General features: G+C 47.6%; 13 protein-coding genes, 2 long non-coding RNA genes and 4 other non-coding genes across 41 annotated transcripts; 9 read left to right on the top strand and 10 right to left on the bottom strand.

Annotated features, from left to right (window-relative positions):
• Positions 1 to 4104: 4104 nt before the first annotated feature.
• ATP5PD (ATP synthase peripheral stalk subunit d) lies at positions 4105 to 9047 on the bottom strand. Its single transcript, XM_058702567.1, has 6 exons — positions 8919 to 9047; positions 6651 to 6781; positions 6279 to 6375; positions 5250 to 5321; positions 4452 to 4514; positions 4105 to 4305 (listed from the first exon to the last, which is right to left on the bottom strand). Exons 2-6 carry the CDS (start codon positions 6770 to 6772, stop codon positions 4174 to 4176), a joined length of 486 nt encoding a protein of 161 aa, XP_058558550.1. The 5' UTR covers positions 6773 to 6781; positions 8919 to 9047; the 3' UTR covers positions 4105 to 4173.
• A 125-nt stretch (positions 9048 to 9172) lies between these two features.
• On the top strand, positions 9173 to 23885 carry KCTD2 (potassium channel tetramerization domain containing 2). Its single transcript, XM_058702566.1, has 6 exons — positions 9173 to 9580; positions 11391 to 11499; positions 14450 to 14541; positions 19595 to 19690; positions 21744 to 21869; positions 22870 to 23885. Exons 1-6 carry the CDS (start codon positions 9242 to 9244, stop codon positions 22897 to 22899), a joined length of 792 nt encoding a protein of 263 aa, XP_058558549.1. The 5' UTR covers positions 9173 to 9241; the 3' UTR covers positions 22900 to 23885.
• A 1486-nt stretch (positions 23886 to 25371) lies between these two features.
• LOC131496840 (uncharacterized) lies at positions 25372 to 26845 on the bottom strand. Its single transcript, XR_009254654.1, has 2 exons — positions 26681 to 26845; positions 25372 to 25976 (listed from the first exon to the last, which is right to left on the bottom strand). It is a non-coding gene; the product is annotated as an uncharacterized LOC131496840 (long non-coding RNA).
• Positions 26846 to 28749: 1904 nt separating this feature from the next.
• On the top strand, positions 28750 to 35697 carry LOC131496837 (E3 ubiquitin-protein ligase TRIM47-like). Of its 6 annotated transcripts, none has more exons than XM_058702562.1 (8): positions 28762 to 28863; positions 29016 to 29059; positions 29363 to 30030; positions 32074 to 32169; positions 32383 to 32616; positions 33747 to 33909; positions 34040 to 34192; positions 35101 to 35697. In XM_058702562.1, exons 2-8 carry the CDS (start codon positions 29044 to 29046, stop codon positions 35688 to 35690), a joined length of 1920 nt encoding a protein of 639 aa, XP_058558545.1. In that variant the 5' UTR covers positions 28762 to 28863; positions 29016 to 29043; the 3' UTR covers positions 35691 to 35697. The 6 variants fall into 6 exon arrangements, with proteins under 6 accessions (XP_058558548.1, XP_058558545.1, XP_058558544.1 ...); XM_058702561.1 differs by having other exon boundaries at positions 28776 to 28863; positions 28946 to 29059; XM_058702560.1 differs by having other exon boundaries at positions 28786 to 28863; positions 29016 to 29163; positions 29273 to 30030.
• A 14215-nt stretch (positions 35698 to 49912) lies between these two features.
• SLC16A5 (solute carrier family 16 member 5) lies at positions 49913 to 66496 on the top strand. Of its 5 annotated transcripts, none has more exons than XM_058703297.1 (6): positions 51297 to 51409; positions 54458 to 54631; positions 54891 to 55149; positions 57535 to 57678; positions 62850 to 63659; positions 64898 to 66496. In XM_058703297.1, the coding sequence occupies exons 3-6, from the start codon at positions 54951 to 54953 to the stop codon at positions 65143 to 65145; spliced, it is 1401 nt and encodes a 466-aa protein (XP_058559280.1). In that variant the 5' UTR covers positions 51297 to 51409; positions 54458 to 54631; positions 54891 to 54950; the 3' UTR covers positions 65146 to 66496. The 5 variants fall into 5 exon arrangements, with proteins under 5 accessions (XP_058559281.1, XP_058559282.1, XP_058559279.1 ...); XM_058703295.1 differs by lacking the exon at positions 51297 to 51409 and adding an exon at positions 53286 to 53621; XM_058703298.1 differs by lacking the exons at positions 54458 to 54631; positions 54891 to 55149 and adding an exon at positions 49913 to 50055 and having other exon boundaries at positions 51225 to 51409.
• Positions 60740 to 60812, top strand: TRNAK-CUU (transfer RNA lysine (anticodon CUU)). The gene has a single exon. It is a non-coding gene; the product is annotated as a tRNA-Lys (tRNA).
• Positions 66497 to 68210: 1714 nt separating the features above from the next.
• Positions 68211 to 108245, top strand: ARMC7 (armadillo repeat containing 7). Of its 5 annotated transcripts, none has more exons than XR_009255424.1 (4): positions 68211 to 68548; positions 68643 to 68786; positions 74767 to 74920; positions 85959 to 86124. XR_009255424.1 is itself a non-coding variant. In XM_058705706.1 (4 exons), exons 1-4 carry the CDS (start codon positions 68458 to 68460, stop codon positions 73093 to 73095), a joined length of 333 nt encoding a protein of 110 aa, XP_058561689.1. In that variant the 5' UTR covers positions 68211 to 68457; the 3' UTR covers positions 73096 to 74760. The 5 variants fall into 5 exon arrangements, 4 of the variants coding, with proteins under 4 accessions (XP_058561689.1, XP_058561687.1, XP_058561686.1 ...); XM_058705706.1 differs by lacking the exons at positions 74767 to 74920; positions 85959 to 86124 and adding exons at positions 70762 to 70766; positions 73003 to 74760; XM_058705704.1 differs by lacking the exons at positions 74767 to 74920; positions 85959 to 86124 and adding an exon at positions 107325 to 108245.
• NT5C (5', 3'-nucleotidase, cytosolic) lies at positions 87600 to 89402 on the bottom strand. The gene is made up of 5 exons (XM_058705702.1): positions 89179 to 89402; positions 88686 to 88786; positions 88542 to 88602; positions 88088 to 88202; positions 87600 to 87970 (listed from the first exon to the last, which is right to left on the bottom strand). The coding sequence occupies exons 1-5, from the start codon at positions 89362 to 89364 to the stop codon at positions 87816 to 87818; spliced, it is 618 nt and encodes a 205-aa protein (XP_058561685.1). The 5' UTR covers positions 89365 to 89402; the 3' UTR covers positions 87600 to 87815.
• Positions 91479 to 109498, bottom strand: JPT1 (Jupiter microtubule associated homolog 1). The gene is made up of 5 exons (XM_058705707.1): positions 109304 to 109498; positions 99286 to 99428; positions 98859 to 98956; positions 97929 to 97947; positions 91479 to 92525 (listed from the first exon to the last, which is right to left on the bottom strand). The coding sequence occupies exons 1-5, from the start codon at positions 109357 to 109359 to the stop codon at positions 92377 to 92379; spliced, it is 465 nt and encodes a 154-aa protein (XP_058561690.1). The 5' UTR covers positions 109360 to 109498; the 3' UTR covers positions 91479 to 92376.
• A 3970-nt stretch (positions 109499 to 113468) lies between these two features.
• LOC131497038 (uncharacterized) lies at positions 113469 to 122853 on the top strand. Its single transcript, XR_009254730.1, has 2 exons — positions 113469 to 113555; positions 120668 to 122853. It is a non-coding gene; the product is annotated as an uncharacterized LOC131497038 (long non-coding RNA).
• On the bottom strand, positions 118974 to 129580 carry SUMO2 (small ubiquitin like modifier 2). 2 transcript variants are annotated; one of them, XM_058702935.1, is made up of 4 exons: positions 129406 to 129580; positions 127657 to 127788; positions 121940 to 122011; positions 118974 to 119432 (listed from the first exon to the last, which is right to left on the bottom strand). In XM_058702935.1, exons 1-4 carry the CDS (start codon positions 129424 to 129426, stop codon positions 119370 to 119372), a joined length of 288 nt encoding a protein of 95 aa, XP_058558918.1. In that variant the 5' UTR covers positions 129427 to 129580; the 3' UTR covers positions 118974 to 119369. The 2 variants fall into 2 exon arrangements, with proteins under 2 accessions (XP_058558918.1, XP_058558917.1); XM_058702934.1 differs by lacking the exon at positions 129406 to 129580 and adding an exon at positions 128685 to 128995.
• A 14498-nt stretch (positions 129581 to 144078) lies between these two features.
• On the top strand, positions 144079 to 181612 carry NUP85 (nucleoporin 85). 3 transcript variants are annotated; one of them, XM_058704520.1, is made up of 19 exons: positions 144079 to 144223; positions 148227 to 148320; positions 151323 to 151485; positions 157961 to 158031; positions 158566 to 158609; positions 159848 to 159917; positions 161092 to 161213; positions 165777 to 165911; positions 166017 to 166139; positions 166340 to 166471; positions 167122 to 167228; positions 177800 to 177883; positions 178023 to 178088; positions 178258 to 178409; positions 179157 to 179274; positions 179384 to 179484; positions 180400 to 180551; positions 180950 to 181051; positions 181425 to 181612. In XM_058704520.1, exons 1-19 carry the CDS (start codon positions 144191 to 144193, stop codon positions 181521 to 181523), a joined length of 1968 nt encoding a protein of 655 aa, XP_058560503.1. In that variant the 5' UTR covers positions 144079 to 144190; the 3' UTR covers positions 181524 to 181612. The 3 variants fall into 3 exon arrangements, with proteins under 3 accessions (XP_058560503.1, XP_058560502.1, XP_058560504.1); XM_058704519.1 differs by having other exon boundaries at positions 157895 to 158031; XM_058704521.1 differs by lacking the exon at positions 144079 to 144223 and adding an exon at positions 147437 to 147553 and having other exon boundaries at positions 157895 to 158031.
• On the bottom strand, positions 149925 to 150031 carry LOC131498700 (U6 spliceosomal RNA). Its single transcript, XR_009255570.1, has one exon. It is a non-coding gene; the product is annotated as a U6 spliceosomal RNA (small nuclear RNA).
• LOC131498707 (U6 spliceosomal RNA) lies at positions 156414 to 156519 on the bottom strand. Its single transcript, XR_009255576.1, has one exon. It is a non-coding gene; the product is annotated as a U6 spliceosomal RNA (small nuclear RNA).
• Positions 165314 to 165398, top strand: TRNAR-UCG (transfer RNA arginine (anticodon UCG)). Its single transcript has one exon. It is a non-coding gene; the product is annotated as a tRNA-Arg (tRNA).
• Positions 181613 to 182022: 410 nt separating the features above from the next.
• GGA3 (golgi associated, gamma adaptin ear containing, ARF binding protein 3) lies at positions 182023 to 198137 on the bottom strand. 3 transcript variants are annotated; one of them, XM_058704515.1, is made up of 17 exons: positions 197998 to 198137; positions 191319 to 191403; positions 191117 to 191192; positions 189649 to 189747; positions 188797 to 188920; positions 188438 to 188541; positions 188223 to 188303; positions 187695 to 187832; positions 187068 to 187149; positions 186839 to 186955; positions 186299 to 186541; positions 185842 to 185912; positions 185225 to 185538; positions 184771 to 184979; positions 184299 to 184468; positions 184015 to 184125; positions 182023 to 183798 (listed from the first exon to the last, which is right to left on the bottom strand). In XM_058704515.1, the coding sequence occupies exons 1-17, from the start codon at positions 198035 to 198037 to the stop codon at positions 183688 to 183690; spliced, it is 2175 nt and encodes a 724-aa protein (XP_058560498.1). In that variant the 5' UTR covers positions 198038 to 198137; the 3' UTR covers positions 182023 to 183687. The 3 variants fall into 3 exon arrangements, with proteins under 3 accessions (XP_058560498.1, XP_058560500.1, XP_058560499.1); XM_058704517.1 differs by lacking the exon at positions 197998 to 198137 and adding an exon at positions 197600 to 197700; XM_058704516.1 differs by lacking the exon at positions 186299 to 186541.
• Positions 198114 to 201703, top strand: MRPS7 (mitochondrial ribosomal protein S7). Of its 2 annotated transcripts, none has more exons than XM_058704526.1 (5): positions 198114 to 198216; positions 198958 to 199149; positions 199271 to 199334; positions 199812 to 199979; positions 201094 to 201703. In XM_058704526.1, exons 1-5 carry the CDS (start codon positions 198170 to 198172, stop codon positions 201313 to 201315), a joined length of 693 nt encoding a protein of 230 aa, XP_058560509.1. In that variant the 5' UTR covers positions 198114 to 198169; the 3' UTR covers positions 201316 to 201703. The 2 variants fall into 2 exon arrangements, with proteins under 2 accessions (XP_058560509.1, XP_058560508.1); XM_058704525.1 differs by lacking the exon at positions 198114 to 198216 and adding an exon at positions 198302 to 198433.
• MIF4GD (MIF4G domain containing) lies at positions 201609 to 205588 on the bottom strand. Of its 2 annotated transcripts, XM_058704528.1 has the most exons (6): positions 205447 to 205588; positions 204403 to 204534; positions 203430 to 203539; positions 203076 to 203231; positions 202892 to 202984; positions 201609 to 202351 (listed from the first exon to the last, which is right to left on the bottom strand). In XM_058704528.1, exons 2-6 carry the CDS (start codon positions 204488 to 204490, stop codon positions 202124 to 202126), a joined length of 675 nt encoding a protein of 224 aa, XP_058560511.1. In that variant the 5' UTR covers positions 204491 to 204534; positions 205447 to 205588; the 3' UTR covers positions 201609 to 202123. The 2 variants fall into 2 exon arrangements, with proteins under 2 accessions (XP_058560511.1, XP_058560512.1); XM_058704529.1 differs by lacking the exon at positions 203076 to 203231.
• Positions 205589 to 206427: 839 nt separating this feature from the next.
• On the bottom strand, positions 206428 to 221547 carry SLC25A19 (solute carrier family 25 member 19). 3 transcript variants are annotated; one of them, XM_058704523.1, is made up of 8 exons: positions 221443 to 221539; positions 220887 to 220937; positions 218009 to 218178; positions 217685 to 217840; positions 215656 to 215826; positions 210548 to 210731; positions 209834 to 209964; positions 206428 to 208114 (listed from the first exon to the last, which is right to left on the bottom strand). In XM_058704523.1, the coding sequence occupies exons 3-8, from the start codon at positions 218138 to 218140 to the stop codon at positions 207932 to 207934; spliced, it is 957 nt and encodes a 318-aa protein (XP_058560506.1). In that variant the 5' UTR covers positions 218141 to 218178; positions 220887 to 220937; positions 221443 to 221539; the 3' UTR covers positions 206428 to 207931. The 3 variants fall into 3 exon arrangements, with proteins under 3 accessions (XP_058560506.1, XP_058560505.1, XP_058560507.1); XM_058704522.1 differs by having other exon boundaries at positions 220882 to 220937; positions 221443 to 221538; XM_058704524.1 differs by lacking the exon at positions 220887 to 220937 and having other exon boundaries at positions 221443 to 221547.
• Positions 221548 to 242099: the final 20552 nt, after the last annotated feature.

The raw sequence follows: 242099 nt of genomic DNA, 5'->3' as shown, positions 1-242099 counted from the left end.
GAGAGTGCGAGCACACACATGATCGGGGGAGGGGTAGAGAGACAGGGAGAGAGAGAATCCCAAGCAGGCTTCCCACTACCAGCACCAGAGCCCGACTTGGGGCTCAAACCCACGAACCCTGAGATCATGACCCAAGCTGGAACCGAGTCAGATGCTTAACCGACTGAGCCACCCAGGAGCCCCTTAAGTATTTTAAAGTAATCCCAGACATCGTAACATTTCACCACAGTAGACATTCACATATTTCAATATTCATCTCTTGATTGGTGCAGATCAGGATCCAAATAAGGTTATACACCACGTTTGGATGTTGGGTAAGCTGTCCTTACCCACTGACTGACTTGTTGAAAAGCAAAGGTCAAATGTCTCATATTTTAGGTTTATCTTTACTTCTTCATGGTGTCATTTAACTTGTTCTTCTATCCTAGATATTTCCTCTTGATGCACCTGGGTGGTTCAGTCAGTTGAGCATCTGACTCTTGATTTTGGCTTAGGTCACAATCTCACAGTTCAGTTGGTTCGGTTCGTGGGATCAAGCCTCCAGTTGGGCTCTGCACTGATGGTGCAGAGCCTGCTTGGGATTGCACCAGACATTTCTTCTCAATTGGAAGTTAGTTTCAATGCCTCAATTAAATTCAGGTTCAACGTTTGGGGGGAGAAAGAACTTTCAAATAGTGCTATGTATTTAATATAGATCAGAAGGTATAGAAGATAGCCTTGGCATCAAGAGGTGACAGCCTGATCATGGTCAAGTTCCTCAACTTTTCATGTAATGGTTTCATCCACTGATGAGCTTTGCCGGAATTAACTACTTCATTACGGATTACAGAATAGTCACTTTTCTAATATTCTTTTCCATTTATTAGCTGAAATACGTTGTAAAGAACTTTCTCTCATTGTCTATTAGTTTATCCCAAATACAATTGTTTAAAAAGGTAGGATAAATGCTTAATTTTTTCCCCTTCAGTGCCGGTTTTTTGTTGTTGTTTTTTTTAATGTTTATTTTTGAGAGAGAGAGTGCGCGAGCACGGGAGGGGCAGAGAGAGGGGGACAGAGGATCCGAAGCAGGCTCTGTGCTGACAGCAGCCAGCCTGATGTGGGGCTTGAACTCACAAACTGTGAGATCATGACCTGAGCCAAAGTCAGATGCTTGACTGAGCCACCCAGGGACCCCCAGGATACCAGTTTTTAAATAATGACTTGGAACCTTGATAACATCTTTTTTTTTTTTTTTTAAGGATGGACAGCTTGTGGTTGGATTTTGGGTTGACCCAGTGTGAAAATTTGCCTCCTAATAGGGGTGTTTACTGACTCATAATTATCCTAAGTATGTTTGATTCTGTATTTATGCTTTTTATTTTTCTTAATGTAAAATATTTTAGAGAGTGTGAGCATGCACATGAATGCGGGAGGTGGAGAGAGAGAGAGAGAGAGAGAGAGAGAGAGAGAGAGAGAGAGACAGAGAGAGACAGAGAGAGACAGAGAGAGAATCTGAAGCAGGCTCCTTGCCCTCAGCACAGAGCCAGGTGCAGGGCACGATCTCCTGGTTCATGAGATCATAGTTCATGACCTGAACCGAAATCAAGAGTTGGGACGCTTAACAGACTGAGCCACCCTGCTGCAACTGTTTTTGCTGATTTCTATCTTTAACTCTTGCTCTTTTTTCTATTGATTTGAAAGATATAATCCTATTTTACTAGTGATTTTTTTTTTTTTTTAAGATTTTAAGTTATCTCTACACCCAGTGTGGGGCTTGAACTCACAACCCAAGCTCAAGAGTTGCACAGTCCATAAACTGAGCCAGCCAGGTGCCCCCCTAGTGACTAATTTTTCTGTAAAATCAATGTCCACTCAATGCAAAAACTGCAAACCACCCAAGAGGGTATGCAATTTAGAAGTGCCCCAATACTATGCAAGTGCCTTGGAAGGAGAGCATGTTCTCAGTGGTTCACTTGTGTCTCTTCCAGTAAGTCTTACAAAGGGTCTCCCTCCAATGCTAGGGACTCCTATTACAAAACTTCCTGAGTGGGCATCGAGATTCCTTGAAGGGGAGTTCTAACCGCAGTCCAAAAGCAAACTGAACGGCTTTTTCTCAGATCCCCCGTGTTTTCACTCGTCTGAATTCTTCGATATTCAATGGGATGACTCAGCGCCAGTTGAGTGAAGGATTCACAGCAGAAAGCGTGTGGTGCTAATTTCTGTTTGGTGCATGAAAGGCCTCTGGCACAGCTACATCACAGACTGTCACAACTAGAGCAGCTCTTAAGCGGAACACACCTTGCCCCTAACCTTCTACCTTCAGCGTAGTGCCTGCCCCTACGATCAGGGGTGATGGTGCCTGGGCTCTCCTGTTTATGTCCTTTAGGACCACGTCACCTTCTAAGCACTACCAGCCATTGCTGCCATTTCTCCAGTACAGCCCATCTGCAATCTTTGGCAGCAATGTCACAAAACTGTTGGTCTGTGCAGGCTACCCTTCCTCTTCCAGGTCTTTCCTACAGGGCTTAAGCCTCATCCAGTCAGATGCCTCTGCTCAGAACAGCTGCTTACCTAGAAACTTCACATTTAATTCTCATTATAATCCTGATGTTTGTGAATGAGAAGAGGCAAGTCTTAAGATAGTGAATGAGTAGTCTAAAACCAGCAATTAAAACAGTCAAAAGAGTAAAGTGGTAGGCATACGAGGTCCTCTGACTTCAAGGGTAATAGAAAGCTTTCTACCACCTCACGTTACTTTATTTTCTTTTTTTTCTTAATTTTTTAAAATGTTTAATTTTGAGAGAGAGAGAGAAGCACACTGCAAGCGGGGGAGGGGCAGAGAAAGACAGAATCAGGAGGAGGCTTCAGGCTCTGAGCTATCAGCACAAAACCCAACATAGGGCTTGAACCCACGAACTGTGAGATCATGACCTGAACTAAAGTGGGATGCCTAACCAGCCAAGGCAGCCAGGTGCCCCTTTCTTTCTTTCTTTTTTAAAGTAATCTCTACACCCAACGTGGGGCTCAAAGTCAGGACCCTGAGATCAAGAGTCACATGCTCTGATGGCTAAGCTAGCCAGACACCTGCACCTCACCTTACTTTAAAAAAAAAAAAAAAAATTTAATGTTTATTTATTTTTGAGACAGAGAGACAGAGCATGAACGGGGGAGGGGCAGAGAGAGAGGGAGACACAGAATCCGAAGCAGGTTCCAGGCTCTGAGCTGTCAGCACAGAGCCTGATGAGGGGTTCGAACTCAGACCGTGAGATCATGAGCCACCCAGGTGCCCCTGCACCTCACCTTAAACCACCTGGGGCGCCTGGGTGGCTCAGTCAGTTAAGCGTCCGACTTCAGCTCAGGTCATGGTCTCGTGGTTCACGAGTTTGAGCCCCGCATTGGGCTGTGCTGACAGCTCAGAGCCTGGAGCCTGCTTCAGATTCTATGTCTCCCTCTCTTTCTGTTCCTCCCCTGCTCACACTCTGTCTCTCTCTCCTTCAAAAATAAAAAAATAAAATAAATTTAAACCACATGTATTTCTTGGCACTGCTCAGAAGTCCTGCTAACTAGGATCAATAGTAAGAATTTTTTTAATGAAATGACGGAATTAAAATAATTTTCTATGTTCAAGCACAAAGCTGTACTACGTTTTAACTTTGCAACAAAATTTCCTTTTATCCCACATTTATGGTGAAGAGCTGAAACAGAGGAGATCCCTGCTTGCTACTCACCCTGTTATATCTGCAATGTGGACCATCTGTCCTTGTGACTGACTTAGGGACAAGTAGAAGGGAGCACTGCTTAGGAACCAGTGGTTTGAAATCAAAGAGGAAGTTCAAGGGATCAGTAGATGTTTCTTCCTTATTGCATTCCAGTGAAATACACTGTCATCAGCCCTACTGTTATTTGTTTTTTTGTGGGGTTTTTTGTTTTTCTTTTTTTCCCTATTGTTATTTGTTAAGATTTCATCAGCTCTGGGGGCTAACTGGCTCCTACATATCCTAACCATGAGATAACTGGACCAGCACAAACTTGTAGGCTCACCTTTCCATTTTAATAAAAAGACCACTTCCAGTGAGGGCACCTCTGAGTTATAATTATCTCCGCTGCAAAGGAACAGACACACAGCACCGTATCATTATTTTTAATGTCCAGAATTTATAATACAAGGGCCAGAGCTTTCTCCCCAACTCAAGTTTATAAATTTTCAATTGGCTTGTGAGGCCAGTAGGGATACTTCTTTTTGTCTAATTTGGTTTCTGGGAAGACTTCATTCAGGTCCTCAATGGTCATCTGATCAAATGGAATTATATTCTTCATCTTCTCCAGCTGGAAAGAGGGCAATTGGGTGAAGGTAAAGAGGGCCACAGAGATACAGAAACGAATCCAAGGTAGGTTACTGCCACTGGGTGAAAGGAGTGTGGCCGTGAGAGAGAGAGAGGACCTATTACAGACAACAGCCAAAGGTCACTTACCTCTTTTTCATATTCCACAATCCTGGCCTTTGAGAGAGACAAAAACTCAGCACAACTTTTCACCTTAAAGAGAAGGGAGACATTCTGTTTTGAAACCAAGTTGTACTGTCCTGACTCTGAGGCTCCCAAGACAGAAAAGTCCCAGAGCCCACCCCTCTTGCTTTCCCGTTCTCTGCAGACTCCTGCACGTGCCGACTCCTGAGGGGAGCATGCTTTGGGAAGCAAACTACAGCTTTTCCTAAATGCGCAAAGAAGCCCATACAGGAGAGCCAGCTTATAATAGCAGGACCAGGGTTGTCAACAATTTGCTCATCTAGACAACCTACAAAATGCCAGTATTTCACAGGGGCTGCTTACTGTACAGTCGGGACAAGCCGTCTGATCACCAGCCAGACTTCTCTTTGGTGGAGCCACCGGTGTTCCCACCTTTGGCTTTCATACTTTCAAGCAAATAGGTATTTGACTACTACCTTGGATAATTTCTCTACCTGATTCTAACTCCGTAATTGTTTTTAACAGCTTAGTTGAGGTATGACTGACATACAATAAAATGCACATACTTAAAGAATGCCACTTGGTAACTTGTGACCTATGTATCCACCTACGAAACCAGCAACACAATCGAGACAAGGAACAAATTTATCAGCCCCCTCCCTCCCATTCCCAGGCAACTACTGAAGCACTATTGCCATAGATTTCTTGCATTTTCTAGAGCTCACTCTACTTCACCTAACTTCTAAGAAATACGGAGCCATCAGGAATTAGGAGAATCTTAAAATCAGAGTCTCAACTACTTACATCTTCTCTTTCTTCAGCATCCACCTGGACAGTATATTTATCCTCTGGCACAGGAACCTTCAGGGCATTAAACTACAAACACAGGGACAGTTGTTATTAATATACCCGGGAGTCCAAGAAAGGGCTCAAAACCACCGATCCTTATAGATAAAAACATTCTCCATTCCAAGAGGAAACCAGTATGCATCTAGAGTGTTGTAGTAGAAAGATTAGCCTGAAAACAGGAGCTCAAGGTTCTCAGTCCTGTCGCTAACTGGACAATCCTTTATTACAATGAGCTTCAGTTTCATCATCTGAAAAGGATGGTTGGATTTGATGACCTCAAAAATGGCCTCCTAGAACCTTGTAGTCTGAAGAAACTCTGATTTCTTTCTGGACTGACTGGCAGAAGAATGTTTGCATAATGGAGATGGAGATGGTCTCCTTAGAAGACTGCCCAGTCCTATAGCCCCAGCACGGAGCACTGCACCTGGCACAGGGTAGGCCTTTGGAAAGCATCTGTCAAATGGGTAAACGACTAAATTCCAGATACTGAGGTTTAACATGTAAACATCAGAAATGGAGATATGTAGGTGAGAAATTAAGCCACAAGACACAGTAAAAAGGAGCAGGAAAAGGAAAAAAAAGCGTAGAAAAGGCGTTAGGGAGACAGGTGAGGGGCTAAAAAATAATTCCGGAAGAGTTGGGATGGAAACATTTAACTTCACAGCCCTCTGGCTCCCTGATTAAGGCTGTATGGGGTGTTTCTTTGGATAAGAAATCTGCCAAATAAATAGACCCTGAATTCTCCACGTTTACCATATAAAACTACCACCTCAAGACCTTTGGCCACACCCATTTTTCCTGAGGTTCCTTTTGGACCTGTTTTATTTTTTACCCCAACATTAAAATTGTATTTCCTTAATATGGGACCTGTTAACAACACCCTTCTTTCCACACTGTCATCCTGCATAGGTAATTACCTGCTGTTCTGCTCCATACCCACAAGCCACATTACAAGACCAGTGCTTTAGCTGCCTGAAGTCTCACCTTCTTCTCAAAGTCATCTACCAAGCCAGCCTTCGCCACATTGGCCCTGTAGTAAGCCCAGTCGATAGCAGGTGGATTCTCAGGGAGAGTTGCCAACCTGCTCACATGGAAGAAAAAAAGTTAAGATTCTTCTATGAGCAACAGAAAATCCACACAGTACTTTCCCTGTTCCTTATTCCTATGGCCTAGAGCTATTATCACACTTTTCTCTAGGAGAGAGATTCCAGGAATGCCAAAAACTACTTTCATTTGCAAAATGTATGAATTTCTTTACACCAGAAGAGCATCAGAAATTCATATTTAATTCCAAAGCACTGTTTTGCTTCCACATTTGGAGCAAGTTAAGAGGGTCCCTCTCAGAATGGTACTGACCTGGAGGTGAGGGTCTCATTCCAGGATTTCAGGGAGTTAGCAATGGCCTTCTGGTTTCGGGGTATGATCTCCCCAAAAGCTACCCAGTCAATGGCTTTTAGAGCAAGTTTTCGCCCAGCCATCTTGAGATCCTGGAAAATAAAACAGGTCAGATCAAAACAGGACCCTTAGAGCAAATCCTCTAAAGGACACCTTAGAAATATGCAAATCTGTAAGAAATAGAGAAGCATCCTCTGAGCACTTGGTGAGTATGTTTATCAACTGAAGGAATCAGGATTACTAAACAAGGAACAAGTTTAGCTTTTCAAATTCAAGGCATGCAACCTGCCATATAACCACATTATTTCCCCTGAAACTGTCCCCCTCTATTCCCCAATTCCTACTCCTCCTTAAAAGCCCACTTCTTTAGTGTTTGCTCTTATCTTCGGAAATATTGCTAAAGTAACACTCATGCATTACATAAAAGTTAATCATTTAAATACATTTCCACTCAGAATGAATGTGTTTTATTCACTGATTCTCCAGTGCACAGAACCTGATACATACCCAAGTTTCAACAAAGCTTAAATACAGCAGACCCTATCCCGGAAAAAATGGGGATAATACTGGCCCTGCTTATCTCAGAAAGCTGTTAAAAGTACCAAGTGAGGGGCGCCTGAGTGGCTCAGTCGGTTAAGTGTCCTACTTCAGCTCAGATCACGATCTCACAGCTCATGGATTTGAGCCCTGCTTCTGGCTCTGTGCTGACAGCTCAGAACCTGGAGCCTGCTTCTGATTCTGTGTCTCTCTCGTTCTCTCTCTGCCCCTCCCCAACTTGCACTCTGTCTTCTCTTAAAAATAAATAAACATTGGGGCGCCTGGGTGGCTCAGTCGGTTGAGCGGCCGACTTCAGCTCAGGTCATGATCTCGCAGTCCGTGAGTTCGAGCCCCGCGTCGGGCTCTGTGCTGACAGCTCGGAGCCTGGAGCCTGTTTCAGGTTCTGTGTCTCCCTCTCTCTGACCCTCCCCTGTTCATGCTCTGTCTCTCTCTGTCTCAAAAATAAATAAATGTTAAAAAAAATAATAAAATAAATAAATAAACAAACATTTAAAAAAATTAAGAGGCGCCTGGGTGGCTCAGTCGATTGAGGTTCCAACTTTCGGTCAGGTCATGATCTCACCGTTTGTGGAGTTTGAGCCCCGTGTTGGGTTCTCTGCTGACAGCTCAGAGCCTGGATGGAGCCTGCTTTGGATTCTGTGTCTCATTCTCTCTCTGCCCCTCCCCCACTTGTGCTCTGTCTCTCTGTGTCTCTCAAAAATAAATGGAAAAAAAAAATTTTTTTAAGTTAAAAAAAAAAGTACCAAGTGAAATTGTGCACACCAATTTGCCCTACAGTCTCCTACAAGCTTAAGGGGCTCTCTACCCCCTCCCTACCGGATTGGCAATACCTGCACTTTCTAATTCAGGTCTGATTATCCTCTGCAGCACTAGCACATGCCCTGTGGATTCTAGCAATAACCTTAACACAGGTATTCCATATGTGTGAACGTGAGAGAAGGTAGAAAGTAGTTACAGCCATTTTTTTTTTCCTTAACTAAGAAAATGGGAAAATAGTCAAACTAAATTTAAGATCAGTGCCAGACATTAGGAGAAAGACAATGTCAAAAGTCTTTACAAACTACGGGGTGGATCACAAGGAAGGTGGAAGAAATCCTCCTCGGGATCTTAAAAAGAAACTGTTCCAACATCTGCCTCTTGGTTTCTCTTTCCCTCTCAGGATAAGTGGAGGTGATGGGCAGGTGACTCTTAAAAGACGCCAGAGAAATAAGCGCCTTGACAGAGACTTTTCCAAGCACCAGTGCAGGTAGGCTTCATAAATGATGGGATTTTTGTCTTGCTCTGAACGCTCCACACGCTCGAATGCCAGGACCCTCAAGAGGAAGAGACTGAGTGTCCCTCAACAAGTTAACACGATCTCGGGGTAACATTTCCCCAGCCCCCAGACCGAACTGCCGAAGTCGGCCTTGGTGGGGACGGACGGAACCAGATCAGGTGTGGGGAAGCACCTCGGTCAGAGGTCGACCCCAGCGACCTCGCGCGAGGGGGAGGGGAGCGGAAGGGAGCGCGGCGCAGAGCGGCGGCTGCAGTTACACCCGGACACTTTGGCAGCGGAACAACGGCAGGGCAGGCATCCTCGGCAGGGGTGCGACAAGGGTCGGCGCAAGGTCTGAAGGAGGCAAGGCACAGCAGCCCGCCAGAGTCCAGCCCAACGCCCCAAACCCCACTCACCTTCAACTACCGCGGCGGCCCACAGTCCACAGCAGCAAGGAACGGAAATGGGTCACCGGAAAGTTTCCCAGAGCCAATCCCAACGCCAAAGGGGAGGGCCTTGCTTCGCAGGTCAGCCCGTAGAAATGGAGGCTGGTTCCGGAAGTCCCGCCCGCGAGGGCGGGCGCGGCACCTCCCCCTGCACGGGCTCCCGGGAGCTGGTTGGGGGCGCTCCCGTCCCTCTCCCCCGGCCCCACCCCCGCCGATGGGCCGGCCCGGCTCTCCCTGCCGAGAGATGGGCCGGCCCGGCGGCGCGCGGGCAGCGGTGGCGGTGGCGGCCCAAGATGGCGGAGCTGCAGCTGGACCCGGCGATGGCGGGGCTGGGAGGGGGTGGCGGGAGCGGGCTGGGCGACGGGGGTGGCCCGGGCCGCGGGCCCCCCAGCCCTCGCCCCGCCGGCCCCACGCCCCGCGGGCACGGCCGCCCGCCCGCCGCCGCCGCGCCGCCACTGGAGCCGGGTCCCGGACCGCCAGAGCGGGCAGGGGGAGGCGGTGCGGCCCGCTGGGTCCGGCTGAACGTGGGCGGCACCTACTTCGTGACCACCAGACAGACCCTAGGCCGGGAGCCCAAGTCTTTCCTCTGTCGCCTCTGCTGCCAGGAGGACCCGGAGCTGGACTCGGACAAGGTGCGCCCCGCCCTCGGGCGCGCCCCCGCTCTTCGGACCCCCTCGTTCCTCCTAGCTCGTCCCCAGATTCCTGCGACACGCTCCTCACAGGCGGGCTTTTCGGGCCGGGACCCCCTTCCCATCCTTCTCCCGCCAGGCTGGCCCCGGGAGCTATTCTCCCCCATCCTCAGTCGCACCCTGGCTGTCTCTCTGACCCCGCCCTTCACTCTAAGCAACTCGATCCCCATGCTGTGCCCACCCGCAGCCACGAGAACCCGCTCCACACCCCTTCTCCGTACACATCTCATACCCGCCCCTCAGATCTGCATGAGTTTTCCCCTGGCTCCTCGTCAGCCCCTCACTGCCTGTGCCAGATGCGTCCAGAACTGGGTCAGGGTGAGCTAAGGCATCTTTCTAGCTTTCTCAGACTTCCTCTCGGACCCCTCTGCCAAGTTGGGTGAAAGCCTGGGTCTGACAGCTGCAGGAAGTGTTTCTGGTGATACCACACTTCTTTCCTGTGGTCCTGGGCCCTGAGCTCTTATCTGGTGACAGCCACTGTTTTAGGACTATTAGAGCTCAGATACATTCCTTGGAAAGAGATTACCAGTTGCCAGTGCAAACCTAAGCTGACTGGTTAAGACCATCGGAAAGTGAAGACTGAGGCCTGCTGTTGAGCAAGATGCATGGCTACGAACAAAGTTGAGAGGTGACGAGGCACTTCCAACCCGTTTCCAGTTTGACGTGTTTATTGATTAACTTTACACACTCATCTTTCAGTTGCCAGCTTAAAGGCATTGACCCTGGCTTATACCCCTGTATATCCTATGTAGCACTCAGCCAGTTACATTGAAATAGAGCTGGGGTTGGGTAAAGATTCGCTGATTTTTTTTTTTAACTCCCCAACTGCCTCTCTAATAAATCTCAGACTTATGGAAACCTGTCCCACCCGAACTTTAAAGAAATTTCAAAACCTTTGCTTATAAAGGAATTATTTTTATCTACCCTAAATCTTTCTTGTTGCAGTAGAAGCCAGTTTCTTCTTGTTCCTTTTACTGTAAAGATGAGTAGGATTAAAGCTGCTCAGAGCCAAGTCCAGGCGGTGCCAAGCTTCCTCTGGGCACAGAACTGGGGTGTGTGAGTTACAGCTGGCAATGCAGACTCCCACTGATGTTGGCCTTGAGCTCAGGAGCATTGCCAACTATACAGAGGTTTTCTTAGAATTAGGAATGTGATTTGGGGGCAGTAGAGAGAGGTCAGAATGTCCATCTCAAGCAAAGATTTACATAATTAAAATATGGCATTTTCTTCCCCTTTCTTGATAATAGATGTCTTACAGAAGAATGGTGGTAATTGTGTCCAAGTAAAGATTTTGGAAGTTCAGGGGCACCTGGGTGGCTCAGTCACTGAAGCGCCTGATTCTTGGTTTCAGCTCAGGTCATGATCTTACAATTTGTGGGTTCAAACCCCACATCAGGCTCTACACTGACAGCTGTGGAGCCTGCTTGGGATTCTCTGTCTTCCTCTCTCTCTCTGCCCTTCCTCCTCTCACTGTCTACCTCTTTGTCTCAAAATAAACAAACATTAAAAAAAACAAGACTTTGGAAGTTCAAGTAAATGCCTGCATGATGACTGTACATCTATCTGTAACTCCGTGCCTGAAATGATCTCAGAGTACAAGATACATAAAGCTAGCCTTCTTGCCAGTAGTTTGTGATAAAAAAATGTCTGGCAAGACTTGCCCCCTTGCTAATGAATGCTGACAGAGAGGCTGCAACCCTGCCCCAACTTAGTCCGACAGCTCCAAAGTGTTATCTTTGTGTTTGGTTGGCAGGACGAGACAGGAGCCTATCTGATTGACAGGGACCCCACCTACTTCGGTCCTATCCTCAACTACCTCCGCCACGGGAAACTCATCATTACAAAGGAGTTGGCTGAAGAAGGTAAGAACACTGTTTTAACTGGGCATTTTCAGACCTCAGCCCATATCTTGAAAGCCGTTTCACAGATTGGAATTTTGTTTGAGATTTTCGTCAAGGTCACATGCAGGTGTAGTAAACATTTATGAAAGTGAACAGGGAGTCTCTAGTTACGTAGTCTTATCTGAGGAAGTCTTCTTTAAGGGATCCCCACTGGGCTCTGTCCAGCCTTCCTTAATGAGAAGAAAAATAGGTAACTCAGCTTTGCAAATCACTTCGGGAGCATTTTTCAAACCTGCAGAATCGTCAGGATCCCTTTTTACTTTCACTTATGTGCTGGCTGGCAGTGAAATGTCCATACCCTGAAGCATCACATTTCTGACATTAATTATTTATATTTTCACTTTTAGTTTGAACTTGCAGCTGTAAAAAGTAATAAAGGCTTGGCCTCATTTCTTGTAAGACTGGTCTCATGCTTCCTTGTAAATTTTTGCAGCTGACCTAATTCATTCTCCAGTCCATTGTCAGCTGTATCATCTTTTTGGTTGGTACGACATTTGGACTCTAAGTGGGTCTAGATATCTTTCTAAAAGACTTGGCGTGGCCTTGCCAAAGGCATTCCGTTGAAGATTGGGGCCTCTCCCTAAATCCAGGGCACCCTGACCTGGAGGCTTTAGCTCTGAGTGAGAAAGCTGTAATGGCTGTGCTAGTTAATGAAATGGCTGCGAAGCACATCTGTTTCAACCAGTCAGAAGAGGACTTGTGCATGTGCTGTCTCTTTTTTCAACATTTCAGATGCATTCAAAAATCATGGGAATCGTACAGTAAACTTCATGCACCCACCGTCTAGCTTCAGCAGTTACCACCTCATGGATAATCCTGTTTCTGGAAAAGAGGAATCTTAAGCATCTTTTCTGAAGGCCTTTAAAAATTTTTTTTTGAAATATTTTCAAATTCAGAGAAAAAGACGAGAATAACAGAACTCGCAGCTTCACCACCATTTTTTGAGATCTGTGTTACCCTTTGTTCTCTCTCTGTCCCCCCCCACACCACGCTTCTCCCTCCCCCCACCATAGTTTTTATTTCTGAACTATTTGAGACTAGATTACAGATGAGTCCCTTAATACTTCAGTGTATTTCCCAAGAACAAGGTTATTCCCTTATGTAAGCACAGTATGGTTATCAAGATCAGGGAATTTAATATTGATAAATACTTCTATCTACAGCTTATATTCCAATTTTATCAGTTCCAGCAATGTCCTTTATAGCAAGTTTGGTTTTTTTTTTTCTTCTGATACTGAATCACACATCCCCTTTGTTGTCCTGTCCAAGGCCTTTGATTTTATTTGGCAAAGCATTCTCTCAGTGATTGCTTTTTATCTTGTTCAAATAATAAGCACCCTATTAAACTTTGGTCCACATAAATTTATATACACACACCCACCCCCGGTAATTTTTAGGACCGACTAGGTAAGCTTTGCAAGCTCAGGAATTCTCCAATGTGACAAGTTCCAGAAACTAAGTGACATATGGGAAAGGTGCCCTGCAGCTAATGGGCAGGTGCAGAGAGTCAGAGAAGGTGCCAAGTGGGAAGCCACAGCGGTGAAACAGAGTGAACAGAGCAGACCCAGAATTTGACTCAATTTAGGGAGAAGGGAGGGGGGTACACCCTAAATAGCAAAGAAATGTTTCCCAGGCTGAAGGAGAGAGACTAGACTTCAATTTGAAAAGTGCGGTTCAGGGGCACCTGGGTGGCTCAGTCAGGTGAGCGTCAGACTCTTGATTTTCTTGATTTTGGTTCAGGTCATGATCTCAAGACTGTGAGATTAAGCCCTGTGTCGGGCTCTGAGCTGAGTGTGGAGCCTGCTTCAGATTCTCTCTCACTCTCCCTCTGCCCCTCTCCCCCATTTGCACTCTCTCTCTCTCTCTCTCAAATTAAAAAAAAGGGGGCGCCTGGGTGGCTCAGTCAGTTGAGTGTCCTACTCTTGACCTTGGATCCAGTCATGATCTCACGGTTCAAGCCCCGCATAAGGCTCTTCACTGACAGTGCAGAGCCTGCTGGGATTCTTTCTCTCCTTTCTCTGCCCCTCCCTTGCTCACTTGCCCTTTCTCTCTCAAATAAATAAACTTAAAAAAATTCTAAAAACAAGTTTCAAGGGGCGCCTGGGTGGCTCAGTCGGTTAGACATCTTTTTTTTTTTTTAATGTTTATTTATTTTTGAGAGAGAGAGCTCATGCGTGGGTAAGGGGCAGAGAGAGAAGGAGACACAGAATCTGAAGCAGGCTCCAGGCTCTGACCTGTGAGCACAGGAACCCAATGCAGGGCTCAAACTCATGAACCGTGAGATCATGACCTGAGCTGAAGTCAGACACTCTTTCCACTGAGCCACCCCGGACACCCCTGACTTTGATTTTGGCTTAGGTCATGATCTCTTGTGTGTGAGTTCTGGCCCCCCTGTATCTGCCTCCACTGGTAGTGCAGAGCCTGCCTGGAATTTTCTCTCCTCCTTCTCTCTCTGCCCCTTGCACGTGCTTGCTCTCTCACAATAAATAAACTTTAAAAAAATGCTCGGGGCACCTGGGTGGCTCAGTTGGTTGAGCGTCCGACTTCGGCTCAGGTCATGATCTCACAGCTCGTCAGTTCAAGCCCCGCATCGGGCTCTGTGCTGACAGCTCAGAGCCTGCTTCGGATTCTGTGTCTCCTTCTCTCTCTGCCCCTAACCCACTCGCATTCTGTCTCTCTTTCAAAAATAAATAGACATTAAAAAAAAAAAAAAATGCTCTCCCTCTCCTCCTGTCCCTCCCTTGCACATGCTCTGTCTCATGGTCTTGCTCGCTCTCTCTCTCTCTCTCTCTCTCTCTCTCTCTCAAAAAAAATGCAGTTCTTAGCAAGCATGTAAACTTTAGCCTCTTCTCACTATTTTCCAGGGAGTGTAACACATCTTTAACTACATACGGTTTGGTCCTTGTCCTAGGTGTTCTGGAAGAAGCGGAGTTTTACAACATTGCATCTCTTGTGCGGCTGGTTAAGGAACGGATACGGGACAATGAGAACAGAACTTCTCAGGTAATCGGTTTTGAACTCTTTTTTTTTGTTTTGGTTTGGTTTTTATTTTTTGTTTTGGTTTAAGATTTTATTTTTAAGTAATCTTTACACCCAACGTGGGTCTTGAACTCACAACCTTGAGATCAGGAGTCACACGCTGAAGCAGCCAGGCACCCCACGGTTTTGAACTCTTAAAGGGAAAAGGTCTTAGTGGCTCTCTTTGTCCCTGCGTCTGGGTGGGATTTGAAAAGGATGCTGTGCTGCTTGGCAAGAGCTGCCTCTCCCCTTGAAGCTGGAGGTCTGTGTGGAACATGGGCCATCCACCAGGCAGACAGAGCATACGCCACCAGACTTATTCAGAACAAGAAAACAGAAGAAGAAATAGCAAAGCAAAACAGCCCCCTTATCCCTTTAGAAGAATGGGGAGGTTGTGGCTGCTTATCATGGGACAGCAGGAGGGACCCGCAGCACTTTAGGCCCAGAACCTGTTCTTGCAGAGTATCTGTCTCCCTCCACATAAAGACCCAGCGAGCTCTTACTTCCACCGGTTGGCCACTCTTTAATTCTTTATTAGGACCAGCCTTTTAAAGTGTGACCATGTCGCATTCAGCCCCTGATAGCCACGTGAAAGCAGTCTCATGGCCTGGACTTTAGGAGCTGCTTGTGAATCATGCTTCTGAGGAAATAGGCTTCTCTGTTTATTATGAAGTCTGGGTTTTTATATGAACTTGGTAGATACAGTAACAGGAAGAAACACACAATTTGCCACCTAGTTTTGAGGGGGTACAGGTAGCTTATTTCACATCACATCACCCGTCACATGTCTTAAGTGGCCACAGCGGCATCTTTTAGGCCCTTGAGATTCTCTGCTTCCTAGGGAGGGTCTGTGCCCTCCAGAAGCTTGAAGTCTAGCAGGGAAACCAGACGCTCCCTTTCCTGTATTTAGGTTCTATTTTAAGAAAGTACAACTGCAGGAACAGAGGGCATGGTTGGACTCTGCTGTGACCATCTGTCTTGTAGCAGGACTTGCCTCTTATCCCATCAGATACTGGTGGTAGATGCTTTCCTGAGATCCATTCTATTGCAGTGTAGAATTTTCCTGTGATTAAGCAGAAGGTAATATGTTTCTTTTCAAAACTCAAAAAAATAAAAAATATTCCTTGCTCTTTCTCTGTTAGAGTTTACATATCCAAGTTTTCTGGCTCTGAATGGAATGATCTGGTTGAATAACTGACACCTATTTTTTTTTTCAAAAATGATTTCTCTCATTCGCTTAATCTGTAGTCATTTGCAAAGGTGAGAAGAGCTTCCTTAGTTTTCTTCCCGCTGGCTGATGGCTGAAAGCCTTCTTTTTATTATTATTATTATTACTTTTCTTAGTGTTTCTTTATTGTTGAGAGAGAGAGCACAAGCAGGGGAGAGGCAGAGAGAGAGAGGGGGATAGAGGATCTGAAGCGGGCTCCTGACGGCAGAGAGCCCATGCGGGGCTCGAACCTGCGAACCACGAGATCATGACCTGAGCAGAAGTCAGACGCTTAACCGACTGAGCCACCCGGCACCCCTGTAAGACTTCTAATGTTCAAAAATGAATTCATAGTTGGTTTGCCATTTTATCGTATAAAATAGGATCCGGTGGTGCCAGTCTTTTTGCCATCTCGTGTTAAACTTACATGGCATCTTTTACTATCGTGGATATTTAATAGCTGGGCATTCTGAAAATCTAGCTTTATCCTTAATTTTCCACATTCCAAAAAAGCTTTTGATTGCCTAGTGTAAATTCATGATGCCATGAATTATGTAACTTGAAGCCATTCAACCCTGAACGTTCGCAGCTCTGCTATTAGCTGATTCCTTGAGAGCATTGTAAGTTTTCCATTTGATGACAGCGATGAAGTTAATTAGTCTTCTAGGTTCTGAAGGCTTGTGGATATAGACCCAGTTGGAAGCTTTTTTGTTCTAGGGATGTAAAGGCCTTTTGGATGTTAATTGATCTTTCCATCTGTCCTTTTTATTGAGTGAAACTCTGAGCAGTGGATTCGACGTTGTTCAAAGACACGCTCTTTTGCATGTGTCACACATGGCTCTGAGGCCAGATTGGCCATGTGTGTATTTTTGTAGCTGTCCCTTCAAACACATTCTCTCCTTCAACTTGTCTTTTTTTTTTTTTTTTTTTTAAGATTTTATCTTTAAGTAATCTCGGTACCCAATGTGGGGCTCAAACTCACGACCCAAAGATCAAGAGCTGCACGCTCCTCCCAACAGAGCCAGCCAGGCGCCCCAACTTGTCTGTGTTTTAAGGAGACACACATGGGGCGCCTGGATGGCTCAGTCGGTTAAGCATCCAACTTTGGCTCAGGTCATGATCTCGCAGTCTGCGAGTTCTAGCCCCGCGTCAGGCTCTGTGCTGACGGCTCAGAGCCTGGAGCCTGTTTCAGATTCTGTGTCTCCCTCTCTTTCTGACCCTCCCCCGTTCATGCTGTCTCTCCCTGTCTCAAAAATAAATAAATGTTAAAAAAAATTTTTTTTTTAATTAAAAAAAAAAAAAAGGAGACACACATGGCAGACATTTAAGCAAAGCCCAAGATGTGGGTTTCCCACCCCGCCTTCTTTTGGCGACCCCTCATATCTCTTAGCGGCTGCCACCAGTTCTACTAACTTTGCTGTCTTTGGTATTTTATGTTAGGTGATTAATCTTAGTGCATTTGAGAATACTCGTGGTTTTCTTTGGAAGACAAAAATTAAAAAGAGCTAACACATGCATCTTAAATGCTGGGACTTTGACAGTTGTGGCTGATATCATAGATCTTTCGCGATGCACTGAGTTTTGTAACATGAAACACTTGGTTGTTTCCAAAATGTGTGGTTAGAGCCAGTTGAAGTCTTTCCGAGATTTGCCCTATATTTTAGGTGGAGGGAATGTTTTTCTTAGTACCTCGTGTAACAAAGTTGCATTCGGTTCAGAAGGGGAGAGTGTGGAAGAAAGCGCGGTGTGGTTGGCAGATCAGCCCAAGGCCTGGCACTGCCCCCGACCCAATAGCACCGCCTCACTCAGGCGAGACAGCGCGCTGACATCAGTGTCCCACTGAAGACGGGAGGAGAGGGAAAGCCACTCTGGGCTCCTAGTGCTCCGTGATCCACAGCTGCTTTCGTTGAGCCAGTATTTCCCCAGTAGTGAGTTCTTCCAAAACTGATTTTCCAGATAACTGAAGCCCAGTCATCCTTTTGCAAAAGTACTAAAGCCAAGTTTTCATTATTCTTCAGGAAACGGTCCACATTTTCTTAAAGTCGCGTGACTCTAACCAGTCCCTCTCTCCCTGATGGAGCTTCGTTGTTCTGAGCTTCAGTTGCTGTTTGTGCTCTAACAAATGCCTCCTGGCCTCCAGGACGGGCAGTGGATGTCCAGCTATTTATTGGGCCCAACACTGAGTGGTCCAAGACTGCTAAACACAAGTCTCCCTGTGGGCCTCTAATTGTCCTCTGACGAACAGGGACTTTCATCTGGTGAGCATGCCTCCTTGCAGCAGCCCTGGCTGTCACCTGACTCTGGCCGAGTCGTAAGTGTGAAGGGTCCTCAGGTGGCTAGAGTATAGGGGCCTTAGTGCTGCAATTTTAGGGCATCCCGCCTTTCGCTTCTGTTCTAGAAAGTTGAGTCAGCTAGCAAATGACTTCTGTCTGAATCTCTGACACCAGCTGGGGTGTCCCAACAGTTTAATCCTATCCTGATACTAATAAGTAGTAACTATTTCCACAGGTTTCAGGGCTCAGTCCCACGAGACTGACCTTCCTTCAGACACCAGTGCCAAATCCCAGTTCCCAGGCTACCTGTACTTCTGTCCAATTCGGCTACAAATTCAAGGGTTCCCATGACATCCCCTTTGGGTTCAGTAATTTCCTAGAACAACTCCTAAAACTCAGGAAAATGCTAAACTTACTATTACAGTTGATCTCCAGCAGACTAAGGAACACCAAGCGAAGAGAGACATGGGGTGGGGTCCTGAGCACAGGAGCCTCTGTGCATGCAGTTGGGATGTGCCACTTGCCCAGGACATCGATGTGTTTGCCAACTCGGAAACTCCCTGAACCCCCCTGTTCAGGGGTTTTTAAGGATGTTTCATTATGTAGGCATGACTGATTCAATTAAACCATTGGCCACTGGTGATTGAATTCAGTCTCCACTGAGGTCAGCGGGTAGGACTGAAAGTTCTAACTCTCTAATGGTGCTTGGTCTTTCTGGAGACCAGTCATTAGCACAAAAAAGACCCTTTTATCACTCAGGAAATTCCAAGGGTTTTAGGAGCTCTGTGCTAGGAACCAGGAGCAAAGACCAAATATTTATTTTTTGTTACACACTTTTGTAACAGGAATGTTACCATTTAACACTGAAACACTCCCAGGTACCATCAGTGGAGGGTGAAAATAGTTTGAACATTGGTATATTGTGGGGTTCCTTTTTAATATGTTATTCCCTTAATAAGCTATTGCTCTGGATAAACCAAATTATGGTCTACATTTTCAGCATGTATGTCATGATATGAACAACTTAAAAAGAAAATGTGGCTCTCTTGTCCAAAGCAATTTTCCTCTGTTTTCTACTCTGGGAAATAGATGAAATCTAATCACATAATTCATTTCTCTGAACTTCAGAATTATTTTACCCACTGATTCATATCCTTGGGCCTTTTTCTTTTCTTTCTTTCCTTGGATAAGTTTTTACTGAAGGATGACATTGCTCATGAACTCATAGTCATGAGGTTGAGCCCCACGTCAGGCTCCACGCCGCGCATGGGGGCCTTCTTGGGATTCTCTCTCCCCCCTCTCGGCCCCTCCCCTGCTTGCATGCATGTGCGCTTGCTCTCTCTCTGTCACAATAAGTAAGTAAACATTCTTATAAAAGAAAACCTTAAGAAGAGAAAGATGACATTGCCACTTGTAAGAGGGGACGGTGTGTGGCTGTCCAGAAAAAACGTCCAAGCAAATTCCTTTTCAGTGTTCATTCTTTGGACGAGCCTCCCTAGCGCAGCTGCAAACTGTCATGTCCTTGAAATTGTTCTTCTAAGTCCGTTGGTTGTTGCAGGGCCCCGTGAAGCACGTGTACAGAGTCCTGCAGTGCCAGGAAGAGGAGCTTACACAGATGGTCTCCACTATGTCTGATGGTTGGAAATTCGAACAGGTATGTTTCCTAAGTGGCAGCCACCGCAGCATCTCAGCCCAGGAGCCCACGTCCCTCAAACAGCTGCCGTCTGTAACCAGCTAACCCCAGGGGTTCGTAGGGCCACGTGTGAACCTGTTCAGAAACGTGGGAATTATTCTGTCAGCTGTATAGGATGAGTTGGGAAGAATTCAGAATAGTATCATGTCTCCTGACTTCATATCCAAGTTTTAATTTGTGCCCAGAGGGAGTCAGCCAGCCTGTTTAGGCTTGAAAGTGTCTCTCTGAGGTTTTTTTCTCCCTCAGAGGGATTTCTTTCAAAAGCACTCAGTTGAAACATTCTAGAATAAGTACATAAAGAAGGCTAGGATTCAGCAACTACCCTACCTTCCCTTCCCAGGATAAGAACTCTGTCATTCTGAACATATATAATCCACTGCAGAAAGCAAGAGCAGGTATGAGAGGAGCCAGATGTGATGAGAAGTGGGGCTTGGCCATTTCCCATCAGGCTGTGGATTTCTGTTCCTTTAGCTTTGCGTGGTGGCAGAATTACCAAAACAAAACCAGACAGGCAGAATTGTACTGTTTTCTTCCATTAGATGGCAGGATTGTTCAGTTCATCTATTGTGTGCGCCACAGGGAGCCTGGCGTGAATAGAATGGATATACATAGAAGGGATATGTATTGTGTGGATCGTGCCTATTTTTAATGTAGAGTTTAAGCGTCAGTTGAACTGTCACCATAAACTTACCTTCTCAAATAACTTCTGTTCGTCGTGTTAACGGTATTGGGTTATGGATCAAATACACAGGTGTCTTGGTCGTCGGAGCCAACACTGGATAATTCCTCACCCCTCCACTGCAGAATCAATTCTGCCTGTGTGTGTTGGCCTAGTTCTTTTCTTTTCCCTTTTTTTTTTTTTAAAGTAGTTCCACACCCAATGTGAGGCTTAAACTCACGACCCTGAGACCCTGAGATCAAGAGTTCCGTGCTCTCCCAACGGAGCCACCCAGGCGCCCCTTCCTTTATAGGTCAGCCTAGTTCTTATTCATGTGGGGGCTGCAACATGTTGCCATACTTCCACTCCACGAGTAGTTTCCCTGAGAAAAGTCTTTTTTTTTCCTCAAATATTTCCTTTTTAAATAATCTCTACACCCAACATGAGTTCCAGCTCATAACCCTAAGATCGGGAGTCACATGCTCTACCAACTGAGCCAGCCAGGCGCCCTTCCCTAAGTCTTAAGCAAAGAATGTTCCCAAATTAAAAAAAAGACAATTTTTTTTTTTTTTTTTAAGTATTCTTGATGAAACCAGTGAATAATTTTTTATTTTCTTTTTCTCATCTTGTTAACATTCAGGGGGCAGGTGAAGCATGAAACATGAAGTCATGTTCCCACTGACTCTATTATATGGATGAGGAAGTTCAGGCACAGGAAGGCAGAGGGACCCAAAGCCCATTCATAGAGCAAGTCAGTCCTGTTCTTCTGACTTGAGGCCCTACATGATTGCCCGCATGACCTTACCCTTGGGTTCCGCTTTTCTCGGTTCATGTGCATTTCCTGTTTAAAATTAAATCCTGAATTCAATTTGCTGAAAAGGTTAAAAGTCCCAGCAGCATATGGCTTATGGTAACTCTTCAGTGATTCACTCGGTGCTTTCCAGAGCCTTTTGAGTGCCAGTCTCCTGTCTGGGACTTCTGCTTAAAGATGAGCCAGCCCTGTGTAGGTGTTTGGCTAAAGCGAGTGTCCATTTTCATTCACAGAAACATTCTCTTTCACCTCAGTGTTTGCTGGAAGGAATATGATCATGTTCATCCTAGCTGCTGCCTTTGGGATTGTTTCAAGTGCTTGGGTGGGGAGACAGTGGCAGATCCCATCCTTTCCTTCTCTGGGGAAGCCTTGTTGAGGACGCCCAAGTGAATAACAGATCCAGGTATACCCTGGGCCGTGATAGTCCCAGACAGTTCATCATCCTGTGAGAAGCAAAACCACAAAGTTCGGACAGGGGGCGGGTTGGGTCTGTGTGGCACTTTAGCACTTTAAGAGGACTGTTCACCATGCTCTGGTTTTGTCAGCTAATCAGCATTGGATCTTCCTATAACTACGGAAATGAGGATCAGGCAGAATTCCTCTGTGTTGTCTCCAGAGAACTCAATAATTCTACCAATGGCATTGTCATAGAGCCAAGTGAAAAGGCAAAGGTAAGAAATCGCGTCACCAGAATTTTGTCTCTGACTCGTTTGTTCCCAGCCCCTCAGTGGACTTGGCCTGGACTGTTTGTTGCTCCTGACTTCTTCTCTTTCCTTCCAAAGCTAGCTTTGCATTTTTCCTTCATTTTGGTCATTGACTGTTGTCATTTAAATCAGGATTTATGGAGCAGTGACCAAGCGTTCTTAGTTAGGAAGTAGGTACTGAAATAGAGTAGACTTTATGTACCCACCTGTCAAATAAGTGAAAAATCTTTTTTTTTTTTTTTAATTTTTTTTTTTTTTTTTTTAACGTTTATTTATTTTTGAGACACAGAGAGACAGAGCATGAACAGGGGAGGAGCAGAGAGAGAGGGAGACACAGAATCTGAAACAGGCTCCAGGCTCTGAGCTGTCAGCACAGAGCCCGACGCGGGGCTTGAACTCACGGACCGTGAGATCATGACCTGAGCCGAAGTCGGACGCTTAACCGACCGAGCCACCCAGGCGCCCCAAATAAGTGAAAAATCTAATTGCAAAGTGAGAATTGTGAAACTCAAAATTGGAAAATATTTTGTGTTTATTCTTTGAAACCATTCTCTCTCTTTTTTGTCCTGTCTCAAGAGAAAAGGTATTTGGTTACCTTTGTGACCTTAAGTTACTGGAAAATTGTACACTGTTATCCTCTTTTTCCTGTACTGTGCCCACCCCCCCCCCCCCCCAACTCTCTCTGTCTCTCATAAACACTTCTAAGTCGGCAGTTTCCTTTAACGTGGGAGAAGGGGTCTGACAGCACGGATAATGTGGGTGCAGTGGTGTTCGGCAAGAGGCTTTTACAACTGAAGTGCTTCAGGGGAGGTTAGGGCTCAGCCCTGCCTTGCTTCCTACGGTGACAGGACTGTTGTGCTGCCCAGTGGGGTCCAGTGGAAAGTGGCCGCGGGTCCCTTTTCCCTCAGCAGTCTGCTCAGCAGCCTCGGCCCAAGCCTCAGCCCTCTCCCCCATCTTCCATTTGCAGATTCTTCAGGAGAGAGGATCTCGGATGTAAATTCCAGATTCTTAACCATCAAGAGAACAAGCCGGCAGAGCACCTTGTGAAGTTAAATCTTGCTCCTGTACAGTAACCGAGCTCCTGCAAGGCACGGCTGAGCCTGGCCCCCCAATGGAGAAGTGTTCTGGTCAAAACCAAAGGAACCCCTGCCTGCCCCCCCACAGGAACCTGAAGACAGACGCACTTCCGGCTGCAGAATACCTTTTCAGAAACCTGCTTTTGTCTTCTTAGCCAGTGTTAGATCAAATCCTTACCACAGCAGCTGGGCTGGGCTCCCAGTGGGGGCCTTTACGGGGGATGCGGGGGAGGGCAAGAGGAAGGCCTAGCTCCTCGTGCAGGCCTGTGCTTCAGGGACGCTGGAGCAAACGGCAGAGGATCGTCCCTGGGCCGTGCCGTGTTTTTGCCTGGGTGCCACGTTGGACGTTGGCAGCCGCTTTGTAACACTATCTTCCCCCTCTTCCCCGCACCCCACACAAATGCAGCAGGTGCCAAGGATTCTAGCTTCAGTTCGTCGAATTGAGGTCTCGGGTAAAGGATAGATCCGCAGAATACCCCATATTCCTGTGGACGAAACCTCTTCGGGAAAGGGGAGGACGGGGTCTCCGTGGTTGTGGGTGGAGGTCTGGGATCGCCGCTCTGGGTTCGGGGCACTCAGCTGCTACTGTGTTCGTCCTTGCCTCATCTGTCTCCGGCAGCCCGGACCCTCCAGTAGCTTGCTTGCTCCTCAGGTGGAGGTTAGAGGCAGGCGGCATCCCACGCCGTGTCACACACAGAGGGGCACTTAGGGAGGCCATACCCTCCATTGACCCATCTTCCTTCCCTGGCTTTCTGAACCGGACCGAAGATAAAGGGACTTTGGATCCTCTGATGGCTTGGGTGGGGACGGCTATTTCTTTGAAAGTTGCCAAATGTGTTCTATTGTAGTATCCAAAAGTGTCGTTATTTCTGTGACTGTCTCTTGGAAATGCCTTGACTGAACGTTCGATCTTTGTCCGAGTCTCCTGGTTTCTAACCTTGGCAAACCTGCCCCGCAGCCGTGTCCGTGACGCCGCGCCAGCCCCTGCGAGGCATATGTGTTTGCCGGGCAGTCCGAGGACTCCCCGCGTCTCTGAGCCCGACCCTTTACCATCACTTCTATCTGCAGAGTGCCGTGTCCTCGGGAATCAAGTGCTTGTTTGGCCAGGGAGGGGAGTGAAGCCCTCCTTCGGGCTGGGACCACAGGGCTTGTATCTGGACCTTCTGTCTGCGCTTTTGAGTCTTAGTGAACAGTCACTGAACGCAAAGGGCTGGAGAATCCTTGTTCTTCCCTCGATGACTTTTCCCAGTGTGGCGAATGGCCCAGAGGAGGGCAAGGCGCCTCTGCAGCAGCCACTCACGTTGGTCACTCCTGGTTCCCTTCACGGCGAGGTTCCCTCTGCTCCACAGCTCAGTGCTTACCAGGGGGGTCTGGGGCCATGGTTTTTGGAAATGACTCACAGACGGTGCCAAATGTCTTAGGAACTCATGACCTGCCTGCGTGCAGATGGCATAGCTCTTCTCCGGATCTCACTTTGACCTCATCTCTCTGTGTGTAGAGCAGGATAGAAATGTGTGTACAGGGGTGTCTGCTGCTCCGTGTGTGTCTACACACCATCGTGAGCGTGCATGTTGACATTGGCCCCTTGGACTCTGGCCTGTGCCCACGATTTCTACAGCTATAAACGTTAGAGGAACTTCTACCTGCAGCAAAAGCAGTCACCTTTCCGAGACGTCGCAGGCATCCTCCTGTCATCTTTCGGAAAGCACGAGATTGGGCGTGGAGGAAAAGCTGCTCAGACCTGAGTAGGACAGAGGACTTTGGAAGACTCGCTCTTTGGCCAGAAAAGTAACATTTGACTCTAAGGAGGGAAAGCAGCTTCATTTGGGACCTTGAGCCCAATCAGATCTGCTTTCCCTGGGGCATGCCTGGGCATCAGCCTGTGCTCCTCGTGTTCTTCGTGCTCCAGTGCTCCTAGTGCTCCCGAGCCTGCACGAAGGGGTAAGGCGAGGCAGGCCAGAGGGCAGAGGTGGCAAGCCCCTCAGGAACGCATAGTCTTTTCTCTTTTCAGAGCCCCATAGTGGATCCTGTAGAAAAACTGCTGAGCCCCTCACTCGATGCTCTTGAGAAATTAACACAAGTGACATTTCTGCTCCCCTAGAGGGCTGGCTTTCATGAGGTCCCCCTCCTTCTGACAGCCCAATGACAATTGTTCCAGTGCTCCTGAGTCTGAGGGGGATTCAGTTCTTAAGGTTTCTGGAAAAGTATTCGCCCCAGCCCTTTAGGAACCAAGTCAGTATTTTTTTTTTTTTTTACTGAAAGCCTTCTGGGAGAGCCCAGCTGATTACTTCGGAGGGAGGCCTGGCCGTCCGTCGGTTTGGGGGTGTCACGTGGCCAGGGACCCACACTCTCTCCAGCAGCCCAGTGCTGCCAGGTGGGGAGTGTCTTCCGTCTTCGTGTTGTGCCCAGGCCCGAGGCCGCGGGCGACTCAGGCCCAGCTCACAAAGCAGCCTGGCCTCTCCTAGGAGATGCCACACTAGCACGCTTCTGTCTTTCCTTCAGAACCTGCTTCCTCCTTGGCAATGAGGCGCAGCCCAACCTCCTCTAGAGCGACTTCGTTTCTGCAGTCTTAACTGATCTCAGGGGTGTCAGCGAGGTGTAGGGGAGGAAGGGACAGAGATGCTGGGGGGTGGCCAAGAGCTCAACCACATCCTCCGACATGGCCTTTGGCGCAGAGGTTAGGGACCATGCCTGTCACTTGTGGGTATTGTTTGTTACTGTTTGTGTATTTGAATAAAGTCTGAAATGCTGTGACCTTTTTTTGTCAATAAAGACAAGAAACAAACAGCCGAATCTCTTTGGTTTCCTGTCACTACTGATGATTCTCAAACTCTTCTCAGGAGAGGAGTTTCACTGCACCTTTCCTACCTGGGCTTCTTAGAAAGTCCTAGTTTCTCCCGCTGCTGAAACTGCCTGAGGGCGTGTTGGGCCTTCCTCCTCACGACCAGGAGAGTGGTGAGGAACAGAAGGTGAGACAGATGGTCTACCCACCAGGAAGCTGGGAAGAGGAGGGGAAGAGTAGAATACCATTTTTAAGGGGGAAAAAAGTCTTCCTGGAAGAGAGTAACTGACTAGGTGTCCATTTTTCTCTGCATGGTAGAGAATGAGGAATAAAAGTGAGGTGAGTCGCCAGCAAGCCAAGTGTTGGTCACTTCAGGCACCAGGCAAGGTGTGGGACCCTCAAAAGGTGTTCGTCCCCCCGCCCCACCCCACCCCCCCGCCATAGGGTGCTTACAGCTGGGGAGCGGTGTATACACACAGCGAACGAGGTGTGTGTTTGTACCAGCCAGGGCCCAATGGGGGACAGACCACAGCAGTTAACAAGTGGTAAGAAGAGGAAAGGGCCCCCAGGCCCACTGAGGTGTCACAGATGGAGTGACTGCAGGAGGTAGTTATTGTTCTAGGGCAGGGGAGCCAAAGGAAGAGGTTGGGATTATTACAAAGTAACAGGCTTGGAGGAGGGGCCGAGGGGCCGCATAGAGGAGATGCTGCGGTCCCAGGGGGCTCAGCGAGACTGGTCGTAGGACCACGCTACTCCTGGAACCGTTCTAGGACCACACTCCTGGAACCAGCTCTTGCTGCCAGAGCAAAGCTGAGGTGCTGTGGTTTCTCCGTTAACCGGAAGAAGCATGTCCCTTCTGCCCCGCCCCCTCCCGCCTCCCCAATCTTGCAGTCCCCTTCTCACGTTCCCCATGGGTGCACCTGTCCGGGACTAAGCTGTTAAAGATGCACAGAGCAGAGTCTGGAGGGTGGCTTGGAGCCGAGACGTAATAGCCAGCAGCTTGGGCTGCCCGGCCTCCGTATACACGCTCCCACGCGTATTTGAACTTACAATGGTAAAAACAAAACTTCATGCCTCTACGTAACAAGACGCAGCTACGCGTTACACAAAGGTGATCTTGCCCTCTGCCCAGTGTGAAACAGTGTCGACTGCCAGTGTTCCCCGGTCTGAGAGACAGTCACATCGATTTCTGGGCTAGGTTAACTACTCCTCAGGCTGACTTGGTGGGTTAGACAACACCTAGTTCATATCCGGCAGGTCAGGCCGCATGGTCGCTTGATGTCCCATGGTTAGGTAGGCTCTCAAAAGGAGAAGAGTTACCTGCAAAAGAAGGCAGGGCGATTTTCCAAAACGCTGGAGCTCTGCATGGTAATTCTCCAGTCAGGGCTTGCTGGAAGCTCCATACAGCCTCAGCCTTTGCAATAGATCATTTGAGTATTGCTGAATCTGTTCAGTCATAAAGCCCCAGTGGCAGCTAAATTTCTAGTAAGAATCACACCCCATAGATTTCCATCGGTAAAGCTTTCCCTTGGAGTGAACTATAACTCTAGTAAGCCAGGTTAATTCTTTGATGAGCTTTCTTCTTCTTCTTTTTTTTTTTTTTTTTTAAGTTTGTTTATTTTGAGAGGGAGAGCACATGAGCAGGATAGGGACAGAGTGAGAGGGGAGAGAGAATCCCAAGCAGGCTCTGCACTGCCAGCATAGAGCCCCATGTGGGACGCAAACTCTTGAACCTCGGGATCATGACCTGAGCTGAAATCAAGAGTCGGGCACTCAACCTACTGAGCCACCCACGAGGCCCAATTCCTTGATGAGTTTTCTATACAGTGCCATTAAACTGTATCTCGGTTTTGTTTTTATTTTCGTTTTTACTTTAAAATATTTTTATTAAGATCATTGTTTTCCATGAAATGTTACCATGGAAATTTAACTCAACCTAACTAATTCTAGCTCTTGCCCTTACGGGCTGTAGCTTTTGCCTTTGTGGGCTTTCTTTTGTGGCTATTACCTCCTCTGTATTTATTTTCCCCAAGTCAAACCTGACCGCTCAGAATCAAGTCTCACATATCTTAATGCGTATATTTTTAGCTGATGTCATTTTTCTGTTAATGATTCTAATAAAACAACATGGAGAGAAGATCGTGTGTGTCTTTTTTTTAACAGGAATTTATCAGAAACCTTTTTTGTTGTATATTTTATTTATTTTGAGAGAGAGAGAGAGCAAGTGGGAGAGGGGCAGAGAGAGAGGGAGAGAGAGAATCTCAAGCAGGCTCCGCACTGTCAGCACAGAGCCCAATGCAGGGCTTGAACTCACGAACCATGAGATCATGGTCTGAGCCGAAGAGTCAGACGCTTAACCCACTGGGCCACCCAGGTGCCCCGCAAACATCGTTCTTAATGGAGAAATGTTGAAATGTTTCCTCTAAGAAGGGGAAAGGAGAGGCCTTCTATTTCCCATTTCTAGCCAACAAATGCTAATGTTTTGGAGCAAGACAGTGATGTATTGCAAGCTTTTCAGGGCGTTTATCCTCTGGGGTGGGGGAGAATAGGAAACAGAAAGCAACAAAGAAGCAATCAGAGCCATGAAGAGTCTCTCTTCCGCCTCGCTTATCCCTTTTCTCTCTCTGAGGATCAGAACCAGAGTGGAAGCAACAGTCTTTAGAATCACCAATCGGATGATGTGGATCATTCAACTTTAGACGAAGAAGAGGCTTTGGAACATCATCTCCTGGAACAACCCTGTCAATTCACCAGAAAAGATTGTCTGGTCCAGACGAATTAAAGGAGTTGCCCAAGATCCTACTGCCACTTTGTTGCCATTTTCCTCTCCGGTCCCTAATGTGAGTCCCTTAGGTCCACTGCCAGCGGCTCCAGGTGCACCAGCGACCCTGCCCTGGCGTGAAGAATCACCCATGGAGAGGGCAGGCCACATCAGCACCCATAGCATGTCCGGTGGCCCACCTTTTGCTCTGCTGACATCACAAGCAGCATGCTGGGGCTGGTCACGCTTGAATTGTGACGTCAGGGAACAAAACTAGGGGCAGCCTTCGAGGAGGGGGGCTAACTTGATAGGGAGATCAAAACACAGCAGCCGAAGGGAAAGGTGAGAAGGCAGCGGTCAGATCCCAGGAGATGGAGAAGCCTGGGGTGGGGGCACATGGGACTGATGGGGACCCTCCCAACAGCTGGTGAAGTGGGACCAGGGCTAGGCCGCTGCACCTGAGTGCCTGGGGGTCCTTTTTCATCCCACCGCAGGGCAGCCAAGCCTCTAGCCCTCCCTGACATGCAGAAAATCTCACGTAAGTACTTGGGCGTCCTGCCTTTCTTCTGAAGGGCCAAAGAAGTGGCTCCTTTCCTTTCCGTTGATGTGACTTCCTTCTGCCCACCCTCTTGCTCGTCCAAGGTTTGTTGCAGGGGTCAGGGCTGGGACACAGAGAACACAATCCCCATGTTATGCCCCGCCCCCCCCCCATGGGTTGACCAGTGACACAGTCTCTGTACCCTATGGGCAGAAGCTGTTTCTATGAGAAGGACTAGTGTACCCCTCCAAGGCCCCTCGGCTCCTGCCGTGGCTTCTTCGTGGCTTTGCTCTATCTTCTCAGGGCCAGTCCAGGACCACAAGCCAGCCCCGCAGCCGCCGGTCCAGCCCTCAAGCCCTTCCCACGCTCAGCTCCTGATGAGTAACAGCAGTCTCCGCACGTTTGAGGACCAAGTCCTCTGTCCCATCTGCCTGGAGGTGTTCCGCAACCCGGTCACCACCACCTGCGGGCACAACTTCTGCATGGCCTGCCTCCAAGGTTTCTGGGACCACCTGGCTACCGTGGGCGAGACACTGTACTGCCCCCAGTGCCGGGAGAGCTTCCCCTCCAGACCGCGCCTCTGCAAGAACGGCATCCTGGAGGAGATGGTGACCTGCTTGGCCCAGGTCAAGGGCCAGACCTTGGGGTCCTCACAGCCCCTGGCCGGGCCCAGGGACGTTCCCTGCGACTTCTGTTCCACCCAGAAGCTCAAGTCAGTCAAGTCGTGTCTGCAGTGCATGGCCTCCCTGTGCGAGAAGCACCTGAGCAGCCACTTCGAGGACCAGATGTTCCAGGACCACGAGCTGCTGGAGCCCGTGTGGGATCTCAAGAGCCGCCTGTGCCGGAAGCATCGCAAACTGCGGCGGCTGTACTGCCGCACGGAAGGCAGCTGCGTGTGCGGAGCCTGTCTGCTGGAGGAACACAAGAACCACGACACCATCCCCCTGGAGGAGGAACGTGCCAGGAAGGAGGTGAGGTGGAGTGGGGGAGGGGTTGAGGAGGGGAGAGGTGGGGGAGGGGTGGGGGGAGGGGTGGGGGTGGGTAGGAGCGGGACTCGTGGTTCCGAGTCTCTCCCTGAAAGTCTTTCACCAGCCCAGTCACACCTTCCCTTGGAGGGAAATCACACAACCATCAAAGTGACAGTCAGGAGGGTGGACATGCCCGTTACATGAGAAAGGCTTGGTAGAAGGACAGAAAAATAATGCTGATTCAAAGGTTCACATGCAACCCAATGTTTATAGCAGCACTAGCAACAATAGCCAAATTATGGAAAGAGCCCAAATGTCCATCAACTGTGGAATGGATAACGATGATATAATATATAATATATAATGCATATGTATAATATATGATGGAAGATATATATATATATATATATATATATATATATATATAAAATAGAATGTTAGTGATCAAAAGAATGAAATCTTGCCATTTGCAACAATGTGGATGGAACTAAAGATAAATATTGTATGATTTCACTATATGTGGAGTTTAAGAAACAGAATTGATGAATATAGGGGAAGGGAAGGAAAACTAAGATAAAAAGAGAGAGGGAAGCAAACCATAAGAGACTCTTAAATACAGAGAACAAACTGAGGGTTCCTGGAGGGAAGGTGTGGGGGAATGGGCTAAATGGGCGATGGGCATTAAGGAGGGCACTCGCTGGGATGAGCACTGGGTGTTATATGTAAGTGATGAATCACTAGATTCTACTCCTACACCATTGTTACACTATATGTTAACTAGCTCTGATTTAAATAAAATTTAAAAATTTTTTAAAGTAATAAAACAACAACAACAACAAAAAAAACGTTGGTGGGTTTGATGAACAAGGATCCAAAACTGTATGTATGAGTTCCATGTTAACTTTTTTGTGTAGATAAAGGAAAGGCTGGAAGAAAACATGTCAAAGTAGAAATATGTCATGTTAGGTTGGGCAGATCCCCTCCTTTTCTCTACTTTCAAATTCTGTTTAATATATGGAAATATTAAACAAAATTAAAATGTGGAAAACCAGATTTGAACTGCTTTTTATAGTGGAACACTTCTATTTCAGGCATTCTATCAAATATATTTGGTAACAGTAATATTTCCACATAGCCACCCCTTAATGGTCCACTGCAAGGAGCTCCTGAGGGCATATAAGCCAAGTGGCCACACCGTTCAGCTCAGTGGACACTTTGTCCATAGTAAGACTTTGTCAACAAAGCAAGCACTGGGTTGATGTACAGTCTGGCTTGAGCTGCTCATTTTGTTGTGTGCCAGCAACAATCCACTGGACGGGCACTTGGAACAACACAGTTCTGTCACCTGTTATAAACAAGGACATGACTCTTCCCAGAACAGGTGGAGACTGGAGGCTTCTTCACAGAACTTGGGACACAGCGTGTCCCAGGCAGCGCCACCCCAGTGAGGTATCTCCAGGGCTCCATGTCTGATGTGCCCCTTCTTGACCCACTGCCCCCTCTCAACCCACTGAATCCTCTTCAGCCCCTTTTTGTGATCTGAAAGCCTGTGGTCATCACTGTCAGGAACAGAGAACCTGATTCCTAAGAATGGGGAAAGGGCACCTGGGCGGCTCAGGTTAAGCGTCTGACTCTTGATTTTAGCTCAGGTCATGATCTTGGGTTTGTGAGTTCAAGGCCCACATTGGGCTCCATGCTGACAGTGTGGAGCCCGCTTGGGATTCTCTGTCTCTCTGTCTCTCTCTCTGTCTCTCTCTCTGTCTCTCTCATTCCCCCTCTAAAAAAAAAAAAAAAAAAAAAAAAAAAAAAGAATGGGGAGAGAGTCTCAGGGAGTGAGAGACCATGAGCAGCATGAGCAGAGGGTAGAAGACCCGGGCCATCTGCCCTTCAGCTCTGCCTTTGTCTCTCATATAGGCGTCTTAGGAATGTAAGAGGTATGTCTTCTCTGGGCTTGCAGAAGGGTTTCTCCAAGAAGGCCTGGGAGAAGAAAGAACCTCCACCTTTCTGAATCAGGGGCCCTTTCCTCCTCCCCCTGCCTCACCCCAGGTGGAGGTTCGGAAGGTCCAGGCCAGCGTGGAAAACCAGATGCTGATCATCAACTCTGACAGCCAGAGGCACCGGGGGCAGGTGGCCTTTCTCTCGGTAAGGCTGGCCCACCCTCTCCCAGGCCCAGGCTTCCCCCCCAGTGCCCTGCATCTGGCTGAGGGGCACTCTCAGGGCCTGGAGTGGATGTCATGGGGCCCAGCAGTTGGCAACAGGATGCATAGGCAGGTTCCGGGCTATAACAGTAGGGGCTGGGGCTCAGAGGTGCCTCTCAACACACCCTCCACAACCCACTCCCCGCCCCACCCACAGAAGTTGATCCAGACAACACGCGATGAGGTGAACGCCTGCTTCTCAGAGATCATCCAGGAGGTCAAACAGCTGCAGATGAAGGTCTTGGATTTTGTCGAGAAAGAGGAGGCAGCCGCTCTGGGGAAGCTGGGCAGCTCCATCCAGCAGAGCCACAACCGGCTCCTGAAGCTGGAGGGGGACAGCATCTGGCTCCGCGCCCTGCTCGCCAACAGGAGCGACCAGCAATTCCTGCAGGCGAGCCCCCGCCCCCACTCCTGTCTCTGCCCCAGGCCCTGATCCGAACTCCACTCCTCCTCCACCCCCAGACACACCAGATCTGCTCAGACCTAGGATTAAGCCATCAGCATTTGGGGCTGCAACTCATCATCTATTCTTCTGCCTCGGGGAGCCTCCCCACCCCAGGCCGTGGGTCCTGGGCTTACACCAACACCCTTGGCTTCTTACCTGACGTTTCTGCCTTCATGTCCCTGGAACAGAAGGGAGCATACCCTGGGATTCCTGGCATCTGCCACAGTCTAAGTTTCTCCAGATTCTCCCAGACCAGGGATGGGAATGAGACCAGACCAATCCATACAGCCTGGGATGAAAACCCCATTTCCTTCACCAGCCCTGGCCCAGTCCTGCAGCCTGCTGCTGTTGCAAGAGGGTACCAGGCAGGGTCACTGGTGGAGGCATGCGTGACAGCAACCTTCTCTGAGGGTGGGGCCCAGGGCTACCCAAACCCTGTGCTCGGGAACTCTGAGCAAAGACCTTTCTTCAGCTGATTATCACATCCCCAGCAGATTTCTAAAGCTGTTGCTCACAGCGTCCACCCCTCCACACACACGCCACAGGAAAAATGTGGCAAGGTGTTTCACTAAGCAACTCGAAGCTCAGAAGAAATCGTCCTCCCATTGTTTTCTTTTTTTTTTTTTTTTTTCAACGTTTTTTATTTATTTTTGGGACAGAGAGAGACAGAGCATGAACGGGGGAGGGGCAGAGAGAGAGGGAGACACAGAATCGGAAACAGGCTCCAGGCTCCGAGCCATCAGCCCAGAGCCCGACGCGGGGCTCGAACTCACGGACCGCGAGATCGTGACCTGGCTGAAGTCGGACGCTTAACCGACTGCGCCACCCAGGCGCCCCCCCATTGTTTTCTAATCCACTCTACTTAATGCACTTTGCCATACTTTTTGGCAAAGCCCTGATCTCAGACATCACAACCAGGGGGGAGGGAGAGAGATGTCCAGGTTTGAAAACCAGCAATTTCTCCACCTGCCCCAAGATTCTGGGCTCGGTGGGGTCCCTGGCATAAGCAGGAGCTCCTGGCATCTGCCTGGGCCCCGGGCTAACGGGTGGTACTGCTGGCCACTCCCTGCATCCAGGAGTTCCCCAGACTGAAGCACTTTCCCGCCTGCTCGGAAGCCCTGATGAGCACCAACTGTGAGGAGAAGCAGAGCTTTCTCCAGTTGCCGGAGACCCTGGCGGAGCTCCGGATGCGGCTGCTGGACGTGGGTCTCAGCTTCATCAATCAGCTCCTCCTGAAGGGTCAGTATCTGGCAGCCTGGGGCCACTGGAGACTCACCTGCCCCCTGGGGGTGGGACTGCGCTGCAGGGCAGTGTTTGGGGTTCCAGGCACTGGTGGAGAGCCCTGCCTGCCCATGTGCACCTTCCCCAGGTGACGCAGCCTCCTGGAAGCCCATGCCCCTCTCTGAAAGGACACTGGGCTGTAAGAGTGTCCTCAGCAAAGCTCCTCAATCTCCTCCAGGCATTAAGATGAACTCCTATGAGTTGCTGCCCTCAGCTGTGGACAGGAAAACACTTCTCAAGTGTGAGTCCTCCGTACCAAGGTCCGAACCTAAGGGTGGGACCCCCAGGGGGCCTTGACTTCCCCAGTCCCCTCTCCATTCAGGCCAGGGCACCAGAGAGATGCCGGCTCTCTCTTGCCCAGACCTCGTACTTGGGACTGGAGACCTCAGAAGGACTCAGCCTGTGACTTCAAGGCCATGATAGGGAGGGGACTATCCTGTCCCATCCCGTGGGTGGGCAAGGCAGGGCCTTGCCCAGATGCTGGCTCTGCCCCCCTCCCTGGCTCTGGTGTGGCACAACCATTGCCCTCAGCTGGGGGCCTGCCAGTGTCCCCCCACCACCCCACCAGGGTTTAGCCAAGCCAGCTTGGATGACCCTGTCTGTTTCTTCCTCAAGCAAGCTCCCTTTTATTGCTAGGCAATAAATAAATCGAATACATTTGAGGCCTAGGCAGCCCCTCTCCTGAGCTGGGCTGGGAGGCAAATCCCAGGGACTTCTCTGAGATATCATGGGTCTCTTTGGTGAACCCCTGAGTCACCTCCTCCAGGAGCCCTTGACGTTCCCTCAATCCCACTCATTCTTGTGTCCTGAATAAATAAAAAGGGAGATTATGTTAGAGTCTAGTGGGGGGCAGGGAGGAGGAATTGGTTTCTCAGCTACTCTAGAAAGGTAGACCTTTGGACAGCACCCAACTCCTTCCTCCAGAGGAGGTCAGTGACCTGGGGCCAGAGTTGCGGGACTGAAAAAAGCAGGGGCAGGGCGGGAAGAGAAGGGCCAATCCCAGGAGATGGGCAGGGGGTGGGAAGCACTTGGTGCTTCTGTGCCGATGCCACGCCGCTTAGCATCCTCTTCGTCAGCCCTGGGGGCCGCTCACCCAAGCTCCCTTACCCCCCCCCCCGCCCCCCCGCCCCCCCCCCCCCCCCCCGCCAGGTTACTGCAACCTGAACTTCGACCCCACCACGGCCAGCGAGGAACTGTTCCTGTTCAAGGAGACCCACTCGGTGCTGAACCTGGGCATCCTTCTGGAGCCCTTCGCCGCGGGCGGCCCCTTCCCCGGCTTCAAGCAGTGGCCGCAGGTGCTGTGCTCCCGCGGCCTGTCCGAGGGCCGCCACTACTGGGAAGCCGAGGTGTCCAACTCGTGGGTGTGCCTGGGCCTCACCTACCGCCGCAGCCCCCCGCTCGGCGGCCGCCCGCGCCGCAACATCGTCTACCTGCTGGGCCGCAACCCGTACTCGTGGTGCCTGGAGTGGGACTCGCTCAAGTTCTCCGTGTGGCACGACAACACGCAGACCGTGCTGCACGGCGGTTACCACCGCACGCTCGGCGTGGCGCTCGACTGCGGCACCGGCTGCCTCTCCTTCTACGGCGTAGCCGGCGGCGTGAGCCTGCTTTACCGCTTCCTCGTCTCCTTCCTGGAGCCGCTCTACCCCGCGGTCATGGTCAGCAGCGGCGCCTCGGTCACGCTCAAGCAGCGCCCCGAGGCGGAGGCGGAGGCGGCAGCCAATAAAGCTGGACTCTAGCGCTGGACTGGGCCCGCGGGAAGGGGCGCCGGGGACGCGGGCCGCCGGAGGTCGGGGCCCCCGGGTTGAGGGCTGGGGTGGGCGGCGAACCGGCCTCCCGTCCCCCTGACCCGCTGACCCGCTGCCGGGTGTTCCCGGGAATCCTAGGAAACAGGCAGACCCCTCCGTTCCCGCAGCCATGGGAGAAGGGCTTTGAGCCAGGATGGAGTCCCACACCACTCCCCTCCCGTGGGGGGGAGGGGGGGGCAGGGGGCCTGGGGACAGTCCGGTGGCCTCCGGAGGGTGGGGGGGAATTCCTGGCCCGGTGCACAGCCTTCCGCTTTATGCCCCCCCCCCCCCCTCCAGGCCCATCAGAGGCCCCTGACTTTGGTTCTCCAGGCAAGTCCTGGCTACTCAGCATCAGGGGCCCAGGGACAGATCCCTGTCCCCAAAGGCCTCGCGGGTGGCTGCTTTCTATTCCTCCCCTCCAGGAGGCCAGACTGAGAGTGGCACCTCACAGATGGGTTAGGGGTGTTCTGTCCCAGTTGCTTAACTGGGGGCTGGGAAGTTAAGCCGAAGAATCCAGGCTGATCTCAGGCCCAGAGAAGAAAGGTGAGGGCCTACTGCCCAGAGCAGGGCCTGTCACACAGCTGGTGTCTCATAGTCTGGGGCAGATGCGGAACTGAGGCTATCCACTCTGCACCGTCCTCTGTGCTGCTGCAAGCTGTTTTCCCCAGCCATCCGCCCAGTGCGCTCCACCCCCAGAGTATATAGCACTGCCCAGAAGCAAAGGGGCTGCTTCCTCATCCGGGACCCTGCAATCCCGCCTGTCCAGCAGAGGGTGTGGGAGTCAGCTCCAGAGGCTGGGTCGCACCAGGTTACTGCCTTGTAACCCTGGCAGGAGCATGACTGGAGACTCAGCCCCTCTGGCGAAACCACGGCAGCATTTCCAGCATCAACCAGCCGCTGGTTTCTCTGGTTTCTCAGGTTGAGTCTCTTGGGTTAATGATTGGCTCTGAAAAGGAAATGATACAAGTCTAGGGAGAAAACCCCTGGGGCAACATAGTCCAGAACCAGGCCTAAAAACACCCCATGGGGGTGTGCCTGAATTCCATCCCCACCTGGCCTGTTGGAAGAGAAATTAGTGACCCTGGTTTTCCCATCTGGAGAGGGTGGGACCAGGCCCGAAACAGATGTAGGGGGTGCCCTCAAGGTTTCTCAGAGGGAGGCACCCTTTGGCTCTTCTGAGCAAGCTGTGGCTGTGGTTTCTTGCTGACCTTCCTTTCTGGAGCCTTCACTCAGCACCAATTCCAATCAATCCCCGCCCCATCACTCTTATTCCCCATGGGCTGTTCCCCGTGCTGATTGGTAGGAATGAAATGTAAACTTTTTCCTCAACGTTCCGGAGCAGCCTTTCACATCCAAATGCCTTAATCTTGGCTCCCGCCTCCAACCTTCGTTCTCCCTGGCTCAAGGGGCTACAGGCTCCTGCAGCACCCGGCTGGGGTCCAGAAGTGCTGAGGAGGTGAATGTAGGGTCCAAGGAGACGGGTCTGTGCTAGCTAGCTGCATGGATCTCCGAGTTCTTCCCCATCCAGGAGCTGAGGAAGAGGCTACCCTCGCCAGCCCCTCCAGGGGTACTGTATGATGCTGGAACCATCCTGACACCCTCAGGCACTTGGCATGAAATCCACATCTGAACTTAATAGGGGTATTTGCTTCCCTAAACAGCTCTTTGTTTGCAGTTCTTGGGCTGCTGGGAATTCACAATGAGAGTGCTGGGGGTCCTCAAATAGTTTTTAGTATTTCGAAAAGCCAACCAGCAAGCCAGCCTGCACATCAGGGGGGCTAGCCAGCAAACCGAAATGTCGGGGTCTCTGCTACCGGCTCAGCATGCGCCTCGTGGAGGAAATATAGAGGGGTCCTTCCCGGTGCAAGATCAGCCAGTGCTCTTGGATAATGTACACCTGTGAATCCCACCCCTTCCCTGGAGAGAAGAAGGGAAGACAGGAAGAAGGGAAGAAGAAGGGAAAAAGGGAAGAAGAAGGTCTCTCCACAGGGAGAGACCAGAGAGGGGACCGTCGCTGGAATGCCACCCACACACTTCTCGTGCCTTCCTGCTCTGCCTTAGCACTCAACAAATATATATATATTTTTTATTGTGAATCCGAGCAGGCTATAAACTAGTCTGTCTCCAAGAATTGCTTCACTTTAAAAATGTCCATGTTGTACCTTACAAAAAGATTGTGTTCTTGTATTGCTTGGGTAATTTTAAAATTAATCTTTTTGCATTTTCATAAAAGCAATTTTGCTTTTACTTAACAACACATAGCATCTATCATAGGCCAGCCACCATTCATGGCAAATGAAAAGTTCATGGCAAATACAAACTCACATAATCCTCATAACCTTATAAATAGGTATTATCCCCGTTGTATGGATGAGGAAACTGAGAAGAGATTAAGTGACTTGTCCCACGTCCTTGTCATGAAGGTATATAATTGAGCAGCCAGGATTCAAATCTAAGCTTTTTTTTTTAACCATTATGCTACACCGCCTCTCCCATACCGCATTTGCTCTAGAAAACTTATACGATATAGTTGTGCACTTTCAAAATGCAAAAAAATTACTTTCAAAATACGAAATTATTCACTGGCTGCATAACATTACATCCTACAAATCTGTCCTATAGCTTTGGTGGCTTTTTTTTTTTTTAAGTATATTTCATCTCTACACCCAATGTGGTGGGTGTGTTCAAACTCAGGACCCTGAGATCAAGAGTCACATGCTCTTTTGACTGAGCCAGGCAGGCACCCCTCCCGTAGCTTTGTTTTGTCTTTGATTCCTTGCTTCCCACTGGAGGTGGGTGGCATGCAGAAACCCAGCCAAAGCCACAGATGTCACCTCTTCCATGTTCAAGTGTGACCCAAACTCAGAGAAGGGTCAAAGCGGAAGGCAAAGGATGCTGGCAGCAGCAATCGTTTCCGTCTCTTCATGCCGTCCCACAGTGTGGGGAGAACAGAAGCAGGACCAAGTGGCAGGAACCTAGGGAAGGCGCCTGAACCCTTCCCACCTCCAAGGAATGGTGTGCTCAGACTGGGTGTGGAAGGGAGAGGATGTCTGTGGGAGCCTCGGGCAGAGTATGCCTGGCATATGGTGGGTACCCAATGGCTGTCGGGAGTATCCCACCCAAGAGAGTATAAGCTCAACTCTGCACGTTCCCTGTGAGGAAGGCCCCTGGTGGTGACCTGAACCAAGACCACGAGCTAAGGAGAGGGGGGCCATCTCCAGCCTGCCCTGCTGGCCCAGTCCCACCCCAACTCCACCCCCCATCTCCTTGCCACAAACATCAGGCTCCAGTAGCCCTCCAAAGCATCTTCCCTCCTGGCCTTTGCTCATACTGTCCCTGCTGCCTGGAGCCCTCTTCCGCCCTCATGCCCTTAAGTCCTACTGATCACTTATCAGGTACTGTGGTGGTCCTAAGATGCTCCATGTTCCAAGAAGCCTGTCTTGAACCCCCCTCTCCCTAAGCCAAGTGGGGTTCCCTCCTCTCTGCTCCCATAACACCTCTGCATGCATCCCTGCTGTCATCCATTTGTTTCATGTGTGAATTCTCCATTGGAAGTAGGGGCAGGCTGCATATTTCATGCCTCTGGTGCTTTAAGGCATGCCTGTCAGAGAGCAGGTGCCTAATAAGCATTGACCCAAGGACTGAAGGAAGCTTCTCAGAGCTTGAAGGGTGGGAAGCCACCCAGATCCTTTCCTGGGTCAGGTCAGGCTGGGTGTGACTGTCCTGGCACAGCTGTCACGGACTTCCTTCTCTTCCCTCTGCCATCCTTTTGCGAAGTTAAGTCTGTTCACGCCCTGCATCCAGGTGGAAGCAAAGCACCTTCCTATTATTCCTCCATTTGCTTCCATTTTCAACCTTCCCTGTATTTATTTTTTTTTTTTTATTTTTGAGAGAGGGAGAGCAAGGGAGGGGCAGAGAGGGGAGCAGGACAGAGGATCCAAAGCAGGCTCTGTGCTGACACTAGTGAGCCCAATGCAAGGCTGGAACTCAAGAACCGCGAGATCATGACCTGAGTCAAAGTCGGACGCTCAATGGACTGAGACACCCAGGTGCCCCTCAACCTCGCCTTTAGCCTAAAGATTCTTTGAGGCTGAGTATCCTCCAGCAAGTGCGCGAAGATGAGAAACACATACCTCTCTCAGCCTTTGTTTCCTGATGGATATGGAAACCATTCATATTTGCTAAAGATTATACAACTCCCAGTACTTCTCAAACCAAGCAGCTGGGAAACGTGCATTTTGAGCAGGGCCAGGATTAGGGTGAAGCAAGTAAGGGATTCACCTCAGGCACAAAATTTAAGAAAAGGGTCAAAAAAACTCAGTGATCAAGATTAATATTTGGGGCGCCTGGATGGCTCAGTCAGTTGAGCCTCCAACTCTTGATTTCTGCTCAGGTCATGATCTCACGGTGCCCCACATCAGCCTCTGCTCTAGGTGTGGAGCTTGCTTGAGATTCTCTCTCTTCCTCTCCCTCTGCCCCTCCCCTGCCCAAGCATATGGTTGCATGCACGCGCCCTCTCGAAAAAAAAAAAAGGATAAATATTTTAATGCAATATTTTACAAAATCAAAATGAATGCAAAAATCTATGATGAACAGATTATCAAAATTGTAAATAAAGGCCAGATCTGACCCAGGACTTGCAGCACCTGCTTTGTAACCCCTCAGACTAAGCCTGGCCCTGATTCTGACAAAATTTTGTCCATGAAACTAGATGATTCCATTGGCCATAATTTGTTGATCTGATTGTCTATAATTATTGTTTTAAATTACTTACCTTGATTACTGAATTCTGTTGGTATCCCTGTAAAATTGTGCCCCAGGCAAGTGATTCACTCACTTCACCCTACCTAGATGGGCACTTTGCGTAGCTAAACTGAGTAGCTGGACCAGGGGGAGGTGTCACGGATGTCAAATATCCTGCAAGGCTCAGAAGAGCCATCCCTGGGGGCACCTGGGTGGCTCAGTCGGTTAAGCATCCCACTTCGGCTCAGGTCGTGTTCTTATAGTTCGCAGGTTCGACCCCCCGCATCGGGCTCTGTGCTGACAGCTCAGAGCCTGGAGCCTGCTTCAGATTCTGTCTCCATCTCTCTCTGCCCCTTCCCAGCTCCTTCTCTCTCTCTCTTAAATATAAATAAAACATTTAAATTTTTTTTTAAAAAAGAAGAGCCATCCCCAAACACCCCTGTTGTTAGCAGTATATATATGTGCACAGATACTTCAAGTCAAAAGTTAAATAACATTCATTTAGTTGTTCACTCTTGCCAAAATCAGTAATAAAGTGTCAGAAGCCCAAGGGCACCCATTAAAAGGTTTTTGGTTCCCTGCCAAGTGTTTCTGGAAGCTGATTCTTCCTCATTTACAACTAGATTCTTCCTGCCTGGAGAACGTGTGCCTTAGTGCTTTTGTGTTTCACACGTAGTTGGAGAGGACACTGGTTAGAATTCTGCCCGGTTTGCTCCAATGTTCCACAAATGACCTCTGAGTGGCTCTCGCCAAGTGTGGCAAGACAAGTGGGAGGAAACCCAGGACAGAATGATGGCCCGAGGAGTTTCAAGGAGGGAGGGGTCAGCGGGGTCAGACACTTGAGGCAGGTGGGGAGGAAACAGGTCCATTGGATGTGATGACATGAAAATGATCAGAAGGGGCAGAAGTTCAGCTTCTGAAGACGGAGGGAGGAAGGGAACGTGTGGAAAAGGACCTAGTGGGAGGAGACGCTTTTCATTTCAAGTTGGACTGTGGAGGGGGCTGGGGAAGGAGCTGGAGGGGAATATGAGTTTAAGGAGGATAGATTGTTGGCTTGCTTTCATTTTAGGAGAGACCTGAACTTGTTTAAATGCCAATCTTGCACAACAGCCTATCAGCATGATGATTCAGAATTCCTCCGGGTAGATTTGCAACCCCCCAGGAATTTTAGATTTAGCAGGAAACGCTAAAGCCCGCACGGTTCCCACAGGAAGGAGACTAAGGTGTAGAAGGGGCAGGCCAGGAGCACCAGGGAAGATGTCTTGGAGGAGATGGGCCCCGGGCAGCACCCTGAGGATGGGTGACTCCATCAGGCCATGGATGCATCCTGGGCAACTGTACTGGGTTGAATAGTGTCCCCCCCACCACCAAACTCGTATCCACCCAGAACCTCAGAATGTGACTTTATTTGGAAATAAGGTCTTCACAGAGGTAATTAGTTAAGATGGGGTTATACTGGAGTATGGCAGGCCCTGATCCAATGACCAGCGTCTTTCTTTTTAAAATTTTTTTTAAAGTTTATTTACCTATTTTGAGAGAGAAAGAGAGAGAGAGAGAGAGAGAGAGAGAGAGAGAACAAGCAGGGGAGGGGTAGAGAGAGAGAGAGTCCCAAACAGGTTCCACACCGGCAGTGTGGAGCCTGATGCGGGGCTCGAACTCAAGAACCGTGAAATCATAACCTGAGCCGAAACCAAGAGTTGGATGCTTAACCGACTGAGCCATCCAGGCGCCCCTTGATCTCAGACTTCTTTTTTTTTTTTTTTTTTTTTTTTTGATCTCAGGCTTCTGACCAATGAACTGTGAGAGAATACATTTCTGTTGCCTTAAGCCCAGCCGGTTTGTTCCTTTATTATGGCAGCTCCAAGAAACCAACACAGGACCTATTGAAGGCTATGTGTTGGGTGCTCTGCCCGGCTCTGGAGATACCAAAGCAGATAATCCCTGAGGTGGTCCTGGCTCTCTGGAGGCTGTGACATCAGGGGCCACCGGGGACGACTCTCTAGAAGAGGTGGCACTTAGTCTCTGTCTGTCATTATAAACAGTGGGAGTTATCCAGGGTAGGGGGGTAGTGCCTGTGTGGAAACAGGGAGGTGACCAAGCTCTACTCAAGAATGGAGCAAAAGAAGGGAAGGGGCCAGCAAGGGACAAGGGGCCAGCAGAAATCTGAACTTGATTCTGGTGTGCTCTGGGCACCATGGAGGAAGGCCCTTCTGGAAGTGGCATGATTCGGTTTGCATGATCAAGGCCAGGTGGGAGTGAGAGAGAAAGCCCCTGGAGACGAAGTGAGGGCACCAGCAGGGGAAGTAAGTAAGGGCAGGAACCCACGTGTGGTAGGGTTGATGAAGAGATGAATCCAATGGGTGAGCTATAGGCCTGTGGGCTGGGAGTATCAGGAAATGGGTGTCAGTCCGGAGCCCTGCCAAGGTGTGGGCACAGCGGTCCGGGAACTCAAAGCCAGGGAAGGCGTTCAGGTACAGCACCTGAATAAGTGGGTGCTTTTGTTTTTTTTGTTTTTTTGTTTTTTTTAAATTTTTTTTAACGTTTATTTATTTTTGAGACAGAGAGAGACAGAGCATGAACAGGGGAGGGGCAGAGAGAGGGGGAGAGACAGAATCGGAAACAGGTTCCAGGCTCTGAGCCGTCCGCACAGAGCCCGACGTGGGGCTCGAACTCACGGACCGCGAGATCGTGACCTGGCTGAAGTCGGACGCTTAACCGACTGCGCCACCCGGGCGCCCCAAGTGGGTGCTTTTGGAAGGCTAGGAGAGAGCAAAGGCAGTATTTGGGGAGTGTGTCGTATCTAGGCCAGGGTTCTAGAAGTGCCTGCCTGCCTGATTTATGATCATCAACCCTTCCCACACACCTGAAATCAGGGCAGGGCTTAGCACAGTAACAATCCCAAGTCAGGGGATACGAGGTCACCTGTGGTTCCTCGTGTTCTGCTTCCCAGACCAGCCTTGGCATTAGGCAACATGTTGCCCTGAGTGGGAGAGAGCAAGACATCTGTCACCCGGGAAGTGTGGGCCGGAGCAGAGTTGGGGAGTGGGAGCAGTGAGTGCCCAACATCACGGCCAGCATCTATGGCCAGTTCCAGAACAGACTGTGCCCATCAGATCTGAATTCAGGGGGTCTTTGGGCAAACAGCCAGCTGGGTGGCATGGCCTAGACCTCCAGGGCAAGCTGACAAGCTGCCACATGCCCTGAGCAGAGTAGGGCAACAAGCAGAAGGGGTGAAGAGGAGAAAGTCTAGAGAAGCCACCTGAGCAGTGGTGGAGAAGGGAAGGAGCTGTAAACAAGAAGGCAGTGAAGGGGCCCTGCCACCAGCAGTGCCCAGGGGAGCCCAGACAGGTTGTCCCCATTGTCCCGGCAAAGGGTACTCTGGCCATGCCAGGGACACCACAGGGTCACAGCCAGAGGCCAAGAGCTGGGGGGGGAGGGGCAGAGAGACCAAGACCCCATCCTGGAACTTTTAAGTACATAAAATTTTTTTTCCGATTTATTTATTTTGAGAGATAGAGAGTGAGTGGGGGAAGGGCAGAAAGAGAAAGAGATACAGAGAGAGAGAGAGAGAGAGAGAGTCCCACGAAGGCTCCGCACTGCCAGTGCAGAGCCTGACGTGGGCTCATTCTCACGAACCGTGAGATCATGATCCTAGTGGAGACCAAGAGCCGGACACTCAACCAAATGAGCCACCCAGAAGCCCCTTAAAATGTTTTCAAAGAAACCCAGGCTGTGGGCTTAGGGTGTTAAGAGCTGGGAATGGAGGTGTGACTTGGAGGGACAATTCTTTATTCAGCCAATGAGGCAGTACCTGGACATCACTCCGTACACATCGACCCTTCTCATAGCTCTTATAATCCCGTGTTATGCACTGTGCTAAGGGCTGGGGAGGCACTGATCATCCAGCAAGAAAGCTCCTAAGCTTCAAGGAGCTTAGTGGGAGGCACACAGCACTCAGTGGGATTAATGCCTCAAACTGTGAGGTCTGAAAGGCCTTCTTGGAGGAAAGAGCTTCTTTTTTTTTTCTTATATTTTATTTTATTTTTTTAATTTACTTCCAAGTTAGTTAGCATATAGTGCAACAACGAATTCAGGAGTAGATTCCTTAATGTCCCTTACCCATTTAGCCCCTCCCCCCTCCCGCAACCCCTCCAGTAACCCTCTGTTCTCCGTATTTAAGAGACTCTTATGTTTTGTCCCCCTCCCTGTTTTTATATTATTTTTGCTTCCCTTCCCTCGTGTTTATCTGTTCTGTGTCTTAAAGTTCTCATATGAGTGAAGTCATATGATAGTTGTCTTTCTCTGACTAATTTCGCGTAGCATAATACCCTCCAGTTCCATCCACGTAGTTGCCAATGGCAAGATTTCATTCTTTTTGATTGCCGAGTAATACTCCACTGTATAGATATACCACATCTTCTTTATCCATTCATCCATCGATGGACATTTGGGCTCTTTCCATACTTTGGCTATTGCTGATAGTGCTGCTATAAACATGGGGGTGCATGTGTCCTTTCGAAACAGCACACCTGTATCCCGTGGATAAATGCCTAGTAGTGCAATTGCTGGGTCGTAGGGTAGTTCTATTTTTAACTTTTTGAGGAACCTCCATACTGTTTTCCAGAGTGGCTGCACCAGCTTGCATTCCCACCAGCAATGCAAAAGAGATCCTCTTTCTCCACATCCTTGCCAACATCTGTTGTTGCCTGAGTTGTTAATGTTAGCCATTCTGACAGGTGTGAGGTGGTATCTCATTGTGGTTTTGATTTGTATTTCCCTGATGATGAGTGACGTTGAGCATTTTCTCACGTGTCGGTTGGCCATCTGGATGTCTTCTTTGGAGAAGTGTCTATTCATGTCTTTTGCCCATTTCTTCACTGGATTATTTGGTTTTTGGGTGTTGAGTTTGGTAAGTTCTCTATAGATTTTGGATACTAACCCTTTATCTGATATGTCGTTTGCAAATATCTTCTCCCATTCCATTGGTTGACTTTTAGTTTTGCTGATTATTTCTTTCATTGTGCAGAAGCTTTTTATTATGATAAGTTCCCAGTAGTTCATTTTTGCTTTTGTTTCCTTTGCCTCTGGAGATGTGTTGAGTACGAAGTGCTGCGGCCAAAATCAAAGAGGTTTTTGCCTGCTTTCTCCTCGAGGATTTTGTTGGCTTTCTGTCTTACTTTTAGGTCTTTCATCCATTTTGAGTTTATTTTTGTGTACAGTGTAAGAAAGTAGTCCAGGTTCATTTTTCTGCATGTCGCTGTCCAGTTTTCCCAGCACCACTTGCTGAAGAGACTGTCTTTATTCCATTAGATATTCTTCCCTGCTTTGTCAAAGATCAGTTGGCCATACGTTTGTGGGTCCATTTCTGGGTTCTCTATTCTGTTCCATTGATCTGAGTGTCTGTTTTTATGCCAGTACCATACTGTCTTGATGATTACAGCTTTGTAATACAGCTTGAAGTCTGGGATTGTGATGCCTCCTGCTTTGGTTTTCTTTTTCAAGATGGCTTTGGCTATTCGGGGTCTTTTCTGGTTCCATACAAATTTTAGGATTGTTTGTTCTAACTCTGTGAAGATATGCTGGTGTTATTTTGATAGGTATTGCATTGAATATGTAGATTGCTTTGGGTAGTGTTGTTCTTTTTATCCAGGGTCATGGAATATTTTTCCTTTTTTTGTGTGTGTCTTCTTCAATTTCTTTCATAAGCTTTCTATAGTTTTCAGTGTATAGATTTTTTGTCTCTTTGGTTAGATTTATTCCTAGGTATTTTATGGGTTTTGGTGCAATTGTAAATGGGATCGATTCCATGATTTCTCTTTCTGTTGCTTCATTGTTGGTGTATAGGAATGCAACCGATTTCTGTGCGTTGATTTCATATCCTGCAATTTTGCTGAATTCATGAATCAGTTCTAACAGTTTTTTGGTGGAATCTTTTGGGTTTTCCAGATAGAGTATCATGTCATCTGCGAAGAGTGAAAGTTTGACCTCCTCCCGGCCGATTTGGATGCCTTTTATTTCTTTGTGTCGTCTGATTGCAAAGGCTAAGACTTCCAATACTATGTTGAATAACAGTGGTGAGAGTGGACATCCCTGTCTTGTTCCTGACCTTGGGGGGAAAGCTCTCAGTTTTTCCCTATTGAGGATGATATTACCATTGGGTCTTTCATATATGGCTTTTATGAGCTCAAGGTATGCTGCTTCTATCCCTATTTTCTTGAGGGTTTTTACCAAGAAAGGATGCTGCATTTTGTCAAATGCTTTCTCTGCATCTATTGAGAGGATCGTGTGGTTCTTGTCCTTTCTTTTATTGATGTGATGAATCACTTTGATTGTTTTGCAGATATTGAACCAGCCCTCCATCCCAGGTATAAATCCCACTTGGTCGTGGTGAATAATTTTTTTAATGTATTGTTGGATGGAGGAAAGAGCTTCTAAGCTGACACTTAAAGACCAACCGGAACCAATCAGTTAAAGACAAGGCTCCTCGAGACAGTGTTCCAGGGAGAGTGAACAACCATGCACATGCAAAGATCTCAGGGGGTTTGGCCAACCAGCGACAAAATGTGGTGGTGGTTCTATCATTACTGATATATGGCAGTGGTGCTATTAACTGATTACTTACTATTAATTCCTGAAGATTTATGATTTTGAGCAAGTGCTTCCCTCTCTCTTTGAGCAGATGCCTCAGTTCCCTTATCTGTAGGATGATGACCCTTCCAACTCTGTCCTTGGTCACCCACTCCTTATTGACAGCTGTCATAGGCCCTAATAACACAGGACCTGAAACTAGGCTGTGCACTTAGACCAGCACTTAGGGGACAGTCACAGAGGAAGGCTGGGGAAGGTGTAGAGAATGTCTGAGAGCCCCAGACACTGGCTCTGAGCTCTGCAGCCACTGTGACCATGCCCCAGCCTGGAGGAAACCTCACCGTGGAAAGACACTCAGGATCCAGGGTGGTGGAAGGAGTGTGCCCACAGCTATATAAATTTTATCTTGATGAAGCAGAGGTCAAATGTAAAGGTGGAGGTCCCCAGAGGACAGTGAGATCCTGGGGCAAAGAGAGGGTAGGAGTTTCCAGGAAATCCCTGGGTATTGAGACCCTGGATCGCACCAGAGTACCCAGGGATGGGGTGGAGGGCTGTATCCTGCCTGTTCTGAGTACCCAGGGGCAGGAACTGCCACTGACAGGACTAAGCCAGGCTGAGATGAAGGGTGTTGAGATGGTGCAGACCCCTTAGTATGATCCCCTCAGTCTCCCACACCAGACCCCCCCAAGGCTTGAGACCATCCCTAGAGGACCAAGGATGCACTTTAATGGATCCCATCCCCTCCTCCCAGTGTTTGTATCTAAGGAAATTCAGGCTAAGCTAAATGACCCTTCATGTAAGAGCCAATCCCAGCACTGAGACCGCTGGCAAGAAATGAGACATAGGCACAGTGATGATATGTGTCCAAGATGTACCTTATAATTAATACAGGCATCTCCTACACAATTCACCCAGAAGTTAAGGCACCTTAGCGTGGGTGAAGTGGTATCTCATTGTGGTTTCGATTTGTGTTTCCTTGATGACTAATGCTGTTGAGCATCTTTTCATGTGCTTGTTGACCATTTGTATGTCTTCTTTGGAGAAATGTCTACTCAGACCTTTTACCCATTTTTTAATGAGGTTATTTGTCTTTTGGTTGTTATATGTGTTCTTTGCATATTCTAGATACAAGTTCTTTCTCGGCTATATTATTGCAAATATTTTCTCCCATTCTGAGGGGTATATTTTTACTTTCCTGATAGTGTTTTGGCACACAAAAGTGTTTAATTATTTTTTTAAGTTTGTTTGTTTATTTATTTATTTACTTATTTATTTTTGAGAGAAAGAGAGAAAGTTGGGGAGAGGCAGAGAGAGGGAGACTGAGGATCTGAAGCCGGCTCCAGGCTGACAGCCGAGAGCCCCACTGGAGGGCTCAAACTTGAGAACTGAGAGATCATGACCTAAGTCAGAGGCAGATGCTTAACCACTGAGTCACCCAGGCGCCCCGATGATCCTTTTTCAAAAATTATATGTGTATGTGTGTGTGTGTGTATATATATATATATATATATATATATATATATATACACACACACATATATAAACATATATATATATATATATATGTATATATATATATATATATATATATTTTTTTTTTTAAGAGAGACAGATTGTGAGTGAGGGAGGAGCAGAGAGAAAGGGAGACACAGAATCCCAAGCAGGTTCCAGGCTCCCAGCTGTCAGCACAGAGCCCGATGCTGGGCTGGAACTCACCAACCATGAGATCATGACCTGAGCCAAAGTCCGAGGCTTTAACCAACTGAGCCACCCCACCCAGGAGTCCCTTATTTTTTATATATTTTTGAGAGAGAGACAGAGTGTGAGTGGGGGGAGGAACAGAGAGAGAGGAAGACACAGAATCCAAAGCAGGCTCCAGACTCTGAGCTGTCCGCACAGAGCCTGATTCGGGGCTCAAACTCACTAACAGAGAGTTCATGACCTGAGCCAAAGTCGGACGCTGAACCAAAGTTGGACGCTTAACCGACTGAGCCACCCAGGCGGTCTCCCCTCCCCCCCCCCCTTTTAAAATGGTGTGTGGTGAGAATCCGAGCTCATCTTTTTGCATGTGCATTTTCAGTTGTTCCAGCACCATTTGCCGAAAAGACCATTCTTTCCACACTGGGTTGTCTCAGCATCTTTGTGGAAAATCAGCTCATCAGAAATATGAGGGCTTATTCTCAATTCTCTTCTATTTGACCTATGTCAATCCTGACGCCCGCACCAAACTGTCTTGATTACCATAACTTTGTAGTAACTGAATAAGCTTTAAATAATACATATTAAGGGCTGGCTAGTGGGGAAGAAGATGGAAAAGAGCCCGCAGCTCTGAAGAGCGCATGCGGAAGTGGTGGGCGTTCTCTGATCTGCCTCCAAAGGTCTGAGGGTGGCCCTCTTCGCTCGACTGCGGGTGTCTGCCTGCGTTCTCCTGGTGCGGCCCTCAAGCTCCAGGCTTTCAACGCAAGGACCACTGGGGAGCTAAAGCCGCCAAAGAACGCTCCACCCTGGCCTCCCACCCGACTCCCGCTGGGAGGTGGAGCCCCTTAATGGCACGCTTTCTCCCTCCCTCCCATTCCTGGAGGCTCTAGCGGCGTAGAGGCAGCAGGAAAATCCACAAGTGGAAAAGAGTCTGCGGCCTATGCAAATCACAAGCTAATGATATGCTAATCGTGTCGCGGAGCCGACATCTCAAGCCCCGCCCGGCTACTGGACGGTCCTGGCCACTCGGAGCACTGGGCCAGGCTGAGGTTGGAGGTGCAGGACCCAGTCACGCCCAGCCACGCCCCCCCCACCACGAGGCCCCGCCTCCTTCCCCACTGGACGGGGACTCGGAGGTGGACCCGCCCACCGGCGCCCTGTGCCCGCCCCTCGAGGGCGCGGTTCTCCGCCTGTCGGCGTCCTGCCTCCTCCATCGCCCGCTGGCGGGGCCGCAGGAAGCCGGGCGCGGCGGGAGTGGAGCCGCTTTTCTGCCGGGCCGCGCGAGCCGGTGAGCGGGCCCCCCGGGACCCCCCTCCCCCGCACTGTCCCAAAGGTGCCCTCCCGCCGAGGTCCTCGTCAGCGCCGTCGCAGACCCGCCTCGCCGTGGGCGTCCCGGGCCCCTTCCCGCTTGTGACGGGCTCTGGGTTGAGGATCCAGGAAAGTCTTGTCCCATTCCTGAGCTGCCCCAGCCTGGGATGGCTGGGGACCCCCATGCCTGAGGGGTCTCTCCCAAGCCGTTCCCATCCTCCAGGGCCTAGGGGGCTGGGGGAGGCACCGGCACCGGCACCGGCACCGGCACCGGCACCGCGCAAGGCCTGGCCTGAAATCACGCGGGCGCTGCCTGGGCGTCCCAGACGCCCCACCCAGAGGAGATCCGTCCTGGGGAGGGTGGGAAAGCAGAATGGAAACGAGAGCCAGGACGGCAGGGACGGGGCCAGGCTGGGAAGAGCTCATGAAGTCCCTGTGGCCTACCTATCCCATCCCCCACCCAGGCTGAGGTCAGCCAGCCCCTGAATGTGGGGGAACCTTTGGAGGCAGAGAGAGGAGGAGGGTGACCTGCCCCAGTTCGAGGAGATCTGGAACGCCCTGTTCCTTCCATAGCCCCTGCCAAGTGCAGAGGTTTGAAGACTTGTCAGTCCCAACCTCAAGCTGGTTCTGGCAGCTCTTCTGTCCAGAGGAAGCCCTACCACTGCCACCCTGTGTCCTGGGCCCTGCCTCATATGGGGTCTGGGAAGGGAGGGATCTTCAGGGACTGCTCTGGGGCTGGTGGTTCTTCCTTTAACCCTCACCGTGGGAAAGGGGCCATCCCCTCCACTCAGCACACCAAGACCCTGCAAGAGAGCTTTGGCTCACTCCTGTGACCATGCCTGCAAGCTTAGCGGGGCAGAGAGGGGATTCTGAGGGCCTAGGGAGGGCTCTGGCATCAGATGGGAAGTCCTAAAAACAAACCAAGGTGTGTGTGCAATGTGTGAAGGACAAGAAATGCTATTTGAATTTGTGCCCTGCCCATAAACCCAGCTCCCTGCCACTTGGGCGTGAAGGTAGTCTCACTCTGGGCTGGGGTTCCTGAGGGCTGAGGTGGGCAGCTCCTGTGAAAAGCTGCTCACTTCCAGTCCCAGGAAGTGAGAGTGAAGTGTCTCTAGCCGCATTTCTTTCTTTGCCTCAACCACAAGCCAGGCAGTGATCATGATTCATGGTGCCCAGTACAAAGGAAAGACCACTTCCCTGCTGGGACAGAATTGGAGCCAAAGCACCCAGCCCCATCTCTGCTCTGCTCTGCTTGACTCTCCTGGAATGGACCTGTCGGCCAGGAAGCCAGGTCACCCCTGGTCCTGGCCTTGCCTGCCTCCCAGGGAACACAGGTGGGTCACTCACATTGATATTATCTTTCGTGCTCACCCAAGGCTGGGTGGGGGTGTGTGAAGAGGTCCCTGCTCATAGCGTGCGGGGTGGGGGAAGGAGGGTCGACAACGATAAACAAGGGAATAGTCCACTCCAATGTGGTGTGAAAAGTACTATTTAGGAGAGAAATAGGGGTACCTGGGTGGCTCAGGAGGCTAAGCCTCTGACTTTAGCTCAGGTCCTGATCTCACAGTTTGTGAGTCTGAGCTCTGAATCAGGCTCTGTGCTGATAGTGCAGAGACTGCTTTGGATTCTCTCTCTCCCTGTCTCTGACTTCCCCCTCGCTCACTTGCTCTCTCTAAAAAATGAAACCTTTTTTTATATTTAAATTTTTTTGTTTATTTTTGAGAGAGAGACAGAGCGTGAGTGGGGGAGGGGCAGAGAAAGAGGGAGACACAGAATCTGAAACCAGCTCCAGACTCTGAGCTATCAGCACAGGGCCCAATGCAGGGCTCGAACTCACTAACCGGGAGATTGTGACCTGAACTGAAACCAAGAGTCAGATGCATAACCGACTGAGCTACCCAGGTGCCCCCAAAATAAAACACTTTTTCAAAAAAGGGAAACAGGGGCACCTGGGTGGCTCAGTCAGTTAAACATCAACTTTGGCTCAGGTCATGGTCTCACTGCTCATGGGTTCTAGCCCCGCATTGGGCTCTGCTGACAGCTCAAGAGCCTGGAGCCTGCTTTGGGTTCTGTGTCTCCCTCCCTCTCTGCACCTCCCCACCTCAAAAATAAATAAAACATTAAAAAAAAAAAAAAAAAAAAAAGGAGAGAAATAGAGGAAGAAGGCCTAGCCCAGCCTGGGGTGGGGGCCAGGGGAGCTTCCCAGGAGTGCTGTCAGGACTGAATCTTGAAGGACCAACAGGATTCTTTCTGGCTAGGATTTTGGAATGTCCACAGCTTAGTTCTTGAGGAGGGCCCAGTTTATTGGACGAAGGGGCTGGAGGACCAAAGGGACCAAAAAGCTGTGACCTAGGAGTCACTGGGGGTATGGAAGAGGACGCCCCCTTGTGGCAGGCAGAGTTTACAAGGGAACTCCCAGAGGGAGGCCAGGGGTCCTCAGACCTGGGAGGCAGGGCTCCCAGCCGGCAAAGAAAGAGCAAAGGTGCTTGGGGTTTCCTGGGCTCTGACTGTCCCTGGAGGCCTGGAGGAAGGAGAAACTGGGAAGAGTCAGCCCCATTGAAAGATTCAGAGTAAAGGTCAGAATCCTGGACAAAGTCCCCAAAGGGCTGCCCAGAGAAGTGGCTGCTGAGAAGGGTACTATAGAAACCTCTCTGTAGAGGGGCAGGACAAGCAGGAACAAGAAAGGACCAGAACTGGAAATGGGGAGGGGCTGGGCTGAGATCCAGCCTCCAGCACCCCCTCCCCCACATGTCTCCCCTGTCACCCACCTCCTCCCTGCCACCTTGGGGTCAGTGACAGTGTGCTACTCTGAAGGGAACCAGCAGGGTCCCAGGGCTCAGATGGGACAGGAGTAGAGCAGTGGGGACGGAAAGGGCAGGAGGAGGTGAAGGTTGTGGAGGAAGCCTGGGCGTCCTGGGAAGAAGAGGGGAGAGCAGTGGGTCCGGGAAGGCTGGGCCGGGGGGGGGGGGGGGTGTACAAACTGTGGCGAGGGTGTGGAGGGGACATTTGGGCCAGCACAGACAGGATCAGGTGGCGCTGGTGGCCTTTCCATTTGCTGTGGATACAGAAATCCTAGAAGGGACTGTGTCTGAGGTTTGCCTGAGCCTGGAACTGGGCCAGGAGGATTGGGGCTGAGGGATCTCTAGGGCCAGTATCACATGCAGGAGCCAGGATGGCAGGACGCACACTCTCACTCACCCTGAGGTTGGGCTGAATGGGCCACTTACTTTGTCAGGGCTCCTGGGGGTCCTCTGGGGAGGGAGCAGACTTTGTGTCCAGAGAAGAGAGAGATTGGAGCGTGTGAAGGAGGCAGTTTAGGGCGGTTCCCATAGGTGCTATTTTAAAGCACCTGAGCCTGGGGCAGAAGGTGTGGAGCGCTCGGCATGTTGGGAAGATGGGGTTGCATATTTCTGATAGTCTCCTGAGTTTCCATGGATCTTCCCAGGACCTGGGGCTAAAAGGAAGAAAACTGTGGGAACCGGAGCTCAGGGGATCCATTGGCTTCACTGGGGTGAAGGCTGCCAGAGCCCAGAGCTCTGAGTGCGGGTGAGGTCTGAAGGCCACGGGGAACCAGGAAGCAGGAGGAGAGCCCAGAGAGAGGGGACTGGAAAAGCACTCTGCATTTGAGGAGGGGGCCTTGGGGCTTTGAGGTCTGGTTACGGCAGCTTCTGTGATGGGAGGGCAGCCCGGATGGGCGGTGTTGGGGGGGGGGGGTGGGGGAGGCGAGAAACTGAGATAAGACTGAGCCAGATATGGGGGTGGTACGGTTTCATCTGCTTGGTGTGTGACCCCATGTGCATGTGGTGTGCCTGTATATTTGTGTAGCATTTGTTTATCTCTGGGCTTGTCTGCATGTGTCCGTGTAGGTGTGTATTTGTACATGTGATGTCTGCATGTGTGACTGTGTGTGTGTCTCTGTCTCTAGATTTTTCTGTGTGAGTGTGTATCGGTGTAAGTGTGTCTGCACATACGTCTGTGTACCTGCGTGGTTCTGTGTGTTTCTGTCTATGCAGTGTGTGTGTGTGTGTGTGTGTGTGTGTGTCCGTGAACATGTATCTTGGCATATGCCCGTGTGTGGCTGTGTATGTATCTGCATGTTTGGGGGTGGGTGGAGGGGTTGCTCAGAAAAGCCCTGGCAGGTCATTATCCAGCATCACTGTAGAACTTGACTCTGTCATGGGCTCCCTGTGAAAGGAGTAAGTGCCAAGGGCCTTTGGATGAGACCTGAGCCTTTTCCCGAAAGCTGCTGGTTTGGTGCCCTTGGAGGACTATTCTGTGTGTGCTCCTTTGACTACACACAGCACCGGCTCACCCACCTAGGCAGTCTCAACAGCAATGACGGTAGAGCCGGCAGCGTTGTGAAAGTCTGTGTTTGTGTGCAGGAAGCCTGCTTATGGATGTTTGAAAATACATCTGTGTGTGCCTGCGGGGGCATTGGGACTAGGCTGGCTCTAGAGGTCTGTTCCATTCTACAAGCGACTACTGAGTGCTTGCTGTGTGCGGGAGGGGACCCCAAGACTGGGCCAGGAAGTACCACCCGCTGACCACCAAACAATGTAAGTCTAGGAAGAGTTCCACCCACCTGCCCTGTTGCATTGTTGGCTCGCCTACCTGCCTCTCCTGACAGGCTGGCTCTGGGAAGTGGGTGAAAGGAAATGCCAAGGCCAGCGTGTTTGCCTCTGGCCACCTCCTAGGGGGCAGTACACTTGGTGATACCTAGTGCTGGGGCAAGAGGAAGGAATGGTTTCAGCCACCCAGGGAAAGTGGCAGGTGAACACGGGGAGGGTCGGCAGCTCCATTCTGTCCCCTCCACAGGTGGCCCAGGCAGTGGCAGCCGTGACAGTGAGGCGGTGACAGCAGAATTTGTGGCAAAGGATGCCCCAGGTCCTGGAGCGTGCAGAGGGCTGCTGGGCCTGGGTAGTGCTGCTGGCCTCCCTGGTGACCCAGGGCCTCACCCTGGGCTTCCCCACATGCACTGGCATCTTCTTCACTGAACTGCAGCATGAGTTCCAGGCCAGCAACAGTGAGACCTCCTGGTTCCCCTCCATCCTGACAGCCATGCTCCACGCTGGGGGTGAGCAGCCTGGGGAGGGCCCAAGGGAGGGTTGAGAAAGAGCGGGGGGTGAGAGAGGAAGCCACAGTCTCCATGGCCTCCTGGATCCCTCTCTCTGCGACCACAGGCTTTGTCTCATGGGGTGAATTCCTAAGATGTCACCTGATTTCAGCAGGGCCAGCCCCCCTGGCTGGAATCCAGTAGGTCTGGGCTGGGCAGGTCTGAGCTAGGCTGGGCTGGGGAGGGGGAGAGGGCTAGAGGCACCTGGGATACGAAGCCAATCCTCTCAGTGGCTAGGGGATCAATGCGGACTGTAGGAATGTCAGGCACTCAGCAGACTTGAGAAAGAGACACTTGAGTGATCTCTCTGAACCTGTTTCTTCCTCTGCAATATAGAGGTAATGCCCAGCACCCTACCCACCTCCTACATGGGATCATAGGGAAGATCACATGACTCCCCGGAAAGTAGTATTTGGAGGCCCTCATTAGAGTCTTCAGTATGGGAAAGGGGGCTTGAGGTACACACCAGGTGCAAGATCGGGGCAGGGCAAGAGCCCCATCTCTCACCCTGAGGCAGAAGGGCTGGGGAGGTGGCCGGGAAGGCAGTGCCCCACCTCATTTCCTGTTTGGCTCCTCCAGGAATGTGACCCCCTCACCTTGTGAAGGGGGAAGGCCAGGGCTGCCTGCCAGGCTCTCTACAATAGACTTGGGCTCAGGGGCCTGCCCCTGGCTCCTGAGAGCTCTATCACGGAGACTCCATAGACAGTGACCTCCTCCCGGTGTCAGGGTGGGGGCCGGTCAACTGCAGCCAGATCTCCCATTCCTCAGGACTCTCCCCATGGGTGTGCTTGCTTGCCTCAGGTGACCCCATCTCCCTACCAACCTCCTGCCACTCCCTCCACCTGGTACCAGCAGCCTCCTTGTTATTCCAGGTCCTTCCTTCCAATTGGGCGGGAGGTCAGACTGGGATAGATGCCCTCACTGAGGTGATCCCTGCACCTGCCGCCCCAGGGCATGGGCTCGGGGCCCTGGGAAAGGCTGGGACTGGCCCAGACCGCATGACCTTTTCACCTACAAGGCTGGAGCAGAAGTGGGAACTTCAGGCAGTTCCTTCCATGCTTCCGTAGAGGGGTCTGCGTCAGGTACTGGGAAACCGGCACCCAGTGGGGACCCCCACTTCTCCACCAGCTTTAGACTTACCGCCCCCTGGCAGGCACACCAGCCCCTCAGTCGGCCTGGGATTCCTGTCTGTCTCACATACATACACCTTTAGCCCATACTCATTCAGAGTATTGTAGACATTTTAAACTTGAATGTGTCCTTGATCCCAGGCACTCCCTGCCCCACCCATCTTAGAGATGAAGAAAACAAGCAAGCACAGAGTATAGGGCATGCTCAGGGTAGCAGAGTGGGTTTGGGGAGCAGTGCCCCTGCAGAGGAAACCCCCTGCCTCCCGGCACCCTCAGCTGGCACAGGTCCCAGCCCTACCCCGAACTCCATGACTCAGGACTTTTCCAAAGTCAGGCCAGAATTTGGGGTGGGGAAGATGGAAGAAGTGTGGGACAGCAGTCATGTTCACTGCAGAGGCTTGCCTCTCTATAGCAGCCTCTACTTGATTATCTCTGAGTATGGGCCACTCACTTCCTCTGTCACTCCCATACTCATACTGGCTCACAACCCCCTCTACCCCAGAGGCACACATGCGCACACGCACACACACACTTCCCTTGTCCCTTTGGCTGCACTCTGGGAGAGTAACTCTGGAGAAACTCCATTATGTGTCCTTGAGGGCAGGGCACCTGGTGAATGAGGCCCTGCCAGGTGAGGAGAAGCAGCCAGCCAGGACTGGCTGCTTTCTGCCCTGGCTCTGGAGTCGTGAGAAAGCAGCTCAGGATGGGGGTGGGGTGGAAGAGAACAGGCCCTTCTCCACCAGAAGCCAAACATCTGAGTGCAAGACTTTGTGTTGGCTGGATGTGATGGGGGTAGGGGGAGAGGGCACCCCACCCAGTTTTCTCCAGGGTCCCAGGCTGCCCACCCTGGACGTGATGGAGCATAGTGGGAGGACTGTGGCCAGTCCTCTTGAGAATGGGAGGTAGGCAAGGGCCTGAACACTCGTGGGACCTCCCCTCGCAGCTGGTCAGATGTCATCCAGTGTGACCTCCTGTAGGGGAGGAAACTGAGGCACAGAGAGGGATCGCGTTTGCCCCAGCCCAGAGCCAGCCTGTGGCAGGGTGGCAATCAAAATCTAGGCTTACAGGCCTCAGGGCTGTGCCCTTTAAGCTGCCACACTAGTTCCTGCTGGAAGCACCTCCCGACCCCCCTGTCTGCCTCCCTGCAGATCTCCTCACTCAGCTGCCACCTGCTGGCTGCCTCCTCACCCCTGCCCTTCCCTGCTCCTCCTCACAGGACCCCTATGCAGCATCCTGGTGGGACGCTTTGGCTGCAGAGTGACGGTGATGCTGGGGGGCGCACTCGCCAGCCTCGGCATGGTGGCCAGCTCCTTCTGCCACACCCTTAGCCAGCTCTACCTCACGGCAGGATTCATCACAGGTGACTGTATTCCCATTTCTAGAATTTCTGGGTGCCTCCTAAAAAGTGCCAGACCTAAGTGCAGGCAGTGGGCCTTATCTTCTGGGGCTGCTTCTAGTCACACGAGGGAGAAGGACAACGAACAGATACATAAAGAAGGATTGTTGCTGGGGCGCCTGGGTGGCGCAGTCGGTTAGGCGTCCGACTTCAGCCAGGTCACGATCTCGCGGTCTGTGAGTTCGAGCCCCGCGTCGGGCTCTGGGCTGATGGCTCGGAGCCTGGAGCCTGTTTCCGATTCTGTGTCTCCCTCTCTCTCTGCCCCTCCGCCGTTCGTGCTCTGTCTCTCTCTGTCCCAAAAATAAATAAAAACCGTTGAAAAAAAAATTTAAAAAAAAAAAAAGAAGGATTGTTGCTGATCATGACAAGCACCTGAGAAGACAGGACAGCTGATATGATCGTGTCCTGGCTCGGGATGGGGGTGGGCAGAGATTCAACAAGCAAAGAGGTAAAATATCTAGAACACCCCATGCAGAAGGTAAAGCAAGGGCAGGAGAGGTTACTACTTTCAACAGGGCAGTGAGGGAAAGCCTTGCAGAGAAGGGGACATTTGGGCAGAGAACTAATGGGGAGGTGAGGGAATCTGCAACTAGGCCCTTGGGGAAAGAGCATTCCAACAGCAAGGGCAAAGGCCCAGAAGCGCCCAGCAGGCAGTGAGGTGGCCAGTAGGGTAGAAGCACACGAGTAAGGGGGTCAAAAGGTGGGGTGGCGGCTGGATGGGGGGTTCAGTAACATCATCCAACTGCCATTTGTAGAGCACCACTCTGGCTCCTGTATTGAGCACTGGGCGGGGGGGGGGGGGGGGTGCGGTGCACCAGGTTGGAGCAGGAGAACAGGTACAGACAGGAAGTGGCTATACCTTCAACCAGGGCAATGTGATGGAGACGATAAGTGGTCAGGTTCAGGACTGCAGGTGAGGTGCAGAAAAGAATTGGCACCTCTGCAATTGGCGGGACTCGAACCCACAAACTGCGAGATCATGACCTGAGCCGAAGTCGGACGCTTAACCGACTCAGCCACCCAGGCACCCCGAGCATCCAATTCTTGATTTCAGCTCAGATTAGGATTCCAGGGTCGTGGACTCCTGGTCCAAGCTTCTAGGACCCAAGAAGGGTGACACCAAGGTTTTTGCCCCAAACCACCAGAAGGATGAAGTAGCCTTTAACTACAATGGGGAAACTAGGGGAGGAGCAGGTTTGTGGGCGCTTGGGAAGCTCAGGTGTGGACACATCCAACCGGAGCTGCAATAGGCAGTTAGGGATCAAGACATGGCTGGCATTCAGGTCTTGAGGCGAAGTATCATCCTGCTCTCCCTGAGGGAACAAGGGTGGGTGGCTGAGGAGGCCTGAACACTGAGTCCCAGGACCCTGCAGTGCCCAGCATTCTGGGTGGGAAGAAGTGACAGAGGCAGGAAGAGACACAGGAGAGCAGGATTTCTCATGAAAGCAAGCAAAGAAAGTGCACGGGGCTGTGGCGGGAGTGAGGGCTGCTGTGGATCAGATGGAGGGGACCAGCCTTGATCTTTGGATTTGGCAATATGGAGGTTGGTGACGTTGATAAGAGCAATTCTGGAGCAGAGGTGAGAGTGAAAGTCTGATTGGAATAGATTCAAAAGAGAATAGGAAGACAGGAATTGGAGACAGCCAAGATAAACAGTATTTCCAGGAAGTTACAGTGAAGGGGAATGGAGAAATGGGCCAGTATCCAGAAGAGGCTGGGGTCAAGAGAGGGTTTTTTGTTTTGTTTTGTTTTGCTTTGCTTTGTTTTGCCTTTTTTTTTTTTTCTAGAGAGTGAGAGAGAACGTGCGCACACATGAATAGAGGAGGGGTAGAGGAAGAGAGAGAGAGAGAGAGATTGAATCTCAAGCAGGGTCCATGCTCAGTGCAGAGCCCAGAACAGGCTGGATCTCATGACCTGAGCTGAAATCAAGAGTTGGACACTCAAGGGACTGAGCCACCTGGGCGCCCTTTCCTCCCCGCCTTTTTTAGATTGTGTTGTTTGTTCGTTTGTTTGAGAGAGAGGGAGAGAGAGACGCACTCACACACAGAGGAAGAGACAGAATCTTAAGTAGGCTCCACACTCATCACAGAGCCCGATGCAGGGCTCGATTCCACGACCCTGGAATCCTAATCTGAGCTGAAATCAAGAATTGGATGCTCGGGGTGCCTGGGTGGCTGAGTCGGTTAAGCGTCCGACTTCGGCTCAGGTCATGATCTCACAGTTTGTGGGTTCGAGTCCCGCGTCGGGCTCCGTGTTCACAGCTTGGAGCCTGGAGCCTGCTTTGGATTCTGTGTCTGCCTCTCTCTCTCTGCCCCTCCCCCACTCACACTCTGTCTCTCTCTCTCAAAAACAAATACACATTAACAAAAATTTTAAAAATAAAAAAAAATTGGATGCTCAAAGGGGCTCCTGGGTGGCTCAGTTAGTTAAGCATCAAACTTCAGCTCAGGTCATGATCTCGCAGTCCATGAGTTCAAGCCCCACGTCGGGCTGTGTGCTGACAGCTCAGAGCCTGGAGCCTGCTTCCAATTCTGTGTCTCCCTCTCTCTCTGCCCCTCCCTCACTTGCACTCTATCTCTCTCTGTGTCTCAAAAATAAACATTAAAAAAAAAAAAAAAAGAATTGGATGCTCAACAGATTGAGCCATCCAGGCGCCCTATGTTTGGTTTTTTTTTTTTAAGTTTATTTATTTTGAGAGAAAGGATAGAAAGCACATGTTTGCACAAGTGGGGGAGGGGCAGAGAGAGAGAGAGGGAGAGACAATCCCAAGCAGGCTTTAAGCCATCAGTGCAGTGCCAGACGCTGGGTTCAATCTCACGAACAGTGAGATCATGACCCGAGCCGAAAGCAAGAGTCGGACGCTTAACCGACTGAGCCACCCAGGCGCCCCACCCCCCATTTTTTGCTTTTTTAAACTGCTTCATTAACTTCACAATATAGAATGAGTATCGTTCCATGCAATAGAGTAAAACTCCCCTGCTGACAGAATCTTACTGACTGGGTCAAAATATAACATTAAAAGTGTGCCTGGCTGGCTCAGTCGGTAGAGCATGTGACTCTTGATCTCAGAGTCGTGAGTTCAAGCCCCATGTTGGGCATGGAGCCTACTTAAAACAAAAGCAAAACCCACATTCAATTAGAAGCTGGTTGGGGCACCTGGTTGGCTCAGTTGGTTAAGTGTCCGACTTCAGCTCAGGTCGAGTTCTGTTTGTGAGTTTGAGCCCCACATTAGGCTCTCTGCTGTCAGCATGGAGCCCACTTTGGATATTCTGTCTCCCTGTCTCTACCCCTTACCTGCTCGCTCTCTCTTTCAAGAATAGGGGTGCCTGGGTGGCTCAGTCGGTTAAGCATCAACTTCAGCTCAGGTCATGATCTCACAGTTTGTGGGTTCAAGCCCCGTGCCAGGCTCTGTGCTGACAGCTCAGAGCCTGCTTTGGATTCTGTGTCTCCCTGTCTCTTTGCCCCTCCTTCGCTTGTGCTCTGTCTCTCTTTCTCAAAAATAAATAAACGTTAAAAATTAAAAAAAAAAAACAAAAATAAACATTAAAAAAAAAAGCTGATAACAGGAGCCCCACAAGAAACAGGTAACACCAAAAGGTTTACAATCAAGGTACATCGTGAACATGTAAGTTTAGGAAGCAGGTGCGTCTTCTTGTGGACTTGAGGGAAAACATCAGGATTCAAGGCATAAGGCAAAACTCATCATGATGGTCACAGTGAGGAGGGTCAGTGCTAACTGCTCGCAGGCCATAAGTGAGTTGCTTTTCCCTCTGATGTCTCACTTCCTCCTCAATCCTTCTCAAATTCTCTTCTCTTACCCTTGCCCGTGGCTCTCCAAGCCTCTGACTTCTGTCTCACCTATACTGCAGGATAGAATGGCCTGTGATTTACTCTAGGCTCATGATACTCACCAGCTTCCAAAGGGAGGGCTGGGGACCCTCAGGGCCACCAGGAGCAGGTACTGAGAAGGGAGTGATGGCAGGGTTTCTGTTTCGGTTTGGTTTTAATGGGAGAAATAACGATAAAGGAGAATGATCTGGCAAAGAGGAGAAAATGGTTGGTGCAGGAGAGGGAAATTGCTGGAGGGATACAACAAGATGCAGGCGTAAGTGGAGGATTGGTCTCAGCTGGACCGTCCAGTGTCACAGGTGGGAGGCAGGTGGTCAGTTGGGAGTGAGGATGGGGAACGGGTGGGGATGCATGGAGAAGGACTGGTGATCTTCCAGGAGGGCGAGAGAATAAACGGACGGTGACATCGCAGGTGGCCCGAGGGCCGTGGTCATGGTGTAGTTGTGAGCTTTCCCTCTAACATGTTCAGCTGTGCAGGGCAGACATGGATTGGGTCGCGGGTGGCATCTGAACCGAGCCAGGAGAGGGAGGTCTAAGGGAAGCGTACTCTAGGCAGTGGGAACGGCACCGGCAAATGTCCAGCGGTGAGGGGCAGCTTGGTGTCCAGAGGAAGAGAAAGAAGCTGATGTCGCTCAATCATGGTGAGTGACAGGGACAATGGCCTGAGATGATCAGGGCCAGACTTGTGCAGAGCCTTCCAGGGCATAGTAAATTCTGTGGCATTTTTTTTTTTTTTTCTAGATGTGATGGGAAGTCTTTGGAAGGCTAAGTGGGGAAGGGACTTACCCCAATTTAGTTTTGTTTTTTTTTTTTATGTTTATTTACTCTTTTTTGAGAGAGAGACAGAGCATGAGTGGGTGAGGGGCAGAGAGGGAGACAGAATCTGAACCAGGCTCCAGGCTCTGAGCTATCAGCACAGAGCCTGATGCAGGGCTTGAACTCATGAACTATGAGATCATGGCCTGAGCCGAAGTCGGACGCTCAACCGACTGAGCCACTGGGTGCCCCTCAATTTAGGTCTTTAAAGATCACTCTGGTGCTGTGCCAAGGAGAACAGGTGTGACCCCGGCAGTCCTGGGAAGGCAGATCTGAGGGCAGGGGTGGGACGCTTCTAAGGAGGTGGTGAGGCAGGCTTCTTCCATCTTAAATCCATCCCTGGGGACCTGGACGTGGGTCTGGGCTAGAGCGGAAGGAGGGCAGACATGGGACACGACCCCATGACCCCGCTCTGAGTGCTGGTGGGAGGCCCCCCCAATGCCCTTGAGCTGGTCTCTCTCCCCCTGCAGGCCTGGGCATGTGCTTCAGCTTCCAGTCGAGCATCACGGTGCTGGGCTTCTACTTCTCCCGCCACCGGGCACTGGCCAACGCACTGGCTTCAGTGGGCGTCTCCCTGGGCATCACGCTCTGGCCACTGCTCTCCCGCTACCTCCTGGAGAACCTGGGCTGGAGAGGCACTTTCCTCATCTTCGGCGGGGTCCTTCTCCACTGCTGCGTCTGCGGGGCCATCCTGAGGCCTGTGGCCACCAGCACGGCCCCTGAGACCAAAGAAGGCCCCCCTCCACCTTCCAAGACATCTGCACCTGGCTGCCTGGCAGCGTGCGGTGCGGCCATCCAGCGCCACCTGGCCTTCGACATCCTGCGGCACAACGCGGGCTACCGAGTGTTCACGCTGGGCGTTATGTGGATGATCCTGGGCTTCCCGCTGCCTCACGTCTTCCTGGTGCCATACGCCACGCGGCATGGGGTGGACGAGCACAAGGCGGCCCTGCTCATCTCCATCATCGGCTTCAGCAACATCTTCCTACGGCCCGTGGCTGGGCTGCTGGCAGGCCGGCGGGACTTTGCTGGCCACCGGAAGTACCTGTTCAGCCTGGCAGCCCTGCTCAATGGCCTCACCAACCTGGTGTGTGCAGCGTCGGCAGACTTCCGGGTGTTGGTGGTCTACTGCTTGGTGTACAGCGTGTCCATGAGTGGCATTGGTGCCCTCCTCTTCCAGGTGCTCATGGACATTGTGCCCATGGATCGGTTCTCCAGCGCCCTGGGCCTCTTCACCATCCTGGAGAGCATCTCCATCCTTACCTCCCCACCACTGGCTGGTGAGGCCCCGGGAGGGAGAGAGGGAGGGAAGGAGGGCGGGCGGCCAGGCGTACGTGGGCGGGACCTGGGTGGCGGATATGGAGACAGGGAGGAGAGGAACAGTCTGGACAGATTCGGGTGCCATCCAGCATCTCCAGGGCTAGGAACCTGGAATCCGATTTTTCCCAAACACCTTAGGGGCCTGGCCGCAGACTGTTCCCCAAGCTGGCACCCAGGGTGTAAATAGTTAAAAATAAGGGTTTTCGTACCAGCTGTACTGGAGCCCTTCCCCTTCTTCTCTGTGCCTCTGTTTTCTTATCAGTAAAGTGGGGGCGATAAGAGAATCTACCTTGTAGGCTTGTGAGGATCACCGTTACATAGCAAAGAGCTTACCAGAAAGCCTGGCACGTAATAAGTGCCACGCACGCACGTTTCCTGTTATTAACATCCTGGCTCTCCCACTTCCTGCCTGTGGGACCCAGGCACGTCATTTTCCTTCTCTGAGCCACAGTGTCATCTACAGAATGCAGACAAGAACACCTGCCCTCGCCACCGATCAGCCTGTGCCAGGCATTGGTGGGCACGGCTGAATACGGAGGCCTAGTCCCCACCTCTCAGGGCTGACTTTCTGGTGGGAGAGTCCGGAATTAAAGCAGAGAGACATGATTTGCTCAGCACGGTGATTTGTGCCGGGAGGGAAACAAACCGATGTGGGAGCAGAGACCCCCATGAGCAGACTTGCCAGGCAGCTGAGAGTGTGACATTCAAAGTGACAGCGAAGGTATGTGAAGCCCTTGCTGCTGGGGGACAGTCAGTACATGGCAGGGGTTAGTACTGTAGTGCAGTGATGATGGGGACTCTTCCCAAGTGTGGCACTGAAGTCCCAGTTTCCAAGGGAGTTCTACAAGCCAACAAGTGGAGACAGCTTACCCAGGAGGAAGTACAGGAGGGTCCAGGCGTGGCTGGGCAGATATCCCAGACTGCTAGCTTCCTGCTACCAAGGGTAAGGGAGACAGGCCCTTAGGTGCTTTTCTGGCCCAGAGGTTCTTCGTGCCCCTGGGAGAGCAGGTTTCCTGTTTCCTCTCGTTTCATTCAACAGATCTCTATTGAGTGCCTTCTAGATGCCAGCCACAATAGCTGATACTGGGGATACGGCAGAGCCAAAAATCAAATCCCTGCTCTCTGAGAGCACACGAGTTAGTGGGAAGGAGGCCTGGCATCCCTGGGACGGTGGCCTAATTTGCTCTCTGTCCCCCAGGGCTCCTCCTCGACACCACCAACAACTTCAGCTACGTTTTCTACATGTCAAGCTTCTTCCTCATATCAGCTGCCCTCTTCATGGGTGGCAGCTTCTGTGTCCTGCAGAAGAAGGAGAGGCAAGGCAGGCCGGCCGAGGCCGAAGGAGCCGTCACAGAAGTTGCCTCAGAGCAAGGCCTCACAGTGGAGGACCCACGTGGTTCCGAGAAGCAGCTGTACACCGAGATCACATATGTGACCAGCGTCTGAGCCCTGGGGATCGTGTGTGACCAGCGGCTGAACCCCAGGGTCTTGTGTGTGACCAGTGGCTGAGCCCTGAGGTCAGTGAGTGACCACTGCCTCAGCCTAGGGATGTGATATCCAGCTGCCAGAGGCTGGGGTGAAGGGCTCACCAGGAAGCCTGAACCAAAAGCCCTCCAGGCTCTGTACATTGGGACTCAGCCAGGAGCTGGGACCTTGGAGGCTGGCCTCCAAAGACTCAGGGTTCCTACCAACCAGCAGAATCCAGGAGCGGGTCCTCCTGACTTTTCCCCTTGGGTACCGGAGTGAGTCTAAATCCTCCTCGGCTCAGCTGGCTGCCCAGTATTGCTGTTGCAACTCAGCACACTAGACCCTCCAGTCTAGCTCAATGTTTCTGATGTGATCTCTTTGTCCTTCTCCGGCCTCCAGACAGTTCCAAAGACCCCACCCCACCTCTGAGGCCCTCCTGCCCCATTTCTTCTCAAGTGCCCCAGTCTTTGCCTTAGGGCTGCCCACAGCACAGGTTGCTGGGCCTCATGCTTACTGGAACCTTGGGAAGAAGAACCTCGTGTGAGAATGAGTTATGGCCGGTGATGGTGGAGGGCCAGGCTGAGGGGTTGGCCTGGACGCAGGCTACGGACAGATGAAATGTTGGGTAGAAGAGCCATCCTGGCGTCCGAGCAAAGAACTGGAGGGGAGCCCTTCCTTGGCTTGAGTCCTAGAATCAGTGTGAGGAGTCCCTGCACACTGAGCAGGGCCTGCTCTAGGGTCTCCCTCCCTCCCTTGCCCTCCCCTCCCCCTGCCCCCCAATCTTAGCCATGAACATTAGTGCTGGGGTAGATGGAAACCTGACATTTGACTGAGCAGGGTGGGGAAGGATTGCTAGGCAGAGCCCAAGGACCTCTGTGAAGACAGGGCTGCTTTTGCAACAGAAGCCCTTTTACTCCTCCCTCCTGTCCTGCTCTCTTTACTGTGTCACAGGTGTCCACCCTGCTCCCTGTTGGCCTGTGCCTGTGACATGGAGGTCAGTGCTCCCCACATGCATACTCTTTTTGCTGGTACCGTGGTCATCACTTGGGGGCTAGCTGTCATCAGCCCAAACTTGTCCCAGCAGGATACCAACTGAGGCAATGGAAAAAGAGTTTGTTTGAATTACACACAAAAATGTTCCTGCCGCAGGTTATAAACCTGGTGAACTAATGAAACCGGAAAACAGGCGTAAGTCCTGCCCCTCCCCCTTCAGTTCTCCCTGCTCAGCAGGGGTCCGCTCTGACCCAAGTCCTTGTTTGTTGATTCAGGCTCAACCAGGCTCCAACAAGAAAGCCTTATCGGGAAAATAAATTTTATTTTCGTGACCTGACTTCAGCCTGCCTTCTTTTCCTGCCCAGCTGGCGTGAGTAAGCATCCTTGGGGATGTTCAGTTTTTTCCAGGACCCTGCCATGAGTGCCCCCTTATGGTCAAGGAAAGTAGTGCAGAGGTGAAGCAAAGGGCTGTGGGCTGTCATAATTTGCTGTGTAATTTTGGGCACCATCACTGGGCCTTAAAAAAAGGAGGGGGCGCCTGGGTGGCTCAGTCAGTTAAGCGGCCGACTTCGGCTCAGGTCATGATTTTGCAGTCCATGAGTTTGAGCCCCGCGTTGGGCTCTGTGCTGACAGCTCAGCCTGGAGCCTGTTTCAGATTCTGTGCCTCCCTCTCTCTGACCCTCCCCCATTCATGCTCTGTCTCTCTCTGTCTCAAAAAAATAAATAAATAAATAAACGTTAAAAAAAAAATTTAAAAAAAAAAAAAAAAAAAGGAGGAGGTTGGCCTGGATGAACTGGATGAATCAGAGTCTCTTCTTGTTTGAAAAATCTGATCCTGAAGACCCCCCATTGCCTTCCTGCTCCTCACCCAGTCCTGTGCTTGGCCACCATCTACAGCCTGTGGACCAAAGGGGAAATGCTTGGACACATTTTACCAGGTCCTGTCTCCTCCATCTTAACTGAGTGGAAAAGGAGAGAGTTGGGACTGGTGGGAAGATGGATGCTTTTGGTGCTAGTAGCCACCAGGCTTTGAAGTGTGCAACCCCTATTAGGCCCACTTCCTAGAAACAGATTTCTTTTAAGGAAAAAAAATACCAGTGAACATTCAGCAGAGGGAAATTCAACCTCATCTGCCCCCAGCCAAGAGTGGCGATAATCTCTGGGCAGAATGCTTTCCACAAATATTGAGCATTTACTCCGTGCCAGAGCTGGGCAGAGAAGAGTAAGTCTTGGTGCTGCCCTCAGCACAAAACCAAGGACTGAGAATTGTTCCCCAAGGAGGAAAGCCCCTGAGTCTCTCGGAGGAGACAAATGAGGAAGGGAGAAATGAAGGAAGGCGGCCCATCTGATTCCAGAATCCACACTTAGCTATTTTCCTGGGAATTCTCTAGAGAGGGTCTGGAGCAGTTTCTGACCAGTGGAGAGTAGAGCTCACGTACATCCTGTCCCTAAGCTCTGCGCCCCTTAGCGCCCAGGACTTTGCTACTCTGTCCAGCCAGAGGCAGAGAAGCCCCTGGCCACCTTGGGATGAGATGTACTTCCCCAGGTTGTATCAGCTCCCCACAGAAGTTGAAGGGCTTGATGAGGGGTCTTGGGGCCACTGTCCTAAGTAGAGCCGCTAGGGTACCCAAGAACCCAGATTCTAGTCATAACTCCTGTCCCAAGGGGTGTGCATAGGGCAGGGGCTGACTACAGGCACCATGGTCAAAAGACGCATGTTGGGGTGCAAGGAACTGACGCCCTCATTCCAGAGTCGTCCCTTAGTCTGGGAGGTTGGGGTGCGCCCCTCATCAAGTGCAAAGGGGGTTTTGAGGTCCTTCTGCTTCGACGTTCCCCCCACATGGGCGCCCTCCGACTCCTCTGCGTTCCCAAGGGCCCTTAGAGACACCCCTTGATGCAACCTCGACCCCTCACCACCCTTCCGGACGCGCGTCGCCTCCAGCCAGGGGCTCAAGGCACAGAACGCGCCGCTCACGCGCGCCGAGCGCAGGAACGGCCCGGCCCCTTGTTTGCCTAGGCCCGCCCCTTCCGCCCTCTGGGGTGGGGCTAAGTGAGGCTTCCGCCGGAAACCCGGAATCGAGCAGAAAACCAAGCTCGGAAGCTAGGCTGTGGGTGTTGCTAGTCCCTCGTCCTCGTCTCCTGCGTCCAAATTTAGGTTTTCACGCCCAGTTTTTACAAGGTCCTGAGCTCAGCCCCACATTCCAACTTCGGCAGAACCTGAGGCCAGGAAAGGAACCTATTTCCGGCCTCACCTCCCACTCTCCTGTCCTTCCCCGGTCCCCCTCTGCCCCCCTGACCATGGCCCAGAAGCCGAAGGTAGACCCCCACGTCGGGCGCCTGGGATACCTGCAGGCACTGGTCACGGAATTCCAAGAGACGGAGAGCCAAGGTGAGAAGGGCAGGGTGGGGGGCAGAAGACGGGGCAGTGGTCCGGCCGCCACAGCCGTTCCGAACCTGGCCCCAATGCCGCTTTTCTACCGCAGACGCCAAGGAGCAAGTACTGGCCAACCTCGCCAACTTCGCCTATGACCCCAGTAACTACCAGTATCTGCGGCAGCTGCAGGTCCTTGATTTATTCCTCGATTCGCTGTCGGAGGAGAATGAAAACTTGGTGGAGTTTGCTATTGGTAAGGATGGGGCAGATCTCCCAGATGCCTGATTTGACTTGGTGAGATAAGTGAGTCATTGGGAAAGGAATCTTTTAAGCAGTCCCTCTGCTGAGAAGGCAGGTCGTCTCATTGTCTGTACCAGCGATGTCTGTGCCACCTCCTCGGTTAACACATTGTCCCGGGCCACAGCTAGCTTGAGTCAGGTCCGCAACTAATGCCCAGGACTTCCTCTGCATGCGTGCTTTCCCTCCCACTTAGAGATGAGATAATAATTGAGGGAATGGATTGAAGCCACTTGAAGGGAAAAACGTTTATAGAATGCCGTTTTTAAACATCTCTATTAGAAAAAAAAATTTTTTTTTAATGTTTATTTTTAAGAGAGAAAGCGTGCACATGGGGGAGAGGCAGAGAGAGGGAGACACAGAATCCGAGGCAGGCTCCAGGCTGTCAGCACAGAGCCTGTCGCGGGGCTCGAACTCAGGAACCAAGAGATCATGACTCTAGCAGAAGTTGGATGCTTAACCAGCTGAGCCACCCAGGTGCCCCATAAACATCTGTGTCCTAATGTATTAATATCAGGAGACGTAGAGGTGATTTGGAATGGCTATGACTTCTGTAGTTGTTATGGTCTAAAACCTATGAATTATTCAGTGGATATACTTATTGGGCATGTACTGTGTGAGGAAGTTACTGTTCTTGTTTTGTTTTTTTCTTTAAGTTTATTTTGAGAGAGGGAGAAGGGGCGGGACAGAGTCGGGGGAGAGAGAATCCTAAGCAGGTTCCGCACTGTCAGTGCAGAGCCCGACGTGGGACTTGATCTCAGGATCCATAAGATCATGACCTGAGTTGAAATCAAGAGTCAGATGCTTAGCCGCCTGAGCCACCCAGGGGCCCCTGCTGTTCTAAATGCTGGAGATATGGGGAACAAGTTGGGGAAAGGTCTTTGCCCTCAAGGAACTTACATTCTAGTAGGGGGAGACAGATGGTGAGCAAACAAACAAAAAAGCTGAGGCTCTGAAAGAAGTGAACAGGGTGATGATGGAGAGCATAGGTGGGAGCTGCTTCATTTCTGCCATCATGGGAAGTCATTGTAGAAAGAGGCCCAGCATGGTCAGGAACCCTAAAGCAGGAGGAGCCAGAAAGAAGGCTGATGTGGCAGGCTATGGTGAATGAAGCAGATTGGTACAAAATGGGTTACAGAGGTGGGCGGCACCAGAATTTATAGGGACTTAGATCTAGGCCATGGGAAAGAGTTTGGATTTATTCTGAGGACAAATGTTCATTTTTCAATATGCATCTTAAAAAATAACGTTTTTCTACACAGCCAAAAGAATCTTATTTACATAGAGAAAGAAACCTTTTATTTATTTATTAGGTTTATTTATTTATTTTGAAAGAGAAAACCCACACGCCTGCCAGTTGGGGAGGGGCAGAGAGAGAGAGAGAGAGAGAGAGAGAGAGAGAGAGAATCACATCACAAGCAGGCTCCGAGCTGTCAGTGCAGAGCCCCATGTGGGGCTTGGTCTCACGAATCGTGAGATCATGACCTGAGCTGAAATCAGGAATCAGATGGTTAACCAACTGAGCCACCCAGGCGCCCCGAGAAAAAAACATTTTATAATAAATCCATTATCACTTAATACCTACTTATGCAAATTTTTCTAATAGTTCCCAAAAGGACATTTTCCTGTTGGTTTGTATAAACCAGGAACCAATCCAGAATTCATGCATTTAATCTGGTTGTGATGTTCCTTAGCTCTCTCTTTCTCTCTTTCTGTCTTTCTCTCTTTTTAAATGAACTTTGTGTTTTCTTTAATTTTTTAAATGTTTATTCATTTTTTGAGAGAGAGAGAGAGAGAGAGACAGAGCATGAGCAGGGGAGAGGCAGAGAGAGAGGGAAACACAGAATCCATAGCAGGCTGCAGGCTACGAGCTGTCAGCACAGAGCCCACTGTGGGGCTTGAACCCACAAGCTGTGAGATCGTGACCTGAGCCAAAGTTGGCTGCTTAACCGACTGCACAACCCAGGCACCCTAAAAAAAAAAAAAAAAAAAAATTTATTTATATTTATTTATTTATTTATTTTTTTAAGTAAGCTCTGTGCCCAGTGAAGGGTTTGAACTCATGACTCTGAGATCAAGAGTTGCATGCTCCGTCTATGAGCCAGCTAGATGCCCCATGAACTTTGTATTTTACAACAGTTTTAGAAAAATTGCAAAAATAATACAGAGAGTTCCCATATATGCCACATCCAGCTTCTCTATTATTAACATCCTACATTAGTATGGTACATTTGTTGGAATTAATAAACCCAGTATTGATACATTATTAACTAAAGTCCACACTATTCACATTTCCTTAGTGTTTGCGTAATAGCCTTTTACTGTTCCAGGATCCCATCCAGGATATTATATTACTTTTAGTTGTCACATCTTAGGCTCCTTTGGACTTGCCAGTCTCTTAGACACACCCTTTTTTTTTTTGATGGCATTGATGGTTTCAAGGATTGCCAGTCAGGTATTTTGTAAACTCTGCCTTAACTGGGATTTGTCTGATGCCTTTTTCTTGATTAGACTGGGTTATGGGTTTGGGGAAGGACAGCCACAGAGGTTAAGTGCCATTTTCATCACATCGCACCATGTCACGGGGCCGTGCTCTCAGCATGACTTCTCACTGTGGGTGACGGCTTTGATCACCTGGCTGAGGTGATGTTGGTCAAGTTCCTCCACTGTAAAGTTACTCTTTTTTCCTCCTCTTTCCATGTACTCTTTGGAAGGAAGTCACTACATAAATTGTCTCTTTTTGGGGAGCCTGGCTGGCGCAGTCAGTGGAGCATCGAACTCTTGATCTTGGAGTTGTGAGTTTGGGTGTAGGGATTACTTAAAAAATAAAGTCTTTAAAAAATAATAAATAAAAAATTAAAAAATAAGTTATCTCTTTTAATCATTAGTAGACTCTTCTTTTGTAACACTAAATATTAAAGGATCCAGACCAGTTCTGCAGAATTTCCCACCTTTCTAATTGTCTGGTTGCCTCTTTCTGGTGTCATTTAGTTTGTTCCTCTTTCCCCTTTATCTTCTGTAGCCTAGAAGTTAGGCTGTAGGCCTTGATAGAATTAACTAACACTTTTTTTTTTTTTTTTTTTTTTGTGCTGAATACATCATTGGTAGGTGTGATTTAAAATTTTGAAAGACCATCCAGGTTGGCCCTTTCTATTTGGGGTACCTGGGGCCAGAGTACAAATGGGGGTCGTCCCTCCTCTTGTCACCACAGTAGGTCTCACATCCTTATGTGTGGACATCCTGGCTCTGTCCATACCTGCTCTGTGGCCACTCCTTCAGACTTAGGAGTGTCCACACAACAGGGGTTGCACACACCATCAGTTGAGTCCACCCCCCCTGGGAGTCAGGATCCAGGAAAGAGGCCCATGCAGTTGTGGGAGCAGGTTCAGGGCCTAGAGCTACAGGTATGGGGCAGAGGAGGATGGGTTCTGGGTGGACTCCCTGGACTCTTCAACCTGTGGAGAAGGCACTTAGAGTGAGGCCCTCTGAAGCAGGGCCAGGAGCCCCAGTTGCCCAGGTGTACGAGTGGTGCCGGCTCGTGTCTCTGTCCCTCTGGAAGATTATTATGCTAAGTAAATATTCTAAACAATCGGTCGCTTTAAGATTTTCTTCTGTGTACGTCCTCCAGCCCCTCCCTCTGCTTCACAGCTTCTGCCATCTGAATGGTGACAGTGGCCCCTGCGGAGCATGTGGCTACACCTCCACCTGGGAGCAGTAGAGCTCCTCCAGCTCAAGCTTTTGACTGGAGAAAACTTGCACGAAAGGAGCAGTCAACCAAAAAAAGTTTTTGCAGGATCAGGAAGTAACTTTCCCAAGGCAGGAGCTCTCTGAGCCCCTGGTGTGCTGGGCCTGGCCTGGATTCTTGCTCTCCTGGGCAGCTTCCCAGAGTGGGTGATCAAGCCCTGGACCTGGAATCCCCAGTCCCAGCTGTTCCACTTCCTAGCTGATTCTTGTGGCTGAGTTCCATCTGTCCCTTCTTTGAGACTCATTCCCTCACCTGTGTTTGCCCTACTCTGCAGGACTGTCGGGGCGAACAGACGCACGGGTGCGTGTGTCTGTCTCCGTGAAGGTACTTTGTCTAGCTGGTTACTCTGTTAGTATCATTATCACCAAGCTTTTCCCTGCCACTTTTCCTCCTTATTTTCTCTTCCTCTCCTTCCCACCAGCGCAAGATCCCTAATCCCCAGAATAGTAGCTTTCCCAGCCTTGAATCCCTCCATGGGGTTATCGGCAGAGTAGATTTCTCTTGTATTTATTGTGCGTGACAGAGAGTCCCCGTCGTACTTAGGTGCACGTTTTGCTATTGCTGTCATTTCCTTTTCTCTTAATGTCGCTGGCCCTAAATGGCCAGCTGTCGGGTGCTTATTCCACTAACAGGCTCTGTGCTGTGCTTTGTAGCTTTGAGTCTTTTCGTGTCTTGTGGCAGGCCTGACATTGTGATCTCCACGAGGACAGAGCCCAGCTTTGCCTATCTCTGGGGAAGGGGAGGAAAGAGCCCAGAAGGTGCAGAGCACTAACCATGACTTGTTGCTGCAGCCCTGAGTGGGGTTGGTTCTGGAATAACTGGCAGAGAGAAGAGGTGGGTTAGATTGCCTGTGGCCCACAGAACCAAAACCAGTGTCCGTTGGTTGGCAAGGAGTGTAGTGAGTTTGGTAAGTGCTGGGCTTTGGGGTCAGGCAGGCCTGGGTTCAAGTCCTGGCTCTCCCGCTTAACTCCTGGCCTGTGATTTGCCTTCTCTCATCATGTCAGGCGGGGCAGCACCAGTACCTGCCTCACAGAGTTGTTGAGAGAATCAAATGAGATCAAGTGTCTGCAGCTGCAGGATCCCCTAGGCCTCCATCCCAAGGGCCTGGTGTCCAGGGCCCCCTCTGAGGATAAACAGTTCCCTCATCTCCCAAAGAGGAGGTGGGATGGCATGCTGTCCTTCACGAGGGGAACCACTTGTCTGCCTCAGGGGTTCTTTCCTTCTGGAAAAACACTGAATAATAGAAAAAATAATGAAAGTTGATCGTTGGCCTCCCAGCGAGTGTCTGGGCAGCATTAGGCAAAGGGTGCCTGGCCCTAATGCATGTGTTGGCGCTGTACCCAGGCCCCCCTAGCTACAGAGCTGGTGCTCTCACACTTCGGAGGACGTGGAGTGGTAGCTGGCACTCAGGGAGCACTCTTTGTGTGCCAGGCACTGCCTTCTGTGCTTTGTCGCCTCTGACCCTGAGGCACTGAAAGTGGCGCTCATAACTTCCATTTTCCATAAGGAGTCTGAGGCTTAGGAAGGATCAGTGGGTTGGCCCAAGGTTTAAAGAGTGCCAGCCTGGGACAGAAACCAAGGCTGTCAGATTCTAGAAGAGGGCAGAGGAGTTCCCAGTTCCTGGGTCTGTGGAAGGTTGAAAGGCACTTCCTCCAAACCCTTCATGTTACTGATGAGGAACCAGGCGTGGAGAGAGCACTGCCCCTCGGCTGGTTCATGGCAGGGCAGGGTCCGAATGCAGGCTTCCTTCCGCCTACCCTTGCAGCCCACCACAGTGGCAGGCATGCTTCTGGGGTGGTGCTGATGCGCTCAGCGCTGAGATGAGACCTCCTGTCAAGTGGCTCTGCCCTCCCTGGGGGCTGAGGGCCTGACCGCCAGCACTTTGGTTCAGCTGCAGTTGTTTTGGTGGGCTGTGGTGGCAGGTCTGAAAGCTGCACTGTGGCGAGTTGGGGTCCCCGACCATTGACTTGCCGGGGGGCCATCTTCCTGTGACCTGTGAAATACCCTGGGGAGGATGACTACAACCTTAAAGAAGAATCTGGTTCTGGTGGTTGCCTGTAGCCCGCAGGGATTTTTGAGTCTCTGTACCTTCCCCTTTCTTGGCCTTTTCTTTTGTGGATTTGCCCGTTTAGAACAACTGTAGAACTGTTTTACCTTTTGGTTGTAGTCCTGGCTGCCTTTTTCCCCTCAGGGTGAAGGGCTCTGGTTGGGAGCTGTTAGGATAAAAGCTGCCTTTCTGGATGCCTACTGTCTGCCCACGGTGTGCCCACTACTTGCCAGCACATGCCCACCTTGTACCAGCACCGCCTGCAAGGTCTCTGAATGTGTCACCAGCCGCAAGGCAGGTAGGACTCAGCCCTCTTTATGTATGAGGAAACTGCTCTTCAGTGAGGTTAGGTCCATTGCCTGGGGCTCACACTGTTAGTGATGACTGGAGCCAGGAATTTACCCAGTCTCCCTGGATCCAAATTCCATGCCCAGGGGACCCAGCTGGCAGACCCAATGCTGAAACTACAGAGCATCGTCTTCCTTTGTTCTTTGTTTCCACTGCACCTTGCCATTTCCACGCTATCCGTGCACAGCCCGGGGCCTTGCTTGATCGCCCACTAAGAGGAGCTGCCACTGGGAGACAGCAGTGGTTCGGGCCAGAGCTGCCCTTGTTTGGGATGGGAGGTGGGAGTGGGTGAATTACAGAGAGCCAGGTAAAAAGCCTGGATCTCAGTAAATACTCAAATGAATGAAAGAATTTGGAGCTCTTGCTCCAAATGAAGCCTTTGGCATTAATTTGGGAATGTTTGCCCAAAGCACTATTGGTTGAGTCTCACGCGTTCTAGATGCAGTGTGTGTTCACCACTGCATCAGCCTAGATGCTGTATGGAGACACAAAGGAACCAGGAGAGGGCGCCTGGGCGACTCAGTCAGTTGAGCAAGCATCTGACTCTTGATTTCAACTCAGGTCATCATCTCATGGTTCATGAGTTCGAGCCCCGAGTGGGGCTGCACACACACAGGGCAGAGCCTGCTTGGGATTCTCTCTCTCTCTCTGCCCTTCTTGTGCTCGCTCACGCTGTATCTCTCTCTCTCAAAATAAATAAACTTAAAAAAGTGCCAGAAAACTTACAAAAAAAAAAAGAGAGAGAGATGCCAGAAGATAATTCTCTGCCTCCAAGAAAACTGGTTGAATCTTAGGATATCACACAATACTTGGCAGTTTTGTTACTAAATCAGGGTTCCGGGGAGCACCTAAGTGGCTGCATTGGTTAAGAGTCTGACTCTTGATCTTAGCTCACGTCTTGAGTTCAGCGCTGGACGTGGAGCCTACTTAAAAAATACATAAAAATAAATAAAACAGGGTTCAAGTAAGTGGCTTCCCAGAATTCATGTTAAATTACTTTCCCGGTTTCTATTTCCTGCAATACATGTAGTTGCCACCAGATGGTGGTGGTGCTCAGAAAAAGACCAGTATTTAAAAAAGAAAAGAAAAGAAAAAGACCAGTAGATAAAGATAAATCCTCAGCAATCTCTGGGAAAAAAAATTTTTTTTAATACTTACTTACTTTGAGAGACAGCGCACACACATGGAAGAGGGGCAGAGAGAGAGGGAGACAGAGAATTCCAAGCAGGCTTGCATTAGTGCAAAGCCCGACATGGGGCTCGATCCCACAAACCGTGAGATCATGACCTGAACTGAAACCAGGAGTCAGACACTTAACCAGGTGAGCTACCCAGGCGCCCCCCTGGAAATACTACTTAATAAAATTGAAGGCAGGCACTCCCCATGACCCAGAATTGTATTCATAGGGTTAGGGTACATGCACATGCAGACACATGCAAAAATGTCACCAGCACATGATCTGTAACAGTTCCAAACTTGAAACAGTCAATAATAGAGTGGATGCTGACATTATGGGATATTCATACTGCTCGCTTAGCAAGGTAAATGAACAATCTGTAGCTACCTGTAGTAATCTTACCTGACGTTAAGCAAATGGTGCTCCACACATAATACATACAGTGTAACTATATTTCCGTAAAATCCAAAAATAGGCGGAAGTGAGTTATAGTATTAGTATAGCAGGGGTATATATAGTAAAATTATTTTTTATTAAAAATTTAAAAGTTCCTGCTTGTTAATTAGAAATTATTAAACTATTACAAGTCAGGAAGGTGTTCACCTCTGATGGGAGAGAATTGGATCAGGAAGGGACATGCAGAGGCTTTTGGGTTGCTGACTATTTTCCTTCTTGACCTTTGTGCTGGTTCCATGGGCACGTGCATTCTCATTGTTAAACTCTACCTGTATGTGTCATTTCTCTCTGTACATGTGGGTTGAAGGTATGGCCCTGTGCCAGCCTCTGGGGCTATAAACAGGTGCATGCTTGGTCCACATGTACTGCATGCCGGGTGGCGGGGGCGGTGGTGGTACTTGATCACATTCTTTGAATTATCTTGAGCCATTTTGCTGATGAAGAAACTGAGGCTTAGAGAAACTGAGTTGCTTGCTCTGGTCACCTAGGTCCTCAGTGGCAGTGCCAGGAATCTAACTAGATCTGCCCACCTTTGCTTCATCCTCCATATTCTGGGGCTTCACTGTACCTCCTTCTCTCACTGATGAGTCAGGTAGGCCCCTGGGGTCATACAACTTTCTGCTTAAAAAGGAATTCCTCGGGGCACCTTCTGCCTCAATAGGTAGAGCATGCAACTCAACTCATGATCTCGGAGGTCATGAGTTCAAGCCTCACGGGCTTAGAGCTCACGTAAAATAAAATGAAACAAAACAAAAAACAAGGAAGGGGTGCCTGGGTGGCCAGTCAGGTAAGCACCCAACTTCAGCTCGGGTCATGATCTCATTCGTGGGTTTGAGCCCCATGTCAGGCTGTCTACTGTCAGTGTGGAGCCCCATGTCCACCTCTCTCTCTGCCCCTCCCCTGTTCTCTTTCAAGCTCATGCTCTCTTTCTCGGTCTCAAAAATGAATAAACATTAAAAAAAAAAAAAAAGGAATTCCTCAGCCATCCGTCTGTGGCAGGATTCCCCTTACAGAAAGGGGGTGACATCAGTGTTCTCACCCCACTGCTTCCTTCCACACTAGCTGGACCAGGGCAGTCTCTGCCCTCCCTCCTGGACTTGCAGAGACCAGTTTCCCTTCCACTTAGTTCTGGACCCAAGCAAGGTTGTGTGTGTGTGTGTGTGTTATGTGAATATATGATTGATTCACATGGTACAGAATTCAAAAGGATATGTCGTCAACAGTAACACCTTCTGTAGCCTCTTCTGGAAGCAGCCATTTACTAGTTTCTTTTATATCCTCCCAGAGATTATTTTCAGGATTTATGAACAAATATGTGTATTTACACTTACACCTTTTTGCAAGTTCCACGCTTGTGGTGGCATATGATATGTATGTTCTGCTTTTTCTTTCTTTTCTCTCTCTCTCTCTCTTTTTTTTTTTTTAGCTTAGCAGTATCAGCCCATAAGGAGCTGCCTCATTATTTGTGAATGCTGCCTGCTATTCTGTGCAACGGAGGCAGGGGCACATTTAGGGGTGGCCATTCAGGTTGTCTCCACTTCGCCCTCACAGGTGGTGCTGCAGTGGAATACCTTATTTGTATGTCATTTCTCTCCTGTATGGTGTATGCCTGTAGAGTAAATTTCCAGAAGTGAAATATAGGTCAGAAGTACAAAAAGCCTTGTTTTTTCTTCTTTTGGTGTAATTTGACGTTTGTTGTTATGGGAAACATTCATGAGTTTAGGTCAAAACTACGTGCAAGGCATTTTCAGAGAAGCCTATCTTCCATCTCTAAACCTGTCACCTTGTTCCCCTCCTTTTTACACATAATGGTAGCTTTCTCTACTTACTGTTCTGTCTCTTCACGTTTAAATTTCAGAAAGAACTGTTTTCAAGATGCTAAAGTAAAACCCAAGAATAAATAGGCTCAGATGAAGACTTTTATCTGGGATGGGCTGCATCCAGCCCAGTGCCCTGAGGCGTCTGAGTCATCAGAGGGCATAAAGTCTTGGGCCACTCTCTCCTAGGGCATGACGTCATTTAATTCCCCAGAACAATCCTTAGACCTTCCTGTCGCAGCATCAGCGCCCTTCTTGCTGTGTGACCTGAGGTCCCCTACCTGACCTCTTTGAGCCTTCGGCTTTCTCATCTTTGGTTTTACTTGGGGTTTTTCTCTTTTGCCTCTCCTGGGGGTTTCTGTGGTTCCGTGTGTCTAGAAGGGCCCTGCTTTTGCCTCTTATTCTTTTTTTTGTCTTGTCTGGTTTGCCTGAAACACTTTCATCAGCCAGTCAGAACTTGGTCTCCCTTTTGTTTGGTAACCACGGTTTAAATGGCAGCACCATCAACATACAGTGACGTGCACATATCTTAAGTGTCAGTTTGACGAATTTTTTTTCTTGAACTTTTTCTTGTTTTTTTAAGGTTTTAAATTCTGGTTAGTTAAAATTCAGTGTAATATTAGTTTCAGGTGTATGATATAGTGATTCAGCATTTCCACACAACATCCAGTGCAGTTTATTGGATTATTAAATTCATTAAGGTATATGTATATCTATGTAACCACTAAAATCAAGACCTAGAATGTTTCCATCTCCCCGGAAAAGTCCCTTTCCCAGTTAGTGTCTTCCACCCCTCCCCAGGTAACCAATATTCTAACCCATGGGTTTTACCTGTCCGTCTGTCCGTCCGTCTGTCCTTCCTTCCTTCCTCCCTCCCTCCCTCCCTCCCTTCCTTGATTTGATTTGATTTGATTTGATTTATTTAATGTTTATTTATTCTTGAGACAGAGACAGAGCGTGAATAGGGGAGGGACAGAGAGAGAAGGAGACACAGAATCTGAAGCAGGCTCCAAGCTCTGAGCTGTCATCACAGAGCCTGACACGGGGCTCGAACCCACGAACTGTGAGATCATGACCTGAGCCACAGTTGGACACTTAACCGACTGAGCCAGCCAGGTGCCCCATATTTTATTTATTTATTTTAATTCTTATTTACTTTTGAGACAGAAAGAGATAGACCATGAACAGGGAAGGGGCAGAGAGAGAGGGAGACAGAATCCGAAGCAGGCTCCAGGCTCGGAGCTGTCAGCACAGAGCCCAATGTGTCCCAAACTCACGAACCATGAGATCATGACCTGAGCCAAAGTCGGATGCTTAACCAACTGAACCACCCAGGTGCCCCAAGATTTTATTTTTAAGTGATCTCCACACCCACCATGGGGCTGGAACTTATGACCCTGAGATCAAGAGTCACATGCTCCACCAACTGAGCCAGCCAGGTGCCCCTGTTTTGCCTGTTCTTGAACTCCATCTGCGTACAATCACACAGGATGTACTCCTGTGTCTGGTTTCTTTCACTCACTGTTTTTGATATCCATCCAGATTGTTACAGTGTCCTTAGTTCATGTCTTTGTATGAATATGCCACAATTTGTTCATCTGTTCACCTGTTGATGGAGATTTGAGTTGTTTCTAATTTAGAGCCTTTATTAAGAAAGCTGTTAGTTTGTACACAAGTTTTCTTGTATAGGTATGTACTCCTTTTTCTCAGAATTACGTAGAAGTGAAATTGCTGAGTCCTAGGGTAGGTGGATATTTAACTTGTGAAGCTGCCACATACTTTTCCACCTTCATTATGCAGTGTGAGACCCCCATACCCCCTGTGTATGAGAATTCCAGGTTCCCCACCTCCCACCAGCTCTTACTATTGTCGTTCTGCTTTGTTTTAGCCATGATAGGCGTGTGGAGGCATCTGATCCTGCCTCTGAGAAGTAGCTATGAGCACTGTGTCCTACACTGGCCCTATTGTGCAGAGTTATCCAAGTCTCTGTTCATTTTTTACATTGTGTTCATCTTTCATTGATAGTAATATACTTTAAATCTTTTTTGTTATGTTTATTCATTTTGAGAGAAAGAATCACACACACACACACACACACACACACACACACACACGCTCAAGCCGGGGAGGGGCAGAGGAGAGAAGGAGAAAGAGAATCCAAAGCAGGCTCCGCACTGTCGGCACATAGCCTGATGTGTGGCTCAGTCCCACGAACTGTGAGATCATAACCTGAGCTGAAATCAAGAGTCAGTCAGCCGAAATCAAGACACTCAACCAGCTGAGCCACCCAGGCGCCCCAGTAATATATATTCTTTATATGTTAAGTCTATTATTATATAATTTAATACTTAATATATATTAATAGACTTTATATATTAAGTCTATTAATTTTTTTAAATGGTGTCATTTGATGAGGTGTTTTTTTTTTTTTTTTTTTTTTTGAGCAGCAAGCAAAAGTTTATTAGAATATAAGATTAGAAAGGAAGAATAGGAAAGCTCTCTTTACAGAGAGAGATAGAGCACATGTGGGGGAGGGGCAGAGAGAGGATCCCAAGTTCAACGTGGGGCTCAGACTCCCAAAACACGAGCTCATGACTTGAGCCGAAATCAAGAGTTAGATGGTTAACTGACTGAACCACCCATGTGCCCTGGCTTTTACTTTCTAGGTGAAATTCAGCTTTTTTTTAAATTTTTTTTTATTTTTATTTTTTTTAAATTTTTTTTTCAACGTTTTTTATTTATTTTTGGGACAGAGAGAGACATAGCATGAACGGGGGAGGGGCAGAGAGAGAGGGAGACACAGAATCAGAAACAGGCTCCAGGCTCCGAGCCATCAGCCCAGAGCCCGACACGGGGCTCGAACTCACGGACCGCAAGATCGTGACCTGGCTGAAGTCGGACGCTTAACCGACTGCGCCACCCTGGCGCCCCATTTTTTTTTAGTTTTTTTTAAATCCTTTTCCTGGTTACAAAAAAATTTTTTTTTCATGGAGGAAAACTTGGAAAATAAAATAAAAATGACTCCTAATCCTGCTGGACAGAAATAAGTATTGTTAGCATTTTGCTGTGTTTCCAGCTTGTCTTTTTTTAATGTATCTGTTTACTGAGCATGTGTTATATGCCAGCCTGAGGCGACAGCATGGGACAAGACAAAGTTCCCACCCTTGTGGGATTTGTTGTCTAGTGGGGCAACCTTCAGTAAACATGATGACCAGTAACTAGGTGTGAAGGAAGGAAATGAAGGTGGGGAGGGGGCTGGTTAGGCTGAGAGAAGGCTCTCAGAAGAGGTGACATCTTATTGGGCTTGCTTTTTTTATTGCATTTTTATCGTATATACAGTTTGATGACTTTCTTTCCTCCTCAACCTTATGTTGTAAGCATTTTCCCGTATTAAATATTCTTTGAAAACATGATTTTTAAGAACTGTATAATTTTCCATCAGATGGACGTACTAAACTTTTTCTAACCAGCCTGCTATTGTTGGGCGTTGTTTAGGAAGCTTCCAGTTTTTTGTGTTACCCCCTTCCTACAGCCCTCCTCAGTTCTTTAGGGCAGGGTCACAGAGGTAGACTCAGGAGGGAAAGCTCAAAGCACCCACGGCCTGGGCTTCTCCTGGGTCCTCTGGCTCCATTTTGGGTGCTCGTGTTGAGACTTCTTGCTCCCCCGAAGCCCCTCTCTTTCCAGACCTTCGTGTTCTCCCCTCTGAGGATCGCTGCCAGCAAGGCAGAGGGGCTTGGAGAAGTGCCTGTGGTTGGGCCCCAGGCAGTGGTGAGCTCTGGCAGGCGCAGGATCCACCCTTGGAGACTTCCTAGGTCTCCAGATAGGGAGCAGATTGGGCCAGCTGTCCTGAGGCCTCCTCCTGCCTTCACTGTCCAGCACGTGCCATCTGATTATCCCCCAGCCTGGGTGGCAGTGTCCCGCCCAGGCACATCTGTGTGTGATGGTGACTCACTAGCTGAGAGTGACTCAGGATTCATCTTATCATACTTTACAGTGGAGATAAATCCTACCCTCTGCCCCCGGTCCATTAGACTATGGTGTGGGTAGGAGGCTGGTTCACCGCTTGTAGTTCAGAAGACGTGGTGTAGGTGAGTCCGGGAAGCCAGAGGCCTGCCAGAGCATTTCTACTTGTGCCATGAGAGTGGCATAGGGTTTCCATCCCTGGGACTCGGGGCAAGTTACTCAACAGCTCAGCTTCCGCTGAAATAGGGGTGGTAGCAACACTTCATGGGGTTCAGTCATGTTCCCAGCATGTGTCCGGTGAGAGTACCCCATTGCAGGTCCCTGGGTTGCGGAAGTAAACCAGAAAGCAGGGCCTTGCCTTACGGTGTCCAGTGACAGGGACAGACAGCAAGTACAGAAGGCAGTCAACAGGATGACCCCAGGATATGCTCAGGCCTCTGAGTGTCCCATAGGGAGGGAGCTCCCCATCAGAGTGCCTTGTCTCCCTCACCTTGTGACTCTGAGAGCGCCACTAAGCTGCTTCCTTCCCTCGGGGGTGCTTTGAGCCACAGCTCGAATGCCAGCACTGCAGAAGTCCGGGGGGGACAACACCTCAGGAAGCCGTCCCAGCCCGCGGCCTTTCCACCCTTACTCCCCTGCCCCCACCTTAACCCTTCCCCCCCCCGGCTCACTGCTTTACAACCCCTGCAACAAATATTTGTGGAGCGCCTCTTGCGCCCAGCACCAAGGACTTGACCTCAAGGCACATACCTTCTGGTGGGGCTTGGCAGTTAGCAAGAAAACCAACCTGCTAAGATGGTTTCTGGGAGTACTAAGCGTATAAAGAAGATGTGCAGTGATGAGGCGAGTGCCATGGTCATGGTGGGGAGTGGCTAGTGGGTATTCCAGGGAAACCTTACTGGTGAGGGAGCAGTGAAGGGTTGATTCCCAGCATGAGGGAGGCAGCATGTGAAAACCTGGGGCCCAAAGGCCCTAAGGATGGGCTGAGGTCGTGGCGGTTGCGAGTGACAGGGACAGAGAGGACAGACTAGATGGTGCGGGGCTGTGAAGACCTCAAAGGGGAGTTCAGATTTTATTCCAAATACAGTGATAAGTCCCTAGAGGGTAACTGGATAAAACCTTTAAAGACATTTCCCTAGGGGCACCTGGGTGACTCCATTGGTTAAGCATCTGACTTCAGGTCAAGATCTCCTGGTTTGTGGATTCAAGCCCAGAGCCCCATGTCAGGCTCTGTGCTGACAGCTCAGAGCCTGGAGCCTACTTTGGAATCTGTGTCTCCCTCTCTGTCTGCCCTTCCCCTGTTCATGCTCTGTTTCTCTGTCAAAAATAAATAAAATGTTAAAAAAAAATTTTTTTTTAATTTTTTTTTTTTTAACATTTTATTTATTTTTGAGACAGAGAGAGAACATGAACAGGGGAGGGTCAGAGAAAGAGGGAGACACAGAATCTGAAACAGGCTCCAGGCTCTGAGCTGTCAGCACAGAGCCCGACGCGGGGCTCGAACCCACGGACCGCGAGATCATGACCTGAGCCCAAGTCAGATGCTTAACCGACTGAGCCACCCAGGCGCCCCCCCCCAAATTTTTTTTTTTTAACGTTTATCTATTTTTGAGACAGAGAGAGACAGAGCATGAATGGGGGAGGGGCAGAGAGAGAGGGAGACACAGAATCGGAAGCAGGCTCCAGGCTCTGAGCCATCAGCCCAGAGCCTGACGCGGGGCTCGAACTCACGGACCGCGAGATCATGACCTGAGTTGAAGTCGGACGCTTAACCGACTGAGCCACCCAGGCGCCCCCCCCAAAATTTTTTTTTTAATAAATAAATTGCACTGCATCCATAAGGTAGTCACTGCATGGCCATTAGATGGTGCCATGGTTGTAGATCTGTGGGCCTGGAAGGATGTTTACAAATATGTTGTGGGGCTTTTTGTTTTTGTTTTTTTTTTCAACATTTATTCACTGGAGAGAGCATGAATGAGGGAGGGGCAGAGAGAGAGAGAGAGGGAGACCCAGAATCCAAAGCAGGCTCCAGGCTCTGAGCTGACAGCACAGAGCCCGACGTGGGGCTCGAATTCACGGACTGTGAAATCATGACCTGAGCTGAAGTCAGACGCTTAACCGACTAAGCCACCCAGGCACCCCTATGTTGTTTTGTGTTTTAAAGTTTGTTTATTATGAGAGAGAGTGTGCAGGGGAGGAGGAGAGGGAGAGAGAATCCCATGCATACTCTGTGCTGTCAGTGCAAAGCCCAGTGCAAGGCTCCATCTCATGAACCATAAGATCATGACCTGAGCTGCAGTCAAGATTTGGACACAACCCAGGGGCGCCTGGGTGGCGCAGTCGGTTAAGCGTCCGACTTCAGCCAGGTCACGATCTCGCGGTCCGTGAGTTCGAGCCCCGCGTCGGGCTCTGGGCTGATGGCTCGGAGCCTGGAGCCTGTTTCCGATTCTGTGTCTCCCTCTCTCTCTGCCCCTCCCCCGTTCATGCTCTGTCTCTGTCTGTCCCAAAAATAAATAAAAAACACTAAAAAAAAAAAAAAAAAAAAAAAAAAAAAAGATTTGGACACAACCCACTGAGCTACTCAGGCACCCTGTTTGTTTGTTTGTTTGTTTGTTTGTTTGTTTGTTTGTTTGTTTTTAAAATAAGCTTATTTATTTTGAGAGTGAGAGAGCATACACACATGAGCAGGGTAGAGACAGAGAATCCCAAGCAGGCTCCACGCTGACTCAAGGCTTGATCCCACAAACCATGAGATCATGACCTGAGCTGAAACTAAGAGTTGGACGCTTAACTAACTGAGCCACCCAGGCGCCTGTATCACATTCTTATTAAATGTTTATATTTATTCACATATTTTGAAACTGAGGAATGAAAAGCGAATGTTAAATGGATGGTAGGATTACGATGGCTTGTAATTTGGCTTCTAGTATTTATAACCGCTTTATTGAGATAGTATAAGCTGTACATCCTTAAAGGATATGATTTGATATGTTTTGACACGTATACACCTGTGAGACCATCACCTTACCTATGTTTTTTAATTCTGTAAAGTGATGTATTAGATTTTATTTTTTTGCTTTAATTTTTTTTTTAATGTTTATTTTTAAGAGACACAGAGCATGAGTTGGGGAGTGGCAGAGAGAGAGGGAGACACAGAATCCAAAGCAGGCTCCAGGCTCTGAGCCGTCAGCACAGTGTCTGACGCAGGACTCAAAGTCACAAGCCACAAGATCATGCCCTGAGCCAAAGTTGGACGCTTAACCGACTGAGCCGCCCAGGCGCCCCTGTGTTTTTGCTTTAAAAAAAAAAAAAGGAAAGCATATCAACCATTGAACTGGCTGAACCAAGCGGGGAAGGGATTGGTACCCACTTCCTGAAGGCTAGGCTGTGATGGGCAGGTGGGAATCTTGAAAGGAAGGGCTGGGTACCAGAATGGACTTTGGATCTCTTGTCCCTGGGCCACCTTCTCATAGGCCTGGGCCCTTTCTCAGGACAAAGTGGGCTGAGAGAAGCTGGGAGGGGCGGTGGGAGGATTCCCAGGCCTGAGCATCCAGTCTCCCTTTGCCCTTCCCCAGGAGGCCTCTGCAACCTGTGTCCAGACAGGGCCAACAAGGAGCACATCCTGCAGACAGGGGGCATCCCCCTCATCATCAACTGCCTGTCCAGTCCCAACGAGGAGACCGTGCTGTCCGCTGTCACCACAATCATGTACCTGAGCTCCCCAGGCTCTGCCTCCCACCCTGAGCTGACTGCCATGCCCGTGGTGCAGTGCATGCTGCGCTTCTCTCTCTCGGCCAACACCAGGCTCCGGAACCTGGCCCAGATCTTCCTCGAAGACTTCTGTTCCCCAAGCCAGGTGGCGGAAGCCCGTAGCTGGCGGGCTCACTCTGCCCTGGGTATCCCACTGCCAAGGACTGAGGCCCTGCAGCAGCCCTGATCCAGGGAGATCTCATGGCCATTGACACCCTGACCGCTAGAGACGAGACCACAATCCCAGTGGGGACTCGGGGAGCGGGAGCAGCCTGCCTCCCACTGAGTGTGTTCTCCCCAAAAGGTGCCCTTTTAAGGTATTTTAAAGGTGAGTTTTCTCAGTGTGACACATATTTACACTGTGATGAGAGGCATTAGATGAGTGAGGAAGCCAGACCGGGAGGCCCATGGAGGAGAGCAAAGGCCATTTCCATAGGTTGGCACCCTTAACCAGCTAGAAGTCAAGAGCCTGCCTCCTACCACCCCCCCCCCCAACCCCCCGCTTGAGCCAGGCTCTCAGCCTAATGTGAGAGAGAAGCAGCTGGGACCCTAGATCCAGAGGCCTTGCAGAAGGGGGTTTTCATGAGGAGCAGCTGGGCCTGGGATTAGAATTGTTCATGCTTGAGGGAATAGGAATTCTCCTTTCACAGAAGTATCTGAAGTAATCTTGAGGAATACAAGTGAGAAGCCAGCTCTGGGAAGTTGGTCATGCCCACTCTAGGGCTATGGAAGCTGGGTACCTACACCACAAGATCTCCAGGCTGGGCATTGGGTATGGTGGACACCGGCCTGGAGAACTCTGTGGCCCGGGATCACCTGTTTATCCACACAGGCCTATCTGCCGGGCACCATGGGCTTCAAAGACGAAGGTGTGGTCTCTACTCTTGAGTGATGCAGTCCGCTGACTGTGAAGGTGGCCATCAGGTGTTAAGACCACAAGTATGAGGGTGAGGACACATCAGAATGAGGCACAGACCCTTGAAGCTTCATACTCTCCCCTCGCCACCCCATGGCCCTGGCCTGAACACCTTGGCCTTCCTCCTCTGCCATCAGGGTTGGGTTAGTGAGGGCAGGTCCCCGGCCCTGGAAGTCTCAGACTCAGGAGGGCTTTGCGAATGCAAGAGTAGTGCTCAGGGAACACAGAAGACCTCCTGACAAAAATCTGTGGTTTAGAGTCCACAGTGTACGTTGACCAGCACAGGGGAAGCGGTGTGGGACGACCATGGGAAGTTGGGGTTCAGGAGCAATGGGGAGCTTCCTGGCCTCCCTTCTGCAGTCCCTTAAGGTTGACCTCCATGGCCACGATGAAAGATGGCAGATGCAAGAGACATGGTGTCCAGATGGGTGTGGAGGTGGGACTGAGGACAGGAGGAGGGACGAGAAAGCCTCCTCCTCAGCCTGCATTCCAGCTGCCCTCCCTAGGGCTCCTGTACCTCTACTTTCCCAAATAAAGGGCCTTTAAAGAGTGGTGAGCCAAAGTGTTTTATTAAAAAGGTTCCTGAGTAGTTTTCCCACCGAGATTCCTTGCCAGCCGTCTTGTGGGGTTCCAGGTGGCTGCCTTGTGAGAACCGACGTTACTGTGTCTCCCTGCTCCACGGTGCTGGTGGCCACCGCCATGGCACTGCCCTGTCATCCAGCTCTGCTGGTGTTCCCTGATGGCCTGCCTTCCCTTCCTTCAGCTACTACCCACTGTCCCGGCCCCCCCGCTTGCTGTCTATGATCTCCCTCCAGTTGTCACTCCAGGAGAGCAGCCGTCTCCTTGTGGGGGGCAGGGCGAGGTGCTGGTTGTGGCAGCAGGTGAACAAAATGTGCTCCCAGCTTGGGGTCTCCTCTTGGCCTGGGACAGGATGCAAGAGAAAGGCAGGGAGATGCAGTCTATAATCTGGTTATTTTTACTCCCTCCCTAATCCAGCAGGCCAAATGCCTGGAAGGTTGCCAGGAAAACGGGTCTAACCTCGAATGGTGTCCTTGTCGTCAATGAGCAGGTCCCCCAAGACCACCGTCTTGTCCCTCGTCAGGATAATGCGCTCCACAAACTGTGGCCCGAGGTGATTCTCCACCCAGCGGTACTGTGGAGGAGGCACAGGTCGGTCAGCAGGGCCAGTGAGTAAGTAGGTGGGAGTGGGGTCTCCAGCCCTTGAGAGATGCTGCTCCCCTCCCTCCACACTTCCTGTGTTTCTGCCGGTTTATTTAAAAAAAGGGCTTTTTAATTATTTTGAGAGAGAGCACGAGCGAGAGAGCAGGGGAGGAGCAGAGAGAGAAGGAGAGAGAATCCCAAGTAGGCTAGGCATCTTCAGCACAGAGCCTGACCCCTAAGCGACCGAGCCCCCGGGGTGCCCCTCTGCTAGTTTACTTTAATCCTCAGGATTTAGGAAGCAGTTTGCTATCAAGCGCTGGGGCAGCCGCACCTTCTCGGCCACACAGTGTTCATACTTCGTCAGAGGGCTGGTGCAGATGAAGACTTCGGTGCTGCACGCAAGGGGCGCAGGTTAGACTTAGGGTGGTGCCCTCCCTTCTTCTCCACCGCCCCTCCCCTCTTTGCCCTTTCTCACTCCTGCATGTTGTTCATCTCCTGCAGGGCTTCCAAGGCTCCAGGGATAGGCTCCAAGTCTAGGAAAAAGCCTGGGGCTTCATACACACTGGCCACTTTGTCCTGAAAGATACCATGTTCTTGTCCCAGCTTCTGCCTCCAGCAGATCTAGCCCCAGTGAGGACTCTCAAAAGATTCCTGGGGGGTTTTGGTCTCCAAATCAAAGCCTCGGGGAGACAATTTTGCTTAGGGGGAAGCGCTCTGACAGACTTTCTCGTCCAGGGCGAACAATGGATTCTAAACGGAGGGTTTTGTTAAACAAAGGGGGAAGACAGTCTTGTCCAAGGGGAGGGCTCCCATTCTTAGGTGCCGTGTGGGGTCGGGGCTCGGGCTCCCTTGCATCCTATGGGGTCCGGGCCCTTGCTCCCGGGTATCCTGCGGGGTCGGGACTCCTCGCTCCCGGGGACACTGCCCGCGGACACCCGGCGTTGCATTCCCGCCCTTTCCCTGCTTACCGCCAGGTCTGGCCGCAGGGCTCGGTACTGCTCGCGGGCGAGGAAGCCGCGGCGCTTTTCCAGCGCCACGTGCGGCTCCCCAGGGAACCGGCGGCGGAAGCCCCGCAGGAGGCCGGCCTCGAAGTCGGCCAGCACGCCATCCATGTCCACCAGCACCCGCACCGGCCGTGCGCGCCGCGCCGCCATCGCCGCAGAGGCCGGGCTGGGATTGGGGGGGGGGAGAGGGGGTGGCGGGCAGGCGCGGGCCGCAGCTTCCGGAGGCGCGCGGTGGGCGGGCGCACCGGGCTCATTTGCATGGGCGCGGGTGAGCCGACCTCGCGGGAGGGCGCGACTTTCCCCTGGAGGCGGCGCGGGGCGGCCCGAGAGCGCGCCCGCCTGCACGTGTACCTCCCCCAACTCCGCGGGGAAACGTACCCGCTCACCCCAAGCGGACCCGGGCGGGTCGTGGGCCGCTCGAGGGCGGATCTCAAATTCTGCGATGGGTGAATCCTGTGGGGCTGGCTCCGCCCTTAGAGTCGCGACCGCGAGTCCCGGGGCCACCGGTACAACTCTGCCCTCCCTGCTTGTGGGACAGGGCACAGGATCACGCCGGATCCCGGGCCAGAACTCCCTGAGGCCCGAATCATGGGGGCTCCCAGTAACTTTGAAGTGAATGACTGCTGAAGACCCCTGACTCGTGTGAGTAGAGCTCCTAAGAGATGAACTCCTAAACCAGAGTTGGGAGCATCCGCTTTATGCATCCAGTCGCACCCGGAGGACACGATTTCCAACAAGCTCAGGTAATCGGGGAAGGTCCTTTCTGTGGAAGGGACACTGGTGTTCTAGCATTGGCAGTTACAGCCCCCTCTAGAAAATGCCTAACATGGCTAAGTTTTGTTGACGCTCCTTTGTAGATTTTTCTCAACTTCCTGACTACGTCCAAATACGTTTTCCTACAAACCATAAACTCAGATTTGATTAAGTGACCCATCTTCCTCTAGTTCCCCATCTGAGCACCCAATAATACTTCCAAACCAATGTTGAAACACATTACAAAGGGGAGACTAGCCTCTCCTTCTAAAGTGATCTGATTAAAAAACTCTCAAGAAGAGGTACAATCGCCCTAGGCAATAGTGAGTCCTCCAATGTTCCCCCTCCTTCCCATTCAAGTCACACAAACTGGGTTTATACCCAGGCCAAAGTGTCAACGAAATACTGATTGTTCTGCCATCATCATAAAATCATTCAACTCCACTTCGTAAACCCTAAGCTTTCTAAGTAGAAAATTTAACACCCTTAGCAAACATGTTACATAGAATTTCATAAAATCTGTTCTGATAGTATCTGAATGATTGGCAGAGCTGTCCCTCCCTCACAACACTTGAATTTTGATTAGGCACTTATCTTCAAAAAATAAAAAAAGCCAAGGTACAAGTGTGACACAAATCAGGGACATCTCTTTTCCAGGATCCCCACCATTAGAGAAGGGTACAGACAGGTTCCCTACCTCCAAAGAGGTTCCAATAGAAACCATAACTCAGGCTAGTATTTGCAGAGCTAACCTGTTTTCATCAAATCAGACGGATCCTCTATCAAAGCTGTTGATTCTCCATTTTGCAAATGCTTTCTTTGCACCTTAAGGGAGAAAAGCTTTACACCCCCTGAATCTATTCTTCCCAAAGAAATGTCCCAATAGTTCAAATGAAGCCAGTGGTTATGCTCATCGTCTCAATGGTCTTACTTTTTAAGATAGGAAACTGGATCCAAGATGACAAGCCTAAAGAACACAGTTGAGTAGTAGTGCAGCTAGACCTAAAAGCCAAGTCTTAATGCCCAATTTGGACATTTAATATAAATATAGCATGTTGATCTGGAACCTTCTGCCTGAACGCAAAGAGCTTTCCTCTCTTCTGTCTGCTCAGATCCTCCTCCCCTTCCTTTGGAGTGCTCTTCTGTAGCCACCCACCATTGAGAAGCACCTTGATGGAGGAGAGGACTTAAAAACTTACATGTTACTGCCCAGCACAGAGAGTGGGTAGAAGAGTCTAAAATATACTACCTAATAAATATTTTATCATTTATCTGTATCCCTGTATTAGCACAGGTATCAGTTAACTATCTTTTTGGCATTTTGAACTCCTGCTATGACTGTAAACCTGTTCTCTTTTGAGAGAAGCCCACTTACTTCTCTGGGCCTTCCAATAGTCTTTTAACTTTAGTGACTCATTGGTTCTTGGGCAACAGGATTTATAGTAAAGAAAAAAGCAACTGAACAGGTAGAACAGTGAAACGATCTCAAAAAGATGACACAGGACACGATGTTCCAAATTTGCACATTGTTTACTTTGAGCAACAGTCCAGGATTGTGAAGTACAACACACATGTTAAGGATGAGACTTCAGTTCATGGTCAAGCACCAGCATCATGCACACGGCTTCAAGTTATCTAAGAAGAGCACTGCCCCCTTGGGGTCTGTTCATGACGAAGACCCACTTCTGTGTGGCCACCGCCCTCGCTTGCTTTACCACTTGGAAATTTGTCAGTTTGAGTGCACATCGAAGCCTTCCTCTGCAAGACAGCAGCAGGCTCAGCTCATCAGCTAGTTGAGTTAGTATCTGGCTTATTTCTTAAGGTTCAAAAATTAAAAAGGCAGTTTTTGTTTTTGTTTTTGCTTTGCAGGCAGCAAGGCATGAGGCACAGACCTCTACTGTTCCATATGGCACAGGAAGATGCTTTTAGCAAAGGGCAAGGACAAGGTAGGGCTACAATGAGTAGGTTTGGCATAAAGACAACCCTGTGTTTGGGGGCCTGAAGGAACATGCCTGTGGACTGTTTACTGGTCTGCCCAATCAAGGCTTGGTAAACCCAAGTAAAGCTGACAAGAAAAGGGTTTTAAAAACCTCAGTACAAAAGATCCTCTAACACATTTGGAACCAGATTATTCTTAAAAACACCATACTAAGTGTCACAAAACTTTCCCTCCAATCTACTACTAGAAAACACTCATGCCATGGCCTACAGACCCGGAGGAATCAGGACAGATAAAGAGAAACCTGTTCTTAAAAAAAAAAAAAAAAAAAAAAAAAAAGACAGCAGTACATAAAGTGCTTCTTTTTTAATGAAACAAATCCAAAAGATGTACAGTCAGGCTCAAGTTGTGCAGTTCACAAGCATGGAGAAAACAAACAAATAAAACGACAGAGTTCAAGAGAGTCAGAGCTAACCCAGGACGAGGCTGGACTTGCCGCCAGGGGGATTTCTTCGGGACGGCGCTGGGGCCGGGGCCACCGGGCTGGGCACGGGGGCAGCGGGCACGGGCTTCTCCTCGCTCTGCCCCAGGCTGGGCTGCAAATCTGTGTCCACGTTTTCTAGAAAAACAGAAGGAGGTTCAGGCTTACTAAGCAACTATTTCTAGGAAAGATGGAGAGTCTTAAGATTTTTTTTTTTTTTTTTGGAGGATGGTTTAAATCATACCTAGAGATATATAAGACAAGAATCATTCACCCATGTTCCCACAACCCAAAACTAACCACTTAGTGTTTTCCCTTATTTGTCCCCAGGCCTTTTTCTGTGTGTGCTCATTTCTAAATTGTACAAATATATGAAGATGTAGTATTTTAAATTAGAAGTCCACCTCCGTGTGGGTCTCTTCTTCTGACTCGGAATTGTGTCCATTCTAGCCCCTCTGTTATACTTACTTATAAGTGTACTTTATTCCCAACAGATAATATATACTTCTGGGTTTTGTTGTTGTACTGATACCAACTTCCTTTTTTTATACTCAGAAATTTACCCATATTTATACACATGGTCATAATTTACCCTATGTAACTCCTTTATAGTATTTTATCACATGATTCAATATATTTGATATAATACAGTACTGCATTAGCTGTACTAGTCATGAAAACTGGAACCGACCCAACCATTCCAAACAAAGTTGGAATGTATATAGACTGGCAAAGGTGCCCACGGGGAAACAAGGGCGACCATCTTCAATCTGAACAGACACTATGCATCGCCCTCCCTAGAGGGGGCTGCGCCACGTTCCACCCCCAACCCGTGTCAGACTATGCTGTCCGTACACCTTTGCACATCCATCATTTGATAACCACCTCACTTTAAAATTTGCCAAAATGATGGGTGAAATATTATTTCGTTCCTGTTTCATGTTACATTTCCATGATTACTAGGTGAGCCTGATTTCTTTTTCTAACCACAAAGATAACCCATAGTACCAACATCATTTATTAGAGTGTACCTTTCCCCTACTGATTAGTAGTATCTCCATTAATTAGATCACTCCCATATATATTAACCAGGTACTTTCCATGATAAAGGCTTCAGAATTAGTGTACTATTACCCAGCATCCTAGAGACTGCTTGATGATTCACTAATCTGTGAAATTCCCAACAAATATATATTCTTAATGAGGCATTTTCCAAAATATGGAAGTCTTTGTTCAAAGTCCAAAGTGACAGTAAAATGCCAGGTCTCAATTCAGTTGCATAATCTCACACCTGCTTTAGAATAAAATCTCTTAGGGCATCTGGGTGGCTCAGTCGGTCGAGCATCTGATTTTGGTGTAGGTCATGATCTCACCGTTCCCAAGTTCAAGCCCCACATTGCGCTCTGTGCTGACAGCTCAGAGCCTGGAGCCTGTTTCAGATTCTGTGTCTCCCTCTCTCTCTGCCCCTCCCCCAACTTGTGCTCTGTAGCTCTCAAAAATAAATAAACATTTAAAAAAATTTTTAGAATAAAATTTCTTGGGGTGCCTGGGTGGCTCAGTTGGTTAAGTGCCCAACTCTTGATCTCTGCTCAGGTCATGATCTCACAGTTCATGAGATCGAGCCCCGAGATGGGCTCTGTCTGCCCTGACAGCGTGAAGCCTGCTTGGGATTCTCTCTCTCTGTCCCTCCCCTGCTTGGATGTATGTATGCATGTACTCTCTTTCTCAAAATAAATGCTAAAAAAAAAAAAAAATAGAATAAAATCTCTTCTCCTCAATCTCTCTCTCTCACACACACACAAAGGCAACTTCAGTGTAAGAAACCAAACACTAATTCATAAAACTTGGGAGAAAACTACCTTAAGGTTTAAAGACATTTATTCCCTCCTCCCCTAGATTAAGGTGTTCCAAAGCCCTGGAAGCAGTGAAACAAATACTGGTTATGATCTATACCATGTAAGAAATTCATATGGCCCTCATATTTGACACCGATGAAAAGTTCTAATTTTGAAAAAATGTACTTTAAGTTCCCCAAAGACTAACCATTAAAAGCTCATGTTCCTAAAAGCACCTGTACCAAGTTTTAGCGAACTGATACCGAGAAGTCCAAGGGGGAAGAAGTCTTCAATGAGAAACTCAACAAAATCTCAGAAATATGCTACTGCTGCTTTTGACATTTCCTTTTAAGAATTTTTATAACATTCTATAGAAGTAACAACACATATGATGTTCTATAGTATTGAACTACAAGTAAAAATCAGTATGGAGCTTTCCAGAATGACAGCCCTCATGATAATTAACTTAAAGCTTGGTGAGAAAGGGTCACGCCTTAATTTCCTGTTGCTACATTCTTGTTTGCACGGGAAGCAGGATTAAATGCATCAACACTGAGAACCCAAGTCTTCTGATAAGTGTCCTGTGAATAACCTAGGAGAATATGTCCCATTTACCACAAATACAAACAAAACCCCAAAACCCATGATTTGAAACAATCCAAGATGGACAAATACGGGGCACGAGTTCCACTTGAGCCAGCCAGCCTATCAGTTCAAGCAATTTCATTGCTGCTACTAGGACTTGGCCTCACCGCTGCACAGGCTCTCACAGGTATCCATTGTCTGCCTGGATCAAGCAGTTAGGAGTACTTCTAAAGGACAAAACATTACCTTGCAGCTCTACCGTGATCATTTATTTCCTACTGACTTTTGGATAAATCAAGCTCACACCTACCATTCTTATATTTGTCTTTCATTATTTTTTTTTAAGTTTTTTTTGTTGTTTTTGTTTTGATTTTGAGAGAGAGCACGTGCATGATCAGGAGAGGGGAAGAGAGAGTGGGGGAGAGGGAGAGAATCCCAACCAGGCTCCATACTCGCAGTGCAGAGCCTGACGCGGGGCTTGATTTGACAAACCATGAGATCATGACTGGAGCCAACATCAAGAGTCTGATGCTTAACAGACTGAGCCATCCAGGTATCCCCCGTCTTTCATTATTAAAGGAACTGTTTTGTCTTTCACTAGATAACATGCCAAAAAAGAAAAAAAGCACATATGGAGGATACACAACAGTAGGCCTTAATTTAAATGCTCCTTTGTCAGGGCACCTGGGTGGCTCAGTCGGTTAAGCATCCAACTTTGGCTCAGGTCATGATCTCGCGGTTTTTGAGTTCAAGCCCCGCATTGGGCTCTGTGCTGACAGCTCAGAGCCTGGAGCCTGCTTCAGATTCTGTATCCCCTTCTCTCTCTGCCCCTCCCCCACTCATGCTCTGTCTCTTTCAAAAATAAACATTAAAAAAATTTTTTTAATAAAAAAAAAATAAATGCTCAAATTTGTCAGGGCACCTGGGTGGCTCAGTTGGTTAAGCTTTGGACTTCAGCTCAGATCATGAGTTCATGGTTTGTGAGTTCATGCCCTGCGTTGGGCTCTGCACTGACAGCTCAGAGCCTGCCTGGGATTCTTTCTCCCTCTCTCTCTGCCCCACACCCCCCACACCAATAAATAAACATTTTTAATAAATAAATGTTCCTTTGTCTAGTCAGAAATGCTCCAGCCAAAAAGAACAGAGGCTAGTCTGTTACTACGTCCCCTTAGTCTGTAATGAAGTAATAAGTACAGGAACTGAGAGGCTTTAGAAACTTATACAGGATTGACTGAGAAAGCTTTTGCTTGTTGAATCTAATGACTGAAAAACGGGACTTTAAACAAACACTTCACCATAATACACATCTAATATACTCCTGACTTGTCTGTCTTCTTTGGCAAATCAACAAGGCACTGAACAGATACCTACGTCAGGATAAATGATAAAGTGGTTCATTACGAGGGTGAAAGAATCAGAACAGCAAGAGATGCAGCAGACTAACTTGCCTAAAGGCAGGAAAGACTTGTACCTAAATTCTGCGGACCTACTCCCTCTGCTGCAGATTTCCCACTGCTCCCTTTAGCCATCCCTAGGTTTAATTCTCTAAGAGAGAACGGCAATCTTCCTTATATCCAAACCAAATCTATCTTAAACCAAGCAGAATAGCTTGGCTTCGAAGTAAATTTGGCAACAGAATCAGGGTTGACCTCTACTCCCCCAGATGGATCTTGAATCATTGTGCCCCTTGTCATTTCATGACAATTTCATGAGTGTGCTACTCACCTGAAGAATCTGAAAAAAAAAACTGAGCTGGGAGAGAATTACTAGTAGCACGTCAAGTGACACATTTTTTTTTTATAACTCCATCAAGGCCCTCTCATCCTTCTCCAGGCTTCCCAAATTTGTAACTATATCCATTGCCCAAAAGTAGTGACTAAGGATTAGCTAATTCTTGCTAAGTAAGGTCTCCTAGTGGAAGTATTTCAGAATATGAAAAGCAGCAGAACTGAAAAGACTTCAAGATTTTTTTTTTTTTTTAACCTCCGGAAGAGTCTTTTCAGACAGAACACACTAGACGTGAACAATAACTAATACATCTTCAATCCAGTGAGAAAGTGATTTGTTCACGGAGGAAGAACCCAGGTAACGCTCACAAAGGCCCAATAGACTCTCTTCCCACCATGCCCATCAAGAAACGCTGTCTGTGGGGCACCTGGGTGGCTCAGTCGGTTAAGCATCAGACTTCGGCTCAGGTCATGATCTTGCAGTCTATGAGTTCGAGCCCCGTCCGCGTCGGGCTCTGTGCTGACAGCTCAGAGCCTGGAGCCTGCTTTGGATTCTGTGTCTCCCTCTCTCTCTGCCCCTGCCCCGTTGAGGCTCTGTCTCTCTCTGTCTCAAAAATAAATAAACGTCAAAAAAAAATTGTTTTTTTAAAGAAAGAAACGCTGTGTAAGAGGGCAGAAGAGGAGTCTGGTTCCTCAACACTTGTTTCACGGGAAGACTGCCTCACAAAATGTAATGGTCTTCCTTACGGACCAGAGGGCCTTCTGACTGCTGCATTTCACCGAGTCAACTTTCACCTGATTCCTGCTGCCCGACACATTTACGCCTTTCGTTACATGCAATAGTCATTCTCTGGCACTTGTTAAGGAAGTGCCAATAAATACTTCAAAGACTTAACATCATTAAAGAAATGATTATAGCTCATTTCCATATATAATTGGTAACATGGATGAAAATTTATATCTGCCTCCTAAATCATCAGCCACAAGATCACAGAGTTGCCGACGTCTTGCTGAATAAGCACCTCAGTGTAAAATCAAACAAAGTTTGTAAATTAAATGCTGTGTGCCAAGCTTGAAATGCCAGAGCCTTTTACTAAAAAGCTCTCATTAACAGGAACACCCACCAGCCCAACTACTGCACACATATCTGTGAAGGACTCTCCATTTTTCCTTTCTTGTGCATTCCCGGCCTTGCTCTCACTGCAGCGGACGCACGCGTGGCCATGTTTGCTAACTTCCCAGTTTTGTGTTTCTTTGCTCTCCACCCAGGGTATGCTGTGCTGGCCCTTGGGGCAAAGCCAGGTTTCACTCCCCAAGACACTATTTCAAGAAAAATTCCGCTCTATTCTAAAACCATTTACAGAACCAGAAATGTGTACTTCAGAAGGACTCACCATGAATGTCGCCTTCTCTCTGGAAAAGAAAAGAAAATTTTACTTCAGATTTTAATTTTGTAACAAATAAAGCAGTCACAGTTCTGAGAGGCTACTATTTGAAACCAAACGTGGAAGTTCATTTTGATGCAGTCAAGTTCAGGGTCAGGCCACAACACAATTACATTACAACCTTTATACTTACTTTGGGACAATGCTATACAAAACTGCTGCATGACAAATTGCCCCGGTGCCAGCAATACCCGACACACCAAAAAAACCTTAACATTTACACCGATGGCCTAATATCAATTAGCATTTCAGAGGATCTTTTATCAGAATGTGAAACTGGTAAGTTTATTTTTCCATGCTCCCTTTCCTTTTTCCTTATCTAGCTGTTGAGGGGCCTCTATAAATTCCAAAGTCCGTTAAGAGGGTTCCACACTGGGACGGCTGACACCACTGTGTGCTCAGAGGGCCCTACTTAGGAGGCCACCCTACCAGGCTTCCAGACACCTGCCTGGGGACATTGGGATCATGTTCCTCTGCAGACAACTGATGATAACACCCAGGTTGCAGTCTCCTCGAGTTCAGCTCAGAACAACTGGGCAACGTTCGTCAGGTCTTTGACCTCACACACACTACTATATACCACTTAGGTAGGAAGTGTGATCCAGAAGTTCCCAAAATCGATAGTGAAAAGAGAGAGACTGATCCAACTGGTAGAAAAGGGATGTGAACCAACCCAGATCATGTCACTTCAGTTTTCTGACTTTTCTCTTTATGGATCTTCCAGCACCAGTATGGCCTCAGGCCCTTCCCTAGTCACCTCTATGTAAGGCTCTAGTGACAGAACTGAAGCTCTTATTACAATAGGAAGGAAGTCAGTTTCCAAACCGGATTAACCTCAAAGCCTTTCTTTCCCCCCCAACCCTGGGTTGTCACACTGACCTTCAGATCTAAGAAGTCTCCAGAGTTTGCTTCAGAAGAGTTCCTTCTCTGGGGTCCAGATGACTCAGAATCCTCTCTGCCACCACTAGACTTGGCACCTGAATTAAAACATACTTTCTTAAGGACTATGACAGAAAGACTGAAAGCAAAACACTTCTTTTGTGAATGATGTTCATGTTAGTCTTGTATCAAAAAATGAGCAAACAGGTTAAGTGAGAGCTTAAAAATTCTACAGAGGAACCAAATAGCCCAATTTGACCTCAATCCCTATTCTGACCCCTCTCCCAGGCTTTCCTCCAGTGACAAGACTTAACTGTTGTTGATCTCATTATGGTCGGGCTAGATTTTGCTCCTCAGCACAAAACCAACTGTAGTTATTCGTGCTGGGTCTGTACCTTTGATCAGTGGTCACACATATAAGCAGTACCTGCTGACTTGGCCCATGAAGGGGGATTTTCCTCAGGTGTCCCAAAGATGCTAGAGGCCATTTTGTTCCTCCTCACGGGTTGTTCTGTTGGTTCATCAAAGCCTAATGAAAAATTGGATCCACCACCTGGAGGCCGCAAAACCCTTGGGAGTAATGGCAAAAAACATCCATTTCAGATCATGCCAAAACATTTCTCAGCATAAATGTTTTCAAACACCTTTCAAATTCATTTCCCTCACCCATTCATTCCTCCTACCCACCCACCCACCCCACCCCCTCCAAGAGAGAGCTGCTAATGGGAAAAGGGAACTGATTCTGTTGTGGTATAAAGTCAACACTGGATCACATCAGTCAGAATGCCTAGTAGCAGACAGACAAGAAGTAAGTGTTGACAAGGATGTGGAGAGAAAGGAACCCTTGTGCACTGCTGGTGGGAATGTAAACTGGTGCAGCCACTGTGGAAAACAGTATGGAGTTTCCTGAAAAAATTAATAATCGAAATCCCATATGATCCAGTAATGCTACTTTTGGATATTTACCCAAAGAAAACAAAAACACTAATTTGAAAAGATATATACACCCCTACATTTACTGCGGCCTTATTTACAATAGCCAAGATATGGAAGCAACCTACCTGTCAACTGATAGATGAATGGATAAAGAAAATGGATATTACTCAGCTCAGCCATAAAAAAGAATGAAACCCTGCCATTTCAGACAACATGGTCGGATGTACAGGGTATGATGCTAAATGAAATAAGACAGAAACAAATACTACATGATTTCACTTATATGTGGAACCTAAAAAACCAAATGAACAAACAAAAAAAACAGAAATGGGGCGCCTGGGTGGCTTAGTCGGTTAAGTGTTGACTTCAGCTCAGGTCATGATCTCACGGTTTGTGAGTGTGAGCCCTGAATCGGGCTCTGCGCTGACAGCACAGAGCCTGCTTTGGCTTCTCCGTCTCCCTCTCTCTCTGCCCCTCCCCCACGTGCACGCACTCCCTCTCATTCTCTCTCTCTCTCTCTCTCAAAAATAAACAAAACATTTAAAAAAACAAAACCAGAAACAATCACAAACACAGAGAACAAACTGGTGGATGCCAGAAGGGAGACAGGTAGGAAGGTGGGTGAACCAGGTAAAGGGGATTAAGAAATACAGATTTCCAGTTATAAAATAAATACATCATGGGGCTGAAAAGTACAGCATGGGGAATACAGTCAAGAATATAATAAATTTCGGGGCGCCTGGGTGGCGCAGTCGGTTAAGCGTCCGACTTCAGCCAGGTCACGATCTCGCGGTCCGTGAGTTCGAGCCCCGCGTCGGGCTCTGGGCTGATGGCTCGGAGCCTGGAGCCTGTTTCCGATTCTGTGTCTCCCTCTCTCTCTGCCCCTCCCCCGTTCATGCTCTGTCTCTGTCTGTCCCAAAAATAAATAAAAAACATTAAAAAAAAAAAAAAAATTTAAAAAAAAAAAAAAAAAAAAAAAAAAAAAAAAAAAGAATATAATAAATTTGTATGAGGACTGCATTTATTGTGGTTAGCATTTCATAAATGTATAGAATTGTCGAATCACTATGTTGTACACCTGAGACTAATATATTATTCTCAATTAAAAAACTGAAAGTTTTTAAAAATTCAACACTGGATGTTAAGATACAAAATGCTGTTTTATAATATTTGTAGTAAGGACTTCCGACATGAAGACAGCTGAAAAAGCCTGAAAGTTATCACAAACAACAGCCTGGCTGACGTCCCCTTTTAGATAATGGCAAAAGACCTAACAGACCTTGCCTAATAGGATCAGCTGGATGTATTTGCAAAAAAGTTTAGAAGCATATCTTGTTATTTATTCAGAAAGCATTTCCATTTTTATTTTCAACAAAATTAAAAATGGAAGATTATACATATAAAAGTTAAGTTGACCAATTTAGAAGCCCATGGAGAGCAATACTAGTCTCTTCCTATCTAGGCATCGCCAGCGAGCCCCATTTATACACTTGCACCACAGTATTCTCACTAGTAAACATGAACAATTAGCCACAAGGAGGAAGTCCGTATGAGAAACTGGTGTTACGATTCACAGAATGTTTGATAACCAGGCACCTTTGGACTCTATAGCTTTCAGTTCAGCAAGGAAACCCAGCACTTGTCCATTTCCAAAGCTTCCTGCTTGGCTTGACCAATGTGTCCCATCCCTGGAAGAACTCAATTTAACTTGTCCTGTCACTGCTCAAAACATAGAAAATGGAGATGGTTTTATGGAAGGAAAAATTTTCTAACTAAGGATTCAATTCTATTACTGGAGACAGGAGTAGTCTGGTTTTCTATTTCTTCTTAAGTCAGTTTGAAAAATATTTTTCTAGGAGGATGTCCATTTTATTCAAGTTTCCAAATAAAGAACAGTTGTCATTTGCAAACACAGCTCCTTATATTAGAAAAGAAAAGGAAACATATAGGAAGAGGAGGGGGGGGGAAGAAAAGAGGGAAACAAACCACAAGAGACTCTTAGTGATAGAGAACTATGGGTTGACGGAGGTGGGTGGGACGATGGGCTACATGGATGCTGGGTACTAAGGGGGACACTTGTGATGAGCACTGGGTGTTGTATGTAAGTGTTGAATCAATGACTTCTGAAACCAATACCACACTGCATGTCAACTAAAATTTAAACTTTTTAAAACAGTGAAAAAGATAAAAATAAATTTTAAAAATAAGAAAAGGAAAAATTAAACACTTACAGCATAAATGCCTTCCTAAGTGCCCCTTCTAAAGGCATCCCAAGTTTTGTTTTTTTAACTATTGTTCCACTCTAAATATTTTCTCCTTCCCATTATTTTCTTCTTTGACCCATACATCATTTAGAAGTACATGTATCAGTTTCCAAACACAGGGGTCTTTCTGGTTTATTAATTTCTAGTTTTTAACTACAACACAGACAACAGTCTGTATGATACGAATCCTTTGAAATGTGATGAGATGTGATTTATGGCCTAATATGTACTCAATTCTATAAATCTATATATTCTTAAAAAGAATGTGTATTTGTTAATGTTCTATATGTCTACTAGGATCAAGCTTGCTAATGAGTTGCTCAAATCTGATTTTTAAGTATGTTAAAAAAAATTTTTTTTAATGTATTTTTGAGAGAAAGACAGCACGAGTGGGGAGGAGCAGAGAGAGGGAGACACAGAATCACAAACAGGCTCCAGGCTCTGAGCTGTGAGCAGAGCCCGACGCGGGGCTCGAACTCACAGACCTTAAGATCAAGACCTGAGCTGAAGTCAGACACTTAACTGACTGAGGCACCCAGGCTCCCCTAAGTATGTTTTATCACTTAATGAGTGAATCCATTAACAATTCCTACCACAATGAAGAGTTTGCCAGTTTCTCCTCAGAATTCTGTCAAGATAAAGAGTTCTCTCTCAGAATGACTGCCACTGGAGTAAATGTTAGATCAGTGGGAAAAACTGCATTGGGCTGACTAATCATTTTGATAAAACAAAACATATCCCTCACTCATTTTATTTACCAAAGTAAGTTCCAGCTAGGCAAAATTATTTATTCAATTTATGTATTTTTTTTTTAAAGTTTATTTATTTATTTTGAGAGAGAAGAGGGTAGGGGAGAGGAGGGGCAGAGAGAAAGGGAGAGAGAGAATCCCAAGTGGGCTCCGTGTGGTCATCACAGAGCCCCCACATGGGGCTTGAACCCACGAACCATGAGATTTCACCTGAGCTGAAATCAAGAGTCGGATGTCTAACTGACTGAGCCACCCAAGCACCCTCTTTTACTTATTTTTTGAGAGCATTTCATATACTAGTGATGTTATCCTTTGTTGATTATGTGTATTTTTGCCAAGTTTAATTCGTCCATCTTTTCAGTTTCTGGCTTTCATCTTGTACTTAGAAATAAAGCCCTTTTCTTCAAGACTAGGACCACATTTGTACAAACTTTTGTTTGTACAAAAATTTTTTTTAATATTTATTTTTGGCAGAGAGAGAGCATGAGAGCGAGCACGCACACTCACCAGTGGGAGAAGGGCAGAAGAGAGGGAGACAGAGGATCCCAAGCAGGATCTGCGCTGACAGCAGAGAGCCTGATTCGGGTTCCCATTCGCGAACCGTGAGATCATGACCTGAGCTGAAGTCAAGATGCTTAACAGACTGAGCCACCCAGGTGTCCCTGTACAAACTTTCTAAAGGACATTTTGATAATATGTGTCAACTGTTTGCTTTTTATATGAACCAGCATTTCTACTTCCAGAAATTGCCCTAATTAGATAACCAGATATATATACAAGGATTTATATCCTTGTATATAAATCCTTTAAAAATGTTCATCTACAAATAAATTTGGGAATACCCTAACTGTCCATTAGCAAAGGCTTAATTATCAAAGCATGTCCACACAACAGAAAGCTGTATACATTAGGGTGAGAGTTACCTTCATTAGTGGATATGAAAAGTTACCCAAAACACAGTGAATGAAAAACGCTGGAAGACAAACATAAGCCCAATGACGTGTTACATAAAATGACGTGTACAGAGATAAATTTATCTGGTTGTGTGATCTTAGATAAACTGCTTGACTTTTGTTTTGCTTTTCTCTTCTAATGTTCTTTTGTTTCTGTTTTTGTTTTTTAAATTTTTTTTTTTTTTTAACGTTTATTTATTTTTGAGACAGAGAGAGAGAGACAGAGCATGAACGGGGGAGGAGCAGAGAGAGAGGGAGACATAGAATCGGAAGCAGGCTCCAGGCTCTGGGCCATCAGCCCAGAGCCCGACGCGGGGCTCGAACTCACGGACCGCGAGATCGTGACCTGGCTGAAGTCGGACGCTTAACCGACTGCGCCACCCAGGCGCCCCAAGTTTCTGTTTTTGTTTTAAAAGAGACAGCAGTTTTTTAGAGGAAAGGGGCAGAGAAAGAGGGAAAAAGAGAATCTTAAGCAGACTCCATGCTCAGCATGGAGCCTAACATGGACTTAATCCCATAACCCTAAGATCATGACCTGAGGTGAAATTAAGAGTCAGATGCTCAACCAACTGAGCCACCCAGTGGCCCCTGCTTTTATCTTCTACAAAAAGAGGTTAGTAGTAATTGCCTCATAAGACTATTCTAAGAATATCCAATATACTGTGCTTAGAAGGCAGCAGTCGTAGCTATTAGCATCACAACTAGACATAAAGGCCTGAGAAGTACCCACACCACAATGGCATCCAGGGTTTGTGCTCTCAGATAGGATTTCAGGTGAATTTCAATGTCCTTTTTTATACTTCATATTTTTCTGTATTGCCACTAATCTAAAATTCTTTCAAAGACTCCTTCTGGGTTCCAGAATTCCCTGACAATCTTTCTTTCTTTTTTTTAACTTTATTTTTTTAACATTTATTCATTTTTTTAAGCGAGAATGAGAGAGAGAGAGAGAGCGAGCGAGCGAGCGAGCGCGAGCATACAAGCTGGGGAGGGGCAGAGTGAGAGAGAAAGAGAGAGAGACAGAATCCGAAGCAGGCTCCAGGCTCTGAGCTGTCAGCACAGTGCCTGATGTGGGGCTCGAACCCACCAACCGTGAGATTGTGACCTGAGCGGAAGTCCAAGCTCCCCTCCCTGACAATCTTTCTTTTGACAGTACTAATTTTCCTACTGGCCACTGCATGTGATCATTTGTGGACATCCGTGTCCCCTTGGATCTTTCAGCAGAAATCGTGGCTCCTCTGCTGACACCCTGGCCTGGACTCCCTAACACTGCCTCTTCTTCCCGTGTGGCCGCTACCCACAAGCCAGCAGAGATAGATGCAAGGTAACGTGACAAACTATCAACATGGCCTCTCAACCGTATCTAGTTCTTACCATCTTCTTCACCAATCCAGTCATTTTCTCAAGGTTCCCCAGAACAGTTCTGGTTTATCTCCACTTTGGGGTATTTACTCCCATCTTTACTCCTGCCTAGAGCACTCTCCACCCTTTCCTCAAGCATCCCTCAAAACCGGGCCCATCTCTTAAACCTCAACCTCCTCCATAAAGCAGACTAGTAGAGCTCTCCATAGGCTCGAAGAATACCAGGTAGAACACGGAGGAAAGGATGGCTTCTGGTGTGAAGTGCCCAAGAGTAAATATTTTTGGCCTGTGGATCATGCAGTATTTTGTAACTATTGGGGTCTGTCATGTGGCACAGAGGCAGCCACAGACAACATGCAAACAAACGAGTGCAGCTATTTTCCAATAAAACTTTATTTACAGACACTGCAATCTGACTTTCCTATAATTTCCACAAGTCATGAAATGAATCTTTTTTTTGCAACCATTTATAAATGTAAAAATCAGGTACCCACTGCATTTAGCCCTTGAGTGATTGTTTGTTGGGCTCTGTTCTGTCTAGTTCAACAGCCTCATTTTAAAGAGCGCAAAGTCTGGGGCGCCTGGGTGGCTCAGTCGGTTGAGTGTCTGACTCCGACTCAGGTCATGATCTCATGATTGGTGGGTTCGAGCCCCACATCGGGCTGTGTGCTGACAGCTCAGAGCCTGGAGCCTGTTTCAGATTCTGTGTCTCCCTCTCTTTCTGTCCCTCCCCCACTCTCACTTTGTCTCACTCTGTCTCTCAAAAATAAATAAATGTAGGGGCGCCTGGGTGGCGCAGTCGGTTAAGCGTCCGACTTCAGCCAGGTCACGATCTCGCGGTCCGTGAGTTCGAGCCCCGCGTCAGGCTCTGGGCTGATGGCTCGGAGCCTGGAGCCTGTTTCCGATTCTGTGTCTCCCTCTCTCTCTGCCCCTCCCCGTTCATGCTCTGTCTCTCTCTGTCCCAAAAATAAATAAAATATGTTGAAAAAAAAAAAATAAATAAATAAATAAATAAATAAATGTAAAAAAAAAAAAAAAAAAATTTAAAGAGCACAAAGTCAAGCCTCGAGAGCCTCTGAAGAAATTGTCCAACATTAGTTAACTGACAGTGACGAGGACCAGAACCCAAATCCTCAGTCTCTGGCCAGCACAGAAGTGCTCAACGTGCTAAAATACAGGAGGCACAGAAGGCCATTTTCTCTTTCATTTTCCTACACACCTATGTACTGGTGCTTTGATTAGTTTCCATGTTTTCCAATCTTAGAGTGTCTTCTATTTCTTCTGTAGGTCCTCTAGCGTCCTCCCCTGGATCATAGATTTGTGTGTGTCCACAGTATAATTCAATACAGAAATTGCACTAAATAAAAATGTCATTATTTTCCCCCTCGGGCGGGGAGGTGGTGGGGGAGGGGAGGTTGGGGAGACCCATTGTGTTTTTGGTAACATGTAAAATATTTATAACTCTACTTTCTTTTTCAAGTTTTAGATATTAAATATCCACTTGGATTAATTTCATTACATGAATTAAGATAAGTGTATTCAGGCATACATTATATAAAGTTGATAATTTTAGGTTTGCTTAATTAAATGGTTTAAATCATAATTAAAGGTGTATTATAAATTCTTAATAGGCTTTCTCTCATGTTAAAGTTTGAAGCAACCAGGTTTTTTATCCCTTGTTTGTACCCAAATCAACAGAGTCAATAAAATCAAAATTCACTTGCTCCCTTGAGATTAGAATGATTTTTTTTTTCCTTTATCATCGTAATTAAACCCTCATGAATTAGCCAGATGAAAATCTCCAGAACCCTAATGGTCTGGGAAGTATTTTTTGGCCTTAAAAAAAGAAAAAAAGACACTAGTGCCCAAACACCGGCTTAAAAAGAAAGTCAAAGCTCTGCGCACCCAACTTTTTAAAGGTCTGTGTTCCTCTTGCAAGAGCAGGTAATACCTACTCCCTACTCCGATGACGTCAGTGTTGTAAAGCCCGTTTGTAACAGTGAGACATCCCCAAACAAAGGATTTGGATCATAAGACAGAAATTATTCCAATTTTATTTTTTAAGTTTCTCCTATTCTTTCTGAACCACACAGGGTAACTAAACCAGGATTACCTACTTGAGACTCACCAAAAATGGACCCATGTACCATGGATAACAATTAAAAAAAAACAAAAATCACTTTTTCTTTCTTCTTTCTCTAGATGCCAGAGTTCCCATGTGATCTTTGCAGATCATCCCGTCCCAGACTAAATTTACAATGTGCTTATGGAGCCAGAAGAATGTTACTGCAGAAACAACTGAAGGAAAATTAGGTGAGATTACAGAGGAAGTAAAGGTAGGAAGTAAATAAAAGGACAAAGCTCCAGTCCTAGGATCACGATACTGGAGGGAAATTGATGACAAAAGGTGAATGAAAGCATTTATTCTGCAGAACCCAAAACCATTTGGTCTCACATTTCGAATATCCATGTCAAAAAACTAGCATGAGGATTCCTTTGACCTGGTTACTGAAATTTTTTATGAAGCACTAAACTACACTCAACCCCAAAAGATGAAACCTGATTTTTTTTACATAATGTATAAATTTTCACGTTCCAGTCACTACAGTTTCACCAGCAGAAAGTTGACCGCATGGCACAAAAAGAAAGGTTCGGCGTGTTCCAGTGTCCTCGGCAAAAAAAATGATCTCATTGCAAGAATGACAACAGAAGAGGGAGTGACCAGTATTTTTGTAGGTCTATCCTCCTCAAGGTCCCCAACCTTCCAGGACCCACTAATTTATTTTAAATCTTTCCCACTTTCCTACATTGTATAAGGGAAAGGAATGAGTTGAAAAGGGGTGTCATTTCCAACCTGCCGCCTAAGCCTCGCTGCTGAGGCCAGCTTTTTGTCCCCAAGTTCTCCAACCCCTGTGAGGCACTGCTGTTTCACGGCTGTCTTCTTAGCCCCACAAAATGGCTCCCTTTGTGCCACTTGCCCAGGACCCCCAGGCTGGCCGCACACGACTGCAGGTCGTGATCAATGAAGAATAGATGCCTAGAAAAAGTGGAACCTAAGCTTCCTACAAGCCCTGAGCAGGATCCCAGAGATGCCTGTATCCCGTCTTAAAAGAGAACAGTGTGCAATTAGCCGAGACAATGTGGACACCTTCCGCCGGTTCCAAACCCTTCCACCAAGTCAGGCAAGGGCTTGGAAAAGGATCCCAGTGCAAACACCCAGTGCCCTCATCCCCTAATGCAGTAGCGACTGTGGCCAGAAAGGCCCCGGCATCCCAGGTGCAGATAGTACGGAAGAGACAATGGATGTCTCCGGCCCCGCCCAAGAACAGGAAACCTCCTCCTGCTAGGGAACCCGGGCCAGGGAAGAACTCGTTTGACAAACGTCAAAAGGGGGAGGGAAAGAGGTGGGATGCAAAGGCCGAGGTCCGAAGGTTTGAGCGCAGAAAACCCACTCGGACAGGCTCGCCCCCCTTTCGCGTTCGGAGGTGGGCGCGGGAGGGGAAGGAGCAGGGGTCTTTCCTTTGTTAGCAGAGGAGAAGCACTTCGCAGAGGGCTGACGGTTGGGTCCCGGACGGGCGTGGGGGTCGCGATGACCAGCCCCGCCCGACCACAAATGCCACCTGCCGGGCGGGCCCCAGTGGATAAGCGCCCGCAAGACTCAATCGCTGCGGCCGAAGGGGGTGGCCACCGGGGGGGAGGGGGGGGGGGACCGCCACCTGCCCGGGGCCAGAGGCAAGAGCGCGTGGCCAGAGGTGGGACAATGGGGCCTGACCGGGACGCCCCGGGGGCTGCCCCGGCACGTGGGGGCCAAGACCACCGCCCTGGGGCCGGTCAGCCGCACCGCAAAGGGAAGGAAACGAACCCTGTCCGCTTGGCCTGACTACCGAAAGCCCGCAGCACTGCGAGGACCAGCGGCCCCGGCCCTCCCCGACCGACCCCTCGCTCCGGGGGAGGAATGAATGGGAGAGAAGCGGGAGTCGGGCGGGGCCGGCGCGACGGGCTCGCCCGACGGCACAAAGACGGAGCAGACCGCCGAGCCCCGCCGCCCGGCCGGGCACGAGCGCGACAGCCAGGGCACGTCACCGCCAACGACCCGCCGCCCTGCACCCGTGGCCCCGCCGGACGGCGGCCTTCCCTGCCCTCGAGCCCCGCGCCGAGCGGGGGCGTCCCCGCAGCCTCACCGGGAGCTATTCCTGCTGTTGGGGTCGACTCCCTTGAAGGTGGTGGTGGTGGTCATGGTGCCGAGGAGCGAGGTAGGCTGGCGTGGGAGCAGAGTGCTGAGGGTCGGGTCCGAGGGGCGCAGAGCAGCTCCGCACCGCAACGCCAGCAACCGCTGCAGGAGCCTCCGCCACCGCCTGCCTCACGGGCCGCAGCTTTTATAAGGCTCAAAAGAACCCGCCCCCACCGTGCCTGTATTGGCCAATTCAAATAGCTCTTTTCGTTCCTATTGGTTCCCTTAAGTGCCAAGCATCGGGCGGCACCCCGACGGGCTGCGGTGGCCCTGCTCGGCCTAAACCCGCCCCCTTCCTGGTCAGGGTGGGTCTATGGAAGTTCCCCCTCCGCCACCCCCAAATCTTGGTGATGATTGGACAAAGGACAAACCTGCCCAGCGTTGGGCACAAGTTGTGCTCACTGTCACTTAAAAAAGTTACCTTACTGAGGGAAAAGCTCGGTCAGCCCCCACCAAGCCCAGGGCAGATTTGTCTTGACCATTTCACTTACTTGCCTTACTCATGGTGAGATAGTAAGGGCATGCTCCTTAAGGGATGAAAATTACTGCTACAAACTGACATTCATTGAATACCTACTGTGTGTCCCGTTTGGAAACATGACAGTCTCAAAGCAGCAGCACTATGAGTCAGCAACAGAAAGCAAGCCAAGACGATCCCTTTGAAAACGACTGGAAATTCTTCACATTTTAATGTTACTATTTAGCTGTCAGGGGTGGTGCATGTACTAGACCAAAATTACAGTCGTTCTGATTTGAGGGCCTGTTCTAAGGCTGGTTAATACTCGGCGGTGGGGAATGGTCACATCCCTTGCTACCAAGACTATCGAGCAGGCCTGGCCTCTGCAGCTGTTTATAACCCTTAAGTCATGACTCTTCCACCTGTCTGGGTAAATCTATCCCTGCAACAAATGCAGACAACACTTGGAGGACTCAAGAATGGCTGTTTACAAGATCGTAATGGGAAAGTCTTGAGCAAACAAGAGTGGAGGCCTTCCCATGTCATGCATGTTTCCTCAAGGCAGACCCTTTTCACTATTTCCATAAAAACTGAACAACATTCGACTCTGTGTGGCCTCCCCCTTCTTGGCAGTTTGGAAGTTTATATTCTTGGTTAACCTCTCTCCTGGGTTTTCGTGAAAAGGTAGAGATAAGTTCACTCCTAAAAGGCATGGATCATGTCTTTATGTGCTGACCACTCATTTGAATTAAAATCTTCCCTTTTTTTTTTTTTTTGTAAGATTTTATTTTTAAATAAACTCCACACCCAACCTGGGGCTTGAAACACAACCCTGAGATCGAGAGTTGCCCCCCCCCCCCGCCCCCCCCCCCACTGACCGAGACAGCCAGGCGTCCCTAAAATCTTCCCATTCTTAAAGACTGGGCCTAAATTTCTGAAACTTTTGAAAAAACAGAACACCTTTCAGACCAAGTTGGCCAGTGAGCACACATACCCTTCTAGTAAGTCATATAATTATCGACTAAGAGGTAGAGTATGGTCTCTCAGGCTCTCATAGGAGAAACCAGAGTTTGAATCTGAACTCTTACCTTTTCTGAGCACTAGTTTCCTCATTCGTAAAAATAAGGACAAAATAGTATTTCAACTCCAGACTTGTAAATGAAGTAATGGATAGAAAGTGTTTGGCTCCGCACATAAGAAGTCATCAAAGTGATAGTAGCTATGCTTATTGTCAGATATACTTGGAAAGTAATTACAAACTTTTTAACAATCTGAAATTGTTTTTTATATATTAAATGAGGGGGTTGGACATATCTTCAGGTGGGTCCCTTTTGGTCTAATGTTTTGAGTTCATACTTGACTTGCCCTATTTCCTCCATCCCCTGTAATGTAAAAGACAGATTGGTAGGGCAATACACCAGACTGGAAATTGAAAACCGTTAAGTTCTGATTCTGCTCCCTTAAAAAGACACTTCTCCCATAAAAGACACTTCTAGGTCATTTATGCTCTTGCTTCCTCATCTATAAATGGGGTTAACAGCACCTATTCTACGTTGTTGTGAAGGGCTTGAAACGAGAGAATTTTAAGAACGTTGACTTGGTAAACTAAAGCTTTCTATGAGAGCTGCCCCATCCTGGCTGAACATCAGAATAACCTATGAGCTTTTAAGGAACAAAAATGAATGCCAGGCCCCCTCTGAGGTCTCCTGAATTGGAATTTCCGGGGGGCGGGGGGGGGGGGGGAGAGTGTAGGGGGGGTGTGGGGTAGGGGCTACTCATGGGTATCTTTAAGTTAAACAGATAGCTTTCACATGTGGCTTGGGCTGAGCATCTCTGCTTCAAAGGTAAGGGATCCGTCCCAGGGAACCCTTTTAATCTAATGATTTGTAAAGAAGAATAAAGTATATAAGACAGATAACTGATTAAGGCCATCTTAAGCAGGCCTGTTTGGTGCATTGTATTTTAAAGTAAAATTGTCAGGGGTGCCTGGCTGGCTCAGTCAGTACAGCATGTGACTCTTGAGCTCAAGGTCATTAGTTCAAATCCTGCATAGAGCTTACTTAAAAATAAATAAAAGATGGAGCGCCTGGGTGGCGCAGTCGGTTAAGCGTCCAACTTCAGCCAGGTCACGATCTCGCGGTCCGTGAGTTCGAGCCCCGCGTCAGGCTCTGGGCTGATGGCTCGGAGCCTGGAGCCTGTTTCTGATTCTGTGTCTCCCTCTCTCTCTGCCCCTCCCCCGTTCATGCTCTGTCTCTCTCTGTCCCAAAAATAAATAAAAAAAAAAAAAGTTGAAAAAAAAAATTAAAAATAAATAAATAAATAAGATTCCTGCCTTAAACAATAAAGTAAAATTGCCAAAAATTTCCAGAATAACAAGCCCTCCTATTTACTTGTTCATGTCCTACAGCAGTTTTGACTAAAATCACTGTACTCCCCCTTTCTGCTACAAGATGGAGATGTGGGGTAAAACAGGTATGATACATAACTCGGCTATAATGACCTTTGCTCCAGATGACCAACTGAAATGGGACATTAATGAAATTACATTCTATACAAAAGATCACAGATCAGATCAGGATCAAAAGATGCAAAAGGATGGCTGCTTTTATTTTTTTATAATATTTATTTATTTTTGAGAGACAGAGACAGAGCACAAGTGGGGGAAGGGCAGAGAGAGAGGGAGACACAGAATCCGAAGCAGGCTCCAGGCTCTGAGCTGTCAGCACAGAGCCCAATGCAGGACTCGAACTCACAGACCACAAGATCATGACCTGAGCCCAAGTCTGATGCTTTTACCAACTGAGCCACTCAGGCATCCCAAGGATGGCTACTTTTAAAATCATAATGGCCCATATCACTGATTTTTTAAATATTTATAGTTGTTCCAAACCCTTAGGTTAACCTAAAAACCTAAAGAAATAGAAGACAAATGAAAGCTTATGACAAGGAATGGTCCAACAAGTTATTTCACGACTATAGCAATGTTTTCCAAACTTTTATGAAACAGAATCCAAATATATAACACAGATGAACAACAGGGCATCTGTGACTGAAACCGAGCAGAGGGTCCGAAATCCTGGCCCTTTTTGCTTCCCCACCCCTGGCTGGCCTTTCTCTCCACTGCCTTCTTTTGGCACACCCCATGGTTCTATGCAATTTCAAAATCACTGCCCTATATGTATGTTTCACTTTCACCTGCTTTTTAAATAAGGTGGAGGGAATGAGCAGTTATCCACACTCTGCATAACTTCTCATGCCTTTAAGCAGTTAAGTGCCCTTTGATTTCACTTAGTCCCATGCTGCCACTTCCCTGCTACAAAGTACCAGTTACTGGTGGCTGGGTGGCTCAGTCGGTTAAGCATATGACTTCAGCTAAAGTCAGGGTCCCAAGGCTCATGAGTTCGAGCCCCGCGTCGGTCTCTGTGCTGACAGCTCAGAGCCTGGAGCCTGCTTTGGATTCTGTGACTCCCTCTCTCTCTCTGCCCCTCCCGTGCTCATGCTCTGTCTCTCAAAAAATAAGTAAGTGTTAAAAATAAATAAATAAAAATAAACAAACATTTAAAAAATTAAAAAATAAAAGATGTCAAAAATGTTTAAAAGCCCTAATAATTTTCCTTTAACATGGACAGAAATCCTAGTGGTTTTTTCATTTGTTTCTAGGTATGTGGAGTTTTATTTGAGAATGCAATGTACAATTTACTCAGAATAATCTGGAAGTCGCTCTTCACCTCTTGAGCCTACTAAGGTAAGCAATACCTCAATTTAAATGAAACACAAAAACATACTAACATTGTGTCTCCTAGCTCTCAAGCATCTGTTTTTGCATTGGATATTACCAACTTTGTTCTGAATCCCCCATAATTTCAACCTGCCCCGATTTATTCCAGCACCCTAGAAGAAATGGGCAAACTACAGGGCCTTATTATTGGTATTTACTCTGCCTAGATTATGCGATCGGGTTTGAACCAATTTCCTAGTTAATGTCTCTCCCTCTGATCCAAAACACACATATTAGGTTGAGCCCCTATGAAATAAATTGCAGACATTTAACTATTTTTGACCTACAAGAACAATAATTATTTATATTCACCCACAGTTTAATACATCTTTTCTTTTTTCTTTAAGTAATCTCTACACCCAGCGTGGGGCTCAAACTCATGAGTCTGAGATCAAGAGTCACATGCTCTACCGACTGAGCCAGCAAGGTGCCCCAATACATTTTCTTAATATTTTCCATTCCTCCTATTATTAAAAGAAAATGCTGGTCTTATGCTTTTGAACTTCACTAAGTAACTGAATTAATGAATGACTCACTGACAAGTATTTCTAACAAGCTTTTGAACCCCAGGATTGCAGGGTGCCCATGTCACTTATGTGTGACTTAACCACACATATTTACACATACATTCTGTATCCATCACTCCTAAAGCCAAATTTAGTATGCATCTGTCCATTCTTTTCTTAGCTGCACGCATGCATACACACACACACACACACACACACACACACACACACACACACACAAAGGCAGATCAATGCCACAGAAAGACAAGTGAAAGAATTCATTTTCTCTTGAAACTCATTCACCACAAAGCAAATATGAGAGGTCTCAAATACAGAAAATGGCTGTCATGTTTTACCTTCACTGTCAAAGGTAAACAAAATGGCACATACACTCTACTAGGTCTGACACACCACTCTCACATCCTTTTAAATCACTGAATTGTGGAAGGAGAGCGTGATTCCTATTTTCCGATGATTTCCCCTTTCTATCAGACCAAGCTGAATAAAATGGTGTGGATTAAGTGTGTTCGCTTTTCCCAATCCCATGCTACTATTTCTGTATTTAATAAACAAGCAAAAAACTCCCCTCACCCATCTGTCCTGCTCTCCTAGAGATGAATTTGGCCTCCTTTGCTAAAATTACAAAACATCAAACAATTCAAAACAGCATGCCCTGGAAAATGTGAGAAAATTCTTAGTATTCCAAATTCTATAACTTGAGACAAGGTTAGCCACCTAAAATGCCTTAAAAATAGGAATTGCAAAGAAAGCAAACATTACATGACAATTCTGAGACTTTAAACTGTTTCATAGGGGCGCCTGGGTGGCGCAGTCGGTTAAGCGTCCGACTTCAGCCAGGTCACGATCTCGCGGTCCGTGAGTTCGAGCCCCGCGTCAGGCTCCGGGCTGATGGCTCGGAGCCTGGAGCCTGTTTCCGATTCTGTGTCTCCCTCTCTCTCTGCCTCTCCCCCGTTCATGCTCTGTCTCTCTCTGTCCCAAAAATAAATAAAAAATGTTGAAAAAAAAAAAAAAAATTTAAACTGTTTCATAAAGGCCCCAAGGGTATGGGAAATCCTAAAATGATCTCATATGTAGTCACATGTCACTGCTTACCGGGAAATAACACTCCACATTCCAAATAGATTAAATTCCTAACCTGTTTATATGCTCTATTCTAATTATGTTCCACTCTGAAGAACTCTTTATTAGCTAACCACTATACAGACTGAAATCTCACTATAACACGTCCTACAACACGGAAGACTACCCCTTAAATCATCACCTACAGAATCAGAATGTTGAAGCATGTTGTGGATGGGTCTTTTGGTTCTGAGAGTATCGGAGAATCATTAAAATCCTGAAGACTGTTTTTCTTTAAAGACTCATTAGGGCACAATTTAGCATTAAGCATTTATTAAAACACGTAACAAGACAAAGGTTGTATTCAGTTTTAAAAATGAACAGAAAAGCTTTGGCCTTTTTCATTTACATTAAGTGCAAGCCATCGGTACGGATTATGGTATTCTGCTGAAGCCTTGGCACCCTGACAGAGCCCTTACTGCAACGCAGAAGATACTTTTCTTTAAAGGGTTCAGTACGTGGGAGGGACCATGTTAGGCAGCTAAAATATTTATTATCTCATGTAATCTTCACCATAAGGTGCTTAACTCTTAAGAGTTGTGAGAATGCCTCCCAGAATTGCTTCTCAATTTCATACCGCTTTGAAAATACATTTCTGGGGGTAGGGCCCCGGCATTGGTACATTTTTAAAAGCTCATCAGGGGATTCTGATGCAAAACCACAACCTAGAATCACTGTCATATTTAAAAGCAGCAGGATCTTAACTCAAAAATAATCCTCAGCAGCACAGCTGACCCTCTCCAATATACCATAAACTATGCAAGGGCCTTGACAAACTCTCCAACAGGCTTCCCTCACATCCTGGGTTTCCACCTTCTACTGACCTCCTGCTGTCACAATGTCCCACAGAACTACAAACATCAAGCAAAACAAGGAAGCAAACAACTTGACACTCCTTTTTCTGAAAAATTGCGAATACCTTTTGTTTTGGTTTTGTTTTGGGTCAAGCAGCGTGTAGGAATAGTAGGGGTGCTTCGGAGCAGAAATTTTCTCATTTCTCTACACAGAACTGTGTTCACTTAGACAGAATTTGCTACTTGCAGGATATAAATATGTGGGATATCAACGAGACAGCAGCCAGAAAGAGTTTAGCTAAATTGTCTGAGCAATTAATCAAAATGGAAGTGTAACTCCCATCATTTGAACCTCCCCCCCCCCCAAGCCAAAATAAAATGCCAAGATTACTTTCAGTATTTTCAACAATGTACTTATTTTCAAAGTGTTTTTTAAGAAGTGCTTCATAGCCAGGGGTGGGAGGAAGGGGGAAGGGGGTGCCCTGAGTGGCTCAGTAGGTTAAGCATCCAATTCTTGACTTCAGTCAGCTCAGGTCATTGTGAGATAAAGCCCCTTGTTGGGCTCCATGCTGTTTGGGATTCTCACTCTCCCTCTGCCCCTACCCTGCTAGTGCTCTCTCTCAAAATAAAGGGGTGCCTGGCTGGCTCAGTCAGGAGAGCAGGCAACTCTAGATCTCAGGGTTGTTGAGTTCAAGCCCCATGGTGGGTGTAGAGATGACTTAGAAATAAAAGCTTAAAAAAAAAAGTGCTCCACATATTTTCCCATAGAGTAGTTTTCTTGGTTACAACGTGACCTATGTGAAATAGGGGAATTCAATTATGAACAGTTCATTTAAGAAGAGAAGTAAGGTGAATCTTTAGTTACACACTGACCCAACTAATTAATAAGCCACAACACACTATATTATCTGTGTGCTTTTCATGCTTTACCCTCTGGCTTTTAAAATTCTATCAAGTATTTCCATGAAGTTTCATATTCCCCCTCAACATGGCAAAAGCACCCATGACATTAGTTAGTAAATTCCTAATTAAACAAGAACCCAGTTCAAATCCTTTCCATAATAAAGTTCTCTGGCGTGAATTTCAATCCAAATTTTTAATATTTAGGGCACCACCAAATTCCACCATTCAACAGTACCTAGTGCAACAAATCAAGAGACATGCACTTACCTGATCTAAGAATTCTTGGGGGCAGGCTTCCCACACAGTTGCACAATATAAATTGTAAAAATTGTTAACACTATACATATAAGAAAATAAAAGTTGTTGGTTCAAGATTAACTCCTATATATACAGAGTCAAAGTCAAAAACCTATGGAACAGGGGCACCAAGTTGGTTGAGCATGTGACTGTTGATCTCAGGGTCATGAGTTCAAGCTCCATATTGGGTGTAGAGATTACATAAAATAAATAAAACTTAAAAAAAAATCTATTGAACACCTATCTTTGGGGAAGCTCACTCACCATAAAAATGGATATATATAAAAAAAAGACCATATTACAGCAGTGGTAGGGTGAACTAAGTGAATGACAAGGCAGGAAAGGGAACAATGGGGACTTGACCCAAAAAGGCCACATTGGTGAGGAGGGGTGGGAATTGTTTGAGAACCAATATGGAAGAACACAATGAACAGGTATCAGACCTATTCTCTAGTCCTAGTTTCATAATCATCTCTGGACCTCTGCTTCCTCAGTTCTAAAACAGGGGTTACAATTAGGTAATCTAAATCTTTCCAGCTCTAATACTCTGTTCATTGGTTCTATAGCTGTATCCTTCCTCATATTTGAATTTAAAAACTGTGGTACCCTGCGTATTTAAAGCTTTAAGAGGGGCGCCTGGGTGGCGCAGTCGGTTAAGCGTCCGACTTCAGCCAGGTCACGATCTCGCGGTCCGTGAGTTCGAGCCCCGCGTCAGGCTCTGGGCTGATGGCTTGGAGCCTGTTTCCGATTCTGTGTCTCCCTCTCTCTCTGCCCCTCCCCCGTTCATGCTCTGTCTCTCTCTGTCCCAAAAATAAATAAAAAACGTTGAAAAAAAAAATTAAAATAAAAAAAATAAAATAAAATAAAGCTTTAAGAGTGGATACACATAAATACCTTCTGTCCCTCAACATTCTCAAGAACAAAGACTCTGTTTTGGGTTAGGGAATATTTACTCATCAGCATAAGAGTCAGAATGGTTAAGTGACTGGGGGAACCTGGGAGTGGCTCAGTCCTTTAAGCTTGATTTCAGCTCATGGTTTGTGAGATCCAGCCTTACATCATCTGGCTCTACACAGACAGGGCAGAGCCGGCATGGGATTCTCTCTCTCCCTCCCTCCCTCTCTCAAAATAAACAAACATTAAAAAAAAAGAAAAGAAAAGAAAGAAAAGAAAAGAAAAGAAAAAGGGTAAACTGAGTGATTTATCAGCAGTTAGCAAAATCACGGTTTTTTCCTAGCTGCATGTACTAACCCATTCTGCCAGGTAGTGTTACACAGAACTCGACTTGGGAGTAAATCCACATCATGACCCGATTTTTGCTAGTAAAGTTGCAGATTTGGAACTAAGCTTACTAAACAAAGAGGCTGAAACATCAGTTGCTAGTCATTTACACACTTTGTTATTCTTTGTTTTGCACCTGTCTGTCAGGAATGCAGTGTAGCTTTAGTTCTTCCTTGAAATGTTACTTCTAGCAGGCCTACTCATTTCAGGGCTTTTTCTAAGCTTCAACTTTTCTACTTAATATTCTTCAGAATAAAGAAAACAGCTCATTTTAAACAAGAAGTTTATTTAAACAACGAGACGTTTGACTTGAAGGGAAAACTATCTAGGATTCATTTCTTTTAGAGTAATTTATCCCTACTTAAAGACAGATTGCCCTACATGTAACAGCTACGTACAAAAAAGTTATAAAATTGTCCTTGGTTTTACAATGATAAATGAAAAACATTAAAATTCTCCAATCGAACAAGGTATGCAAGGATTTTTATGTTGTTCTTTTTTTGTTAAACAGTGAGAGCAAAATAACTTACTGGAATATAAAGATAAGAGCTGAATGAGCATGCCACTAATGGAGAAAGGGGGTATTTTCACAGAACCAGTATTTTTCCCCATCCCATCTCCATTTGATGTCGGTCAAAACATACCATTGGCCATTTAGTTAAAAAAAAATGCAAAATGCTTGCGCACATACACAGTTACTTTATGTACAATAAAGGAATGGGGAAGGGGAAAATGAAAGAATAGAGAAAACTATACTGTAGTAGTCAGGATGTGGTGGAACCAAATTGCGGTTTTCTAATTGAGAATGTCTTCTTGGTCTGGAGGAACAGAGTTCTGGAGTAAAGTAGCAGGTTCCCTTTTTAGTAGACACCTCCTGTCTGCTGCTGGAACACATCAATTGTATCTTCATCCTCCATTTCCAACTAGCATGAAAGAGATAAAACAAAAATAAACACACATGGAGGGTCACTGATTATCAGCTCTTAAATCTGTAACTATCAGACTTAAGTACCCTGAAAAACTGCACAAGTTCCACCCAATTCCAGTGTTCATTATTTTAAACAACCCCTAGCTTAATGTAGCATCAGGCTTAGGTTTAAATTAATCTTTCACTTGGTCTTTATTTCAGTATAGAAAACTTAGTTTTTAAGTGAAAAAGCTATGTCCAGGAGTTAAATCACCTCACTTGTAATTACTGAAAATTCAGGTCATGATCTCATGGTTTGTGGGATCAATCCCCGCATCAGGCTCTGCTGCCAGTGCGGAGGGATGGTGCTTGGGATTCTCTCTTCCTCTCTGTCCTTCCCCTGCTTGCATGAGCACACTCTCTTTCAAAATAAATAAACAAACATTAGAAAAAAAAAACTCAAAGAAATACAGTACACTCTTACATGAAAAGCACACAGTTGTTATTAAAAAATAGGTTTATATGTGAAATGGAACTATTCCTAAGACCTAGTATTGCATTAAAAACAAATATAAAAAGTAAGCAGCAAAAGTGGTTACAGTATAATTATATTTGTTTTTAAAAGTGTGTGTCTGTGCGAGTGCGCATGAGTGCATACCACGAATATATATCCTCACATAGGCACAAAGCACAGTGGTTGTCTCTGTGCAGCAAGGGAAGGTTACGGCAAGAAAAAACTTACTAAAAAACTAATTTAAATTTTAAAATGCTATTCACAAACTAAGTTTTGTAAGGCTCACTACCCACCCATTGTACATAAAACAACCATGTTTAGAGTGGAAAGGTCTTGGTACCTATGGCAGTGCTGTAAAAGAAATAATCTTTGTTATTGGTTTATTATGCTGATTTTTTATTATTATTTCTAAAAACTGGTAATTTTGGAAACAGAACAAGAACCCTGGGTACATAAAGACAAGAAAGGGAATCATTTGTAACACAGTTCAAATATACTAAAAGTAAGGCTATAGCATTAAAATGTTAATGACTAAGCCTCAATCCCCTCTTTGTAAAGTGAAACAGCATTCAGTTGTTAAGAATTAAATCAGTCAAAGAAAGTTAAGTATTTAACAGAATAGTGGGCACATAATTATATTACTATTAAAACTGGTCATTAAGATGTTCTAATTTATCACAGTTCTGCTATTTAGTACTGGGAGAATAATTCTAAAGTGAATCAATTTCATTCTACAGTGAATTCAATCTCAAATACTACAATGAGTTCAATTCCAAATTCAATTTGAAGATTTTACAATGCAGTTGTGCAAAAATCCTCCTCACAGTTAATATTTGCAGCTAGCACTGTAGAAACAAGAACCTTTTTTACGGTGGTGGGCGAGAGCATCAAAAGACAGAAAATACATTCTCGACATCAGAGTTTAGCATAATGGGTTTTTATTCTTTTTAAACCATGAAAACATGTCTTCAGCCTATCCACTGAAATAAAACTCCTGGGATGTTAAATTTCATGGTGAAACTTGAAATGCCTTCAAAGGCTAAAAGAGTTTTTCCTGTCTCACATTCACCAACAGAATTCAGCTCCTCCTTGTGGCTACATACTATAATTGCTTCTTAGAGACTCCCCAAGGGAAATTACTTTAAGATATTCTTCCCTCAAGTACAACTTCGACATTTCAAATTTTTCAAGTTTATCAACAAAACCACAACCAGGGTGGGCTACGTCACTCATACCATATGTATTACTTGCTAGTTTTTATGGAGTGATAAAAACAAATTCAAAAGTAGAAGAGCTCCAACTTCAGTTTCTATCAAAATATTCTTTCCCCAAACTAGAAGCCTTAAGTAGAACCTCAGAGGGTGAAAGGAAACAAAGACAAAGAGCTTCTGCCACGGAAGACAGCCCAGCTGATCCCTGACAAAGCGAAAGAACTGAGGTGATATGTAAAGAGATTAAAGGATCAGACTGTGTCACCTTTTGCAGAAGGCTTTGGAAAGCCACTTATTATCAAGAACCCAACACTGGTCGAGCTAAGCCATCGAGAGACTTGCAGTTGGGAGCCCAAAGATGCCTTTAGTTGACAAGGACAGGTCAAAGAGAATTCAGCATGAGAAGTTAAAATGGCCAGGATCGACAGCCAACCAATCACCTGTGGGGGAGCCTGGAGAATCATCAAGAACTGCAGCAATGAAAACAACATTCTGAATTATTTGCTCAGAATAATGCTGGCAACAGGGAGGAATGGATTAAAGCAACCAAATGACCTATTAGTTTTACAAAACGGTAACTGCATATTAAAAACCTCTGACATCTCCTGAGAAAATACTAACATTAATATTCCTATTTTTTCCCTTCTGTGCCCCTTTGGTCATATTTTACATAGTTTTGAACTCTGGCGAAGAACTATACTGCAATGTCTCAAAGTTCACAAATTAACAAACAAGACTGTTGAGCAAATTACAAACCACACTGACTTTTCTAGCTAGCACAAAGAGATTTTTTTTTACCTGTGCAGGTGTGTCTGTTTCATTGATTGGCTGCCCATCAAATCGGAATCTGATCTGCCTCATTGACAAACCCTACAAGAGAGTTTAAAGGCAGTAAGAATGCAAAGAAAACAGTAAAAACTGAAACCATATGCATATTTAGCCACAAATATATTAAAAGAGGGACCCAAATAAATAATCAATACATTAACATTTCTATGTGGGTAAAAAGATTTGGTAGGATTTTCACTTTCTTTGAACCATGTTTGGTTTTCTTTGGAAAAGTGATCTTTTTTTTAAAAAAAGGTCTTTTTAAAAAAGCTGTTTTGCTTTTGAGATCCAAGCTTGGATGGATCATATACCTTGAGTCAAACAGTACATGTAAATGAGTTAGAAAGATATTGAAAAGAAATTTAAAGTTAACAGATACGGCAACATTCTTCCATCCATGTTAAAGAGCTCTCCAAATGGGGGGGAAAACACCCTTCATAATGAAAACTGGAATTCACCTAAGTAAGCGTAAAGATTAAGTTTGCCTTAAAGCCACTTTACCTTCATTTCTATCCAAACAGCTCCTATCGCTAAGCAAAAGTAACCTGTGTCCCAACCCAGCACCATGCTAGGGACACCACAGGAATTCAACAAGTTTTTACCCTCGGGCAGGCAGGACATTCCCACTAGAACTGTCCTAAAATCATTCATAAGCACACAAGCTTGGAACTATGGAATAGTTCAAAAGAAACACCTGCTTTGTAAATTCCATTTTAGTACTTACCCAGACCAACAATTACTATTTGTCAACCTCACTACCAAGTAAGCTCCAGGAGGGACAAGAACCTAAGACTGTCTTGGTTATACTGTATTCCTCGCACATAGTTGGTACTCACGGGTATAAGTTACTGATGGAATAAAATGGATGAAATGCAATATCATGATTCGTTTTTACCATGATTCGTTTTATTTAAAAGTACACCTAAAACTAAGGAGTAGCTTCATTACAAAAAGAGAATTTAAAATTTATATTACTAGAGTTTAGCTTCAAGAAATTTTTATGTTTTTAAGGAGATAAATGAGCCTGAGCATGCCCCTTCTGCAAAGCAGATTCCGGTGTTGTACTCATCATTACCTACCTGACACAGGGGTAGGAAGAAGGGGAAAGGAGCAAAAGCAGCAAAGCTGTTGGGAACTGCAGCCAAATGAAGATAGGAAAATAAAGTATCTTTGGAGATATGTATGGAGATAATATGTGTATATATTAACATGTGGAAAAATAGCATAGGAAGCATCCTACAAAAAAAAAAATCACTCCTATATCATACTCAAATCACAAACTGTAATTATTGTTGCACAGAACACTCTGCTTTAATTACTTAAGAAAAAATTAAACTGAATTCCTAGGACTAGAATACTGAAACAAAGTGCTCAATAAATATTTAGAGGACACTTGTATTCCTTTAACAAGGATTCACTATATCTGTCTTTAAAACTACTTCTAACATGAAGATCATGTTACTTTCCTTTACAAACCCTGGTCTTTGACACTAACACTTTCAGACTAGCCTGTCTTAAGGAATACAAGCAATTCCCAGACCAGATAAGGGATATCCATAACCTTAATTCATTTCTCATGACATCCAAATTTAATTTGTGATTATGCAAAGCAACCAAGAATTAAATGCCAAGCCATTAAGTACTAATTACATATTTGCAAACACTCCATTGAAAACCCATTACTTTAATAAAATACTAAGCCATATGCTGGATCTTTCCTCTACTACATCTACTAGTACGGTCCTAGGTCAATGGCATGGCCGTTCAAAACAAGGGGGGGGGTGGGGGGGAGCACAGTCCAGAACACACATCGTATTCCTTCATGCTTTTCCTTATCAATAAAAGCTTTTATTTCATCACAGATCAAAAACCAAAACCCAGGAAACTTGCCTTTCCAATTCCATAAATGACGTCAACTCAAACAATGAATTTGTTAAACCAGTATTTGGGTTCCACTTCTGAATAAATCATATCTCTGAGCTTTGGCTTCAGAGATGTGCCACAGAAGAGCTGTGTGAGGTTATTTCTTTGGATCCCCATTCCTTCATTTCACAAAAATGAACTGGAATAAACCAATGAATCAATCTATGCTCTCTGAAAGTCACAGTAAATGCACACTAGAATGAAGTAGTACGCTCTCAGCAGAAGGCTACATGGTGACAAGTGGGCAAACTCTAATTCTACATGTGAATAGAAAACTTCTTCACAATCAACCTCTGGAGACAGTTTGAACGTCCTCTATCATTTTACAAGCATTTACTGAACACGTTCTATAAACCAGGTACTGGTCTAAGCTCTAAAAAAATAGTAAACAAAAAGACCCCATGCTCATGAAGCTTACATTTTAGTGCAGAGACAAATATACATCAATGCAAAAAACAGCTGAGAGGACCAAGTGATGGGAGCAGAGGCACTCTGAATTAATCAGAAAAGTCTCCCAGGTTAGTGACTGAGCAAGAGTGGAATAAAATGGTTGAGGGCTTGGCACTATCCAACACAAACACAATGTGGCAGCTCTTTCTGCCCAAAAGGTCCTGTCCCTGTGCTTTAATTACAACCACCTTTTTGCACCGGGGGATATGGATGGATGGATGGATGGATGGATACATATGTATATGCGCCACATATGCAATTTTAAAATTCCCAATTGCCACATTAAAATCAGGTAAATATTGTTTTAACTCGACATACTCAAAATCTTACTATTTTAGCATGTAACTAACATTTGAAAAGGTGAGTACTTTACTTTTTTCTCCGCTCTGAGTTTTCAAAATCTGACATATACTGTGCACTATACAACACATATTAATTGGGACTAGCCATGTTTCAGGTGGTAAAGTCACATGTGGCTTGTGACAGCACATTGTTGAGTTTTGAACAGCACAAGTTTCAGTAGAGAACAGAATTTGTTGGTGGATTTTATTATAGGAGTTATGAAGCATCATCAGGATGATCTCAAGTGTTTGACCTCCCACCTAGATGCTCAGTTTGAGATTCCTATTAGACATCTACTAGAACTCCTCCAAAGATCTGAGGCCAAATGAGTTCAGCACAAAGTATGAGCATTCAATTAATCTGGATAAGAAATCCTTACTCAAGAATCCTCAACTGTCAAAAAACCAAACCAAAACAAAACAAAACCTTTAGCTATGCAAATTAGGTTGCATAAATATTTTAGACTTTTGAAAGGCTCTATCTACACTTAAAAAGCAAGTAATCAGAGGCACCTGGGTGGCTCAAAGTCAAAGCATCCCACTCTTGATTTCAGCTCAGGTCATGATCTCATGGTTCATGGGGTCAAGCCCCTCCCATTCTCTCTCTCTCCTTCTCTCTGCCCCTCTCCTACCTGCTCATACTCTAAATAAATACATTAACTTAAAAAAAGAGAGGGGGGTAGAGAACCAGCCCAATTAGGTGATACTTCTTCAACTCCCTCCTTCTTAGAATGAGAGAAACAAACATTTGAAAAGTAAACAGGAATCTTGTTTCAGTCAAAACTCTGAGGTTATTCTCAACTTAAAAGGAAATTGAGAACAAATCTTTTCAAATTCTTCCTGGATCATTATCTTTAAATCATATCTGCATTCTAAGTGATATGCAGTGGAATTATATTTTTTATGGATTACCAATGCTTCTTTTCCCCATACTGCAAACTGAGTGGCCCCAAGTTTAGTCAACTTAAACCTAACCGAAAAAATTCACAAAAAACTTTATTTACATGAGTAATACACTAAATTTAACATACCAGGAAAACCCAAAAGCTCTTGATTGACCAGCTAACTCAATCTCATAGATCTCTTATAAAGACAATCCGCAACGCAGGATGTGCTCTGTGTCTTTGTTTTTCTGGCACATAGTATAATGCCCTGGCACATGGTAAGTATCTGGTAAATATCAGGTAAGCAAAAAAACTCTTTTGAGGCCCTAACAGGAAATACAGGAAGTCTTAAATATGAACATTTTAGGATGAAGAATCAATAGATATGTATAATAAAATATTAATAGTTAAATCTAGGTGGTGAGCACACGAGCATTCAATGTATTTTCAACTGTGCACTACGTTTGAGTTTTCATATTAAGTGTTGGAAAATATGACCATCTAAAACCTAAAATTTATCGGGCATCTGGGTGGCTCAGTTAGGCCACTGACTTCAACTCGGGTCATGATCTCACGGTTCATGGGTTTGAGCCGCACAGGGCTCTCTGCTGTTGGCATGGAGCCACTTCAGATCCTCTGTGCCCCCCCCTCTGTGCCCCTCCCCCAGTTGTCCCCCCATAAATAATATAAAAAAAAATAAAAATAAAACCTAAAATTTAGTAACGAGAAAAAATATGCAAAGAATTTTGTTGAAAACCACTAAATCTATGCATGCTTCTATTTTGCAAATGGTGTGCTACGTAAAAGTTCTACATGACGATTACCTTTTAAAATCCCCCTCTAACCTGAGGGGGCACTAGTGTTCAAATATGTTAAGATGCTAGAGCAAAAATTCTTTAGCACAACTAGTAAGTACATATTTACTAGTTGTTTAAGTGGATTTCACCAAAATTCTTCAAACAAGAGTACACTAAAAACTCTTTGTCTTTCCAGGGAGCTGTAAAATTAATTTATATGGTGAAGATAAAAGCATTATAAGCACATTCTCACTATAAATTATTATAAATACACCAGACATAAAATAAAGCTTCAATCTCAAAAAGAAGTTTATTTTCAGTTTCTTCCAAATACCCTTAGATCTCATGGAGGAAGTCCAACTATGAGCTCAAACTCAACCTCTCAACTTCTGTAGGTTTAAATCTTACTCTATTTTGAGCCTATTTTTAGGACAATTTGCAATGCTGACAACTGATTTTAGTGTAAAAGAATGATTTTCCCAACTTTTACATGTTATGTATTCAGGGTTGAATAAAAAAATACTTCTTCCAGGTTATTGTTGAATTAACTGATCTAGGTACCAGAGTTTTTGTTATACTTGCAAAAGTCATCTTTAAAGTTGCCTCTGTATTGTTACAGACTCAACCTCACTAAAGGAAGCTTCTTTGTTTTAAACCCGGCATTCAACTCACAGCATCTATTCATTACTTCCTCTTTTTTGCTGTCTATTTACTAATTCCTGAGTATAATGCAAATGTCCCTATAACATAGGAATGTTTTTGTCTGACTCAGGAGGTTAACTTTCTTTCTTGACCTCTACTATTAAAAAAAATAACAATTTTATATGCTTCAGGAAAACTGCAATGTCGCAAAACTCACAATTTAACTTTACTTCCAAACTGGTATAAATGCTCAAAATAAATTGTTTTGACACCACACAAATTTTAAATAGACTTAAAAAAAAAAAAAAAAAAAGAAGAGAGCCTGACAAGAAATTTTATCAAGTTCATCCTTATTTTTTTATAAAAGTAAAATCACATCCCCTCGGGAACTAATCGCATGTTATCATGATTTGATGCATTCTGGCACAGTACTAGAATCATAGAGCATATTAGCCAAACCATCCTAAGGATTTTCATGAAGCATCAACATACCAAGGGTATGATAAAATTGATATGCTAAGTATATAAGTGCATTCATTCAACCAAAGAAGTCTATTACAATATTATGCCAGTCGAGTGTCTACTCTCAAAAAAAAATAAGGTTTTTTTAAAAACACGTTTTATGGGAAGTGCATATGTCATTTCCTCACCTGTCGTTCACAATAGGCTTTCATTAGTTTACTAAGTGGTGTATGCCTCTTAATCTTAAACTGCACCACAGAACCATCCTGCCCCGCCACCTTCAAATTAATATGATCGTTGTTCTCAGTCTTGACTCCTTCCTGTTGAAAGAAAAATAAAAGTGTAATTTGGAAAATGTGAAAAACAAACACCTTTTAAAGTAGCAGCAGCCCAACTTGCTTCAGAAATCAACAGGTTTCTCATTCTGTATGATAAAAGAGCATACAGCTGTTTTCGGCCGCTGAAATCAATCTGAAAGATGAAAAATCCTGGAGCAACGACATTAAATAGCTGTCACAGAAACAGAAAAGAAGCCTTAACATGTAATACCATCAGCGATAACAATCGATTTTTAAAGATGGGTCCCATTCAATTTACTGTCAAGAACTCTTAAATCTGAATTTTCTAAAAGAGTGTATTTTGCATCTCTCTCAAAATATGTGTTTGCCCCGGAAAGATTAAAAATAAGTGTCTTTTCCCTTTATAAAGTGCTTTAAGTACAGAATGCAAGGATAAAAATCTAGAACTTGCAACTAATAACTCATTACAACTCTCCTGTTAAAAAGTTACAAACTCTGTTTAGGAACTTAAATCTCAACTACATTAAAAAAAACCTAATTGATGAATACCCGTCGGTTCTCTCTTCAAGCAGCGGTAATAACTTAGAACCACTATTAATGTTCGCCTCTATGAGCAGCCTCATTTTTGTTTATTTTCAGCTCAGAGCTCTTACTCTCCCCTCCCCTTTGTTGTCATGGGTCAAATGCAGTTTTCTTGCAACTCTTCCTTGTAAATTTCGACCCTACCTGAAGTTCACCAAAACCAAGAGTAGTAGATGGAAATCTGTAGCCCCCAAATCACTTCAGAAAGGAAGGGGGAGGGGGTGTCACAAAACAAATCAAACGAAAGTGCCGTGTGCCAGGAAGAAGTGTGCCCTAGTCCTCACGGAAAGAACCTCCCGGTGCCTCAAAACCCGCGTTAAAAAGTTAAGCCCTACCAAGTCTTTCTGCTCGCACGTCTGCCTCCCAACTTCTCGAAACCGCATGGTCTCCGCAGGTTAGGGGTTATCTGGCACGCAGGGAAATGCCCCTGCCCTGACCCCCTGGGGACCCTGAGGCCATCAAAGTGGGAAACACTCCCCGGGAGTCCCCCAAACCCCGGCCACTCGCGACGGCCCGATGGGGAACCCATCGACAGCCCATTGATTCGCCCCGAGCCCTCACCAGGCCAGCGCGGCCCGGGGCAGGGGTCCCCAGACGCCGGCTACCCCCTCCCCTGAGGGGGAAGCCCCGGGCCGAGGGAACTCCCCGCCACCGCGAAGGCGGCAACACCCGCCGCGGCCCGGCGCGGGGTCCGCGGAGGGTGGGGACACCGCGCGCCCTAACGCCCCTCCGCACGCGCGCCCGGCCGGCCGGGCCCGACGAGCCCCGCTCGCGGCCGGTGGGCCCGCGGGCGTCCGCGATCCGCCCGCCCAACTCGCGCCCGGCGCGCACTCCGAGGCGGCCGGGGGCGGGGGAGGGCGGCGGGGCCTCCTCCGGCGCGGGAGGGAGGAAGAGGGGAGGGAGGAAAATGGCGCGGAGCGCCGGGGCCTGAGCCGCGGCCAGCCCCGTGGGGGGCCCAGGAAGGCGCGGGGAGCCCGTGGCGGGCTCGGGCCGGACCCTAGCCCGCGCCGTGACCCCGACCGCGCGGCGAGGCGAGGAGGCTGGCGCCGAGCTCACCTTGGGCTTTTCGTCGGCCATGGCGAGCGCCGGAGTCTCCTCAGCTGCCGCTTCACAAAAGAGGTACCAGGTCCGCACCGAACGAGCACACAAGCAGCACCAGGAGCGGCAGAAGAAGGAGGCGGCAGCGGTGGAGGAGGGAGAGGGCGCGCGCACGTCGTGCGCTCCCTCCCCCCACCCTGCGTGCGCGAGCACGAGCCGCCGGGGCTTCCCATTGGTTGCCAGCTCGCGGGAGCGCGCAACGCTTACATAACCACCCCCACCCCCCGCCTCGCACCGCCCCGGCCTGGGCCCGGCGCCCGCCAGGCCGGCGGGAAGAGGCGCGGACACGCGCACCCGGCCCGCCGCGGGGGCGCGCCTGGCTCTGGGCGGGGCTGTATTGTCCTCCTTCTGTGGTGGAGCTTAATCAAAATGGCTTCCAGCTGGTCCTCGGTGGGGACGAGGAGGCTTGAGGCCTAGACGTGAGACTCAGGTCGGGGAAGGCAGACTGACTAGAGGAGAAAGGGGGAGCCTAAGTCAAAGCCCTAGCATGAGGTTCTGGAAAAAACCCTCTTGTTTAGTGGCCTAAATGCAGCTTTCCACACGGTTGTGGGAACATCATACTTAGCCTCTCATCCTTTGAATTTTAAAGCTTCAGCCTCAGCCCGCTTCCCACCAGTCTCCTGCCTCAGTGCGGTGCCTACTTGTGTCTTGCTGGTAAACCCGTACTTCGCTAGCTGAGGAAAGATGTTCACCTTACAAACCCCTTACTCATGGCCTGGCTCCCAGCCTCCAAGAGGAAACAGGATCCGTCAGAGAACTACCCCATATCGAGCTTCCAAACCAATCAGTCAAGTTAAAAAAGAAGTAGGTCCCCTCCTGTCTTAAGAACAAACAATCCAGACTCCAGTGCAGCGGATACCTCCCGCTCCTCTAGGTAGGCTTTATTGATGATTTCCTTGGTCCCTATGCTCTCTTCCGTTCCTCCCTTAGCATAGAAAAAGACTCTCCCTCGATTCTATTTCCTTCTTAAGTTACCACCAAATCTCGCTCCATTCTTGGCCAAACATCTTGAAAAACTGTCCATGCCAGCTGCCTCCACTCCCTCACCTCCCACTCACTCCTCAATCCACAGCAATCTGGTGCTGTCCCCGGAGCACCACTGAAACTGCTCTCTGCAAGGTCACCACAGACTTCTGTGCTGAATCCAGTGTGCTTCCCAGTTTCTCACCCCTTTGAATTCCCTCCCTGTGACTTTGGGCTGTTGACTCTAGCCTGTCCTTGATCCCACTGCCATTTTTTGTTTCCTCCTCAGACCTTCCCTTAAATGTTCCTTGCATCGTGCTTTAGATCCTTTTATCATTCCGTTGTCTCTCCTGGGATGATTTCACCTACTTCTATTACCATTGATTAGCTAATGATTCTCAAATAATGTGTTTCTAACCTAGATCTTGTTTTCAGCTTCCAACCTATAAATCCAATTGACCTCTGAACATCTCCACTTGGATGTCCCAGAGGCACCTCAAACTCAGCAAATCTCAATTAAAATTCCCCACTTCACCTTCCCTCTTTGAGTTCTTAGTTCACTGAATGGCACACCAATACAACTGTTGTTCCTCCAAGCCAGAAAGCCAGGGAGCCTCCTTGACTCCTGGCTCTTCTTCTCCCTGGCCCCTCCCCCTGCAATGGATCTCTGAGTCTTGTCGATTCCATTTTCCAAATATCTAGCAAAGGTAGCTACTTCTCTTTAACCTATGTCTGGTCTCAGGGCTAGTCTACATTTGCTGGGCTTCCAGCTGATCCTCTGTGGGGAAGAAGAAGCTTAAGGTCCTACTAGACGTAAGACAGGCCAAGGAAGGCAGATTGATCAGGGGAGGCAGGGGAAGCCCGAATTCAAATCAGCTTACGCCAAGGCGACTGCGATAGCCTCTTGTTTTTTTGCTGTTGTTACAGTAAGGTATGTCCCTCTTGTGTCTGAATATGTGAATGGATCAGAATCACCTAGAGTACTGTTTTTTGTTTGTTGGTATTTTTGTTTTTAAGTAGGCTTCATGTCCAGTGCAGAACCCAATGCATGGCTTGAGGTCGCGACCCTGAGATCAAGACCTGAGCTGAGATCAAGAGTTGGACGCTTAACTGACTGAACCACCCAGGTGCCCCTTTTTTGTTTTTTGTTTTGTTTTGTTTTGTTTTGTTTTAAGCAAGCTCTATGCCCAACGTGGGGCTTGAACTCATGTCCCTGAGATCAAGAGTTGCATGCTCTCTAACAACTGAACCAGCCGGGTGCCCCTAGGGTACTGGTTTAATGTATTTTCTCAGAAAAATAAAATAAAATAAATGCATATTTTCAGGCAGTGTAGCTCTGGAGCCCCCCCCCCCTTTTTTTTTGACAAGCTTCCCTGGTGATTCTTCACACACTGACCTGAGAACCACAAGCCATTCTAAAATAAAAACAAAATAAAAGAAGTTTCTGCCACTCCTTGGTTCAGTGGCAATCCTCTGCCTTATGGTGTAAAGTCCAAAAGTCTTATAAGACCTACAAAGCCCTTTGAAAGCTAATCCATGCTGACCATTCTAGCTTTCTCATCATTTCCTCCCGGAAAGTCTCTGCTTCGGTCATATTGAATTACCCAGGGTTCCTAAATGTGCGCTCTCTACCAACGCTAATACCACTGTAGGTATTCAAAGACTCACTGAATGAGTAAATATATTAAAGCTATCACTATGTGTAGGGTCCTATGCTAGGCATTGGGAAAAGTCCCTCACTGAAATAACTTATAATCAATCGGGGGGTGGGGGTGGGGGTGGGGGGGAGTTGGTGGTGGGTAGGAAATACACAAGGAGTGAAAGGGGAAGAGAATCAACTGCTGTGTGTTAGGCACTGAGGGGGGCTTTAATAATATTAGCTCATTTTCTCCTTACACACACTTACAAAAAAGGTGTGGTATTTATTTGCTACTGAGGGTCAAAGAGTTAGGTAACTTGCCCAATATCAGACAGTTGGCAAGTAGCGTTGATTGAGCTTCTATGGCATGCTTGGGAAAGAACATGCTGGGTGTTATGCCAAGTACTATAGAGAAAGAAAGAGAGATGCTATCCTTGGTCTGCTGAACCCAGGTCTTCTGTTGCCATTACATACCTTCCCAACCTTGTAAAACTGCAGAACCATCAAAGAGGAATAGGTCATGTTAAACTTACCCTTATTAATATATGAGGGCCTCCAATAATCAAATGACTGTTTAGTCCTTAGCTTTTGGGCGACAGGTGTATCTTACCACATCCTTCTTTTCCAAAGTTACGCTAAATTACAAAATCACCTTCAGGCGAAGGAGGAGCTCCTTTAAAAAGTAGTTAAGCATATTCAAATGTGTGAGCAATATATATTCCAATGGCAGACTGGGATTGTGTGAGCTGAACCGAGGGGATCTACTGAAGTTATATACTGAGAATCTCTTTCCAATTTCCAAGGCGGGGGGTGGGGGGGAAGGAATGTGAAAAGATAGAAATTTCCCAAAATAAAGTTTCTCCCTTCATCATGTTTATAGGGGTGGGAAGGAGATGGCTGTGCACTAGAAAAGGGTGCTTTAGAATAAGAAAGTAGAAGAGGTAGTAAATACAGAAAAGAGCAATGGCAGATGTTAATGGAGTGATTATAACCTAGGGATTCTGTGCTAAGTTCTAGATCTTCAGGAAACCTCTATTATTATTATTATTATTATTATTATTATCATTATTATTATCCCCATTTTACAGATGAAGAAGAAAATGAGACGTAGAAAGTTTGGGCAGCTTGATCACCCAGCTTGAAGTGGTAGAGCCAGAATCCTTTTGAACTTGGGCTTTCTGGCTCAGAGCCCAGTGCATAGTTAATGCAGGACCATATAACAGATCCCTATAGAAGGAAGAGAAAAAAACATGCAGAAAAAAATCCTGGAGTAGTGCCAGGAGCACCAGTTAAGTTGTTTTGACTTAAATTTTTGTTTGGTTGTGTCCCGGCAGAATAAAATTTCCATGAAAGCAGAGACCTGTGTGCCTTGTTGGCAGTTTTATCCCCAACACCTTGCTTGCTCAGCTCCTGGGTCCTAAAGGATAAGAGAAGAAGAGAGGGAGGAGGAAGCTGTGTGGTGAGTGTTTTCACCATTAGTGGTTGAGTAGGAACTTGGTCAAGAAAGCCCTCTCCAGAAATCAAATTAAACATCAATAATTTGTGTAAGAGGGTAAGAAGAGGGTGACCTCAGGGTCAGCTGCCAAAGAAAAAGCACTATTCCTACAACGGGTGGGAAAGCAAGAATCACAGAGAGTCTTGTTTGAGCTTTAAGTCTTTGCCAAAAACACCGAGAAACACATCACTGAATTTATAACAGACAACCAAAGTGTGCACTTTATACCATCAAATTTCCTTCACATTCTAACAAAGGTTAGTTAAGTACTTGAGCTATCTCTGTGAACACTGAATGTTTAATGCCTAAATACTGCAGGAAATCTGGAGGCAGAATGGTGATATTATAGAAAACTTCCAGCTTTCTATCTTTGCGTCATGGCAAAGATGGGACTCAAGATAGTGCCAACAGTCAAAGCCAAGAACCTGCTATATTACACTTTAAATGTGTCAGCTGGGGTATAACTGTAGGGAAATATTGTCCCACTTCATAATACCATACATCACTGTTTAGTAATGTACATATTACACAAACATAACTTAGAGGATGGCCCTATAAGCTTTTTGAGGGCACGTATCACTGCTGTTCAACTTTGTAATCTCAGCAAGTAACAAAGTCCTGATAGCCAGGGATCAATAAATATTTACTGACTTATTGATGCAATAGTAATGTAATACTTGTCATGAGAACACCAAAAATGCCTAAATTGGGCATCCTGAATGCAGCTTCTACACTGGAATTTCCTCTAATCCCATTAACACTCCAGTTCTGCTTCTCTGTCCGTTACTGGATTCAAGCAGGGTCCAGTGACTTGAGGCTGTTTGTTTCATAAAATGAACAGAAACAAGGTGAACAAAGCTTGTATTTCACATCTATACTTCATGCCAAATATAGATAATTTGTGTACCCTTCAAGCTCCTGTTTGTGATTGATCACTCTCAGCCTGAGGTGGAGAAGATAACTGGAAGCTGGAAGGATGGTTCTCAAAGGGTGGTCCCCTGGGCGACAACATTACCTTCACTAGTGAATTTGGTAGAAATGCAAATACCTAGGGCCCACCCTAGACCTACTGAATTAGAAGCTCTGGAGATACAGCCCAGGAGTCAGTGGTTTAACAAGCTCTCTAGATAATTCTGAAGTTTGCTGAAGTTTGCTGAAGATGTGGTTGAGAGCCACAGAGTCAGAGCAACTTACGCTCCTCCAATATTAAATTTGTCACATTCGTAATTTTATTTCTCAACTTGAAGTCTTATGTGGCCTGATATACATTACTAGGGCTAGAAAGCAGGTGTTTTCATAAATATAGCCTTATTCATGTATTTGAATATAAACAGTATATGTATACATGTATGTATTTAAAAGATTTAAATATTTTTTTTTAAGTTGATTTATTTATTTTGAGATAGAGACAGAGAAAGAGAGAGAATGAGCAGGGGAGGGGCAGAGCCAGAGGGAGAGACAGGAATGCCAAGCAGGCTGTGCACTGACAGTGCAGAGCCCAATGCGGGGCTCGAACTCACAGACCCATGAGATTATGACCTGAACTGAAATCAAGAGTCCCATGTTCAACCAACTGAGCCACTCAGATGCCCCTTAAGATTTTATCTCTATTTTTTAATTTTTTTATTTTATTTCATTTTTAATTATTATTTTTTCTTTTTTTGTAATTTAACTTTATTTTTTATTTTTTTAAATTTACATCCAAATTAGTTAGTATATATTGAAGCAATGATTTCAGGAGTAGATTCCTTAATGCCCCTTACCCATTTAGCCCATCCACCCTCCCACAACCCCTCCAGCAACCCTCAGTTTGTTCTCCATATTTATGAGTCTCTTTTGTTTTGTCATTCTCCCTGTTTTTATATTATTTTTGTTTCCCTTCCCTTATGTTCATCTGTTTTGTCTCTTAAAGTCCTCATATGAGTGAAGTCATATGATTTTTGTCTTTCTCTGACTAATTTCACTTAGCATAATACCCTCCAGTTCCATCCATGTAGTTGCAAATGGCAAGATTTCATTCTTTTTGATTGCCGAGTAATACTCCAGTGTGTGTGTGTGTGTGTGTGTGTGTGTGTGTGTGTGTGTGTGTGTGTCCATTCATCCATCTATGGACATTTGGGCTCTTTCCATACTTTGGCCATTGTTGTAATTATTATTTTTTTAATGTTTATTTATTTTTCAGAGACAGACAGAGTGTGAGCAGGGGAGGGGTAGAGAGAGAGGGAGACACAGAATTCAAAGCAGGCTCCAGGCAGCTGTCAGCCCAGAGCCCAATGTGGGGCTAGAACTCACAAACTGTAAGATCATGACCTGAGCCAAAGTCAGATGCTTAACTGACTGAGCCACTCCGGCGCCCCTATTTTTATTTTTTAAATGTTTATTTATCTTGAGAGAGAGAGAGAGAACAAGCAGGGGAGGGGCAGAGATAGACAGAGACAGAAAATCCCAAGCAAGGTCTGCACTGTCATCGCAGAGCCTGACACAGGGCTCAATCCCACAAACCATGAGATCATGACCTGAGCTGAAATCAAGAGTCAAATGCTTAGGGGCACCTGGGTGGCTAGGTCTGTAAGCATCTGACTTTGGCTCAGGTCATGATCTCACCGTTTATGAGTTCGAGCCCCACATCAGGCTCTGTGCTGACAACTGAGAGCCTGGAGTCTGCTTCGGATTCTGTATCTCCCTCTCTTTCTGCTTCTCTCCCACCTGTGCTTTCTCTCTCAAAAATAGATAAACATTAAAAGATTAAAACAAGAGTCCAGTGCTTAACCAAATGAGCCACCCAGGTGCCTCAGGATTTTATTTTTAAATAATCTCTACATCCAACATGGGTCTCGAACTCATGACCCTGAGTTAAAGAGTCATGTGTTCCACTGACTGAGCCAGCCAGGACCCCTCTTTGCTAGTCTTTTTGTTTTCCTACATAAATATCGATAGATACTTTTACTTTTTTACAAAATTTTCCTGAGTTTTAGCTTAAAAAATTTTTGCTACAGTTACCTTTTAATGATTGCATAAGCTTTTTCATACTGTGAGACATTTAAATTACTTCCTTTTGGGGGGATCATTATTCAAAATGTACTTCTTGATTATTTCCTGGAATTACAATTATGGGTACAAAAAACGTGAACATTTTAAAAATTCTTGACTTTTCCATGTTTTTCATAGTTCTTTGAAATAGCTGAATAATCCCATTGCTATTATATTTTCTTAGCTATTCCTCTATGTGTGAACATATATACCAGTAATTCATTGTTTTTAAAATTGTATTTATTTAAGTAATATCTACTCCCAACGAGGGGCTCAAACTCACAACCACAAGATGAATAGTCGCATGCTCTTCCAATTGAGCCAGCCAGGCACCTCTATACCAGCAACCCTTAACAGAGGTGATTTTGTCCCCTAGGGGACATTGGGAATATAATATCTAGAGACATTTTCGGTCCTCACAATGGATGAGGGCTGTTATTGGCATCTAGTGGGTAGAAGCTGGGGATTCCGCTAAACATCCAGCAATGCAGAAGACAGCTCTCACAACATAGATTTTGTGGCCCCAAATGTCAATAGCCTGGAGCTTGAGAAATCTTTGTTTTTGCATTACATATAGCACATACCAAAATTCATATACCTCTTTTGTTTTGGAATTATTTGAAATCAATTTTCAAGAGAGGACTTGCAGGGTCAAAGTGCACAAATATTGATAGGTCTCTTGATAATAGATGTCTACCTTGTTTTCCAAAATAGTTATGTCTCTTGAAATGATTATGTATTTCTTTCTCTGCAGGCTAGGGAGCATTATATGCCTCCGCTTAGTACTTTACTACATAGGTCACATCTCTAGCACAATTCTGGCTTGATCTGAGAATGATTCTTAGTTTGACTTTGGAGTGACTGAAAGTGATTTCTGGTTTGACTGTTGTGCAATATATATGTTTTGTTTTAGGAGGTTTTTATTTAATTCCAGAAATATTTTTATTTATTTATTTACTTACTTATTTGAGAGAGAGAGAGAGAGAGAGAGAACATGTGAACACAGGGGAGAGGCAGAGAGAGAGAGAGGAAGAGAGAGAAAATCTTTTTTTTTAATTTTTTTTGTTTTGTTTATTTATTTTTGACAGAGACAGAGACAGAATGCGAGTGGGTTAGGGGCAGAGAGAGAGGGAGACACAGAAGCAGAAGCAGGCTCCAGGCTCTGAGCTATCAGTACAGAGCCTGACGCAGGGCTCGAACTCACGAGCTGTGAGATCATGACCTGAGCCGAAGTCGGACACTCAACTGACTGAGTCACCCAGGCGCCCCAAATCTTTTTTTTTAATATTTATTTATTTATTTTTAATTTTTTTTCAACGTTTTTTATTTATTTTTGGGACAGAGAGAGACAGAGCATGAACGGGGGAGGGGCAGAGAGAGAGGGAGACACAGAATCGGAAACAGGCTCCAGGCTCCGAGCCATCAGCCCAGAGCCTGACGCGGGGCTCGAACTCATGGACCGCGAGATCGTGACCTGGCTGAAGTCGGACGCTTAACCGACTGCGCTACCCAGGCACCCCAATGTTTATTTATTTTTGAGACAGAGAGAGACAGGACATGAGCGGAGGAGGGGGAGAGAGAGAGGGAGACTCAGAATCTGAAGCAGGCTCCAGGCTCTGAGCTGTTGGCACAGAACCCGATGCGGGGCTTGAACTGGCGAGCTGTGAGATCATGACCTGGGTCGAAGTCGGACGCTCAACCAACTGAACCATCCAGGCGCCCTGAGAGAGAAAATCTGAAGCAGGCTTCATATTCAGCATGGAGCCCAATGCAGGGCTTGATCTTATGACCATGAGATCATGACCTGAGTCAAAATCAAGAGGCAGACACTTAACAGACTGAGCCCCCCAGGCACCCCTGATTCCAGAAATATTTTACTATCTTTCTCAGGTTCTGATATACCTCAGGTTGAAGTGTCTCTTGCATATTTCAAGACTCTTCAGAATAGATACAGGAATTCTAGAGTTCAACCAACCAATATAGGGAGAGGAAGAGCCTATGGAGAGCAAAGAAGACAAAAAGATTTGCATGCTGGTTATTTAATTTGTTTTTCCAAAAGTATTCCTTTGGGATTATATGTAAGAAAAGGAGGATACATAAACTATGTAATTGAAACCTCATTCTTGGAAGTATACTGAGAAGGATTAGAAGGAAGAAAAAGGTCCATACATACAATAATAATAGCTCCATTGGTTGTAGTTTTCTTAGGGGGGAAAAAAAGTAGGGCACCTGGGTGGCACAGTCAGTCAAATGTCCAACTCTTGTTTTGGCTCAGGTCATGATCTCAGGATTTGTGAAATTGAGCCCCACTCTATGTGCTAACAGTGTGGAGCCTGCTTGGGATTCTCGCTCTCCCTCTCTCTCTCTCTGTCCCCCCCCCCCCCCAAATAAATAAATAAATAAATAAACATGTTTTTATTTTTATTTTTTTCAACATTTTTTATTTATTTTTGGGACAGAGAGAGACAGAGCATGAACGGGGGAGGGGCAGAGAGAGAGGGAGACACAGAATCGGAAACAGGCTCCAGGCTCCGAGCCATCAGCCCAGAGCCCGACGCGGGGCCCGAACTCACGGACCGCGAGATCGTGACCTGGCTGAAGTCGGACGCTTAACCGACTGCGCCACCCAGGCGCCCCTAAACATGTTTTTAAAAAGTGGTTTTGAATGATTGTGTAAAGTTGCTGGTGCATAGTGCACTTAGACTAAAAAATGTTTCCAATACTTTTTCCCCGTATTATCTAGCCCTAGGTCAGACAATTTATTATCTTCAAATGACAGCCTTTCTTTTTGAGGTTTTTTTATTTTTATTTTTAAGTAATCTCTACACCCAACATGGGGCTTGAACTTACAACTCTGAGGTCAAGAGTTGCATGCTCTACTGAGTGAGCCAGCCAGGTGCCCTTTCAAGTGACAGTCTTAAAATATCAAGAAACTGTAGTACTAAAATTCTCTAAGGTCTTTTGTCATTCAAATTATTTTTTTCCTCAGATCTCCTTTTGAAAGGGTTGATTTCCTTTTTGATCTTTCATCCTATTATTATTTTTTTTCTTCTGCTAATCCTGTTCCCCAGAATAATTTTCTCTGAAAGAAATTAGGCATCTGTGTTGGGTTTTGTGCTGACAGCTCAGAGCCTGGAGCCTGCTTTGGATTCTGTATCTCCCTCTCTCTCTGCCTCTCTGTTGCTTGTGCTCTCTCTCTCTCAAAAATAAACATAAAAAAAAAAATGGGTGCACCTGGGTGCTTCAATTAGTTGAGGGTCCGAGTTTGGCTCAGGTCATGATCTTGCAGTTTGTGGGTTTGAGCCCCGCATCGGGCTCTGTGCTGACAGCTCAGAGCCTGGAGCCTGCTTTGGATTCTGTGTCTCCCTGTCTCTCTGCCCCTCCCCAGCTTGTGCTCTGTCCCTCTCTCTCTCTCTCTCTCTGAAAATTAAACATTTTTTAAAAATTAAAAAAAAGAAGGAAATTAGGCATGTTTTCTATCATTGTTTTACTAAGTGTGGCTTTAACTTCTGCTGCTGGAAGAATTTTGAATAGCCAGAGAAGATATAATAACCAGTTTTTAAAAACTGATCTGCTACTGAATGTTTAATTTTAAACATTACAATGTTTTTAATATTTATTTTTGAGAGAGAGAGAGAGGCAGGCAGAGAGATGGCGGGACAAAGGATGCAAAGAGGGCTCTGTGCTGACAGCAGAGAGTCTGATGCAGGGCTCGAACCCAGGAACTGTGAAATCATGACCTGAGCTGAAGTTGGATGCTTAACTAAGTCACCCAGATACCCCAAGTTTAGAAAAAAAATTAAATGTTTTATTTATTAAAAATTTTTAAAGTTTATTTATTTTGGATGAGAGAGAGAGAGAGAGAAAGAGAGAGAGAGAGCAGGGGAGGGGCAGAGAGAGGTAGAAAGAGAATCCCAAGCAGGCTCTGCACTGATACAGTGCGTGAAATCACAAACCGTGAGATCATGAGCTGAGTTGAAATCAAGAGTTGGGTGCTAAACCGACAGAGCCACCCAGGTGCCCCACGATTTTTATTTTTAAGTATTTCTATAACCCAGCATGGGGCTCAAACTTACAACCCCCAGATCAAGAGTCACATGCTCCCATGACTGAGCCAGCCATGCACCCCCATTTTTAATTTTTTAAAAAACTTTGTTTTAGGGGCACCTGGGTGGCTCATTCAGTTAAGCGACTCAGGTCATGATCTGACAGTTCATGGGATTGAGCCCTGCGTCCAGCTATGTGCTGACAGTGGAGAGCCTGATTGGGATTTGATTCTCTTCCTCTCTCTCTCTACCCCTGCTCCATACATGCGTTCTCTCTCTTTCTCTCTGTCAAAATAAATAAATAAACATTAAACCAGATTTTATTTTTCTTACTGTTTTTCTAGAGAGACAGCACGCCCATGTGCATGCATGAGAGTGGGAGAGGGTCAGAAGAAGAGGGAGAGGGAGAGACAGAGAAAGAGAGAGAGAGAGAGAGAGAGAGAGAGAGAAAATCCCAAGCAGGCTTCATGCCCAGCATGGAGCCCAATGGGACTTGATCCCACAACTGTGAGATTGTGACCTCAGCCCAAATTAAGAGTTGGACCCTTAACCAACTGAGCCACCCAGGCACCTCTAAAATATTTTATCTATCTATCTATCTATCTATTTATTTATTTATTTATTTATTTATTTAAAAATATTTATTTATTTTTAATGTTTATTTATTTTGAGAGAGGTAGAGAGACAGAGTGCAAGCGTGAAAGGGGCAGAGAGAGAGGGAGAGGGAGACACAGAATTTGAAGCATGCTGCAGGCTCTGAGCTGTCAGCACAGAGCCCGATGCGGGGCTCAAACTCACGAACTGTGAGATCATGACCTGAGCTGAAGTCCAGTGCTTAACTGACTGAGCCACCCAGGCACCCCTAAAAGGTTTATTTGTTTTTGAGAGAGAGAGAGAGAGAGAGAGAGAGAGAGAGAGAGAGAGAAAATGTGAGTGGAGGAGGGGCAGAGAGAGAGAGAGAGAGAGAGAGAGAGACACAGGATTTAAAGCTGGCTCCAGGCTCTGAGCTGTCAGCACAGAGCCCAACACAGGGCTCAAACTCACAAACTGTGAGATTATGATCTGAGCCTAAGTTGGACACTCAACCAACTGAGCCACCCAGGTGCCCCAGGAGATTTTATTTTATTTTTTTTAATTTTTTTTCAACGTTTTTTATTTACTTTTGGGACAGAGAGAGACAGAGCATGAACGGGGGAGGGGCAGAGAGAGAGGGAGACACAGAATCGGAAACAGGCTCCAGGCTCCGAGCCATCGGCCCAGAGCCTGACGCGGGGCTCGAACTCACGGACCGCGAGATCGTGACCTGGCTGAAGTCGGACGCTCAACCGACTGCGCCACCCAGGCGCCCCTGGGAGATTTTATTTTTAAGTAATCTCTACACTTAATGTGATCAAGAGTCGTGTGCTCTCCTGAGTCAGCCAGGCAACCCCCGAATGTTTATTTTACTTTCAGAAAATATCAGCAGCCTCTTTTTACTCCCCGGAAAATGGACATGAATGCATTCCTCATACTTCATAGTCATACCACTGGTGTTAGAAACACCCCAGATGATTACCACTTCACACCTGTCAGAATGGCTAACATTAAGAACTCAGGCAACAACAGATGTTGGCGAGGATGCGGAGAAAGAGGGACTCTTTCACACTGCTGGTGCGAAAGCTTGGAATGCAAGCTGGTGCAGCCACTCTGGAAAACAGTATGGAGGTTCCTCAAAAAATTAAAAATAGAACTATCCTATGATCCACCAATTGCATTGCTAGGTATTTATCCAAAGGATACAGGTGTGCTGTTTCAACGGGGAACATGCACCCCAATGTTTATAGCAGCACTATCAACAATAGCCAAAGTATGGAAAAAGCCCAAATGTGCACCGATGGATGAATGGATAAAGAAGATGTGGTATATATATACAATGGAGTATTAGTCAGCAATCAAAAATAATGAAATCTTGCCATTTACGACAACGTGGATGGAACTAGAGTGTATTGTGCTAAGTGAAATTAGAGAAATATCGTATGACTTCATTCATATGTGGAATTCAAGATACAAAACAGATGAACAGAAGGGAAGTAAAAATGCTATAAAAACAGGGAGGGAGACAAAACATAAAAGACTCTTAAATATAGAGAACTGAGGGTTGCTGGAAGGGTTGTGGGTGGGGGAATGGGCTAAATGGGCAGGTGGCATTAAGGAAGACACTTGGGATTAGCACTGGGGTTTATATGTAGGGGATGAATCACTGGATTCTACTCCTTAAATCATTATTGCACTATATGCTAACTAACTTGGATGTAAATTAAAATAATAATAATAATCAAAAAAAGAAAAGAAACAGATGAGTGAAACTGAAACATTTGGAACATGTAGGAAGACATAGTTGGTAGGACAGTGTGGAATTTTTTTGCAAAACTACATTAAATTTCATCCTCTGGATGGCTGTCTTCAGAGACAAGGATTTGGATGAAATTTTGATAGCCCCGAGATTTTTCTTCCTTGCCCAACAGTCTGTATCTCAAAAGAACAAAGTATTGGGGAGACGGGATTTTCCTAACCACTCCGTCGTCTTTTTTTTTTTAACCAATTCAGACAGGCCGTTCAGCACCTCAGGGAAAGGAGCATCTTGAAATTATGTCTTGTTTTCAGATCAAATTTCTTTTCTAAATAAAAGCAGCTACATTTCCAGGCAGAATTTCCTACGACTTATCTTTAAATTTCCAATTATCTTCAATTTGCTCAAAAAGTTTATTTGGAAATTTAGAAGCATTCCTATTTTCTTCCCTGTACGTGTATGTACTTGTGAATATGACATTTACAACAAACGACTCCTTTAAATTATTGGAGCACTTTTGAGTTTTCCATAACAAATTCTGGGATTCCCTGATTTGAGTGTCCCTTCCTGCTTTTCTTTGATGAGATAACAAACCAGTATTTGTATTTAATTAAGCAAGCCCAGCTGTCTCCATTCCACAGTTGTTTCCAGCTGCAACAATTCTGTCCACGTGCCTTTTGAGCGTTTCGGGGTGGGAGTGGTGGCGACCGCCTTCGTACACAGCCCAGAGGCCCGACGGGGCTTGGACAAGGCCTGGACACCATTCAGCGAAGCAGTTGCGACTTGCAGACCCACAAGGGAGAGAATTGCCAGAGTCTGGAAACACCGCGCACTCGCTCGCTGGCTCCCAGACCAGGCCCTGCACTCGCCCCAGCCCGCGCACGCGCAGCCGCACTGCCGCTGCTCCCGCCGTCTCGGGGGGGCCTTTTCCCTGCCCGGCGCGGGGCTGTCCGCGGCGGCGCCTGACCCGGCTGGAAGATAACTGGGTTGACAGGCTGCCCTTGCGCTGTTTTCCCTGACGTGTTGTCGCCGGCAAGGAAGGGACGACACGTTTAGAGTGTGGCAGAAGGAGGATCGTGTCGGAGAGGAGAGGCCCCTACATGGGGGGTGGGGGGTTGGGGCCTGTAGGCAGCGCAGGAGGCGCTCGGGAGGGGTCCTCTCTCGCAGCCGGTTGTGAGCGGGAGGCCTGAGCTGGGAGGTTTAGCGGCTGTGGAAATTCTTGGTGGCTGAAGCGGAGCGCTATGGAGGAACTCGACGGCGAGCCGACGGTCACTGTAAGGGCGCCTGCAAAAGTGTTGCCTTCGCTGTCCGAGGAGTGTGTCTGCTTCGTCACCGCAGGCTCCCTCGAGGCTCCTTTCCCCTTCCCTCAGCTCAGTTGCCACAATTCGGAGGTCCCATTAGCAAGGTGCTTGTGTTTGGGTCGTGGTGTTCGCTAGGTGTCTACTCTTTTGTGTACTCAGAAATGCCTGGCTCGGAGGGCCTCACTCCGTCCCTCACCCTGTCTTGTCTTCCTCGCTTTCCCATCCCATTTTTGCCTAGCTTCTCCCGTTGGGCTAGTGCTCTAGTGAGCGGGCTCGGACCAAGTAGAGCAGTTGGGGCTTCTTTTCGTCCGCCGAGCTCAGCTTCACATCGCGACACCGTGAGCTCGGCTTCTGCTTCGTGTGCCGTACTGGCCCGAGGTTTGCTGAAAGTACATATTCTCCCCGGAGACTTCTTGTCTTTATTGCTGTTTGCTTCCACTTCTGTCTGGACTTGGGCGAGAGCATATGTCGAATGTGAATGATCTATGATGTCCATGAAGAGATTCATGGGCTTTAGGTCGCAGACACCTACCGTTCCCTCTGCCTGGGATCCTCTCTTTTTCTCTATTAGGTTTCTCTCCTCGTTTTTCAAATGCAAGAACCTGCATCCTCTTTCTCAGGAAAGCCTTCCCTTCCCTCCCTGGCTAGGTAAAATATGTTTGTCCATCATTGGCTTGTTCTGCCCCTCTTAGCTGTTGGTAAGCTGTAAGCTTCACTAAACTGCGGGTTGCCTGATCTTGTATCTTTGCTTTTTAGAAAGTCGAAATGTGCCTCCAGTTTTGAGCTAAAGCCATCAGATTGCAAAGCAGTGTCTGAGAAAACCGAAAATTAAAGATGGGGGTCATCTCAAAGCTAACTGGACAAAATGAGACCTGAGATCTTAAATAGCAGTTAACATGGGTTGTAACTCCAAAAAGTTTACTGCTGTAGAGTATTAAAATTTGAAGATCTATATAAAGTACTTGAAATATTTTATATCTATCGGGAGGGGCTATGTCAGTGTCCGCAGGAAGAAAAATTAGAATATCAGAGTTGCTGAAACTTCTACTTTTTTTTTCCTCCCTCAATGGAACTTTTTCTTTCTTCCTTTCTTTCAGCTTTTTTTTTTTTTAAGTTTATTTATTTATTTTGAGAGAGACAGAGTACAAGTGGGGGAGGAGCAGAGAGAGATGGAGACAGAGGATCCGAAGCGGGCTCTATGCTGACTGCAGAGAGCCTGATGCAGGGCTTGAAGTCATGAACCCAACCGTGAGATCATGACCTGAGCTGAAGTCGGATGCTTAACTGACTGAGCTGTCCAGGTGCCCCTCTTTCAACCTTTTTTTTTTGTTTTTTGTTTTTTGTTTTTTTTTTGTTTATTTAAGTTTGAGAGACAAAGAGCTTCAGCGTGAGTCGGGGAGAGGCAGAGAGCAAGGGAGGCAGAGGATCCAAAATAGGCTTTGCATTGACAGCAGAGAGCCTGATGCGGGGCTCGTACTTCGGAACCGTGAGATCAAGACCTGAGCTGGAATCAGATGCTTAACTGATTGAGCTGCTTAGGCGCCTCTTTTCAGTTATTTTAGAGAGAGCAAGCAGGGGAGAGGGGGAGAGAGAGAGAAAGAGAATCTCAAAGAGTCTCCACACTCAGTGTGGAACCTGATGTGGGCTCAGTCTCATGACCCCGGGATCATGACCTGAGCCAAAATCAAAAGTTCGATACTCAACCGACTCAGCCACCCAGGTGTCCCATTTACTTATCATTAAGGTCTGTGAAGGCCAGTTAATAATCACATTTAAAGATGTTTATGTATAGATTCAAAGTAGAGGGTAGAATAATCTTTTAGTTCTTTTTCTAGACCAGTGGTTTTATCCTTTTGTTTCAAAGATACTTAAGAAATGTAAGTTTTGGTTTTTGTTGCCTTTTTTATTTTCTTCTAAGACAAATATCTAGAAGTAGAATTGCTGGGTTATAGGGTAGATTCATATTTAGCTAAAATAAACTCATTTCTTCAAATACCATTTTTGCACCAGCAACATGTGGGTTCCAGTTGTTCCACGTCCTCATCAACTCTGTATGGTCAGTCTTTTTACTTATTTGTTTGTTTGTTTATTTAAAAATTACATTTATTTTTGAGAGAGAGAAAGAGAGAGAGAGGGACAGAGCAAGAGCTGGGGAGGGGCAGAGAGACAGGGAGGCACAGAATCCGAAGCAGGCTCCAGGCTCTGAGCTGTCAGCAAAGAGCCCAGTGTGGGGCTTGAACTCATAAACGATCATGACCTGAGCCGAAGTCGGATGTTTAATTGAGTACCCAGGCGCCCCTGTGTGGTCAATCTTTTTAAATTTTAGCCATTGCCATTCTGGTGGGTATATAGTGGGACCTCATGATTGCTTTGATTTGTATTTCCCTAATGATGACAGATATTGAGCATCTTTTTATATGCTTATATGTGAGTCATCTGTATATCTTCGGTGAAGTGGCAGTTAAAATTTTTTGCCCATTTTGTTATTGGGTTATTTTTATTAATGAATTGTAAGAGTTTTTTATATATTCTAGATATCAAATATGTGTTTTGCAAATATTTTCTCCCAGCCTGTGGCTTGTCTTTCCATTTTCTTAACAGTGTCTTTTGAGGAGCAAAAGTTTAATGTTGACGAAGCCCCAATTTATAAATTGTTTTGTAGTTTGTACTTTTTTGTCCTCTCTTTGCTTACTTTAAGATCAAAAGGTTTTCTACTGTGCTTTTCAGGTTTTACAGATTTTGCTCTACATTTGTTTCTAACTTTTATTTTGTCTATGATGTCAGGTTTATTTTCTGCATGTGGGTACCCATTTGCCTCAGCAGCACTGTGTATAACGTTTCCCCCTTGCTTTGCCCACTCATCCATTAAGAGTCTACTAAAACATCCTCTTTTGTGTTTTTCTCTGCTTTGGCATTTCTCCACTTTTTTTTTTTTTTTTTTTTTTTTTTTTTTACTGCCTGTTTATTGCACTTCCTCAGTAGACTGCTAGCATTTGGAGGACAGAAATTGTATTACACATTGTATTCCTAGAGCCCAGTACAGAAAAAGGCTTACTAAACATTGCTTAGTTGTTGAATGACTGCATTACTTCTTCCTAAGAACTGAGTGCATTTGTCTTGATACCAAATTTATCGTCTGCCAAAAATATTTTTGGAGTGCCAATTTTGTGCCACGTTCTCTTCTAGGCAGTGAATGAGAATCCCGGAGTCCTTTGCCCTTGTGAGCTTTTATCTATTTACAGGGAGAGGCAATAACCATGTAGGAGAGTCATTTCAGGCACTGAGAAATGCTGTTGCAGTCAGGTGAGAGTTGATGGTGGCTTGGATTAGACTGGTAGACGCCGTAAGTGGTTGGATTCAGGCTTCTTTAAGAGCAGAACAGGATTTACTGATAGATTGGACAAAGGCGGTAAGGGAAAGAGAAGAATCACAGATCAGTCCTAACAATTGGGGAAGGCTTTGCTCCAGTGGGGGGAGAATTGGAGATGAGCATCAAGAGTCCTTTATTGGTTCTTATGTTATGGATATAGCTCTATACCTAGGTTAGGTAACCTATAAAAGTGTGGATTAGGTAGTTGGATGTATGAAGCTGAGACTCAAAGGGATTGGTCTGAGTCAGAAAAATTGAGAGTCCTCTTCTAAGAGATGGCACAGAAGCCATGGGATTGGAGGGCTCCTTTTAGTGAGTAACAACACTTCAATTTCTTTATTTTTTTAAATCTCCTTTTTCTGAACTGTAGATCACTAAATTATAGTATAGTAATTGATTGTTAAGTGGCAGGCTGGGTTGAGGTGCCCGACAAAGCTCACTTGCTTATTCGGACTTTAACAGATTGGTTTGATCTCAACCACACTCAGCTGTATGCATAGAGTAGCACTTAACTTTCATGAACATTGATTTCTAGGGTTATACTTGCAAATCAGTTGAAAGCAAAGCTTTTAGTAAAAATAAGTTTCTTTGGCTTTTTTTTACTAGTTGATTCCAGGAGTGAATTCCAAGAAGAAGCAAATGTGTTTTGACTGGGGTCCAGGAGAGATGCTGGTGTGTGAAACCTCCTTCGACAAAAAAGGTAGGTTTTTTTTTTTTTTTCTTCCAGCTTATCCATCTTGGCACATTTGGTTGTTTTCTTCTCTCAGATTTGACTGAGGCAAGAAACAGTTAAACTTATTTTGTACCATTTTCACTTTTGAAACTTTAGCTATTTAAGTTTTTCATTAACTTATGAGGCCTGGCAGATGTTGAGTCCAGGGAAAAAAATTAATCTTCCAGGTATTAAAGGTTTCTTTTATTTATTATTATTATTTTTTAATATACTTAAGTAATCTCTACAACATACGTGGGGCTTGAACTCAACCCTGAGATCAGAAGTAGCATGTTCTACCCACTGAGTCAGCCATGCACCCTGAAATGTTTCCTGTGTATTTAAAAACTTGAAGTTTTTTTTCCCCTTCTTGTCCAGAATCACTAAATTCCCTTTACAGCAGCCCCTTTATTGTGAAACTGCAGATTTATGAAGACTTTGAAGTCCTTACCTTTTATTATTGTGAACTTAATCGAATTCTGTAGGCTGTTGATAAAAGCACAAAGGATTTGGAGAGTGAAATGGCTCTTCCTTATTCTCTAAGTTCCATCAGGTTTTGGACATGGATCGATCTTTCTCTTTCTCTCTCTCTCTGTTTTTTTTTTTTTTTTTTTTTTTCCTCCCTGAGAGAGCATGAGCCAGGAGGGGCAGAGAGAAAGGGAGACAGAGATGTCAAGCAGACTTAGCACCACCAGCGCAGAGCCCCACGTGGGGCTTGAACCCACGAACTATGAGATCATGACTTGAGCCAAGATCAGTTCAACACTCAACCAATTGAGTTACCCAGGCACCCTGGATCTTCTCTCTCTCTCTCTCTCTCTCTCTTTTTTTTTTTTTTTTTTGGATATTCTCTTTCTGATATAGACTTTTCTAGTAAGATAAAACTAAATTTTGACATTTGATTTTGCTTTCTTCTTTTCAAGACGAGTCTTGGGAAATGCTGAAGATATTTTTGTGCAGATCTTTGACAGGTTATTCAAATGTGGAGGCTTTCTTTTATTATAGAGAGGAGATGGAGCTAATGAAAGTCTTAAAATTTTGGCAAATCATGTGCAGTTCATGCAGATTTATTTATTTATTTATTTGTTTATTTAATTAATTTATGGGAGAGTTCGAGTACGCAAGGGGAAGAGAGAGAGGGACAGAGAGAATGCGGAACCCAGAGCAGGGCACCAACTATGAGATCGTGCCCTGAGCTAAACTTGGATGCTTAACCAACTGAGCCAGCGAGGCACCCCGATTTCATTTATTTTTTAAGTTTATTTATTTATTTTGAGAAAGAGCACTTGTGTGCAAGCGGGGGAGGGGCAGAGAGCGAGGGGGACAGAGGATTTGAAGCGGTCTCTGTGCTAACAGAGAGCCTAATATGGGGCTCAAACTCGTGGACTGTGAGATCACGACTTATGCCAGAGTCGGGCACTTAACTGACTGAGCCACCCAGCACCCCTGGTTTGTTTTTTTTTTTTAAAGTAGGTTCCATGCTAAGTGTGGAACTCAGTGTGGGGCTTGAACTCATGACTCTGAGATCAAGATCTGAGCCGACATCAAGAGTCAGACACTTAACTGACTGAGCCACCCAGGTGCTCTGGTTTTTTTAATATGGAAGCTTCACGAATTTGCATGTCATCCTTGCGCATGGGTCATGCTAATCTTCTCTGTATTGTTTGAACTTTAGTATATGTGCTGCTGAAGTGAGCACAGTTCGTGCAATTTTTTTTTTTTTTTTTAAATTTTTTTTTTTCAACGCTTTTTTTTTATTTATTTTTGGGACAGAGAGAGACAGAGCATGAACGGGGGAGGGGCAGAGAGAGAGGGAGACACAGAATCGGAAACAGGCTCCAGGCTCCGAGCCATCAGCCCAGAGCCTGACGCGGGGCTCGAACTCACGGACCGCGAGATCGTGACCTGGCTGAAGTCGGACGCTTAACCGACTGCGCCACCCAGGCGCCCCAATTCGTGCAATTTTTAAGTGATGTAGTTTTTCTTGATTTTGTAGTTAAGAATCATCCTTGATGTTGCTAACTATTTCTGGGATATTTTGGTATTAAAGATTTCAAGGTTGGCAGAGCTATAGAAGCTGCCAAAGGGACAGTTGCTCAGAGGAGAACCTTCTTTGAATATGTCTGTCCTCTTTTCATACTTAATGGGAAGGGTTGTCAACATTTGATAGTTTGTCCTCAATTGTTGAAAACGTGAGGTTGTTTACATCTCTTGCAGTCTCATCAGAGATGAGCCATTGAACATCATCATAGCTTGTCTGAGAAGCTGTTGCATAAGAAATTTCCACAAATTGGTTGTTTATATTTTATCATTATAGAGCCTTTTTATCACTGTTGCAAAATAGTTCAGGTAACTTTTGATTCTTTGCTTTAGGAGTAATGGCAGTACAAAGTGATATAAAAATATTTACTTGAATTTGAGGTTATGTAAAATTTTGTCTGTAGATTTATCATATTTTTTGAGTTATATTTAGGCTAATATAAAGTGAGTTTAATTTTTTTAGTATATTTCAACTGATGGAGGCAAAAGTTAGTTCCAAAATAAGCCAGTGAGAGGGGACCTGGCTGGCTCAGTCAGTAGAGCATGTGACTCTCGATATCAGGGTTGTGAGTTCAAACCCCATTTTGGGCCTAGAGCTTACTTTATTTTTTTAAACATTTTATTTTTAAGTAATCTCCATACCCAGTATGGGGCTTGAACTCAGCCCCAAGATCAAGAGTTGCACGCTCCACTGACTGAGCCAGCCAGGCACTCCAGGCCTAGAAGTTACATTAACAAAATAAATAAGCCAGTCAGTTGAGGAGTAAAGTCTGAAAGTAAACATGTATATTAAATAATTGATGTGTGGATAATTGATAAATAATTCATACTTTAAAAAATGAAATCTAGCAAAGTAGCTGAAGCTGTTGTAATTAGATAACTCAATTTAAAAATTTTAGAGTCGTTATATGAGGGTAATGGTGATTGATGTTAAATTTTTCCTGTTTCAGAAAAATCAGAGACTGTGCCAGGCTGCCCCTTTATCTATATCATCCGAAAGGATATAGATGTTTACTCTCAGATCTTGAGAAAACTCTTCAATGAATCCCATGGAATCTTTGTGGGCCTCCAGAGAATTGAAGAAGAATTGACTGGCAAATCCAGAAAAGCTCAGTAAGTAGGCTGCTGGTAGGTACTGCAGTCCACAACTAAAGCGTGAAAGCCAAATGAACTGCCTCATCCTTTTGCATGATGGATGGAGTGCCTGGAGAAATAAGGGGCTCCTGGTTCTATTTTGAGGCTTCTATCCTGGGCAGTGGAGGTAGGTAGGGATGAAATGTCTTTCAGGGACTGTGCAAATGGCTGTTGATCGATTTGGTGGCTTGATAAACTTTTTGTTTGTTTATATTCCTGTTTCATTTACCCTGCAAAGAAGAAAATTTAGGCCAAATAAGCACCTGAAAATCACTGAAAGAAGTCCCACTGTGGGAAGATTTTGGAATTATCTTACTATAAAAATGAGTTTAAAAAAGTAGTTTTGTTGTATCTTTAAAGAATTATACTCAGGGCATTTTTGGTAAGAGACCAGAAAACTATTATACTGTATATAGACTAGGGTTGTTTGAAGTGTGGTTCATGAGATAACTGCATCAATATCAGATACTTGTTAATGGCAGATTTCTGGGCCCCACCTCCGATCATAAAAATTAAAGTTTCTTGGGGTGGATCCTCAAATCTAAAATCTCCAGGTGAGTCTTAAGCACCATGGAGTGTGAGAACCTTTATGTTAGTTTTTTTATCAGTGTCCATAAATACAGTTAGAGCATGGGCAGTGTTGGTATTTGTATTGGGGGAAAAAAGTTTTTCCTTCCTGTTGTGTGTCTCCTTTGTTACACACTACTGCCATATTCATTTCTTTGTTTTTTGTTTGTTTGTTTGTTTTAGATGTTTATTTTAGAGAGAGTGCATGCAAGTGGAGGAGGAGCAGAGAGAGAGGGAGACAGGATCTGAAATGGAGTCCTCGGTCCATTTGGATAGTAGAGAGCCCGATATATGGCTCGAACTCATGAACTGTGATGACATGACCTGAGCCAAAGTTGGACGCTGAACAGACTGAGCCACTCAGGCGCCCCTTGTTTGTTTATTTAAAAATTTTTAAATTTATTTTGAAAGAGAGAAAGCATGAGCGGGAGAGGGGCAGAGAGAAGGGGCTAGACCGAATTCCAAGCAGAGTGGAGAGAGAGAGAGAATTCTAAGCCGGCTCTGCACTGTCAGTGAGATCATGACCTGAGCCAAAACCATGAGTTGGACACTGAGCTGACTGAGCCACCAGGCACCCCCATACTCACTTCTGATGCCAGATGTATGGCACCAGACAATTCTGTCACACCAGCTGGGTATCCTATAATTTTTTGTTTTTGTTTTTTGTTTTAAGTAAGCTGTATTTCCCAGTATGGGGCTTGAACTCACGACCGGAAGATAAAGAGTTGCATGCTTGGGGTGCCTGGGTGGCTCAGTTGGTTACTCATCTGCCTCTTGGGATTCTGTCTCCCTCTTGCTTTGCCCCTCCCCAACTTGCTCTCTGTCTCTCTCTCAAAAATAAAAAGTCACATGCTTTACTGACAGCCTGCCAGGTCCCCTGGGTACCATATAATTTAACTCAATTTTGACCCTATCTACCTGGAGATCAGATTTCATAGGTTAAGGGCTTAGTCCCACAAGACTGTTCCCCGCTTCACATGTGAATTGCAGTTAGTGCATCCCCACGTTACTTAAAGTATTTGTCTGGCACAGCTACAGATTGGAGGTTCCCAAACCTTCTCATGTTCAATGAATTTGCTAGAGTGGCTCATAGAACTCAGGGAAACACTTAGCTTACCAATTTATTAAAGAATATGATAAAGGATACAAATGAACAGCTAGGTGAAGAGATAAATAGGACAAGGTTTGGGAGGGTTTGGAGTACAGGAACTTCGGTCCCTGTGGAGTTTGGGTGTGTCCCCCTCCCAGTACGTGGATTTATATACCCACCTGGAAATTCTCTGAACTCCATACTATTGGGATTTTATGGAGGGAGGCATGATCAATTATTAACTCCATTTCTAGCCCCTCTCCCCTCTCCAGAGAGGTAGGGTACAGGGCTGAAAATTTCTATTTTAATTTAATTTAATTTTAATTTTATATTTTTAAATGTTTATTTTTGAGAGCACGAGCAGGAGAGGGGCGGAGTGAGACACAGATCTGAAGCAGGCTCCAGGCTCTAAGCTGTCAGCACAGAGCCCGACGCAGGGCTCGAACCCATGAACTGTGAGATCGTGGCCTGCGCTGAAGCTGGATGCTCAACCCACTGAGCCACCCAGGCACCTCTCTTTTTTTATTTTTATTTGGTTTTGAGAAAGTGAGAAAGTGTGTGATTGGGGAAGGGGCAGAGGGAGAGGGAGAGAGAGAATCTTAAGCAGGCTCCATGCTCAGTGCAGAGCCTGACATGGAGCTCTATCTCATCCAGGAGACCGTGACCTGAGCCTGTTGGGCTCTATCTCAGGAACCAGGAGATCTTGACCTGAGCCTGTTGGGCTCTAAACCAGGAACCAGGAGATCTTGACCTGAGCCGAGATCATGAGCCAAGATCAAGAGCTGAGATCTAGACTGACTGAGCCACCCAGGCCACCCTAGCACAGCAGAAGATTTCGGTCTTCTGTTGATGGCTGAGTCTTTCTTTGACCAACCCCAATCCAGGAGCCCACCCAGAATGGCCTCAATAGAACGTAAGGTGCTCCTGATGCTCTCATCACTTAGGAATTCACAAGGATTGTAGGAATCTTGTGTCAGGGACTAGGATAAAGACTAGATGTTTCTTTCTTTCTTTCTTTAAAAAAAAAAAAAAAAACAACTTATTTTTGGGAGAGTGCAAGATGGGGAGAGGCAGAGAGAAGGGGACGGAGGATCCTTTTTTTTTTTTTTTTTTTTTTAAGAAAGATTTTTAAGGTGGTTTATTTTTGAGAGAGTGTCTGCACACAAGTGGGGGAGGGGCAGAGAGAGAAAGAGACACAATCTGAAGTAGGCTCCAGGCTCTGAGCCGTCAGCACAGAGCCTGACAAGGGGCTTGAACTTAATGAACTGCTAGATCAGACCTGAGCCAAAGTTGGCCGCTTAACCTAGTTAACCTTCCAGGCTTCCCTGTTTTAAATTTTGTTTAATGTTTCTTTCTTTCTTTTTTTTTTTTTTTTTTTTAAATGTTTATTCATTTTTGAAAGACAGGGAGAGACAGAGCACAAGCAGAGGGTGGGGCGGAGAGAGAGGGAGGAGCACAGAATCTGAAGCAGGCTCCAGGCTTTGAGCTGTCAGCACAGAGCCTGACACGGGCCTCGAACTCACAAATTGTGAGATCATGACCTGAGCCGAAGTCGGATGTTCAACTGACTGAGCCACCCAGGTCCCCCAATGTTTGTTTATTTCTGAGAGAGAGTAAGAGCATGAGTAGGGGAGGGGCAGAGAGACAGGGAGACACAGAATTCAAAGCAGGCTCCAGGCTGTCCACACAGAGCCTGATATAGGGCTTGAACCTATGAACCATGAGATCATGACCTGAGCTGAAGTTGGTTGAAGACACTCAACCAACTGAGCCACCCAGGTGCCCCAGGGGGACAGAGGATCCTAAGTGGGCTCTGTGCTGACAGATTGATAGTAGCGAGCCTGATTTGGGGGCTTGAACTCATGAACTGGGAGATCATGACCTGAGCCAAAGTCGGACACTCAACTGACTAAGTCACCCGGCTGCCCCGATGTTTATTTCTTTCAACGTTTTTTTTTTTTTTTTTTTTTTTTTTATTTATTTTTGGGACAGAGAGAGACAAAGCATGAACGGGGGAGGGGCAGAGAGAGAGGGAGACACAGAATCCGAAACAGGCTCCAGGCTCCGAGCTGTCAGCACAGAGCCCGACGCGGGGCTCGAACTCACGGACCGCGAGATCGTGACCTGGCTGAAGTCGGCCGCTTAACCGACTGCGCCACCCAGGCGCCCCCCGATGTTTATTTCTTATAAATCACAGTATTTTACTTCCTCGTAAAATTTTACAAATGACTCATTCTGGAGGATACCCTAGTCAGCTTCGGGGGGATGGCAGAGAGGGAGGGAAGGATAGAAGGGGAAATCACTGGTTTCAAGAGGCTCTGGTAACAGAATATTGGTGACTCAAACATCATTATTCTAAGAGAAAAACATGTCGAAGGTCCTGTAATTCCTGGAAGGCAGGGAACTTGTCTTATTTATGTGGGCCCTCTGTTCCCACATACCCTCGCACGTTTATAAAGTATGTGCTCTAAGGGCATCTGGGTGGCTCAGACAGAATCAAGAGTCAGCATTCAACTCTTGATTTCGGCTCAGGTCTTGATCTCATGATATGTGAGATCAGTATGTGAGATTGAGCCCTGTTCTGTCAGCGCAGAGCCTGCTTGGGATTCTCTCTCTTCCTCTCTCTATGACCCTCCCCCTTGCTCTCTCTCAAAATAAGTAAACATAAGAAAATAAAATATATGCTCTAAAATGTTGAATGTGGGGCGCCTGGGTGGCTTGGTCGGTTAAGTGTCCGACTTCGGCTCAGGTCATGATCTCACGGTCCGTGAGTTCGAGCCCCGCGTCGGGCTCTGTGCTGACAGCTCAGAGCCTGGATCCTGTTTCGGATTCTGTGTCTCCCTCTCTCTCTGCCCCTCCCCTGTTCATGCTCTGTCTCTCTCTGTCTCAAAAATAAATAAACGTTAAAAAAAATAAATAAAATAAAATGTTGAATGAATGAATGAATGCCATCCTAATGGTGGGGTGATAGCTCCTGTTCTGTGTATCGGGGTTAGCATATCACCTTATTTTTTTGGCTGAATTATTTATCTGGACCTGAATCTTGGCAGTGAAAGGGGATGTAGGGTAGTGAGGATTGGGTGAGAGAATACGTGCAGATTGCTTTACCTCCTGCCAGTCTTATTGTAGGTCATATGCAGAATGTTGCTATTCTTTTTTGATTTAATTCCAGGATAATTAACATACAGTGTTATGTTATTTTCAGGTGTGCAATATAGTGATTTAACAATTCTATATGTTAGTTCTAAAAAAAAATATGGAACACTTACAGATTTGAAAGTCATCCTTGCTCAGGGGCCATGCCAGTCTTCTCTATAGTGTTCCAATATTAGTATATGTGCTACTGAAGTAAGCATGCTGTTCATTTTTAAATGGAACGAATAGGTGGTCTTTAGGCTCTTCTTCTAGAACTGTTTTTGTTGCTAAGGACTGCATCTTGGTAACTAAACCAGTTACTTTCTTGTGGATGTTTGTTATGTTTTGTCATTTTCTTTCTTTTTTTTTAATGTTTATTTATTTATTTTGAAAGAGCGTGCATGCATGTGTGCTCACAGGAAGGGCAGAGAGAGGGAGAGAGAGAATCCTAAGCAGGCTTGGTGCTGTCAGTATAGAGCCCAATGTGGGGCTGGATCTCATGAACCATGAGATCATGACCTGAGCTTAACCGAATGAGCCACCCAGGTGCCCTGTCACTTCCTTTTTTAAAAAGACTTTATCTTGAAGTAATTTTGGACTTACAGAAAAGGTACAAGAATAATGGATTACTGCATATCCTTCATCTAGCTTTATAATGTTAATATCTATATGTTACCATATTACTGTCACTTAAACCAGGAAACTTAAACATCAATGCAGTATGCTTAAAGACTTCATTTGAATTTCACCAGTTTTTACACTAATGTCCTTTTTTTCTCTTCTGTGACTGAGGTTGCATTTAACTTTTTTCCCCATAGTCTTCTTTATGACTTTGACACTTTTGAAAAATATTGGCCAGTTATTATGGTACTGTCCCTCCATTTGGGTTTGTCTGTTTTCTCATGATTGGACAAAGGTTATGTATCGTTTTTGAGATAATGCATTTTTAGTAAGAATACCACAGAACTGGTATGGTGTGTCTTCAGTACGTCATATTATGGGGTTTATCATGTTGAAGTTTTATTACTGAGTTTATTGACCTTCATCACTTGGTTAATGTGGTTTCTACTGGGTTTCTCCACTGTAAAATTACCATCTTTCCTTTGTAACTAATGGGTATTTGGAGGAGAAACTTTGAGATTATGCAAATTCTATTTCTCTTTAAATTTTCAACCATTATTTTTAGTGTCTATCAGTAGATCTCATTTGCAACAATTAATATCACTATGGATTCGGGGATATTTATTTAAAAAATTTTTTTATGTTTTTATTTTATTTTTGAGAGAGAGACACAGTGAAAGCAGGGGAGGGGCAGAGAGAGATGGAAATAGAATCTGAAGCAGGCTCCAGGCTCTGAGCTGTCAGCGCAGAGCTCAACGCGGGGCTCAAACTCCCGGACTGCAAGATCATGACCTGAGCTGAAGTCGGACGCCTAACTGACTGAACCACCCAGGCGCCCCTCTGGGATATTTTTTGTACTCAATGGGTTATCTTATATGTTACTTATTTTGATGCTAAAGTTGTTCCAGCTTAGGCCGTTAGGAATTCCTTCAGGTTGGCTCCTGTATTTGAGCAAGCTCTTATCTTCTATTGCAGACTTTCTTGCTTTTTGTCACTACAAGATGCTCCATGTTCCTGTTGTATGTCATTTCATTTTTGTAGATTGGTCCGAGTGAGTAAGAACTACCGATCAGTCATAAGAGCCTGTATGGAGGAAATGCACCAGGCTGCAAGTAAGGATTTTGTGTGTGTACATGTTACAGTAATTGAAATGTTTGTCAATGCTGCAAGGTAAAGTCTATTTGACTTTACAGTTCAAAAATCTTACTTTCCTGTCTTACGTAACCTAATATTTTGGCAATCGTCTTGAGTACGTTTTTCAAGTTAGAACATATTGAGTTGACAGGTGTGAGACTAACGACCAAATTAAAGATCTTTGAAAATCATATTCCCAGTTCTTTTACTTTCACAGTTTAAAGTCACCATAACCTTGAGAGCCATGTGATTTCTGGGTGCTGAGTAAAGTCTTTTATAACATGATGGTCTCTGTTCTGTTGCAGTTGAAAGTGTTGCTTGTAACTTAAGGGCATTGGGTTTGCAAATCATTGATCTGCAACAAAGAGATATGAAGCACTTTTAAAAAACTTACAGTGAAAATTGGTAGTCATTAGAGGAAATAGGCACAAGCAAAGAACCTTTTATATGAAGCTATAACTATGAGACTAAAAGTTTCATTGCTTACTTCAAAATGTTTTGTGTTTTGTTAGTTGCTGCTAAAGATCCAGCCAGTGGTCGCCAGTTCAGCAGCCAGGTAGGGGGGCCGCCTGCCTTTGTTGTCCTGGCACCGTTATGTCCTTCTGCATCCTCAGCACCCACCTGGGGTGGCTTTGCAGTCATTGTTATGTACAAGTCTTTCTTCTTACCAGGTAGACAGGCAACTCCTTGGGGGTGGTAAGGATCATCTTGAACTTTTTGGTGCCCCCTTCAAGGCATAATGCATTGGAACACAAGGGTGTGCCTGATAAGTACTTATATGAATTTACAATTCTTATGGGGAAATATCAGTCCTAACCACATTGTGTCACCTGAGGTAGTGAACTGAGCTTTTGGAACCACTGCTTATTTTTATAAATTGGACTCAGCTCATGACCCAGCATTTTTACTGAGTTGTTTATTTTGTTGGAGCTGGAAGATGGCTGAAAGAATTCTCTTTCTTTGGTAGAATCTTGATAGTGTTCAAGCTCAGTAGTGAGTAGGGATTGGTGCAGCAAAGCATTTATTTTCTCTGAATAAGGTCGTCTGTGTTTTTGTATGAAAGGATGGTGGGGAAGGGGACTGAATATTTCCTAGGGCAGGGTCCATACCTGACTTATTTTTGGGTTTTATATTAGGTTTGCTTTTTAGTAGACTTTCTTAAACTTTAGTCCCTTGAATACCACCTTCATGATTTTTGGTATATCTGTAGAACTCTTAATATTATTTACTGAATAAATTTTTCTAAAAATCATCTTCCATTTTACTCAGAGCCTCTTTCTAAATCCTAATATTCATCAAGACTGTGGGCATGATGGGCTAATTATATTTTTCTATAACGCACATTAAACTAAAATGAGAACTATTAAAAAAAAAAAAATGGGGGCGCCTGGGTGGCTCAGTCGGTTAGGCGGCTGACTTCGGCTCAGGTCATGATCTCGTGGTCCGTGAGTTCGAGCCCCGCATCGGGCTCTGTGCTGACAGCTCAGAGCCTGGAGCCTGTTTCGGATTCTGTGTCTCCCTCTCTCTCTGACCCTCCCCCGTTCATGCTCTGTCTCTCTCTGTCTCCAAAATAAATAAACGTTAAAAAAAAAAAAAAAAAAAATGTTAGTCTGCCTACCATCCCCTAAAATTCTCTCACTGAATTCCCTGTGGGAAATCCTGTGGGATTTCCATAGGAATATTCAGTAAATGTTGGGTTAATAATGAATGACCATCATGTGCTTCATTCCTTTGCTCTGAGAGCAAATATCAGGAATGTTTTCAGTTACAACCTTGTCTCCATTTCTTCCTTAGGTCTCCATTTTGTCAGCAATGGAGCTTATTTGGAATCTTTGTGAGATTCTTTTTATTGAAGTAGCCCCAGGTGAGCATGGAATCATCCCTTCCCAACATCAAAGGTGTCTACCTTTCCTGCATGTCATGATGAGAGTTTAATTGCCCAGAATGCTCTTTTCATCACTCTCCATCAATGTAACCATCAGAAAGTTGTACGTAACACCCAAAGAAGCCTGCCGTTTTGTCACCTCTTAGAAAATGCCTCCTGAAAACCTAAAATGTTAGGGTGGTGGCCCCTGAAAAACACCAGTAAAACATGTTAAACTGCTGTATGACAGGGGTGGTCAGTATTTATGTTGTGGACTGGTCAAGCTTATGAAAGTTTTAGGAGAAGTCAGGGGAGGGGCATGGAATGGGTTCTCCCTCCTAGGCTCAGAAGGAGCCAACTCTGCTTACTCCTTGATCTCAGACTTCTGGCCTCCAGAAGTGTGAAATAATAAAGGCCTGTTGTTGAAAAATTTAAAAGAAAGAGAAACTTAAGGATGTGAGGGATTATATGGTGGGAGGCAAAATCACTTGGAGAATTCTGTCACCAGTGATTGGGGCAGGGGCAGCACTACACGTGAACTGTCCATTCTGAATTATTGCATGTTCTTGAACGAAATTGTGGGCGGTACGGTATCCTTGCTCTCTGTGGAGGTGCTGCAGGCTTTTTTTTTTTTTTTTTTTTTTTTTTGTATCTCTTGATAGTTTATGTTTGCTGTTACCCATAAATGAGTGTTAGTAATCTCTGTAGTCGTAGCTTTTTACTCCTATTCCTGCTAAAGTCCTGAGCAACTTGAAATGAAAATTAGTTGTTTCTATGTTTACTTCCTCCAGTATATCTTGAGGGCTGTTGCTGTGTTTCTATCATTGTTGCTTACCTAGCACCTAATCAGTACCAGTCCCTAAGTGGCTGTTCCTTACCTGGCCATTGCACACTGCATCGTTGTGAAGAATTGGGGGTGGTGCAAGTGGTGAGATTCAGCCCTATCAAAGATTCAGTGAAAGGTGGAGCTGCCTGGCTCAGAGGAAGTATTCCTAAAGGTCCATTTGTCAGCCCAGTCCTTTATTCAGGACCATATGTGTGCCCACCTACGAGGTATAAACCACTTCTCCATAGTTCTCTTCTCTGTCCTATACTTTCTGTCCGTACTGTGGGAAAGTGGAATTTGCTACAGATGAAGCTGAGGTTTGTGTGTGACAAGAGTCTTTCCTCCTAGCCGGCCCTCTCCTCCTCCACCTCCTTGACTGGGTCCGACTGCATGTATGTGAGGTGGACAGTTTGTTGGCAGATGTCCTGGGCAGTGAGAATCCAAGCAAGCATGAGAGCTTCTGGAACTTGGTAAGGACCTCATGCAGGTTGGGCCTTCCTGACTTTCACCTCACAGTGTTTTCCCAGTACTCATAGGCAGGCCTGAGGGTTGCCTGCTGAGCCTGCTCACACTCAGACTGGCTTTTGGGTCTGTGATTATGGAGATGCTCTTAGATCTTTGCTTCCCTGATCCACAGAAGAGTTTAGAACTAAGTTGTCATGTGAAAAAAAGTAATGCTTTGTAGGCTTTCTGGTGAGCAGGGAAATTTAGTTTCTTTGTGAATCTAAGGAAGAGAAGAGAAGATGGGGTAATACAAAACTGATTGATAGGGGCTGGGGGTGGGAGCTTAATGTAAATAAGCATGAGGGGTTTTGAGGTGATAGAAATGTTATAAAACTGGATTGTAATGATGGTGCACAACTCTGTAAACTTACTACTTAAATAGGTGAATGTTGGTGGTGTGTAAATTATAGGTCCGTACAGCTATTAAAGATTGATGATCCTGAAGTCATTTTGGATTATCAGTTTGGAAGTCAACAGGTCTCAGGGGCGCCTGGGTGGCTCAGTTGGTTAAGTGTCCAACTTTGGCTCAGGTCATGATCTCGTGGTTCGTGAGTTCGAGCTCCATATTGGGCTCTGCACTGACAATACAGAGCCTGCTTGGAATTCTCTCTCTTCTCTATCTCTGCCTCTCACCCACTCACACTTTCTCTCTCTCTCAAGATAAATAAAAACTTAAAAAAAACAACAACCGTGAAGGAGGTCAGCATGTCTCTTGGTGTTGTGTGTGTGTGTGTACGTACGTACGTACGTATGTATGTATTCTGTGCCTATGAAAGCAATGCTTTTTTCCATTTACCTTTCCTGACTTGTGACCCATTTGGGAGGGCCTGGGGAGAAGATTGCAGTTGACCTGAATAATGGAAGGTTGATTTACTTAAAAAATACGGAATTCAGGTAAAGAATTGTTGCCTTTGAGACAGGAAATCTTGGGCCCAGATTTTGAGTCTCTGATTCATTCACTGAATATTTATCAAGCACTCCTGTTTGCAAGGCACTGGGGAAAACAACTATGACCAAAGTGGGCAAAGATTCCTGCTCTTCTGAGTCTTACATCTTGGGTGGGGAGACAGAAAATAAATTCAGAAACAAGTAAAATATGTAGCATGCCTCACAGTGAAGCCCAGTGGTATGGAGAGCAGGGGAGTCCGGGAAGGCCACCCTCATGAGGTGATATGGGAGGAGGGGCGCTGGGCCAAAGGAGGGGAAAGAGCATTGCAGGCAGTGAGACCTGCAAGCGCTCTGACCCGGAGGCACAGTGGGACGAGGAGCAGAGGGAGCAAGAGCTGGAGTCGGGGAGGTAAGGGCAGAGAGCCAAAGGGTCAGATCATAGGGCCCCCTGGACCGTCCTAGGACTTTAGCTTTAAGAGAGGCTGTAGAGCAGAGTGGTAAGAACATGGTCTGTGGTGCCGAACTGCCTGGGTTAGCATCCCAGTTCTGCCTCTAACTAGCTGTGGGGTCTTGAATGAGTTATTTAACTGCCGTTAGTTTCTTCTGTGCAACAGGGATAGTGATCAGATCATGTTTAAGATCATGTAATGAGGAAATTAAAGCACATAAATGTGTGTAAGCTGGTTGATAGACACAGAGCTCCTGTTTTACCTTGGAGTCAGATGGGGTGAGGGGGGCTTTGGAGAGCTGAGCAAAGGTACACCATGATCTGATGTAGGTTTTCAAGGCTCTCTGGCTGCCCTACTGAGGACGGAGCAAGGGCAGAAGCAGAGACCAGTCTAGAAGCTATGGTACTAAACCAGGCAAAGATGTTGGGAACTTGGACAAGTGTAGGAGCTGAGCAGAGGAGGTCGTGAGAATTGATTAGATTCTGGTGCAGCTTAGATACAGTTGGTGAGATTTGCTAATAGATTGGATGTGCGTGCGTGTGTGTGTGTGTAAGAAGAGAAGGTAGGACGATCAGGTTGGTGAGTTGGAGGCATCTGGGTGTTTACTTTTAGACATGCTATGTTTAAGATGCCTATAAAATCCAAGTGGAGACACTGACTAAGGCTGTAAGATATACAAGTCTGGAATCCAGAGAAGGAAGTCCAGGTTAGAGAAATTGGGGATTTGTCAGCCTATATATCCTTGGCTTTTTTCAGCATGACTTAGTAAGGGAGAATGTTACTATGTATGTTTTATATATATACTTGTGTGTATATTACTGTTGATTGTCATTATTCATAATGGTTAGGGTCTGTAAAGTTGCCTGGAACATTGTATTACTGATTACTGTAATACAGGGTTCTTCTGGCCTCTGATCATGTTTTTGTCAGCTGATCAGTATGTAACCTTGTGTTATATATGTTTTTGTTTAAAGATACCTTATTAAATATATATTATTGATTCCTGGGGTGCCTAGGTGGCTCAGTCGGTTTAGTGTTCAACTTCGGCTCAGGTCACGATCTCACAGTTTGTGGGTTCGAGCCCTGCGTGAGGCTCTGTGCTGACAGCTCAGAGCCTGGAGCCTGCTGTGTCTCCCTCTCTCTGACCCTCACCCGCTTGCACTCTGTCTCTCAAAAATAAGTGGATATTAAAAGAAAATTTTAATATATATCACTGACTCCTTAACATTGAACTCATGGCTAAAAGCCTTGTAATGCATGCCTGAATGAAGCTTATCTGACATGTATTTTCTCCCTATCGGCCTTCATTAGCACTTAACACTGTATAGGGGTGCCTGGGTGGCTCAGTCGGTTGAGCGTCGGACTTCGACTCAGGTCACGATCTCGCAGTCCGCGAGTTCGAGCCCCGCGTCAGGCTCTGTGCTGACAGCTCGGAGCCTGGAGCCTGTTTCCGATTCTGTGTCTCCCTCTCTCTGCCCCTCCCCCGTTCATGCTCTGTCTCAAAAATAAATAAACGTTAAAAAAATTAAAAAAAAATAAAATAAAAAAAATTAAAACACTGTATAGCACTTCAGCACTATGCTCAGGGGCTCAGGAAAAAGCACAGACATACAGGGGAGCCTGGGTGGCTCAGTCGTTAAGCATCCGACTCTTGGTTTCTGCTCAGGTCATGATCTTACTATGGTTCATGAGTTCGAGCCCCACATTGGGCTCTGCGCTCCCAGCACAGAGCCTGCTTAGGATTCTCTCTCTCTCTCTCTCTCTCTCTCTCTCTCTCTCTCTGCCCCTCCCGCACTCACACTCTCTCTCTTTCAAAATAAATAAACTTAAAAAAAAAAAAAAGACTGAAAAAAAGTGGTACTAAATAGATCCTGGAAAAGATACTTGTTTAGTGTGAGTTGATACAAGAAGGTAGAGCACCACCTATTTAACCTCAGCTGCAAATGTGCATATCAAGTGACTCAAATTTTTTGCCATTCTACACATGTCCACAAGTAATGGTGAAAGTACATCATATAATGATTTGGGGGTTACAAGTAGGCAAATTCAGAAACATGAAATCTATGAATAAACAGGATTGACTATATTGAGTGTATGCATCTGTGCATCTATTTATTTGAACTGAAACTTATGAATCAATCTTATTTATACTCTGCCATTTTCTGTTTTATTCATTAAGTAAATTCTACGTCTAACGTGGGTCTTGAACTCGTGACTCCAAGATCAAGAATCACATGCTCTACTGACTGAGCCAGCTAGGCGCCCTTATTTCATTTTTTCATTTTTTTTTTTTCTTCAAAGTTTATTTATTTTGAGAGATAGCAGGGACAGGGGAGGGGGCAGAGAGAGAGGGAAAGAAAGAGAATCCCAAGCAGGCTCTGCACTGTCAGAGCGGATCCTGTCGCGGAGCTTGATTCCCATGAACCACGAGATCATAACCTGAGCCAAAATCAAGAGTTGGGTGCTTAACCTACTGAGCCACCCAGGTGCCCCCCCCCCCCACCCCCCACCCCATCATTTATTTTTAAAATGTTGGTTGCAGTGGTGCCTGGATGGCTCAGTCAATTAAGCCTCTGACTTTGGTTCTGGTCATGATCTCACATTTTGTGAGTTCGATCCCTGCTTCTCGTTCTCTATTTCTGTCCCTCGCTCACTTGTGCCCTCTCGAAAAATAAAAATTAAATATAAGATATAAAATAAATATTGTTTAAAAATTAAAAAAAGGGGGCGCCTGGGTGGCTCAGTTGGTTGAGCATCTGACTTCGGCTCAGGTCATGTTCTCACGGTTCGTGGGTTCGAGCCCCGCGTTGGGCTCTGTGCTGACAGCTCGGAGCCTGGAGCCTGCTTCAGATTCTGTGTCTCCCTCTCTATCTGTTCCTCCCCTGCCCATGCTCTGTCTTTCTGTCTCTCTCTCAAAAATGAATAAGGATTAAAAAAAAAAATTTTTTTTAAGATATAAAATAAACAATAAAATATATAATATATAAAAGTATGTTGGTTGCAATCTGTGATGGGTTACAACATGCAGTTTGAAAAGTATGGTTTAGGTTAAAACCATGAGACTAGATGAGCTAGATTACCTCTGGAGGAAAGGAACCATCATACTCCCCCAATGTAGGAAGTTAAAATGTGGATCGAGGAGACTGACTTCCAGGCCTTACTCGAATGCTTATGTTCTTGGTGTCCTCCCAGGTGACCATTTTGGTGCTACAGGGCCGGCTGGATGAGGCCCGGCAGATGCTCTCCAAAGAAGCCGACGTCAGCCCCACCTCTGCGGGCATGTGCCGAATTCTGGGGGACCTGATGAGGACAATGCCCGTTCTCAGTGTATGTGGGAGCAGACCTGCTCTGTTGGGCCATGAGATATGGGTTCGTTCACTAAGCACAAGGGGTTTCTGTGGCAATGGCATCTCACTGTGTCTTTCCCCTTAGCCTGGAAACACCCAGACGCTGACAGAGCTGGAGCTGAAGTGGCAGCACTGGCATGAGGAATGTGAGCGTCATCTCCAGGATGGCACGTTCGCCTCCAGTCCTCACCTGGAGTCTCTCTGCAAGGTCTGTGGGAAGGAAGTTCAGGTTGGGGTCCAAGTTGGAGCTGTGGTTCCAGTGCAGCAATAGCAGGAACATAATGGACAGGGCTGTCCATCATCTCTGCCATGAAGGAGAGAGCTTTCAGACCAAATGCTCTACTTGAGATTAGGAGAGTTAATAGAGAAGTTGCCCCTGGAACTAAAGGAAAATGTCTCTCTCCTTAGATCATGCTGGGAGATGAAGCTGCCTTGTTGGAGCAAAAGGAACTTCTGAATAACTGGTATCATTTCCTAGTGACCCGGCTCCTGTACTCTCATCCCACAGTAAAACCCATTGACCTGCACTTCTATGCCCAGGTGAGCCTGAGCTTTAAGGAGTGGGAGGAGGGAGTAGGAATCATGGGGGTAGGTCATTTTCAGTGTGTGGCCTCTTTGAGTTGAACCTCCCTGGAGAACAGGAAAGGTCTTTCCTTTTGCACCCCCTTTTTTTTAAGTTTATCTTTCTTTAGTAATCTCTACATCCAACTTGGGGCTCAGACTCATGACCTCAGAGATCAAGAGTTGCGTGATCTTCTGACTGAGCCAGCCAGCCTCAATCAATTAATTGAGCAAGAGACGGCATGTATGCATGAGCAGGGTAGGGGCAGAGGGAGAAAGAGAATCTTAAGCAGGCTCCACGCTCAGTGCAGGGGCCAATGCAGGGCTCAATTCCAAGACCCTGACATCGTGACCTGAACCAAAATCAAGAGCTGAATGTTCAACCAACTGAGCCATCCAGGTGCCCCTCTTTATTTTTTAAGTCATCTGTCCCCAACATGGGGCTCAAAGCATGACCCCAGAGGTGAAGAGTTGCATGGTCTTCCAACTGAGCTAGCTCAGCATCCCCTACTTTGGCCCTTTTTGAGGGACCCATTATCCTCTCCAGGGTTCCCTACACAGAAGCCCTACCTGCCCCCTTGAGTCTCTGCTTACATCTGGGAATTGAGTTGGTCACCACCTTTCCACAGTCCAGCCTTGACCTGTTTCTGGGAGGAGAGAGCAGCCCAGAACCCCTGGACAACATCTTGATGGCGGCCTTTGAGTTTGACATCCACCAAGTGATCAAGGAGTGCAGGTAGGACCTGCTACACCCCCACCATTCTGTCTTGAGGTGTGCAGTTCAGCGGCATTAAGTGTATTCCCAGTGTTGTGCAGCTATCACCACCATTCTTTTTTTAAGTTTCATTTTACTTTGACAGACCATGCGCAAGTGCACATGTGCACAGGAAAGCAGGGGAGAGGGAGGGAGAGAGAATCCTAAGCAGGCTCCACACTATCAGTGCAGATCCCGATGCAGGGCTGGAACTCAAGAACTGTGAATCAGACACTTAACCGATGAGCCACCCAGGCGCCCCTCCACCATCCTTTTTTAGAATGTCTTGTTCCTTCTCACTGGTGTCTTAACTTTCTTCCCACAGACATGCTCTTCTCCTAGGCCACATGTAGGTAGATCCTGGCTTCTCTCTGGACAAGCTTGGGGACCTTCCTAAGGCTTGGGGGCTACTGTATTTACAGCAGTTTTCATTTCAGGGATGTTTACTTGAACAACATTGCAGTAAATTACTTTGGTATTTAAAATCCATAAAAAGCCAGCAGACCTATTTCTTGGAACCTGATGGATATGCATACCACCTTAAGGGACAGTACTTCTCATTAGTTTCCCTCTCTAGTGAGCCAAGGGCTACCACCCCAGCAAACTGCTGGTTGAGTCTGTTTAGAGCAGGGATTCTACACCACCCCTCTCCTCAAAAGGGTATCTTGTCATCGCATTGAACCTTCATCAAGGCTGGAAAAGGAGTATCAGACATAATGAATCACAGGTAAAGCTTACTAGGAGTTTCCATACATAGGAAGTCAGACACAATTTATATTCCCTTCTTGTGCATCCTGGACAAGTGGGTATTGAATTGAAGACTCCCGGAAGGGAGAGAGTTGGGAACTATAGCAGATGACCTTGCTCAACTATCAAATTCACTGATCTCGACTGGATAATTTTTAATAGATCTGGGCAGTGGGAAGGGATCCTTTCCTGCTATGCTCCTGTTGGAGCAAAAAGAGAACCAGGGCTTGAAGAAAATGGTGCTAGATTTGGAGAAAGAAAACCGAGTTTTATGTCTATATCCTTTTCACAGACCTGTAGTTGGAGCTGGAAGGTGACTCACAGAATCCAGCTGATGAGGGGTATCTGCGCGGAACCGTTAGTGAGAATCACTCACAAAGGCACACACATGTGTCATTATTTGGCTTTGTCATTGCCTCAGCCTATAATTCGGAGTAATAGGCATTCCCAAATATACTGTCTGTTATAGTATTGGGTTATTTCCATTAAGGCTTCCTTCATAAGCCACATCTGAATTTTTAGGAACAAATCAGATTTGAACAGAACCAGGAGGAAGGATAATGAAAAGGGAAAACACCCTGTTCTTTGCAGTGACAGTAGAAGAAAAAGGGGAATGCCAGAGAAGAGGAGTGGCTTTCATGAATGCCCCAGAAAATGGCATCACCCTCCTCCCACTCACACATAGGGATCAGGCTCTCAGCCCCTCAGTCTGAGCACCTCTCTCTCCTGGCAAGCAGGAAAGAGTCTAAAGTATTTCTGTTTGCTATAAACTTTGGAGTGTGGGTTTTTCTAAAAAATTTTTTTAACATTTTTTTTTTTTTCTTTTTGAGACTGAGTGTGAGTGGGGGAGGGGCAGAGAGAGTGAGATACAGAATCCGAAGCAGGCTCCAGGTTCTGAGCTGTCATCAGAGAGCCTGACTTGGGGCTTGAACCCACAAACTGCGAGATCAAGACCTGAGCCAAAGTTGGACACTCAACCAACTGAACCACCCAGGCGCCCCTGGAGCTTGGGTTTTTCTGATCCGGGAGCTACTTCCTACTCTGTTCTGAAAGAGGCACCATAATGCAAGTCTTGAAACCTCATCCCAGAAACTGGAGGAAAGGCTGAAGTACCTTTAGAGAGAGTAGTAGAGGGGCGCCTGGGTGGCGCAGTCGGTTAAGCGTCCGACTTCAGCCAGGTCACGATCTCGCGGTCCGTGAGTTCGAGCCCCACGTCGGGCTCTGGGCTGACGGCTCGGAGCCTGGAGCCTGTTTCCGATTCTGTGTCTCCCTCTCTCTCCGCCCCTCCCCCGTTCATGCTCTGTCTCTCTCTGTCCCAAAAATAAATTAAAAACGTTGAAAAAAAAAAAATTTTAGAGAGAGTAGTAGAGCTTTAGGAATGTGCCCTCCTGGATGGGGAAGGATTGGATTTGGCATTTTATGAACACTTGGTTTCTCTTGGTTTGTACCAGTCAGACCCAAGCTTGGTTCCTGGGAAAGTGGGGAACGTCTGGTGTTGGGCCAGTGGGCTGGTGATGTAGGCAAGTCTCGCAGCTTTCTTTGGGTATGACGTCAACTGGGTTCATGACTACCCTGTAAAGGGGAATGAAGGGAATCGTTTCTAAAGGTGCTAAAAAGGAGATTTCTAAATGAGTATTCGATGATCCCCATGTTAGCCAGACCCTAAGAGGCACAAAGGGCAGTGAAGGGTGCTGAAGTGGAGCATAAAGGCCCTCAGAGGCCATAGTTCATCAGCCCTTGCTGGAGAGCTGCATGTCTGCCTATTATCCCCACAGCCAAAAGGAGAAGTTGGGAATCCTCCAAGTACTCATTTCCTCCTCTCTGGCTTACAGCTTCTTCTAAAAGCTGGTTCCTTGCTACCTGGCAAAAGGAAACAGGGAGCTGGCATGTACTTCACTGGGAGCTAGGCGGGATGGCAGCTTTGTGGTGCCCTTAAAGTCCTGTCACAATATTGAACTAGAAGGAAACAGGTCTTCCTTCAAAAATTAAGAAGAGGTCCAGTTTAATGTTTACCTTATCTGGAATCTTCTTGCTAGAACTTTGTCCCGGCCCATAACTTTGGCTGCAGATTATGGCGGTGTGCAGACCCTCACACACCATTTACAGAAGAAGGTCCACAGCCGCCAGAGCTCAGTTAGGTAGTGGTTGCTGCAGAGGTGCCAAAACAAGATACAGGAGTTGGGGTAAGGGGGCAACAGTGGCCCAGTGCAGGGCAAACAGTCCCGTGGAGAGTTTACTGAGGAAACACTTGTTTCCTCTGGGTAGGGCCTTCGCCATGGCTGGTCTTCCCAGCTCCACAGTTTTCTCTTTTCTAGCAGAGGCCACTCCAGAGCTGTTGAGTCTTCCTCAAACATTTTTGAACAATGAGGCTGTTTGCTTGGTTTGTGTAGAGGTTGCCTTGGGAATTCTCCATCATTTGTGTGTGAAGCTCCAAAATCTGTTGTTGAGACTTATCTGGCTTTGCAGGGAGGGTATGGCGGCCTTGTTCAACACTCCATCCTGTCTTGGTCACTCGAGCAGTGTCATTAGCACCCTGCCTTCAGTGGTCGCTGCCCTGTGGCCTTGGAGGCTGCTGTATCCCTTTGGGAGATGCTTGAGGGCTGCCAGACTAGGGCATGCTGTGGCTCCTCAGCCACCTCACTGGCTGTCTCACTAACTGTCACATCAGTCTGGGCAACGGCAGCTGTTCAGGAGGGCCGAGGTACCATCTCCCCTCACCCATCCTTTATGCCCCACACTGTGCCAAGCTTTGCGATTATAGCAGTTTTTCTTGTATTCCTGAATGTATTATCTAGGCCAGATGTTGTGGAACCCCTTAAGAGAGGACCCTATATCAGATTGTAAGGTGAGGAAAAGCTTCTCAAAGGAGGCTACACTCAAAGTGGAGTCCTGAAAAGTTCAGCCAAAAACATCATTTTGGGCAGAAACAAAAACATACGGAAAGACAGGAAAGAAAGAAGGCCTGTTACCTGCTGAAGGAACTGTAAACATCTCTTAGGACCAAAACACTAAGTGAGGGGTTGAAATGACAGAGGTCAGAAGGGTGTCAGATTATCAAGGACCAGATACACTGTACCCAGTAGTTTTGATTGTATCCAGATGGGGAGCCACTGAGGATTTTAGCAGGGTAGTGCTGTGAAATTTGTATTTGAGAAAGAACAATCTGAAGAGTGTGGAGGACAGCAAGGCTGGCTGGCAGCTGGTAACTTAACAGAATTACTAAAATGGTTAGTAATTACAGTAATGGTGATAATAGTTAAGATTTACTAGACTAAGTTTTAATGGATTATTTCAATTTATCTTGGAACAGACCTTTGAGATAGGTGCCTTTTTTTTTTTTAAGTTTATTTACTTATTTTGGGGTGCCTGGGTGGCTCAGTCGGTTAAGCGTCTGACTCTGGGTTTTAGTTCAGGTCATGGTCTCATGATTTGTGAGTTGGAGCCCTCCAATGGGCTCTGTGCTGGCAGTGCGGAGCCTGCTTGGAATTCTGTCTCTCCTCTCTCTGCGCCACAGCACAGAGCCCCATGTGGGGCATCGATCTCATGATCATGACCCAAGCCAAAATCAGAAGTTGGACACTTAACTGACAGCCATCCAGGTGCCCTGAGATAAAGAGTGCTGTTTTTTTCTTTTCTTCTTTAATTTTTTTTTTTTTTATGTTTATTCATTTTTGAGAGGGACAGAGCATGAGCAGGGCAGGGACAGAGAGAGGGAGACACAGAATCCGAAGCAGGCTCCAGGCTCTGAGCTGTCAGCACAGAGCCCAACGCAGGGCTTGAACTCACAGACCGTGAGATCACGACCTGAGCAGAAGTCGGACGCTCAACCGACTGAGCCACCCAGGCGCCCCAAAAGTGCTGTTTTTTTCCGAGCCTATCTCACATATGAGGGAAGTGAGCCCTGGTAAAGTCACACTGCCAGCTAACAAGGGCCCTGTGGCTATTTGGCCCCAAAGCCACTTGCTAAAGCCCATACAGTTTGCTGAGGTCTTAAGCACTAATGAAGCCATCAAGAAGTTCTATTAACTCAACTTCAAAATTATCTTACAACTGGTTACTTCTCGTTCCCTCCTCAGCTGCCACCTTAGCCCAGCCACCATTATCAACAGCCTGAACTATTGCAGGTTGACTGGCTTCACCACCGTCCCCATCTCTACATTGTCCATTTGGACACAACCGTTCGAGCATTCTTTTCAGTCTTTAAGTTTTTATTTAAATTCCCATTAGTTAACACACAGTATAGTACTAGTTTCAGGTGTACAGTATGGTGATTCATCACTTCCATGCAACACCCGGCGCCCATCACGAGTGCACTCTTTAATCCCCATCACCTATTTAACCCATCTCTCCACCTCCTTCCCCTCTGGTAACTATCAGTTTGTTCTCTAGAGTTAAGAGTCTGTTTCTTGGATTGCCTCTTTTCTCGCTCTTTTTTATTCCCTCTTTGCTCATTTTAAGATTTTATTTTATTTTAAACGTTTATTTTTCTTAAGTTTATTTATTTTGAGAGAGAGCATGGGGGAAGGGCAGAGAGGGAGAAAGGGAGAGAGAGAATCCCAAGCAGGCTCCACATGTTCAGTGCAGAGCCCAGTGCAGGGCTTGAACTCATGAACCATGAGATCATGACCTGAGCCAAAATCAATTTGGACGCTTAACCGATTGAGCCACCCAGGAGCCCCTTTAAGATTTTTTAAAGTAATCTCTACACCCAAGGTGAGTATCAAACTCACAACCCTGAGATCAAGAGTCCCATGCTTTGCTGACTGAGCCAGCCAGGCTTTTAAGTTTTTGTTTTTTAAGAGAGAGTGGGAAGGGCAGAGGGAGAGGGAAAGAGAGAAAGAATTCCAAGCAGGCTCTGCACTGTCAGTATGGAGCCTGATGTGGGGCTATAACTCACAAACTGCAAGATCATGACCTGAGCCAAAATCAAGAGTTGGACACAACTGACTGAGCCACCCAGGTGCCCCAGGAAGCATTTCTTTAAAAATTGTTATTTATTTCAAGAGAGGGAGAGAGAATTCAAGCAGGCTCCACCCCTGAAGTGGGGCTCAAACTCATGAACTGTGAGATTGTGACCTGAGCTGAAGTCGGACACTAAAAAGACCAAGCCACCCAGGTGTCCCTACCATAGCTTCTTTATCCATTCATAAGTCCATGGACTCTTGGGCTGTTGCCATAATTAGGCTATTGTAGATAGTGCTACAATAAACATAGGGGTGCATGTATCCTCTTGAATTAGTATTTTTGTATCTCTTGGGTTAATACTTAGAAGTACAATTGCTGGATAATAGGATAGTTCTATATTTATTATTTATTCATGTATTTATTTTTTTTTTTTCCAACGTTTTTTTTTTTTTTTTTTTTAATTTATTTTTGGGACAGAGAGAGACAGAGCATGAACGGGGGAGGGGCAGAGAGAGAGGGAGACACAGAATCGGAAACAGGCTCCAGGCTCCGAGCCATCAGCCCAGAGCCTGACACGGGGCTCGAACTCACGGACCGCGAGATCGTGACCTGGCTGAAGTCGGACGCTTAACCGACTTCGCCACCCAGGCGCCCCTCATGTATTTATTTTTGAGAGAGCGTGCACACACACACCTGTGAGTGAGGTGGGGAGGGGCAGAGGGAGAGAAACCAAGAATCCCAAGCAACTTCCATGCTGAGCATGGAGCCTAATGCCCCATGGAGCCCATGACCCTAGCATCGTGACCTGAGTGGAAATCAAAAGAGATCTAGTGACCCAAGGTGGTTCTATCTTTAACTTTTTTTTTTTTTTAAACTAAGCTCTACACCTAATGTGGGGCTTGAACTTATGACCCCTAGATCGAGAGTTGCATGCCTACTGACTGAGGTAGCCAAACATCCCCTCTATTTTTAACTTTTCGAGGAACCTCCATACTGTTTTCCAGAGTAGCTGTACCAGTGTGCCTCCCCACCAACAATGCATGAGGGTTCCCTTTTCTGAGCATCCTTGCCAACACCTGTTTCCTGTGTTGTTGGTTTTAGCCATTCTGACAGGGGTGAGGTGATATCTCATTGTAGTTTTGATTTGCTGCTTGTTTTCAGTGTTAAACCATTTTTTCCTGCTTTCTGTCCCAGTGGCTTCCCATCACGAGGCACTAAGTGAGCTGGCCTTTGCCTGACTTGAAGTTTGAGTCACACGGGCTTCAGTCTGAAGTAGGAACGAGACTGACTTCCTGCTCCAGAGCCTTTACACTGACTGTTGCTCTATTTCAGGGCTGTTCCTTTCTCTTGTCTTCCTGTGGCAGGTTCTCCCTCCTCCTCCAGCCCTCTGTTCTAAGAACTAGTCCCTCGTCATTAATGTTCTCTATGGTCCTTATTCTAGGAGGGTGGACTGTGCCTGTAGTTGTGAGTAGGGGAGGCAACTTGTTTTTAGATCTTCTGGGTTAACATTTGCTCACCTTATTTAATATTCTTCCTTAAGACTGGCCACTTCTGATTTCATCTGTTACCCTTGAATTTTTTAGAACTTCAGTCTCTAAAGATAGCTTCAGAGTCTCAGAGAGCTGTACTGACCATCATAATTCCTCCACTTTGGCAAAGAAGCTGAAGTTAAATAACTGGCCAGTCACTGAGTTAGCAGGACTGGATTTGAACCAATTTGCAGTGCTGCTAGAGCACATCCATGGTGGTCTCTAAGCAGTTTAGTAGGGCACTATTTATGTGTTAACCTCGAGCTTGGATTTACTGATTTTTGTATTTATAGAGCACTACTGAAAAGAATTTTTTAAAGATATTTTATATCCATTTTCCCATTTTTTTCTTTAAACAGTCCAGGTAGGCAAGAGATAAAATTACTTCCATTTTCCAGATGACAGGGACAGAGAGGTAAGGACTGACTGAAGTGGTGGTCTTGAGTTCCATTTGTAGTATCTTTTCCACGAAAGCACTGTCTAGTTAACCCAATGACAGTGTTCAGTTGAATTACTGATACATAAGGATGTATGACGAAGTTAGAATAGTTAAGAGCAACAACATTATCTGATGAGTTGGGGTTTTTTTTAGGGGGCTGCCATAAACAGATATCTTATTTATTGGAATTCTTGTCTAGAAAGGACAAGGTCAGGAAGGAACATAACAGAATAACAAAATTAGTAAAGCCATAGCTAAGGAAAACATGGCCCAGGAGAGTACTCTTTTATTTGTTTGCTTATTAGTTTATTTGTTTTGAGAGGCAGGGAGGGGCAGAGAGAGAGGGAGAGAGAATCCCAGATCAAAGCCCATGGGCTTTGAACTCATGCACCATGAGATCATGAACTTGGATCAAGTCCAGTGCTCGACTGAGCCACTCAGGTGCCCCAAGAGAGAACTCTTTAAAAACTTGAGCATGTTAGGACTTCGTGTAGCATGTAATGAATTTTTAGAACTTAGTATTGGAGGATGATAGAAATAGAGGAAAATCCTTGAAATTTGGCACAGATAATTTTTTTTTTAATGTTTATTTTTGAGACGGAGGGAGGGGCAGAAAGAGATGGGGACAGAGCGGGCTTTGCCCTGACAGCAGAGAGTCTGAAATGGGGCGCACAAACCGTGAGCACATGACCTGAGCCAAAGTTGGATGCTGAACCAACTGAGCCACCCAGATGCCCCAGCATAGATCATTTTTTAAATGATCTCTGTGCCCAACATGGGGCTCAAACTCATGGCTCTGAAATCAAGAGTCTCATGCTCTACCGACTCAGCCAGCCAGGTACCCCAGCACACATAGTTTTTTGAGTGAATAATACAGAGCTATTAATAAAGTTGGAAAATAGCTCATCTTCAAAATGAATGTTAGGAAGGCCAACAAGCATATTTATTCCCTAATGGTGGAATCCTGGAACAGATGGAGTCTTTGAGTATGTCCACATCCTTAAGAATGAGGCAGAAGTTTTAAACATTTGTCCAGTAATTCAGTGTAAGCCAATCCCTATTTTTATATCACGAAAGCAGCATTTTTTACCTTAATGCATTATTACACCTCCGAGACTGTGTCTGCCTTGGTAGTCTGCTCCTTTCATTTGTGCTTGATTTTGTTACAGAAAGCAATCATTAAAGCTTCTTTTCCCTTTTCCCAAGATTTAAAAAATAGGCATCAAATACAGAAGGCCTATGCCAAGTAACAAATGAATAACCTAACCCGAAATGATGGAGGCACACTGATAAGTGTGCTGGTACACTGTACAAAAGGATGCTAGGGAGCTTACAAACATTGATGATGTAAAACAGTGATTTCCAAGGAACTTAATCAGACCTTCAAAGGGCCTTAGAAACCTTCATTTTTCACAAGGGCCCCAGATGATTCTAGGCTTTGATTAAAAGTTTGATTTGGGGGGGTGGGGGGGGCGGTGTGAAGTATAGTTTGGGGAAGGACTTAACCTTCATCCTGGTCAGACTATAAATACAATAAAATTACAAATCTTGTAACTGAACAAAAATTTCTTCATGCAAAGTATTAAACCTGAACACAAGATGGTTTTTAAACTGTCTTATGTATACAGTTGTATTCATAAAGTACACTAATCAAAAGCTATACAATGAGAAACATTAACAGTGAATCCAAATGAAAATATGTTCCTCTGAATTCCATGTTTCCTGAAGCATCAGAAACCACTAATCTTTTAGTCTTTTTTTTTTTAATTTTTTTTTTTTTTTGAGAGCGTGTGCGTGCTCATGCAAGTGGGGGAGGGGTAGAGAAAGGGGGGAGAGAGAGAATCTCAATCAGGCTCCACACTGGCACCACAGAGCTCAGAGCCTGATGCAGGGCTCAAACTCTCTAATTGTGAGATTATGACTTGAGCGGAAGTCAGATGCTCAACTGACTGAGCCACCCAGGTGGCCCAGTGTTTGTTTATTTTTGAGAAAGCATGAGTGGGTGAGGGGCAGAGAGAGGACAGAGAATCTGAAGTGGGCTCTGCACTGACAGTAGCGAGCTGGACATGGGGCTTGAACTCATGAACCATGAGATCATGACCTGAGCCAAAATTGGACGTTCAACCAGCTGAGCCACCCAGGTGCCCTGATCTTTACTTTTTTATCTTTAAGTTTATTTATGAGAGAGCGAGCAAGAGCGAGAGAGCACGTAAGCAGGGTAGCGGGAAAGAGGGGGACAAAGAATCTGAAGTGGGCTCTGCACTGACAGTAAGAGAGCCCAGTGTGGGGCCTGAACTCACGAATCATGAGATCATAACCTGAGCCAAAGTCAGACACTTAACCTACAACCATCCCATCTTTTTTTTAATTGAAGTATAGTTGATGTGTTAGTTTCAGGTTTGCAACATTGAACAATTCTGTACGTTACAAAATACTCCCCACCAGCAGTGTAATTACTATGTCATCACACAAAGATTATTATGTTCCCTGTGATGTACTTTTCATCCCCACGACTGACTTATTGACTTGTTTTCTAACTAGAAGTTTGTACCTCTTCACCTAGTTCTCCTATCCTCCCACCCTCCTCCCCACTGGCAACCACCAGTTCTGTTTTTATAAATCTGTTTCTTTTTGTTCTTACACATTATTCTGTATCCACATTGTCTGCATCTGATTGGATCCTTGAATTTTATTTTCACTGTGACATTCTCCATAGATACAGATTATTGGCTGCCACTTTGAGGGTTGACCTTCCTTCTGGGTATGCACTGTCAGTCCTCACACAACACAGAGAAATTCTTCCAAACGGATTTCGGCTTGTCACTGTCCCACCTGTCCTTTTATTCAAAGAACATGAGGGGTCCTGCTCATGCTCTGCTCATATGGATCCTACTCTCTGACCCCGACTCTCCTCCTTGGGTTTGAACCCACAGCATTGCCTTAAGCAACTGGTGGTTTGTGGCCCATCTGACAGACCTGTTGGATCACTGCAAGCTCCTCCAGTCACACAACCTCTAGTAAGTATGTGGCAGCCAGGCCAGCCCTTGGGACTTGGCGGGGGGAGGGGGGTCCACTGTAAGGAAGCATGGTTGGCTGTGGGAGGGCCCTGAATGGAGCAGGGCATGGGTTTTGGTCTCATGTTACATTTTATTCCAGCTTCGGATCCAACATGAGAGAGTTCCTCCTGCTGGAATATGCCTCCGGCCTGTTTGCTCATCATAGGTAGGAAGACCCCAACGGTGCTTTTCAGCATGCAAGATGGTGTTCTTTCCCATCTGGTTCCCTGAAGTCTACGGGGCGTGCGGGAGGAGCCATCTCAGTGCCAGTCCTTGAGCTCCAGGGCAGCACCTGGGCTCTCCAGGCCCTCATGTCTGTCCTCGGACTGTTGCAGCCTCTGGCAGTTGGGAGTGGATTACTTCGACTACTGCCCTGAGCTGGGCCGAGTTTCCTTGGAGCTGCACATTGAGCGGATCCCTTTGAGCACTGAGCAGAAAGCCCTTAAGGTGCTGCGGATTTGTGAGCAGCGGCAGATGACTGAGCAAGGTGAGCCTGCCCTCTTCCCGGCATACTTTCTGCTCATGCCGTGCCAGCCACACTAGAGAGAGGCCGGGCAGCGCGTGCCAAGAGATAAGCCAAAACAGGAAAATTACTGAGGAAGGAAGGACAAGGAGCTGGGGATCCACCGAGACTTAGAAAGCAATGGAGCACATTACCTTTTAAAAAGATTCTTACTCACTTCTGTCTCCCGCCTACTCTAAGTTCAGGGTTGGGGTCAGCTTCTCCCAGGTGGGTTGCTGTTGCTAAGGCTGCTCAGTGGGGAAGTAGGACCAGAGTCAGCTCAGGAGGAGCACAGAAAGGAAAGCAGTGTTATTTGTTCCTCCTCCCCTCACCTTTGAGTGCAAAAACTCAAGTTTTCTTTTCAAGGCATTTGCTTGCGTATGACCATCTCTGAAAGCACATGGCATTCAAGACCCAAAGGGTGTTTTTGACACCTGGACAGATAATGAAGGAGCTGACCTTTGGAGAGCAATAAAAATCTTTTTGCCATCCCTGAAATCAAACCCACTCACAAAGCCAGTCCTGCCAGGGTGGGTCATAGTGTGATCAGAGCCAGGAGACAATTTATAAACCCCAAAGTTCCCAGTGTTACCGACCAACTTGTATTTGGAGCCTGTGGACAGGCTGCAGAAAGCTCAGAGGAGTCGTGAAGCCTGTTTCTGTCCAGCAAGGGTTATGAATGGAGTGACTTGCAGGGTGAAAAGTTAACCTTCTTTCTTTTTTCTTGCCAAGTTCGCAGCATTTGTAAGATCTTAGCCATGAAAGCTGTCCGCAACAATCGCCTGGGCTCTGCCCTGTCTTGGAGCATCCGAGCCAAGGATGCAGCCTTTGCCACGCTGGTGTCAGACAGGTGGGTTCAGTCAGTCCCTTTTGGCTTTCTGGGAGCTGTATGGGAAGTTGGGAGGTTGAGGAAGTGGGGCCTGGGACTGCCGCTCTGACCTCTGGGCCTGGCCTTGCAGGTTCCTCAGGGATTACTGTGAGCGAGGCTGCTTTTCCGATCTGGATCTCATTGACAACCTTGGGCCAGCCATGATGCTCAGTGATCGACTGACCTTCTTAGGTGAGTCTTTGGGCTCTGTCCCCTGGACCTTCGGCATGGTGGAGATGGGAGGTACTATCTAGACTTCTCCAGTGTTTCCTTCCTGTTAAGCCCAAATTCCAAACCACATAGAACCCTGTGTGCCAGACTCTGCAAAGCATACTTTTTGGTTAACATTTCCCAGTGATTTCAAAATTAAAGAGAAAGGTGCAAAAGTAGTTGCAGGAATAAGGAACTCCCATGTACACTTTATCCAGATTCACCATTTATATTTTGCCTCATTTATTTTATTAGGTTTTTAGGGAACAGTCTGAAAGTAAGTTGGAGACTTTCCCTTTCCTCATAAATACTTGAGCATGTGTTTTCTAAGAACAAGAACATCCTCCGATATAACCAGTTACCAGAATGCACTGCTCTCCTCAAATCTGTAATCTACATTCTGATTACATCCGCTGTCCCAGCAAGGTCTTTTATCAACTCCACGTTCACAAATTCAGTTGTCCTGTCTCTTTAGTGCCCCTGCCTTTCTTGGTGTTTCTTCACTGTGACATTTTTGAAGAATCTGTTCAGCTTTCTTATAGAACGTTCTCTATAATCTACGTGAATGGGGAGGGGCAGAGAGAGGGCGAGAGAATCCCAAGCAAGCTCCACACAGCCAGCACAGAGCCTGACTTAGGGCTTGAACTCACAAACTGCGATGTCATGACCTGAGCTGAAGTCAGGAGGTGGACATTTGACCCACTGAGCCACCCAGGCACCCAAAACATGGTTTTTTTTTGTTTGTTTGTTTTGTTTTTTTAAATCCTGTTGTTCTCATTGGTCCAGGACGTTTGGAGTCAGTTCTGAAAGAATCTCTCTGCTTTCACGTGGCTGGTCTGGGGTTTCTCTTGGCTTGTTTAGGGCAAGAGGTGACCTAGTGTTCTCTCTTCACAATAGGAAAGTACCGCGAGTTCCACCGATTTTATGGGGAGAAGCGCTTTTTTGATGCGGCTTCTCTTCTCCTGTCATTGATGACTTCTCAGATTGCTCCACGATGTTTCTGGGTAACACTACTAACAGATGCCCTGCCCCTTTTGGAACAGAAACAGGTACAGTTTTAATCCACAGTGATTTTGTGTTTTATAGTCTTTGACAGAATGCTTCATTCTGTAGCTGTTGCACATCCACACATCATCTCCCAAGTAGAGCCCTGTGTGGGGGGCATTCTCTCGTAATGCCCTGCCTGGAAATAAGAGTATCTACAACGAGAAAAGCTACTTAATTTGAAATGAGGCAGCTGTCTACTAACAATACTCAGCCTAGTGCCCTGACGAGAAAGGCTGGGGGTGACAGTACGGGTGCTGTTCTTGCAGGGCTGCATATATGAAGCCTGCCCCTCCAAAGGGCATGCACGGAAGGCAATCTCTGAACCCGGGCACATGCCCAGATCAGCGCAGGCCTTGGTTGGGAAGCATCTAAGCAAAACAGCTTCTTTTTTCTCTTTTAGGTGATTTTTACAACAGAGCAAACATATGAGCTGATGAGATGTCTGGAGGACTTGGCCTCAGGAAGGCCAGTGCGGGGAGAGCCTGGTGCTCAGCGACTCCAGGTCATTTTAGCTTTTGGGTTGTTGATTCTATAATGGCGAGAAGAAAAGGCTCCCTCTATCTTGGACTCCCCTACTTCCCTCCTGAAACGCTGGCCCCTTACAAACTTGTCCTTCTTGGTTTAGCTCTTAACCTGTAATTGACACACCAGCTTGTTTTAGGAGAAAGTGGGGTGATCCTAGTGTTCTGGTCTCTCCTTGTCTGTTGGTCAGTCGCAGAGGTTCTTTGCATGCAGTTCCCTCAGATAAATCACTTGCTAGAAGCTATTAAGGGTTAAATGCCCTTGGTCTGCCTCCGGGTCACATAGAACCTTGCAGAACTTTAAAGAAGGAACACTTCCTGCCATACCTTATGCTGGCCTTCTTTGCTTTTTAGGAGGACATAGAGAACACCAAGCTGGAAATGCTGAGACTTGCTCTTGCGCGAAATCTTGCCCGGGCCATTATAAAAGAAGGCTCACTGGAAGGCTCCTGAGGCTAGCCAAGAGCTGCTGTAGCCTGGCATCTTTGTATGGCAATGTATATAAATTTTTGAAAGAATAAAAACATTTTTTCCCCCTCAAATAGAAGGCAAATTCTTAAAAGTTCAGCTAGGGGTTTTTTCCTACCTCTGCTGTGAACTTAAGGTGTTAGAAAGTACGCATTCTGTTCTCCTTGGCATGGAACTTTTTTCCTGGTCTCCCAAAAGAAAAAGCCACTCCTGGAAGTTAGGATGGTGAGTGCAGTGCCCTCTTTCCTATTTGAAAGTCAAACGAGAGCAGTCAGTGTTTTACACAGGCTTCTGAAATTGAGCCTCATTTTAGAATCAACTGGAACATTATGTTAATTGTTCTGTCCTTTAAAAAAGGAAAAGGTCCAGGAACCTGTACTTTCATCAACAAAAACCTCAGGTGATGCCAGCAGATGTGTCTACATTTGGAATTCATAAATGGTACTCTGTCCACTGTGGGGTGAATGGGTATTAGGATTCCAGCTACGGCAAAAATGATTTTATTTGACATGCAGCAGAACAAGGGCAGCAGAGTTGGGATATCGTATACAGCCATTTGTCACAAAGCAGTGACCTCAGTAGTAACACTCAATTTTAATGTCTAAAGCTTATTATTAAAGGTGTATTTTCACACAGTAACCCCATAAACCTTCCCAGGGCTGCTAGCAGCTGGCTTTTGGAAAGCTCTTGGATTTACTCTGTATGTTGTGAATGGATTCACTTTTGACCTGTTCTAATCAAGCAGTGAATTCTGCTTGCTGAAGCTGGAAAGGAAGCAGGAGAGGACCTTCTGATACAGTAAGGAAACCTGGCAAAGTGCAGGGAGGGATCAGGGATTGTGGCATGTGCCACCTTTCCCCAGAGATGGCTTGGAGCCATCCAGCTAAGCCCAGATGAGCTGAGTGCTCTTTCCTCAGCTGGTGGTTGTCCCTTTCTTGCCCTGTGAGGCCTGGAGTCCCTGGCCCACTTGCATCTGGTAGAAGGAGCAACTCGGACAAGCGGTCGGAGGTTGAGCACTGCCGAAGCAATAGGGTCTGGTGACTCGATTCAAGCACGGCTCCTAATCTCACCACCTCCAGACCCCGTATCTTGCGGACATGCCCCTCAGCAGCTGGGGACAGTCAAGTCCTAGGCAACAGGTAAGAAGTCTAGTGCAATATGCCTGACCCTGAGGCTGCCTGTTCCCAAATACATGCCATACCACAGGCCAAATGGTGGGAAGAGGGGGAAGCCTAAGCAGGAGAATACAGAGGATGATGGGAGTTGTCCTCTCCTTTGGAGACTCAAAGGGCAGGAGAGCAGTTTATTTCATGCCAAGCAAGAGGTAGTGAGTAGGATGGCCTATTCCCAAGGCAGGAGGCACACTTTTCCCAGAAAGCTTTGAGTACCTGCTTCCAGAGAAGGGGAGACACTGGTTCTCTTCCATTTTCTTTTGTATCCCTAGTTTTGGCTGCCACAAGGCCAAGTTCTGTTTCTAATAGGCTGAGTTTCATATCCCACTGCGATGTCCATAGGACACAGCCTGCAACCACCAGAGACGAGCATGCAACTCACCCAGCGGCCATTCCAGGATGCTGCTGCCCATGGAAGGCAGGGCTGGAGACTCGGTAGTACGTCAACTTCTCTACGCCCAGGGCCACTTGGGACCACTGGGCTTTGCCTACCTCCCAAGAGGAGTCTGCCAGCAGGGGAAGCACAAAGTAGTGATGAGGGGGCTGAGGCCTCCGGGGGGGTGGGGGTGGGGGTGGGTGTGAGAACACGGTCCTTGAGGGAGGGTGCCAAGTCTCTTTAGAGCCCTCCCCCCTTATGGCATCAGGATGCCAGCATGGGAGGAAAAAACCTACTCCCCTGCCTTGGGTCCACGTTCCCAGGGCAATAGTGCAGAGCCTGGAGCCACTCCCCACCCCTGACAGCACATGGCCACTTCAAGTCACACAGGTAGACAAAAAAAACCAGGTCCTTTTAGGGGGCCAATGAGATCATCACGGCAGCAGCTTGGCTCCCAGCAGCAATGCCCAGGGCCCCTGTTCCATATCAAAGCTCTAAGCACTGCAGTCAGGATGTGGAGAATGACTGGACCAGAGAGCCCTCCTGTCTTGTGGCAGCCTGCCTGAGCTTCAATGCGGAGGTGACACGGAGTCCTCTGGGGTCATAGGTTACCCCACTGTTCCACAGGAGGGAATTGGTCCACCTCGCCCACCTCTGTGCTCAGCTGCTCTCCCAGGGCGAAGGTCAGCCTATACCGAAGCCTCGCTTTCTCCTGTGACAAAGGGGCAAGCGTGTGAGACCTCCTCTTCTCCTCAAACCTTGGGGCCCTTTCTGTGCTCCCCTTGCCACCCCAGGCTCACTCAGCCACTGAACCAGGGTAGGGAAGGGACACAGTTAATGCTGCGGTATCACGGCACTTCAAATTGGGAGGCAGAGGTCCTAATCTGGGGCAGCTAGGGCTTCAGGATGGACCTTGGTTCTAGCTCACCTTCAGCGGATTGGCCAGCAGCATGACCTGGGTGATGGCTGCAGGCGGCTGGATGGGACTAAATGGAGACAGCTCTGTCCCAGAGGGTGGCTGTAACTTCACCTTCATTGACTGAAGAAAAAGAGAAGCTCCTTTGAAGAGAGATGGCAGGTGCCCCTAGGAGGGAGCCTACTGGAGTCACAATGGACACATGGCTGCTGCCTGCTGGCCTCAGGGCCCCTCAACCCAGTGGGTTCAAGATAAGGCTACTTCTGCCTCTAGAGGCCCCAGGAAGCCAGGGGTACCTTTGGCACTGCGGCCTGCAGCACGATGCTCTTGATGGGCAAGGGAGCTGTGTTCAGCATGGACACTACCACCACCAGCACGTCAGGCCGTCCAGGCGGACACTCCTTGGCAAAGTGGAAGAGGATGCGGAAGCCATTTTTATCATAGGCTGTCACAGGAAGGGCGCTGCCTGTGAGGACAGATCATGTGGGTGAAGGAGAAACCTCACAGAGCCCAGAGGGTGTTGGCCACAGCCAAGTGGGCAGGACCGGGCAACCCTGTGGCCAGCAGGCTCCTTGCAAGAATCTGGGAAGAGCCTCTCAGAACCTCCCAAGAGTCCAGTGGCAACAAGGAGAGACCCAAGACAGCAGGGAAGCGGGTCATGTCTGGCTCTAAGGGACCTGGGCAGACAGCCTGTGCCCGCCCCTCATTCCCTATGACCCCACAGGCTGGGCCCCACATCCCCTCCCGCCCCATGCTTCCGACACTTACTAGGCTTGATAGATTCCAGGGGCACATGGACACTGGCCAGGGAGAGCTCTGGCCCCTTCATGGGGCTGCCCTGGGGCTGGAAGAGAGGACTGCTGGGCCCAGGGGAGAAGGGGAGGAGAGGCCGAGCAGTGGTGCTGGTGGGGACCAGAGGGGAGGTGGTGGCCCCAGGGAAGAAGATGGAGGAGACGGGTTTCACCAGACCTGATGTCCTGAGAGGCAGGAAGGAGGACAAGGCAAGTCAGAGACCTGGGGGAGCTATAGGGCCAACCCCTCAAAGCACATCTCCCCTTCCCGCCAGGCAGAGCGGTTCTTACTACCCCACCTCCCACCGTTTCCAGATTCCCACCTGACTCAGTAGGCCAAAAGGGCACATCCCCAGACCCTCTGGAGCTGCCCCTCGTTCTGCCAAACCCAGGTCCAGCCCTCCCCAACCCAGCTCTCCCCCACTCATTACGCTCTGGTCTCTTCAAGAAGATGATCAAGGGCATCCAGCTGGTGCAGGGTGCTATCGCCCAAGGCTGAGCCGTGGTACCCGAGGGCTGTGGGCTCAGCCTTGAGGGCTGGGGCCGGTCCAGTTGGGAACAAGAAGGAGCCTGGTTTGGGGGCGGGAACACTGGCTGGGACCGCAGGAGCCGGGAAGGAGGGCGGCAGTGGAGCCTGGGAGCTGCCCGCGGACGGTGCCGAGGGCGGGACGAGAGGCCCATCCGAGGGGCTGGCGGCAGCACTCCCGGGCTCAGGGCCGCCAAAGTCCAGGTCCGGCTGCTCGTTCTGTCAGGGATGGAAAGTGCATGAGCAAAGGCTGTGGAGGGGTCTGCCACAGATGGCAGGTTTCGGGTCTCCAACTCTGGCCCCCTTCCCTGGGGGCCCTGTGACCCCACCACTGGACGAGCAGCTTCCTGAGGCCAAGGCCAGCCCTTGGATGTGATCCACGTTCCCAAATGCACGCAGGGCAGTGACCCAAGGAGTAAGGACAGTCGCCGCAGTTGGCTGCAGCCAACTGGGGCTGAGGATGAGTCGGGAAAGAGAAGTGAAGCTCGTCGAGCATTTTAGTGATGTCCCCTGTGTCCCTACCTGGAACAGGGGCCATTGGCCGTTTCCAGCTGACTCTGTGGAAGGGGCGGTGGGGGCTGGATCAGCAAGGCCTGAAAACAGAAGATGATGGTGAGAAGGGGCTCTGCCTTGGGCAGTCCCACCTCACCCAGGGAAGGTCACATGACAAAATGAGCATCAAGGGGTGACAGGTGGGGAGGTTTTCCCCCAGGCAGCCTCCAGGGGGAGATGGATCCTCTTCAGTCCTTATGTTCCGTATGTGGTGGGGGGCGGGGGGCGCAGAGGTGGGGAGCAGAGCAAGACGGTCCACTGCGTCCATGCTGGAGCCTGGGTGCAGACTGCCCTGAAGGCCACTGAACCTGACTCTATCCCTCCACCTGAAGCCCCCTTCCCCACCTCTGCTAAGTACACAGCCACCCCTCAGCCCTCCTCCCGATTCCACACGCCTTTTTGCTCTGCTGGCCCCTCCAGGACACACCCAAGCAGAGCAGCTCCTCGTCCAGCAGGCAGAGGGCATTGCTTGTGCTGTTGGGTCCCAGGGCGGCCTCAGCATGACTGGATGGGTGGCTGCGCCCAGGGCCCGAGGTCTGGGGGGGTGGAGGGAGGATAGGGATGCCGGAGGACGGTGGGGCAGGGGCCGGGGCCGACACTGAGGATGAGCTGCTTGGTGTGTCCAACTCAGCAAGGTCGATGAGAGTGCCTTGGTCCCTGGAGTGGTTTCCTGGATGGGCGAATGGAGGGGGACGGGACTGATTAGGGGCCACTCTAGTGGCTGCACAGAAGGAAGCAGAACCCTGAGCGCGGCCTCCAGCCTGGGCAACACTGAAAAGAAGCAAGCAAAGAAAACCCTATCCACAGCTCCTGGCCTCTGGGAAGCTGGAGGACCACTTGGAGTGGCTCAGAATCCCCTCGGGCCCTGCAGGATGGCTTGTGGGTCAAGCACTCAGGGCTCATGGCTCGGTGGTGGGGCCCGGGGCTGGTCTGGACGGGTCCAGAATGGAGAACTGGAACACTTTACCTTCAGAGTCTGGAATGGCTGAGGTGGCTACCTCACCATTGACCACCTGCCCTTCAACGACTGTTTTGTAAGAGCTGATGACCCGGGAGAGGTTGTCACTGGCCTGGAGGATGTCCCCTAGAGCAGAAAAGAGGTACTTCTCACTCCAGGCCATGACACTCCCCCACTCCACGCCTCCGGGCCAAACCCACATTCCTGGGTCATCCTTGCCAACTACTCTTGAACTCACCCAAACTATTGTCATTGTCCTCTGTCTCACTGGCTAGTTTGAATAATGTCCGCCTCTTATTCTCACACCGATCAAACAGCTCCTGAAAGAGTCCCAGACCTAAAAATGAGAGCTACAAAGTCCCTTGGAAATCCTCCGGTGCGGTGTTCACGTCCAGGCCCTCAGGGGGCTCCTCTAGTGCCATGGTCAGTTACCGGCAGAACTGGGCTCAAAGCACACATCTTCCCGCTCCCAGCTTTCACCACGGTGGATCACCCGAAAGGTCTGCTTAGGACCAGTGGGAGTGTGTCCCCCCTCCTGTCCCCGAGGTGAGCACATGCCTCAGAATTCAGAGTATCTATGTGACCAAGGACTAAGGTGCAGCAGCGTCAGGGGCACAGGGTGGGTCTCTCTACCCAAATGTCCCTGAGGCAGAGAGAAGTGAGCCCTGATGGTGGGTCCGCGGGGTCACACAGACTTGGGTGTACACACAGCTCTTCTAGCCTGAGTGAGCCACAGCTCGTGTAAAATGGGGGTGTCACTGCTCCCACCGCCACCCGGCTGCTGTGCTGGTTAATGAGGAATGGCAGGTACTGAGCAAAGGCTGGCCCCCGTTCCCAGAGCCCAGCCCCCCGGAGATGCGCCTACCTTCATGAGCTCTTTATCTGCCTCTGAAGAATCCTCTTTGCTGTAATGAAGCAGCATCTCATTGAGCAGCTTTACGTTGTTGTTAACCTCCTCTAAAGTGTGCAGGCGCTTGGTCACCTTCTGGATCCGTGCCTCGTCCTGTATCGAAGATGATCAAGGAGAAAAAGCTCACCTAGACTCATCCCACAGCCCCTGATGCCCCACAGCAAGGACTGCACCAGAGGACACGCGCAGAGGCCGGTCCCAGTGGAGGCTCCTTTTCATGCACGGTTCTTGGGAAACACAAATCCCAGTCCTGACGCACTTTTTCTTTTAAAATAACGGCCCACCCTACCCCCCCAGGCTGGCCCCATCCAGGCTTGCTCCTCTAGTCCATTCTCCCCCCAGAAGCTCCAGTGTGCCTCCCGCTCTCTGGCCTCTCCAGGTGAGGGCTGGGGGCAAGGGCAAGCAGCAGGCCTCACACCAGGGGAAGGGACTATTGTTCTGTGTTCAAGAGTTCCTCCGCCCTAAGGCCCAGGGCCCACTCACTTCCTTCACCATGGACTTGATGAGCTTGTTGGCCTCTTGTAGGTCATCTGGGTTTTTGCTTTTCAACAACTTGGCTAAAAGCTGGAAGAGGAGGTACCGAAGGTAAAGGGAAAGGTAACACCCCACCCGGGGGACCGCAGAGGAACTGGAGCTCCCGTGGCACTGAGTGAGCCCACGCCTCATCTGAGGACGCCGTCGGCTGGGATGCACTTTACCTTGGATTTCTCCTCATCATCAAAAACAGGGTTTTTGGGACGAGGTGGTGGAGAGGGGATCAGTGTCCTGTCCACGGGGATCAGTGGGTCAGACTGCACTATGCCTGAAAGGGAACATAAGGGGGCGGAGTGTCTGCTCAGGCTGGGGTCACCTTGTTGCCGTTCCGCACACAACGAGGGCGGGCACAGCCCTGTGACCGGGGCCTGCAAGGGGTGAGGACCATCTCAACCTATCGAACCGCAGCTGAGCCCTTCCCAGGATCTTCCCTTCAGGAGGGGGTGGCGGACACCCCCTCATTCTTCCTGGCCTCAACCAGCCTCTGGGGCTGCTCGGAGGCCGAGGGAAGGTGAGCACATACCCTGTCTCTTCAACATGTGATACGCATCCTTGATCTTTGTTTCTTCTGGCAGGGCCAATGTCCAGCTGTAAAGCAGCTCGATCACCTTGGTCTTCACTTTCTCAGACACCCTGTCCCCCAGGTACTAAGAGGCAAAAGGAAATAGGGAAGAACCTCGTAACTGGTGTCAGAGGCAGAGACCATGGGAAAGCTCTCTTCACGGCAAGGACAGATGGCCGGTTGGCCCCAGTCTTCAGGCCTGTCCCAGGGCGGCAGGCGTGTGGTGTGTGTGACATAGAAGGACACCACCGTGGCCGAGCAGGATCTATCAGGGCTACAGTCTGTGCTCGGGCAGGGAGTCGGCAGCTCACTGCGCTTCCAGGCACAATCTCCCAGAAACAATGGCAATTTATCTCAGAGGAATTAATGAGAATGTCTGAAGTATGAAAAATTGCTCCCCGCGCTTTAAGCGGTGCCTAGAGCTGAAGCAACACCAGCGAGCAACAGAAGCTGAGCGGCTGAGTGATGAGAAGAGTAACTCCTCAGACCTCCGGAAGACGGACCAAAGAAAAGTGACCGCGGTCCCAGGAGCCCCCCTCCCGCCCCCCCCGCCCCCAGCCAGGGTGCGCGTTAACGCCTGCTGCCACGTCACCTGTCACATTAAGGCCAGGAGTCCATCAGAGGGCTGCCTGTCCCTGTGGCCTCACGGTCACCCGGCTCCACTCAGGGCCTAGCTCTCTAAGGACAAGATGTGGACAGCTCTCTAAAGACAGCTCTGTGGAGATGCCGGCTGCAAGGTGAAGCCAGTAAGACGGGAGAGGGGGAGGGACACGAAAGGAGTTCCTAGAAATGAGAAAACCGCCACTGACTGACCTTCGGAGAGACGACTTTGATTAATTCATTCAAAAACCGGAACTTTCCTACTTCATTATGAAATCTCCTGCCACAGTTCTTCATACACGCCTCCAGCACCTACAGCCACACGGAGGGGAGGTGCTCAGTGCGGGTGAGGGTCGGAGCTGGCACTCAGCCAGGACCCTGCACGTAGATCACAGTGACTAGACCTTCACAAGGAAGAAACTGATCAGGAAGTTTGTGTGCACTGCCCCCCCCCCGGAGCATCAGGGCAACAGGATCACGGACACCTTGGGCCCCTTAAACCTCTTCTGGAGAAGCCGAATAGGAACTAAAGAACAGAGCACTGGGACCCAGATACCAAGACAGTTGAATGTCTGTCATAGAAAGTGCCTGCTTACAAGATTCCACCCTCATCATTTCGATGAGGAAACTGAGGCCCAGAGACAGAAAGTTTCTCCGACTCTGGGTCCAGGGCTCTTGCTATAAGCTGATCAATGTTTGGGGAAGATGGAAGATAATATTTAAACAGTTTTCTTTTTCAAAGACATATTTTCCCTCCCTGCTCCCATCGATTTTCCTTCTGAGGCACATAAACTACCTTAAGTTTTCGGTGCTTCCTGGGGCCCTGGGGCCTGCGGTTTATGCCCAGGAGAGCTCCACCCCAGTGTTCCCTTTTTTGGCTTCTGACTTTGTAAAGCAGGGGTTTTCCAGCATATCGCTACTGACGTTCTGGGCCATTCTTTGTTGTGGAAGCCTGTCCTGTACATTGTAAGATGTTCAGCAACATCCCTGGCCTCTAGTCACTAGATACTAGTAATGCCCCATGACACGTGACACCCAAAAGTGCTTCTAGACACTGCCACATGTCTCCTGGAGAGGAAACCCACTCCAGGTTGAGAAGCATTGTTTTATAAGGCCTTCTCTCTGCAGTGAACGCAACAGAGGTGTGCACGTGAGCCGTCTGAGCGCCCTTCCCGTGCATGACCCGGCTGAAGTCGGGGAGAACCTAGGAATCCTGTGAGCTCAGCCACCTCTGGCTCAGTACCGCACTTGTCCCCTCTGAATAAACACTAAGCTCCACCTGTCGGTGGTGCCTTCAGCAGGAGCTAGCATCACTTTTAGCTACAGAACTTTTTACTTGCCTCATTTTCCTTTAGTTGGCTAACTCTTAACTGGCAACACAGCTGTTAGCATCTCTTCAAGAAGCCGCCTCTGGGCTCCACCCTGGGCTCAGGGCTCCTGCCTCTGGCTCCTTCCCTTAACCACTCAGCTTCTCCCACAAGACCGGTGGCCATGGTGCAGGGACTGCACTTCAGTCATACGCATTCGTGGGGCAGTTTACGGAACGCGCTCCAGATAGATCTAGTATCAGGGACTTCCAGCTGCCTTAGGACGTGAGCCATGAAAACCCCAGAGAACCCAGTGGGCGCATGAGGAAAGGCCTGGGCTCACTGAAATCCACCACTGCAATGAAACCACATACCGTCAGGGCCTGGATTGCCTCCCATTCCTGTGGAGACTGGATCTTATGGGCCAGCAGTCGGACAGCGATCTGTGGCCTGGGAGACAAGCAGACCCCGCTTTCAGGCACTGACCCTGGGACCACGTGACTGGCCCTCCTTGGCCAGTTTTTACTTCTACAGTCAGCTCTCTCCCACTTGCCTCCCAACAGCTTTGAGACTCACCCTTCAAGCTCTTTGTTGATCTGATCACAGAAGCCAATTATGTATTCCCAGTCCTCCTGGCGGTTGGAAGGATTGGTGGCTTTATCTTGGGACAGAGCAAAGCGGAGGACAATTGAGGACACAATGGAAAGTGTTCCAACAATTTTTAGGCATTGATGTGAAGCTAAGTTTGTTTCCACATTTCTTTTCTGATAAGAGAATCCTCAACAGGTCAGTCCAGTATTTTGGAAGTCACAGATGAAAGGGAAAACAAATTCTCAGCCTTGCAAAGCTTAGAGTTGACTACGGTCAATAGTACAGATGAATAATTATAAACACAAATGATAAAAATCTTCAAACTGATATCCGCAAAAATGTTTAATGTAACAAATAAGTATAAATAATTCTAGTTACATAAAAATAAGCTATTAAGCAAGTAGGAGTTATCAAGAAGTGTTTCCTGGAGAAATTAAAGTCAGGTGATACTTGATAAAAAAAATATATATATATACTTAGGAAATGTATTTCCTATGTACCCTTCAAACATTTTTTCAAGACCCAACTTTCCTTAACGCTTTAAATGTTTTTTAAATTGTACACAATGTCATCCTTTAAAAAAAAATTTTTTTTTAAATCTTTTTATTCATTTTTGAGACAAAGAGAGACAGAGCATGAGCAGGGGAGGGGCAGAGAGAGGGGGAGACACAGAATCTGAAGCAGGCTCCAGGCTCTGAGCTGTCAGCAGAGAGCCCGAGCAGGGCTTGAACTCACAGAGTGTGCGATCATGACCTGAGCTGAAGTCGGATGCTTAACCGACTGAGCCACCCAGGCACCCCCACAATGTCATCCTTTTAAGTTAAACTAATATTTAATGAGCCCCTACTGAACACTAATCATCGTGCTCCGTCCCCAGGACCGCAGATACAGACTGCCCCTACAGTTTAAATGACCTTCTATGGGGCACCTGGGTGGCTCTGTTAGTTAAGCATCGAATTCTTGATTTCAGCTCAGGTCATGATCTCTCGGTTTGTGAGTTAGAGCCCCACATCTGGCTCTGTGCAAACAGTGAAGAGCCTGCTTGGGATTCTCTCTCTCTGCCCCTTCCCTGCTCGCTCTCGCTCTCTCTCTTTCAAAATAAAGAAATAAACTTGAAACATTTTTTTGAAAATAATAAAAGAATAAAAAAATAAGTGGTCTCCTATGATTAAGGACAAAGACAAGTGTTGGAGAGTTCTCAGAGGGATCACTGAGGGTTTAAAATCCACGTGCTAAATGTCAAGTCTCCTAATATTTGGTGGGGTCCCCTCTCCCCTGTTATCCCCCAGAACCTTGCTAGGGGTGGTTAAGGGTGTTCCCACCTCTGATTCAGATCTTGGAGTCTGCCTCTTCCAGAAAGCACTCTCAAGCTGTTTGCTAAATTTAGGACTTCAGGTTCAGAAGAGGAATGGAAGGCTGAAGGCGTAAATCGTTTTTAAATCCCCATACTCCCACACATTTCCACAAGTGCCAAAAGCAGAGCAAGAGAACCTTGAAAAAGCCCCTCCACACAAGGGGTGTTGTCAGAAGTTCTTGAATTCTGGTTTCTCGTGACTGTGTTTTCTTAACTTCCTGTTTCCTAATATCAAAAATCACTTGCTCCGTGACCAAATCCTAACAAGGCCTCCCAGCATCTCCCCACCCCCACCCTGCCCCAAACTGAGGTCCAAGAAGTCAGCAGACGCCACCCGGAGGCGGAGGGAAGGCGCGCAGGACCCACAGACGCAGCGCGCGTGCCTGGCAGTGTTTCTGCTCTGATCGCAAGAAGATTCTGATGCTTTGAGCTCCTATTTGGAGGAAAAGAGAAATGTCTGTCCTCAATCATGAAGAGAGAATTAGCAGGCCCTTTAAAATGTCAAGCTAGAAAGGAAGCAAATTAATTTAATTCCGTCAAGAGTGGCTATTTATTGCCATGGTGACCTACAAGCTGTCACCGTCCAGAAGCCCCATGTTTCTCCCATCAGTTGCCTGATATCTTCTCAGGTGTTAGCATGGCTGTGTTACTAATCCCCATCATTTGAGATGCTTAAAGTTCTCACATGACATCAAGAAGCTGAAGCATGCAAAAATAAGACGGTCTGAGAAGCCATACCCCTCCCATCGCTGCTATTATCATTTTGAGAAGAGTCACGTACTTCATGGCGTAAGAAAGACTAACGCATTCATTTGCACCGTTCACAACTGGAAAAGGACGGCGGGGAGTGCTGCATGGATGCTCCCCTGCCCCCACACGTGCATGAGCAATGGACCGTCACCACACGTGTTCTCCCCAGGCCTCCTGGAATTCTTGTAGCACTTCTGCTTCCAAGTATACGCCCACTCCCTTCTCACTTGGGTTCAACTTCTCCAGAATCCCACTTCCTTTCATCTGGACAGACCTTTCCGCTGCAACTCTGCAGGGAGCTCTCTGCCTACATGTGGCACAAACAGCCCCTGTTCAGCAATGGTCAGTCCTGGTTCTGAGTATCTGCTCCAGCTCTCCAGCCTACTCAGGAAGCCGACCACAGCACCCTTAGGAACTGGAAGAAAACTCTGGGGATACTTCTGGGTGACTCGATCTCTGCACTTGCCCGCTGCCTCCCTCCAGCAGATGCACACAACTTTCCACCCACAAAACAAGCTCTATTACCTGGCACAGAGGTGACACTACAGCCTCACCTGTCGACCCCACCCTCTAGAACTAGCCCTGGACTCTACTTTGACTCAAGGTTTCTATTTTCAGGTCTTTCTTGAAAGCCTTATTCTCTTGTGTGTCTGTGCATCTAGATTTTCTGCTCTCATTTGTCAGCTTAGTTCCAACACTAGTTTTGACTTTGTGGGGCCTCAAGAGGTCAAGTGGGGATGGTTCAAGTAGGGGCAACACTGGCTACCCAATCCCAACACAGCTCAAACATTTCACAGATGACAAATTCTATGTAACATATTACTTAGAGATTAAGAGAGGCAAGAATACAGGATGGAAAAGCAATCAAGAGTCAGCCTTCAGTGCTAGGGTCTTGAATCAAGACGGCCTTAGTCACCAAGTCTTTGTTAAGTGCTCACAGAAAATTAAGTACACAGATCAAGTGTATTGTACTATATTATTCAATCAATCAATAACGTAACTAAAGGAAAACTAAGTACAGAGCATTTGGCCATAGAGGGACTACAGAAAAAGTCCAAGACTCAGAGCCTAGCCTTGAGGAGGTTATACTCTGTTGGTGCAACACGTGCAAAATAACCAGAGCAAAAAATTAGAGTATATGATTTGTTACAGAAACAAGTTTTAAAACAAGCTCATTACTTCTCCTTCCTGACTTCCCTATTTCTATAAATGGTGCCATCATGGGGTGTCTGCGTGGCTCAGTTCGTTGAGCATCCGACTCGGTTTCTGCTCGGGTCATGATCACACGGTTCATGAGTTCGAGCCCCACACTGGGCTCACTGCTGTCAGCACGGAGTTCACTTTGGATCCTCTGTCCCCCTCTCATGCTGTCTCTCTCTCAAAAATAAATAAAACATTAAAAAAAAATTAAAGAAAAATGGTGCCATCATTCAAAAACTCCTTTTGCCCTCACATCCAGGCATCCGGATTTGAACCCCCATTGCTGACTCCTTCCCTCTTACCCATTTCCATCAACCTAGGGTCCCTTCCTTCTCAAGGTCTATTTATTTATCCAGCAAGCACAAGCACGGAATGGGCAGACAGAGAGAATCCCAAGCAGGCTCTATGCTGTCACCACAGAGCCCGACATCGGGTTTGATTTCACAGTGAGCCAAAATCAAAAGTCAGACGCTTAACCGACTAAGCCACCCAGGTGTCCCCCCTCAAAATCTTTTTAAATCTCTCCTTCCTTTCTTACCTCTGCCCCTACCCCAACCCCTTCTTCACCTGCTTCTTGAATTTCTCCTGGCCATCCTATATAAAACCCCTATACTAACCCTTGTAAAACACTGATTTCACGAGAGATGGTAAGAACAGGGACCTGATAACTGTCGAAATTTAAGCTTTTTGAGCTGGAATTCCAGCTTTTCCAGAATTTGGTTCTAACTTCCCAGGTTTCTCTCCCACCACACTCCTACTGGAACTACCTGCCTGAACCAGCCAAAAACCTGTTCCTATATGGTTTCTCTATTTACATCACCGTCCAGTGTTTTCTTAGCCAGTTTTCCCCAGTCTTTAAGGCCTGGATCAAATGCTACCTCCTCACTGACAGAATCATGTTTCCATTCCACTTCTCCCCAATTTCCTGAAGAAACTGCCTGCATTTTAGCATTTACAGTTCTTGCCTTGTACCTGTATCTTTTTAGTAATGCTTTATCCACTCCAGGATCACCTTTACCGAACTTAAGGCAAAGACAGATTGAACTTAATTAATTTTCATAATACCTCACATAACAGGTATTTCTTAAAAATCTTTTTATGTTTACTTATTTTTCAGACAGAAACAGAGCATGAGCAGACGAGGGGCAGAGGGAGAGGGAGACACAGAACCCGAAGCAGGCTTCAGGCTCTGAGCTGTCAACACAGAGCCTGATGGGGGGCCTGAACCCACCAACTGTGAGATCATGACCTGAGCTGAAGTCAGATGCTTAACCGACTGAGCCACCTGGGTGTCCCACATAACAGGTATTTCTTATGGACTGATTATAGTAATGACAGGAATTCAGAAAAGGCTGAAGTCATCAAGAGACAGTCCGTGGACAAGGAGAATCTGGGATGGGTTTTAAAGCATTTAGTTAGGCAAAGGAGAACAGGGTTTCCAGGGAAGGAGAGCAATGTGTGCTGATGGGACAAGAACACCTCTGACTTAGCAAAGCAAGAAGACGCTCAGGAAGCCACCAAGAGGTGGCAGGAGGCGTGCGGCAGTGGGACGACCTGATTCCACAGAAGTGCTCTTCTGGGAGCAGAATGCCAAGTGGACAGAAGGGACGTGGGGAGACACCTGAAGCACTGGGCCCAGTAGAGGCTTCTATAATAATTCTGGCAATCCACAGAGTGACAAGGACCTAGACTAAAATAGTGCTAAACCCCAAGCACTGGTTCGTTCACCTGGCCAAGTTCACACCAATAAGTCACAAGAACTGTGAAGGTGAATGATAAGAATGGAAGGAATCTGAACACTGCCCCTAATGTCACTCTAATGGGAAAAATCAAAGGCCAGTATTAGCTCTAAAGTCTACAGACACCATTGTCCTTCCCCCACTCACAATCTCTACTCTCCCTCAAAAACAGGTCTGTCCCTCTCCTATTTCAAAATATAACTCTAAATCTAGTCTATTAAACTCAGCTTAAGTCAAATTACTTCAACGTCCCTATTCATATTCATGAATCAAACAAATTTCAGGGACCCATGGGTGGCTCTGTCAGTTGGGCATCTGACTCTTGATTTCAGCTCGGGTCATGTTATCACGGTTCGTGGGATTGAGCCCTGGGATGGGCTCTGCAATGACAGCACAGAGCCTGCTTGGGATTCTTTCTCTCTTTCTCTCTCTCTCTCAAAATAAATAAACTTAAAAAACAACAACCACATCCAATTCCAGTGTAGTTATATCTATATCGGTTAGATGTCTCTGGACAAGTGGTTTGATTAGAGTCAGGGTGTCCTCTTTTTGTGAAATGGTGCATTAGTACCTGCTTCACTAGGATACTTGATAAATGAATTAAATGAGTGTCTTTGGAGTGCTTTGAGCTCCTTAGAGAACAGTTCCATATACACAGAAGACTGTGACCTGCCTGCAACTGCAGATTTTGCAAATGTAACCTGGGTTCAACAACCTGAAGGGGGGTAGCTCAGGCCATTGGAGGAAACAGCCTGGAGGCTCCAGTACATAAGAGGTCTCTGCACAAGGCAATCTCTAGGTATCCTACCTGTCACCATCCTGCCCAATCTGTGTTCACTTAAAGAGGCCTCCAAGGGCCTCTTCTAGCCCATAGGAAAGTTAACTTATTAACCCTTCGGCAGAGTACTACCTGCTAACAAGGTTAACCTGTATTTCCTTAACAGAAATACGATTTAGCAATTAGAGCAAAGGCCGCTCTAACTACAGCACTAGGCTGTGTTCCTCAGCTTTGCTCAGAGTGCGCTATGGACGATGACTCGTTAAGGTGTTCAAGTGTGTGTGTCTCCCAACACAGACATAACCAAGCTTTGGCCGCTGCAGGAAAACAGAGCTCTGTTCTTTATCCTACTTTGGATTATTCTCACTTCAAACATTCTGCCTCAGCGAAGCGGCCACTTCTCAAATACATGGTCGCAATTCTGAAGCAGTATGTGTATACTCACTGGTGCCCACCGCTCCCGAAGTTTCAGCCCCAATCCGCGGCTTTTCCCTCGGTCTGAGACTGAGGCACGGGGGTCTGAGAAGCGGGGCCCCACCACAATGTTCCCAAATCGCCGATGCATGTCAGCCGGGAGCACTTAGCTGACGCTTCTCCGCAGCCCGCGGGGCCGGGACAGTACGCAGCTCCCGCCGCCGCGCGCAGCAGTGGGAGGAGGCGCCGGGAGGGGGACCCGGCGCCCTGCTGGGGAAGGGGCGTGATCGCTGACAGCTTGCGGCGAGGGCAAGCCGAAGCGCGAGCTGCTAGGAGACGCCGCCACTGGACCCTGGGAGGAGGTGTAGGGGGGGCAGCGGGGGCGGCGAGGGGGCTCGAGGACAGACAGAAGCGGCCGCGGCTACTCACTCAGCCAGGACTCCAGGCTCTCCCCTTCCGCCTCCGCCATATTGCAGCCGCCCGGGCCGGCCCTGCGGCCTCAAACCTCGCGAGAACTTGCAAGAGATGAGCCGGGGCGGGGCGTGCATGGGGCCTGAGAGGAGAGAGCCCCGCCGCCGACGGTCGAATCAGACTGCGACGGATGAGAAGCCGAATGTTTCCTTTCGATTCTTCCCTTTGGACCTCGGAGTGAGAGACTCTTAACGCCCGGACTAATAGGGTGACGCACAGATTTAGGACCCTGTGGAGCTTTTTCCCCGCCTGCCGTCCCTCGCTCAGGCACGCCGAGGACGGCCCTGTCGGGGTCCTTGTGGCCAGCCAAGATGGCTGCGCCCGCGGTGAAAGCTGCGCGAGGGTGGCCGGTTCTGGCGCTGGGCGTACGGAATCGTCTCCTGCGGTTTCCAGGGTAGGAGGGCAGCCGGGGGGCTGCTTGGGTCTTCACGGAGAGACCTGCAGGGAAGGAAAAGTCCACAAGCGGACCGTGCGGGGACCTGGACAGAGCCTGCGGGCCAGGACACCTGGGTCCAAGACTCTGAATTAGCTGCGTGACTTTGGGCCAGTGTGAAGGTTTCCCGGCGATGGGGTTCTGATTGAAAGCTGAAAGCGCGGTCTTAAGGAAGAGCTCAGCGCTGGGATTTTCTGTGTTGGGAGAGGTGGGGGGAGAGCTGCCTAGGCGGGGCGCCTATCCTGTGATTTCAGGAGGCTCTCCTTACCGTTGGCACTTGACGAGGGGGAGACTTTCCTGGCCTTTTTGGGGGGAGTTTACTTACCTCTTGGGACAAGAGCCAGAATTACTGCGTTCAGGTTTGCCTAACGCTCTCCCTGCCTCTCTCTCTCCTCGACGGGTTGGCAAACATGCCTATTGTTAAGTAAGGCCTTTTCTCTTGTGGGGTCAACTTTTGCCCGCCTCTTCCTCTTCCCCCCTCTTAGGCTAACCCAGGTGAGGGGGAGCCGCTATGGTCCTGAATACAAGGATCCACAGGTTGACAAAGAATATTACCGTAAGCGATTGGCAGAGCTGACGGAGGAGGAGAAGTATGAGCGGGAACTCAGGAAGACTCAGCATATCAAAGCTGCCCCAGCGTCGAAAACAAGCTCTGTGTTTGAAGACCCAGTGATCAGGTCAGATGGAAGCAAATACTTCTGTTCCACAGACTGGGACTATACCAGGGAGGGTCTGCAGTTAGGATTCTGTGGAATCCTAGGCCTTGGAAACCTAAACGTGTTGCTTTTCTTCTTGAAGTAAATTCACCAACATGATAATGAAAGGAGGAAACAAAGTCCTGGCCAGATCCCTCATGGCGCAGGTAAGCAGCTCGTCTCCCGTCTGCTTTCTTACAGCTTTGTGTGTGGCTTTCACTTTAGCATAAAAAAGTACAAATTCACATACCTGCCATTAGAATGACCTTCCTATGTATGGATGGAGGTGGTGACTTTAATACATCCTGCAGGAGTCGGCCACCACCATTCACTCCCCCAATCACAAATCTTGGCCTGTTTGCCTGGTCCTCGCTCAGAAAGAAGGAGGCACTTAGGAACTTTGCCTTTGAAGTTCTGAGAGAGGAGCTGCACTGTTGTAGGAGTACATGGAAAGACACCATGCACTTGTGGGAGGATGGGAGTGCATGGGAGGATGGGAGTGCACTTGTGGGAGGATGGGAGTGCATGGAAAGACACCATGCACTTGTGCACAGGATGGGAGGAGTAAAGGGCAAGGTACTAGCTCAACTGGGAAAACCCTTTAGGGAGGCTGGTGCGGTGTCTTTCCATGTATGCCTTTGCAGACTCTGGAAGCTGTGAAAAGGAAGCAGTTTGAGAAGTACCACGCTGCCTCTGCAGAGGAACGGGCATCCATCGAACGCAACCCCTATACCATCTTCCACCAAGCACTGAAAAACTGTGAGCCTGTGATTGGGCTGGTACCCATCCTCAGAGGTGGCCATTTCTACCAAGTGAGTGGTCAGGGCCGGAACGCAGGGCTGCCCACCCATGAAACAAGATGGTTGGGGGGGGGGGGGGTGCTTGCGAGGGGGAGGGTCCAGAGCAAGGCCAAGATTGATAGTTTTATAGGGACTAGGTTCTGTCAGAATCTGCTCGTCGGAGTCCTAGTGTAAAACTCACAGGCCGAAGATGGGAGGGGAAGAGAGCAAAGAATCATCCGAATTACTTTTTCTGGAAGTCCACCCCACCCCCATTCTGTCCACTATGCCCTGTTCTAAATTGTAAGCTTCTTGCAGTGAGGGACTGTGTTTATAACTCCTCTTCATCTCCCGGTGCCTAGAGTAGCACTTGACCCGTAACTGATGCTTTATCACCATTTCCTGAACTGAATGAGGGGTCTGTTACTGCACTTAATTATACATCATTGTTATAAGCCAGTGTTTTCATCTTTTTTTTTTTTTTTTTTGATTTGTTTTATTTTTGAAAGAAAGAGAGCATGAGTGGGGGAGGGGCAGAGAGGAGGAGACACAGAATCTGAAGCAGGCTCCAGGCTCTGAGTTGTCAGCACAGAGCCCGATGCAGGGCTTGAACTTACAAACCGTGAGATCATGACCTGAGCCGAAGTCGGACGCTTAACCGACTGAGCCACCCAGGCACCCATCATCTGCTTTTGTAACATAAACTTCACAAGGGGTGAGACTCTTGTTAATGACTGTGTCCCTGGGGTCTTGTGTGGTACCTGGTATATAGTGGTGGTCTAGCAGATAGTTTTTGGACAAGAGGATTGTGTTTATAGGCACCTGTGATCTGAGTTAGCTGAGTCACCCCAGCTTGATGGGGCTTTTCCCAGTTGATGTGTATATCAGCTTGGCTAAGGTTCCATTTAGAGGTGAAAGAGGTCTGTGCTTAATGAGCGTTTGTTCAATGAACGCCTTTGTGTCTGCTACACTGAGGTCACTCGGGTGTGGGTAACTCACAAGAGGAGAAGCGAGGCCCTTCTTCTCAGGAGCGTTGCCAGGGCTGGGTCAGAGGGAACCTGTGGCTACCCCTTACAGCTTAGGGAGGAAGGAGGCTGCAGGCCTGGCAAGTTCTTGGACTAACTTGCCCACGTCTTGTCTCCTTCAGGTCCCCGTGCCACTAGCCGACCGGCGCCGTCGCTTCCTGGCCATGAAGTGGATGATTACTGAGTGCCGGGAGAAGAAGCACCGGCGGGTGCTGATGCCAGAGAAGTTGTCCCATGAGCTGCTGGAGGCTTTTCACAACCAGGGCCCTGTGATCAAGAAGAAGCATGACATGCACAAGATGGCCGAGGCCAACCGTGCGCTGGCTCACTACCGCTGGTGGTAGAGGGAGGGTAGGGGCCCTGGGAGGAGCCCGGGGCTCTTTGCTGCAAGAAGTAATGAAACACTTAAGGGTTAAGGATGTCATTCCTTTTTCAGGGCAGGCAGGCCTCCTAAGGATGGAGCAACATATGTATTGCTTGTTAGTCCTTTCTTTCGGGCCTAGAACTTGCTCTTCCTATCCCATCTCCTTACAGTGAAGGAACATACCACTTTAGATTTCCTGCAGGAAACTTAGGGCCCATCCAGTCTCTCCCCTCAATTCGGGGGTAGAACTTAGGATGATATGAAAGGAAGCAGTTTTAATGTTAGAAAAGCTTTATTAGAAAACTGTCACCCTGAACTGGTGTAGCATGTGACGGGGTGCTGCCATTTACTAAAACCGACTAGAAATATGTTTGTTTCCGAAGTGGTCCTTGTACAAAATGTAAAAAGCACTCTCTGGTGGGACTTGTGGTCTGCCCCTTGATATCCCAAAGTATCCCACCAGTAGCTATGGGTACCCATTTTACAGATGGGGAAACTGAGGCACCAAGATGGCTGTTGCACCAGTGGCTTCACAACGCAGTGGTTCTCAGAAGCTGCATTTCTCTGCCTGGCCCAGGTTGGAGGTGATGGGACAGTGGGGGGCAAGTCTGTTTGGTGTTTTCCCCAGTTCCCGAATCCAGGAGGGAAGGTGCTCGGGGCAGGACCACAGCATAAGTGGGAAACCGCTCAGGAGCTGTTGAAAGTCTGGAAGGACAGTCTTTGGGAGAGGCAGGAAGTCGGGTAGGTGAGAGGCCGGTGCTTCTGGTGCGGCAGCCTGACTGGGAGGCCTAGTCGGAGACCTCGCTATAGTAATACTTGTGGGCAGCCGGGGTCGTCTTCCAGCCGGCTGCCCGAAATTCAATGATCTCCAGCAGCAGCAGCTGGGCCAGGGAGCTGAGGCCACTTGGGAGCAGGAAGCCATCCCGGATCAGGACAAAGAGCTCATCCATGCGCTGTCGGTTCATCTTCTCCAGCTGCTCCCCCACCCGATGCAGCTGGAGCACCAGGCAGTCCACCTGTGGGGGAGGGCAGTGGGAGGTGACCCCCCAAGGCAGTGCCAGCCCATCACCGAGCAGCCGTGAACGGAGCGCTTGCAGGGTTCCGTGCTTGGCCCCATATGCTCATTTTCTCCTGTCATCCTCACACCACCTGGTGGGTATTAGCCACACTTTACGTGAAAGAGCAGTTCAGGACTTACCTAAGGTCTCTTGGGCCAGGCTGGGTGCAGGCCCTCTCTGTAAGCTGCCACTTAACCCAACCTTTCTACCCCTCTCCTCACCTGCCTAACTGATGGGTTTCTGGGCCATGTGTATCCAACAGCTGGATTCCTATCACAGGTTAGCTTTCCTACTGGGGACAAAGCCTCTGAGCCTGTAGGTTTTGGCTGCTCTGTTCTGGATAAATTCCAGGCCTGGCAGCTTATTCTGGAACTGAGGCAGGCCTCTCATGTCCCCACCAGGCTCCTACCCTAAGAAGTGATGCTCTCGGATGCCTCCATGGACAACAGGCATCTGAGACTGCCCCCGCCTCCACAGCTGTCCGAACGGGTCACCCACCTCCTCCTCCTTGTTCAGACTGTCAGGCTGGGCCAGCCGGAAGAGGCAGTCATAGACGGGGTTCACCAGGGCCATCATGGGCATGTTGTTCACCTGTGGGGGGAGAGTGGGGACCAGAGCACTGGTTTAGTGGCTGAAGGAGACAGGCTGTCTCTGCTGCACAGGGTGACTACCGGGGCCTCACCCTCAGGTAATCAAAGATGTTGCAGATAAAGGTGACATAGCAGACCCAGCCCTGCAGGGACCGGGCTCGCAGCTGCTCCCGAGCCTGGTACTCCTGCTGCAGCCGGTTCAGGAGTCCCCGTCGGAAGACACTCTGGCCTGCTTGCTTGCTCTCAGCCTGTGAGCCAGGGAAAGGATGGTGAGCAGAGGGCGGTGCCATGGCAACCCTCACCCAAGCTTCGGTGACAGAGGACCCTCCTGTCCATCTCTCTCCACCCGAGGGGAGCCCTGTGCATCTCTGCCCTGCTGGCCAGGCTTTCTGCCCTGTGCTGAGGTCTTTCTCAAAGCATCTTCCGCTTTACCAGTCCCGGCCAACCTGAATGATGGCATAGCACATGCGCCCTGCTTCTTTACTGAAGACGCAGTCCTGCAGAGAATGGTCCACAATCACATTGGCCACCTTCTCCAAGTCCACAGCACCTGGATCTGGGGTAGAGACAGGTGGGAATCCAGAGCTGCTGAATTACCACATTTGCCTCTACTTGCTTCTACAGGGATGGGAGATACTTACAAAAGAGCACTCCCATTATAAACCTGACGTGTAAAGAGACCAGAAGATACATGGAGAAGTAACCACACACAGGAGCAGCTCTCCCGTGAGCCTGGTGGCCCACTCGGAGGAAACCAGAAGGGTTATGTGGCCACTACAGACTAATCAAAGAATGCCAGTTTTTTTAGGGCACACATCATTTCCTGGCACTAGGCTGAGGAAGGAGCACTGAACGGCGATGTACTTGACAGCAATTTCATGGAAGAAAGTGTTCTTAACAATACACAGTGTTCTTATAATACATGAACCCTGACAAGAGCGGTCCAGGCAGGGCCTCCCCAACAGGCTTAGCTTGGCATGTGATGGGCATTACTAATTGTTAGCTGAGTCAAACTTCTGGGTGCTGCAGAAGGCACAGATCCAGGCCAATTACTACATCTCTGCCAAGCACAACGCTCTATCCTCTGTCCCAAGTCAGCCAGCTCTGCACATTCAAGACAGCCTCCTGTGGCTGAAACCTGGTCCAATGTCAGGGCTCAGGAGACGACTCTCTTCTCTGTGCTCCAGCCCCTTTCATGGGTACTTGAACTTTAAAAAATGGCTTTACTGCCTGAGAGGTGACTCTATGATTCACACTTTGAAATGCTGGTCTAAATGTAGCTTGTCCTCCAGTCCAAGAGTGACTTACTCCTGCTCTCAGAAAGCAAAGGGACAGCTGGGCATTCTGGGCTGAGACTCAGGTCTCCAGGCCTGACACTTTGGACCATTCTGTACAGCTCAGGGGGGCGCCCATGCTCACCTTTGAGTGCTGTCTTCAGCAGCTGCTGAGTCTCTGCGTCAAAAGACTGGATTTTATACTCCTCTCTACCAGGCTCCCCCATGACCATTCAGCCCCAGCAGCTCTTTACTGGGGTGGGACTAATGACAGCACCTAGGGAGGAGGAGAGGGGCAAGGGAGAGGCCTCAGGTGTGCACTGTGGGGCCAGGTTCCGATCCTGCACGCCCCGGGCAGGGCTGGCCCGCACACTGAGACAGGTCCTCCCAGCCAGTCCGTTGCATTGGGCGGTTGGCTGAACGCCCACCAAGTTTGGCTTCTGGTGGAGACTGGGCACCAGCCAGGCACCTGCTGCTCAGTTTAAGAACCCCAGTAGCTTCTGGGATTACACAAGCGTAAAGAGGTGAAGGTGAACGTGCCTACCCTCTTGTCTCCACAGGAGGTAGGGTTATTCTCAGCTCATACCAATGTTGGGGTGGGGTGCGCAGCGCTGGGGGTGTGGATGGGGGCATATCAGACACTTGCCCTGTCTATATAAGCCAGCCTGGAAGCTGCTGGCCCAGCAGACTTTGGCGAATGACCGGGCTGGGGACACCGGGCAGCTGTCTCAGCAGGGTTCCAAGCCCCGTCTCCGATCCCTCCTTCGGCTTTAATCAGAGTCCCTCTCAGTCCCCAAACCCGCCCTTCCAGCCCTCGGCCTGGCCTGTGTGGGCGGGTGCGGGAGCCCGAACTGCCGCCGTCCCGGCCAACTTCTCCCAGGGACGGACTGGTTAAACTCGCCCCCCGAGCGGCAGAAACCCGGCCCTGCCCACTCAGGACTCCCAATTCCCGAGCTCCATTCTGGACCGTTCCTCTTAAAGAAGAGAGGAGCGGGATGACGCGTCTCCCAGCCGCGGTCCCTGTGGGAGTCCCCTCTCCGGACGCGGTGCCTCCCCGCTGGTCAAAGGAGACGACCTTGGGGTCTCCAGAGCCAGGCAGCTTCTCCAAACCCGGAACACCCTGCCCGGCGGCGCAGGGTCGCCGTCCGGAGTCCCGCGGGCGAGAGGCGGCACGAGCGTCGGAACCCACCTGCCGGGCCGGCGCCGCGCCCGCGTGCCCGGAGGCTGCTCGGAGAGCATGGTGCGCGCGACCCCGGCCGCCGCGCAACAGCAGCTGGAGTGGCTGGTCGAGCCTCGAAGCCGCTTAGGTCATTTCCGAGCGCGGCGCCGGGGCGGAGCCCGGCGTGGATGGGGCGGGGCCCGGCCCGGCCCGGCTCGGGAGGGGCGGGGCGGGGCGGGAGCAGTCTCGCCAGCGCCACCTGCCGGAGTCCCGGGGACGCTGTCCTCACCGCTCGTCCTTCGGAGGTCAGTGGCGGTACCACGCACGGGGAACATCCGCGACGCTGTCCCCACCCTGTCCTCACTCGACTCGCCCGCGCCGGGCGAGACCTACTCCTCGGCCCACAGGAAGCCATTGGTAGCAAGTGGTGGCGCCCTACCCCGTCCCAACGCCTGGGGCTCGGGCTAAAACGGGTTCCAAAGAGGAGACTTAAAGAGACCCTGTGGAGGTAGGGCAGTGATGGCTGGAGGGGGCAGGAACTTACAGGTGGTGGCCTCTTGCCCCCGACGCGAGAAGGCAGGGGTGCCTGTAACGGCTGGATCACTGCTCCCCTTTCCTTCTCTCCTACTCCAAGTACAAACAGTACTGGTAAAATAAGTTGAAAACCAGTGGACCAGCCCAAGAACCCCATCCCCCTGCTAGCCTGTGACCCGCGAAGTTCTGGGGGTGACCCCGAAGTTGGTTAAGCTCCTAGCTTGGTCTTGGCTAGGGCTGGGAAAGAGGCATAGGCCTAGCAGCTTAGGGCCCTCCCTGAGGTCGGCCCTGGGTTGCAGAAGGGCAACCAGAAGGGGCTGGAAGAGAATTGCCTCTTTTCATGGTGTGGACAAGAAGTGTCCATGGCGACTTCCTGTTGCCAGAGTTCTCTCCTCTGATTAAAACAGCTGGCGGGAGTGGTCACCAGAAAAATGAGGAAGGACGGCTGCAGCAAAAGAAAGTAATGAGTAGAAGAGATGAAAAGAATAAAGTGTACTTTATTCCACTCAAGTGGAATTTCTTTAAAAATACATTCAGGCAGCTGCCTTCCTGCAGCCCCAACCCAGGCCTCCAGTGCCCCGAACCCTACCCACAGCCTAGATCTTCAGAATTAGCAGCCAAGAGCAGGGAAGCTTCAGGAGTCGGGGTCCCAAACATACCACAAAGCCCCAGGTCAGAGCCCAAACAGTTCTTATGACAGGAGTCCGAGGGCCACGACACCCACACAGGCTTGCTCCCAGCCTGTGCCTTCATCCTGAGTCATTGCAAAGGCTGGAGCCAGCTCCCAGTCTCAGAGCAGGGTAAAGTCCTGCAGGGGACTCCTGTGCTCCTCCATGCTGGCCTCCCCTGCACAGCCAACCCTGCAGGCTGGGCTGCCCTGGGTGGGTACGTAGGGGGGCAGAACTGGGTGGAAAGGGTGGTGCTTGTGTTCTGTAAATTCCCTCTCACCCCCGTCCCCCTGAGTGCAGTGTCTCCTCTGTGCACAGATGAGTAGATGTGAATTCTTGTGCGGACACCCCCGCCCCCACTTGTGCCCTCAGCAGGCTGTCTGTCCAACCCTTTCCTTCTACCATCTGCTCACACGGCTGCTTCAGAGCTGTGGCCCTTCAGGGATGACAGAGGATGCACACAGCACCTTGGGGCACCCTGAGAGGGCAGCTGATGCCAACTGGCTCAGCTGCAAGCTTCCCCCCACCCCACGGAAGAGGAGTGATCCCAGGTAGACTAGGGAGAAGGGCCCCCATCTTCACCCACAGTCCTTCCCATCAGCACAACCCCCCACTGCCTTCAGGCTGCTGGGGCCTGCCTACCACCACCCCCCCCCCCCCCCGCCCCGCCGCCCCCAGCTGTGCTCCGTTGTCCAGGGGAGAGAACAGCCTGAGTGGAAATTGAGACATGAAGATCTGGGCATGGGGTGCGGGTGGGGGGGCGGTTATAAAGTGACCAGTTCTTCCCCCAGAACTAGAAGCAAAGTTGTATGAGGAATGCAACTACTTAGAAAAATGGCATCTGAGGAAGGCAACGGTCCCCTCCCTCACACTTCGTGAGGAGGGATGATGAGGAAGGGAAGATGGGAGTGAGATTAAGGAATGTGCTTGTAGCTTCAATGTGTATTAAATTAGTTGGTGGGAGTAAGAGCCTACATGTGAGGACCAGGCCTCTGCCAAGGGCCCAATCCCAGCCTTCGTGCTCCGGCCACGGCCCCACCCAGAGCAGGGACAGTTCTCTGGGTGGAAGGGGCTAAGAACACAGGGTAGCAGCTGCTGCCTTTCCTGTGAGCATGGGCTACAGAGAAACCACCGCAAACTCCTCGGACCAGCATGGCCGTGTCCCCACAGACCAAGTCCTGTGTGCTCTCCTTGCCCTTCTGGTGACAGACACGCTGGCTGGCGGGGATGGAGCGGGCGGCAGCTCTCAGTACAACACAAGATCGTAGATAAGCCTGCCTTCCTTTGGGAGGTTGCCCTTCCTGCCCTCGGGCCTAGCTGTCCGCCTTCTTCATGTGGTGGAAGAGGTTACAGAAGAGCTCATACCAGAAGAACACGAAGCCGGTGGAGAGAGCAGCCTTCAGCAGGCTGGGGGACAGGCCCTTGAAGAAGCCCCTTGGGCCTTCCTCTCGAAGCACCTGCCGGGCACAATCCAGGAGGCCCTTGTAGCTGCGAACCTGGAGAGGAACAGGGAGGGTACTTGGTGGAGGGCAGAAGAAGAGCTCAACACGTGGGTGTTGGCTCTACTCTTTTGTCAGCCCGGCACCCGGCACATCACAGCTCCCAATAAACACTTGCTGGACAAAGAGATGACAAGGCAAAAAGGACAGAAAAGTAGACCTTTTCTTTCTCTTCCAGGTGGACTAATAATTCAGACTGAACAGATGTACCTAGAAATCAGCACTGGACAGAGCTCCTACTGACTGCGCCTCTTAAGGACCCTCTTCCCAAAGGCGCCTCCAACCCTTTATCCCATCCCACCTGGTTCCCTTTGGGTGGTTGATCTGAATCTAGCCCTTGTTAGCTTTAGCCTCCAGTCTGGCCTTCTCAGTCGACCACATATTGCTGCCAGACTCGCGTCCCCAAGACACAGCTCCCTCCAAATCTCCAGTAACTCCCCGTGGTGTTGGCAGTGGTATTATAAAGAACCAAGGGGTGCCTGGCTGGCTCAGTTGGTAAAGTATGCAACTCTTAATCTCAGGGTTGTGAGTTCAAGCCCCACGTTAAGTGAAGAAAGAAAGAAAGAAAGAAAGAAAGAAAGAAAGAAAGAAAGAAAGAAAGAAAAGAAAAGAAAAGAAAAGAAAAGAAAAGAAAAGAAAAGAAAAGAAAAGAAAAGAAAAGAAAAGAAAGAAAGAAAAAGGAAGGAAGGAAGGAAGGAAGGAAGGAAGGAAGGAAGGAAAGAAAGAAAGAAAGAAAAAGAAAGAAAGAAAGAAAGAAAGAAAGAAAGAAAGAAAGAAAGAAAGAAAGAAAGAAAGAAAGAAAAAAGAAGGAAAGAAAGAAAAATAGAAGAGGAAAGGGGAAGGGGAAGGAAGGGAAGGGATCAAGTCCACACTCCGTGGCCTGTATTCAGAGTGTTGCTCCATTTGGCCTCAACTTCCCTCCCTGATCTGTCGTCATCCACCACCGGTCCTCCCACAAAACCAGCCACACAGTCTGTTAGAAGCAGGGCCTAGCTCCTCTGCCCTGGGCTCTCACCAACTGTCCAAACTCAAACCGTCCTTTCAGGACAAGGAGGAAAAAGGAGGACAATGGAAAAAGGAGGTTATAAAAACCTTGTGAACAGCTCCATATTTGTTAAAATGTATACACATATGTTTATGCAAAGAAACAAACCTAGAGCCAAAGATTCTGCATGATTGCTACCTGTGGGTAGGTGGTGTTGGGAGTTATGTGTGATTTTAATCTTTCCGTCTAGCAGACTTCTCTGAATTTCCTACAAAGATATATTACAACTAACTCCATTCTTTCCCTTCCCTCAAGTAAGAAATGCTCCCGCCCTTCCCTGACTCCCAATCCATCCCACCCCTCTCTTCTGGGTGAAGAATGAATCCATGTATGAGTCGATCAGATTTAATTCATTCCTCTCCAGGAACCACTACAGAATAAAGCAAACAACTCTATGTGCCGGTGGGAGTCTCCTTCTCCGTGTTCTTTAGTATTTTGGGGACCTTTCTCTGGCCCAAACTGAATCGAACACTTTTTAAGAGCAAACACCGAGCTCTCCTTCACCTGGATCGTCCCACAGTGCCCAACATGCATGGGGCTTTGTGTGTGGCTTTCCCGCATTTCTGGGGGTCCCCAGGGACAGGTCGGGGATGACAGAGCTGTGGGGGCTAATGCTGCCCAATGGGCAGGTGAGGGACAAGACTCAGAGCTCTCTGAGGGGGACGGCTCACCTGGCCAAAGGAGGCTCGGGCCTGCTCAAACCCTCCGACCTGCAGCCGTTTCTTGAAGAGGTCCAGGGGGTACGTGAGGGCCTTGCTGATGACTCCGGCTCCACCGCCACAGAGCAGGTTTTTGAGGTTCTCTGAATCAAAGTGGGATTAAGGGGGATAAAGGAGAGAAGTGTTATCGGGGGCAGACAAGTTCAAGGTCAAGAACCTAGCCCTCCACCGTGAAACAAAGACCCACCAGCACCCTGAGTCTCTGAGGAGAACCACACACAGCCATGTTGGGGAAGAGTGACAATGAGGATGGAACAGAAGTGAGGGCTTGCCGTCTGCCGTGTGACTCGGTTCAAGGCTCGGGAGGGACCAGGACGCCCACCGCTCTTCTCATCCTCCTCAAACAAGAACCAAAAAAAGACACAACCAAAACCAGGCTGCGTGTAAGTGGGACCTCAGACAAAAATGAAAACCATGACCAAAGTCAGAAATAAATTTTGACGGTGCCACCGATGGGGTGGCAAGATCCGAAAGCGAGGGAGGGTCTACAAGCAGCGGGACTGGTTTGGTTGGCTGGGTGTATTACAGAGCAAGGTCTGGAGAGCGGGATGTCTTAGCTTCTGACAGGAAGCCCTTCTTTCCCAGGTGGTTCAGAAGGAGATGTTCTGGCTTGGGGGAGGGGGTGCAGCGGAGACCCAGCTTCCCTTCGTGTGAGGGCTGTCTCACCGTTTTTCCTTCCCTCGGCAGGCATGACCCACTCATGAACGTGCTTCAGGGCGTTATAAAAGGAGAACTGGAAGCCGGCGTAGGGGAAGATGGCGATCAAGGTGGGGTTCAAGCCTTTGTAGAAGACCAAGGGGCCTTCGGTCCTGTACATGGTCACCACGGCGTCTCGAAGGGTTTTATACACCTGGACAGACATGTGCAGCTCGAGTGAGCGTGGGTGCCGGTTTAGCCCTAGAACACCACCCATCACATGCATCTCCCCTCATCGAAAATCCCAGCTGCCAGGAGCATTACTTGTCCTGCCAAGAGGACAGAGAAAATATTGGACAAAAACTTCAACGGTGGGGTTTTCCAGCAACAACCTTTCTAGCTCTTTACAAAACTCGTCTGTCTGCACAAGTGCACACAAGAATGTGCCCAAAGACAGCTGCCACAGTGTCCCGCACAAGAGCAAAGACGCAATGTCCACCCCTGGGCACAGGACGTCAAAAGAACACAGAGCAGGTGTTAAAACGCCATCTATGCAGCTGATAAGGGATCATCCCCCAAATAGACAGCTAAATGAGCACAGCGGGATGCAGAACAGGTATGGTGCTTGTGGAGGAAAAAAACTATGCAGAGATTATCCTGCACAAAGATCCACAGGAAGCAAGGAAGGGCGAGCATTACCTCCATGCGGGGAAAGGTGGGGGCAGGGGAAGAGGGAGATTCACCATTTTAGAGTCTCTGGGTATTTGCCAGGTGCATATATTTAACCTTTCGTGAACTGTCAGCAGGCCATCTCCACGTAGGAAGACAACAGGACACGGATTTTCCTTCTGCTCAACATATACTCTCTGCAGTGGACCAGAGGGGGTTGTGGGCGCAGCGAGGCACGGCCCAGACAGGGCAGCTGAGGGAGTCACTCTGCACAGAGAAGGGAGGACCCTGGCCGCCTCCTCACCACTTGGCTCCCAGACGCTGGCAGCCACACTGAAGGATTTCGCCCCGGGGGATGTCCACAAAAGGGCCAGGACTCAGAGGAAGGCCCTGAGGCAACAAGCCTGCCATGCACCCACAGTCTCACTCTGCTTCCCTGTGTCCCCTTTAACACCAGGCTGGCAGCCAAGGGACACACACATCTGAGGAAAGCCTTCATAAACAACGGAGACCAGGGGCACCTGGCTGGCTCAGTCAGTAGAGTGTGCGACTCTTGATTTCGGGGTCATGAGTTGGAGACCCACGTTGGGCATAAAGATGACTTAAAAAAAAACAAAAAAAACAAAAATAAAAAACCCAGAAAACATAATGATCGATGGGAGGCACAGAAATCATCTGGAAGGAAGAAACAGTATAGACAAAAGAAGAAAACTAAGGGAAATGGAAACCAACCACAGAATTGGAAGTGATATTCTCAGGCCACAGAGAAGGGATCACCTCTGTGATATTTTTAAAAGAGGTAAGGGGAACGCCTGGGTGGCTTAGTCGGTTAAGCGTCCGACTTTGGCTTAGGTCATGATCTTGCAGTTTGTGAGTTTGAGCCCCTCATCGGACTGTCTGGTGTCAGTGCGGAGCCCACTTTGGATCCTCTGTCGTCCCCCCCACCCCTGCCCCTCCCCAGCTTTCGTGCTCTCTCTCTTTCAAAAATAAATAAGCATTAAAAAAAAAAAAAAAAAAGGTAAGCTTCAGAGAACAAGACAAGCTCTTTTTTTTTTTTTTTTTTTTTTTTTCAACATTTTTTATTTATTTTTGGGACAGAGAGAGACAGAGCATGAACGGGGGAGGGGCAGAGAGAGAGGGAGACACAGAATCGGAAACAGGCTCCAGGCTCCGAGCCATCAGCCCAGAGCCCGACGCGGGGCTCGAACTCACGGACCGCGAGATCGTGACCTGGCTGAAGTCGGACGCTTAACCGACTGCGCCACCCAGGCGCCCCAAGACAAGCTCTTGAGAGAAAAATCTTTGAGAGTTTGAATTGGGCAAAGATTTCTTAGATAAAATACCCAAAGCAAAATCCATAAAAGAACAAATTGATAAACTGGACCTTACCAAATTAAAAGCATCTTCAAAAGAGACTATAAGAGACAGGGGCACCTGGGTGGCTCAGTTGGTTGAGCATCTGACTGCGGGTCAGGTCATGGTCTCATGGTCTGTGGGTTCGAGTCCTGCGTCGGGCTCGCTGCAAAGCCCATTTCAGATCCTCTGTCCAGTGTGTCCAGGAAAAAGGTCTGGACTAAAGGGTCCAGGAAGTACCCAACACAACAAATGACAGAGGGACCAGTGCACGTCACTGGTAAACTTCTAGAATGTCAGGAATCAGGAAGGGATCCTGAAAGCTCCCAAGGCAGGAAGGGTGATAGTTTCATATAAAGGGTCATTAATCAGAGTGATTCTGGACTTCTCCCCAGCAACACTGAGAGCTACCTAGAATTCTATACCCAAATCATGAGTCAAGTGTAAGTAAGGGTCAAATTAAGGCATTTTCTATCAAGGCTTCTCTAAAGAAGCCATATCTCATGTTGTGCTCCACCAAAATGAGGGATTAATCAAGAGAAGACACAGGACCCAGGAAGAGAATTTCTAACAGAACAGCTGGCAACAGTCCTGGGACAAAGAGTCCACACTGAAGCCAGAGGGTGAAGGCTGCCAGAGTGGAGGGCTCCAGAAGAGGCTCTGTAATAAAGTGGGACAGATGACCACAGGCTGATCCTATCAAGAGGATAACTTCGTGATGAGCATGCAGAAAGCTAAACAAATAAAATACAAGGCAATCACTAACTTCAGGCAAGACAAAAATATAAAAGAAAATGTAATCATAATGTATTTCAAGGCTCAGCAATAACATTTACATAATCATATCTGCAAGACACTGATATTGATCTAGCCAAAATCTAGAAATCAGGTATACTGTAATCAGACAAAGGAGGAAACACAAGCACACGAGGGTGATGGTAAAGAGGTAAACTCTCATCTTCCACAGTAGCCATCAAGAGTTACTGTCTATAATTTAAAAATTAGAAAGAAAAAGAGACAGGGCGCCTGGGTGGCTCAGTCAGTTGAGTGACCGACTTTGGCTCAGGTCACGATCTTGCAGTTTGTGAGTTCAAGCCCCGCGTTGGGCTCTGTGCTGATGGCTCAGAGCCTGAAGCCTGCCTCAGATTCTGTGTCTCCCTCTCTCTGCCCCTTCCCCGCTCATGCTCTGTCTCTCCGTCTCTCAAAAATGAATAAACGTTAAAAAAATTTTTTTAAATAAAATAAAAAAAGAAAGAAAAAGAGACAGAGATGTAGAAGGTTAAGCATGCTATGAAGAATTAGGAAGTAAATAATGGAAGAAGAGGCACGAGTATTAAAGTGGTTGCCTCTTGGGGACTGGAATCAGGGTGGCTGGTGTTTTCTTTATAATTCATGCAGAACCACCAGACTTTTTAACCTATATTGCTGATTAAGAAACATTTTAGGGGTGCCTGGGTGGCTCAGTCGGTTAAGCATCTGACTTCAGCTCAGGTCATGATCTCGTGGTCTGTGATTCAAGCCCCACCTCAGGCTCTGTGGTGACAGCTCAGAGCCTGGAGCCTATTTCAGACTCTACGTCTCCCTTTCTCTGCCCCTCCCCTGCTCGTGCCCTGTCTCTCTCTCTCTCTCCTTCAAAAATAAGATAAAAACATTAAAAAAAAGATGTTACCAAAAAAACCAGAAACATTTTAAAGTTGAGGATTTACACCATGGCCACTACTGATCTGCAGCTTTTTTAAAAAAATTTTTTTAGTGTTTTATTTATTTTTGAGAGAGAGAGAGAGAGAGAGACAGACAGAGCATGAGCAGGGCAGGGGCAGAGAGAGAGGGGGACACAGAATCTGAAACAGGCTCCAGGCTCTGAGCTGTCAGCACAGAGCCCGACATAAGGCTCGAACCCACGGACCACGAGATCATGACCTGAGCCAAAGTTGGACCCTCAACTGACCTAGCCACCCAGGCGCCCCTGATCTGCAGCTCTTAAACAGATCTTTTCCATTCACTTTTGCACACAGATGATTTCCTGATCATTCCAGAATCTAGAATCCGCATCTCAATCGCCTTAGCTAGAGGTAATGAGCTATTCTCTTTTCTCTTATATTTTTTCCTTCTCACAGACTTCTTTGGTTAATTTATTACTGAGGTATAATTGACATACAATGTTATATTAGTTTCAAGGCGCACCTTCTCATAGATTTTTTTTTTTTCCCCTAAAGGCTGGGCAGTCACGGAAGAGGAGTCTAGCATCCCAGAGCAGGGAAGGTGATGGAGTGTCATCCCTCGTTTTTCCTCATCCCCGCAGCCACCATGTTGCTGAGGTCTGTCTGTCTTTTCCATCTACAAACACCTTTCGTCCCCATCTCTCTGCTCAGTGCCTAGGGCCCCTCATCTCATTTCCCCATTAGGAGAAACCTCTGTTTCCCACTGAGGGATCTGGTTCTCATGCTCCATTCATGAGCTCGTAGGTTGTTCCCAGGGTACTTTGCCCTTCTGAACCACAAAAGTCATCAGGATGTCTCTTGAACACAAGGGCTTCACCAACCCAGGATCTCCAGCCCAGGCAACACCAAGAACCAGCAGAACTGAAACCACAGTTATTCTTAAGCAGAGAATCATTCCCCACCCTAAAGCAGAAGGGAGACGGAAAAATTCTTCCGTTGAGAAGAACCGGGTTGAGCATGGGCACACGCGCACATACACGTGCACGCACACGTACTGCTGTTCTTATGTAAGTCCAGGAAGCGGAGATTACGGTGGGGGGCTCTATTTCAGGATTTAATCCCTCCCTTTCACTCAGTAAGTTCTTCCTGGAATCTGACTCAAACTTTCGGCGTAAACCAAAAACAACTCTCACAATAACCCAGCAATACGATCTCAAGTCTCACTCTCCCGGACGCCCTCACCGTCCAGCCTGCTGTTCAGGATTTGTTCTGTCTCCCACGTGAGGCTGTGAGCACCCTGCACGGGGCTCAGCACAGTTACGGGTGTCACAGATGGACCAGCTGAGGGGACGCAGACCCCGGGTGCTCCCACTTTGTTTCCTCTAAGGAAAAGAGCCCCACCTCCTGGACCACCTTCGGCGACTCATTCCCGCCTCCTCTGGCCCGGCCACTCACCTTGGGCTCACCCTGAGCTGCAAAGCGGGTGCGCAGGACGTCCACAGGGTGCACGGCGAGGGTGGCCGTGCTGGCAGACAGGCCTCCGCACACAAAGTGCACTGAGAAGTCGCGGGCATCGTACTTGCTGGCTCTGTGCACCAGCTCGGTCAGCAGTTCAAACGACAGAAACTGCAAGAGCACGTGACAAAGTTACTGACAACCCCCCCACCCAAAACGCCACCATGATCCACGCGCGGCCTGGTTCTACAGGCGAGGAAATATTCTTAGGCAGCGACGGGACACGATAAATATCTAATTTTGTTCAGAGCACAAATGCCATTTTCTATTCACATTTTCTACTGTGAGGAGAGCCAAATATCCAAAGGGTTAAGAAAATATATGAGAAAAAATTTTACATCAGAAAGTTCTACTCCTCAACTGAGTTTCCTCAGAACCAGGGAAGCAAGGCCCTTATTTAATTCTCGGTGGGCAACCCTGGGGCTCACCTGGCGGGGGCACCGTTTGACAGACGTTCTGCCCTGGAGCAGAAATTCTCTTGGGAGAATTCCACAGGTTCCACATTCTATGGCGTAAACCCGCTTTGCTCAGATCTTCCCCAGCCAACTCAGACGGGCCAGGGTCCCGAGAGCACGCTGCTATATTTATTCATCACGCTGCGGTACCTGAGTGCCAGCGGCCGAGGCTGAAAGGCACGGGCGCGTCAACTCATGAGCTCCCGACCCGAGCCATCGCTGTGATGTCATAGGAAAAGCAGGCAGGGACTGCTCGGGCCCCAGCTGCCCAGGTGGGCATCCCGGCTCGGCTGCCTTTCCAGCTAGTGACTTTGGTTGGGGTCGTTACCTAAGCTCTCTCTGCCTGGTCTTCCGTCTATAACACAGGAGTGACCACAGAACACCCCTCGAAGCGCTTAAAGCAGAGCCTGGCTCACCATTAGCACCACACGCAGGCAGCCTACTACCACCACCCCGACCGTACGGCTGCAAGCCATCCGCCACGAAATCAACCGGCACCGAGCCGCACGAATGTGTGAACAAAAGTCAAGGAGCCTGAATTCTCATCCTGGCCCCACCACTTCCAGGCTGTGTGGCCTCTGGCGGCTCGCTGACCCTCTCTGTGATCCACGTAACGTCTATTCTACCTTCCTCACAATGCTGCTGGGAAGTCTAAAGGAAGCACAGATGTGAAAATGCTATTTTGAAAAAATGCAAAGATTTGTATCGCCCTTTGCCAAGCATGGCGTCAAGACAGTCTCCTAGGGGGGGCGCCTGGGTGGCGCAGTCGGTTAAGCGTCCGACTTCAGCCAGGTCACGATCTCGCGGTCCGTGAGTTCGAGCCCCGCGTCAGGCTCTGGGCTGATGGCTCGGAGCCTGGAGCCTGTTTCCGATTCTGTGTCTCCCTCTCTCTCTGCCCCTCCCCCGTTCATGCTCTGTCTCTCTCTGTCCCAAAAATAAAAAATGTTGAAAAAAAAAAAATTTAAAAAAAAAATAAATAAAAAAAGACAGTCTCCTAGGGGGGCCCCTGGGTGGCGCAGTCGGTTAAGCGTCCGACTTCAGCCAGGTCACGATCTCGCGGTCCGTGAGTTCGAGCCCCGCGTCAGGCTCTGGGCTGATGGCTCGGAGCCTGGAGCCTGTTTCCGATTCTGTGTCTCCCTCTCTCTCTGCCCCTCCCCCGTTCATGCTCTGTCTCTCTCTGTCCCAAAAATAAATAAAAAACGTTGAAAAAAAAAAATTAAAAAAAAAAAAAAAAAAAAGACAGTCTCCTAGGGGCAACATCTAATATTCAGTCGGTGCAAAGTGCCCGCGGTGGGGAGGAGGTGCGCAAGGGAATACCCGTGGTATAACTCAGTCTGACTGTCTTCAATTTCAGACTTCAAACTTCAGGTAGTTTCGCAGTTAAGACAAGTAAGAAGTGTGGTGACCGCTCCTGCTGCCCTACCCAGACAGGGTCCCTGCAGGCCCCACCCCCCCTGTGTTCCTCTATTGAACAACTCCAACCCAGGGGCCTGGCCCGTTCCCCTGCCACCTACTTGGACAGCTCCATAGCCTATAGAGAGAAGCTGGGCTGGGATGTGTCCTTTCCAGAATGCTGTCGGGCCTTCCTCCAGCAAAATCTGTCTCGCAGCCTGGAGGATCCCGTGGTATTTTGCACCGGGATCACTGCGAGACAGGCGCTCAATCTGAAGCTAGGGATCAAAATTGAAAAAGTCAGGACAACAGGAGCAGGTGTGGGGTGAGAAGGAGAACTTTCAGAAAAGGTTAACAAAGGCAGCTAAGTGCTTCTCTTTGACAAAACTCCAAGAAGAGAGAACTTGCCCTCTAGCCCATTATGTGGAATGAGAGGAAAAAGGTACCTGGAAACGGATCTTGATGACATCCAAGGGGCTGATCATCACCCGCGTGACAAGTCCAGACACAGACCCAGCCACCGCCACCTCGGAACTGGAGATATTCCTGCCATCAGCTTGGGGGTCATAGCCAACCATCCCTGCCCCTGGCCCATACAACGTCCATCAGTTTCAGGCTGCAAGCAAGAGACGTGGAGTAAACACCAGAGCAAGTTCTTAGGGTCTCTGCTCATATGCCACCTCCTCAGAGCAGTCCTCCTGGACCATTCCATCTAAAACAGCACCTACATGCCCTCTTGTCCCCTCGCCCTGCTTTAGTTTTCTTTATGGCATTAGCACACGATGTTTATTCTGCACGCTTCTTGTCACCCTCCCCCCCTGGAATGTGAGCCCGTGAAAATGTGGCCTGGCTCCCATTTGCCCATCCCTGTATTTCCAGCGCCTGGAACAGAGCCCAGCATGGTGAGTGGTCATATTTGTTAACTGAATGAACAAACAGGCTTGGGCGGAAATCATTCACTTCCAGAGATCAGCTTGCTTTCCAAGACACCTGGCTTTATGGCCAACTCCCATCTAAGGTAAAGTCCCAGGCTGAGCCAGCATGACAGCAGATGAGCATGGAGGGAGACGTCAGACACGCAGGCTCCAGGAGCGGCCCATGGGACTCTCCAACAAGCCAACGTGATCCCAAGGAAGAGCCCAGAGACTCCTTAGCTTTCTCCATTGCCTCCCCAGCTGCAGCAATGGTGGTGGTGGGGGGGGGGGGGGCCTGCTAGGCTTTGAAATGATACTTCCCGGCCCACCCGATCCCTACCGACCTCCTCGACCTCACCCTGGACCTCTCTTCAGCCACTTCAATCAGGGTGGGCTCCGCTCCGGACAAGTTTCTGGAAAACACTGCTTGAGTTCCTACTGCCAGCCTCGCTTCTGCATCTACTGTCCCCCATGTCTGAAACACAGTGGCTCTTCCCCACCTCATATGCCCCCACTCACTCTTCCCCCGTAGCTCCTCCCCCTGCACCAGGGCTCAGCTAAAGAGCATCCCCGCCACGGACCGGACTCACGTCCTCTCTAGCATTCACAGCACTCGCTCTGGTTGAGAACCACTGTTCTCAAGAAACACTAGCAATGGTGTATAAAATGGCATGCATTACATCACTCTTTGTAAAACTGGATATAACACAAAGGGATGCATAAAAACACTAAGTCACATCCAAGCAATGGACTCGTACATCGCCATTAAGAAGAACGAGCCAGAGTGATACGCACACTTGAAAAGATGTCCATAATACACTGAAACGTGAGGCAAAAAAAAAAGCAGCAGGTTTCAAAACAGCATGTCTAGCCAAACCCCATTTTTGCAAAAGTAAACCAGCAAGACCTATGACACTGTGTATGGTAGTAGAGAGCACGGGGTAAAGTCTGGAACAGCGCACCCGTCAACAGGCTGGTTAAGATTACCTTTACAGGAAGGGTTGGGAAAGGAAGACAGAAAATACATCTCTCCCTTTCTCTTTCTTTTTTTTAATGTTTATTTTACTTCTGGGAGAGAGAGAGAGAGAGTGTGTGCGTGCACGTGCATGAGCGGGGGAGGGACAGAGAGGGAGACAGAGGTTCTGCAGTGGGCTCCCGACAGCAGACAGCCCAATGTGGGGCTCGAACTCACAAAACATGAGACCATGACCTGAGCCATAGTCAGACGCTTAACCGACTGAGCCACCCAGGCACTCCTCTCCCTTTTTCTTTACACAATTCTATATCATATGAATTTGTTACAAAACTAAATATAAATGATTTTAGAAGGGACCGCAGAACCAACCTAGTTTTTGAATACTAACAGTTACAATAAAGTCAGTGCCCACAGAGAGACAAGGTCCACCCCACCACTGATTCTTTTTCTCCTTTGGAACTCTGAGAGCCCCAAACTCACGCTTCTGAAAGTAGTAAAGTAGTGCTCCAATCCATCCTTAAAATTAACAAGGCATTTCCATGGGGCTCTCTCAGCAAAGTATTCTAAAATATTTTATTACAAGTCTAATGGTATGGGAGCACCTGGGTGACTCCAGTCGGTAGAGCATCCAACTCTTAACCTCAGGGTCATGAATTCAATCCTCACACTGGGCGCGGAGCCTACTTAAAAAGAAAAAAGTCTCAGGGCACCTGGGTGGCTCAGTCCTTTAAGCATCTGACTCTTGATTTCGGCTCAGGTCATGATCTCACAGTTCATGGAATCAAGCCCCGCATCAGAGTCTACCCTGACAGTGTGGAACCTGTTTGGGATTCTCTATCTCCCTCTCTCCCTGTCCCTCCCCTCTCCCCCGCCCCTCTCAAAATAAATAAACATATATTAAAACAAAAACAAAAACAAAAAAAGCCTCATGATGTGAAACTGCCACCCCTCCAGGAATGTGTCCATTTCTCGGCACTTTCTTCTCCACACTCTCAAAGGAGGAGGGAGATCTGGTCTTGCCCACCAACTTCTGAGACATTAATTCAAGCTGCTTCTCTCCAGGCACCTGTGAGAAACAGATGATTGACAGGCAAAACCTCGACTGCTGAGGTCTCACTGAGCAGAGTGAGCTCTCTGCCATCAGGAAGGGAATGAGGTATTTCTACAAATAAGCTGCTGTGCATAGCTGGAGATAACATTAAATCTCATATCAATAAACTTGAGTTTAAGTTCTGCCTCCCTAGTACCCCCAGAGGCTTATTTAACCTGGGTTCCCATCCCTCTCCTGGAAAATGAGAATGATGTCCGCCCTGCCCAGCCCAGACTGGTGGGAGGATCATGCACGATAACATATGTGGTAAAGTTTTGTAAAAAAAGGTAAAAGTTTTATACACGTAAAAGGGCTGGTTAAATATAGTTCAGTAGTGACCTTACGTTTCCCGCTTGCTGGATTTCCTTTTTGTACCAGTAAGCCTTGATATTTATCTAGAGACAAAATAAAAATGAAATAGAGCTATACGCATGATATATAGACTAGAGCACCCAGAGGATGGGGGGCCGCTGGAGTGAGTGGCAGGGTGGATGGGGTGCGTGAGAGTTTGCCTTGGCCAGGCCATCCCCCTTCTCTTACTGCGGAAGCCCCTGAGATCGGATATGAATGGTGAGCTCGGGTGCCCGTGTGCCCAAGTGTTCAACGGGGGGGTGGGGGGTGGGGGGATGTCCCCGCAGGTATCCCCGCGTGTGGACGCAGGCGTCCAGGAGTGGCTCGGAGCGTCTTCTCCCCGAGTCCGAGAAGATGCCAGCCAAACAGGCACCCACGTGTATGGATGTCCCGCGTGTGTGCGGTTTCGCCTCCTGCGCCGCTGAAGATGCTTCTTAGGTCAGGCGTGACACGAGTGCGTACAGACCCTGCTCCCTCGTGAGTGCTGGCGCGCGTGTGCGACCCCCGGGTCCCCAAACGCACGGTGAGGAAGAGGTAGAGGCCACTCACCCGGCACGAAGGGCGCGGCCCGGCTCCGCGCGCTTCTCTTCCTATCTACTCCAGCAGTCTCACAGCAACCCTAACTGAACTTGGCAGTAACTGACGGGCTCCGGGGCCAATCACTGAACAGCTTCCGACATACGCCGGACCAATAGTTGTACAGTCGTAGAACCGCAACACCTCTCGCAAGGTGTACCTGGGTAATGTAGTCCGCCGCTACGAAGGCGGGTCCCCGTGCAAGAAGTAGAGCTTTCTGGGAGATGTAGTCTCGCCGTGCGCGTGGCGCGTCCCCAAGTCAGGCTGCGCCCTTGGAGGTCTCGGCTCCAAGTGGTGTGTGGCTTTCGTCGTCCAACCGGCAGGTGGAAACTTAGGGTGCGCTGAACTTGACCCGTTTTTCTCAAAACCCTCGTAGTCTCAGAACCCGGAGAATCTAAACTTGGGAGAGATGGCGGGAAGTTTAGCTAAAACCTGGAGGACTTAGGAGTGAGACTAGACGGGTTTTTGAAACCAGGAAGAAGACGGCAAAAATGTAGAGGTTTTGTTTTCCCCTAGAGTTTATTATGCATAATTTCTCATTATAAAAATGATATAGAAATACATTACAGACCCTACAGAAAATGTAGAAACGAAGGGAGGAAGTGAGTCACTACCACTCAAGCCAAGTAGCATCAGCGTTTTTTGCGGGACCGTATTCCCGATTTTTAAATTGCATTTTCCACATTAGTGCAATCACTTTGACGCACACTTTTAAACCATTTTCATTGCACAAGTTAAAACATTCATACATATACAAAAGTAAAATAGCCTAATGAACACCATACAATCATTACTCAACTTTAACAATGAACCAATTCAAGGTCAATTTTGTGTCCCTTAATCCCTGCACCTATGTCGCCCCCTAACATTATTTTGAAGTAAATACCAGACAACATATGATTTCACCAGTTAACATTTCAGAATGTATCTTTAAAAGACAAGCACTCCCCTTTTAAAGCATATCCCCCAAACTTACCATCCCCACCCCCCAAAAGATTAACTATAATTTTTCTAATATTATCAAATCTCAAATTAGTGTTTGCATTTCCCTGATTGACCTATCACTTTTAATGACATTTAAAAATGTCATTTTTTTAAAAAGTTGGGCTAATTGCTATCCAGGCTATACACTGGAACTGGTTAGTATGTCTCAAGTCTTTTCAAATCTATGGTTTCCCTCTTCTCTGATTTTTGCTTGCAATTTCTTTCATGTTCTTCTCATTTCTTTTCCTTTCTTTCTCTATTTGTTTTATAAGAACCTAGGTGGTTTATCCCGTAGCGTTTTCCCCAGTCCGGATCTGGCTTGTGGCATCCGCATGGCATTGTTTTAACATCTTTCTCTGCCTCCTGTGTTGTTTGCTAGGAGGTCTGATCGGATCAGGTTTGATTTTTTATTTTACAAGATTACTTATGCGGTATTGCGGACTTCTATAAGGAGAATCACAGTGCCTGAGTGTCTCTCATTTTGTGATGTTTGCAGTCATTAATATCACCACACTGCCTGGGGGTTGTAAATAGTGACATCATTTCAGCATTTATTAGCTGGACTATCTGTAAGAGGAATATCCCTTCATTGGTTAATTGATTATATGAAGTACACTTCATAGAAGAAAGGCAGGATAAATGTGTGACTCTTTATTTTTAGCAGTTTTCAAAATAATTAACTGGTTCCCTAGTATCTTTCAAAGGTGATTGATCAATGAGATTTTTTATTGTTATTATCATTATGACCACAAAACATGTTTTATTTACATTTTTATTTGTTTTTTAAGTAAGCTCTATGCCCAACATGAGGCTTTAATTCACGATCCTGAGATCACGAGTCACATACTCTACCGACTGAGCCACCCAGGCGCCCCCACATAGGACATATTTTATATCTATCATTTGAACATATGGATTAAACAGATGTGTCCTCGGGGCACCTGGCTGGCTCAGTTGGTAGACCATGTGACTCTTGATCTCGGGGTTGTGAGTTCAAGCCCCATCTTGGGTGTAGAATTCACTTGAAAAATAAAATAAAATAAAGAACCATATTTGGCTAGTGGGTGCCTATTCAAGTTGCCTCTGAATCCTTTTGGCAAAATGTCTAGCTTCCTACTTTCTGGTGTAACAGGATTTCTGGTGTTCTAGGCTCATCACAAGTTTTAAACAGTTTTATTGGAGTATAACTGACATTATGTGTCTTTTAAAAATGTTTATTATATATATTATATATGTGTTTATATATATATATATATATATATATATATATATATTTTTTTTTTTTTTTTTTTTTTTAATGTTTATTTTTGAGAGAGACAGAGTATGAGCAGGGGAGGGGCAGAGAAAGAAAGAGTCACAGAATCCAAAGCAGGCTCCAGGGTCTGAGCTGTCAGCACAGAGCCCGATGCGGGGCTTAAACTCATGAGCCTTGAGATCATGACCTGTAAAATGTTTATTATATTTTTGAGAAAGAGAGCACAAGTAGGGGTGGGGCAGAGAGAGAGGGAGACAGAGGACCCAAAGCAGGCTCTGTGCTGACCACAGAGAGCCCAACGCAGGGCTCGAAATCACAAACCGTGTGATCATGACCTCAGCTGAAGTCAGACGCGCAACTGACTGAGCCACCCAGGCGCCCCAACAATTTTATGTTCTGACGTGTGGTGTATATCGCGACAAAAATAGCGAACATATGTCTGTGACTCCAAAACATTACTTGTGCTCCCTCACTATCCCACCCTCTTCTCCCTCCCTCTTCCCCAGGCACTCTCTGATCTGCTTTCTGTCATCATAGGTTAGTTTGCAGTTTATAGAATTTTCTATAAATGGAATTATATATGATGTCCTTTTTGTCTGGCTCCTTTGCCTCAGCATAATTATCTTGAGATTGATCCACATTGTGTGTATCATGAGTTGATTCCTTTTTCTTGCTGAGTAGTATTCCACTGTATGGATATACAACACTTTGATCATCCAGTCACCTGTTGATGAATATGTGGGTTGCTTCCAGTATGGGGCAATTACAAATAAAGCTGCGATAAATATTCACATATAAGTCTTTGTATTGACATCTGCATTCATTTCTCTTGGGTGCAAATCTCAGAGTGGAATGGCTGGATCATAGAGTCAGTGTGTATTTAACTTTGTAAGAAACTGCCAAAGTGTTTTCCAAAGTAGTTGTACCATTTTACTTCCCCACCCCCACCCCAGCAGGATGACATTTCTAGTTCCTCTACCTCCTTGGTAAGGTGATTCTTTATGAATCTATCCATTTTAACAGATATGTAGTAGTATCTCATTGTGGTTTTAATTTGCATTTCCCTAGTGCCATATCTTTTGAATATCTTTTTGTATGCTTACTTGCTATCCTTACATCCCCTTGGTGCTCAAATCTTTTGTCCATTTTTTAAGCTTTTTTTTTTAATGTTTATTTATTTTGAGAGAGAGAGAGAGAGAGAGACAGAGCGCGAGCAAGGGAGGGGCAGAGAGAGGGGGAGACACAGAATCTGAAGCAGGCTCCAGACTCTGAGCTGTCAGCCCAGAGCCTGATGCGGGGCTCCAACTCACGAACTACAAGATCATGACCTGAGCCAAAGTCAGATGCTTAACTGACTGAGCCACCCAGGCACCACTCTGTTGCCTATTTTTAATTGGATTGCCTTTTTTTTTTTTTTTAAAGGAGAGAGAGCAGGGGAGAGGGAAAAAGGGAGAGAGAGAGAGAGATAGGGAGAGGGAGAGAATCTCAAGCAGGCTCCATGCCCAGTGCCAAGCCCAACACAGGGCTCAATCCCATAACTCTGGGATCGTGACCTGAACCAAAATCAAGAGTCGGACACTCAACCGACTGAGCAACCCAGGTGCCCATGGATTGCTTTGTTTCTTAGTGTCGAATTTTGAGAGTTCTTCTGTTTTCTGGATATAAGCCCCTTATCATAATATATGTAGCTTCTCATGAGCTATGTGGCTTGTCTTTTCACTCATGTCTTTCAAAGAGCCCAAGTTCTTAATTTTAATAAAGTCAAGTTTATTCTTTTCCTCTTTTACGGATCATGCTTTTGATATCATATCTAAGAGTTCCTTGCCTAGCCAAAAAAACAAAACAAAACATTTTTCTTCTACATTTTCCAATAGAAATTTTATAGCTTTAGGTTTTACATCTAGGTCTCTGATCTCTTTTGGTGTTTGTTTGTTTGTTTGTTTAAGGAAGCTCTAGGCCCAGCCTAGGGCTTGAACTCACAACTGCAAGTCACATGCAGGATGCTTGGTTGCAGGAAGAGCATATGATTCTTGATCTAGAGGTCATGGGTTTGAACCCTACACTGGGTCTAGAGATTACTAAAAAAAAATAAATAAACTTTAAAAAAAAAAAAAAGAGTCACATGCTCTACTGACTGAGTCAGCCAAGCAACCCTGGGTTCATTTTTGTGTATGACATGAGATATGGACAGAAGTTCTTCCTCCTTTTTTTTTTTTTTTTTTTTTGGATAGTTCATTGTTTCAGCACTGGAAATCACTGTGGTTTTTGTTGTCGTTGTCATTGTTGTTGTCGAAAAGTCTATTCTTTTCCCATTGAATTACCTTTTGTAACTTGGTTGAAACTCAGTTGCTCTGGGGCGCCTGGGTGGCTCAGGTTGAGCGCCTGACCTTGGCTCAGGTCATGATCGCACTGTTCGTGAGTTTGAGCCCCGCATCGGACTCGCTGCTGTCAGTGCAGGGCCTGCTTCGGATCCTCTGTTCCCCTCTCTCTCTGCCCCTCCCCTGCACATGCTCTCTCTCTTTCACAAATAAACATTTTAAAACATCAGTTGTTCATATATACACAGAATTTTGACTTCTGCTTTCCTTTGACAAGCATTGTCCACATGGGAAGTGGATGGTTATAAATGTTATGGTGGCCCACAGTGGGCAAAACCAGGTACAGAAATTTGACATTTTGTCCTTCATGAAAATGTTCTCCACTTTGCCCTTCAGGGCACCCCCTCACCCCTACCCCCGGTCCTCACTCACCTCCTCTGTCTCTTTGCTGAGATTGGCTTATTTTGCCATGAAAGCCCAGCCTCTGTTATATCTCTGTTTTCATCAGTTTTGTGGACTGACTGGCTACCTCTCCAACATAATCTCTTCAGCTATGGAGATCTTTGGTTCTATTTTGTTCTGGACTAGAACAAGCCCACATTTTAGAACAGGTCTCCCAATGGCCACTCAATAGGTAAGGCAGCAGGACTTTGGCTACTGGCTAGTTGTAGGGTGAGTTAGACTCAGGGAACTACAGATCGCAAGAACTGGAAAGACTCATGGAAATCACGTAGTCCAGCCAGGGCCCAGAGGGGCTAGGCGGTGTGCCCAAGGTCCTTCAAAGGCAGATGGCAAATTCGCGGCCCAGCGGAAATGAGATCACTGGCAGGTGCCAGCCTTCCTGGGCTCACACCTTGGCTCCGGCTTTTGCATATTTAAAATCTGGTCATCTCATTTTAAGTTAAATATACTAAGTATATCCTATCGTGCAGAAAGAGAAACCGGAGAATAGCGGTTCCCGTCAGCTTGGGGAAGTGAATCCTTCTGTGACCTCATCAAAATTTACCCTAAAGAGACCTATTAAAAGCTTCTTTGGATTTCCCCTGCCTTCTCAGAGGAAGTAAATACCTCCTTGGCCTTGACCACATAGGGTTGGTATTTATCAACTCCTCCACCAATGATCTGTCCAATCACAGGCAAAAGAATCTCTTATTGCCCGAGCCGTCAGCTGTGCCACCAAGAAGAGTCCTGAGAGCCAGGAGGTAATTTGCTGTGGCTCTGTAGCCAGGCACGCCTTCCTTTGGGCCACAGTTTCTCTACCTATGAAGATGGAAGTGTTAGGGGCACCTGGGTGGCTCAGTCGGTGAAGTGTCCGACTTCGCACAGGTTATGATCTCGCTGTTCACGGGTTCGAGCCCCGCGTTGGGCTCTGCTGTCAGTTCAGAGCCTGCTTCAGATCCTCTGTCCACCCCCCCCCATCCTCCCCTGCATGCGCTTTCTCTCTCTCTCTCAAAAATAAATAAACATTAAAAAAAGAGGGCGAGATGGAAGTGTTGGACTACAGGGTGTCCAAGCTTTGCTGCCTCTGGGCTTCCAAAGGTATAAAAATATCTGCATTTTTAGTAGGCGTCCCAAGGGTTCTCAGCTTCAGCTGATGCCAGAATCATCTGGGGTGCTTATTTAAAAATGCGGGTATGCCTCCTTAGGGATACTCATTCTGATCAAGCAGGTCTAGCATGTGGCCCAGGAATAAGCATTTTGGTTGGTGGCCCATGTTTGGAGGAAGATTGAATTAAGGGGTACACATCTTAGTGGATCATCCCAGGCTCTCCTTATTTCTTTCTCCTTTCTTATGACTCTGGGTGAGATGAAGGGCCTCTATTCCCCATCATTTTTTTCCATCAAATATTTATTGAGGGTCTGCCTAGCCAGACACCGTTAAAAAAAATTTTTTTTATGTTTGTTTATTTTGGAGAGAGAGGGAGAGAGACAGAGTGTGAGTGGGGGAGGGACAGAAAGAGGGGGAGACAGAGAATCTGAAGCGGGTTCAAGGCTCTGAGCTGTCAGCACAGAGCCTGACGCGGGGCTCGAACCCACGAACCATGAGATCATGACCTGAGCTGAAGTCGAAGTTGGGACGCCCAATGGACTGAGCCACCCAGGTGCCCCCAGACACTGTTTTTAGATGCTGGAGATATAGCAATGAGCAAATCAGAATTTCTTCCCTTCTGGAGCTTTCTTTCACTTAGTAATACATACCTGAGTTTCCTCATATCTCTCTGTGGTGTGATAGCTTACTTCTTTTTAGAACCAATAGTTCACTGTCTGGATGCATCACACATTCACATACTGAAGCACATCTTGGTTGCTTCCACATTTTATTTACCTTTTTAAAGTTTATTTATTTATTTTTGAGAAAGACAGAGACAGCATGGGCGGGAGAGGGCAGAGAGAGAGGGAGAGAGAGTGAATCCCAAGCAGGCTCTTTACCGCCAGCTGCAGAGCTCAATGTGGGGCTCGAACTCACGAACCATGAGATCGTGACCTGAGCTGAAACCAAGAGGTGGACGCTTAATCGACCGAGCCACCCAGGTGCCCTGCTTCCACGTTTTAGTGATTATGAATAAAGCTTCTGTAAACATCTGGGTGTAGGTTTTTGTGTACATGTAACTTTCCATCATTGCCATTTACTTATTTTTTAAACTCAAATTTTAAAGTTTGAGAAAATCATCAAAGACCAACAACTGTAGGAGGGTTCTGGAGGAAGCTGGGGCAGCTTGCAAGGGGCCAAAGATAGGGGCATGTTTGACCAAGTTCCCTTTTCTGTCCTTTCAGATTCAGTAAATGATTCAAACAGCAGCGTACTAACCAAAGGGCGGGAAAACTCACACACACACACACACGAAAGAAAGAGGATTCACTGTCCGGTAGCTTTCAAGAGCTGATTTCTTATGCATTTCAACTTTCTTCTGCTCTTGTCAGCAGAGCCAAACATCAAGAAGCTATCAGGAATGTCAGTGTCAGCCCCAGGAGAAAGCTTTCCAAGTCTCCTGGAGGGGTCTCTGGGCTTCCAGCTTTCTGTGGTTTCCAGCATTTGGTTCTCTCTGACAAGATCATCCGCCTTCGTGGGTGACAACACCTCACCCATTACTCATTTCTGAGCTTCCCTGAGAAGGTGTTTCCTGCTGTGTCTGTGGGAAGCCCGTCGTCAGTCACCGCGTAACGCGCAGAGGAAGAGTGGGTGCAGTTCCATCACAGACGAAAGGCTGCTGTGCCCCAGGTCAACTGCAGACCACGTCTTCTTCCTCCACGACTTCTGATCTCACCAGACTCAAGAATGACTACTTCTGGGAACCTCAAACTTGGACGTAAAGTTGACAGTAAAAAAGACGAACGACCCAATAAACAAATTAGGCAAGAGAGCTGAACAGACATTTCACAAAGAAAGATACAAATGTGTAATAAGCAAAGCACAAAAACACCCGACAGCATAAGCCCAAAGGAAGTGCAAATTTGAAATGGCAATAAGGCACCACTGCACATCCACCGCAGTGGCTAAAGTTGTAAAAGACAGATAACACCAAACGTTAGCAAAGCTGTGGGGCAACCGGAACTCCGGCCCAGAGATGATTTTTAAGTAATCTCTACCCCTAACATGGGGCTCAAATCCAAAACCCTGAGATCAAGAGTCCTGTGCTCCACCAACTGAGTCAGCCAGACACCCCATTTTCAACTATTTTTTAAACGTTTATTTCTTTTTGAGAGAGAGAGACAGAGACAGAGACAGAGACAGAGGATCTGAAGCAGGCTCTGTGCTGTCAGCGCAGAGCCTGATGCAGGGCTCGAACTCATAAACTGCGAGATCATGACCCAAACCAAAACCAAGAGATGAACACTTAACCAACTGAGCCACCCAGGCGTCCCTCAACCATTTTTAAGTGTCCAATTTTGTGGCATTCACTCCATTTGCAATGTTGTGCAACCATCACCACTCTTTCTAAAATGTTTTTCTCACTCCAAACAGAAACCCTGTATCCATGACACAATAATTCCCCATTCCCCTCCTTTCCTGGCCCCTGGGAATCTTTTTTTTTAATTATTATTTTTATTTTTTAAAATTTACATCCAAATTAGTTAGCATATCGTGCAACAATGATTTCAGGTGTAGATTCCTTAGTGCCCCTTACCCATTTAGCCCATCCCCCTCCCACCACCCTTCCCGTAACCCTCAGTTTGTTCTCCATATTTACGAGTTTCTTCTGTTTGGTCCCCCTCCCTGTTTTTATATTATTTTTGTTTCCCTTCCCTTATGTTCATCTGTTTTGTCTCTTAATTTTTTTTTAAATTTTTAAATGTTTTTATTATTGAGAGAGCATGAGCAGGGGAGAGGCAGAGAGAGAGAGGGAGACCCAGAATCCGAAGCAGGCTCCAGCCTCTGAGCTGTCAGCACAGAGCCCGATGCAGGGCTCAAACCCATGAACCATGAGATCATGACCTGAGCTAAAGTTGGACGCTTAACTGGCTGAGCCACCCAGGCGCCCCTGTTTTGTCTCTTAAAGTCTTCATATGAGTGAAGTCATATGATATTTGTCTTTCTCTAATTTCACTTAGCATAATAGCCTCCAGTTCCATCCATGTAGTTGCCAATGGCAAGATTTCATTCCTTTTGATCGCCGAGTAATACTCCATTGTGTGTATGTGTATATATATATATATATATATATATATATATACACCACATCTTTATCCATTCATCCATCGATGGACATTTGGGCTCTTTCCATACTTTGACTATTGTTGATAGGGCTGCTATAAACATGGGGGTGCATGCATCCCTTCGAAACAGGACACCTGTGTCCTGTGGATAAATGCAGAGTAGTGCAATTGCTGGGTCGTAGGGTAGTTCTATTTTTAGTTTTTTGAGGAACCTCCATACTGTTTTCCAGAGTGGCTGCACCAGCTTGCATTCCCATGGGAATCTTTAATCTACTTTCCAGGTCTATGGATTTACCTCTTTTAGATATTGTATGTAAGTGGAACCATACAATATTTGTCCTTTTGTGTCTGGTTTCTTTCATTTAGCATAATGTTTTCAAGGTTCATCTACATTGTAGCACGAATCAGAATTTCATTCTTTTTTCTTTTACGTTTATTTATTCATTTTGGGAGGGGGAAGGGGCAGAGAGAGAAGGAGAGAGAAAGAATCCCAAGCAGGTTCTGCACCGTCAGTGTGGAGCCAGACGAGAGGCTTGAACACATGAACCACGAGATCATGACCTGAGCTGAAATCAAGAGTCAGGTGCTTAATGGACTGAGCCACCCAAGCACCCCAGAACTTCATTTCTCTTTTCTTTTTTTTTTTTTAATTTTTTTTTCAACGTTTTTTATTTATTTTTGGGACAGAGAGAGACAGAGCATGAACGGGGGAGGGGCAAAGAGAGAGGGAGACACAGAACCGGAAGCAGGCTCCAGGCTCCGAGCCATCAGCCCAGAGCCTGACGCGGGGCTCGAACTCACGGACCGTGAGATCGTGACCTGGCTGAAGTCGGACGCTTAACCGACTGCGCCACCCAGGCGCCCCCAGAACTTCATTTTTCTATGTGGCTGAACAATATTCCATTTGCACGCATACACCTCATTTTGTTCATGCATTCGTCTTTTGATGGGTATTTGAATAGTTTGGCAATTGTGGACAATCCTGCAACAAACATTGGCTTGCAAGTATCTGAATCCTTATTTTCAATTCTTTCATCGGGTCCGTGCCTAGAGGTGGAATTGTTGAGTTATATCGTAATTCTATGTTTAGTTTTGTTTGTTTGTTTGTTTGTTTTTAGGAATCACCAAACTGGTTTCCACAGCAATTTCACATCCGCACCAGCAATGTATGAGGGTTCCAACGTGTCCACATGCTTGTTAATACTTCTTTTCTATTTGCCTGATGCCACGTGCTTTTGCATACACAGTTTTCTCTTCTTTCCCCCAGCGTCTCTCTGAAGCCCTTCCTGACCCCATCTGAGTCTGTGTTTCACCCCCCCGCTTCCCCCATACCCTATCCCTGTCCTGAGACAGATCACTGGTCAGCTTCCTCCCTATGTTTTGAGCTCCCTGAAGGCTGGCGTTTGCCAACCTTCCCACTCTTCTGTCTCCAGCACCTAGCACAGATCCATGTTCAAAATGCTCAACACTTGGGGCACCCGGGTTGCTCAGTCGGTAAAACTACGGGGGAGCTTTCTACACGGAGGAGAGTTGAATGGAGAAAGACCGCGGGGCCTCGTTGGATGTCTTTTTTTGCGCACCTCTGGGGTGGGGATACACCTGCTTCTGAGGCCCCTTGAGCTCCGGAGAAAAAGAGGTGTCAGAGAATGTGGAAGATGAACGCTTGGTGGACATGCATGAATGGTAGGGTTTCAGGATTAGATTCAGCCATGACAGTGACGGGGCCCTACAGTAACAGCGGTTAAGTCCATCAAAGGGCAGGGGACACTGTCCAGGGCTGGTTAGGCCACTGTCTTCACGAATGTCCCACGGGCACAGAGGCCTAGTTCATCATGCCACCATCCCAGGCGTGGCTCTCACTGTCTGACCCCAGGCAGCAGCTGGAATTCTAGCAACAGGATGGAGGAAGGATTCGGAGGAGAAAGGGGTTCTGGGAGGGCTACGTGGAGCTCCCCCATGAGATTTTCACTTGAATCCTATTGGTGAGAATTCAGTCACAGGGCCACACCTAAAAGCTGGAGTGGCTGAGGGGCACCTGAGTGGCTCAGTCGGTTGAGCGTCTGACTTCAGCTCAGGTCATGATGTTGCGATTGGTGAGTTCAAGCCCCACATCCGGCTCTGTGCTGACAGCTCGGAGCCTGGGGCCTGCTTCAGATTCTGTGTCTCCCTCTCTCTCCGCCCCTCCCTCATTCCCACTCTGTTTCTTTCTCAAAAATAAATAAACATTAAAAAAAATTAAATAAGTGTTAAAAATTAAAAATTCATGTACAGGCTACAAATTGAGTGTTCCACTACTCTAGAAGAGGAGGGAAGGGGGTGGGGGGAGGAAATGACAGCCCGTGGCTCAAACCATGAGATCATGACCTGAGCCGAAGTCAGATTAATGACTGAGCCACCCAGGCGCCCCATGGACAGTCTTATTTTCTTATTTATTTATTTTTTTAATTAAAAAAAAATTTTTTTTAACGTTTATTTATTTTTGAGACAGAGAGAGACAAAGCATGAACAGGGGAGGGGCAGAGAGAGAGGGAGACACAGAATCCAAAGCAGGCTCCAGGCTCCGAGCCATCAGCCCAGAGCCCAATGTGGGGCTCGAACTCACGGTCCGCGAGATCGTGACCTGAGCCGAAGTCGGACGCTCAACCGACTGAGCCACCCAGGTGCCCCATTATTTTCTTATTTTTAAATATCCCACCCCCTTGTCAGCTGGATCCAGAACTCGGGCTGGGAAAGCAGGTCACTGTAGCTCTCCTGAGTCTGATAGGCCTCCCGAATGACAACTGGTGTGTTCGCTCTGAGCTCATGTAAGTGCCCCGAAGCGTAATGGGTGCAAACCTGGCCCTTGCCCTCACTCCTCCCCTGGTCCTGTCCTGCGCTTGGGAATCGAAGGGCACTGGGTGCCCCCTCATTTGTTCACTCCCGTTCGGGCCCGTTGAGCACTCCTGGCAGCGATTTCTGTGGTCGACCTGGTTCCTGGGGTGTGTGGCCTTCTGACTCTGGAACTGGCGGCACCTGTCGCTCTAGCTAGAGGCTGAGGGGAGCCCATTTACACCCCTCCCCGAGACCATCCGCCGCTCCTTTCTGCTCTGCTCTCGGTCAGCCCGAACCTGGAAACTACCCCACTTCGGGGCGTCTGTGTGTGACACCAGTGCGATCTCCGTAGTGACACCCCTGTTGATATGCAAGCCAGCGCGTGAGAGGATTTCACGGTCTGTGCGTGGTGGGCGGTGGGGGGCAGATGGGACGTGGGCCAGCTCCTGCAGGAGGCTGTCTCGGGCCCCCACCAGGGACAAGTGGGCCCTCCCCGAAGCAGCAGGAGGTGCAGTGTTAGGAGAGGTGGGGGCTGGGACGCTGCTAGAGAGAAATCCCGACAGCCTCCTGCAAGGCGGAGAGACTCCCGGTGGGTCTTCCCGGCCTCTAACACAGACGGAGCAACAGCCACCTCGCAGCAGACGCCGAGGGTCCCACCGGTCTTGTAGATGAGTGGCATGAGGCAGGGTGAGTTTGGGGAGGACAAGCACCGGTGCCCAGAACAAATCAGGATCACCTGGAAGGGGCTGATGGGGCCAGGGCAGTTCAAGGGCGTGAAGAGTTACGGCACAGCCCAGCCGGGTCCTCATGCCTTCTGGTCAGTCTCATGCCTTCACAGTCAGCTGGACTGTGTGCGTTCCGGTTCTGTGTGGCCACGTGACGTTGCGCTGGAACGTGATATGCGCCACTTCTACGCTTGGCTGGCCCATGAGGCCCCCCACGTTCTCTCCTCCCCGCCGCTGGCTGGATGCACTTGACATGCTGTACCACTGGGGTCGGGGGCGACGAGCTAAATGAGCAGCAAGAGAGCAATGCTGCCCCGAGACCAGCACCTTGCAGTCCTCCAGTCGCCTCCGCCAGTTCCCTGGGGCCTCGCCCCCCTCCGCAGGCTCGCGGCTCAGGAGGGCACGGCTGGCAGATTCTCTTGTAATTGTTCTGACCCTACCTCTTGTGCCCTTGGTCAGTCACTGGGCGCATGTTTGTGGAGATCGTCCTGTGGTTCGTTCAGGCCTCTGCTCAAATAGGAGTCCTCCCGAAATACAAATAGTAATCCCTTCGATTCCAGCACTTTCTCTTCCTGACAGCACTGTTTTTCTGTATAGCTCCCGGGTCTCTCTCTTTTTTTTTTTTTTTAATGTTTATTTATTTTTGAGAGAGAAAGAGACAGAGTGTGAGCAGGGGAGGGGCAGAGAGAGAGGGAGACACAGAATCCAAAGCAGGCTCCAGGTTCCGAGCTGTCAGCACAGGGCCTGACACAGGGCTCAAACCCACAAACTGCGAGATCATGACCTGAGCCGAAGCCGGAAGATTAACCAACTGAGCCACCCAGGCGCCCCAAGATCTTTAAAACAAAAGAGCCTCAGGGGCGCCTGGGTGGCTCAGCTGGTTAAGTGTCTGACCTCCGCTCAGGTCATGATCTTGCGGTTTGTGAGTTCGAGCCCTGCATCGGGCTCTCTGCGGTCAGCACAGAGCCTGCTTCAGATCCTCTCTCTCTCTCTCTGTCTCTCTCTGCCCCTCTCCCCCAAAATAAATAAACGGTAAAAAAAAAAAAAAAAAAAAAATTCAAAGGAGCCTCAGTGCTGGGAAGCACCAGGCTTTTCATCTCTCCTTGGCCCTGGGGCTAGAGCTGTGCTATTCCAGATAGCCTTGGGAAGCAGATCGGCAAGCAAATCTTAAGTCAGGCACTTGCATTACAAGAGAGGAAACTTGTTGGGGCTTACAAGGACCCTTAGGACCCTTAGGCTGCTGCTGATTGAGTTGGGTAACCCTGGGGTAGGGAGGGCAGGGGAGCAGACGGGGGGGCGGGGAGGATGTTGGGCTAGTGGAAGTTGAGGTGCTTGTGGGCAAATGTCTAGGAGCAGCATGGCCTCCTCCCCTGTAGCTCAGGACATAAATCTGAACAGGGGACCCAGGAAGAGAGGTTGTGGGCGTGGAGGCGGCCCTGAAGCCATGGCCCCGGCTGAGACCCCACACTTGCCACTCTTGGTGAGGAAACAGGGCCGAATTCTGCTGAGCCTGAGGAAGGCCAGGCCCTGAAGGCTGGACAAGGGGAGAGGAGGAAGCAACAGAGGCAGCGGCAGAAGGGGCAGGAGGCAAACCAGCGCTGGAGGTGCTCAGGCAGCCCGTTTGTGCTGTGAGGACCCTCCCCGAGGCTATCCTTAGCCAGCCCCTCAGCCTCCACCCCACCCAGACTGTGGCCCCCCCCCTGCCCTGCCACACTTTCCCTCCTCTGCTGAGAAACCTTCCCAGATTCCAGGACCAAGTGCAGACTCCTGACCCTCAGGAAGGTGTGATGTAGGGGGAAGCGGGGAGGCCCAGGTCTTTATTCCAGGCTGTGTGACCTTGGGCAGGGCCTTAAACTCCAACTCCCTTGTCCGTCTGTTTAAAAAAAAAAAAAAAAAAAGCCAATGTCGCTGCCAGGTTGGCCTGAGGATCCATGATTGTGTGTAGGTGTTTTCAAACTTTTTTTTTTTTTAATTTTTAAAGCTTATTTATTTATTTTGAGAAAGAGAGAGACCATGAGCAGGGGAGGGGCAGAAAGAGAGCAAGAGAGAGAATCCCAAGAAGGCTCCACGCTATCAGCACCGAACCCGATGCAGGGCTTGAACCCACTGAACCGTGAGATCATGAGCTGAGCCGAAACCACGAGCTGGATGCTTAACCGACGGAGTCCCCCAGACACCCTGGTGTTTTCAAACTATGAAGTGCAATGGAACCAGTACTGATTACGATCTTGGCTTTCAAGGCCTTTTACAGTCTGAGCCTGGTTCTCTGGGCCAATTCCTCAACTCTTTGGCCCCCTAAGTTCCTTCTGAGTGTCCCTGGCTGTAGCCAGCATCCACTTTTCTCTCTGATCTGAGGCCAAGGGCTCTCTTCCTCTCTGCTTGTCTACTTATCCTCAGCCTGACGCCACAACTGACCCACGCCCCCCCCCCCTCCCCCGAGGAGCCTTTCCTGACCAGCTTCCCGTGAGCTCTTGCTCTGCCACAGCCTCAAAAACCCACATGCCTGCCTTCCCTCCAATTGATGTCGCTGGTCTCTTCGTCCAACTGAGGAGCTGCTCCCTGAAGCCAGGACCCCTCCTTGACCTGCCTGTGGCCCTGCCCTCTGGCCACCACCACCAAGCCCAGCACCCCGTTTCAATAGCCACCTGCTGGCGGGGCTCATCTGCAGTCAGGAGCCGCAGAGCAGTGGTTAGGACCCAGACTCTAGGTGACCTTGGACAGTTTGCCTCCTATGCTTTGGGAGTAACCAGGAGGTGACCTTGTACAAGCTACCTTTCTCAGCCTCAAGAAAGTTTGAAAAGCTATGTGGGGGTTGCCCAGGATACTGTGGGCTCCTCGATGCCAGCTCCCACACCTGGTAATCCATGCATGCATGCCAGCCCACTTCCGGTCAGCCCTGTGCCCACCCACGGCTTCTGTTCTTGTTGAGGGCAAAGAAATTCATCCATAGTTTCCCTCTTTTATGTTTCAACCTTTGACCCATTTGAAGCCTACCCTGGTGATCGTTGTGAGGTTCGACCCAGCTGTCTTTTTTCAGAAGGGTACCCGTTGTCCAGATTATATTTATTAAAAGGTCCATTGTTGGGGTGCCTGGGTGACTCAGTCGGATGAGCGTCTGACTCTTGATTTTGGTTCAGGCGAGGATCTCATGGTTCGTGAGTTCAAGCCCCCACTTCAGGCTCTGCTGACAGGGCAGAGCCTGCTTGGGGTTCCCCCCCCCCCCCCAAATGAACATTAAAAAAAACAAGAAAGGTCCCTTTTCAGCTCTGAGATTTGAGAGGATGCATTTTACACTCTGAGTTTCCATATGCTGGGGGCCTGTTTCTGGGCTTTCCGTTCTGTTGCTGTTAGTGGCCCTGCTGGGCATGGCCGCCAGGCTCATTCCTGAGTCTTCCCAGGAGGTGGGGGTGTCCGATGCGCCACCCCTCTCCCACTGCTCTCCCTTCTCAGGTTCTCCTGGCTCTTCTGCTTGTTCATGTTTTCAATGTAAACTTCAGATAGTTCCAGGAAAAAAGCCTCTGGGTGTTTTTATTTGGATCGTGTTCAATTTATAAACTACCTTTGGAAGAATTGACATCTTTATGACGTTGGGTTTTCCTCGCCAAGAACACAGCTCCGCCTTTTCAATTTCATGTCCTTTGGGAATGTCTCCGAGTTTTCCTCGGGGAGGTTTTGCACGTTTCTTGTGATGTTTATTTCCAGATATTTTATCTGTTTTGTTGACATTGGAGATCAGACCTTCTCTTCCAACACGCCATCTCACTGGTGGGTGTTTACATGTAGGAAGGTATCGATTTCTCCATACGGGTTTTTATCTCACTTTCCTCCTGAATTCCTGGACTGTTTGAAGTGGTCTGGCAGTTGGTGTCATACAGATAAAATTGTTTTTAAATCTCAAGTTTAAACCCCACAACTAGGTGAGCTCTAAGAAGGCTCTTCCACTGCTTCTAGATCTCCCTGCACCGGGATCCCACAGAATGAGTTTAATGAGCAAATGACAGACTGAGAGATGGGGGGCTTAAATGGGATGCTTGATGACTCCTTGTCATGAAATTGCCTTAAATCTGTGCCAACATCTTATTTGCACAAAATTCTTTTTTTTTTTATTAAAAAAATTTTTTTTTTTTTACATTTTATTTATTTTTGAGAAACAGAGTGAGACAAAGCTTGAGTGGGGGAGGGGCAGAGAGAGAAGGAGACAGAATCTGAAGCGGGCTCCAGGCTCTGAGCAAGCAGTCAGCACAGAGCCTGATGCGGGGCTCGAACCCACAAACTGTGAGATCATGACCTGAGCCGAAGTCGGACGCTCAGCCGACTGAGCCACCCAGGCGCCCCACAAAATTCTTTTTTTTAAATATTTATTTTTGAGAGAGAGACACACAGAGCATGTGTGGGAGAGGGGCAGAGAGAGAGGGAGACACAGAATCCAAAGCAGATTCCAGGCTCTCAGCTGTCAGCACAGAGCCCGACGCGGGGCTCGAACTCATGAACTGCTGGATCATGACCTGAGCTGAAGTCAGATGCTTAACCGAGTCACCCAGGTACCCCCCCCCCCTTTTTTTTTTTTTTTTTTTATTCAAAACATTTTGTTCTAAGGGAGACAAGTTCTTTTACAAATGCTTTCTGCCCATAAAATTTCAATCACTTTTGTAGCCTGAGTAAAGTAACCTGTGGGGAGAGATTACCTTTTTCCGAACAAAATGCCAGATCTGTCAGGATGACTACTGTCAGGCAAAAAAATAAATTTAAAAAAGGCAAAACAACACGTGTTGGCAAGGATGTGGAGAAATAGGAACCCCCATGTCCTGATGGTGGGAATGTAAATTGGTGCAGCCACTGCAGAAAACAGTATGGAGTTTCCCCCAAAACATTACAAATAGGCCTACCTAATGATCCAGTAATCCTACTTCTGGGTATTTATCCAAAATAATTGAACTCAGGATCTCAAAGAGATATCAGCATTCCCGTGTTCATTGCAAGGCTAGTCATAGTAGCCAAGACTTAGAAACAACCTAAATGTCCATCAACAGACGAGTGGATAAAGAACATGTCACACGCACACACAATGGAATACTACTCATCCTTAATAAAAGGAAATTCTGCAATATGGGACAACAGGGATGAACACTGAGGACACTGTGCTAAGTGAAACAAGCCAGTCATGGGAGGACAAATAGTGGATGCTTCCACTTACATGAGTCTAAAATATCAAATTCGTAGAATCAAAGACTAAAATGGTTAATCAGCAGGCATTAGGTTTCAGTTAAGCAAGATGAGTAAGTTCTAGAGATCTGCTATGCAACACGGTACCTATCGGTCAATGATAACGTATTGTACACATGAACATTTAAGAGGGGAGCGGCGCCCTGGGTGGCTCAGTCGGTTGAGGTTCCTGACTTTGGCTCAGGTCACGATCCTGCAGTTTGTGGGTTTGAGCCCTGCGTCGGGCTGTGTGCTGACAGCTCAGAGCCTGGAGCCTGCTTTGGATTCTAGGTCTCCCTCTCATTCCTCTCTCCCCGACTTGTGCTCTGTCTCTCTCTCAAAAATAATAAACATTAAGAAAAAAGAAAATTTAAGAGGGGAGATCTTGTGCTAAGTTTTCTTATCACAATAAAAAAAGAAACAAACATTGTTGGCTAAAATAGCTGGTTCTGGAAGCTCATGGAAGAGGGGAAGTGGGAAATACACATTTAAGGGAAAAAAATTCTTTGCAAAGCTCCCGGAGGATTCTACTGCAGGATGAGACTCCTCCTCCTTTGATAGGATGGGCCAGGGATCAGACGCCCAGAGGCAGTAATGAGGGTCTTGTCCAAGCCCTTAGAGCCTCACTTCCTTGTGGAGTCATCCTGTTTCAGTGCTAGTAGGTATAGACCAGAGAGAACACGGTCTTCCTACTCTCCAGCTGCACCCCTTACCCTAAGAGGTGAAAACAAGGGGCAGATGCATTTAAAAAACATTACTAATTGGGGGCGCCTGGGTGGCTCAGTCGGTTGAGCGGCCGACCTCAGCTCAGGTCATGATCTCGCGGTCCGTGAGTTCGAGCCCCGTGTCGGGCTCTGGGCTGACAGCTCGGAGCCTGCAGCCTGTTTCGGATTCTGTGTCTCCCTCTCTCTGACCCTCCCCCATTCATGCTCTGTCTCTCTCTGTCTCAAAAATAAATAAATGTTAAAACAAAACAAAACACATTACTAATTGGTTTTCCTCCAAATCCTTGCTGCCTTTTCTGGCCTGGCAGGCAGGTCTGAACTTCAGAAAAAGATGGCTGGACTTCCCCCCAACCTTCTACCCTTGAAGACTCCTAAAGCAGCTGGATGTGGTGGGGGAAAGCTTTGAAGTCTGTCTCCGTCAGCTCAGGCTGCTATAGCAAAATACCAGAGACTGGCGAGTCTGAGATCACAGTGCTGGCAGATTCAGTTCTTGGTGAGGGCTCTCTTCCAGGCTTGAGACGCTGCGGCATCGCTGTTGTCTCACAAGGTGGAGAGAGAAAGCTCTGGTTATAAAGGCTCTAACCCAACATGAGGACCCCACCCCCATGACCTCACCTAATCTAATTCCCTCCCAAAGGGCCTGCCTCCTCATACCATCACACTGGGGGTTAGGGCTTCAATATTTGGATGGGGGGGGGGGAGGGGACACCCACATTCAGTCCATGGCAAAGTTCGTAGTCCTAGCTCCGGATCCTACGAGTTGTGTAACCTTGGGCGAGTTACCCAACGCCTCGGACCTTATTTCCTCATCAATATGATGGAATACAAAGTCTGCCTCCTAGGGTTTTGGGAGAAGTGAGTAATACATAAGATGTCAAGCACGATACCAGAAATAGGGTATTTGCTCAATACAGGTTTCTCCTCTCTGTCCATCTGCGGCAGAGGCTGGCTGTCATCTTCTCCTCTCACATTTCTCATCTCACAGTTTGTGAGTTCAAGCTCTGAGTTAGGTTCTGCACTGACAGTTCGCTCTCTCCCTAGCCCCCTGCCCCTCCGCCACTCATGCTCCCACTCTCTCTCAAAATAAACTAAAAACAAAACCACCAAATGAACACACGCTTCAAGAGCATATTCAGCGTCTCCCTGTTCTTTAGTGTAAAACAGGGCTCAGGCCTGGAGAATGTGCATTTCATGGAAACATGGTGTCTTGGGGGAATGAAAGCATTTCTAAGGCACCAGATACCATTCCATGTTCATTCTTCCCAGTTATCCAGGCGCTCTGGTAAAGCAGAGCTCCATCCACACATCGCCGAGTGTAAGCAGGTCAAGGGGGCAAGACAAGGAAAGGCAGACTTCCCGTGCCCCTGGCCTTATCTCTTTCCATGACGTCAGTGTCTGTGCCCTCAAGCACCATCTTGGAGTACCTGAAGGTGGGGTCTGGTGCTGCAGAGACTGCCTTGAAGCCCTCGATGGGAGCTGTCAGCACTGCTCCCTCTGCAATCGTGTTTGAAAATGAGTCTGTTACCAGTGAGCCAGGGCGTACTGGACCTCCTGCTGCTGCAGGGCCACCGCAGTGAGTGCAGTAGGAGGAAGTCTCAAGGCCACTTGTCCGCCTAACTCGCCTAACTCGTAGGCATCAAACGCAGCTGAGCTGTCCATGGTGCATGCCTCCCCAGGAATTACACATTCATGGCGGAAGGGGATCCAAACACCAAGAAACCTGTGACCAAACTCTGCAAAAGCATCACCGTTCCCATTAATTCCAGTGCTGTTCTGACGCAATGAGTCAAACAGAGCAAAAAGCCACAAGGAGGCTGATGGGCAGGGCCTTAAGTTCTCACTAAAATGGCCCCACTTTGGGAACAACTGCTCAGCTTCGGAGTGGCTAGCACAGGTGGTCCAGGAGACCAGCGGTCCAGTATCCACTGAGGTCATCGAAGAAATGCCAATTGAA

This window comes from Neofelis nebulosa, chromosome 16, assembly GCF_028018385.1.
Source record: "Neofelis nebulosa isolate mNeoNeb1 chromosome 16, mNeoNeb1.pri, whole genome shotgun sequence".
Lineage (NCBI taxonomy): Eukaryota > Metazoa > Chordata > Mammalia > Carnivora > Felidae > Neofelis > Neofelis nebulosa.
The sequence above is the reverse complement of the archived record's forward strand: the minus strand, read 5'-3'. Positions and strand labels throughout refer to the sequence as shown.

Coding starts and splice junctions, on each gene's coding strand:
- LOC131496837 (XM_058702560.1), top strand. CDS start 29,284: ATGAGAAGGACTAGTGTACCCCTCCAAGGCCCCTCGGCTCCTGCCGTG. Junction 32,170..32,382: donor GGCAGGTGGCCTTTCTCTCG/GTAAGGCTGGCC, acceptor CCCCACCCACAG/AAGTTGATCCAGACAACACG. Junction 33,910..34,039: donor CAATCAGCTCCTCCTGAAGG/GTCAGTATCTGG, acceptor CACCTTCCCCAG/GTGACGCAGCCTCCTGGAAG.
- MIF4GD (XM_058704528.1), bottom strand. CDS start 204,490: ATGGTCATGGGGGAGCCTGGTAGAGAGGAGTATAAAATCCAGTCTTTT. Junction 202,985..203,075: donor ACATCTTTGATTACCTGAGG/GTGAGGCCCCGG, acceptor CTCCCCCCACAG/GTGAACAACATGCCCATGAT. Junction 202,352..202,891: donor GTCTGAACAAGGAGGAGGAG/GTGGGTGACCCG, acceptor CCTCCCCCACAG/GTGGACTGCCTGGTGCTCCA.
- SLC25A19 (XM_058704524.1), bottom strand. CDS start 218,140: ATGGTTGGCTATGACCCCCAAGCTGATGGCAGGAATATCTCCAGTTCC. Junction 217,841..218,008: donor TCATCAAGATCCGTTTCCAG/GTACCTTTTTCC, acceptor TTTGATCCCTAG/CTTCAGATTGAGCGCCTGTC. Junction 209,965..210,547: donor TGCCGAGGGAAGGAAAAACG/GTGAGACAGCCC, acceptor ACTTTGATTCAG/AGAACCTCAAAAACCTGCTC.
- NUP85 (XM_058704519.1), top strand. CDS start 144,191: ATGGAGGAACTCGACGGCGAGCCGACGGTCACT. Junction 161,214..165,776: donor ATGAGAGCTTCTGGAACTTG/GTAAGGACCTCA, acceptor GTGTCCTCCCAG/GTGACCATTTTGGTGCTACA. Junction 166,140..166,339: donor ACCTGGAGTCTCTCTGCAAG/GTCTGTGGGAAG, acceptor CTCTCTCCTTAG/ATCATGCTGGGAGATGAAGC.
- GGA3 (XM_058704515.1), bottom strand. CDS start 198,037: ATGGCGGAGGCGGAAGGGGAGAGCCTGGAGTCCTGGCTGA. Junction 191,404..197,997: donor GAGCCTGGAGTCCTGGCTGA/GTGAGTAGCCGC, acceptor CTCTGTCCCAAG/ATAAAGCCACCAATCCTTCC. Junction 187,150..187,694: donor CAGATAAAGAGCTCATGAAG/GTAGGCGCATCT, acceptor GGACTCTTTCAG/GAGCTGTTTGATCGGTGTGA.
- KCTD2 (XM_058702566.1), top strand. CDS start 9,242: ATGGCGGAGCTGCAGCTGGACCCGGCGATGGCGGGGCTGGGAGGGGGT. Junction 14,542..19,594: donor ATGAGAACAGAACTTCTCAG/GTAATCGGTTTT, acceptor TGGTTGTTGCAG/GGCCCCGTGAAGCACGTGTA. Junction 21,870..22,869: donor AGCCAAGTGAAAAGGCAAAG/GTAAGAAATCGC, acceptor TTCCATTTGCAG/ATTCTTCAGGAGAGAGGATC.
- MRPS7 (XM_058704525.1), top strand. CDS start 198,351: ATGGCTGCGCCCGCGGTGAAAGCTGCGCGAGGGTGGCCGGTTCTGGCG. Junction 198,434..198,957: donor CGTCTCCTGCGGTTTCCAGG/GTAGGAGGGCAG, acceptor CCCCCCTCTTAG/GCTAACCCAGGTGAGGGGGA. Junction 199,335..199,811: donor CCAGATCCCTCATGGCGCAG/GTAAGCAGCTCG, acceptor ATGCCTTTGCAG/ACTCTGGAAGCTGTGAAAAG.
- ATP5PD (XM_058702567.1), bottom strand. CDS start 6,772: ATGGCTGGGCGAAAACTTGCTCTAAAAGCCATTGACTGGGTAGCTTTT. Junction 5,322..6,278: donor TAGATGACTTTGAGAAGAAG/GTGAGACTTCAG, acceptor CTGTGTTTGTAG/TTTAATGCCCTGAAGGTTCC. Junction 4,306..4,451: donor TTGTGGAATATGAAAAAGAG/GTAAGTGACCTT, acceptor CCCTCTTTCCAG/CTGGAGAAGATGAAGAATAT.
- ARMC7 (XM_058705703.1), top strand. CDS start 68,458: ATGGCCCAGAAGCCGAAGGTAGACCCCCACGTCGGGCGCCTGGGATAC. Junction 68,549..68,642: donor CCAAGAGACGGAGAGCCAAG/GTGAGAAGGGCA, acceptor TTTCTACCGCAG/ACGCCAAGGAGCAAGTACTG. Junction 68,787..85,958: donor CTTGGTGGAGTTTGCTATTG/GTAAGGATGGGG, acceptor GCCCTTCCCCAG/GAGGCCTCTGCAACCTGTGT.
- SUMO2 (XM_058702934.1), bottom strand. CDS start 128,732: ATGCGGTTTCGAGAAGTTGGGAGGCAGACGTGCGAGCAGAAAGACTTG. Junction 127,789..128,684: donor CGTGCGAGCAGAAAGACTTG/GTAGGGCTTAAC, acceptor TTCTTTCAACAG/GAAGGAGTCAAGACTGAGAA. Junction 122,012..127,656: donor AAGCCTATTGTGAACGACAG/GTGAGGAAATGA, acceptor ACTCTCTTGTAG/GGTTTGTCAATGAGGCAGAT.
- NT5C (XM_058705702.1), bottom strand. CDS start 89,364: ATGGCGGCGCGGCGCGCACGGCCGGTGCGGGTGCTGGTGGACATGGAT. Junction 88,603..88,685: donor GAGATGAACAACATGCAGGA/GTGAGAAAGGGC, acceptor CCTTGCGTGCAG/CACCGAAGTCTTCATCTGCA. Junction 87,971..88,087: donor CGACAAGGACACCATTCGAG/GTTAGACCCGTT, acceptor ATCCTGTCCCAG/GCCAAGAGGAGACCCCAAGC.
- JPT1 (XM_058705707.1), bottom strand. CDS start 109,359: ATGACCACCACCACCACCTTCAAGGGAGTCGACCCCAACAGCAGGAAT. Junction 99,429..109,303: donor AACAGCAGGAATAGCTCCCG/GTGAGGCTGCGG, acceptor ATTACTCCCAAG/GGTTTTGCGGCCTCCAGGTG. Junction 98,957..99,285: donor TTCATGGGCCAAGTCAGCAG/GTACTGCTTATA, acceptor GTTTTAATTCAG/GTGCCAAGTCTAGTGGTGGC.
- SLC16A5 (XM_058703296.1), top strand. CDS start 54,951: ATGCCCCAGGTCCTGGAGCGTGCAGAGGGCTGCTGGGCCTGGGTAGTG. Junction 57,679..62,849: donor CACGGCAGGATTCATCACAG/GTGACTGTATTC, acceptor CTCCCCCTGCAG/GCCTGGGCATGTGCTTCAGC. Junction 63,660..64,897: donor TACCTCCCCACCACTGGCTG/GTGAGGCCCCGG, acceptor TCTGTCCCCCAG/GGCTCCTCCTCGACACCACC.